A 288,358-nucleotide genomic window follows, 5' to 3' on the forward strand; every position below is an offset into this window, starting at 1 on the left:
TCTTTTGGAAGATAGGCAAATGCTTTCAACCACTGAGCTATCTCTTGGACGCCAAGAAGTGTTTATTTAAGGAATAATTTTATTTTAGATTCAGGACAACTCAAAGCTGAAGAAAACAATATGTGAAATAAAACCTTAGTACTGTTATTTTTACTCATCTGAAAGTATGTTTGTATATTTGTATTTTGGTATTTTAACTTTGTAGGATTTTTAAGTATTATTTACTTTGTGGGGGGTGTAGTGTGTCAAGTCCTGTAGACTGGCCTGCAGTTCATTATGTAGCCAACAATGTCCTTGAATTCCCCAACCTCCTGCAAGTTGGTATTACAAAACTGTGTTTGGGTAACCCTTTTAAATTTCAATATAACTTAACACTTTAGAATATCTAACAGGGCCATTGAGATGACTCTGAAGTTAAGAGTACTTGCTGACTTTAATTGGATCCCTGGGACCCACATGGTAGAAGACTATTACCAAATGTGGACTGGGATGTGTGCACACAATAAATGAATGCAATTAAAAAAAAAAAGAATATCAAGTTGTCTCATACAGTCAATGTAAAACATGTAAGTTAGAGCTAGAGTTGATTTAGATTTGTGGTTTCAGGTTAAGAAGATATGAGTTTTACTGAATCTGTAAACATTTTGTTTTTGTAATGTTCACAAGGGCTTGCATCACATTTTAGAAAATTTAAAAAATTGTTTTATTTTTCTGATTTGTGTGTGTGTATGTGTTGTTGTTGTTGTTGTTTTAAGACATGGTTCTCTGTGTAGCTCTGGCTGTCCTGGAACTCACTCTGTAGACCAGGCTGGCCTTGAAGATCCACTTGCCTCCGCTTTTCCAAAGCTGGGGTTAAAGGTGTGTACCATTACTACTGCAACTTGTGCATTTTTAAAATAGAGATTGGACTCTTAAGTGTACACATGCAGCTTAATACACAAGAATGTAATTTACCAAGTTATAACATGCCTTTAAAAGGGATGAAGTCTTAAACTTTACCTTTTGCTTGTCATTTTGACACAGCATTTCACTATTAGCTTATGCAGACCTGAACTTGTGGCCTTAGCCTCCAGAGTCATTATAGGGGAATGTCACCATGCTAGGCTCTGTAATTGAATTTCAAAGGTTAAAAGAACAGTTTAGGTTTTCAAATGTGTGACTAGTAAGATGACTGTAGTCTGGCATACTCTGTAACCATGACGCCATGTGGTGGCAGGAGAGGATGGCCACTCATGTTGTCCTTCTCATCAGTACATACTCGAATACAATTAAGACCCTAAGCAGAGGATAGCCACCAGACTGATGAGGTTCTATCTGGAGCTCATGCATATTTTCCCCATGCTTGCGTAGGAACTGCGTGATACACATTCCACTGATGTGTTCCTTCCCTTTGAACAGCTCTGTTCTCTTCGCTTTTTCCTCTTGTCAGCAAACTATTAGAATAGAAGAAAAACAAAACTGAGGCCCATATGGGCCTCACAATTTACTTGTAGTCCAGGACAGGCTTGACCATCGGAACCTCCTGCTTCCAGCACCATGTCTTTGGGATTTAATGGTGGAACCTCCGGCTTTGCTTCCTGTATGCCAAGTAGTTGCTCTACCAACGGAGTCAAATCCATAGCTCAAACATCAAAGGTTTTTGTCCCCCCCCCCCACAGGAATCCTTTGCCCTTTCTTGCCTATACCTGCATAATCTCGCTCCACGGAAATGGAGACTGTGCTGCAGAAGCCCTAAGTTCACTTTCTTGGCTTGCCTGCAGCATGACCTGAGATCCACTCTTTGACTCATTATGCTGTGCTTCCAACTGTGGGCCCAGGGCCCAAAAAAAAGACAGAAAGACCTTGTTTCCTTTATCTGCTGTGAGGAAACAGGGAGAGGGGTCACCAGAACCTGACCATGTTGATACCTTGAACTCAAGCCTCCTAGCCTCCAACACTGTGAGGAATGTTTGGCCTTTATGTTATCCTGTCTAGGGAAGACATTGTCTTTTATACAGTGTCATGAAAGGGCTTGCACCATGTGTGACAATGTTACAAGTGAGAGCAACCAACACTGTCCTGGCTTCAGACAGGATCCTCATGTATACAGGGACACTATATACTGACCTGTGATTACATATGTTGAACAGGACACTCATAATTAAAAAAAAAAAAGCTAGGCATGGTGCCATAGTAGACTTTTAAGGCCAGCACAGGTGGGACAGAGACTGTTTTTTTTTTTTTTAATCTCTGTGAGTTCAAGGCTACCTGATCCTGTCTCAAATGAACAAACAAGCAAACAAACAAAAAAAAAAAAAAAAAAAAAAAAAAAAAAAAAAACATTTAAACCAGGCTTGGAGGTGCATCTGCAAAATCTCAGTACTACAGAATTGAGTCAAGAGTTTCCAGAGTTCAAGGTCATCCTCAACTATATAGTGAGTCAGGTCAACCAGGGCTACATGAAAACCTGTCTAAAAACAAAATGAAACAAAACAAAAACAGCAAAAAAGAAAAAAGAACAAAGCACACAGAACACAAGAAACTTGGAGCTGTCAGATAACTCATCACTTTTTGTGACTTTGACTGTTTAGTTATCTATGTCTACACCCATCATTTTATTTAAATTACATTCATCTTGTGTGTGTGTGTGTGTGTGTGTGTGTATGTGTGTGTGTGTATGTGTGTAGATGTGTGTGAACATGTGTGACTATGCCATAGCACTCATGTAGAGGTCAGAGGACAACTTTTGGGAATCTATTATCTGTTCCTGACACTGAATCCAGATTGCCAAACTTCTTAGTGAGTCTTAAAGTCATGTCTCCAGTTCCAGCCACCTTTGAACACTAGCTGTACAAATCTGTCTGCTGGGCCCAGCATTTTCCTAGAGACATCTGATATTCACCAAACTATAAACAACAACAACACCCAACCCTACACACTTGTGTTTTAAAATTGACCACTGATTCCCCACCTCTGTAAATGGCAACTTTATTCTTCTATATTCTTGGTCTAAACCTAGTGATCATCTTTGGATTGCATTTTTTATCTTGTCAGGTACACCAATGAGCCAGATCCAGGGATTTACACCTGTACTGTTAGTACTTGGGGGCTGCACTAAAGGAGGAGCATAAACCTCAAGGCCAGTCTCTAAACACTCTGTTGTGGGTCATTCTGGGTACAAAGTAAGGCGCTGTCTGTATACTATCGAATTTTCCTAACTAGTACCTGTCACCATCTCTGAGATTTCATTCCTGTGAGTCCTCAGCACCCTCTTGCACTTGATCCTCTGTGTAGGAACCAGAGCCCTCTTCTGTAAAGGAAGAGGGCCAAGCAGTGTGTTTGGTCGAGGCTGTCTTGTGGCTTTCCATGTCTGAGAAGTGAAAGGCCCTTTTTCCCTTCTTTGCTTCAGACCAAGCAGTTGTTTGCTCTTGTTTCCAGTATATGGCAGTTGTGCTTTTACTTGTTTCCATGTACTTAATGTCCTCTCAACGCTTTTGGAGAGCTTTTAGGGCTGCTTTGCAAGAGTTTGACATTGGGTCTCAACAAGGAAGTCAGCTCAGGCAGGAATCTGATTTTAGACTAGAGGAAGTAGGTTTCAGGCAAGAACAAGACTTTGGGCTAGGATAGGGAAGTAGGCTCAGATATTTCTGTCCTTCTGATAAGTCCTTATAAACAGAGATCACAGGACTTTATTGCCTTGCTCATTCCTTGACTTTGATATCTAAACCAACATACCATGCTTACACCCTACCTTATTTTGCTTAAGCCTTACTATTATTTCATTCTTCAGTGAAATAATACCTAATTCCTGGCTTGTGCAATGCTAGTGAGAACATCTATCAGAGGCTGGATTTAAATGGAAAAGCCATCGCAGCATGGAGGTGCTGTGCTACAGAGCAGGGCAGTGTTGCTCTTTCGTGTGTATGCATGTTTGCATACTTTGTGAGTGTGCATGGGCTCATGAGTGTATGTATATGTGTGTGATATGTGTGGCGGCACATGTACACATGCATATGGATGTCAGAGGACATCTTCATGTAGCTGATTTTCTCCTTCCTTTCAATGGGTTCTGGGGGTTGAACTCATCAAACCTGAACAGAAAGCACGTTTACTAGGAGTCATCTTTTTGGCCCATGCTCAACATTTGTGTGGGTGGCTAGGGTCAAACTTAGGGCTTCAAGCTTGCAAGGGAAGCACTTATTTATCTCTGTAGATCTCAAGGATTGGTCTTTGACAACTTATGTGTCAGCAGTAAAAGGACAAACCTCCCTAAGCCAGTTTATATTATTTTTGTGACAGAACTTACACCACAGTGCAACTGTGATGATCTGAATATCCTTGACCCATGGAAAGTGGTACTGTTAGGAGGAGTAGCCTTGTTGGAGGTGAGTTTCGAAGCTCTGTCCATTGCCATTCTTTTCCTAGCAGCCTTCAGATGTAGAACTCTCATCTCTTCCTGAACCATCCTTACCTGGATGCTGCCATGTCATCTTGATGATGATGGGCTGATCTTCTGAATTTATGAGCCAGCTCAATTAAATGTTAATTTTTTTCCCCAACAGTCTCACATAGCCCAAGATGTCCACAGATTCTATGTATAGTTAGAATGACCTTGGGCATCTGATATACCTTTATCTACTTTATGTAGGGCTGAGGATCAAACCCTGACTTCATAAAGGACAGGTAAACTTTCTACCGACAAAGCCAACAGAACCTCAATTGTTCAGCTTGGATATATTTTTCATAGTTTCTTTATATTCTTTCCTCCTTCTCCCCCTTAGTACAAGAGTGAAATGTAAACTCCATAAAGCATAGGGGCTGTTTAATTCACTGTAAACAGCTTCCAAATGCCTTCGAACACCAAGCATTTGATAAATGTTTCTTGAATGAACAGCAAAATTGTCAACACAGTATGAGGCTTTTCATACTGCCAGAGTGGTACAAGGCTGTCAATAAAGGTAGGTGGTTGGTAAGACAATTTGCTAAATACTGTTGGCTTTCTGTTCTTGACTGAATCACCAACAGGGTACAACCTGCTATTTCAATATTCTGAGAGATATAAATAGTTTCGTATAAGTGTGATTTTTCTTTCAATATTTTTATTATTTAAGAAATCATACTCATATATGTGTGTGTCTCTATGTGGATATGTCCAATTGCCTATGCAAACCAGGACGGAACCCTGACTCTCCTGGAGCTGAAGTTATAGGTGGTTGTGAGCTGCTTGGCATGGTTCTTAACTGATAAGCCATTTTTTTTAAGCCCCCCCCCTTTTTTTTCTTGGTTTTTCAAGACAGGGTTGTCTATGTTGCTGTCCTGGAACTTGATCTGTATGCACATAAGGCTGGCTTCATCTCAAGAGATTCACCTGCCTCTGCCTTCCGAGTGCTAAATTTAAAGGTGGCCCTTCTTGCTACAGGATCTTGACTAAGTAGATCAGGCTGCCGTGGCACGTCTATCTAACAAGCTCACTTTGAAATTGTGCCAATTCTCTTGCCTTAGTCTCCTTGAGTACCATTAAAAAATCATTTTTAATCTAATTTTATTATTTTTAATGATATGTCTCAATTCCATTGTTCTTATTGAAGGGGACTCAGAGTCAGCACAGAACATACCCACATAATAGATTCTCAGCACAAGGGAGATTTATTTACTGCAGAAAGATAGGTGGATGCCTCTGGTTTGGGCAAAGACAGCTATGGCCAACTGGCACATAGCCATTTTGTGGGCTCTAGCCAGAATAAAAAAGAAAGGGCGATTAGGGAGATTGCTCCTCCCACCCCCCACCAGAGGGTTAGAGTGGCTGTCTCTTATTGGCTAGAAGAAGGGAGATGAGGTAGCAGGGTTTTCCTCATGTAGCCTGGCAGGTTTGAGTGACCACATCAGGAGCAACAGCTATGGAATCTGATCACAGGTCAAGGAGCACTGTAACAAAGTCATGCTGATGAGGAAAGGTCACAAGGGGTACATTCTGCACAGGCACAGAGAGCAGCTCAGGTGCTGAGCTGTAGTCAAGCTGTTCATTAGTTTTGACAGCATAGCCAGCGAGCCCAAGAACCACAGAAGAGCTGCACGAGTCAGAAGGAAACAGAAACCTGTCTGCACCGGAAGGATGCCTACAGATGCTCAGCAAGTATGAGCCACTGAGAGCTCAGGTAAATCAAAACGTGAATTAAAGCACTGGGATAGTATTTCTGGTACCAAGCATTTACATACTATTATTTTGAGTATTTTAATTATATGGACTACATAATAGAAACATTTTAAAGCATCATAGTGGTTAAAATCTTGCTCTATAATGTTCCTTGGGTAAAGAACTATCAAAGTCACAATTTGCTTAGCTAGAGAGACAGTGTGTGTATGAAAAAACTTATTTCTTTCTCTCTGTCTCTCTCTTCATCTCTCTCTGATATAGCCCAGACTGTTTTTTGAATTCCTTACATAGGAGAGGATGATGTGAACTTCTGTTCCTCCTGTTTCTAATTCCTGAGTTCTTGGATTACAAGTGTGCAGTACCAGCCTCACTTAAGCTGTGCTGAGGATGCGTCCTAGGAGCAAGGCGATCATTTTAACAACTGGATTACTAGAGATGTTTCTTAATGTGACCCATTTCCTATAGAACTTTAGTTAATAAACAATCTGTCCTTTTTAGAAACATAACATTTATATTTAAACTATTGAAAATTAGTAAGATTTTTTTCCCCCATTTGTCCAGGTCTAATTATTGCTCGAATTTCAGTGTAGCCTTTGAATGTATATATTGGGAATATTGGAGTGGCTCTTGGTTGAGGTGACAAACATTTCATTCCGCTATTGTGCTACAGCCCATTCATCTGAATCTCTAAGATGCTGATGCTAAAGAAATAGTTCAGGGGTGAAGAGTGCTTGCTGCTCTTGTAGAAAACCCAGGTTTGCTTCCTAGCACTCATGCTGGGTGGCTTACAACTGACTATAACTCTAGCTTCAAGGGACACACACACACACACAGACACACACACACACACACACTTTGTAAGCTCAAGCAGTGAAGTAAACAAAACTATCTTTAAGAACTTCCTAAAACTGATCAGATTCACTGGTAAGTAAAAGCTCAGAGTCCCTTTCCTAGGAAGCGAGGCTGAGTTGCTAAGACTTTGAGCGGAGAAAAGCTGAAGACCAGACTGAGACCAGAGCGGCTGTCTGGAAAATGCCCAGATCAGCTGCCTGGAGGAAGTTTAGACCAACTGAGGTACATAGAAAGGACACTCTCTAACCTGTCGAGCTGCTTGCTCTGGTTCCACTGTTTGTGCTCCAGGTTCCCAGCTTTGTGAGCTCTTACCCATGCTAGGGTGGGCTCTGGTGACACAGCTATCTTTGAGTCATTTCTGTACCTGTAAGGAACCCCAATAAAACTCGTTGGTCACCAATTGGATGTTGGTGGTGTCTATACTTTGGCCTGTTGTGGGTTCCTTGTTGGGGGTTCCCGAGTGGATGAGTGTTTCATCTCCCAAAGAGATCATATCACGCACACACACTCCATATGAAAGATTAGAAAAACAAAACAAAGCAAAACAACAACAACGATAACAACAAATCCTGAAGCCACACTGAGCTTTCAGATGGGTTCTGGAATACAGATACTATAGTAGCCAAGCTCCAGGCTCAGCTAATTCCCTTAGCAGGGAGGCTCAAGCATTTTCCACATCTACGCTTTTTTTGTTTTGTTTTTTTGTGAAGGAGAACATCTAAATGTTAGGTCTCTGTTGATTGTGTGTGTGTGTGTGTGTGTGTTAAGTGTGTGTGCGTGTGAAAGAATATGAGGTCAGACGACAACCTGCAGTATTTGACTCTTACCCTCATTTTTGGAGCAGAGTATGTAGCCTTGGCGGGCCGTGTCTACCTTGCAGACCAGACTGGCCTCAACTCAGACATCTGCCTGCCTCTGCCTCCCACGTGCTGAGATTAAAGCAGTGCCTCTTGGCTTTCTGCCTCCAGTTTTGCTCTAGCACAGGAACCTCTGCTGAGCCACCTCAAAGGCCCAATTACTGTTTAATAAAGGTAAGAGATCCTCCTGGCTGCTGGGAGAAAGAGACAGGAGTTTGTTTGAGGTCAGGTTGAGCTGTGTAGGAAAATCCTCTCAGAAAAGACCAAACAAACAAACAAAAAAAAAACGGAGAAAGCAAAACCTCACGAACTCTAACCAACAAACAAAACATAAGAACAAAAACCAAACAAAACTTGAAGGGCACTCACTTTACTGGAGCAAGTTTAAGGTGCATGCCCCCAACTTTGGTGACTTCTGTCATGACATTCAAATAAAGCAGTTTATGTCCTAAGACAGTTCACCTAACAAATGAACAGATTCTCACCCTCATCATCCGGCGCACACAGACCCAACTGGAGGAAGTAACCTAGCTCGGACTGGAAGGAGGGTGGTCTTTGGAAGAGACGTCTCATGGGAGATTAGGTATCTCCTGCTTGGAGCTGGCTGTAAAGACTGGTGAACATCTTTATCCAATCAAAAGTGTGCTTTGATTTTCTTGTAGCTGCTGTCTAGGTCAAGAGCAGGGAATCTTAGCTTCCCCTACTCATCCCACCACCCTAAAGCTGTGGGCGCTTCCGACAAAGAACCTGCATTGTAGTGTGAGGTATATGTTGAGCAGACAACATAGCAGTGGCCAGTTCTTACACAAACGGGAAGCTACTAAATTCTCTGGACAGCAGAAGGAGTGAGCCAGGCCTTTCAGCTTTGGCTTCCTCTGTGCTGTTTCCCTAACCGTCCAGCAGTGTTTTGGAAACCCAGCGTAATCTACATTCCCATCAGGTGACACTGTTTAATCTAGCATTCCCTCTTTCACATGTGACCATAGTTCCAGGGACACCCAGGCTCAGGCTTTGAACTTTTCTGGTTGAAAGGGCGCTTCCAACTCCGTAAGACTTTCTTTGGTGGCCTTTCCACTCGCTTTCGGGTAGGTCTGTCGTAACAGGCAACTGTGCGCTGTCTCCCGGGAGGGCCCCATCAGGGGAAGAGTCATTGACCTTGGCTGAAAAAATCCTAGTCTAGTCATGGAGTTAGGCAGCATGGTCTATAGCTGTGAAAGTTACTTCAAATGATACTTTGTTTGAAAATTTGTGTTTGAAGCAAAGGAAAGAAAGGAAGACCAGTGCTTGTCAGGGATACACATGTTTCCAAATGTTTTGACAACTTGAAACTAGAAGCTTTCACCAAAACCAAAGAAGGTTGCAAAGTATTTTTAAAGATAGTAACAGAAAAACAGAGTTTCAAGATATATGTTAGAATTAAAAGGAAGGCTGCCTCTTACTCCCCAGGTTTCTGAAAGACTCAAGAAGGTCGCCGCAGTATTTTTAAAACCCTCTGCATTCCCGCAGTCACATTTTGACATTACTGGGCAGCCAAATTGTACTTTAGAAAACCGCCTTCACGTGCCACACGCATGCACAAAGTAGAGGATATAAACTCCCGTGGATACCACAGCGCGGTACACACTCAGTGCACATCCATTCTGTCTATGGCTTTATTTTCGCGCAATGAGAACTCTTCGGTCAAACCTTCCCGATAGAACCAGCCGACTTGGGCGCACCAACTTCAATTACAGCTTTGCGTTTTCATCGAACCCCTCTCGCCGCCTGCGCGGTGCTCCGGGTCCCGTCCTAGAACTTGCTCCCGGCAGACAAAGCACCTTTCCAGGTACGCTTCCGAGCAGGCGTGTTTCGGTGCATCCGAGGGTGCGGCGCCTTGCACGCGGAGTCCATGCCGGAGCCCGCGCCGAGATCCCGCATCTGCCCGCCGCCTCCCGGGATCGAACTGCCGCGGCTCTCAGAATTTGCTCCGGGCGAAGGGACCCGAGCACCACCCAGGCCGCGGGACAGCCCGGGCTGATGGCTCTGGAACCAATGCGCGGCGAGCCCAGCCCCCAGCGCGGCGAGCCCAACCCCCAGCGCCGCGAGCGAGCGAGGGAGGCTGGGTGGAGGGAGAGCCAGCCAGTGAGGAAGCCGAGTGTGGAACAGCCGCCACCCCCACCGCCGCGCTGCCTCCGCCGCGGCCCCGCCTCTCCGGCGTGCCCCTCCCCCACCCCGTGCTCCTCCTCCTCCCTCTCCCCTCCCAGGCCCCCCTCCCTGTCGCGGTTCCCCTCCCCCTCCAAGGCTCCGGCTCCCTTCCCCCCCTCGCCTCTCCGGCTCTGGGCTCCCTTCCCCCTCCACGGTCCCTTCCCCCACTCCTCCTCCAGGCTCCCCTCCCCCGCGCATCGCTCCAGCTCTTCCTGCACCAGGCTCCCATCCCCCTCCCGGGTCCTCCTCACTTCCTCCCCTCCCCCTCCGGGCGCGCCCCTCCCCTTGTGTCTCTCCCCTCCCCCTCCTCGGGTTCTCCTCCCCTCCCCCCTCCTATCCCCTCCCCCTCCTCGCTCCCTCCTCCCTCCCAGCGCGCCGGGCGCAGGCCGCTCGGGTTTGTTTTGCTGCGCGGCCGCCGCCGCCGCGGGCCCGGAGCTCATTTGTGCCTGGCTGGTCCCCGCGCTCCCCGGTGCCGAGCCGGAGCCGTTGGCCGCTCGCGCGCTTGGCTCTCTCCCTTAGTAACAGCTCCCCTCCTGCCTCGGTGCTGCGCCCTGCCCCCGCGCCCCTCCCCCGCCGGACCCGCCGCCCGCCTGTCAGCGCCCGCACCCCAGGGCGCCTCGGGGTGCCGACGGCGGCCAGGAGGGGAGCGCCGCGTGTCCTGGAGGGGACAGAGTCGCCAAGCAGGTGAGCGCGGCCCGGGGCGGCGGGCGCCGCGAACTTGGCCTGGGTGCGGGGGAGGGGCGGCTGCGCTCACGTGCTGCCCCCCGGGTCGGGGTGGCCGGGCTGCGGGAGGCGCTGGGCTGCGGGCGAGCGGGCGTGGGGGCGCCGGATGGGTGCGGGGCCGCAGCCTCCCAATGCTCGCATGGCGGGGGTTGGGGGGGAGCGGGCCGGGCTCGGGATGGGTGCCCGTCCGCGCTCGGGCGCGCGGGCTGCAGTCTCCTGGTCGCGCACCCCTCGGGCCGTGGGGCGCGGAGACCCCGGGCGGCGGAGGGGACCGCGGGCGGCTGTTGGGGCGCGGGTGGGGGAGGGGCGCGGCCCAGCCTCGCTCGCTCGCTCAGGACGCGCGTGTAGGCACCTTGTGCCTGTGGCCTCTCCACAAGGAGGCCCTGGCCACAGCCTCGCTAAAGTTGGGTCAGAAGTGTATACAGTTGGCAAACTTATTGCCAGCTTCCTGGTAAGTTTCGGGGTGGCACACAAGTCACATTATCTTCTGACACTATAGAGGCCACGTTGTGAGTGTTTGCTGGGTGACTTCCTCTTTGCAACCGACGTCTTTTTTTTTTTTTTTTTTTTTGGAACAGGGGCAGACTTTCATTTAAGTGTAATTCCATGTTGAAAGGCAGCTCGAGGAGAATCATGCATGTGTTAAGAGTGTTCGGTAATTTTGGAAGTTCCCAATTTGGATTAAATTTAGGTTGTGAAAATGGTTTGTTCTGTGTAACATTTGGGTTGGGTGGCTTTTAAGAAACGCTCTCTTTGTTAGGTTACCCAACACTGAAAATAATTTGGTGATCACACACAAGTGTTGGAACGTGGCTAAACATTACATTTCTTTTCTGAGTCTGGAGTTTTCTTAAAACCTTGGACTTCACTGGCCCCAGGCCGAAGGGTTTTCCTACTTATGCCATTTACAGTTAATTAGTGAAGTTTACTGTTGGCTTTCTTGTTTTCCCACGAAAGGACCTTATGCCGGTCTAAACATGTTGCTAAAGTACAATGGGTGAAATGCTGGGTTATTTTTAGTTTGAATCTTGAGATTGAAAGCTCCCCCAACAGTGTAAAGTAAGCTCCTTTTTTGGAGTAATACCGCAAGGCCCCATCTTACTGATTTTAACTTGGGTAGAATGCTTTGCAGTATTTCGATGGCCCACTGAAGGTACTGGATGAGTTTTGGGTTTCCCTGTGTGGTTCCCGTTCGGTTTTGTTAAAACAACACCAATGCTCATTGGAACAGTTCAGCCATCCTGACTTCCTGGGACTGTCTGTTCTCACCACTTTAATAAGTTTATAGTCTGGGGAACTAGGGCATCTTTATCTGCACAGAAAGACTGTGTATCAGTTGGATTGAATCGTGGGAGTTAATGGCGAACTTCCCAAATTATCACTGAGAGTTCTAGAAACAGTTGGCATTTGGCTGTGGGGGAGGGGCGGTAGGTCGAAAGCCTGCCTGAAAGGAGTGAGGCAGGTCGTGTGTGCCCTTCCCCGCTAAGTACATCTGCAGTGTGGAATATTTCTCTCCCAGTTTTGCTGTCCTGTGTGGCATGACGTCTGTAATCACCAACATTAAACACTCAAGTGACTTTTCGTCTCTCCTTTCGTTTGAAGAGTCGGATCTCCAGAATTTAGGACAAACGCTAATCCTGTGAGGGAAGAAACAATGTGTAAAAAGCTAAGCAACTTAATTAACTTGTTAATGACTTCAAAATTCTTGCACTTCACCTTCTTGGAAGCACAGTTCTAATCTGTACCTGTTGTTGACTTAGGAGACTCTGGTGGTAAATAGAGTGGGTTTTTTTTTTTGTTTGTTTATTTTGTTTTTTGTTAGTATTGGGAACTGAGCCTGGAGCCTCACTCAAGCTAAGCAAGTGCTCTACCACTAAGCTGCTGCCCGGCCTTGAGATTATATTTTTTTTATTGACTTTCTTTGAAGAATGGTTAAACATTTTAACTTTTTACATAAACCCAAGGACCTCTTTTGATACTTGTATAGTCTCCGGCTAATTAAGGTCTTTGCAAGACCGATTATCATAATACCTGTCTGCCAGGAGACCCAGAAATAACTGCTTCCTGTGAATACTGGTAAGCTTTCCGGCGAGTGAGCAGGCAGGATAGCTACTGCTTTATAAACATGGGGTCTCTGATGAAAAGGGTGTGACACGCGGACCTTTGAAGCTGGAACCTGTTGAGTAAATGTGCTAGTTCACCTACGGGGGCTGAAGTGTAACTGCTGTGTGGTCTCCACCGTTTCTCAGGTCGCTGAGCACCTGTAGATGGGGTTGAAACAATTTGTTACTTACTTAAACACAGAGGGAAATGCTTTGGAACTCAGGGGAGAGAGATGGTAGAAACCTTGGCTCTGGCTACGACTGTTTTTCTTCTAGTACATGTAAATTTGACTCATTTTCAGAAATATTTACAGCGTACATCTCTGAAGTGGGAAGTGGAAAGCAGTGAGCAGGGGACACGTGTATTTTTGTCCTCGGACCTTCTTCTGGGCTTCACTTTGCCTGCTGAACTGCCACCAGTGGAGACTTAGGATGGTCAGGAGGTCTGAGTACTTACTGCCTGTGGCATCTTAGTAAGAGTACAGTTTATTGCCTGTTTACCAGAGAGCCAGAGGACAGGGATTCTGCCTGAGCCAACCCCAGGAAGGTGTGAGGCCCTGCTTGTCATTCAGGCGTTCAGACTGATCCCCTGTGGTCAGTCTGGGGTTGGCTTTCTCTGAGATGGGATGGAAAGGTGCTCCAAGGTGTTTATTATTAGGCTTTGAAGAGGCCTCGATCCAGGTCTTTCTGACCCTTGTACCATGCTCTTTCTGGATGCCTGTCTGTGACACACTTCCCTGTTGCCTTGCCATGCTTGGGTTTCTGACTTCCTGACAGACTTGTTTCTAATTGGGATGGCCTCTGAGGTACCTCTATCAGGACATGGCACTGGTGGGTGAATAGTCTAAAAGTTCTGGCACCATGTTTAAAAGCCTTCTAACTGCGTGTTGCATTGTAGTGTAGTGGCCTGAGCAAGGGTGCTTTTGGTGACTACTCAGTCTCTGTCCCTCACAGGTGATGCCTGAAGTTTTCGCCTTGTATCATTGAGTTGAGACGATGGAGCTGGTGAACTGTAGTTTTCAGAAGTGTCTGACATGCCATGTGTCGCCAGAGTGTCAAACTTCTTTGTGTTACTTTTTACATCTTGTTCCTCCTTTCCACTGGGACATAATGCCATGAAAAGCCCTTGGCAAGTCTGTTTCCTGAGTTCCTGGGCAACATTCTTGAAATGAACAGCATAATTTATTTATTCTCAAAGTTGTGCTTGAGGCTTGCTCATGAAGAATTAGACTGTACTGTCAACAATCCCTGGGCCCATCCATTTTCTTGGTTGGCGTGGTCATATGGGCAGATGGGTAGGTGGTAGGTGGGTGGGGTGGGGTACAGGGGTGGTCCCATGCCTCACTTACTGTCTCTATCTGTGTGTCCCACTGAAAACAATTTTCAAGTTTTTAAAATGAAAAGGAATTCTTGAAGCTGAGTTGAGCAGGACTTGCAGTGGGTGTTGCAGTAGACGGTTCTGTGCCCTCTGGCCCTGATCGGTTGTGAGTCTGCACTCTGTCTAAAGCCGTCTAGACAGCTTTCCTCAGGTCTTAGTGCTCAGCGGCACTAGTGCTGTGTGGTGAGTGTCGGTGTGTCAGAACTGTGCGGGTGCTTTGACAAGTCCTTGTGACAGTATGAGCAGCTGGTACCCTAAATTTAACTAAGGAACAGGCTCAGGTGCTGAGCGGCAGTGGCAGCGGCTCTGAGGCCAGTGTCTTCTGGCATGGAGTCCACAGGAAGTCCACGGATGCGAGAGAGTTTGGGTTTGGTCTTTGTGTTACCGTTTCTGTTTTTCTGGACAGATTTGTTCTCACAGTGTCAACTGTTTAACTGATTGTCATCATAGGTCCCTCCTGGAACACCCAGAATGATTGCCTCTAACCAACTGTCTAAGGTCATGGGCTTCGGCCTGGCTTTTAGGGCTCTTTTCGACCTGTTCCATTTTCCCATGCTCCTCTCTGGCGCCTCTCAGATCCTGTTGCCCTGTCCGTTACCACCTGATTTTGCCCCGCCCTTCCTTTCCCTTGGCTTTTTTGTCTAGTTTTAGCTCCACGCCCTGAGAAGTATGGTTTGCAGTCAAGACATGTTCTCTGACCCCATTGCATTTAATGCGTGTAGCAGCCTTTCTCTCTTGCTTTCTTTGTGGATGTAGGCTGAGTTGTGCCACTGTGTGCTGCTGTGCCTCTTAGGGGAAGACGTGTTGAAGTATTTGATTGGTGTATCATGAACTCAAATAGGGTTTTCATGTAAGATGGGCTGTTTCTCTAAGGCCTGTGTTAGAGTGAGCACTGACATCCCTGCCTGTGCCATTGATGGACTAGAATCCATGGTGTAGGAGTATTGTAGACATGGGCCTGTTCTGTCATCTCAGTTTTTATGCTGCTGGGAGTGGGCAAGGGAGAAAACTTGCTTCATTCTTGTGTTCCGTGCTCCAGACAGTTTCTCTGTGTAGCTCTGACTCTCCTGGAATTTGCTCTGAAGACCAGGCTAGCCTTGAACTCAGAGATCTGGTTGGCAGGACATTCACCTACCACTGCCTCCTAAGTGACAGATCAGAGGTGTGGTAGGTTTGTCCTTTGACCTGGAATAGTAGCTGCAGTGTTAAGGGGACTGTAAGTCCAGTTAGGAATTTTGTCACCTAATCAGCTTCATCCCATTGCGTGTGCTGGCTGCTGCTTATCCGAAGTGCCCAGGACTCAGAAATGTTTTGTACTTTTTATTTTCACTCAGAGTTTTGCATGTGCATCATGGGATCTTGGCCATGGAATCTGAGTGTGAACGTGAAGGTCATCTTTGTCTCCTGTGCACAGCATAAAGTGATATTTTATCCTGTTTTGTCACCCGAGGTCGGGGTACACTGTATTTGGGTCTGGTTGGTAAAAATCTTTTCGGATTTTTGGTTTTTCTAATCAAGGATGTTCAACCTGTGTGTATGCCAGGCATGATACTTCAGAGTCTGGAATGTGTGTGTGTCGAGACAGGATCTCATTCTGTAGCTCCGGTATCCTTTGAAGTGAGCATAGCTGAGGCCAGTCTTAGTTTCTGCTCTTCTGCATTGCTGCTGTTGGAAGTGTGCTACTCTGGTTGTGGCTTCCTTCAAAGATGTACGGGACTTTGCTTTCTAGATGTTCTAGAGTTCTTTGGTGTGCATATGTATACTTTGGAAAGGGTCTCACTGTATCTATCTATCTATCTATCTATCTATCTATCTATCTATCTATCTATCTAATCTCATCTGGTCAGGATCGCTTAGTAGTCCTGCCTTTGCCTCCTGAGTGGCACTACCACACCCTACTAGCACTTAATAGCTTTCTCTTGGCTTTTCTTTTAACACAGTCTTTTCTTAGCCAGGTACCTAAATAAAATTGTGTCTTTAGCTTTCTTTGGTTATAACATTCTAATGAACTCAAAGACTGGAGCTTGATGTGCACCATCACTTTGAACATACTAGCATTTAAGGTCTATTCAGGGCACGTGTGTGTCATCTACCAGAAGGCCCTGTCTTCCCTATCTTCTCTCTGAAGGTTTTTATGGCACAACGGTGCTGTATTCAATTCTAAGGGGTAATTAACTCTAAAGGCAATTGATTTGATGTTATGTCCTCTCGAAATGTCTAATTTAGAGTTTTAAAATGTGTGCTTTCCAGCATAATTTTGAGTGAACAAAGCGAGTTGAGTGCTGCTCAGAAACTAGCTCAGAAGGTGCACACAGCATGCATGGCCTCCAGAGAACCCAGAGGGAGGAAGAAACTGAAGGAATGTGGGGAGGACTGGATGCTGGTTGAGTGGGCACCAGACAGTGGAACTGTGGAGTCTGCCCCTTGTGCGTGGACTCCTCCCTGTGTTTCCTTGAGGAGGTAGAATTTAAAAGCCAGGAGAGAACTTGGTGAAGTCAGAGATGACCATTGTAGCATACTTAACATTTTCTTCCTGAGTTTAGAGACAATGTGTTGCTCTGTAGGCTGTTTGATCTTGAACCCCCCAACCTCAGCCTCCCAACTATGGGATACAGATTTGTCTACCAAACTTTTCCTCCCTCCTACATATCTCATGTAGGCTGACTTTGAACTCTGCTCCTCCTGCCTGTCTCTCTAATGCTGGGATTGTAGGTTGAGATAGCATGACTGGTTCTTTTTTTCCTATATTTTAAGTAAAGATGTAGTTCAAAAAAGCTGGGGTTACAATAGGGTACTGAATGGTCTGTTCGTGCACCACACAGGGTTTTCTCCAGGGCTTCATGCTTAGTAACCTAGCACTTGGGGTCTTTTTTTTTCTTCTCGGAGGTCAAAGGTATTAGTGGTTTCTTCTCTATGCCCTAGAAGTTAGGCAGTATGGAGAGGCAGTCAGTGAGTCTTTAGGTTTACAGATTTGTGGTTCCCTTATTACTGTATGTTTCCTTGACTGTGGCAGCATTTTCCCGTGGATCCAGTGCTAAGCCAAGACTTTCCTGGGTTTTTGGCTTGACTTCTGGACTCAGTTCTTTCTTCCCTCCCTGGGTGCTGGATTCAGGGCTTCAGGCATGGAGGCAGGGCCTGTTTGCCCATGACCTATCTTTCCAGCCCTTTTATTTCTTCTTGCCTGGGGATTGAGCCCAACAGATGATTAACACCCCTGCCCCCAAGACCATGGTTACAGAGGGGAAATCATTTAGCTTCTGTAAATTTATATCGCAGTAATGAACTGAAATACTACCTGAGGTTTTCTCACTCAACTAAGAATTGAGTATGTCACTTCTGTGTTGGGTGTCAAGTCTGTCAATTAAAAACATTAGACGTGTGTGTGTGTGTGTGTGTGTGTGTGTGTGTGTGTGTGTATGTGTGTGTGTGTGTTATACTGTGTATTCAAGTTAGAGGACAAGCTGCGGCATGCACTTTTGTCCTACCATGTCAGTTCTAGGGATCAGTCTCAGCCATTTTGCCAGCTCCAAGTCGGTTATTTATTTCATTATATTTTGTTTCAGAGACAAAGGCTCATGCTAACCCAGCAGGTCTTGTTACATAGCTGGTGCTGGTGTCTTGAGCTGCTGGACGCTTCTGTTTCCCAGATGCTGGGGTTGTAGGTATGCTTTAGCATGCCCAATTCAGCCTTGTAAAATTCTACTTCACCTGCATGTAATATTTATTTTAGATATTGGAAGTTAGAGGACAACCTGGAGGAATCTGTTCTTCCATGTGTGTCCTGGCAATTGAACTCAGATCTTTAGGGTTGGTGGTGTACCCGTTGAGCCATCCATCTTGCCAGCCCTCTGTTAGGCATTTTTAAATGTTCTAGGCTAATTGTAGTTAGTTGCCTCTAATTCCAGGGATGGAGGCAGAGGGAGGTGGATATCTTTAAGTTCAAGGTTAACCTGGTCTACAAAGCCAGTGAGACCTTGCCTCAGATAAAAAGAAGAAAAAGAGACTCTTTTAATTTGGATAATTAGAAGAGCCAGGCACAGTAGCTCAGGCCTATAATTTCCAAATTCAGGAGGTGCAGGCAAGGGGTTGCCTGTTCAAGGCTAATCCTGGGTTGTTCGGCAAACATGCAAACCGTTAAGGACTCAGACCTGTTATTTTTCTCCCACCTTTCCACTCCGTTCAGAAAGAGCCCTGCATTTCTTGTAGCGCTTCATATTTATTCCTCAGATTCTTTCACGGAGTTAGAGTGTCATATGATGAAATGCGTTGGGATATTTCGGTTGTTGGGTTTTGTTTTCAAGACTGCGATCTTACTATATACAAATCTGGTTAACCTGGAATTTGTTGTGTTGACCAGGCTGGCCTTGAATTCACAGAACTCCACTTGTCTCTGCCTCACAGATGCTTAGTAAAGGCCTTTGCCACCACACCACATGTTATTGTAGCTGGGTCTTTTTTAAAGTTGATAAGTAGAAATAAAAAGTTCTAGTTGTCCAGAAAGACTCAGTATTCTTATTTCAGAGGCACTACTTTGTCAGAGGTTTGGTCATCAGGTGAGAATGGATGACTTGTAGGCTGGTAGTTGGTTTTGGCATTATGGTAATTTGGGTTTGGTAGGATTGTTGCCTGGATCTTATATAACATGGGGACTCCATTGACTCCAAGGAAACATCAGATTTCCTTCTCTTTTGCTTTCGGTTGCAGGTGCTGACACTTAGCCGTGTGTCCTGTACCTACCCACTAGGAATTTAGGTTGCTGGTGCAGGAGCTCGATTCCAGCTCATTTTTAGCTTCAGCTGGAGTAACTTGAACGCTCTGTTCTCATGCTAAAGATTGCGGTATTGATGCATGGCAGCCTTCCTAAGGCAGTAACTGAAGGTAGTAACTGGAGGCCAGACAGGGTCTGTTGGAATTAACAGCAAACTTTAATCTAGCATGTTACTGGCTCCAGGAAGTGCTGACTTGATCTTGTCCCTCCTATTTATCTGTAGATGGTTTTGTGAGATCACGTGTGACTATTCCAGTTGGCTTGCACATCTGGAACTGGAAGTAAAGGATAGGTCTTTGTTCATGGATTGGCTGTGAGGACTGAAATGAGGATGCGTGTTAAAGGAATTAGTCAGGGGCTGGCAAGGCAGAGGTCTCAGTTGATTGATGCTGTTGCCTCACACCCTTTAACATTAAAAGAGATGTTTTTAAAATATGTGTCTGCTGAGTGTAGGCTTGGGCGTGTCAGTACAGTGCCCTCTGAGGCTGGGGATGGGTGTCTTACCTGTAGTCACACATGGCCGTGAGCTGCCTGATAAGGGTGCTGAGAGCTGACCTCTGGTCCTCAGCAAACCATGTCTACATGGTCTTTGTATGGGAAGTAGCAGTGTAGCCAAGAAGATTGGGTGGTGTAGAGTTTTGCTGTGTTGTAAATATGTAGAGTTTTCTTTTATGATTGATTTTGTTTTGTTTTTGTTTTGGAGGCAGGTTTTTAGGTAGTCTAGTTTGATTACACAGTAGAGATTAACCTTGGCACTTATAGGGATCTGAAACCATGCTTGTCACAGACATGCTGCTTTATGTTTGTGCTGCTTTTATATTTTGCTAACTGATGCTTCAAGAGGAAAGTTGCTACCTTAGTGGTAAGTTGTACACCTTTCTCCAGACCTGGGTCAGTCATTTCCCATGTGTATGTAAATGTCATGATAAACTATGATGTCATTGGTATTCAGTGAACTCTGGAGGAAACAACATGGTTTGTGTGCCCAGAAGTAACTGAAATAACTAGGCACACAGGAGTTCAGGGCTACAGTCATTTTCTGTACTTCTCCTGATTGTTCCTCTCCCCCAGGTTTGGTTGTACCCCCCATATCTCCACTCTTACCTCAATTCCCACCTTCATGCTTGCCCGCTAGTGCTCTCTCTCTTTAAGTTTACCTTTCTCAAAACCCTAATTAGTCCCAATTTCTGCTCCTCATATACACATTGGTGTGCTGTTGGCAAGTGGAGCATTGCTGACGTACCCTTTTAGAAAACGGATGGTCCCTCTTCCAGAAGCCATCAACTGTCATTAATAACTTTGGGGTGGGGGCTAATGGGCCCTTTCCAGTCTTACTGGAATGTTGGTCTGCCTTGATAATCATGCAGGTCTTACACAGGCAGCCACAGCAGCGGAGACTTTATGAGGGCATCAGTCCTGCCATGTTTAGAGACTGTTTAACATAGTCCTGCTGAGCCTCCGGTTCGTGCAGTCCTTCCCTACCCTGAACTCTGGGAACCCATGTATAGCCGAGTACTCCATGGTATTTCTTTTCTGACCAGTTGTGTGATAACTATCCACTGCGCAAAGAAGCCGTCTCATAAGGCCTGAGTGCCACACTAATATGTGGGTACAGATCTATTCATCCAGAGCTGGTTGGACATGTCCATTTAGCAATGCAGTAGTATTATCACCTCTGGTGTTTAAAACTCTGAAGCCATGGGTTCTTCGCTAACGTTAGAGTGGAACTGGCCCTGGAACCAATTAAAGGAAAAAAAGAGAAAACCAGTGGCTACCCCTGTAACACACTGTGCCACTATTGGACCTATGGGCACATCCTAACTAGGCAGGATATTGTTAAAGCTCATGGAGTTCGCAGTGGGGTGCGGTTGTTAGGAGGTTTCTTCCGCAGCCTAGATAACAACTTGGAGGACTATGAAAGTGAGCAAGCAGGGAGAAAGCTAGTCACCAGCGTCATTTCTCCATGTCCTGTGACCATTTTTTTTAAATGCATAAATAAATTCTAATATTTGATAATATTTTGTTATTAATTCAGTGAACTTGGGAACTGTGGATTTGAGGTAATGTAGAAATTTAATTTTCCATGTTTATGAGTTTAGAATCAGTATTCAGAATAGGATGAAAGTTGACATTCTAAATGGTAGAACTCAGACAAATCAGTTATAGTCATATTTATTGTTCCATACCCTTGACTTTGTAGTCCAGGCTAGTCCTGAGCTGATTTTCTTTCCTTAGCCTCCTGAGGGTTGTCATCATAGGTGAGTCATTGTTCCTGACTTTCTCTAAACGTCTTGTCTTGGGGTCTGTGATCCGTCACTAGTTTCTAGCCCAGATATCTGCAGACTCCTTGCTGTAGTTGTCTATTTGTAACCAGGTAGGGTCTTCCTGAGGACACTTGTGACCAGTGCTCACCTGGAGCTCCTGATGAAGTACAAACTGCAGACTGCTCATACTGCATTGGAGAGGCTTTCCAAATGATGTGAGGGGTTTCTGGCCCCTCCAGAACTTTGAAGGCCATATAAGCCCAGAAAAGAGGTTGGTCTACCAGTACCTTGCTCCTCAGACTATCAGGCTCTGCTTGGGTGTCCTGTTTGCAGGTTGGCCACCTCTAGAATTTTTTTGGGGGGAGTGGGGGAATAGGAACAGCTCATATATGCTGTTAAAACCAGGAATATTCTCAAAACTGAGGTAGAGAAAGAAGACTTGGACCTGAGGTTACTAGTTGTCGCTGATTGAGTCATTGTCTGGTCTTCTGTGTTGGTTCCTGACTCCCTGTTCTTTGCAATCTGGTTCCCTGCTAAAACCATTTCTCTTTAGTTCTGGTCTTTAGATGTAAGCGCTTGGTCCACCTAATGCCTCAGGTGGCCCGCCCTTTCACTGTACATGTAGGGCTTTGAGGCTATACAGTGCACAAGTAATTAATTCTGTCTCCCACTAGTTCTGGAGTAACTTGCTGTGTCATGGAAGGAAGATTACTTTCTTCTCGAGTCTCTGTTGAATATTGGCTCATGGCAGACCTCCTTCACTTCATGATTATGAGTTGCAACAAAACAGATGGAAATGAAAAGAGAGGGTCAGAGTTGGGAGAAATAGAAGTAGCTCCCACAGTTGTGGTCACGTCCTTAGCTACTACTGATACCTACTCCTAGATAATCCAAAGCGTTGGCTACTGGAGATGTGTGGAGTAGAGGGATGTGCGGGGTAAGTTGCTGACTGAGCTGTCAGGATTTGGCGTTTTCAAATAATCTGTCAGAAGGGAACGTCTTGGTTATTTTTTCAGAACAAGATCTGCATGTGAGAAGACAGGGCTTCCAGTTTACAAATGAACTAAAGTGATTACCACAATACTTCTTTGATATTTTTTATGAATTAAAAAATTTACCAGTAAATTGTAAATTAGGAAGGGTATTGCAATGAGAGATCTGTGTGGCACTTTGCCCTGGTGTTGTTCTGTGTGGCAGTCAGGAGGGATTTGTTCCTTTGGGCTCTTCCTTTTGTACTCTCCTGTTCTTTTAGGTGGGTAACGACCCCTTGTAGCTGTACTGTTTTCTTGGGGATGTGTTTTGAGCTTGTTCATTTTCAGTCTCTTGCCTTTTTGGGTCAGCTCTTGTGCAGAGCAGGCTGCCGCACTTCATGACTCCTTTGTCTTTCTTGTGTTTCTTTGTCAGATGACTCCAGTGGACTATTATCTTTAAGCAAACATTTGAGGTCAGCCAGTGAGGTAAGGTTGCTTACTTTCAAGACTCATAGCTTTCATTGAGCCCATAGGACTCACACGTTGGAATGAGAGAAACGACTTCTCGAAGTTGTCCTCTGATCTCCACTGTGCATGGTGGCACTGGGCCCACACGCACATATGACATCACATATATGTGTACGTATATGTGTAACTATGGCTGTGGTTTGAAGCTGCCTGAGGGTCTAGTTGTCAGTGGATAGTAGGACGAAAGGTGCCGAGTTCAGGGACCAAGGCAAGTTTGGAATCATTCACTTATTTCCTTTCCTTACAGAATACTATACATTTCTCATGGCTTTAAGTAGAGTGGAAATTTGAGGACAACCTCAAAAAGAAAGGCTCATGCTGTAGAAAAGAGGGAAGTTCTGTGGCTGTAATGTGACAGTTGATCTGGCTTCTGCACCCTCCCTTCGTGAACCATAGCAACTCAGGACCTATTCCTTTTCAGGGCTGCTCCCTCCTTTTTCCTTTTTGGGAGAGAGCCCCACACTATAGTCTTGCTGGCCTGGAAAATAATTTGTAGACTAGTTTGGCCTCACACAAGCAGTTATGCCCCTGCCCCGGCTCCTGCTTCCCTGGTGCTGGAACTACTCTAAGGGCTCCAAGCTTTGAGTCTTACTATATCAGTACCCCAGGGATTAGATTCTGCTCAAGTCTTGTTCAGCAAACAGTCTGGTTTTTGTTTTTCTACCTGAAATTAAACATTTTTCTCATGAAAAATTAGCCACTAAAATTTTTATTGTTTTAATTTGGATTGTGAATTTTGGTAATGTTTGTTTTAAAGTTGTATAAAGGTCCATGATTCACCAAAGAACGATGCCCTGGACTCAAATGTATGTAAAAGCAGAGTGTTTTATTAGAAACTCAGCACGCTGGCGTCCCCCATCACCGGAATAGAGAGCTTCCAGGCCTGATTGAAAGCACACACTAGGGAACTCTGGGGCAGGTGACCCTTACGTAAATTTGTTGGGTCCTGTCTAAGGACATTCTACTTCTGGGCTGTGGACACTGGAAACTTGCTGGGGGATGTCAGCAAACTGACATTGTTCTTTTCTCAGGCCAGGTGGTGGGGCAGCTTCTGAGGCCTGGACTTGCCTGTAATTGCCCAGTTCTTGGAAACAGACTTAGGCCTACTGTCCTTAATTGTCGATTTGAAGCCTGTCAGAAATCAGCCCAGCCTTCTCAGTTGTATGGGTTTTGAATGCCCCATTTTTCTGTTTTAAGTTCCTGTTATCTACAGCATTTGATTTTTCGTACATTGGAGTTTTCCATCAATCCGAGTTGCATTGAGAATATGTAGCAGAAACACCTTCATGTGCTGACCAAGCCAACTCAGACAGTCAACAGGTTCTCCAGGGCAGGAGCAAGAAGAAAAATTATATTAAAAAGAAAAAGGATAATTAGACAACACTGTAGCAAGACCCCAGCCAGTTCCGAGGCTGAGGCAGGTTTATGTTTTCCAACCTGCTTTTATACCATTTTAATTCCATGCAAGTAATAAAGTGAGTTTAGGTTAAGGGAACGAGCAAGTCAATTGACACAGAGTCCTGGAACAAGCCAGGCTATAAACAAAGCATGGTCACTGTTTCTAAGGGCTTATCAGGATGACCAAGATGGCTGAGCCCACTTCCCTATCCTAACCCAAAGTCAGATTCTTGCCTGAAGCCTACTTCTTTGTTCTAGTCTAAAATCAGATTCCTGCCAGAGCTTACTTCTCTGTCCTGGCCCAGTGTCAAATTCCTGCTTGTAGGAGCCTATTTTGTTCAGGCCCAGTATCAAATTCTTGCCAAAGGCCCCAAAAGCTCCACAATGTGCTGCTGTATGGTACTGTGGAGATGTTTATTGAAATCTGTTGTTTTCCCTTTCTGTTTCTTCAAAACGGGTCAGAATCTGTAATTTCAACAAGGCAGTCGGGAGGAGGATTGCAACCAATAGCTAGCCAGGTCTACATACTGAGTCCTGGATAGCCAGGTCTACATACTGAGTCCTGGATAGCCAGGTCTACATACTGAGTCCTGGATAGCCAGGTCTACATACTGAGTCCTGGATAGCCAGGTCTACATACTGAGTCCTGGATAGCCAGGGCTGCATACTGAGTCCTGGATAGCCAGGGCTGCATGGTGAGATTTGGCCCTAAAAATTCAACCAACAAACACAAAGGCTGAGCATCGTGGTCCAGCGTCCACACCTGTAATGCTAACACTTTTGAGGTGAAAGCAAGAGGGTCAGCAATTAAAGGCTAGCCTTGGCTACAGAGTAAGTTCAAGTCAGCCTGGGCTATGTGATATTGTGGCACACAATACCACCACCACCACCACCATCACCACCACCACCACCATCACCATCATCACCACCACCACCACCACCATCACCATCATCATCACCACCACCACCACCATCATCACCACCACCACCATCATCACCATCACCACCACCACCACCACCACCACCATCACCACCACCACCACCACCACCACCACCACCACCACCACCACCACAACCACCTTAATGAATCAAATGTGATGAATACAACGCAAAGTGGGGACAGTTTATATGTGAGGACTGCCCTTTCCTGACTGCACATCCCTCTGGCCCTAAACAAGCCCTAAGCAAGCTTTCAAAAGGATTGATTCAAGAAGGGGGCCTCTTCAACATAATACAATACTGCTGAATTACTCCCTTAGGGAAGAACAGCTAGGCTGTCTGTACAGCTCTAACCAGACCTGAGTCCCAGGAAGGTCTTGATACAACAGTCTAGCTATTTTCACTCCTTCGTAATAGTCTGGTCCTTTAATGACTTTGAAGCATAAGGCCGTATCTGAATTTAAGGGCTGCTTTACCTGGGAAATCTCTGAAGGGCTCTGAGCAGTGTAGCTTAAGAAGGGATCCCATAGTTGTATTAGAATTTGTTGCTTCCAAGCGCCAGAGGAGTTTGGGGGACTGACTGAGAAAGCCATTTATAGTTGGAAGACAGGGCCTTCAGTCCACTCTGGATGCTAGTTATGATTGCCATTTACCTAGAAGTGCCATTTATCCATCTCTTCAGCTCTGTCACAGCTTTTTCAAATGAACCTGTTTTTAAATGAAGACAGGCTTCTCTTTTGATAACATCTGTAATTTTCTAACGTTTGTGTAGGGAGTAGGGTGCTGATGGAGGCTGTCCTCAGAAGAAGCTCCACGGTAGGGATGGGCTGGCACTTAAGGCACTTGGGGGAGAGCAGCAAGTTCTTCATACAAATATTGAGGACATTGTATTTTTTTCTTTTTTCTTTTTTTTTTTTTAAGATTTATTTATTATAGGTAAGCACACTGTAGCTTTCTTCAGACATGCCAGAAGAAAGCATCAGATCTCATTACAGATGGTTGTGAGCCACCATGTAGTTGCTGGGATTTGAACTCAGGACCTCTGGAAGAACAGTCAGTGCTCTTAACCACAGAGCCATCTCTCCAGCCCGACATTGTAATTTCTGAGGAAGGAAATCTAATTAAGGTTTATTCTAAGACTTTGATCTCAGTAATGGGAGGGAGAGACAGGCAGATCTCTCTGTGAGTTAGAAACTAGCCTGGTCTACAGAGAGAGTTCCAGGATAACCAGGGTTACACAGAGAAGCCCTGTCTGGAAATAAAAAAGATTTATTCTGTTTATTTTATGGTATGTGTCTGCATTTATTTTTACGCGTGCTTTTGTGCATGTGAGTGCAGCTGCTCATGGAGGCCAGAGGCTTCAGAAAGCCTCTTCTGGGTCAGAAGTTATGCTGCCTGTCTTGGGTTTTGGTAACCAGAGTAGGGTTTTCTATATGAATAGTACATGCTCTTGCCCACTGAGCCATCTCCTCAGCCTTACTTACACTATATTTAAATAATCTCAGTGTATAAAAATTTTTTAAGAAAATACTCAGCTCACCAAAGTAAAATGAGTTGCTGTGTAAAGTAAGCCTACTATGACCTAAGACATTTTTTTCTTCTTTTTTTTGGGGGTGGGTTTACTCTATCCCATGGTGGTCTGAACCTGTTTTGTAGCCCAGGCTAACTGCAAGGTTGGGGTGACTTCCTCTTGTTCCCTCCCCTCCTTGTAGGATGTGCACAGCGAGTCGCCACCGCTGGCTGCCTCCTGTGATTGTCATTTGCTTCCTTCTTGCCACCCTGGACTCTGACTTGTCTTTAGCATTTCATGACTCTCAGCTCTTTAATTACATACATGACTTAAACATGCTGGTCGGATTACATGGAAGATGTACAGTACTGATACATTTCTCAGATAGCTCAGTTAAAATTAACCTTGAAGATTCATAGCTAGCTGAAGAGAAAGCTGTGTTTGTTTCCATGAGGAGAACTAGTCACGTGCTCTCACACTACAGAGACTACTAAAAGAAATACCAACTAACCAAACTCAGGACCGAGAAGCATTTTTTTCCTCTAATATATAATTGGCAGGACGGTTCTGAAGATCAAGCTGTGTTTAAGTATTAAAGTTTCACCTTGCTCTGTGTGCATTTTAGAAACATTGTATTAAAATATATTAAATAATGGGAAAATGCTCTTTGCATTTGTAATTTTTAAAGCAAAGTCACTTCATTTGTCCTGTGTAAAACTAAACACTGAGAGCTGCAGGAGACGGCCTCTCTAAACAATGACCCGTCTGCACAAGGTGAAAGGTTTTCTGAGCCAGAATGATTGTGAGTGAAGGGCAGGAAAAGTGGATGTGGCAGAGACTTACCAGCTTGGGCTTTTCTGCCAAGTGGTTTAGGTTATGTCTTAAGGGGATAGGGCAGGAGCAGGAGGGCGGAGGCAGGAGAGCTTCTGCCTTGCCAGAGGGCACTTTACTTTTTATGAGGGGAAACTTCGAGGATTGTTGTAAGCAGAACATCAGGGCTTCAGCTGGGCACCTGGTGTAAGGTGGGAAGGGACACTAATTCTGCAGAGTAAGGACGTTCATTGGTGCAGTGGTAGATGTGCTGCTCTGTGGCTTTTGTTGCAGCTCCAATTTTGGAGAGTAGAGAAAGAAAGACTGTTGTCGCATTGGGTATGGACAGAGCCTCAATCAGGACTTGGAGAGACTGCAGGACAGTGGGGAGTGAGGAGCCCTCATTTGAGGTCTGCCTCCTAGAGCTAGACTGTTAGGAACTGATTCTAGTTGGTGTAATTGTTACTGAGCTTGCTTTAGAAACTTTCTTTTCTTTTTCCTTCCTACCTACCTACCTGTGCTCCTTCTTTTGTTTGTTCATTTGTTCCTTCCTTCCTTTCTTTTCTTTCTTTTTCTTTTTCTTTTTCTTTTTTTTTTTTGAGGTGGAATCTGATGTGCACCTGATTACTGAGCTTCCTGCCTTTACCACGAAAGTGCTAGGATTACAGACTTGCTACCATACCAATAGTTTAAAAGTCTGTTGTTATTGTCTTTTGGAGTCCTGGGTATGAACAGTCCTTGTCCCTGAGGCAGATGCCCTACCTCAGGGCCACAGGTGTAGCCCTTCACTACAATTATTTTAATAAAATTAAAAGTTTTTAATTTTTCCTGAATTATCTATACGTGATTGTAATTACACTTGTGTGTGCTTGCTATTGTGGATTTATTTTATTTTCGGAGGAGTTTTATGTTTATAGGGTGGCTTTCCTTTGTACATTTATTTATTGCCTTCTCCAGTGTTTCCCAGGTCACTCACTGGTTTCTGTCTGATATTCCGGGATCCTGTCCTGTTTTCTGTCTTCTTACACTCCTGATTTCTTAGGATTTCTTTCTTAGTTTTGACTGTCTTGACACTTTTGAAAAGCATTTCTTTGTCTGATTTTCTTTGCACTGAGGCTGTGGGTATTTGGGGATGTCTCAAATGTTCCTATTTCATTTTGTCTCATCTAGGGTTCGTGTTTCCTGTGGGTGTCCTAAGATAATGCTAAAGTTGATCACTTGACTCCCTTCCCATGTCAGGTGTTGTCAGGGGAAGCGATGGTTCTGTGCTCCACTATGGAGGCTCAGCTCATGGGAGATCAGTGTCTCGCTTGTGTAAAGCCTCCAGTCAGTTCCCAGCTCAAACAGAGACTGTGAAGTGAAGAAGGTACAAAAGGCCTTTTCTTTCTGTAGCATTTTGGTACCTGCATCCACAGCAGGTCTTTTCTGGGCAATGGCTGGATTGGTTTGGATTTTTTTTCCTTTATGAGAGTGTTTCTATTTGTTTACCCGCTCTGTCATGCCTCTGTGGTCCTGTGTGGATTTCGTGTGTGTAGTATTACAGTGTGGTACAGTTGCTGAAAGGTGTTCTTCTGTTCCTCAGGTTCCTGTTTTTGTGAGGTAAGTTCTCATGTAGCCCTGTACTACATTAACCAAGTTGGCCTTGCACTCAGATCTTCCTACCTCTCTTCCTGTCTTAGTGAGGGTTTTAGTGCTGTGAAGAGACCCCGTGACCAAGCCAGCTCTTATTAAAGACACCATTCAATTGGGGCTGGCTTACAGGTTCAGAGGTTCAGTCCACTATCGTCAAGACGGGGCTATGGAAGCATCCAGGCAGGCATGGTGCAGGAGGAGCTGAGAGTTCTTACAGCTTTCATTTGAAGGCTGCTAGGAGCAACTGGCTTCAGGCAGCTAGGGCAAGAGTCTTAAAGCCCATACCTACAATGACACACATACTCCAATAAGGCCACACCTACAAATAGTGCCACTCCCTGAGCCAAGCATATTCAAACCACCACATTTCCCAAGTGCTGGGATTAAAGGCACAGGCCACTGGTGTGTCTGTATTTTCAAACCCACATTACCTGTGACTTTTTTCTAGTAGTACGTTCTTTTAGCTCCAGTAGTATCCTGGGCTAATCTTGTATTCCCTATCCCCACTAGTTCAGTTTTTTCTTCAAAAATTCTGGTGTCCCTTCTATTGGAATGATCAGGGCATTTATACTAACCCAGGAAGCAACATTAAATCAGGCTAATATATATTCATTTTAAGCCATTACTGACAGTTTGTGAAACCCATGGCTGTCTTTTTCTTGGCTTGAATTCTTTCTTGTTTAAAAATTTTTTAACTTTTGTGTGCATGTGTGTGTATGTGTGCTGTCTATATGTATATACTTAGATGTCTGCATGTGTGCATGTATGGTGGTTCAAAGTGGATGTTGGGTGTCTTTAGTCATGTCGTTGAAGCAGGAACTCTTACTGATTGAGCCTTTCTAGTTAGCTAGCTGACTCTGTGGATCTCCTCTTACCGCCTCCTGAACTGACTTTTATGTGGGTTCTAGGGATGTGCATTCCTTTCCTCATTTATGTGGTACTTGACTCTGATCCATCTTTCTAGCCTCTAGTTTTACTCCTTAATCTTCTATAACATGAAGTGATTGTTTCTCATTTCTATTCTGAACATAATAAAGTTGTATTTTTTTAAAAAGCACAAGTAATTGTAATTTTTTTTGTGGATACATAGTCATAACTTTTTTCTAAAGGTTACCAAAGAGATAAATTTAGATTTAAAAGTCTTTAAAAAGCTTAGACTTCACAGTCTTCATCTCTGCCGTCAGGAGCATGTGAAGTGGTGGAATCTCTATTTAAGCATTATTAATAAGCAGTTTCACCTAAGAAGCTACCATATGTGTAGTAACCCTAACTACCTGAAATGCAGTTTTCATTTTGATGGGATACATACAGTGTATATACAGATGTGTCAAGAATCCTCAGATAATCCTCAAATGGTAAATCCTTCAGGTTGAAAATGGAATAACGAAGCAGGCTTTAGGCTGGGAAGGTGGCTGCTTGGTGAGGGTGAGCCAGGCCACAGACATTGCTCACCTTTCTTTGCTGGAGATACCAAAGTAGTTAAAGATTACTATTGCATGAATACCTAAAATAGTTGTAAATCAAGTAATATAAGTTTTAGATATGATAGGTAAGTTAGAAGTGGTCAGGTTTTATCTTTTACATTTAGATAATTTAAAAAGTGTTGATACTGTGATAAACATTCTGTAGACTGAATGGTGGATGCCTGTGTGCAGGATACAAGGAGGCAGGGAACTGATCATTCAGGGAGTTGTATTTTGGAATATTTAGAAAATTATTATTTCTTTCATTTTAATTTTTATTTGAAGTATATTTATTTCTTAGAATTTTGTGCAGCCATGTGGGCAGTTAAATATAATTTTATAGAAAAGATTCATGGGCTCTCTTTCTCAATGAAGAAAGAGTGGATCCTATGTTCTTTTCATTTAAGTAAAGTGTAATTACATTATTTCTCTTTCTTCTTCATGCTCCTCCTCCTCCCACCATGTGTGTCCTTTGTGCAGATCCCACGGAGCACAAGCAGTAGTACTGCGTAATGCCCCTGCCAGCTTTGAAACAGATGCCAGAGGGAAGCCAGAGGCTGTGGCCCAGGTTGACAGAACCTGTTAGGAAAGAGAATGGAAAACCCCTGAGCCTGACCTCCTGGCTAGAAAGCATAAGGGAGAGGAGGAAGATGAAGATGAAATAGGCTTCGGTACAGTTTTTTAAAACTATGAAGTATGCAGCACCCCTGTGTACACCCTATGCCTTTAAAAGAGAAAAACATTGAAATGTAGGGTGGTAAATTTGTTTTTAAACCACTGTGGTGGTGGTGGTGGTGGTGGTGGTGGTGGTGGTGGTGGTGGTGGTGGTGGTGGTGGTGGTGGTGGTGGTGGTGTGTGTGTGTGTGTGTGTGTAACACACTATTAAGCTTGTCTTTAGATAACCTTGTCCTGGAGGTATTTACCACAGCTGGTAACCTGGCCTGATATAGAAGTAGGCTGTGATTGTCATGCAGATTAAAGCTATTGTTATTGGTGCATAGAGCTTCCTAATTGTAGGTGGGGTAGGTTTCAGGTCTCTTCTCTCTGATGCACCTGCTGTGGGGGAATTGCTCTATTAACTCAGTACCATTCTGTAACTGCAGACACAACAGACAGTGCAGCTGTTTGCTTGATATTTTGAATGTATCTAATTTAAAACTTTTAAATAAAGCGGGGGAGGGGGGTTCATATGTGGGATGGGGATGGGAGTAATCAGTCAGTTATTGCCCACTGAAAGAGACAAAGACAGACAGACTGACTGTCGGTGGTGACACTTTTCTTTTGCATGATGCAACATATCTGGCTGCTATCAAATTTATATGTTCCTATTTCTTCTTACATTGAAAAGCATTGGAGGTTGTTAATTTCTTTCTTTCTTTCTTCTTTTTTTTAAGAATTGGTTTGCTTAGGTGTGTTAGGTTTGCAGTGAAGTCAGAAGGAAGGGAGCAGTCCCTGTGTGGGCTTTGTTCCCAGTGGCCAGGCAGTATTACCCAGAGTTCCATGTCAAACTGCCGCTCATTGAACATTTTGGCAAATATGTCATGATGTGTGTCTGCCATACAGTGTCATGTGAAGCATCTCCCTACCTTGTCCCCATCTTCTTGACCCTGGCCATCTGGGATCTTTGTTCAGTCTCCATTGTTTGACTTTTCTCAGGCTGTGTATACAAAGCTGGTGACTCAGACAGTGTGTGGCCGTTCAGAATCCCTGCTTTCAAATCTCCTTTCTGTCTGCTCTCACCCATTTATAGCACCTTTTTCTATAGTGTAGAACACAGTGGTGTCTGAATGAACGGGGCTCTATCTGGTGACATACTGATTATCTTGGTTAGCTCTAAGTTTGAGTAGTTATGAATAAAGCTGCTATAAAAACATCTTTGTGTAGGTCTTTGGGTAGACATAAAGATTGTGTGTGTGTGTGTGTGTGTGTGTGTGTGTGTGTGAGAGAGAGAGAGAGAGAGAGAGAGAGAGAGAGAGAGAGAGAGAGAGAGAGAGAGAGTGAGTTAGTTTATGTAGACATCAAGTGGCATAATTGTTGGAATATGTGTTAAGGATGTATTGCTTTATAAGGAACAATGAAAGAGTCTTCCAAAGTGTTTCTGTTGTCTTTCTGTGAAATATCCTGTTTGACAGAATCTTCCCAGTGGTTGGTGGTGTCTTGTGTCTTGATTTGGGCTGTTCTCATAGGTTTGTGGCAGTGTCACATTTTAATTTTTAATTTTGTGGTCAGTATATGATACTGAGTATTTTTAATATGCTTAATTTCCCATGTATGTATCCTTTCCCTTTTACACTTAGTTGTTTTGTGTGTGCACATGTACATGGTTGCTGGTGTAGTGGTCAAAATTCAAATAAGTGCCTTGCTCAAGTTTTGAGGAGGTTGTCTGTCTCTGAACTTGGAGCTCACTGATTAAGGTAGACTGGCTTACCAGCAAGCTCTCAGAGGCACTGGGTGACAAATATGTGTAACCATATCTAGCTTTTACATTGGGTGCTGTGAATCTGAAATTAAGTCTTGTGTGTCACCAGTATCTTAACACTGAGCCATCTTCCCAGCCCCAACTGTGAGTCTAGTAATTCTTACTATGTGCCAGGCCAACAGCTACCGAGAAAATGCTCTTTGTATAGTTGGCTAGAGATCTTTTGTTAGATATATTTTTAAACATTTCTGTGTTTTGTAGCCTCTTTTCATTCTGCAGACATTGTCATTTACAGAGTAGAAAATGTTCATTTAAATGAAGTCCTGATCATCTGTTGTTTCCTTTATAAATTTGTCCTTGGACTCCTGTGATCTGTTGATATCTTAGGTTCCTCCATTGCTGTGATGAATTGGGGTCTGTGTCTGGATTCCAGTATTGTTTATTTATTTTCTCCCCTCCCCTCCCTTTTTCTCCCCAATTTATCAGGATTTTGGCTGGGCTTGAATTAAATCCTTTGTTCAGTTTGGGATGTTGATGGTGTGTTGATAGTATTGATTATTTCTGTTCATAGACATGGGCATCTCATTTACTTGGTTCTGTGACTTACATCTTGTCGTTTGGATTTACATCTAAATATTTCAAATTATCAAATATAAATATTTAAATATTTGTTTTGGGAGCTATCTTAGCCTGTTTTCCATTATAACAAAATATTCAAGACTTGGTAGTTCATTAATATCAACGCTTGTTTGGCTCCTGGCTCTCAGGCCCAAGAGCACTGCACTGCTGTACTGTGCCGTGGTCTAGGTGCTGGTCGCACATATGTGCGGCTTAGAAAATGTTTTAGTTAAAGATAATTTTACTTTAGTAAAATGAACAGATGGTAAGTGTCCAGCCTTGATTGGTTCTGACAGCTCTATCTGGCTAGATGTTATCTGTGACCCACTGTAGCCTGTGTTTCTTTACCCTCGTTCCCTCAGGCCACATGCTATTCAGTTTTTCCTTTCTCCCACATGCCCTTCAGTTTATTTTACATAAATGAGTATGACCAAACTCGGCATAGGGGCTCCTTCCTGAACTCTCAGCCTTCCTAGGAGGTTGAGGCCTCAGAGCGCATGTAGTCCTAGGGTAGCATGTACTACATAGTGAGTGAGTGTGGTCTCAATCAAGCAATGAGTCACATGCACGATTTGTTAAAGTGTGATTTTTCCTGTACTGTGATGACAGGTGACTGCTTTGCCACTCCAGATATGAGATAGTAATTTTTTAAAACCTCATTTGACAAAAAAAAAAAAAAAAAATGACAGCAACTATAACCAAACACGTTGATTACAGTAGGCTTCTGTCTTGCTTTTGAATTGTGTAGCATCCATTAAAACCCCCTAGTTTGAGATGATCATCGTGGTTCTCACGCTTTGTCACAGTTTGGTTATTTTTATGGAGCTTCATAAAGTAAGAAGGAGGCTGCTCCTAGTGCTGGCACTATTTTCAAATCATTAGGGTCTTTATATCCTTACATTTTCTATTTTTTTGGTCTTTTTTTGCTGTTTTATTTTAAGGCCTGGTATCTCCATAGATACATACCAGCCTCAGCTGCCAACTCCTAGGGGTCACAAGTATGGGCCACCGTGCCAGGCTTAGTCCAGCATTTTCTGTTGCATGCTGCTCTTGTACATACATGAGAGAGAAAACATGAGTGAGTGAAATCTCCACTTTGAGCTACTGGTGTGTTTATTCACTCACTGCCTGCAGTAGAGCTAGTGAGGGCTTCTGAAATGAATTGGGAGAGAGGAGTCCCACTGGGGCCAGGCTCTCAAGCTGACTTTGTAGTTGAAGAACTAGCTTGGCTTTTGGGTTTTTTTTTGTTTGTTTTTTGCTGCTCTTGCTGGTTTTTCTCATTCTAGGCTTAGGAATTTTGGCAAATGCTTCTGATTCTGTAATCCCTAAGTCTTTCCCCTAAATCTCTGGGTGTCGGTTACTGTGTAAGGTCCGACAATGGTTGGTTCAGTCTACTGTTTCTTAAACATGTGAACACTGGTCACCCAACAGTAATTATAAGATCAATACCTTCAGGTGGAATTCTACAATCACTGAGTGTGCATGTGTGAGAGTGAGCCACCAAGCAGCATTCCTGGTTTCTGCTTCAGTTCCCGTGCCTGACAGCTCACTGATGTAATGTGACCTACTAATCTCAGCATACCTTCCCTGGCCTAAGCTGCTTTTGGTAAGTGTCATCATTGCAAGAAATTAGGTTTAGGCTGGTTCCTGGCTTTGTATGCTTTCGGGATTACCGATGGCTGTCCAGTGTTCTGTATAATATGGTCCTTCAACAGGGTTCCCTGTAGCTCTGCCTTTTCCTGACACATTATCCTGCAGGCCTGTCATTGGCTTAACTCCTGTTCTTGTGTCTGAACTGCTTCCTACAAGAAGCACTCGCCAAGAAAAAAAATAATAAAAAAAGGTATAGTGCAGATTTAGAATTGAACCATGACTCCTGGGCCTGAGTGGGGCCTTGTTCTCTGTCTACACTGCTATTGTAGTTGCTCTGCATCAGAAGAGCTGCTCTGCCCCGGTTTGTATCATGTACTGTATGTGTGGAAGACACAGTATCAGTCCAGGCTTGTCTTAAGCTTGTTATGTAATTAAGTGACCTTGTTCGGATCCTCCTGCCTCTACCTCTGAGTGCTGAGATTATAGGCGTGTACATGTATATACCACATATGTACCTACATACTCGGGCAGGGGATGGATCCCAGGTCGTCAGGTGTGCCAGGAAGCAGCAGTCTGCTCATTGAGCTGCATCCCCAGTCCTTACACATTAGCTTTGGCTTAATTACTGTGTTGTTCATTCTTACGATTCTCTGAATTACTTTAAGGAGGGTTGATGTAATTCTAGATTAGTGTAATTCTTTGTTGGTGAAGAATTATCATGAACTTGTCATTTACCAAGGGATCGAGCACTGGGCAGTGCACTGATCCCAAGGTTGTAAAAGGTTGTGCTGGTGAATGCCATCATTACTGAACAACCTGCCCGGATATGTAAGCAGACATGAGCCACTTTCCAAAAAGCTGCCTGGAACATAGAAAAAGCAGAGGGGGTATTGGAGGGAGAGGAAGGGGAGAGAGGGGAGAGAGATGAAAATACTCTCTCAATTAGGGCTAGATGAAAGAAGACGCATCACTACTTGGAACTATGAGGTATTTTTAAACACAGATGACTCAGTATAGCTCACCAGCATGAAGGGACCTTGTCCTGTGGCATCAAACAGGCTTACTGTAGGTATTGCTGCACCCAGAGACAGCAGTGTGTTTTCTCAGAACTTTTCAGTGCTCAAGGATAAAAGATTCCCACTGGACTACATTCATTTGGCTTAAAATATGTTACATACTATTAGTTCTAATTCAATCAGATAACAATGAGGGAAATTCAGGAATAAATCTAATATAATTATAGAAAATTCATATTTGTTTGGGCTGGCTGAGTTGAAGTCCTCACACAGCTGATGTTACCCTACTGTCTTGGTCTTCAGGACCTTTTGAGTGCTACCTTCACTCCTGCAGTGTACTCTTGTCTTCTCCATTCCTGCATGATGTGAGCCATCCTGTTCGCCTGCTGTGCTTATAGGCATTTCCCTTGCCCACTGAATTACGTATGTACACATACATACATGTATATACACTTATACACACAGTACACGAAAGCACACATGTACATGCACACATATAAGCACACACACTAACAGACATGTACAAGCACACACATAAGCACATGCACTAATAGGCACATGTACATGTACACACACAGACACATATATGTAAGCTATGTTCTCGGTGGTCCTGAAGGTTGAAGCCAGGACCTCAGTCTATTAGGCAAATACTCTTATGTTACACATACAACCTATTCTTTTCTACGTAACAATAGATTCTATTGGCATCAGCTCTCAAACGTTTTCTACTTGATCCCCCCCCCACTATCTCCCTTTCTGAGACATGTCTAAACATATAGCCTAGTTTAACTTGGAACTTGAATGTCTGCCCTTGTGTCCCTGCGATTTTTAAGCTTGTACAACCCAGCCCAATATTTTCTTGGAGTAATTGACTTTTAGGAGCACATTATTTGGTTTCTGATTATTTTAGTTTCCTGAGATCTTTCCAATGATGATTGCTGATTTTATTTCACTGTTCTCACATCTGTTAGGCCCATTTGTTTCATAATATTAATATCTTTTATTTAGTGTTTTCTGTTTTTCTTTTTTCTTTTACTCCCTCTTTAGTCAGTTACTGAGAATCAGATTTGCTCAGCCATTGGGAACCAAGTACTCTTTCTTTGTGAAACTTTGCTTTTGCTTTATTTATTTTGAAGTATTGTGATGAGGTTTATGAATACTGAGTTTTTCCTTTGCCGTGTATTAACCCTTTATTATTCCATTTTTACCTTGCTCATGTTCTGTGCTCTGACAGTCTGCCTCATCCGATGTTGCTGCTGTCATTGGTTCTTCTCTGTAGTAGAGCCAGCATAGAGCAAGCCTGGTCTGTGCGGCTCCCTCTTGATGTGTTTGAGTCCGATTATGTATGGTGTGTGTGTCTTGCTCGCTTAGCTAGTTTCAATCTCTGCTTTTTATTAGTAGAAACACTTCATTGTACCTGCTTACTGCTTTGGACTGTTAGGTCAAGCTCTATATTGTGGGCCTTTAAACTCACTTACCTACCTTGAAGTGCTGCATAAGGGCTTAACATTCCTACCCCTCTGCCCCGGTGTAGGCAGATGGATCCATCTGGTATCCTGTCTGCTCTGGTAGAACCAGGGCTGCTGGTTATTATTTTACCTTTGTAGATCAGACATAGTCATTGTACCTTCTCTGCTGGCTACTTTTATGTCAACTTGAAACAAACTAGAGTGACCATAGAAGTGGGAACTTCAACTGAGAAAATGTCTCCTTAAGATGGGACTGCGGTGAAGCCTGTTAAGTCATTTTCTTAGTTAGTGATTGATGGGGGAAAGCCCAGCCCATGGTAGAGTGGTGTGGTCCTGGGTTCTAACACATAGCAAGCTGAATGAGTTCAAAGTACCAAGCCAGTAAGCAGCACCCCTTCATGGGCTCTGCCTCAGCTCCTGCCTCCAGGTTCCTGCCCTGTTGGAATTCCTGTCCTGACTTCTTCAATGATGAACCGTGATGGGAAGTGTAAGCCAAATAATCCTTTTTTTCCCAAGTTTTCATTGTATTTAATTACAGCAATGATAACCTAACTATGAAATCTTCATTTTTTTATTAAGTTTAATTTTTTATTACACTTATTTTTAAATTTTTATGTTTTTATGTGTGTGTACATCATGACTCATGTGTAGAGGTCAGGCATCAACTTTATGGAGTTACTTCTCCTTCCTAGCAATTCAGCCATGGTAGCCTTTGCAGAATGCACCTTCTGCCAAGTCACCTTGCTGGCTTATTACTAGGACTTTAAGGTTAGCACACAACGCAGTAAGTAGGTTTCCTATGGCGCTCTCATGCATACTTTGTTCTTATTTGGCCTCTCCTGTTGCTGACTTCTTCGCTTCTTTTCCTGTTGGCACCTTTTTGCTTCTGTGACTTGAATTCATGTACCTTCCTCCTTCTTAAGATCTCTTCTCTTTCATGGACCCCTTTCTAGGACAGCCCCAGCCACAATATACCTGTAAACGGACTAAAATCTAGGATTTGTATAGGGAGAAAATGTGGTAGTTGATTTTCTGAGTCAGAGTTTATCTTAGCACAGTTGTAGAATATATATTTTTCTGTAAATGTTTTGATTTCAGTGTTTTGTAAAGTTAAATAAAATTCCCTTGTGTATATTAACTACATCTTCTTTATATATTTATCAGTTTATGAGGCATCAAGGCAGGTTCTATCTCTTGGGTATTGCAAACAGTGCATCAGTAAACAGCTCTGTGGTATGTAGACTTGTCTGCTATATGCCCAGAGAGGCTGTGTCTAGGTTGGGTGACAGTTCGAGCACAGATTTCCACAGTGGCCACACCAGCTCAGTTTTCCTCTAGCAGTGAGGGCTACTCTTCTCCACTTGTCACCATGTTTTTGTCACTGTTTTCTTGGTGTCAACCATTTTTCCTGCGTGCATTGGTAATCAGCACTACTGTATTATTTCCTACATGAATAAAGTTGTTGAACACTTTCTTCAAATATTTAGAATATATATACTTTTAAAATGTGTATATAATAATAGTAATAATAATAATAATAATGATAATACATTTTTTCATGCAAGTGTTTTACATGCATGTGTATCTACACTTTTGTGCATGACAAGCCCCCAGAGACAGGAGGAGGATGGATCCTACGGGACTGTAGTCACATACAGTTATCACCTACTATGTGGGTACTGGGTACTGAACCCGGGATCTCAGAAAGAACACCCAGGGCTCTTAACTGCTGAGCTTAGGCTCTGTCTTGAGACTGTCTATTCAATCGTGATTGGGAGATCTTGCTTTGTTTATTATATATTCCAGACACTAGCCCATCTAGTGTACTGTTGAAGGTGATTTTCCATGCCTATGCCCGTTCTTCACACTGACTTTTAATACTCACAGTTATTTCCTTTGCTGTTCAGAAGCCTTTTAGTTTCATGTTTTCTCACTTGCCATTTAGGGAGGCTATTTCCTGTGCTATTGGGGTCATTTCAGGAAGTTATTCCCTGTGTTTTCTATTAAGGTCTGTGATCCATTATGAATTGATTTTTGTGCAGATACGTGAGAGATAGGAATCTAATTTTATTCTGCATGTGAATACCTAGTGTCCCTGCACCATTATTTGGAGAGGCTTTTTTCCACATTTGTTTTTATACTTTTGTCATAAATTTGGTAATGGTTGATGGAGGGGTACCTTTTTGTGCTGGTACCATGTTGTCTGTGGCACTATAGAATAATTTGAGGTCAGGTATTAAAGTGTATTTAGCATTGCTTTGGGCCAGTGTTGTTTTCTTCCCTCCCTCCCTCTCTCCCTCCCTCCCTCCCTCCTTATTTATTTATTTTTTTAAGTTTCTTTGTGGGCAGGTGATTTGCAGTTTTTAATCTGTATACTCTGTGTATGCAGTGCCCATAGGGGCCCAAAGAGGGTGTTGGAGTCACTGGAACTGGAATTACATACAGATGGTTGTGAGCTGACATATCAATCATTGCTGGGAAATGAACCTGGGGCCTCTGGAAGAGCATCCAGTGCTCGTAAATGGTGAGTCATCTCTCCAGCTCTTGCCTGGTTCTTTTGACAATAGTGGTCTTTCTTTGAACCAGATTGGTGTAGAGGTTATGTTGAAGCCCAGGCTGCTCAAAGAAATAGTGATGCACCTGCCTCAGCATCTTAAGTGCTGGGATTACAAATGTACCATCATTCCTGGCTTTCCAGTAGCATTCTTTGTGTTTAGGTTGCTTTGGCTCTTTGTAGTATTTTGTGTTTCTGTATGAATCCTAGTTCTGTAAAAAATTAAAACTTGGTGGGCACAGGCATTAGATCTTTTGTAGCACCTTTTGGAACATTATTTTTTTACAATATTAATTCCACCCATCTGTGAGTGTAGAAGGCCTTTCAGGGCTCGAGTCTTCAGTTTCCTTCTTCAGGTCTTAAAGTTTCATGCAAAGACCTTCTTTCCACTTTCTTGCTTAAGTTCATGTGTAGGTGTTTTATTTATCTTTAAACTATCACAGGGTATTTCTCTTGATTTCCTTTTTTACAAAGTCTGCTAATTGACTTTAGCAAAGCAAAGCTACTTGTATATTTTGTATCCTGTAGAATTAGGAGGTTTCTGGTCAAGTCCTTTAGGTCTTTTGCATATATAGGTGTGTTTACAGGAAAATATGGATGATTTTTCTATCTCTTATTTCTCTTACTGCTCTAGGTAGGTCAGTGGCTCTCTGAGTCCTGAGTGGTGGACTGTATTTAGTTTTTACCTTGACAATTTGTTGTATGTTTTTCACCAGCCAAGTAAGAGACAGTATGATCTAATTCAAAGACGTCAGTAGAAGGTGTATGTAGTTACTTCATTCAGAGGTCTGGAAGCTACAGATTTTCAGTAGTAAATTATTACTTAAAATTTACTCTCCAGAGAGCAGCCTCTTCCCACTTATAATCTTGGGGCATACCTGCGGAACTCACATGGGATATGGGTGTGTCTTGTCTTGGGGAACATAACTTTAGCAGCTGTATGAAACTAGAGTTAGTATATATGTCCTGACCCTGGTAAGAGTGGAAGGAGACGAAGTACCTTTCCATCGTGATTTTGTATTTTGTATTTTAAATTGTGAAATTATGTGATCCTGTTTCTTCTGTAGGACATGACCAGGGAGGCACTGTCAGTGCTGGATGGGACATGTGGACACAGAGGCAGCAAGGCTTGCAGAATGCTGGTCCTTGTTGAAATGCTTACACGGGTCTGTGGCCCACTTCCCCTTTCTGGCTAGTTTAATTTTCTGTATTTGTTACTCCTCTGACATGGGTCCCTCATCTTGGAGCCACGTGTCTGTTGTGGTCTTGCTGTCCCCTGATTGGGTTCTTGTCATTTGGTCCTCTGCTCATGTGCCTCCTCCTCTTTCCGGATTACCTGTTATTTATTCCTAGTTCGGTTCTTACTAAGAAACATTACGTTATGTTTTGTTTATTACTTTAAGTTACAATTAGGTCCTTTCAATCTTACTTTGATTTTTGTTGTTGTTTATTAAAGGTTGTAGGCAGGCAGAATGGCTGCTAAAACATGTCACAGCCTAAATGACAGCCCTTCCCCTGGACTGATTTCTGAGAAAAGATGCTGTTTTGTTAGTTGGGTTGAAGTCCTCTGCTCTGGCAGCCTCCCTCTTAGCAGCTACATCCTGTTCCTGTCCCAAACCACTGCTGCTTTCACAGGTACTTTTAGTATCAGCTCACAGTGCAGTCCTATGGGGCCTTTCGTGCCCCGTGCCGAGTGGCTTTGTAACCAAACCCAGTGGCATATAGCTTCCTTACCACACCCCTGCAAACTTGAGTGTGTGTATGTGTGCATGTGTGTGCTTGCATGTGCCTGTGTCTGTGTCTCACCAGAATCTCTCTGCTCATAGGAAACAACTGCTGGCTTACAAATGAGCCAGAGCCGGTTGGCCTTTACTAGGGATCTCCACTGTTTTTGGGTTATCATTGCTATCCTTGTGGAATTACCACTTGGTTTTACATATATGTTGTATAAGTTATTTATTCTTTTACTGTATTGTGCATGGTAATAGACAAGGAATTGTGCCTGTATCGGAAGATGCCAGAAATTACCCGAATATCTTAAAACTTGATAAAAGCTGCTCAGAGCTGAAAGCATCTATATCATTTTGGGGTGGTTTTTATTTGTGGTCCCTCGGTGTCTGGCACTCTGCGGTCAGGTGCAGTAGTCTGGAGGGGTGGGGGTTCTCCCTCCTGTGCCTTTGTGCATAGGCAGATGTAGCTTCACTTATGTGTGTTGCTGGTTATCTTGTAGGAAGAGTTAGAAATGCAAAATATTCTCCAAACTGGCTACCACAAAAAGAATGTGTTTTGTGTCTTGTAATCCCAGTTCTCTGGAGACTGAATTCCTGGTTAAAAACAGCTGAGGCTGCATAATTAGAGTTCACTAATTCCCCATCAAGAAAACAAACAAAATATCACCAAAGAAATTCTGTTTTAGTATTTATTATCAGGTTGGGTGCCAATTAATAAATAGCAGCTACCTTTTTAGTGTTCCTTTCCTACACCAAACATGTGAACTGTTTGTACGCTTGTGTTTGTGTGCCTTCCCACCCCCCACGACACGGGGGGGGGGGGTAGAGAAATACCTGTTTTACATAAATGCGTGGGTGGCTGGAAGTACTGTACACATGAAGTTCTATGGTGAAGACCATGGTTAGTAGTTACTGGCAAAGGCGATTTGGCTCCAGATAGAGGTTATTCATACTGTGCCATGTACGAAGGGAGGATGTCAAGAATCCTACAGTGGTTAGCTACTCTGACCTCTCAACACAGATGGAAATAGTTTTCCTTTACATTTCTAATTCCAGAGCAACAGAACACTGCATGCTCGTTCTCATGCTCTGAGTCTTTTCATCTTTCTATGGGCTGCTCTGATGAAGTATCCCTCAATGACTGAAGTATTCTGAGCATGCTCTCTGAAGCCTTCAGGTGGGCTTTAGTAACCCTTTTGATGAGTTGAAGCACTGAGCATCTCTTTAGGAATCTCTCCTTTTCATTCCTTGTAAGCCTGTAGTATTTAGCTTAGTTGTTTAGAGCATTTGAGTATATTATGGTTTAAATTAAAAGTGTAAAAAGTGTGTGCAGTAAGGGGGGCTTTCTTAAAAATAAAACAAAAACATTATTAGTGAGCTGTTAGGCAGACACTATATCTTGGTGAGCTTCAGTAAAGTTAGAACAACCATTTTGAAACTTGGAACTTCTTATATTTTATCATATAAAATAAAATCTTATTTTAGATTTTCACTGTTAAGAGGTATTTTTAGCCACTTGTCCATCACAGATATTAACAAAGTGTTGTAAGATTAAAGCTACAAAGAAAGTAACTTTAAATCCTCTCTCATAACTTCTGTCCTTAAAGGAAAGAAATACCCTTTATTACATTGTTTTGCTTATCAGCCGTTCACTCAGTCTAGTTTAACAGTATGTTAGGATCTAGCTCATAAGCTCACTGAAAACTACTTTTTGTTTTTATTTTTCCAACTAGATATCATGATATTACCAGCTTCATACTATACAACAGGTTGTTCCATTTCTTTTGATAATGTTGCCACGAATAACATTGGAAACAAGTTATTTTAAAATGTGAACACATTTTTGGAGGATAAAATCTGTGAAATTTTAATCAAAATAAAAATCTATGTGCTTTTAAATTTGACTGTCAGGGGCTTTCTCCCTGGAGGTTTCCTGATTGGCGCTCCACATGCAAGTGGAGTGAGTGTACTTGTGATCCTGATGGTTACCAAACTGGGTTTCACACACTTGAAAGGACCTGTGTGTCAGCAATCTTTTATTGGCCTGATTTAATTGTTGTCTCGTAGGCTTTTGCCTCAGTTGCTTACCTAGTAGTCCTGGAAGCTTCTGGCCGCTGTACGTCTAATCTAAGCCTAGGATGTTTTCAGCCTCTGGGATTTGTTGCTGAATGTGTATGAGCTCACTCACCCTTGTTCCTTCTGATCTCAGGCTGGCTGGTTCATCTCAGCTGTTCTGGCTCACACTCCTGTCCACACTGACTGATTTAATCTGACTTCTTTCAGCTTTTTCTAAATTGCTCTTCGTGACCGCATACTAACTTCTAAAATCTGTTCTAATTGAATGACTTCTTTTCATTCTTTGGCTTGTTCTGTCTTCATCTGTCTCTACCTTGTTTTCTGCAACCTGTCTCTGTACAAGTGCCCCAGTAAAACTGCCTCCTTCTCAGGACTGCTCCCTTAAGCAGCCTCCCTTTCCCCTCTCTCCTGAGAGATGGGCAGATCCTATTCTGTCAGATCTTTCTCTCATTCATCACTTGTCTGACACTCCATTGGACACCGTATGTAAACAGGTGCTCCCTTCTACAAACTAACCTTACCTTTATTATTTGGGATTAATCTCTGTGCTAAGGGCTGGGCCGCAACACAATTAGAAACAGGTATTTTCTAAATAACACAAATCTTAGGGTTCACAGTGTGTGCAGCTGCTTATCCAGTCATGTCCCCCAGACTCTGGCTTACATTTTGGTTTATTGCTTCTTCCAGTGACCCTGGAGCTTGAATGTCTGTGACTCTTGATTTTTCTCAGTTCTACACTGCAGAATCATGTAAATTGCTTCAAAAGTTCTTTGTGAAATTCTTGTTTTTCTTCCCTTTTAAAGATGTTTAAAATTCCTTATTCATCATAGGAAGAGGTTGAATTTTTGGTCCTCCTGCTTCGACATCCTGAGTGTTTGGATTATAAGGCATGACCTGTCCATGAGGTCCTGAGGATGGAACTCAGTGCACCCGGCAACTGTCCCCCCCCCCACCCGAATCCTCCCTGTCTGGAGTGCTGGGATCAGCTGTGTGCACCACCACGCCTGGTTTTCTTTGTACTGCTTGATGTGTAACGTGACGGTTCTTAAGAAGAATTGTAAATAACCTGATTTTTACTGTAGTGTCAACATATTCACATCAGATTGTTTTCTTCCCCAGCTGTTAACTTAGTTAACCCCATACCATTTGGTCATTTCTGGAAAGACATCTCAGTGGGCAAAAGCAGAGGACCAGGTTTAGCTCCCAGTACCTACATACTATATATAGTGGCTCACTACTCTCTGTCACTAATTCCTGGGGATCCAGGGGCCTCTTCTGGCCTTCTTGGCCATTAGATATGTACACAGTATACAAACAGGCATGCATACAAGCTTGTTTGTACAAACATGAATATAATATAAATAAGAAGCCAGGGGTAATGTTTAAAGTAAGATTTGAATTGAACGTAAAAGGAGTGAAACTGGGTGTGGTGCTTGAGACAGTGCTGCTCCAGTGTGAACATAAGTGAGGCAGGGCTCCGGCACGTGGACTTGCTTCTGCTCGTTAGTGTGCGCTCTCTCTCTCTCTCTCTCTCTCTCTCTCTCTCTCTCTCTCTCTCTCTCCATCTCTCTCCATCTCTCTCCATCTCTCTCCATAAACTGTAAATAATAGGCAAACATACCCAATAGTAAAAAATGTAAAAAAAAATTAAAACCTATAAATAACTATGAAGGGCAGACAAATAAGATGTTAAGCAGTCACCCATAGTTGTCACAAAGTGATTGTAACCCATGATACTACACAGCAGAGCCTTTTAAACAGTCAACTTCGGAATCTTTTGTGATTTTTGTGCTGTTGGCTATACCGTGGGAGAGTTCTTGTTCTGAAGGGGATTTGTGGGAACTGAACAAAATCTGAAGCTTGTATAGCACTCAGGCAGCAGCGTGTTGACATAGCCCACAGCAAATGTTTGTGTTTTTAGAGAGGACTGTAACCTGGCTGGCCTAGAAAATCACTAGATTTGTGTGTGCGTGCATATGTGCATATACACAGAGGACAACCTGGGGTGTGAGCACTCAGTGTATGGCTGGCTGTCAGGGAACTCATTGTGTAGTCAGACTGGCCTTACTCCTACAAGGATCTAGCTAGATCCATCTCCTGAGCGGTCAGATTAGTGTTACCAGGTTCCATCCAAAGATATTTAATGCATCACATTTTGTCAATGACAGATTAATCTTGAAAACAAACGGCCTGTTATTTTACACAAATTTATTTTTCAGAAGAACCGTAGTTGTACTTGTTAAAGTGAGATTTGAACTACCCAATCTGGTGTTCTTAGAATTTAGTGTTTCTTAGAATTTAGTGTAAAGTACAGTTAGATGGTTTTATTTAGTTCATTTTTCTGCTAAGGCATGTCAGGATTTTGTTGTTGCTGATGCATTACTGTATCTTTGTATGCATGTGTACTCAGCATGTGTTTCAGTGTTTTGAGGTTGTGCTGGGAGGTAAAAGGCCCTGGGCCACTGTGGGCTTCAGTGGATGAGATGTTAATACCTAAGCAGGTTAAATGGTGCTTAGAAGTGAGGTTCACTGAGGCTTGAAGGAGTCAGTGGTATTTCTTGCTGTGGACGTCATGGAGGAGAGGTTCCAGGCATCTCTTGTGTGTATCAGTAGTAACAAGCCAGGTGAGCTGCTCAGCACCAAGAGAGCCCTGGAGTATCTAAGTTTCTGTTTTGTTTATTTTTTTTTAATTAAATTTCTAAGTGTATCACAAAAGATTGACATCTTTCTTACAAGAGAAGCTTAAAAAAGAAAGGAAGAGCCTCGTAATAACACTGAAATATAGGATAGGCCAGGTTAGCCCTTCCTAGGGTTAGGGACATTGCTGTGAATAAAGCAAGGGTTTCTCATGTTAGTGGGCAGGCCACTGCCATTTTCAGTCCTCAGGTTTCATCTTTTATTTGATTCTTTTTTATATACGGAAGCAGCTACTTTTTTTGATAAATAAAAACCAAACACGTTTGTACTATAGACACATAACTGAATTTTGTTTTCTGTAACCCTTTGGGAGAACTTCACAAGGTCTTCAGTGACTCTTAACGTCCTTGGTTGCCAGCATGGTTGGCGACAAGTCCTTGGCTATATTTTCAGGTTCAGTATTTAGCTGGGGTCTCCTTAAGTTTCACTTAGAGTAACTAACTCAGTGTGGCCTCTTGGTAATGTTGCCTGGAAGAACCCTGGATTGGTACTAGAATATACTCTTTTTGATTAGGTTATACCTCCTACTATACAGGGTCAGGATCTTGCCTTAGTCTGGAGCTTGGATCTTCATACGGAAGGCTTTAGCGCCTGATAACATCTGGCTGCTTAGATATTTACTGCTGTGCAGGGACTGATGAAACTGAAGTCTACCCCAGCCATCAGAAGTCCCTCTGCTTCAGTGATTGCTGCTTTTCTCTCTTTTGGCTGGCTGGGCCTCAGCCAGTACTGGACTTGAGTGAGACCTTTAGTCTCCAGTGGCAGTTTGCTTAAGCCTAGCATCAGAGCAGAATTACCAGCAGTCACTGAAGGGCTTTCCTGTAACTGGCCAGCTGAGCTTTTACTGGGCCTGAAAAATGGCCACGAAAGCAGCCTCCCCTGCTTTGAGTTCTCTCACCACAGCAGCAGTTACTTGTCAGCTTGAGTCGTCATTAGTAGCATCTAATGATGTTTGCACACTTTTGTTTTTCAGGGATGTTTATAAACCACAGATACAGACAGCCAAGCTATTCTTAATTTTGTATTTCAGCCTGTAGCTTTCGGAGATAGGGCCTTAATTATGTAGTCCTGCCTGGTGGTAATCTGTCAGACTAGTTAATTCTCTTTAAATCTAGTCAAACACCACAAATATGCAGCATGTTCAGCTAAGGTGTTGCCACAGTTGTTACTCTCATTGCTGAGAGGGGTTTTCTTGGGAGCCTTCTGAATTTGAACTTGCACTTCTCGCTCACTGCTCCTACCTTGCTTCCTTGCTGCTTAGAGACTGAAAGCCAAGGTTGTCGGCCTCTTTGTGCTGCCCTGCGTAGGTAAAGCTTGCTGTAGTTTTGTCCATCTAGTTTAAACAACAGATTTGAGATGTCTTGCTCCTTGGTGTGGCTGCACCTAGGTGGACGTGTACTCCTGCACGTTCGGCAGTGCCTAGAAGTTCACCTTGAGCTGGTGGATCAGCGAGGTTAGCTGTACCATTTCCAGTGTAACGTGCACAACACCCAAGTGAATAACAATGCCTGCTTCTTGCCCTGAACACATCACACTGTATCTACTTCACTTCTCCCAGTGAGCTCCTGTGTCCAGAATAGCCTGTTCCTAGGCTGATGATTTACCTGTGTTAAGAGCAGTAATCCAACACCATAGGTTCTCATAGGAATGGTAATTTCTTTCAAGATGGACACACAGCTCTGCTATATTAAGCCCGTCCGTGTTTTACCATTGCTTGCATTCTTGTGTGTGCCCAGCGTTCACCAGTGACTCCCACATCCTTGGGTTGGTCAACATCGATCCTTAGAATGGGTAGTTTTTGAGCCATAGGTAGCTTCTTCCTGTCTGACTTCTTCCTGTCTGGGTGCAAAGGGCATCTTGGTTCTGAAGTTGCAGTAGTCCAACTTTGTTTGATTCAGCTCAGCAGACTTTGGGTTGTATAGCTTACACAGCAGTTAGGCTGCTTCTTTGTCTCTTAATTTTATTACTGAACACAAGTGATTGCTGTATCCTTAATATTACGTTTTATTCTCTAAAGGATAATTTGAGATGATCCTGAAGTGTAATAGCATTGAGTGAAGTTCTTGCAGAGTTTAGAGCCTCTGGTAACATGTTGAAAATGCCCTTGGTGGGACCCGGCTGTGCTTTAGCAGGTCATCCTGCCTCTATAAAGGAGGCATTTGCAGCCCCGTTCTTTAGTGTGCTTTCTGTCATGCCAGCCTTATTAGGTCCGTGCAGTTATTAACCACCCCACTTATAAAAGGCGTTCTTCTTAAGCTGATTATGTAAGTGTAAAATCATGTCACCAGGAGAGCAATTTGGATTTAAAAAATTACTAAAAATATAAAACTACATTAGTGTGTGCATATCTTTGTTGTGTGTGTGCGCGCTCTCGATCGCGCTCGTGTGTGTGCGTGGGCACACGAGTGTGTACATCATGATACTGTAAGTCAGAGGTCAACTTGAGAAATTGCTTTTCTCCTACCTTATAGGCTAACTTCAGGGGGTCAAACTCAGGTCATCAGGCTTGATGGTAAGTACCTTTACCTGCAGAGCCTTCTCACCACCCTGGAGGACAATTTTTTTACTTTTTTAGGGACTAGAGAGATGACAGTTAAGAACACTGGCTGCTCTTCTAAAGGACCAGGGTTTGTTTAATTTCCAGAACCCACGTAGTCACTTACCACTGTCTGAAACTCCAGCTCCAGGATTTTTGACACCATTACACAGATGTACATGCAGGCAAAATGCAAGTGCACATAAAATAAAATGAATACTTTTTAAAAGAAGCCTGTTTTAAGTTAGAAAGTCTAAACCATGAATACTTAGGGAGGTGTTTTAATTATGAAGGCAGTGTTGCTAGCACGTTTCCTTCCCGCATTATGCATACTTTTCCTTAACTACCTAGAATTTATTTGTTTATTTTATTTCATTGTATTTATTTTTGAGGTAGTCTTATTATATAGCCCTGGCTTGCCTGGAATTGCCGTGTAGACCCGACTTGCCCGATAGATACACTCTTGCTTCTGCCTCCTGAATGGTGAGTGTAAAGATATGTGTTGTGATGCGTGGAACCACCTAGGATTTAGAATGAGTTATTATAGTAACTTATAATGTGTGTATGCCACCAGCATTAGCCCACCCCACCTCCAGCAGCTGGATCTGCGTTTGTACTGATACGCATTTTGGGTCATTGGGTCTCTTCCTCTCACTGACCCTCTGTGTGATCTCTGGAGTACCTGCTTGCAGCTTACAGCTGCCCCTTTCTGGAGTGATTTGATAGAGTCTTCTCTCTGGGGTGCCTTCTTATGTCCATTGAACTAGAAGGTAAAAAACTTGAGATGCCAGTTGACTTCTCCTTTTGTTAGTGGTAAGTTTAGCTATGTTTTAGAAAACACTGCCTTATTTCTGGCCATAAAGACTTATTCCTCTGATATTTTTTTTCAGGGTGCACTGTTTATACATACAAAGTCAGTTTGTACCACAGCATTTGACTTCCTTTACCACAGGCTCTCATAAATGCTGTCTTTTGCAACCAGATTTTTTTTTTTTTTTTTAAAACCCAGGCTGACCTGAAGTGTGTCTTTCTTACCTCAGACTCTCCAGCATAATATCTGTCTGTATGCCACCATGCTACTCTCCCTGATGACAGTAATGGAGTAAACCTGAACTGATGGCCAGCCCTAATTCAATGCTTTCTTTCCTTTATCAGAGTTGCCATAGTCATGGTGTCTGTTCACAGCAGTAAAACTCAAGCTTAGGCACTTGCTCCAACAGCATTGCTTTTCCTCTCACATCCTAGCAACAGCATCAGCTGTGAAAGTTTGGTTTTCAGTGTGCCAAAGAAAGCCAGATTTAGAGCCAGGGCTACAAGGTGTTACTGGGTTTTTTGGACCATGTACTTAATGTTGGTCACCAGATACAGCAGGCCCTTTCCACCATTAATGAGTGTATCTGGCTAAACCGGTAGTGTTTACAGTGGGGCTAAAACTTGAAGGATGCATGAACTCAGTTGGGCTGATTTGTGGAGGGAGGTGGTAGCAGGGAAGAAAGATTGACTTAGAGCAAATCTTCCTGTCAGTAAACAGTTTCATTGGAAAAGGTTTAGTACACAAGATTTGAAAATGTATATGAGATACACAAATTTTCAGGCTTCTGCTGTTAGCACCAGCAGTTATCAAAGTACATTCACTCCCTTTTCCTCTCCCTCCTTCTCCCCCTTCTCCTGTCTCCCTTCTTGTCCTTGTACCCATTCTTTGTCCCTTTGGCGCTAGGGAACTGAGCACCAGTCTTTGCCTCTAGTGTAGCCAGTAGCTTTCAACAGTTCCTGATTGGTCCCACTTTGGTGGTTGTGAAGACTGTTTCTTGTGGAGACTATTTGATTGACTTTAGAGCTAGAGTTAGTTTCAGCTTAGTGGATTTAATTAATTAACATATAAATGGGATCTTACATCTGAAGATAGAAGTCACAATGCAAAGAATCTGGACCAGACATCTTGAAATCTTGTTCTCAGTAGACAATTTAGTGGTTGTTTAGAACAGGGACTGAGTATCTTTACTCTTGTGGTTTGGTAACTGTTGTGAATAATTGTTTAGATGTAGAACAGATAATGTAAAGTCTTAGAGTATTTGTAAAATATGGCTTGGTTTCTACCTTTTGAGATAACAGTACAAAGTTCTGTGTTATATGATATTAAGTAAATAGAGATTCTAGAATGAGTTGGAAATGGAGAAAATAATGTGAATAGGGAAGCTAGCATGTGGCCTGTGACTTGATGTGTTCATTTTGGATAAACTTGATGTAGAGAGTTAGTATGGGAGATGTATGCTAAGGTGACACATGATTGCACAATGGAAAGGTAGGAAAATGGAAGAAGAACAGAGATTGGGGAGAAAATCAAGATGGAGCCAGGGAAAGCAGACCTGGATCCTGGTGGCTGTAATTGGCAATAGGTAGATAGGAATATTTTAAGGGATTCTATAGGTCTTCTATCGAATATGGAAGGGGAGTTTGTCTGTTGGATGTAATCTTATTGTGTAGAGGGTTTGTAAGTTGAGAATCTATTATATAAACCTGTTTGAATAGTTACTGGGCTTTGAAGTGAAGTTTGTGATGGGCGGTGGAGGAAAGAAGACGCCAGGGTGAGGCAGTATTTTCACCCTGGATGGAGGCAGTAGGGCAGGTGGGATGAACCACCTGGGAAGGGGATCATGTGGAGGGGGCGGCTTTCCAAGTGATGAGGCCATGAACTCGAGTGGCATCCATGGAGTGAGACCGATAAAGAGATAATTATATCTATTTTAATATTTACTGCAATGGGTCAGTTCTTGGTGGGCCGCAGCATTTGTTTAAGGGGAAGAATATTACCAGCAGGACATACATAGCCTGTAGCAATTAGCTGAGTTAGTTGAGTCTTAAAAATGACCTTCAAGATATGCAGGGTCAAATAGTGAAGAGAAAGGGAAATGCCATTAAAGAAGGGTCATTGAAATAAAGAAGGCACTGTTAGAAATAGAAGCCAGGTTAGAGGTGGTAGGAAAGTGGTAACAGCACACAAAATTTTCCTGTCTGTCTGTCTGTCTGTCTGTCTGTCTGTCTGTCTGTCTGTCTGTCTACCTGTCTACCTGTCTTGTCTGTCTGTCTGTCTATTATCTAGCATCTATCTACATGTCTGTCTGTCTATCATCCATCTATCTTATCTATCTATCTATCTATCTATCTATCTATCTATCTATCTATCTATCTATCTATCTGTATCTATCTGTGATTTGCCAGAATCTTATTATTAGGCATGGCACTTAACTTTGGTGAGATAGGAACATGTCTCTCATAGGTATTTCATAAAGGTTGATGGAACGCCTGTTGCTCTGTATTGGGAAATGTCTTGTAGACTGTTGCCTTAGGCAGCCCTAAGGGGCTTTCTTTTCTTTGTGATATTTGATGCAATAAATCTCAAGGCTTGTGGAAGGAAAAGGTAATGATAAAGACAGCTCCAGTAAATGACCTTGAAAACTGACCTTAGACCTAAATATAGATGCAGTCTGGAGGCCAAAGAGTTCTTTGGGTATGTTTTTTGACTTATGGTTGGTTTAGAGTATCCAGAGACTCAACACTCTAATTATGATAATGGTTTTGGAGCAATAGGAAGCAGTCTTGGAGATATTTATTAAAGGACTGCACAGTGGGTGGGTAGCCCTGTTGTTGTCTACCCATATCTAAGCCAGTAGCCCGGCCCAGCCATGCCTGGATGGCAATCTTGCCAGTTAAGAGCAGTTTCAACAATCCTATGGTAATTAAACACAGGCAAGGTACCAGTATCTTCCTGTCCCGGGGCTGATGCCTTCCCTTTTGCTAACTATTTATCCCACTCATCTATCTACAGATGTATTAGTCAAGGTTCTCTAGGGCAATGATTCTCAACCTTCCTGGTAATATGATTCTTTATGTTGTGGTGACCCTCCAACCATAAAATTATTTGGTGTCTACTTCATAACTGTAATTTTGCTGCTGATATGAATTGTAAATATCTGATATGATGGTATGTGATCCTTGTGAAAGCATTGCTAGATCTCCAAGGGATTGAGACTCAAAGCTTGAAAATTGCTACTTTAGAGAAACAGAGCTTATAGAATGGATAGGTATGTATGTATGTATGTATGTATGTGTGTATGTATGTATGTATGTTTGTATGTATGTATGTGTGTATGTATGTATGTGTGTATGTATGTATGAGTCATCTATCTTTGAGACTGTGGTCTAGCTAGTCCAACAATGGCTGTGTACCATTGGAAGGTCCAAGAATCCACAGTCAGGATGTCTCAGCTGGGCTTTCATGTGCCAGAGTCCTAAAGAAGCAGGGTTTAATGCCAGTGAAGGAGTGGACTTGCCAGAGCTAGCAAGCAGGCAGAAGTAAGCTTCCTCTTCTTGCATGTCATTTATAGAGGTTGGCAGCTAAAGGTGTGGTCCAGATCTCAAGATCTAGATTAAAGTTGCATCCTCCCACCTCACACATCAGGATTAGAAGTGAGCCTTCCATTTCAAAAGGTGTGTAATTAAGAAAACTCCCTCACAGGTGTGCCAGCCCTTTGGGTTTTAGTTATTCCAGATGATCAAGAATAGCCATCTCATGTCCCCTTGCTCCGAAAATTTAATTTAAAGTCCTGCCTCTGTCTCCCTGTCTAGCTGTTGGCCCCTGGGCACTTTATTTCACCAATCAAAGTCAGCTGGGGGCAAGGACCCTCAGCAAATTACAGCTGGTTCCTGTGTAATTTTGGGAGAAAGGTCAACACAGATATTATTAGAACCAACCCACAACAGTGGGAAACATGGCTGGAAGTGGCTTTCATGGTGGCAGGAGCAGAAAGCTTGAGTTGTCAGATCTCAGTGTCTTACTGGAACACAGTGAACTGGAAGTGTGTTGAGACATTGAACTCCCAAAGCTGACCCTGCATTACATAGCTTCTTCTAGTAAGGCTCTGCCTCCCAGTAGTTTGTCCAAATGGCACCAACATCTGAGGAGCGGGCGCTGAAATGGTGTTTGAGCTTATAAGGAATATTTTCATTCAAATCACCATGTTTGGATTTGTTGCTGAGTATTGACATGTAAGACAGTTGAATATTCTTTGCCCCCCCCCCCCCATTATCAGCCATGTTCATAACCTGCAGTTCCAGCACTTGATGGCAGAGGCAGGAGTACTGACGTGAGTTCAGGGTTGCACTATGCTACGTAGTGAGTTGAAGTCCAGTATGGTTTACAGAGTTGAAAACTGGGGAAACCAGCTAGCCAACCAGCCAGCCAGCCAACCAGACTCTATTTTGACTTATTCCTGTTTTCTCAAGCTGTGCTGACATTGCACCCAGAGACACTCTGCATGCGTTATGATGTGTAGTCTGTCTTCACTAAAAATGTACCTCTAGTTTTTCTCACTTGTGTTATTGGCAGCCAGAATCTTGCATGACCCTTGTCCTTACTCAGTGTACAGCTCTGGTGAGTGAGCAAGCAAGTGTGGTATTTCACAGCAGTGTGAAAGCCTGATGTGTTGGTTTGTCTACTAGTGGCACTATTAGAAGGTGTGGCCCTATTGGAATAGGTGTGTCACTGTGGGCTTGAGTGTTAAGACCCTTATCCTCAATGCCTGGATGTCAGTATTCTGCTAGCATCCTTCAGATGAAGATGTAGGACCCTCAGTTCTTCTGTACCATGCCTTCCTGGATGCTGCCATGCTCCTGCCCTGACCAAACCTCCGAACCTGTAAGCCAGTCACAATGAAATGTTCCCATTATAAGAATTGCCTTGGTCATGATGTCTGTTCACAGCAGTAAAAACCCTAACTAAGACACCTGACAGCATAAATTACAGACAGATTTATTTTTGAAGCCTGAAAATCTGTCTTTTAACTCTCGCCTTCTTTCTATGGCCCTGATTTTGAACAGTGAAATTATTTTGAATGTTAATTTGTCTAGGAATATAGCTTATCTTTGGATAAAAGTAGAGACCTCATTAGGTGGTTTTGAGCTATTAGATTCTGTACTCAGGGAAAAGCACAGGTGATTTGGAAAGTCAGATTTCAGAACTTAGGACTGTAGAAGTTATGAATTCAAGGACTGAAGCCACGGGAACCTTCATTTTTTTCCCCTTTCTCTTTTCTTTTTTCCTGAGGCAGAGTCTTAATGTGGTCAAGGCTGTTCCAGAATTTTAATCCTCCTGCCTCAGCTTCCTAAATACTGGGATCCTAGGCATGTGCCACTCCCCCAGCACTTCAATAAACTTTTGTTGAATGAGTAAGTGACTGTTGAATGAATGTTCTACAGACTCTGAAAAAAGGATGTAATTTTGAAGATGCAGAAGCTGGGCTTTTATGTATTGGCTCGAATCGCCTACTTTCTTACAGCCTGAGATAAGGCAGACATTACTTTATTATTCTACAAATAAGCCCTGGGTTATGGCTGGTGATGGTATATAAACTAGTAATAGAGAAGGGAAAGCCAGAATTCATATATCTGCGAAATCTCTAGGTGGCCATTGGCCCTAAGATTGGCTTTCAGATTGCTTGTGATCTTGCATAGCAATCAGTGACGTGCAGAAAGTCGATGTGTCAGAGCACGTCTGACAATCTCTGGCTCTGGATTGCCATGCACCTTGGAATTGACCCCATTCTGCTTCTCACTTCGTCTTGTGAAGGGACAGCAGTTTTTCCTTATGCTTCTTACCTAGTGATGTGCAAGAACTTATTAACTCTCTAGGTGGAACTTGTAGATTTTTTTCAAATTTGTGTAGTCACTGTACTGGTGAAGATGCATCATGATAAAATTTAGATGTACATTTAGTTTGCTCAAGTCACCTACATCTAGAAAAGTGAATGTGTACTGTCCATAAAGCACAGCCTTAAATAAAAACGTGAACGTTGGTTCCTGTTTTAATGTTTTAAAATTATTTTTATGTCATATGTAGGTGAAAGAATAGGCAATATTCAGAGAACTCTATCAAGACCAAAATAATTTTTATAATATAAATTTTTGTAAATTATATGCGTGAGTGTTTTGCCTGAATTTATGTACATATACCACATACATACATGGTGCCTCAGAGGCCACAAAAAGGCATTGAATCTTCTAGAACTGGAGTTTTCAATGTTTGTGAACTACTTCGTGGGCGCTGGGAATTAAACCCGGGTCTTCTGCAAGAGCAACAAATGGTCTAAATTACCGAGTCGTGTGTCCGGCCTCTACTACACACACACATAGGCGTTTTATTTGAGTGTTAGTGTTTAGAAGCAAAGAAGTAGGAATACTATTTAATAATGCTAAATTATTAGAGGTTTTCAAAAGATTGGTTAGTTCAGTACTCGTGACCATTTTAAAAATGAATTATTTTTATTTTAAAAAGTCTCAGTGTTACCCTGGTTGACTTTGAACTTCAGGTCAGGTGACCTTTCTTAGTTTGGGGGCAAAGTAATGATCCATTCTGCTTTTTATATTGAGATTTTTAGAATGCTTATATCCAACTGTGTTTAAGAACAAAGTCCCAGTTTTGAGTTTAGTATCCTATATATACATTCACATTAGGTGTGTTGGTTGCTACCTACCACATCACATCAGTGCTTCTAGAAAGGGTGGGCCGATGTTTTTCAGCACACAGAAAAGTAAGATAAAGACATGGCTAGCATGTATTAAGCACACCTGTATTCCTTGATCTTGCTGCACATCTACTCCGACACTTGGTTCTCACTGTCTCTGTAGAACACGGCACTCTCATCTGCAGAGAGCAGGCACGGAGCAGGCAGAGAGCAGGCAGAGAGCAGGCAGGGCGTCCTGTCTTTACCAGTGCCAGAGCTTTCACGGTCCCTCCTCACATGAGAGGAACACAGATTTTTCTGTTGATTTCCTAGTAGTTAGTGGAGAATGACTGAGTCAAGGACCTGAGTTTCATACCAGAGCGCAGGGCAGAGGCAGAACGGACTCCTGGACGTTGGTCTTTTAAACCCCCTCTCCAGCCTGCACACACAGACACGTACGTGTATACACAAAAATGTTGAAACTAAATTTAAAAACCTAGATGAATCTGTAAAAAGGAAAGCACTTAAATGTGTTTTTGAATATAACAGTGTGCACTGATACAGCTTGAAGTCTGTAAGGGAGGCATTATGTTTACACTTGTATTCTGTAAGCCTCACAGGTAAAATAGCCTGGTATTGGCACAAGCATATAAAATGCAGAGATACCGGCAGAAGAAGAGGAACAGGAAGTGTGTGTAGAACAGTAAACCAGCGATGTGTTTATCTTCCTGTGTATTCCTTATGGTGACCAACTTTTCAGTAAGCCCTTGAGCTATATAATGTCAACAAAGAAAGTGTCTTGAGTTTGTCTATGACTCTGGGATGAGAAGTTCACGAAGGAAAAGCCACCTGTCCTCACCTGCCTGATTTCCTGTAGTGGCCTTTCCAGCTGGGTGTCATTTTCTTTAAATATTGGGAACAAGGAAGGCTGGAGAGGTATGGTTCTTAGGTTCAGTTCCTAGCACCCATAATGGACAGCTTACAATGCCTTAGATCAGTTTTGGGGAATTAACACTCTGGCCTACTTGGGCATCCTCATGGAGTGTGGCACATGCACGCAAGCTGTGCCTCTGCCCCCAATAGGCTTTAAAACAAAACAAGACAAAATAAAAGAGCTTCGGTGATTAAAGGCTAGCTCTAAAAATGTTTATAGAGCTGGGAGTGGGATGGGGGTAGGTAGGCTTTGTTCTCACAGTGAGCAAGGCTGTTGCTGTTACTCCACTGAGCTCTCTACTGTCTTGACAGCTGCTCTGTTCTGATCTGAAGAAAGAATCAGGCTGTAGACCTACAAGAGGAAAATATGGGCAATATCTTTGAAGAACAATGGTTATGTGTGTGTATGTAGCGTGTGTATGTGTGTGTATGTGCTTCCAAGATGTAGAAGTTGGTTATAGTAATGTAGGTTCAGGCATACAATATTTCTGAACCGAGGATGATTATTGAATCCTCATAGTTACCATTCCTTACCTTTACAACAGAAATACACGTGTAGCTTTCTGAACTTCAGATATTGTTTGCATTGTTACACTTATCTTAGTCTTCCTGTTTCTCTTGTGAAGGAGTTAAGAAGGATTTTCATAATTGATCTATCCATCCTCCCTCTCACCCACCCACCACGGGAGATGGTACCATTTAGACTACTAGCCCTTCACGAAAGCTACAAGACAGTTCGTTCTCCATAGGTTCTAAAGTAGCATCTCTCAGGTTACCTCTTTTAGTAGAGGAGACAGACATGAAGTAAATGACTAGCTACAGTTGTGGAAAAACTTTGGTAGATATGGATCATCTAACCATTAGGCAGGGCATGTTCAGCTGCAAACATGTGAAGAAACACCTAGAAATTGCAAGGAATTGGGCTTTCTTAGTGGTCGGAGGCAGGGGAAGGAAGAGCTGTATTTACAGACCTGTGCAAGTCTTGGGTGAGAGGTGAATTGAGCTGCTTTGAGAAATGACTAAAAATAGGGGTGGGGATACTCTATTTACTTCAAGTAATGGCACTTTGAAGCCAGTGGGGGCATCAAGGCAGTTTTCAGTTTTGTTTTTTGTTCTTTGCTTGAGAGTGGACTTCTGCTTCGAGGTGCACAGTTTAAAGTACAACAGTGCATAGCTCTGCTGCTGCTTGTATCAAGGAAGAGCAGGGAACTGTGTGCATACTGTGACACTGCTTTGAGCGAAGTTGAGATGACATTGACAGCAGCGCTTGAACTGTTGGAACTAAATGAATGGTTAAGCATTATCATAACCAAGAAACCATCTGTTGACTGTTTGCTTCAAAATTTAAAGAACTTGAAGTTTAGATACCAGTGACTGAATTACACATTTTAGGAGGTATGCCTCTTCAAAAAATAATTTGGCTTTAGACTTTATCAGAGTTGCAGAAGTGAAGCACTCTGAGATGTTTGGAAGGGAATTGAGAAAGCTTGGAGGTGACTGGGCAGGCAGACAGGAAAAGTTGGATGCCTTTCTCACCTTTGGGCTGGGTAACTATAGAAACACAGCTCTCTCTCAAAGGATGTAAGCCATACTTTGTTCTAGAGCCAATTTTGAGTTACCAGGACGCCTGGAACAAAGATTGGAGTTACCCTAAATACCATGTTCCAATGAGGTGATAGTCTTATGAAGTTCTTATAGTAATAGAAGAAAGACAGTTATAAGCAAAACTTTGATATGAAGTCTCTGATTTCTCCGTGTGTGTGTGTGTGTGTGTGTGTGTGTGTGTGTGTTTGTGTGTGTGTGTGTGTGTGTGTGTGTGTGTGTGCCTGTCTTAAATAACTAGACAACAGTATTTCAGAAATGAGTTAGCTGTGTAAAATTGTATCTCAGAAGTACCCAGAAGGTTAGGCAGGGTAAATGGTATAGGCTGCTTTTAGAATCCTAGTCAGTCCCATTTTTGACTTAATCCTAGTTTGGGCAAATAAGAACACAGGCCTTTCGTTAGTAAAGTGATGCTTTAAAATCTTGTGGAACCCTCTCAGAGAACTAAACCTTAGGTTCCCAAGGCTGGTCTTGGGAGGTAGATCAGAACAGAAGATTTGGGTTTTTCTGACCCTCTGCTGCCTGCCAGCGCTCTGGGACTTCTTTGACCCTCACTGAACTTGGTTGTGAGACTGGTGCAAGCTTTACTGTATAGAGTGTGTGTTTATTTTGTCACCCCTAGAACACTCTTCAATCTCTTTACCTTAGTCCTTTACTGCACAAAATAACATATATAAAGCTAAACTGTTTAATTTTCAACTTCTTATTGAAAAAGCTTTTCTATGCTATTTATGAAGTAATTTTAGTTTTAGTTTAGTTTTGTGTGTGTGTGTGTGTGTGTGTGTGTGTGTGTGTGTGTGTGTGTGTGTGTGTATAACTTGTAGGGATCATTTAGCCTTACGGGTCCAGGGATCAAATTGAGGCTGTCAGGCAGCAGGTACCTTCACTAACTAGATGAGTCATTTTCTTCCCCCACCTTAACATTTTCTTGTTAGTTAAAAACATTCTGGGCTATATAGCAGAAGGCAGGAGATGTTTTCTTTTCTTTTGAAGGTGTAGCTTTTGTGGGCCCACGTTTTTATTTTTAGAAGCTTTCAGAAGATCAGTGTGATCAATCAAATCCAGACATGCTTTGTAGGAGATGGGACAGTAGATAGTACCTGGCTGTTTGTCAGAGCCAGCATAGGAGAAGGACCAAGGTGCCTAGTTTCTCCTGTGAGTAGATAGATGCCTTTGTCTTTATATACATTTCAGAACTCTCAAATTAAAGTGTCACTATGGTGCTGCCCACCAATTGGGGGAATAGATGAGGGATGAAATGAAGTCTCATAAGCATTGGTATAGCTGAACCAGTCCCAAGGTCTGAGCTTCTTTGCAGGCTCTGCGTACAGAGGGTTGTAAGCTTGGGTTGTGTGTGGGAGAATATTTCTTAGACAGTTCATGGCTGAGACCCTTTTTTAGGTTTCTCATGTCCAGAATCTTCCCTTGTTTCCCTATTCAGGTTGTCTGTCCTCCTATCTATGTGCTGCCAGGCATCTCCTAGTATGTGGTAGGAGTGACTGAGGTATGGGCTTATTCCAGGGAATTACCAGTCAAAGAAGCCCAGCTAGCCTTCCTGGGATCCTAGGACTGCATATTTTTTGAACAGGTCTCTCTTCTTGCTCTTCACCTTCTAATGCACATTGGGACACAGTTGAAGGGGATCCCACAGAACAAGACCAAGGCTGTGTGTGTGTGTGTGTGTGTGTGTGTGTGTGTGTGTGTGTGTAAAGGGGCCCTTTCTACACTTGAAAGAGCTTTGATTGTCTTGATTTTACCAGTGAAATATTTGTAAAGTGTTGGTGATAGGTATAAATGTTTTCTGGGAATGCTTCGAGCATTTGTCGCTATTTAAAATTGTTTACTGTCTAAGCTGTATTAGGGCTTATTTGACTGCATGTTTATTCTCTTTTAATGACATTTTCCTGTTTCCTAGTATCACATGTCTTGGGAAATTTTTAGAAATCTTTCAAAACTGTTAGAATACTTCTATGGAAATATTTGGAGTCAGATAACATACTCAATAAATAAATGGGATTTCTGACAACCTGAGTTGAGTCATGGGAGCTAGAAAGAACCAACTCCTAAAGATTGTAAATTTTGACCTCTGCATATGCACGGTGGCATGAGTGGGAATGTGCCCTTGCACACATGTATCACATATACTGTAATAATAATAATTCTTCAAATTGAACATATTATGAACAATTAACAGAAACATTTCTGACTTGTGTATCTTTAGCATTTGATACAACACTAGGTAAATCTCTATGTTAGCATGCTCAGTATCACTCTCTGGGGTTGCAGTTTTATTTGTAGGAAATGGAAAATTACAACAGATGTTTCAGAGAAAGAAATTCAAGTGCTTGAAACATAATAACCTGTTTTGTGAAGATGAGCATTCCTGGTATGTTTTCCAGTGGGTAGTTGGAGCTAACACCAGCCCAAGGCCCTTCTCTAGGCCAGACTGCCTGAGAGGAGCAGCTGCCCAGGGCCCTAGTGCTCTTCAGCATCTCAGCGTTGCCGTGCTAAGACATGTTAGGACAGACGCTGTGCTTCGCCCCCATCTTCTGAGTCCTTTTACAAAGTGCATTGGCTTTAACTCTTTCCCAGTACCGTCTCCTGATCTTGTACCTGCACAGGAGGTGGGCAACCTTAAGTGCTTCTCCCAGAGGTACCAAGACAGATGGGGGAGGGCTGTGCTTGCCACTTTATTCACTGTGAAAGAGGGAGAGGAATCTTTCTTTAACTTCTGCTAAAGATTATTTGCTCATTGCAATCTCAGGTTTTCTGTGTTTGTATCTAACTGCAAATTAAAATAAGTTGATGTTACTGTGTCTTTTATGCCTCTTATTAAAGAAATCTCCATGATCTCTTGTTTGTTTTGTACTCTTCTGTGACCTCTTTGTAAGGCCGTTAATGTGCTTTGGTAATTCAGTTTTGGAGAGACTGAGTTTTTTTTCCTCATCGTTAGTCTTGAATTGAGGTGAGTCTAGCTGTCAGTTTACTGGTGTCTCTAGTTCTCAGCTCTGCTCACTATACAGTCTAATAATGAAAGAAGCCATCCCTCTGCTCCTCATCTGACACGATGCTAATTAGAATAACAAGGACACCTCCTGGCTATTTACCCCTCCTCGGAGAGGCTTTGAAGTGCAAGTGATGTTCTGGCCTTAACCCTAGACCAGTGGCCTTCAACCTTCCTAATGCTCTGAATCTTTGAGACAGTTCTTTATGTTGTGGTAACCCCCCAGCCATAAATTATTTTGTTTCTACTTCATATTGTAATTTTGCTACTCTTGGAAATTATAATGTAATATCTGATATGTGACCCAGCATAGTGAGGAGTCAGGTGATGCAGGTTTAAGTGTGTCGAGGTTTTTCATAGTGGGTACCAGTCACACTGTCCTTGGCCTGCTCCTGTATTTTCACCTGTGTTGTGCTGCTTCGGTCTAATTAGCTGTTTACAGTCTTGATTCTAACTCTGTGACTCTTCTGCTGGGCTTGGCAAGTGTTCTAGCAGGGACAGCATTAGCCCCTCTGCTTCCCTAGCCAGTGAGTGAGTCAGTGGGTTTGAGGCAGCAGAGGTATCATTGCCCCTGCCCGCCTTTAGATAGATGTTTGTGCAGCTCCTGTTGCTTCCCCTTTTCTGGCTGTTTCATGCCCCTGAACTACTGTTTTGTTTTGATTTTGAAGGCATAACACATAATATCTTTGTGTCACCAAAAAAAAAAAAAAAAAAAAAAAATTCTTAGGCACTTGCAAGCTGTATCATTAATTTATAATTTAAGAGGAGAGGATCAATTTGTTATACCTGAACAACAGTGATGTACTCACACTTTTAAAAGTAATAGACTTTTTCTTACATGAATCTTAAATTTTTTGTTTTTTAACAGCAGTGGAAGTTTGTTGACATTCTGTTATTTATAGCGAACCGAAGGCTTTTTCTGTTTTTTTATTTTATTGTTTTGAGATGTAGTCTGAGTAGTTCAGTCTGAGTAGTTCAGGGTTGCCAGTGAGTTATGGGTGTGTGCCAGTATTCTTGGCTGAAACCTAAAACTTATACAACCTAAACTTTGACCTTGTTACTTTTGCTTGTTTTGACAGGGTCTCACGTGGTGGGCCCGGCCTTGAACTCCTGTTCCTCCCATTCTACCTCCCAAAGGCTAAGAGAAGTAACTAATAACGAACTTGACTCACAGTAGACCACTCTTTAACTTAGAAATTTTACTGTAGTTGAATTTGAGAAGGTGGATTTTGGCTATGTTTCTACTCAGAGGTTTATTTGTATGTTTAATGGAAGGCACAGCTGCATCAAGCACCATGAGACTAACTCAGCTGTTACTGGTGCTTAGGTATCTATGGACATGTGCTCTTGAAAATTGCCCAGTTTTAGAAAATGGAAGGTTATGATACACAAACAACCCTTTGGCTCCAGTTTTCCCAAGTCACTTGAATAACAATGGGAGTGAAAACAAGGGCAGGTGCTCATAGAGTCTTCTGACTGCAGCTGTTTCTCTGTGATCTTCCGGAAGTGGGACTACCCCCATCTTATGCTATGCTTGATGTCTGGTAAGCAACATGTGTGGGGAAGGGGGTGGGTGCACGCACGATCATGAGTGTGCTCACATATGTGCATGTGTGTGTATGACTGTCAGCCCAGCATGGTGTTTCAAAGGCTCTCTTCTACACTGGAGGGTTGTGAGCCACGTATGAGGAAGGTAATATATATATATTTTTAATCAACAAATAACGAAGGATTAGTTAGAACTGAGGTACATATATAGCTCCCTTAAAAATGACCCCATTTGGAATTGGTCCATTTATTTTCTTTGAAATCGTATACTAGGGGCACTTGGAATTCTGTGACATTTCACCCCAGTAATTGATTTAACAGAATCTTCTTCACCTTTTTATTTGTGGAGCTGGGGTGAACCGCAGTGTGCATGCTACGTCCATCTTAATGAACACAATCAGCTCTGGCAGGATTTTAATTTTTCCTTAGGTCTAAATGTCACTTCCAGCATTTCCACACAGAATGGAAACTTGTTGCTGTCTGGTTTCTTTAAGTACCTGCACAGGCCACTGGACTCTGGCCATGTTGCTCCCTACAGAGCAGATGGCTGTGTTTGTACTTTCCTGGGGCAGGAGTCACATTTTCCAATCAGTGAGCCAAATGAATTTATTGTTAGAAACCAGTCTAAAAATTTTGTTATTTTACAGATTTTTCATAAATAAAAAGCCCAAGTTTTACATTAAAAAACCTGGTTATGTGTTAGTGACATTCCTTGGAAGATGTTTGCTTAGTCCCAATATCTGTGCTAAAGGCATTTTCTAAGATTATTGCGTTATTCACTTCAGGTAAATGTTGATAATAGCTTAAAAAAAACCAATTATTTTGTTTGGAGACTGAATGAAGTTTAACACTCTATAAAGTTAGCCTTCTAATTCAGGAGGTGTGCGTTAGTTTTCTGTTAGTGGAAAGTCAGTCTGTCCCTGCCACCTTCTGGAAGTGGTGTGAAAAGTCCTGAGAATATCAGTCAGCCACTGCCTCCTGAGTCCCTGTGTTTGGTCTGTGCCTAGATCCCACACCTGTACTGTTAGAATAGTGAATCCAAAGAACGGCACAACTTGCAGGTGCTATTCTTAGTTATAGAGGAGTAGCAAGGCGAGGAATGGGCCCTGATGTGTAGAAAAGGCTAGGATACATGCTAGACAGCTTTGGGAAGAGAGGCATGCTGAGGGAGCACTCTTCCTGTGGGTGGGCTAGGGACAGGCAGATGTGGGTTGAACCCCCAAGAAGGAATGGGGCTAGGTTTTAGATGTGCATTTCCAGTACAGAGGAGGCAGTGACAGGAATGAAGACCAGGGTAGAGGGGAAGCTGACAGAGACCCAGTCATATGGGTCATAATGCACAAGTGTCAGAACACTGCACAGTACGAGCTACCTGGGCTGGCAAGCAGATGAAGACTGGGCTCAGAAAACAAATGGAAGTTAAAAGGCAGATGTGCAGGACAGGTTGGCTCTCATTTGTCCAGTGGTTAAAGCACATCTGTAATGTATGTGTTTGTCCTACAAGTTCACTTTTTTCTTTTTCTTTTCCTTCCTTCCTTCCTTCCTTCCTTCCTTCCTTCCTTCCTTCCTTCCTTCCTTCCTTCCTTCCTTCCTTCCTTCTCTCCCTCCCTTCTCTCTCTCTCTCTCTCTCTCTCTCTCTCTCTCTCTCTCTCTCTCTCTCTCTCTCTCTCTCTCTCGATTTGATTTTTAATGTGCTACGTAGCACTTAGATGGCCTCAGGTTCATCTCAGAATTGTGGTATGGGCTTCAGTGTGTTCCTAGGAATCCCTGTCATTTCCGTTGAATTACCTGTACACTGCTGTGTCTATCTGTTGTTTACTGAAGATGAACTTGTCCTTGATGCTGTAGAAACAGTTATTTATTAACCATTTACTTGGTGTTTGCCTTAAGGATCTGTAGTTTAAGGAAAGGTTAAATAAACAAAGTAAGGGGTATTGAAGAGAGGAGAGATAACTAGTAGAACTTTCATTAATACATCTATTGTTGTCGTGAGGAAAGTTGTCACTGACACCAAGGAAGGAAAACAGCCCTGGAAAGAAAGAAACTAAGTGGAATGGGCAGTTTCAGTATCTTACCCAAGTAATGTGTGGCAATTTATGTGTGTGGATAGACAGGTGTGTGTGGATGGACACACAGATGTGTGTAGATGGACAGGTGTGTGTGGATAGACACAGATGTGTGTGGATGGACAGATGTGTGGGGATGGATACAGATGTGTGTGGATAGACAGCTGTGTGTGGATGGACACAGATGTGTGTGGATGGACACAGATGTGTGTGGATAGACACATGTGTGTGGATGGACACAGATATGTATGAATGGACAGGTGTGTGGATGGACAGGTGTGTGTGTGTGAATGGACACAGATGTGTGTGGATAGACACAGGTGTGTGTGGATGGACACAGATGTGTGTGGATAGACACGTGTGTGGATAGACACAGGTGTGTGTGGATGGACAGGTGTGTGTGTGTGGATAGACACAGATGGGTAGAGCTTGCTAGCTTATTGATGTGTACCTTAGGCAACAACATTGTTTTGGATACTTGATAAGAATGCTGCTGGCCCTGATGGAAGAGTCTTTTACTGTGGCGCACAGTGCTTCCTGGACAGGGAGGCAGCACACCATTCTCCCTGTCGTCCCATCTCCCAGTGGAGGTCAGAAGACTGTCCTGTGGACGTTTGGATTTTAGTATCTACTTTTTAACTGAATTTTACAAGAAGATTCATAGGAAGAAGCTGCATATTGAAGTAGACCGGCCAGGGTGGTAGATCTGATTCTTAGAAACTAAAATGAACACCCCCTGCTCAATCTAATCACCATAGGTGTCTGAAATTAAAGATTGTCCAGGAAGGGAGGCACATTCCTTTAGAAACTGACCCCCCCCCCTTTTTTTTGCTGTTCTGGAACTCACTATGTAAAAACCAGTCTGGCCTTTAACACAGAAATCACCCATCCCCCTCCCCTACCACACTCCACGCCACCCCATCTCTGCTTAATTAAAGGTGTGTACTAACACTTCTGGGATAAGATATTTTACTCCCCCTCTCCTCCTCTCTCCCTTCCCCTTCCCTCCCCTTCACTTTCCTATCTGTTTCTTTCCCTCTTTGTTTTTTGAGGCAGGGTTTCTCTCTGTAACCCGACTATGCTAAAACTCCATTTAGACCAGGTTGGCCTAAAATTTTTCTTAATTTACTGCAACAGATGACAAGAACACTATTGATTAAGAAAACACATTAAAAAAAAAAAAAGCCACAAAGTAAAGCAACAGAAAACTTGCATTCAATATATCTTATGTCTTTTTACTTCTTTGTATTTTGAAATACACATAATTTAGCAATGTATGTTAATTGTATATAAACAAAAAACATATATAGCAAAGCAAAACTTTTTTTTTTTTTTTTTTTTTTTTTTTTTTTTTTTTTTTTTTTTGCTAAGAACACTCTACTAATAGATAACTTTAGGTTAGAAGTCATAAAAACTGAGCAAGTGAGGCAGCTCCGCAATCAAGAGCCTTCCACTCTCACCACCCACATTGGTGGCTGTAACTGCAAGCACCTACACATACCTACACATGCATGATGGGTACACATAGAGATTCACACATTCACACAGAAATAAACATTGTAAAAATCCTTTTTAAAAGTTTGTACTTTATAGTAAAATAAGTGATGCTGGTTGTGAGTAGCCCCAAGGTAACCAGAGTCTGGTGGCATCTATGTTTTGCTGGTTATAGAATATTTCACAGGGAGCCCTAGGTATACATACCTAAAACTAATGTTTCCCACAAAACATACGTTAAGGAACTGTAGGTCAGTGGACTGGTGTATGCCTGACCTTCTGGAACTCTAATGCTAAGTTGAGTTCTGAGTCTCCAGTGAGTGTGGCATGGTGCTAAGATACCTGGGTGCTCAGTGATTATAACACCAGAGGGACAGACCCAAAGGGACTTTTGACTTTCATAAGTTATTCAGGATACTGCTTAGTGGTCTTTATTACTGACCTGTGTAAGCTCACCTTTCTAGCCATCACTGTGATTACCTGCCTCTTGGTGCTATGAATCTACTTTGCACTGATGAACAGTGTCCCTTCTGAGTATCACCTCTTAGATACATTCATGTGGCATATGAAACACAGTTTTCTCTTTATTCTTTCATTTATTAAATCCTTACTGCAGGTTTCCCTCCCCTTTCTCCTCTCAGTTCCCACCCCTCCCCCCATTCATTCTGCCTTAATTTCTCTTCAGAAAAGGGCATGCCTCCCATGGACATCAACCAAAGATAATCAAGTTGCAGTGAGAGTTGGTACCTTCCCTCATATTGCAGCTGGACTAGATAATCTGGTAGGAGGAAAAAAGAGCCCTAATAGCAGGCAGGAGAATGAGACAGGTCCTCATCGTGCCTCCTCCTCCCCCACTGTTCAGAGTTTCACAGGAAGGAAGGCGTAGCTACACAACTGTAATATATATGCAGAGGACTGAGGTCAAACCTGTGAAGCTCCTTAGTTCTCAGTTGAGTTTTTGTGCTTCTGTGAGTTCACTAGGTTTTCTTGACTATCCTTGACTTTCTGCCTCCTGCAATGCTTCTCCCTCTTCAGCAGAGTTCCCTAAGCTCTGCTTAATGAGCCACTGGGGTCTCTCTGCAACTGTTTACATTAATTGCTGGATGAAGACAGTTGGACTAGGTACCAATCTATATGTATAGCATAATATAATTAGGAATTATTTTATTGACTTTATTTGGTTCTATAATATGTCTGGGCTACCAGTTTCTGTGTCCTGACCTTCCAGACAGTGTCAGGGGTGGGTTCCCTCTTCTGGCATGGGTCTCAAGCTGGACTAATCATTGCTTGGCTATTCCCACAATCTCTGCACCCCCCCCCCCCCCCCCCCCAAGCAGGACAAATTGTGGGATGAAGGTTTTGTGGCTGGATAATGTCCAAAAGATGGAAAGATCTTTTATGTTCATGGATCAGTGGGATAGTAAAGGTGGCCTTTCATCCTACCAAATGCAATCACAGATTCAATGCAAATTCCTTCACTTTTACAACACAGTTCTTTATAGAACAGTTGAGAGAACAATATTCAATTTTATATGGAAAACCCGAAAACCCAGGATAGCTAAAACCATCTGTACAATAAAAGAACTTCTGGAAATATCATCATTACTGATCTCAAGCTGCACTACAGAGTTATAGTGATAAAACCCACATGCTATTGGCATAAAAATAGACAGTTGATCAGTGTAATCAGATTGAAGACCCAGACACAAATACTATGGATACCTGATTTTTGATAAAAGAGCAAAATTATTCAATAGATAAAAGAAAGCATCTTCAACAAACAGTGCTAATTGGATATCTGCATGTGAGGGAATGCAAGTAGATAGATTTCTTCCACCCTGCAGGGAAGTGATGATGCATGTGGATCAATGACCTCAACATAAAATCAGATACATTGAGCCTGATCGAAGAGAAAGTCAGGAATATCCTTGAACACATTAGCATAAGGGATAACTTCCTGAACAGAACTCCAGTCAGTAACACAGGCTGTAAGATCAACAATTAACAGATGAGACCTCATGGAGCTGACAGGCTCTGTCAGCAGAGCAAACATGACTTTTCTGTTGCAGATGCTCCATGGGTTTAGGGGGCTGAGAGTCACTCATTAGGATAGTAGAAGTAGAGGAAAGCATGGAAGAGGTAAATTCTGAGATGAGCATCTGAATGTGACTGAAACAATCCCCAAACCAGTTAGATGTGTCTCATCAAAATACATAGAATGTAAGTCACATCACTTTCCTGCCTGTGTCAGATGAACTCTGCACTTGTTCTCACAGGGACTGAGCTGAACTGGGGCGCTGAACATGACCTTCCTCAGATGCTGGTGCTAACTGCATTTGTCTCAGGAACATAGGCAGTGTTTGGTGCTGTTCGTGACAGCTTTGCTGGGGAGTCTCACTGGTGGGATACTGAAGACTTGTATGAACTCATGTATTTTGAACATGCACAGCTTGGTATGAGAAATCTTAAATGGAATTTGGGATTTAAACGCTGAAACTATTTTCCTTTTTCTTAGCCTCAGCAACTTGTGATTGGAGGTTGGATATCCAGTCGCACATCCTCATATCAATGCACTGCCAATGGTAAGGAGCCTCTCTCTTTCTCCTGTCCTGTGCTAGTGCTTTATAGCTGTGCTGGTTCTTGTTTGTTTCTTTAGAGATTTTAGAGAATTAAACATTTCTAAATCTCAGAAAACTCAAAAGTTAGAATTTTGAGCAAAAGGAACCCTATTTTAAAGATCCTCTTTTTCCTGTAATTTTATGGTTATTTAGTGTCTTTTTTATTGTTGTGCTGAGTCATCATGACTGAGGCAACTTATAGACAGAAGCATTTAACGGGGGTGTGCGGCTTCACAGGGTCAGAGTTCATGGCCATCAAGGCAGGGAGCATGGCAGCAAGTTGGCACTGAGCTAGAGCAGTTCCTGAGAGCTTGCATGCTCAGACAACCACCATGAGGTAGACAGAGACCTAACTGGGAACTGGTGAGCTCTTGAAGCCTCAGGTCCACCCTCAGTGATATGTCTCTTCCAGCAATTTTTACTAGAAATAATTTATTTTTATTCCTCATTTTAATGAGTTGTAGGACATTGTGCTTATCCTGATGTTACTAGTTAATATGCAGCTAAATGCATACTATTTTACATTTTTATTTCGTTGTTAACTTTAGGGGAAAGGTATCTTTACCTCTTCAGAAAGGTTTAGAGTTTTTTAATTTTGAATTATAAATCTCAGCTGTTATAGAAAAATGACCATACTTCCTGTTTGGTGACTGGTGACTGGTGGTAATTCAATAGCAGAGTTGTATTAAATTCCTAAGATTTATTCCTGCTACAGGTTAAGTGATCTCACAAACTAAAATTCAGAATGATTTTTATCCTACTTTAATACTGTGTGTTTGGGGGTGCCTTTGCCTCGTGTCTTAGAATTTTTTTAATTAAAATTTTTATGACAATTGCTTGTATAGTGAATCTTGACATCTGTTTTGTTTTCTTCTCTCAACTCTCCTCTTACCCCTCTGGAGTATTTCTGCTCTAACACGTGCACATACCACCCATACCCCTTTTTCTTTCTTTGAGACAAGGTTTTAATATTAGCTTAGGTTGATGTGGAATTCAGAAAGATTGGTTTGCCTCTGCCTCCTGAGTGCTGGGACTGAAGGTGTGTGTCACCACTTGATTAACCATGGGATCAATCATGGCTTATTTTGGTGAATAGGTGTAGGGTTATTTGATGGAGCAGGGACAGCTCTCCAGTGGCTACACTTCTGAAGAGCAAGGACATTCCCATCTCCAGCAGCCATTACCACCCCCTAGAGCTTTTAAACCATACTCCTCCTACTTGACTGTGTTGGGGATAAACAGCTAGAGTGGACAGCAGTCTTCATACCCCACAGTTTTACTTGTTGAGATTTTATTACCTTTATTGCATCAACACTGATGTGAAAATATTAGCTGTAAAATTACAGAAATAAAGCATTTACTGAGTTTGAAGCTGTGCACTGCTATGAAGAGTGTGCTAAGCTTGATTGTCCTGTCCTGGACATGAACTTTACTTCTGTCCAGTGATCCAGTTTTCCTGCCCACTTTTCACTTAGCTATCAGGGTACACGTTCTGACAATACTTGTCCCTTTCTGATTATTCTGTTTTTGTTTTCCTATATGGTGTCTGGAAGTTCATCCATATTGTAGCCAATAACGTGATTTCCTCTATCTTCTTTGTCTTTCCTTTTTTGAGACAGGGTCTCATTAACCCAACTGGCTTGGGATTCATCTCATTGCTGGTCAGAGGGGTGTGCACCATCATGCCTGTGCTGTTCTCTGCTTATTTTCAAGGGCTGAAGAATACCATTTAATGCATATTTTTTCTTTGAGTAGTGTTTTACTTCATGGGCATTTGGGTTGCTTCTGTTTTGGTTTATTCATGGTAGAATTAGATATCTAAGTTCTTGATTTCAGGTTCTAAGAAGTTCATTTTGTACTTCCAAGCAGAGTGTTTGGAGCATGCAGATGTTTTAGTTTAATGTTTTTGAGAATTTTCATACTATGTTGGTTATCTCATATGTGTGAGATGTTGACAGTTTTTAATAGCTATATGTTTCTTGAATTTCTTGTGTCTCTATTGAATGGTGACAAGATGCCTAGTTGCTTTGCACAGTTTGTTTAATTATCCCTTTCTGTCTTCTACTCTGTTTTATATATTTATAATTGTATATGTTTAGGAAAGTGCTCATCTTTTCATTGTATTTTTTTCAAATCAACAGCTAGGTCCAAGGGTTTATTCTGATTTTGGTTTCATTCCTTATTACGTGGAAGCCTAGGAAGGCTTTACGAGTACTTTACTAGTACATCCCTGAAGAAGTATCTGATAGTTGAGGATGCTCATTGGTGATCATGGCCTAGATGCCAAATTCTAGTGAATTCCACGAGTGAGCACAAGCAATGTTTCTTACAAAGAAAAGAAAACTTTTTGTGACCTGGCTTATATAGTAGAAGCATGCCCCGATCCCCCTTTCTTTCCTTACTGGTTTTTAACTACCGACTTGTTTCTCAGATTGCTAGAAGGTAGGGTTTATTTAAGTGTTACTGTGTGCTTGTGGACTTGAACATTTGACATATTTGTTGCTTTGTGGTTTTATTATTTCTGATGTCAATCAGATTTTCTTGGACAAAGGAGCCTTTGCAAGCTGACTTTGCCATCTCTGAAATGATGGTAGTAGACGTTGATGATTCCATACGGTGTCATGACACGATAGTCTTAACATCTATCCCTAGTCCTCACGTTGGTCTTGTTTGCTTTCAGAACAAAGCAGGAGTGAGACCTCAGTAGTGGGTTCCCTGTGGGCTGATTCTGGGGAAGCAGTTTATGTGTGTAATATGGTGTATCTGATACAAATTTAGCATTTTATTTTTAAATTACAACTATGTTGCCAGTATTTTCATGAAAAAAAAAAAAAACCCTGTTAATGATGTTTACATAAGCTTGATTATTTTGTATACTTACACAAATAATATACAGGATAAATTAGGAAATATTTAAAAATAAACAAGACTATAAAGGAAAAAATTCTTCAATATGTTAAATATTAGTAATCATATTGATCATAGCTAATATTGACTATAGTAATTGCTATATTGCTTACATATTAATAATGTAATATATAATTATTGTTAACATTTATGCTAATTTTTAACCAGTATTTTAATTATTTAATAGTAAATAATAAAATTGTAAAATGACATGTAATTAAATATATTAAATGTAAATTTGGTTCGCTGAGACAAAGTGTGTTTGTATGTATGTATGTATGTATGTATGTATGTATGTATGTATGTCTGTATGTCTGTCTGTCTGTATGTATGTATGTATGTATGTAGCTTAGGCTGGCCTTCAATTCGGTTTTTCTTTCTCAGCCTTCTAGTGCTAAGGTTACAGTGCCCCATCCGCCCTTCCAGAGCACAGCTCAGCCCCTCTGTGATCTGGAAAGGGGTGAGTGCTGCTTATTTTCTCCTTCAGTGTCCTGCTGGTTTGTTTTGTAGTGTGTGTGTGTGTGTGTGTGTGTGTGTGTGTGTGTGTGTGTGTGTGTGTGTTCATTCTCACTCTGGCTCAGGTTGGCCTTGCTCTCACTGTGCCATTGCTTCCCGGGCTTCTGAGTGCTGGGATGACAGGATTGAGGTCCACCTTTCATTAAAGTATTTAGGCGACCCTGTATATGCACCACACCTTGACTTAGCATTTGGCTGGCTGCATTTGATTTATGTCCAATATTTTATTAAATTTTTTTATTGGATACTATTTCTTGGTGTGGTATAGCCTTGTTTTTTTCTCTGTAAGTTCTTTTAAAAAAAGAAAACAATACAAACTACAGTTTGTCTAGCTTCAAAAATGTAGGTATAGGGGGTAAAGGAGCAGGACTTAAGCAGTTGAGATCTCCTGCTGCCTTTCCAGAAGACTTGGGTTCAATTCCTAGTATCCACATGGTGACTCATGACAGTTTCAGGGGCCTCACGCCCTCTTTTGGCTATCTTCTAGGATACCAGGCGCACACTCAGTGCACAGACTTAGCATGTGGACAGATTTCCGAATGTTAGACAGAAATAAATAAACTTTGTGTGCATGTGTGTTTGTGTGTAAAATGGGCATTTTAGAGGGCACTTTGTAATCAGCTAAGATTGTTTACTGTGGTTCTTCTGATTAACATCTGCCAAAAGGTGTTATGAAGACTATATGCAGGTCCTTTTCTTTCAGTATTGCAAGAGCCATTCTTGCTTCAGGTAAGTTTGTGAACCTGTTCCCTCAGTCTGTTTACCCATTGTTTGTCGTTTTTCTGATTCGACAGTCATTCCACAACATTTAAAGCTAACTTCACTTAACCAAAGTTCTTCTGAGCTGAGAACCATCCCTGTTATTACTTATTGGTTTCTATAGAATTGTAAGCTTTATCATTACTGTTAGTTTTCAAATACACCCAAGTGTTCTGGTAGAGAGGTATACAAAGGAAAGGAAAGGCTGCAAATGTTGGCTACCTGTTCAGTAGTAGTTTGTAGATATGCTGGGGGAGCAAATCAGCCCCATTCTTTGTTGTTGTGTGGACGGGCTGTGAAGAGGGCAGGTCATTTCTGCCCAGCATTTCCTAAATGACCTGTGGCAGAGACAACCCTCCATCCCTGTGCACACACAGAATTGACTAGATGCTCAGCAGAGTTGGATAGTGTGTCCAGGTACTGTACACTAGTAGTTGATCACCCTAAAAGAACAACCTAGGTGAGACTTCCAGTAGTTTATGTTTGTGTGTATCTCTGTTTCTTCCTCCTGCCCTAGTTCTAGGTAAGACTCAGCACCATGGTGAATAAGAATTGAGCAAATAGGGTCCTTTGTCTCAGTTTAAATTTTAGAGGAAACAGGGTTTTTCCCCATTTAGTCTAATGTTGGCCATAGGTGTATTGTGAGGAACCTTTGTTAGGATGAGGTATGCTCCATCTAATTCTTGGATCTTTTTTTTTTTTTTTTTTAAATGAAGGGATTCTGTCCTTAATTCTCTTTATGTGCTAAGCTGAACTTAGAGTTTTGTGTATGTTGAACCAATCTTGTATCTCTAGGAGAAAATCAACTTTGGTGTGTGATCTTAATATATTCTTGAATTTGATTTGTAAGACTCTTATGCCAGTTTTTAGATGTGTTCATTGGAGAAATTATCTGTGGCTCGCTTACTGTGAGTTATCCAGTTTGGGCCTCATGTGTAGTCGAATGAGTTGTAGGAGTTTACATGGTAGGAAGGGAGAACTATGACAGTGTTTGTCCTGAACGACAGAGGGAGCTATGACAACCCCTTCTGTAGAATTTGCCAGTGTATCCATCTGAATGTGAACTTTCCTTTGTTGAGAAGCTTTCATACCACGGCTTCAATGGCACTGATAACAAGTTGCTTTTATCCTTTTAATTCTGATATGTCCTACATGAGTTAGAGAAATACCCATTCTTTGTAGAGTTCTTTAGAGTATAAATGTTTTCAGAATACCTAAATGATTGGCGTATTAAATTGAAAGCTGTACTAACCCCACCCCCATCCCTTTTCCACCAAATATATTTGTTTTCTCTTTTCACTTCTGGCCAGTTTGTTGTTCTTTGTGTTTTTTTTTTCCCCTGTCTTAAAGAATTTGTGCAGTTTGACTGATTGTATGTATGGTTGTTTTTAGCTTCAGTTTAACAAATTTCTGTCTTGGTCTTTTAATACTGGTGGTCTACTATCTGGTGTTTTTTTTTTTTTTTTTTTTAATTTAAATTTTATTACTGTTGTTTTCCAGGACATTGAAGTGCATTGTTAGGTTATTTGTGACCTTTGTGACCCCCCCCCCCCCCCCCAAGCACTCAGCTATAAACTTTCCTCTTAGAACTTTCATATCAATGATCTAGAGGCTCTTTTCCTTGCTGAGGTTCTCTGGTCATCTCAGGGATGTTGTTCTGTCTCCACATATTCCTCTAGTTTCTTTAGTTTTCTAGTAATAGATTTCTGATTTTATTGCATGTTGGTCTGATGGATAAGAGGGGTTATTTTGATTCTTTTGCATTTGGTAATACTTGGTTTGTAGCCTGGAGTGTGGTCTGTTTTCCTTGGCTGTTGAGGAGAACTTACTTGTTTCTGTTGGATTCTCTTTGCTGTAGGTAGTGGATGCTCGAACTCTGCTGTAGTTTACCTCCTGGTTGTCAGTCTGGATTCACCCATCAAAGGTGAATTTGAAAGATTGAAATCTCCCATTCATCTTACTTATATCAGGACCTATCTGACCTTTTCTGTTTTCTGGTGTTTGTATGAGATTTGTATTTACAGTTGTTACATCTTGATGAATTGTTCCCTTATCTCTTATTAGAGTTGTCAGAGTAGCTGTGCCACCTGTTTTCAGTTTTTGTTCCCTTTTCAGTTTTTAATTCTTCGGCTGTCAGTCTGTAAGTGTCTTTAGTCATAAGCTTTTTTTTTTTTTTTTAAAGATTTATTTATTTATTATATATGAATACACTGTAGCTGTCTTCAGACACACCAGAAGATGTGTCTTTTAAGATCTCATTACAGATGGTTGTGAGCCACCATGTGGTTGCTGGAATTGGAACTCAGGACCTCCAGAATAACAGTGAGTGTGTTCTTAACCACTGAGCCATCTCTCCAGCCCTAGTCATAATGTTTGTTCCTTAGAGAAAGGAAGGTTGGTTCTAGTTTAGTCAAATCAGTCTGCCTCATTTTGGGGAAGTTCAAATCTTGCTTTTTGTTTTGTTTTAGGTTTCTAAGAGTTCCTGTTATCCCAGGTAGCCTTGAGGTCACATTTCAGCAGACTGGCCTTGAATTCCTATTAAGCCACCATATTCTGGCATCTAAAAAGAAATATTTGGGTTTTGTTGTTGTTTGTGACAAGTCTTACTGAGTCATCCTAGCCAGCCTAGAATTGTTACGCAGAGCACTCTGAGCTCACACTTACAGCGCTCCTTCTGCCTCTCTTTCCTGAATGCAGGGATTCAAGTCCTGCACCAGCACACCCGGCCTGTACCTGTTAGTGTATCTGTGCTTCAGCCATAAGCCTAAAAGTTGTCAAATATTTGAAAATAGTTACTTCTGGCCACATAATAGGAATGGAAATTGTTTTCAGAAATAGATTTCTCTGTTTCATGTCATGTGACAGTTGACATCAGTGCACACACCAGTGCTACTGCCTCTACCATAGATTCAGGCGTGTTGACATCCTTTCCCTCTGTAGACCTGACTTGTTGTCAGTGGCTCAGCAGCAGTTGCGCAGTTGGTAATGTGTAATCTCTGCACACGATTGAGAGAGAAAATTCACAGTGTTGATGACTTACTTTAGTTTTAATTATTTCTTTTGCTTTTTGAGATTTTAACATTATTTCTTCCCTTTCCTCTCCCAAACCCTACCACATACTTTTTGCTCTTTCAAATAAATGTCCTCTTCTTTTCATTAATTGTTGTTGCTGGTTTGTGTGTGTATGTGTGTATTTTTAAATACATAAAAAGAACCAGCTCAGTCTGTATATGTTACTTGTATGTTTTTAGGACTGACCAGTCTGTCATGGGAAAGAGGATTTCACACAAACATTTTTTAGTTGCCTGTAGTTTTCTGTGTATAAGGGTAGCCTCTTGGGCTTTTCCCTGTCTGCTTTGGCATTTCCATTGCTGTTCTTGTTCAGCTCATGTTTAGGCTGTCATGTTGGTGAGATTTTATGAATGAAGCACAAGGAAAAGGGTCCAAAAAGGGTACAGGCAAAAGAATGAGAGATTACTCACATAAAGAGTCCCACAAGAACATGTAGTTATATAATCAAAATGTATATGCAGAAGACCCAGCTCAAATCCATACAGGGTCCATGAGTGTAGTTTCATTCTCTGTGAGTCCTTATGAGCCCTGCTTAGTTTAGTTGATTTTTTGTTTGCCACATTCTTGTGTCCTTGACCCCTTTGGTTCCTAGAATCCTTCCTCTCTTAACAGTTCCCCTGACACGTTGTCTAGTGTTGGGCTGTGAGTCTCTGCATCTTCTCTGACCAGTGGCTGTGTAACACCTCTCTAATGACAAGTGGCACTGACCTATGAGTATAGCAGAATACCATTAGGAATCATTTCATTGACTTTCCCTTTTCTATTTTTGCTAGTCATGTATTGTTTTAGCCTGGGTCTCTGGTCTGCCCAGCATCTGGTTTCTGGATATCCATAGTGTCAGGTGTAGCCTCCCTCTCCTGGTGTGGGTCTCAAACTGGACCAGTCATTGGTTGGCTGCTCTTGTAAGGGTCCATGATTTACTGAACAATGATACTCGGACTTAGTATGTTTTTGTAAAAATTAAAAAAAAAAGTATGTTTTATTATACAGAGGTCCAGCATGCTGGGGTCTACCATCTACAAAGATGAAGAGTCCCCACCCAAAGTGAGATTGCAGGCCTGGTTTTAAGCACATTGGGGAAATTCTGTGGAGGCGCAGATGACCTCTGATCTTAATCTTGGGTCTGTCACTAGGGACATTCCAGACCATTTCTGGGGACTGGGAGGCTGGCAAAGGTTGCTGAGGAAGTCTGCTGTTGATCCATCGGCTTTGTTTTAGGTCAGGTGGCTGACAGCTTCTGAGGCCTAGACTTGGCTGGGCTTGCCTAATTCTTAGAAACAGAGATTTAGGCCTAGTCTCCTAAACTGTCAACTTGAAGCCTGTCATGGAGTCAGCCTAGCCTTCTCACTCTCACAGGCTCTGTGCCACCATTGCCCCAGTACATCTTACAGGCAGACATATTATATATAGTTAAAGGTTTTGTGGGCTGATGTCCCAGTCTTATTACTGGGAACCTTGTCAGTTCAGGTTCTGTATGCTAGGAGACTTAACCAGGGTCACTCTCAGATTCCAGGGAATTTCCACTATACTGGGTTTCCACAGTAACCCACAAGTGCCCCCAAATTTCAGTCACCTCTCCAAGTACTCCCTCCATCCCTCCACACCCAGTCAGAACATCTCTCTTTCTATCCCTACCTGCCCCCAGTCTATCCACAAAATTTATTCTAGTTCCCTTTCCTAGGGAGATCTGTGTATACTCCCTTGAGCCCTTCTTGTTACTTAACCTCATCAGGTCTGTGGATTGTATTATTGATTGCCTTTTACTTACAAGATCATATCCACTTTTTGTTTTTGAGGGTCTGGGTTACCTCATTAGAATGATTTTTTTTCTACTTGGATTTGATTTGCATTCATTTGAATGCAAATTTCATGATGGTAGTTTCTGAGTAATGCTCTATTGTGTAGCTATACCACATTTCCTATATTTATTCTTTAGTTGAGGGGCATAGGTTATTTCTAGTTTCAGACTATTGTGACTAAAGTATAGTTAAGTAAGTATCCTTATGGTAGGATGGGGTGTCTTTAGGGCATAGGCCCAGGGATTGTATAGGTGGGTCTCGAAGTAGCTTGATTTCTAGAGTGATTGTGGGATTTGCATTCCCACCAGCAGTGGGGTGTTCTCCTTGTGCCTCAACCTTGCCAGTGTGACCTGTCAGTGAATGTTTGATCTTACCCAGTCTGACAAGTTTAAGGTGGACTCTTAGATTAGTTTTGATTTGCATTTCCTTGATGGCTATGAGTGGTGAATATGTCTGTTATTGTTCCTCTGTTGAGGATCCACTGCTTAGAGCTGTATCCCATTTTTAAATTAAATAATTTGGTTTATTGCTATCTAATTTTTTGAGTTCCTGATATAGTTTATGTATTAGTCTTCTGTCAGATGTGGTGTGAGTGAAAGCCTTTTTACATTCTGTGGGCTGCTGTTTTGTCCTAGTGACAGAGTCCTTAGATTTACAGAAGCTTTTCAGTTTATTAGTGTCTATGCTTTCATTGTTCTGTTCAGGAAACTGTCTCCTGGGCTGGTGCCTTAAGGCAATTCCCCACTTTCTCTTTTGTCAGGTTCAGTATGTGTGGTTTTATGTTGAGGTCTTTGATCTACTTGGACTTGAGTTTGGTGCAAAATGATGAACATTGATCTATTTATGTTCTGTGTGCACACATCTAGTGTGACCAGCATCATCTGTTGAAAATGGGTTTCTTGCTCCACCCCCCATTTGGTATTTTTGGCTTCTTTATCAAAATATCAGGTGGCTAGAGGTGTCCGGATTATGCCTGGGTCTTCATTTCAATTTAATTGGTCAACAAGTCAGTTTTTGTGTCACTAGCATGCTGGTTTTATTACTATAGCTTTGTAGTACAACTTGAAATTAGGAGTGGTAAGACCTCCAGTTAGGATGGTGTCAGCTATACTTTTGTTATTGTTGTTGTTTTGTTTTGTCTGTTTTTGTCTGCTTGGTTTGAATCATTTATGGCTATTGTGAAAGGTGCTTTTCCCTGGCTTTGGGTTTGTTTTGGTTTTTGTCCCAGTTCATTTGTTATTTTTGCATAGGCAGGCTACTGGTTTTTTTGAGTTAATCTTGTATCTGGCCAGTTCCCAGAAAGTGTTTATTAGTTGTGAGGGTTCCCTGGTAAATTTTCAGGGTTAACATTATCCTGTCATCTACAGATGGGGATACTTTGACTTCTTCCTTTCCAGGCTGTATCCTCTTGACCTTCTTTATTGTTGCAGCTAGAACTTCAGGTATGCTGTTGAATAGATAGGTAGACGTGGACAGCCTTGCTCCTGTAGTGTAATTGCTTTGAGTTTCCATTTAATTTGTTGTGGGCAATTGGCTTACTGAAATTTTTTTCTCTTATATATTAGGTATGTCCCATTTATCCCGAATCTCTCCCAAATTTTTATCATGAAGGGGTATTAGATTTTGTCAAAGACATTTTGGTTTTAAATAAAATGATCATGTGGTCTTTTTCAGTTTGTTTATATGGTGGATTAGATTGATGGGTTTTCCTATGCTGAATCATTTCTGCATCTCTGGAATGAAGCATACTTGATCATTTTGGATGATTTTTCTGACTTGTTCTTGGATTCAGTGTACTAGTAGTATTTTATTGAGTATTTTAGCATGTGTTCATAAGAAAAATTGGCTTTAATACTCTCAGTGTTGAATTTTTGTATGGTTTGGGTATTAGTGTAACTTTAGACTCATAAAATGAATTTGGCAGTATTCCTTTTGTTTGTATGTTGTGGAATAATTTGAAGGGTATTGGCCTTAGCTCTTCTTTGAAATTCTGGTAGAATTCTGTGTTAAAAGCATCTGACCCTGAGCTTTTTTTGTTAAGACTGCTTCTATATCCTTAAGTGTTATATGTCTATTTAAGCTGTTTATGTGATCTTGATTTAATTTTAATATAGTAGTATCTAATAAGAAAATTATCCATTTCATTTAGATTTTCCAGTTTTGTGGAATACAAAATTTTAAACTATGACCGAGTAATTTTTAGGATTTCCTAGAAGGCTGTTATGTTCCCCCTTTTCTTTTTGAATTTTGTGATTTGGATAGTCTCTCTGTATTTTGTTTTGGTAAGGGCTTGTTTATTTCTCAAAGAAATATTGATTCTTCATATTGTTCTCTTTGTTTCTATTTTTAGCTTTAAGTTTGGTTATTTCTTGACATCTATTCTTGGATTTGTTTGCTGTTTTGTTTCTGATCTAGCTTTTCAGTGTGCTATTGCTAGTATGAGATCTCTCCAATTTCTTTATGCAGGCACATAGTAGTGCTATGAATATTTCTTTTCGAACTGTTTTCATGGTGTCCCTTAAGTTTGGGTATGCTGCACATTCATTTTTCTTGAATTCTAGGAAGTCTTTAGTTTCTTTATTTCTGTCTTGACTCAGTAATCACTCAGTTTCTATGAGTTTGAAGGCTTTCTGCTGTTGAAATCTGGCTTTAATCCATGGTGGTCTGATGGGATGCAGGGGCTTATTTCAATTTTATTTTATCTGTTGAGACTTGCTTTGTGATTGAGCACATGGTACATTTTGGAGAACAATCTGTGTGTGGTGCTAACAAGGTGATTCTTTTGTGATTGGGTAAAACATTTTGCTGCTATTTATCAGGTCCACATATCTTTGTTTAGGCTTTGTCTGAATAACCTGTCCATTGTTGGAAGTAGTGTATTGAAGTCTCCTAGTACCATGTATGAGGATACATGTGTGATTTAAGCTTTAGTAGCATTTCCTTTACAAATTTTGGTGCCCTTGTGTTTGTGGCACAGATGTTGAGAATTGAAAAATCATCTTAGTTGATGTTTCCTTTGAGAATGAAGTGCCCTCAGCCCTCTTTTGATTAACTATGATTTGAAGTCTATTTTTTTTTAGATATTATAATGGCTATACTAGCTTGTTTTTTAGGTCTATTTGTTTAAAACAATCTTCCAACTCTTTACTCTGAGGTAAGGGTCATTCCTGTTTTTTTTTTTTTTTTTTCCCATTGATCTGTTAGTGTGTGTCTTTTTATTGGGGATTAAGACCATTGATGTTGAAAGATACCAGTAACCAGTGAGTGTTAATTTTTGTTATTTTGTTGTTGTGGTGGTGGTTGTTGGTGGTGATGTCCCTGTCCTTGTGTATGTGTGTGTCCATCTGTCGATTCTTTGGAATTTGCTGGTTTGAGATTATTTATTGCCTTTATTTCTGTGGGTATAGTTAATCTCTTTGGGTTGAGATTTTCCTTATAATACCCTCTCTGAACCTGAATTTGTGTATAGATATTATTACTTTATGATGGAAGATTTTGCCCCCCCAAAGTAATTGAAAAATTGTGTTGCTTATAGTAATCTGGGCTGGCATCTTTTGTCTCTGAGAGAGTCTGCAAGACATCTGCTGAGGCTCTTCTGGCTTTTAGAGTGTCAGTTGAGATGTCACGTACAATTTTAATGATTCTGCCTTTATATGTAACTTGGTCTTTTTCCCTTGTAGCTTGTATTATTTTCCTTGTATTGTGTGTTTAGTGCTGTAATTATTAAGTGGCAGGTGACTTCGTTTTATGGCACAATCTATTTGGTGTTCTTTTATAGGTTTTATACCTATAGGCTTTGTACCTTTATAGGCTTGTCCTCCTATAGGTTGTGAAAACTTTCTTACAAGATTTTGTTAGACAGTATTTTCTGGACATTGAGTTGGGATTCTTTCCTTTATTCCTATATTTCCTAGGCTTAGGCTTTTCAGGGTGCCCCCAATTTCCTGGTTTTGTGTCAGGGAACTTTTAACTTTAACTTTTTCTTTGACCAATGTATCTATTTCTTCTATGTGTCTTTAACCCCTGAGATTTTTCTCTTCCATCTCTTACATTGTTTCTTGTAGTTCCTCTTCACTCACCTAGATTTTCCATTTTCAGAATTTCCATAGTTTGTGTTTTCTTGAGTTCTTCCTTTTCCATTTTTAGACCTTGAACAGTTTTATTCATTTCATTCATTTTTTTTTCTTTTTTCTTTAACTCGGGATTAGTTATTTCCTTCACTTAAAAAAGTCTTAATTTCTTTAAGGGATTTATTTATGTCCACTTTAAGGATCCCTAACATTTTTATAAAGTTGGTTTAAAGGTTATTTTCTTGTGCTTCAGCTGTGTTGGGATAGTGAGGGCTTCCTGTAGTAGGATTAGCTCTGGTGATAACATACTGTCCTGGCTGTTGTTGACTGTGCTTTTACTGTAGTGTCTACATACCTGTGTGTGGGGTGATAATAGATCTAGGTGAGTTTGTTGTGGGATAGACATTTTGTTCCTTGGTTTGTTTTCCCTGGTGCTCTGGCTGGAGTAACCTATTGTTGAATAGAAGGTCCCCTCCTCAGTGGGGGGCTGGACTTCTGAAGGCAGGATGGCCTGTGGTCAAACGGGGTTTCTGCCTGAGTTAGGGGGCTAGACTTCTGGCAGCAGGTATGGCCTGGTATAGCCTGAGGTCTTCTCAGGAGTTGAGGGCAGTGATATGGTGATAACGAGGGAAGGGAGGGCTGGGTAGGTACGAGAGATTGGGGGTAGTCTGATGGGCAGTGTATTTTGGGTTTCTGGGTGCCAGTGTGGCCTGGTGAAGCACATGACTTTAGCTGGAGGTGTGGGTCAGGATAGGATAACTAAGAGAAGGGGTGGTGGGGGTGTGTTGGTAGTCCCTGTGCAGGGGGCTCTCCTGAAGATCTGTGTGACTGGGTAGACTGGTAGAGTTCGCTGGAGGTGTGGGCTGGGATATATATAGCCAGTTATTACTCTTATATTTTTCATGTGGCTTCAAGGAAACATCACATCTATATAAATGTGGCATACTGTAGGGGGATATTGCCTGGTGGTGTTCCGTTTCTTGTCAGCCAAAGCTACATGAGCATGATCTAGCACCTTGTTTCCAGCTGGTGAAACTGCAGAGCACAGAGTGTGCTCCGGTGCTATTGATTAAATTGTTCTCAGTTTTCAGTTGTAATTATGTAAATTATGCATATTGGTTTTTAGTGGGCATTTTCATGTATATAATATATTTGATCTCCCCCCACTACCTTCTCTCAAACCCCTCTTATTTCCTTTGATCCTGTATTGGTCAGGGTTCTCCAGAGTCACAGAGCTTATGGGTAGGGTAGTCTCTCCTACCAATGGTTAAAGTGCTTCTACATCTCAGGGAGGGAGGGGCCTAGGAAGTCCTCCCTCCCGGAATAATGTTTGGAAGTGAATCACATAGAGTTTGTACAAGATTCGTGGTGATATTGACTAGGGCTACAGGGTTGGGGGATGGAGTGCTAGGGTGACAGTGTATAGTTGAAGTCTGTCTTACACTTATTGAGAGTTAAAGATTGTTATTTCAGAAAAGGCTTCTTTAAAAACATATTCTTTTTAAATGTAACTTTCTTATTTTTAAATGTTTTTTAAAAATATTTTTTCTTATTGTGTTATAATTTCTGTTACTCTCTGCTCTTTTTCTGCACATTATATTGTCTAAAGATGTTTTTCATTCAGTCTTGAAATTTCCATTTGGCTCTTTGCTTTGAGGCTGATTCCTTTCTGCCTAGGGTCTCTGATAAATTTTCATGACATCTTTTCGGGCTTAGCATTTGTTGCTGTTGTCCCTTGCTCTCTTTGGTTTGTATCTTGAGTACAGTGTTGATTTAAAATTTGGCTTTAATTTCAGAAATTACAGTGGATAATGAAAATGCTTAGGCATGGTATCTGGGTTCAAACTTACCACTGGCAGAGAGTAGTGTCTACCAGTCTTTGGAGCATGCTGGCTCTGCTGGTCCTCTGAGTCACTCCTCAGGATTTCAGAGGCCCAGCCATACATAATTGATGCTTTTGTGTTCACTGGGTGAGTGTGTTTTGGTTTATACAGAGTTACAGGAGCCACACCAGCAACTCTGGGTTGGCTATTTTTCTCTTACTTTCTAGTTTCTACTACTTATATTTCATGATTTAGTTTGGCCTTTTTGTTTTCCCCTCTTGAGTAAGGAGTAGGTTTGAGGCAGGGTCTTGTTTTCTAGCTCAGGTTAGGCTGGGCTCAGATGATAGTGATTCTCCCTTCTCAGCCTCCTAGGTACTGGAATCAGGTACATGTCACCAGCGTTTGTATTTCAGCTTTTACAACTTTTACAATTTAATCAAAATATATTTACGGTTGACGGTATGTCATTTGTGGTATCACTTTATAGATAGTAGGGGTTTTAATTAGGAAAAATGAGTAGTGCCTACTATGCAACAGACCTCCATAAATACTACTGCAGTTTCTGGACACTGCATGAGAAAATGAAACCTGAAAATACCTTTGATTCAAACCCAAACCAGCAGGAGCCAGAGCAAGTGACCACAGCTCAGGAATAGGCACAGAAGTCAGAAGGTGTTGAATTTATACACTGTGTTAGAGTACTGAGGGAGTAGGTCTGGGTAGAACCCACAGTGAGGTAGCTCACTGCTCTGAGCTCTGGTGTTGGGTATTGCTGCCCCCAGCTTATGGTGGTGAAGATAGAGAACACACTACTGTGAGACTGCAATGGAGAGCTGAGCAACAGGACTAGGCTGGTTGTCTGGCAGCTACGGTTCAGCTTAAGGCTCAAATGTGGGCTTCACTTGGTTACTGTTTTGGTATTAAATAGAAGGAAATCCTGAAGCTTCATGAGCATTTTAGCTTTTGTGTATATCTGAAAAATTTCATAAAATGTTATAAAAATTAAAGATTAGTAGGGGGAGGTGTCTAAATGAGGTTCCTTTGTTAGTGGAAGTTTTAGTCAGTTCTCACAACTGGAATAAATTTAGTAATAGCTCAAATGATTCCTTGGTAACAGTCTCCTGTTTTTTGCTCTTAGCTCTGAACTACTGGGGTAGAGAAAAATACAGAACTGTGAATAAAACTGGGAGTGAGAAGACAAAACACCCTTGCCTAAGTAGTTTGCTAAGTGCAAGAATTCAATGAAGCGGGTCAGTTACAGTCTGAGAATGTTAACTAGAGCAGCAGAAGTGAGCACTAAGTTCATTTCTCCATTGTGTGAAATCTTGGGCTTCTTATCTACCAAGGAGTGAAACACCTCTTTCCTTGCATCCAGACTGTATATGTAGACCTCCAGCATACTAAGTATTACACTAGAATGGTGTATTGATATTTTTTAGTCTTTTTTTGGATTTTATTTATAAACTAAAGAGTTGTATAAGAGAGAAACAAAGTATATTTTTACGTGTTAACATCTGCTCTTTCAGGCTGACTAGGGGGCTTGTAGAACCCTTGGCAGATAAGGGATGCTGCTTGCTATGTTTTAGAATGATAAGAATGAAAACCTTGTATGAAACGTATCCTTGGAGTGGATGCTTAGGTTCAGCTGAGACTGGTGGAATGCCCAGTAGTTAGGATTGCAGATGAAGAGGTTTAAAAATGCTGTCATCGGACATGGCTTCACTTTCTGCTTACTGTCTTACTTGACCAAATTATTAGTTAGAGAGTTTAAGACAATTTTTTTCAACAAAGATTTGCTCTATTGAATTTTTATACTGAAATTATCAAAGTTAAGATGACAAGGTTTTACTTTAAAATAGTTTGTATTTTAGGTAGCCAGCAGAGGGTCAGTGGATTAAGTGTTTGCTGTAAAACTATGAGAGTGTGGGTTTGGATCCCAGACGCCACACATAAAGCTGGTCATGAGTATACATTCATAACCTTACTCCTAAGAGACTGCCAGATCCTGGGGTCTCAGTGGCCAGTCATTTTAGTCAAATTGTTGAGCTTTTAGTGAGAGACTATCTCAGCAAACAAGCTGGAGAGAGAGCAGTTGGGGAAAGCTCCCATCATGGACCCCTGGCATACCTACATAATGTACGCACAGTGAATATATATATATATATACACACATATACATACACATATGCATATAGACTTTAGGTGACAGGTTGTTGTTAATAATGTAAATATTATTTATTATATCACAGTTGGGTTTCCATTTGTGTGCTTCCTTTCCAGAGCTGACACTATATATCTCATACTTCCTTCAACAAGGCCACACCTCCTAATAGTGCCACTTCCTATGGGCTAAGCATTTTAATCTACCTTACCAACCGTTCTGTTAAAGTACGAGTCAGGGCAATTGTATGAGTACTCTAGTTCACACATCAACTACTTATTTAAATGCCAAAATCTTACCTGTGTGGTGACGTTCATGTGGGTGTATGTGTGGGGTGACTTTTTCCAGTGTGACCTAAAGGAGCCATTGGTCATCTTAGTTTGTACAGGGGTGCCTTACAGTTTTTAGAGACAGCATTTTTTTTTTATAACATCCAGTCTGTTCATTTTTATTACTAAATGTCTTGGGCTGGGAAGATGACTCCATTGAGAACCTGAATTTGCAACTGAGAACACATACAGCAGTCCCACAGGTCCTATACTGAGGTAGACGAAGAGACAAACAATTCTCTGGAAACTTCTGGACCACACAGTCTGGTATGTGCAGCAGCCAGCAGCAAAGAGCTCTTGTCTCAGAGGGTGCAGGGAGAGGACTGACACCTGTACTCTATGCACACACATGCAAGCACACCAGATACCGTCTTAGTGTGTAAGTGTATGTGGGAAGATAGGTGGGAAAACGGACGAAGGGGCTCCTGATGGACTGGAGCCTTAATAATTGTTCCAAAGATTTCTATCCCAGGGTCATTGTTTCATTTTCACCATGATGGCTTTATTCTACTTCATTCGTTTAAGTGGAAACATTCTACTAGTGATTCTAAATACTACTTTAGATACTATATTTTGCCAGGGTGAAGGATTCTGATGACCAACAAGTAAATTGTGTGTGTGCCAAGTTACTTTAAAATCACTTTAGGTAGTTTGCATTAAAATGTGCTTTTAAATTATTCTTTAACAAATTTGATTAGCATCGATTAATTGTTTAAAGTAACTGGTCTGGTCACATGCTTTTGTTCTCCTCTGAATATCTAGTAGGTATCTCCACTGCCCCCACCACACCGGCTCTTTGTAAGCAGTTCTCTGCTAACAAGTTTTTGGTTTTTGAATGTTTGATCATGTCCACATCTGCCAGAAGATGTCGTGAGTGAACTGTGATATATTCCTGCTATACAGTTAAGCTATATAGCTTTAGAGTTTTGAGTTCATCCGTGTGAACACTAAGAATGGCAGAGAGCTTGTCTTCAGTTTCAACTGTAGTTTAAGTATGTGGAGTCGTAGTCAGGAAACAAGGTGGAAAACCACAGGGCTGGAGGGCCTGCTGGACCTTGCTGGCTTTCTGTTTATAGAGTTGTAAATTCTTTGAATAGAAAACAAACATAAAAGTATGTACACCACTTAAAACAGGAAGAAAGTAATGAAAGGAGAGAGGAAGGTTTCTTAATTTAGCCTTGTCAAAAAGTAAAGCCAGAATCTAGTTTTTTTGAGATTTAGCCAGAAAAATAAAATATTGTGCATAGGAGAACGGTATCATTAACACTGACGTGTCAGAGGCACAGTTAAGTTATCACGTATGAAGTAAGACCAAACAGTTACTAATTTATCATCTTTCTTGTCAGATCTTTTCAATAACTGAGTTGGTGACTATTCTAAGTACTTAGCACTAGCTCGCAGACATGTTTGCTGGCATTGGGTGACCATGTGTGGAATCCTTTCAGGCCATGGTTACGGAGTGTCCATCCTGCATGATGGCAGTGCTGTCTTCGACACTCACTAGTCAGCAGAGTGCCTACTGTCTACAGTTAAGCACGGCCACTAACAGAGTGCCCCCTTTGCTTCTCCTTAGCTAACAAGTCAGAGGGTTCCTGTGGGATGGCAATAGCTTTTCTGGTCCCTTGTCCCAAGACCCCCAAGGGCGCACATTTTCCTGTGTACAAACAGCTAGGATCACGGCCGGCCGTGAGGGAAGGGGAGAGTATCATCCACAGTGGTGAAGCTCACCCTAGTATACTGTAGCTAACTCAGATAGGGAGAAGTGCTATCTTAATTCACTATCCTCATTTTCCTCACAAACTGTGACCTAGGTAGAGACCTCCTGATTCAGTATGGGATTCCATCACACCATACAGCTTGATGTTTGTTAGTTTTTGAGACAGGGTCTCACCATGTAGCTATGGTTTTCCTGAAACTCACTATGTAGATCGTGCAGGGCTTGAACTCACAAAGGAGCCACCTGCCTGTACCTCCCAGTACTTAAGGCATGTGCCACGACTCCAGCTGTAGCCTGATATCTTACTTGATTGGAATAACTAACATCACACACAGACTGAGCTTTCAAACAAATTAAAATAAAAAAAAAAAACCGAGCACACAAAATGTTTTTCTTTGTTCATTAGCTGCCTCTTACCATTCTTGACTCTGTTTTCCAATTTTAATCAACTGCATAGGCAAATTAAGGTCTTTACAAATATTTTGGGCACTCGCTGAGGGTAAGTGTTCAGTAGTACAATACCTTCCTGGGCTAGGTGGGGTTCAGAGCCCCTGCACTGCCACACTTCGCACAAATCCTGGGTGTTGGTTACTTTAAAGGTCTTATTTGGGGTACTACAGCTTCTTAAACTTGATCACTGTTACTTAAGCAAAACTTTGAGTAAGGCCATTGCTTATCTCCAGCTTCTTTGGTCTGACCACGCACCATAGCTATGACAGGAAATATCCATAGGGTCATGAACTTAACTTCATAAATTGAAATAAAAGCAAACACAAGAGTTTGGCCAAGATCTGAGAATCGATAAGAGAGCAGTTTGTGTGAGTGAAATACCAAAAAGCCAAGAATTATCAGCCAAAAATACAGCATGCTTGGCAGCAAAACAGCCTGTGGGCACAGGGAAAAGATTGTATTTACGTCACAAGTTTCTTCTTTTTTTCTTTTTCTTTCTTTCTTTTTTTTTGTTTTTGTTTTTTGTTTTTCTACATTGATGCTCGCTCACGCTCAAGTTGGCTCGTGTGCCTCCTTGGTAGAACCTTACCAGTCTGCGGTAATTTGTCTGCTTTCTGATTTTGCAGATCTACAGCGTCTTGTCGTCTTTGAGGTCCCTGAAGGACTGTTTCTAGTTCTTGAGTGAGCTCACATATGTTTGCCTAGATTTGTACTACATGAAGCAACCCTTTTTGTGAAAGGGGGTGGTTCTGAACTGGCTCATTGGGTTATGGAGGCTGAGAGGTCTGACATGCACCTGCAGGTGGCAGAACAGGAAAGAATATTCCAGAGCCTCAGAATCAGGTGTCTGACATGTGTGCTCGTTTGTGTGTGTGTGTGTGTGTGTGTATGTTGTGTGTGTGTAGGCCTAAGTAAGGTGAGACCCTGGAGAGCTGCACAAGCCTGCAGTTAAGCTGGAGGGCAGGACTGTGTGGGGGCTCCACAGGCCTAACTGGAAGGGGAGGTGTGTGCTGAAGGAGATGCTATCAAGAAGGAGAAAGCCAGCACCTTCCACACTTCTGTGTATTGAGTAGCAGACGAAAGTGAATCATGTGTAGTCTACAGTGCCAAGCTGTTCTTGGTAAATGTGCCTCAATTGATGTTCCCCTGATGGTGGCCTGCTCTGTGAACTGCCATACCTGTATTTCCATCCATGTTTTCTTAAACTTCCTAAGTGTTGCCATCAGAGGAGTGTCTAATTTATGGAATGCCTTGCCTGTGTGAGTTGAGATTTTAACTCTCTATTTAATGATTTTCTCGGGTGCTTGGCCATTAACTCATAATCTTCCTGCCTTGGCCTGGGATTACAGTGCCCAATGTTTGTTTGCTGCTGGTGGTGTTTTAAGGCTTGCAACTCATTCTAAACCCAAGCTCACTGTGTAGTTACTGCTATTGAACTCTACTTCCCAATTAGAGTTGTGCTTGCTTCCTCCCCACTCTGTTTGCTTCAGTGAAATAGCCAACCTTTCATTTTCCTGAATACTAAGGAATTGAAGCTAAACAATGAATACTGTGGTAAGTTTTTGAATGGAGTCTTAAATGGGCCTTAAAGGGCTTTACAATGCATATTTATAAATAGAGTGTTGCCATTCATTGCCTATCTGTATTCCTTTTTAAAACTTAACCTGTCTATATGCAAGTTAACAGTTGAGACTCAGATAAAGTGAGAGAAGCCAGACATGTAGAAATAGATCATGGCAATTTGCCTGGTAAGAGGTCTAAGGAAAGAACAGGTACAGACAGTGCTTTATTTTGATAGAGGCACATTAAATCATGTAAATACTGTTTTGTATTATCTTACTCTAGAGCAATGGTTCTCAACATGTGAGTCTTGACCTTTTTGGCTAACTACTCTCTCCAAAAATATTTACAAGGTATAACCACAGCAGAATCACAGTTATGGAGTAGCAACAAAACAACTTTTTGGTTGGAGTCACCACAATGTAAAGATCTGTATTTAAGGGTTGCAGCATTAGAAAGACTGAGAACTGCTGTGCCACAACACGAGGACTGCCAAAATGGGTGCCTGTGGCATATCGAGCCACTAATGCAGGTAGTTTTAATGAGGGTCAGGTAAGCTAGGTAGCGCCATGTTGAGTAAGCACAGACTGCCTTTTAGAATGCTTGTAATTCAGTCAGTTTGTCTGGACACGAAGCATGAGTGTGTTCCTAAGCACGGCTCCATGTAAGGTATGGAGGCTGCATTCTTACCCACTGGACAAATGAAATGGCACAGTGGGGTTAAGGGGACTGCGCTCAGTGTTAAAGACTCTGAAAAGGAAACATCAGTTTCCTAATGTAGAACTATTTCTTTAAAGAGTGATACAGTAATACTTTTGGGGCGCAGATGAAAGTATCCCGTGTCATTAGTTATGATATTTGAACAAATATCACAGAGAGAATATAACATTTTTTAAATAGTTGTGGTTGGTTTAGGAAGATTTTTGACCAAGTAGATGGCTGTTTTTAACCAGAATTCAAATAAGGGCTACTATTTGATTTTCATGGCTGAGTTTATCAATTTTTACTTTTTACTTTTTGTTAGCCACTGAAGAGTGGCTATCTACGAGGTTGCTAAAACTGTTCAAATTCCTTCCACTTACAGTAAGAATTGAGGCATTGATTCATTTGTACTGTAATATTCCCAGAGCTAATTAACCTTTTCTTGATCTTATATCCAAAAGGCCAGGATGCAGTTGAGTGGCAGTGGCCTGCATGTTGTTTAATATGTTACACTGCTTCTGACATTTCTGAAAAGTAGTGATTTGAGACCTAGTTTTCTTTATTTCATATTCTTTAAACATAGTATACCAACCTTCTGGTGATACTCCTTTCATTGGTACTGATACTACTAGTTATGTGTTACCGTAACCTCTCTGTGGTCTGTGATAAGTATTCTCCACCAATGAAATGAGCCAGTTCAACCCAAATTAAAGTATAAAAGCAGGCTTACTGGGAAGCTGCTTTTAGTTGGGTTCACTGGTCCCAAGGAATGATGCCAGAGAAGTTGCAATGGGAAGGGAGACCGCGGGCACTGAAAAGCCAAAGAGTGTGAGTAGGCAGGGAGAGGGAGAATGCACAGCGAGGGAGAGAGGAAATCAAAAAAATGTCTGGATTGTGTAGGAAAGAGCTTCTTGGGGAGGGGAAGCTAGAAAGTTCAGAGAAGGCGGCCTGGTGTGATAGCCATGCCCTGTGACAGGCAGGGACTGAGGGATGCTGGGAGAACCAGGAGGCCAGGTCTGCTTTGGTATTTAAAATATGCATGTCAGCTGCTTGTACTGGGTGTGAATTCCAGTCTGAATACTGTGTCTCTTCATAATTCATGGTGAAATTTAGTCTCAATGTGTTGTGCTGTGGTGTGAATCCTTAAGTACGTGATGCATGCAGGTTTCTGAATGGTCTTCTCCAATATTAATAATATCCCTTAGTGTTATTCTTCCCTCTATCCCCTTCTGCCCTCTTCTCCATCCCTCTTCCCACTTAAACTCCATCCTTATTGTTATTCTTTCCCCTTTAATATGACTAGTACAGGTAGAACCCAGGACCCTAGAAAGACTGTTGGACGGGAGGGAGATCTGACGGGGAGGCTAGTCGAATCCAGGTAATGTACAGGATAATCTGACAGGCCCTTCCTCCTACAGCTTGTGGTGTCTAGTTTATTACTACTGTACAGTCTGCAGATAGAAGTAGCTTACAGAGTATTATACCATGTGGAGATGGAAAATCTTCAATATTTTTTTATCTTATTGAAAATGTTTCCTTACCACAAATTTAACTTAATTGTTTGTTTGTCTTTAAAAAAAACTTAGATTAGGAGTTAGTCATGAGTTTATGTTGTTGGGTAACAGTGGGATAATTTAGTGACCACTGTGATGAAGGCTCAGTCTGCTCAGATGAGGATCACACTTTCATAACCATGTGTTTGCACTTCCACATGCTGGGCTAGTTCTCTCCAGTTCATATCTGAACTGAACTACATTATACTAAGCTTGTTGATTAGCTGACTAGTATGGAAATTGAAAATTTAAAAGTCTTACTAAAAAGTCCCTTTATTTGCTTCTCCACCCAAGTCTGCCTGTCAGAGTATGGGGGTTGTTGTGGAATGGTATGAAGCCTAGAATTGTCTACAAGACCTATTCTCTTTTAGAGGCTTTGGCTGCTACCACCCCACTTCTCCTCCTCTTAAATGTATGCTCCTCTTTTGATGAATTCTTATTGGCCTTTTTGTTTTGTTTGTTTTGTTTAGTTAGCACATAGAATAGTAGTTCTCAATGACATTGTTTGGTAGAGCTGTGCTATGGTGAGGTGGAAGGGCGGGCCCCTGGGGGCCCATGCTGAGACATCCCTTCACCCTGATGAATAGAATTTATTTCGGGCATGGGGATGGGAGTTGAGGAGAGAGTAGAAATACAGAAAGGGAGGCAAGAGGAAGCTGGTCAGGAACTTGTGGAAAGTGGAGGGGAGGAGACAGGCCAGGAGGAGAAGAGAGAGGGTAAGAGAGTGAGAGGGGGCAAACTGTCCCTTTTGTAGTGAGTATGGCATTCCTGGCTGTTGCCAGGTAACTGTGGTGTAGAGCCTAGAAGGATGCTAACAGACATTTCATGAACATGCCATTGTGATTAGTTCATATTTGCCTCTCTGTTGTTTTCCTTGTTCTTACTTATTTTACAGTTTGTATAAATCAGTCTTTCTGGCCTAATCTAATCTAACTTAATCTGATCTAATCTAATCTAATCTGTCTATGACAAAGTCTCTACACAGCCCTGCCTTTCCTGGAACCTGTGTAGACCAAGTAGGCTTTGAATTCATAGAAATCTGTCTGCTGCTGCCACCTGCTTGCTAGGATTAAGGGCGTGTACTACTACAACTGGCCTCAAGCTTACTTATTTTTATTTTGGAAGTATTAGTGTTTTGTCTGCATGTATGTACGTGCACTGAGTGCATGCTTGGTACATAAGGAGTTCAGAAGAGGGTGCTAGATCTCCTTGGACTGGAGTTGTAAGATGCCATATAGATGCTTGGAACTGAATCCTGGTAAGAGCAAGAAAACTGATGAGCCATCTCCTCGTCACTCTTTATATTTAATGTTAATGAGTTTCTATTGGAGAACAATGACCAGTATACAATGCAGAACTCAGTAAAATCTTTGTGAGATATATGGTGACTTAAGACAGCCATTTCAGTGTACATAGGTGTCTGTGGAGAACTCCATGTACACAGGTGTGGCCTCAGAAAAAAATTAATTTCTCTGATTCAGAGTTACATGCCATGTTTAATAAAAACTTGATTTTTTTTGGTGTACTGCTATTTATGTTTTTTACATTAGTACCTATTTTCTTAAGTAAGTTTTGAGGGGGATACCTAATGCATATTCCCATGTGAGCATAAATGGAAGATATAGGCCAAGTTAAAAATCTGAACAATCATTGTGGCCTCATGAGGCAGCTTCCCTTCTTGTCAGGAAGCTGTGACAGAGAAATGATAACTGCTAAGAAGGAATGCTGTATACCAGCAGCCCTCAGGGGACAGCCTGGGACAGCCTGACTTCATTAGCCAGGAGCTCTTTTTTCTTTTTTAAAATAATGTGTGGTATGTAGATTGGTATTTACTGCATCAAATATTAAAACTGTAAAAATTTATAATTCACATTTTAACATAACTTCATGAATAACATAGTAACACAAATCATATATGAAATAAAAGTGTTTTCCAAGAAAAGTATTTAGATTGCATTGTTTTATGTTTTTTCAAATCTTCTAATCTCTGGTTTGATGCACAGCTGGGAATTCACATCTGCTCTTGAGTCTGAAGATGTGTTGCTGCAGTTGGAACATATGGGGAGTCCTGGCTGTGCAAAGAGAGCTGGAATGTTTCCAAATTAAAACCAGAATTTATTTTTGGGATAAATTTCATAGTCTTCTTTATTACCAGACTAAAATATCAGCAAATGAACAGTTCTTTTAAGGGTTCACTATGATGCTGGAGCAGTGAAAGTTTTGCATATGTTTTACTTTTTTGTTGGTTTTAAGTGTATGTGTGTAGGTATGTATGTGCCTGAAGATGCCAGAGCATGCAGTCATCTCAAGCTCCTCCCCTATTTGGTGCTGGAACACTGCTTTTGACTGCTAAGCTCTCTGCCCCCTTTTGTAATCCTTTCCTGTTAATATACATCTTTTTTTAAAGTCACAGAGATCCACCTGCCTCTGCCTTTCAAGTTCTGTATTAATGATGCCTACCACCATACCTGGCTTTTCTCAAAACTTCTTAATACACCCTCCATTCCTATATAAGTTTCGTGCTGGCCATTTGAGAAAGAGTTTCTCAGTTAAGAAAATCTTTCACAAGCTTGTGATGTAATATTAAGATATCAGAACTATTAATTTTCCCATTAACATTAGGCACTGGGGTATTAGCAGCTTAAAACAGTGTTTCTAAAAATCAAAAGTTTTTTGTTTTTTAATTTAAAAGATTAAATTTAATCTTTGCCAATAAATTTTTAGTATTTTCTTAGAAGTGAAAGTTTTACCTTTGTTTATTTGTAGGAAATATCTATGGAATGCCAACTGAGAAGCCATTTTGTTGTTTGAGGGTAATTTGCTGAGGGTGCAGCACATCAGCTCCAGAAGAAGGCCTCTGTGAGCTTGGTGTTCTGTCACCTGGGTATTAAAGGACATACTGCTGTTAAGACACTGATAAAATCAACTCTTCAGGGAGAGTTTTTCATTTGGTTTTGTAGTTGAACATAGTGATGAGAAATTCTTAACATGGTCTTCCTACCTGTGAGGTGGGAAGGACATCATTGCTAGGTAACATTTGTGCAAACATTAACTAGTTGAGGAAGGAAATACTGTAGTAACTCTGTGTGAAAGAAAGCTTGCTCACCCATAGCACCATCAAATCCCGTAGGCCTCCTCTAGAGACCTGAATACTACACTACGTTTTAAAAGTTGATCACATTTTACCATGTACACAAGTGTATATTATACCCTACTTGAAGTTCTGAGTACCTGGGCCACCTGAACAGTGAAACATGTTTTCCATGAAGTGGAGAGGATGCTTTTTTCCAGGACGTACTTGCTCTTCATTGCAACTAGAGATTGTGTAGCTTTAATAGCAAGATACTACAAAGGACTGAACCCTGTCTGGCCTCAGGTGGTTCCTCTGTGGGTTTTGTTTGCTTGTTTGTTTTGTTCTTGTTTGTCTGCTTGCCTTTTAGAGCAGAAAACCTTGACTTGCTGTCACCGACTTGCTTTTCTCCAGTTTTCAAGGTCACTGGTTCCTGAGCACTGAACACAGCTAACTTTTGCCCTCTACACTTGACCTTAAACAGGCACTCCTTATCTGTTAGGTCAGTGATGATTTTACAGTGTTCTCGTTTCAGTTGATCTCCTGTTAGCTGCAGGACCATATGGTACAGGTTTGGACTCTTGCTCTTCAACAAGATATGTGAACACCTTTCTCAACTTACCAATAGTCTTAGTTTACTTTTACACCTCCTTATTCTGGAAATGTTTTCAGAAGCATCATTATGTCTTTTTCTTACACCTTGGCTCAGCATGATTTTCTCAGCTCCCTGAAGTGCCTGAATTTTGAGCACAGTGTTTACCTGTTCAGGTGGTTGACCAGTTTTTGGAAAGTGTGGTCTGTCTCCGGTCTTGTTTTCTCATTAAGACTGAAGTTGCAGTAATAGATTAGATTGATTTAATCTGAGAAGACTGTGCTAGCTTATCTATGCTAGTGGAAGAGTGTAGTTTCCTGGTTCGATTTCCCATATTGGACTTTGTCCTGTTCTTTCTCAACGAGAAAGGGATTGGTTGCTTTGTATTCTGTAATTTCCACTAGATCATTCAGAAAATGTATCATAACCTGTTCTGTCTACTAGGTTCCATGTCTTACTGTTCAGTGCCCTCTCTACATGTATAATTGATTCCGTTTTCAAAACGCTCAGTGTACTCTCCATTTTCAACGAATCTTAGATACTACTGTAAACAGTCACTCTTGGAATGTTTTATAAGTTGCAGACAACATCTGAACTATGAAGTGGTTCATCACCAGTCTTTTTCACAAAAGTATAGGTAATGTTAATTAATGAAGTTGACTCGTGTAGATTCTGGTTGATGGCTAGACACGTTGCTAAGACCCTTAAAGTGGCTAAATTGTGATTCCAGTCTAGTGTTCTATAGTGTCAAACCATGGTGACTATCTTGTTTGAAAACAACACAAAATTACCCATAAATACAGGAAGAAAATACCCATTTGTATAAAATGAACTTGCTGCCAGGTGTATTTTTTGGAGATTTACCTGAAGATGGTCATATATCGAGAGGATGGTGACTTCCATTCATAACTGTTTGATCTTCTGCTTTGTTCTTCCCTTATTCTCTCTGATCCCTACACTTGTTTCTGTTATATGTGAAGATCTCTTAGGCTGTCTGTCATATGGAGCATTATATTTAAGTAGTGAATGTGTCTTGTAAGAAAATAGGAGATGTAGATTCAGTGATTTTTTTTTTTTTTTATTTTAAGAGGACAATTTTTTTTCCCTTTTAGTGGGAATTTCATAGAATGAGTTTTAGTATTGAAAATTAATGTAAACAGCCTCTATCCTTAGTTTAGGAGTCAGGTTTCTTCTTTTTTAAAAAATCTACCCAGATGGTACATCTGTGTTCATGTGTGAGTTAGGTATGGTTGTAGCACCATGTATGTGTGAAAAATCTGCCTCATTCCCACCGTGTTTGCTGCTGGTTTTTTTCTGCCAGCTCTCAAGATGTTCCCGTCTCTGTTCTCTGTCTCTTGTTAGGATAGCTGGATGGAGAAACTCATGCTGTAATTTCCAGCTTTTACGTGATGCTGGTATCTGGACTCTGCTCCTGCTGCTTTTGTGGCCAGTGCTTTGACCATTGAGCTGTCTTTCCAACCTGGGAGTTCACCAGCAGCCATCCTTAAATCGTATGCACAGAAACCATAGTGTTGACACCTACAAAAGTAGGTGTATTATCAGCTTAAAGAATTTGATTGATTGTGGCCTGCCGAAGCGAGTGGGTGGATCTCTGTGTGTTCAGGGCCAGCCAGAGCTTCATGGAGAGGCTCTGTGTCAGAAAACTAGAATTCAAAAAGCATTGATTTGAATACTGGGGCTTAATATTTTTCACTAGTTATGAAACAACCCGGGACATACACACACACACACACACACACACACACACACACATACATATTTTAAGGGAGTTTCTTTCTGAGATTATTAAATAATCACATTAAAATTTTCATGTTTTCTTTGCTTTACAGTTTACAAATGGGTTCTCATAAGCAGGGTATTATTTATTCTTTCATAAAACTTCTTTGCCTTTTAAGATATGTTTCAGAAGATGTGAAAATGTCTCAAAGCTCTCGTTTCCTTAATGTGCTTTATTTACACAAAAGTGTATTACCTTAAATATTGGTGAGGTTTCAACTATTTTTAATGAGGTGGGAAATTGAAACTGGCAGTTCTCAGTGCTGTTCCGGAGATGGTCGGCAGAAGCTGCAAGGTGTTGCTGTTCATTGGCTGCTCTTCAGTCCTACCTAACGTGGATGTGGGGCTAAAGGTGCTAACAGCAGCCATGATAAGGACGTGTGGGTGCTGGACCTCTGGGTTTCACCCAGCCAGCTCGGCGTACCTCTTAATGTGCTTCTACTGAGCAGACCGCAGATGAATGACAGCTGCTCATTGCCTTGAGAATTCACTCCCATTCAGGCTTGTGCTAGTAGAAGATGCTGTGTATATCTAAGCCATTGCTCAGTAGGGATTACACTGAATGACATATATATGCTGGCTGCCTTTGAAAATGTGATACCATTTAAGATAACATTGTGTGTAAATTATTGTGATCGCCTCCTCTGCTCTTGAAAATTGGTGACTTGAGTCAAGGTTTGGGATTAACGGTGAGACCTACTAGTGTGGAGTTTTCCCTGCTGATGTCATTTATCCACTCTGTCCTGCACTATCAGAGATTAGTATTTGAATATTTATGAGTAGTTGCCCTGGCCAAAGGGATGGCTTTCTCACGTCAATCTCATATTGAAGGGGAGAGGAAATTAATAGTGAAAAAGGACTTTTTTCTTAAGATTTTTCTCATTTTGTTTTTCATTTTTAAAATTGTGATGGGGGCTAATATTTAAAACATAATAATTACCATGGAGTAGTTTTAGTGGAACACAACCATGTTCCTTTGTTTACATTTACTGTTTTATACCACATGGTAATACTGAGTAGTTGTGACAGGCTGTATTGCTGGCAGAGCCTCAAGTATGTACTGGGTCTTAAGAAGAAATTTCTGATCTCTTCTTAAATAATGGAAATAGGTTGATGCTTATATATACTTGTCTTAGTGTGTCTCTTGCCCTACACCATCCTATCCAGTGAGAGAATATGGCAGTATAAGACTGTTTCAACCTCATGGCTTTATGCACATTTAGATCCTGTGTATATACATGACCTGTGTTGTGAGATTCTGAGATGGAGAGAGCTAGTCTACTAAGAGCACTGAGATCATGGAGAGAACTAGTCTACTAGGAGCACTGAGATCACAGAGATAGTCTACTAGGAGCACAGAGATCATCACAGAGAGAGGTAGTAGACTGGACTGAGGCTCTCCCTGTTCAGGGCTTTACGATTGTGCCTTTTCCCAATAACTGTTATGCTGGAATCTTAAATCTTGCCTTTTTTTTTTTTTTTTTTTTTTTAAAGTTGGGTTAAGGAGATTAAAGGGAATTTTACATTACATGCAATGCTAAATAAAGGCCTTTGTGAATCTTTTCCTTTCCGACAGGATGTTACCCTATAGAAAAACAACATTAGCTATGTTTTGATTGTGTACGTCCTCTTACTACCTATGGAAATAACTGTTAATACTGCCAAGCAATAAGAACCTTTGTCTTACATCATTGAATCGAATTAAATGTTTTTTTACAACACTGTTTGCGTTTTGTTTTAGCATATTTGTACTGAGAAAATAATGCACTTTGTTTTATTTTTAGGGTTATGTCCTGTGTTGTGACCTCATGGTTTAAGTGGGAATAAAGATGAGTATAAGCAGTGATGAGGTCAACTTCCTGGTATATAGGTACTTGCAAGAGTCAGGTGAGTACTGCTGCGAGGTCATAAGCCTCAGACGCCTGCACTGCTCTCAAAGCTTTTTGTCTTTTGTTTTTTGTTTTTTTTCTTTTTTGCATTTGGAATTTGTAAGAGTCCAAACTGTTGAGCTTTGTCTGTTTCTTGCTTTCTGGACTGCCACTTTAAAGCTGTGTTTGCTGCATGGTTAACTCTCTGACTCTTTCAAATATGTTGGCATCATCTCAGGCAAATACGTATAATTAGCAGTTTGTCTCTTGATGTTTAGAGGTCATTTTTAATTAGGAAGGTGTTATATAGCTGTGTTGCATATGTTTAGTGAGGACTCAGAAGCATCAGCTTAGTAATGTATATTGAATGTGCACAGTTAATTATTACTCCTACTTATGGTATGAATCCTAAAATCAAGTTAACAATATTTTTTTCAGAATATTTTCATAGGTATTAATCCCAATATATTTATTAAATATATCTTGATCTGAATTCTAGTTGATGTATTCTAGTGGTTATTACTATAAATCATTGAATGCAGATTGCAGTTAACATTGAGATACTGATCGTCTCAACTGTCTAGATGAAGAGTTCTCATCATACAGTAGAAGTAAGAGTACAAATGAAAGTGTTGCTGGACCAGGCAAAGACTATTTGTCTCTGAGTAGCTGAGAAGATAATATGGAATCAGAAAGAGTGGAGAGGAAAAGAGAGCTCAGGGTAACCTTAGGGAGGCCAGGAGAGATCTCCGAGACCAGGGTAACCACCCACCAGAGAATCACCTGCTGGTTAGCCTTTGAGTTTGTTTATAGTATGAGGGGAAAAGCAGATCAAAGTTCCAGAGACTTTTAATACACGATGATTAATAAAGTCACAGCACAGTAGCCATGGTGATTGTCCCAGTGTAGCCTGTGAAAGTGTTTACAAGTTATTATGTAATACTTTGCCCACCATGGGAAGGGTTGGTTGCGTGGACACCATAGCTCAAACCACAGTTTTTAAGCTTTTGGATTAATAGGCATCAAGTAGTCGGAAGGACTGGTGGGTGGGTATTAGGAAGTCTCATTTAGTATATTAGAAAGACCACTTTTTAGATCACCTACTGCACATTGCTGTTTGAGGATACCAGATTGTTCTGAGCACCTTACCCTGAGATTTATCTCGTGCCCAGGTGAGGTACCTTGCAGTGTTAAGGGCTTGCTCATATTCTCCTGTTTCCAAACAGTTCAACAAGCTGCTCTTTATATTCCTACAAGAAAATAACCAGAAAGGGGGGAGGTAGCAAAAAAAAAAAAACCTGTTTAATTTCTGAAAGAATATTCAGTGCTATGATATTAAAAGTTTTATAAAGTTACCTGTATTCTTGGTGAAAAATATGAATTACACACACACACATTTGGATGGTGTAGGTTACAGTGGAGAGGGAGGGAGAGAGCTGGCACTGGTGTGTCAGAGTTCTAGGGTTGAGAGTTAGTGTCATCTCCAGCTACAGATGGTTTAAGGCCAGCATGGGCCACTCCCCACTAAACGCAATCCTAAAGCGAGAATTATATTTTTAAGGACCCTGAATAATCAGCCCAAGTCAGTGGATCATTGCCTTAGCAAATGGGCTTTTTCTTATGTCTTATTATATTTTCATCATACTGCTATTGAAGAATCAGTAAATACCATGTATAGAAGTGCAAATGTTATCTTTATAAACATTGTAACTTATTGACACAGGAGAAAAATCAGTGTACATTTTAAATTAAAATTAAAAATTGATGACATTTTAACTGAGGATATATTTTTTCCTGTTGCACCTTGCCATGAATGTCATCATATCTTCTGTCCCAGAGTTTGTGTCTGGTATTGTTCTTGGCTGCTTGTATTAGAATCACTTGGAGAACAGCAGGCGGTCCAGGTGACTCGGGCCAAACAAAGTTTAAAGCAAACGATTGTGTGTCAGTCATAGAGATGGCTGGCAAGATGGCTCAGTGCATGGAAAGGTGCTTGCCTTGAAACCTGATTACCTGTTTTTGATCCCTGGAACCCATGAAAAGGTGGAAAGAGAACACTCACTCCATCTCCCCCAATAATAATAATAACAGCAATAAATAATAGCAACAACAAATAAAATTTAAAAGTAAAAAAAATTTTTTTTCAAAAAGAAACAGGAAAGGATGTACCCATCAGATATGCAAGCATGGTCATAATAAGTAATGACTTGAGTGGAGAATGAACAGCCTGAATGGTGCACATACTGAGATAGGGACTAAGCTGTGTCTTCCTAGAACCATCATTGATAGTGCTGAGTGCGTAGACAAAGGTCAAACAAGCAATGGGGTGTGCTTTTTTTTTTTTTTTTAAATATAAGATACCACCAGACTTTGCTTTAAGTTTCTTCCAGATGCAGAAGACATTAGATTTGAAGGATGTTATACTTTTGTGAATTCAAGAAATTCTGGAACCTAGTATCCTATCTACAACAGACTCCATTGGCTGTAGATCTGAGCACTTTGTGTTTGGAAAGCTAAGCTTTGGTTCTGACATCTAGTAATACATGATTGTGGTCATCTCTGGAAACATGGGGTTCAGTTATATCAGCACTGTTGGTTTCAGGCGTGGTTATGGCAATCAGTTAAATATTAAGCAATATGATACAAGTTGTTTGAGTCATAACTATTTCTCTTGAAATATCTAACAATATAAAAGGAGCCTTCCTACTCCTTACCACATCCGCTATGAAATAAGGAGCTAGACAGAAAGGAGGCCAAGGCATAGAGTCCACAATAGAAATGTTTTAAAACTCGTCTGGAGTGACTGGACTAGAGTAGTGTCTTATTCTGGCTCTCAGGTGAGGAAAGCCTTAGGAAGCATTCGTTCTGTTTTGATAAATAATTGGTTTAGAAGTAACATTTTTCAGTAAGAATTTGTAATTTCTATTCTCTGAATATTGTATTAATGTTGACTAGATTGTGGTTTCCATATATAGAGAAAATGAAGCTATTTTAGTCTTAAGCCTCCAGATGACTAACTTCAGAGATGGGGTTGTTTGTTGAAAAGATGGCATGTTGATAGTTTTCAGTATTCAGTTGGGGTTGTCTTTCTAATTGGCTGTTCCTCACAGGTCAGGATGAAGAAAAAAGTATTAGGTTGTATGAAAGGATTGTAACTGTGCTCTTCTCTCAGTTAACTTCACAACAAGAAGCCTGCTGAGGCCCCCACCAGTCAGCATTTTTGAGAAGCCAACCCACTGTACCAAATAGCTCTTAGGAAATGATTTTTCCACCCTTTGAGGTATCTTAAAAATTCAAAGTACTTGTTATATATAATTAAGGATAGACTTAAACCAGTGTTCCTCCTGTAGTTGGTGTTTGCCCCAAGGTGTAAGTTTGACTTGCTTGTTCTTACCTGGCAGACATCCTTGTACAGTGGTTACTCACCCATGATGATTCATGTGATTGAACCTGACATAGTGTTCACTAGAGCTTGGATCTTTCCTACCACCCCCTATACACATCCAGTTCTGTTTGTTACGTGGGGGTGTTAAATAATATTTGCTAGTCATTTCTCACTAACTTACTGGTATTATTCTTTTAGCTGCTTTGTTCAAGAAGATAAAATGTTAGCCAAGCACTGGTGATGCATGCCTTTAATTCTAGCACTTGGGAGACAAAGGCAGGTGTGTCTCTGAGGTCAATTCCACCCAGGGCTGAAGAGAAACCTTTTGCTTCCTTTGGTTGGAGACATCTTCACAGGTTTGAGTTATCACTGCACGTGTTCAGTTGCTCAGTAAACATCTCTGTTGACGATGCCATGAAACAGATACATTTTATGATTGACTAAGTAGAACTTGCAAAAATCAAAATGCACTTACAATTACTAAAGCCATTACATTATCAGATTATGGTATTGGAAAATCTTAGGAAGAAAACCCCCATGTTTTTAGAACTGAGGGTCGTGGTGCAGACAGTCCAGGTTAGCACCTCTTCAAAAGGTATGAAGTCTCCTAGATGTATGCCTACCATACTGTAAGTTTTGTGATATGGTGCTTATCCAAATAATGCAGAAAGTGGACACTCCTAATCGAAAAACCTGATATCCAAGCTACTTTAAAATCCAGTATCATTTAATAACTAATTTAATACAAATAGAAAAGTCCTATTCTAATTTCACGTTGACTTGTCTGAGTTAGAATACAGGCACAATACAGTGTTATAAAGAATCCCTCCAAATTTTTATACCAGGTAATATGTACCATAAATGAATCTGTTTTAACATGGGTATCAGTTCCGAGAAAGCAGTCTCATTTTAGATATGCAGATATTCCAGAATTTGAAGTCAGGAGCACATGTAACCATTTCAGACAAGAAATACTTGACCCCCGTTTTAGTTACAAGACCACACATCAAAACTACCTATGTTTCTGCCTTTAACTTAGAACAACTTGAAAATGTTTAACATTAAGCTTCTGTATGGGCCATACTTTCATTCATTCCTCTGCTTTGACCATTTTCAGTTAACCTCAGTAGTGTTAATAAAATGTCAGTAACCAAATGAGAACAGTTTCTGTTGACTCATACAAAGGTAATTACATACGTAATCTTCCTGCCCATACCAGACAGGCTTCACTTCTCACGTTAAAGTGGCAATCAGTAATTCACCTCTAGCCATGAAAAACAGAGCAGAAGGTAGTTCAGATCATCAGTAGCTTCAGTTTATTTGCCTTTTCTGTGTGTGTGTTTTATGGAGAAGATGACTAGTTGCAGAAGTGCAAGTCAGCATCTGTGGTTCTTTATAGTAAAGTATACAATAAAAAGAATTAGGGGTGACCCCAGTAAAGGACTTCTAGACTCTAAAGTCTGTTTTTCTTATTTGTATGATCATTTTGTATAGTATAGGAAGTTGATATTCTCATTTTAAGTGACAGTGTTAAAGACAGTTCAGAGTACTGGCTCAGTGTTTGTCTCACTGCCTTTTTTGTTGCCTTTGTTTTGGGTTGTTATTTTTTGACATGGTATGGCAGAACTACAAAGAAGCATATGTATGTTGCTAGTGGCTTTGTGTAGTTGTGTAGTTTTTGGGAAAAAAAACAGCATGATAGTCAACACACACATATGGAAAATAAACATCTGTACAAAAGTGACCATTGTGAAAGCCCAGTGTTCAGGCTGAGGCACAAGTGACGCCACAGCTCAATGCTAGCATCCTGGTTAAATAGTTCAGAGCGTGTAATCTTCAGATGAACTAGAATTGGCTTCTGCCTGTTTGAGGGCACGGAGAAGGCTAGGGATCAAATAAACCAGGCCCTGTGTGCAGAGGTCTAGCACCAACTTACTCCTCAGTTCTTTGTTTTAAAGCACGATCGAGGGAATAGAAGCATGCATCTAGTGTGCGAGTGCTTTTCCGAAGCTCTGAAATAATGAATTAACATTCTTTGTTAGCACCCCTACCTTTTGTCTTCTCTGAAAGCTGAGTCTAGAAGGCATAGCTATAGGGTGTGGGTAGCATGAACACTGTGCAGGTTCTGAGCATTACTGGGCTAAAGTAAGTCAGCTCCATCTCTCTACTTGGGCACTGTTGTGTTCATTTAAGTTTTGCGTTGGGGGACAGGGAAGAGGTACTTTGTTCAAGTGCCCTATATGATAACTGATATTCAAGAACCATTTCTTTTTTAATTCTTGTCTTTTGTATTTACAAAGTAAATCAGGTTCTTGAGAACCCATTCTCCTTTTAAAGCCAAGCGAGTCCTTGGAAAACACTACTTACTTAACAAAGCAATGTAGAAGATGAGGAACTATGTGATTGTATAACTGAGGCACACATATACATGTACAAACACACATCCTGCCACTGTCCGTCTATTCAGGGGCTCCTCAGCCTCCTGTTCTTAGTTATTCTACATACATTATTGGGGGGAATAATCTATCAGACTCACTTTTACCCATGAAAAGAAGGGAAGCTGGCTTCAATGTGCCAGATTTAATAGTTTGCAGATTTAAGAAATTCCCTTTGCTCTTCTATGAATCTAACAACATTTTCTTCAAATAAGTTGGAACTTAAAGAGGAGCATAAACCTGATTCAAGTTTAGTGGTTTTATTTATTTATTTATTTATTTATTTATTTATTTATTTATTGATTGATTGATTTATTGATTGATTGATTGATTTGTGTTTCTTTGGTTTTTATTGGTGGTGTTGTTTTTAAACAAAGGCTATGGTTTTTCTTGAGTGATTGATTGACTGATCTTTACACATTTCAAAATGTGTTATAATTGAGTAGCATTCTAAACAGATTATTAAACAAGTTACTAAGTGTTTCACAGAGTTAATGTATGTGAACCCTTTCCTTGACTGCCACTTCAAATAGCCGATGTAGATTGCTCGATTTGGTATTCACCAGACATGTAACTGCTAAGATTACAGGAGAACTAGTTACCCTGGGAAAGTGAGATGACACTTAGGCTGGGGGGCATGGACTAGTGGAACATGGTGAAGATGCCAGGTACCATCTGCCATCACTTAGACTTAGTGTGAGCACTGGGAACAGGGCTGCCCTGTGGAGCTGTGGGGAGATGAAACATTAGAGAAAGGTAGAACTAAGCTGCTGTGTCTATGTTATATGTTATAGGGCTTTATTGTGACAGCTGAGGTGATTACCAAGTGGGTTTGTTATGTGATGCTGTCAGCTTTCAGTTATTAGTCAGCTAACTGAAGGGAGGGAGAGAGGGCAGCAGACTTAGCAGGAACCATCCTAACAAAGGGTGAGGAAGATTCAACTTTGTTCTAAATGACAAGGATGGATTCAGGGAGTCATAATGGTTTGGCTGTAAGAGCTCAGCCCGATGGAGGTTGAAGATGAGTGACCCTGTGTCTGTGAGCCTAGCTGGAGAAGTCACTCCAGTTCAGTGGCTGGTCAGATGTGTACACATGCCATTCTTGGAAAAGCAGAATGGAGAGGTCAGCTAGCCAGCAGCTGTTCCCAGTTGTCCCCTTGCTATTTGAGATCACTCAGTACATTTGCAGTGTCTTAAGATGCCCACTATTCTTTCTCTACGACTGGCAAAGCAAACCCTTAAGCATGCTCAGCTTTCCTGCTACTGCAAGCACTTGTGTTCTTGGGCACATTATTAAGTAGACTGGGAGGAAGTTGGATAAAGCCTGGAATCTAATAGTGCTGAGCAGTGCTTATTCAGTTTATAACTATAAATGAGTCCATTCACCTTCCCCATCCTGGTTGTAAGATTACTAATGTGTCCCAGTGTTTCATGTGATGGCCTGTCCGGTGTCTCTGTCCCCGAGTGACAGCTGAACAGAGGTGGACTGCTGCTCTCTGGATGGATGTATAATCTTGCTCCCATATTTTGACATTTTAATACACGCAGGATGAAAAATGGATTTGAATCTTTACGGGGTCCTGTGACTGTTTTCCAGCCTTAGTTAATAATAAAGTGTGATCAAAATCTAATGTACATATGTTGTTTAGCACACTGCTTTCCATAATGGAACCTTCTATTTCAAAGTTTTCATAGGTGGTTCCTCTGCCCCTGGTTTTCGTTTGTTGAAGAGCTTACTGAGGCCCTGTTGTTCCTTACACGGGAGTCTCAACTTCATCTTTGCCCTAATGCTTCCAGGGCTTAGTCTTGCCTCTCTGTGCTGCTGCTCTGTGACCTACCAGACTCAGATCCTTGGAATTTCTGAAGGATGCTGCTTCAGAATGCCACCTCCCTCTCCCAATATCATGCCACATTTGCTCAGTCATCTTTGTGACCTCAAATTAAACACAAAACTCTTTTTTAAGAAATATTTTTTGAACAACTTTATTTTAAAAAACAAAGATAAATGTACAAATTTTAAGCATTTTTGCATAAAAGTATACGAATACATTTTTGTCAGTGCTTGGGTTTTTTTTTAAGGGTTTAATAGTGTGCATTAAGATCTTACTAGTTACAATGAGCATAAAGTACATGTAAAACAGGATAAAACCTGGAATTAGTCAAGGTTTTCTTGGTGTAAACACAAAACTCTTAAATGTCCTTAATCACAAGCTTGTCTGTGGATGAAATTCACAAATGCCATTCTCCCTTCTCCCACTGTGGGCCATTAAGGCAGAAATGGAAGCTTTAAGAAGCCAGCCACTTGTGCATTAGCTACCCCGCCCCGAGCCTTTCCCGGTCAAGTGCTATTTGGAATCACACAGTATTTTAAAACGTGGTAAGCTGTGATGGGATTTCAGGAAAGAGAGTGACCAACATGTCTGTTACTGGAACTTCACTTTCCTTTCTGGACTAGATTTTCATAACAATATGAATGAAGCTTATATAATGAGATTGGCTATGTACCATCATGTTTTTAAGTATATATTTTTTAACTATGAGGTTTTTTTTGTGGTAACCTGTGTGGCATGTTCCTACCTACCCTGGAATATAGTGGGTAGTCTGCTTCTGCCTCTGCCTCCTGAGTGCTGGGGGTAATTTTTAGAGGAGACCTAGAAACTATTTTTATTTTGTAGTTCTTAGGGGCTTGTTTAAAGCCAGGTGGTAGAGGCACACAGACTAAGGAAGTAGAGGCAGGCACAGATCTCTGTGAGTTTGAGGCCAATTGGTTCTGTAGAGCAGAACAGGACAGCCAGGGCTACACAGAGAAACTTTATCTTAGAGAAACAACAATGAAAAGTTAGTTTAGACGAGGTATTACTAAATAGTAAAGTTAGTTTTTTTTTTTTTTTTTTTTTTTTTTTTTGCCAATGAGTATATAAAAATAATGTATGAATTAATTACGATTTGATTTTTATTTCCTTTGGAAACAGTCTCATATAACCCAGGTTGTTCTCTATGTAGGCAAAGATAGCCTTGAAGTCTCATCTTCCCACCTCTGGACTTCTGAGTGCCCGCAGTACTGCTGTGCACCATAGCACACAATGTGGCAGTGTTGCTCCCACAACCTAAGTGCACGGTGGGCAGGGTTGACCCAACCACATCTGCCGCCCAGGCTGCGTCATTTTGTTTCTCTAGTTTTCTAGTTTGCAGTTATTTCCTGAGTCCTTTTGTTTTTAAACATGCTGTAGATGTGACCGGTCTGAAGCGGCTGAGGTGTGTTGTATCTCAGTTTTCAGTGCTTTGCACTCGATGCCTTTTCATGAGGAAAGTTGTATTACTGTTGTACAGTTGTTAAAACTGCAGCCGTGTAACCCATTAGAAGCCACATGCACATTGAACTGTGAGCAAAAGAAAACAAAAGGCTGACATGTTTCTCTTTTCATATTTCTTCTATTTTAAATCATACTTTAGCTGTCCATTGACAATGTCAAGTGATGGAATGTAATTATAAAAGATAAAGGTTTTTGTTTGTTTGTAATGCAATGTTACTACAATATATGTTCTCACATGCTTTCTTTTACTTTTAGGATTCTCTCATTCTGCATTTACCTTTGGTATAGAGAGCCATATAAGTCAGTCCAACATAAATGGTGCTCTCGTCCCCCCCGCTGCACTCATCTCTATCATCCAGAAAGGCCTGCAGTATGTAGAGGCAGAAGTTAGCATAAATGAGGTAAGGCAGATGTGTTTCATTTCAAACACTGATGCTGATTCTTAAATGTGTTTTTTTTTTAATTGAGTATCTGACCTTGATTTCATAATAAACGTACCACTCTTCACACCAGCAGACAGTTTCTGTGGATTATTCCTCTGTGTGTCTGTGCACTCAAAGGAAATCATGTTTAACACCTAAGTAATTTTGCTGGACAGTAGATGGTAGGGACTTAGAAAACCATTGTTAGTTTTATGTACGCTGATTTTGGAAGCCAGTTTATGCCAACTTTGATGCTCAGAGCTGCACGTCCAAGGTTCATGTGTAAGTAGTGTGTTTGTTTCAGGTTTTGGCATACTACTGGTGCCTGAAGTAATCTTATCTGCTCCCTGATTCTATAGATCATCTTTGTAGCACAGCCAAACTCGTTTACTTCTGACTGTCACTTGGTAGCTACTGGGAACATGAGGCACTGTAACAAGGATTTTAGCCTTCAAATCATTAATAAGTACACACTGCATGTTCTTTCTGAGCAGAACTTTATTGTAGCTACAATGTTTACTATATGGCCAGAACTCAGAATATGTAGAGGCGCACCCCAGCCCTCACTTTTTAATAAAAGTAAGTAAAAAGGTTTTAGCTGTTTAAAGTAGCCCAGTCCCCTGTTGGTATCCTCAGAATGGGCCCTACATCACTACAGTTAGCAGTATCTGCGGTTGTTCCTCAGTTAGACCTAATATCATGTTTGTAAATCATACATATCTTGATCACTTACGTGATATGATCATCCTGTACCGTTTAGAGAAAGCCAATAAGAGAAAGATCTGCTCCAGGTCAGTATAGGTGCATCGTTTTATTCCAAGACCTGGATGCATTATGCAGTTGGAGGTACTATCTTGTTGTTATATGACTTATTCATATTGGTCAGTGATTTATTAACAGCTTTCCTTACCTGAATCCTGTATGTTTGCATTTTAATATCTTTAAGCTTTTGTGAATGACCTCTTGTATTGGTTTGTCTTTGTGCAGAGTTGAGCAGGACCTTAGTGACAGTTGGTGGCTCTCTCACATCTGCTCTTACAGTGCCATTCTTGCTCCCTTCTTCTCGTTCATGTTCAGTTTCCTCAAAATGAACTTCTTCATTTTGTTAGTGGAATGTATGCCAACCTCATGCCTACATCTCATTTTTCTTTCCCTGTCTTCTAACCCCAGGATGGCACCTTATTTGATGGCCGACCCATAGAGTCTCTGTCCCTGATAGATGCTGTTATGCCAGATGTAGTCCAGACAAGACAACAAGCCTACAGAGACAAGCTTGCACAGCAACATGCCGCCGCCGCCGCAGCTGCTGCTGCGGCCACTAACCAAGGAGCAGCGAAAAATGGAGAGAACACAGCAAACGGGGAGGAGAATGGAGCACACACCATCGCAAGTGAGCAGAGAATGCTTAAGAGATGCTCAGCACACACTGCTTTACTGCAGTGCCCCATCCTTAGTGCTACACTGATACTCAGTGTTTGCCTCTACCCCCAACTGGCATCACACAGTTCAAATTTTATACCTAAGGTTCCAAACAGCTAAATGCACTCTATGTTTGTTCCTTTTTAAATGTTTCTGAAACCTTTCTCTACTCTTAAGAGGATTTTGCATCTGCATTTGACTTCTAAGTAAAATTTATACTAGTCTCTGTTACAAACATCCAGCAAGGCTCTAACATTGAGGAATAAAGATGACTCATGTTATATGAATGATATCAGCAACCCCTACTGGCAGAACTCAGAATAGTGTTGTTGTGTTACAGACTTTAATTCAGCTATGCTTACCACTTCCACGTACACATCCTGTGAACATAAATACTCACACTTTTAAACTGAGCAGTTTTAATACTTGCTAGAAATGTGCTCACCTTCTGATAGAGCTGGTACTTGTCTTGATGCAGATAACCACACTGACATGATGGAGGTAGATGGAGATGTGGAAATCCCTTCCAATAAAGCGGTTGTGCTTCGGGGCCATGAATCTGAAGTTTTCATCTGTGCCTGGAACCCTGTTAGTGATCTCCTGGCATCAGGGTAGGTTTTTCAAAGAGCTTTCTAGCTATTGAGTTTTTTGTTTGGTTTTAGACAGGATTTGCTGTTTAACCTTGACGTGTTGATCCACCTGTGTCCTGGGATTGTAGGCCTGCTCTTCCGTGCCCAGCACTACTGTGCCATTTAAGATTATTTTGCCAAATGAACTGCTACATGTTTATTTATATATTTCACTTCCCAGTTCCTTCTGTTGGTTGCTTATGATCATCTTGCCTTAGTAGTTTAGATTTCTAGTAACTTTAGAAGTACTTGGTAGGAGCTCTGAAAGGTAGAATATGAAAAATATTAGAAATGTTTATGTCTGGTAGTCTACTTCTTATTCATGCTAAATGTGTGGCTTGGATTCTGGAATGCTTGCTCATTATGAGGACTTGGGCTGATATTTTGACTCTGAAGGTCTGGAGACTCCACGGCAAGAATATGGAACCTCAGTGAGAACAGCACAAGTGGCCCCACACAGCTGGTGCTTAGACACTGCATACGGGAAGGAGGACAGGACGTTCCCAGCAACAAGGATGTCACCTCTCTAGATTGGAATGTGAGTGCTCTTTTCTGTCATAAGTGGTCTGTGAAAGATGAGATTTTGAGGACTTGACATTATATAATCTAGAAATTAGATCCCAATTTTAGCTTCAACCTGGCTCCATATTCCTAAAATCAGAATCAGAATTTAAAAATAAATTGAAGGCTTTACTTTTTACCTCTTATAAAACGCATTCTCATGGTATCATTTTATGTTGTCCTTCCTGGTCTATACCTGCCCCATCCTCACACGTGGTCATCTGTGAAAAGGTTCGGCAGAGGCTCTGCAGTCCTGCCCCACAGCACTTCCTGCCCACCGTATGGGTGGGCGTGTCCGAGAACACTGGCTTCAGCAGGCATAGGGGTTTTGCCAGCCTTGGTTGGCACTCACACATACGTGAGGTTTTTTTGTGCCTGGGACATAAACAGGCAACATGTGTGTGGTAATTAAATGGCCTTTTGGGTTGTGTAATGAACAAATGTCTTTCTCTGCCAGAGTGAAGGTACACTTCTAGCCACTGGGTCATATGATGGATTTGCCAGGATATGGACTAAAGATGGTATGAATTTTTTTTTAACTTTATTGATGTTCTAAGTTATAAAGTTTGAAGTAATTTTAAGGTGTTTTTGGTTTTGTTTTTAATTTAGGTAATCTTGCTAGCACCTTGGGGCAGCATAAAGGTCCTATATTTGCATTAAAATGGAATAAGAAAGGAAATTTCATCCTAAGTGCTGGCGTAGATAAGGTAAGTGAATGTTCAGCCAACCATGATCAAGAATATATTTGAAAGTAATTTTTCCCTGCTAATCACTTAAGCAGACTTCAGTTCATTCAAGCAAGAATTTGTTCCAGTAATAGAAATTTTTTATATTGTCTGCTTGTTTTCCCAAGTCTACTGATCATATCTTTTGCTGATATGACCACTCTTCATTTCTGCTGGGATTTGAACCTCGTGAAGCATCAGAATAAAGCACGTTGCATTCCCCAGTTTATTTCATTGGCGACAGGCTATTCATCAGTTGCTAGTGCTGGGGGTGGGGACATAAACAGGCTCAGACTCATTTTCAGTGAGCAGTTTTAGAAGAGCCATGAAGGGATCTGGAAAAGCGAGGGAGAGGGGGAGCCAGCTCTCACTTTCACAGCCTACTTTAAGTGGTATCATAACGTAAACGGCCCTCTGAGGGGCGGTGTCATTGTGAGGGTCAAGAAAAAAATCCTTTTAGTGGTGGTTTTAGTATAACAAGAACTTACCGTGGGAAGAACAACAATATCAACCAACCCAACACTCCAAAACTCCCATGGACTAAAACACCAACCTCTGAGCACACATTGAGAGACCTATTGATCCAGTTGTTATGTAGCTGAAGATAGCAGTGTCTGGCATCAATGTGAGAAGAGGCCTTTGGTTCAGGGAGGGCATGTTTTTCCCAATGTAGGGGAATGCCAAGGCAATGGGGTGAGGAGAGTGATTAGGAGGGAGTGCACCTTCGTGAAGGCAAATGGAGGGGGAGGGGAGTGGGAGTGGGGCAGGGGAAAGGGACAACATCTCAAATGTAAATACACAGTATCTAATTAAAAGAAAAAATAAAGAACTTACTTTCTTGTAACTCCAGAGCTGGAAAACCTCATTAAATGCACCATTGCAGTGATGTGCATTAAACAGTCTTAATACAATGTAGACACCTTGTTGACAAACTATAATTGTTATTGGCAGTAAATTGGCGAGAAATCTTTACAAATGAGTTATGCATCATATGATCCTTTCCCCCGAGCTGAGTGTAGGTGGCCCTGTGCTGTGAGGACTACAGTGTCCTTCTGCCTTAAGACAGTCAGGCTCCATTCTGACACACACACACACACACACTTTAATTTTTCTTCTCCTTTTAATCTCAGACCACCATCATTTGGGATGCGCATACTGGTGAAGCCAAGCAGCAGTTTCCTTTCCATTCAGGTAATCTTGACGACACACCTGACAGCTGATGTGTTCTTCAGGGCCTCCAGTGTCAGTCTTGGTGCCAGCTCTCTCGGGAGGCATTCCATAACTTTCCAATTGTTTCTTCTCAGAGGAGCAGCAGGATTTTTTGTGGAATGTGCCACAAAGAAAGTACCTAGGTTATGTACTTAGAGTGCTGATGTAGAGTTAGTTGGAAGGTGTAGTCAGGGTGGCACTGTAGGGTTGGAAGGTCTGGCTGTAAATGTACTTTCTCTACATGATAAGCTCTCAGGTCACTTAACCTTTATAGCTTCATTTTCACTATATGGAAATGAGGGCTCTTGATAGCTATTTATCGCAAGGACAAGAATAATGCCTTGGAATAAATTAAACTGCTTATAGGCTCATATAGCGCCATCTTGTGTGTTTCAGATTGATTTGTCTAGGTCAGCCCTCTTTTTGTCTGTGAAGGAAAAGGTAGGTATTCTCAGTGTCTTGTGGGTTTCTTCCTGTGTGACGTACAGCAGTCCTCTGGGCATGTAGCTCAGTGCCCTCATTTCCTTCAGCCTGGAACCACTATGTCTGAGAAGGCAAGGAAGAACAACATCTTGCGATGTGTACCAGGCTGATTTCAGACTCAGATCGCTCCTCCTTCCTCTTTGTCAACCTCCACAGTATGGGGAGTGTGGGTGTGCACCATTGCGTCTGGCTTCTCGGTGAATTTCTCGGTGGCAGTAAAGACTGCAGGGTCGTAGTTTTAGCACTGCCTGGTAACAATTGTGCTCTGAAAAGTTATACTGCAGCTGATCAGGAGGCTGTGGTTATCATCCTCATGTTTTTAGGAATGAACAGAGGCCGAAGTGAAACCAAGCAAAGCGGCCAAGAGTAGGACCTGAGTGGAGTGGTTGGCAGACATTGTGTTAAGCCCTAAACTTTTAACTCTATCAGGGTTGCCACACTGAAGCAGTCCCTGTTTACCTGCTCAGCTTCTGTTTCAGCCTGGCTCTAGTCCTTCCCCAGCTAGAGTTTTCCTTGGTCTCTGGCTAGTCCTGCATGTTTCCTCATACTTTTGGGGGAGGTGGCATGAATGCTTAGCCACAGCCATTAAAGTGTTTCTCATTGTGCTCTCTCAGATTTCGAGAGCTTGCTGAGGGATAGACTAAGCCTCTGTTTGTTCGCTTAACCCTGCCAGATGTATGCATGTATGTTAGGGATACTGGGCTAAGGGATATGACACTCTTTCAGATGGGAACCAAAAGATGAGGGACAAGACCCTGAGAGAAAGGAGTTAGTTAGGGGAGGAAGAGGGAGAAAGGGAGGGAACTGAAATGTTTTTAAATAAGATGGTGTACTTTAATAAAGTTCTGCTGAGGAGTAGTTGATATATGGACTGAATGCATTTATCGTGAACTGATTCCACATGTATACACCATTGAAAGCATCACACCGAGGATCCAGATGTACCGCTCACCATTGGGCTTCTTTCCCGATTCTCCAGACATCCATGGTAGTCACCAAAGATTAGTTTATGATGTGCATACACAACCACAAGTATATTTCATCTGGAAGACTGTAGCCTTTCTTTCTTTCTTTCTTTCTGCATAATCATTCTTCTGTGTTGTAACAGACACTTATTCAGTACTTTCTTTTGCTGGCAAGGTGTCTTTGGGTGGCCCATATAGTGTGTTTGCCCACTGTTGAAGTAAATTAGCGTTTTCTGTCTGGTCTTATTATAGATAAAAACAACTATAAACATTTACAAGTCTTTAAATGAGCATTTTTTTTTATTTTTTAGAATAAGGAATAGTAAAATAACTGCATTGCTCAGAAACTGAAATTGTTTTCTGAAGCAGTTTCATCTCACCAGCCATAGACCATCCGGTCTCTCTGTATTCTTTCCCGACTTTAGTGTATATCACCCTATTTTTAATTGTAGCCAATTTGATTATTTTGTGATGGTATCTTACTGAAGTTCTAATTTGACTATTTTCCTGAGGAACTAGAATGTGTAGGGAGAGGGGTGCAGTTGTATATGGGGTGTTTCCCTGGACTGCCAGGAACATGGCAGGCACTTTTATTACAACACTCCGGTTAGCATTCCTAACTGAAGTTCTTAGTTACACCATTTTTTAAAATTATTTTTTAGTATTTCACAGTCCATTTTTTCATCAGGCAAGTTTACCTAGAAAATTGAAAAGTTCACAGAAATCTTAAGTTTACATTTAGAATGTTCTCTCTCATGTACAATCTTTAATACCAACAGTGTACGTTAATTGGTCTCCATCTTGTGTTGGTTTGTATATGCTTGACCCAAAGAGTAGCATTAGAAAGTGTGACCCTGTTGAAATAGGCACTGTTGTTAGCTTTAAGATCCTTATCCTAGCTGCCTGAAAGTCAGTATTCTGCTAGCAGCCTTCAGATGAAGATGTAGGACCCTCAGTTCCTCTCTACTGTGCCTGCCTGGATGCTGCCATGCTCCTGCCCTGACCAAACCTCCGAACCTGTAAGCCAGCCCCAATTAAATGCTGTCCTTATAAGAGTTGCCTTGGTCATAGTCTATTCACAGCAGTAAAATCCTAAATAAGACACATGTCATGCAAAAGTCCTTCCCCCATGTCCTACTTATTTTGTTATTATTTTTTCCCATTTATTTATTCACTTTTCATCCCAGTCACTGCCCCCAACCCCTCACATTACTCCTCTCCCATGTCTTTTCCTTCTCTGAGAAGGGTTTCTCTCTCCACCCCCCTGTACCAGCCTACCCAGACATATCAAGTCACTGTAAGAGTAGATACATCCTTTCCCCCTAAGGCCAGACAAGGCAGCCCAGTTATGGGAACAGGATCCACAGGCAGGCAGCAGAGTCAGAGGCAGCACCTGCTCCAGTTGTTGGGGAACCACATGAAGACCAAGCTGCACATCTCCAACATGAGGGGTGGGAGTCTAGGTATAACCCATGTATGTTTTTTATTTGCTGGTTCAGACTAAGAGCCCCTAAGGGTCCACGTTACTTGACTCTTGGTTTTCTTATGGTGTCTTTATCCCTGCCAGGTACCTAAATGCTTTGCAGATCTCTTCACAAGAGCTCCACCTAATGTTTGGCTGTGACTTTCTGTATTTGTTTCAGTTAGCTGCTAGGTAGAGCCTCTCAGATATCCTAACCCCTGTCTGCAAGCATACAGAGTATTAGTGTCAGGGATTGGTTCTTGCCCGTGAGATGGGTCTCAGTTTGGGTCAGTCATTGATTAGCCATTTCCTCCATCTCTGCTCCATCTTTATCCCTGTACTTCTTATAGGCAGGATAGATTCTGTGTCAGATATTATGAGTAGGGAATCCGTCCTGAGTACAGGATATAGTTTCCTTTCCCCCCTGAACCCAAGGTATGTCTGTCACAATGTGGCTTGTGATTTGTCAGCCTCCGATCAAGTTTGCAGGCCAGTCAGGCTCTTAGATGTCATGTCCGACATTTGACCTTCTTCATATATTTTTTTTTTGTATAATTGTCTGTTTTCTCAAAAATTTAAAAATTCCAGCCTCCTCTTTCTCTTCCTTATTTTCTACTTATTAATATTAGAATTATATTTTATTAAAAACTTAATATTTTAAAGAATGATATTTTATGTTAATTTTGCAATGTTTACTGAATCAGGATTTTGACAGGAAGACAGTCAATTCTTGGGGATCCAAGAAAGGGACTAAAGCAGAAGGTAATCATTGTAGCAGTATTGTGAAAGGGGAACACTGGAGACTGAGGTCATCCAGAGAAGAACAGCTGAAAGAAAGCCCAGAGAAATGGGAAATGCTGCTAGCCCAGTGGGAACCTGAACCACTGGTAAGAAATTGCCTAGTAACACCAGGGGCAGGAAGAGTGTGTACCCTCTCACTTGCCTCGGGCTTCTCTTCCCCTTTCTGTGAAGCAAGCTCAGAACTAGGAAGCCCAAAAGTCTAGAAAGTGGAGGTTTTAAGAGGTATCTTCATGGTCCGGACGATCCTGTGGGCAGACTGAAGTGAACAGGACAGCAGGCTTCACAATGGATCCTCCTGGAAGTTATACGTAGCCCATTGTGAGTGAAGTGATAGGTTATGAAATATCCCAGAAAAGCAACTGAGGAAAGCATTCTTCACTTTTCTGTTTCTCCTTGTCTCTAAGTGGGGTTGACAGTCTTAACAAGGTTCAGAAAGTAGGTTTTTCTAGTGTTGTAGACCATTCAAATGTGTTGTGCTGAGGATGAGTCTAAATGTCCTATTCCCTGTGAAAGTACCCTCACCACAGCTGACTGGAGTGTAAAGACTGTCCTTTGTGTCTTCACACATGCTACCCTTGCCTTGCTCTGTGGGACTAATGTCACAGAACCATTGCTGCTTGTTGTAGGGGAAAAATATGTGATTCTTTTTGAGCTAATATCAGGTTGCAGACTAAGTCTTAGCCAACTTTGGACATTTCAGATTTTAAACTTTTTAAAGAGTTACTTGGTTTTTCTTACAGAGGAAGTTACAAGAATTTCTTTAAAAAAAAACATTTGTTAATAACATTCACCGTTGTTTACAATGGTGATGGCTCTGATTCATTTATATGACTTGTTTGTTGTTTGTGGCATTTTTTTTGACATGCAGCTTCTTGCTTAGTCTTGGCAGCATCCCCAAGTACTAAGAGAAGTTTAGAGGTGGGGTGTTAACCCCAGCCTCTAAATGAAGGATCACCGTGCTAGTACGTTCAGTAACTTGCTTGGCTTAAATCAATAGCAGTGGTAGAACCAGAGTTTTGTATTCATGAGATATGCACAGGCAACTAAAACAGAAATAAAGAGTTAATCACCAGGGATCCAGTTCAGAGCAAGAGTTACTGCACAGTGATCACACGGCATTGTTGTGACCCCCCTCCCCCAAGTTAAAGTAAGAGCTAGAGAAGATGGCTCAATGGATAAGAGCACCACCAGCTCTTGTTCCAGAGGATCCAGGTTTAATTTCTAGCACCCGTGTGGCAGTTTACAATTTCTCAGTAACTCCAGTTCCAGGGGATATGACACACATGCAGGCAAAACTCCAGCACACATATGATTAAGTGAATGTATAGTAAAATTCTAGAGCACTGCATAGGACATGCTTCACAGATAAAGCTCCATGTGACACACATGCTCAGTACAAACCCCGCCTGTGTTCCTCCCTAGCCCCAGCACTGGATGTCGACTGGCAGAGCAACAACACCTTTGCATCTTGTAGTACAGATATGTGCATTCACGTCTGCAAATTAGGACAAGACAGACCTATCAAAACATTCCAGGGACACACGGTAAGAAAGAAGACTTCTCTTCTATAAATGGGTATTTTGAGCAAATAATATCAAGTGATATTTCAGAATAATTTTCAAGTATGCATATTAAATATCAAGCAGTCCGTTGTATAAAAAAGAAAATATTATATTTACTGTTGTTTTTAGAATGAAGTAAACGCTATCAAATGGGACCCAACTGGCAATCTCCTAGCCTCCTGTTCAGATGACATGACATTGAAGGTAATTCAGATAGGGGGTGGGCATTTTAAGGCTATCTATCTATCTATCTATCTATCTATCTATCTATCTATCTATCTATCCATCCATCCTTTTCTTTGAGGGGTGGGGCAGGGATGTTCTCTACCTCTGGCTGTCTTGGAACTCAACCAACGTTGTAGATCAGGCTGGCCTTGAGCTCCAGAGATTCACTATTCCCTGCCTCTTGAATGCTGGATAATGGCTTGTACTACCATACCAGGCTTAAAGCTATTTCCAATGTCCTCTTGTTAAGTAAACCTAAATGGGGACTTTTCTAGCTTTTTAATGGTTAATCTTGTTCTTTGAAATGCTGATTTATTGAATATAGGATCTTCTGTTAAGAGAATGGCTGTTCAGTTGAATTGAGCTGCTGGATCTATCACAGTTCTTATTAGCGATGAGGCATTCAGATTATTCTGTAAGAGAGTTGTGCAAAACCATATACCATCACGGAGGTTGCAAATTCTCTGTTGTCTTCAAACAGAAAACATAGTTAGTGTGTTACTTTTCCTTTTTCTTTTTTTTCCCTAAGATACTATGATGAAGGCAACGTATAGAAGAGTTTCTTGGGCTTAGCAGTTTCAAACAGTGAGTCCATAGCCATTATGGCAAGGACATGGCAAGAGGCAGATAGGCAGGGCACTGTCTTAAATCAACAGTCACGAGGCAGAGAGGGGATGAAATGGGAACTGTATCAGTTTTTGAAGTAAAAGAGCCCATCCCCAGTGATACACATTGTCCAACAAGGCCATACCTCCTAATCATTCCACAGTTGTTCCACCAACTGGGGACTCTGCATTGAAATATATAAACCTATGGGGGCCATTCTCATTAAAACCCGCTAGGCAGCCATGTGGTTCCAAACTTGAAACACAAGTAGTTCTGGGGCCATTACGTATGGCCCACCCTGAAGGCAGAAAGTCTGTATTTCAGCTCAGTATTGAAGCTAGAGAGGACAGTGGTTGTTACCTACATGAATGCTGTCTATCAGAATGCAGTGTTTCTGCTTTGTTCTTTCTGAGAAATATGGGGAAATAATGCTTAACCAATATCTGAGTCTCAAGGTGATATAGGGAATTAAGCATCCATAAACACCGTGTGATGTGACTTCATCCCACCGGTAGTGAAAATATCTTGTTGAGGTAAAGACTAGCCTAGTGCTAGTCTATGCAGTCCCTGAGCCTTTACACTTCCTCATGCCACACATGCTCTACTGAAAACATTTATCCTCAGCCTCAGTACCAGTGACTGTAGTGACAACTCTTAGAAATAGGGTAATTCTGCAGGAAAGTAACTTGTTTGTTTTATAGAAAGGCTAAGTGTTCCTTCCCCTCCCTTAACCTCCAGGATCAAATGGAGGACTTGGGTGTGCTAAGGAGGCATGACAATGCTGAGCTGCATCTTTAGCCTTGGTTTTGTGCGTGTGCGTGTTTGTGTGTGTGTGTGTGTGTGTGTGTGTGTGTGTGTGTGTGTGTGTGTGTGTGTATGTGTGTGCACGCGCACACACATGCATGCCATAATTTCAATATATAGACCAGGCTGGCTTTGAATTTGAGATTCTGCACATCCCCCAAGCACTGGGTATAGGATGATACCACCTTACCTGCTTCCTTGTCTTTGTGTTTCCTTCTCATGCACATGCATTAAAGCTTACATTATGAAGTAAGGTCAATAGTCAGAACCTTGTTTTATAGATTGAGCTGCAAGCTGAAGAGCTTGGAACTAGACACCTTGGGGTCTAGATTACAGCTTTTGTTCACCCAACAAAGGATTTTGTGCCACAGCAGATTTCAAAGCAGAAATGAGATGGGCTATGAACCAGCAGGCTATAGGATGATAAACCTCTAGAAACAGAGATTCTGAGATGAAGATTACCAAAGTGGACAGAGGAATGTAACAGGGCTTGCAGGTAGACATGTTAAGCTTGAAAACAAAAAGAAAGTTAGAAATGTGTGTTCAGCTTCATTTCCCAAGACTGGGTTGCAACCACTGTGGAGTTCTCTTAGCTGCTGAAGAGTGGAATTCCAGTGTGTGCTGGGAACTGCTCGAGGCCCCTCACACAATGCCAGACCAACACACATGTTCCCTTCGACTGAGTTGAGATGAGTCAGTCCATACAGCTTTCAAGTTTTGCAATCAATAATGTTTATGAAGAATTAATACGTCTTAATGGATAAAAGTTAAATACTTCCAACTACTTTTATGTTTCTTTTTTTCCCCTTAAAGATTGTGCTTTTAAAAGTATCTGTTTTACAGAAATTACCACTTTTTTTCTTTCTTTCTTTTTTTTTTTTTTTAGATCTGGAGTATGAAGCAAGATAACTGTGTCCATGATTTGCAAGCACATAATAAAGAAATTTATACTATTAAATGGAGTCCAACAGGACCAGGGACAAATAATCCAAATGCCAACCTTATGCTAGCAAGGTGATGTGTCTGTTGAGTCTCTCATGCATAAAACTTTTGGGAAGAATATGGCAGAAAACTGAGTATATCCTGAGGGGAATGTATTTCAGTGGGAACCTTTAAACATGGGTTTTTAAAATTAGAATTTTAGGGCTTAATACTTTTTTATGTCTATTGTTCTAAAACCCAGTATGAATAAAATCCAGTAGTTAGGATTTGCTTATTGGCACATGTTTATAATCCAGCTCTTAGGCCACTGTGGCTAGCATAGTAAGCCTGAAATCAACCTGGGCTCTATATAGTGAGACCCTATTTTAATAAGCAATAGATCATTAGGGCATAGGATAATAAAAATCATCAGCATCTGAAAAAAGAGATAAATTCCCAAATATAATCAGTTTGGTGTTCAAAACAATGGACGAATAACTAGGATTGTTGGGAGTAAAATGACTGGGCAGGGACCAGGAACTTCAGTCTTTTTCATGTTTCCTTTCCAGTTCCCATAATTCTTGGATTTTAGCAGTGTGATCTGCTAGCCTGTTAGACTGGGCCGAATGTGGGAGGCTGAGGGCAAGGCCAAGTGAATATTTGATTACTTATAAGATTATTTTCCCTTTCCATTTTTAGTGCATCCTTTGATTCTACAGTTAGATTATGGGATGTAGACCGAGGGATTTGCATCCATACTTTGACGAAACATCAGGAGCCCGTGTACAGCGTGGCTTTTAGTCCTGATGGCAGGTATCTGGCAAGTGGGTCTTTTGACAAGTGTGTGCACATCTGGAACACACAGGTATGTCCCATTAATTTAAACTTCACTTACTAAGTTAGAAGCATTTACCTATTTACTTACATTTTTGTTTTTCTTTCTGTGACATCAATTTAATACTTAGTTTTAAGAATCTAAGAGTACTTTGGGGCACTTATTGCTGAATCGGCACTGATTAAACGTTGCATTTTTATGTTCGAACGAAGTCAATTTAGAAGCAGATCTCTTGTTTTACTATTTATTCTTGAACAGCATAGTAGATATGAAATGAAGAAGCTTATGGTGAACTTGATATTTGTTGAAGTTAAAGGACAAGATCTCCTGAGTGACTTAACACTTTGCTGCCTTTTCAGGGATGGTAAAGAGCTGACCCCAAATAGACAGTATGTTGTTTTTGCTTTTACTTTTACAGTTTTTATTTTATACCCTTCGAACCACCCCAGGTCTTTGTTGGGGTAGGAAATACTAATACATAGTAGGCAGCTATTCCCTGTTCTGTAATAGATTGCCACCATAGTTTATTTGTTGAGTTACTTGCAATAAAACCATTACATTTGAGTATTTTTTATTAAGTTGCATATTCGATGCTCAAGAAGGTCTGTGCTGAAGAGCTTTGTGTGTGTGTGCCACCCATCAGTGACTTTTCTTCCTACCTTTTCTTTCATCCTTACTGAGTTGCTTACTGCACAAAACTACTCAGCAGGGGTCCAGTTTCTAGGTGGAAGATGATATTTCAGTGAGGATCCAAGCTTTTATTATTATAGGAAATGAAGCTGGGTATCCTTATGTATTTCAGTATGTAGGCTGACTCCTGCAGTTTTGAAAATTCATTTGAATTTTACTCAAAAAACTAACATTTAAACTTAAGAACGTCATTATGGCACTTTGCATGTACTTTGTTTTTAATTAGCCTGTTTCCTGCTCCTCTCTCTGACCCTCTGCCTGCCCCTGCCCTCGCCCCCCCCAGCCGCCATTTCATCCTCATATTGTCCTCTCCCCCCATTAAGTCTGCTCTGATGATTCTCATAACCCATCTCTACTTTCATGGTGTGCACTCATGAGAGGAAACATGTATTTGTGTTTGCTGAGTCTGGCGTATTTTGCTTAGCAATACTGTCCAGTTTCACTGATTTTCCTGTAAAATGTCATGGTTAATTTTTCTTCAAGACTACATAAAATTGTATATCCCATTGTGATATATTTTTTTTCTGTTGGCAAAATGCATGTCCCTTAGTGACAAGTATGCTTCATATTCTGTGGTCATTGTTCATAGTAGGTATTGTTTCAAGGAACCTAAACATCCTAGTGGGAATGGTCACCAACACTAGGAAAACAGTTTGTGCTGAAACCGTCCTTTGATGGTTTGACAACATCTGTGAAAGGGTTACCATAGGATTATTATTTCTAGAACTTGCTTATATTGTTATTTGAAACCAAGTCCCACCTCTGATTGCTAGAAAATTAATGCATCATCATATATGTTTGACTCATTCTCAGACTCAATCTATTTATAATTTTTTTGTCTTTGATAAGTTTATTTTGAGCCCATATATTGCCTTTTAAGTTAATTATTTATATGGATTACTGTGATTCTATAGTAGCCTCATAATTAGTTTCTTTCCACATTTCCCCTTTTCCTCTTTTCCTTGTCTTTTCCAATTAAAAATTACTATATATCACCTACAAATAATAACAGGATTCATCCTGATACGCTTATAAATGATACAGTGCATTTTGATCAGCCCTCCCCCACTGTTCTCTTGTTATATTACCACTGATTCCCTCCACCTACTTAGTTCTCTTCATCTAATGTCATCTGGGGGATTGAAGTGGATTTACGTATGGGCGCACAAGCAACTTATCAGTGGGTACACCACTGAAGAGAATGTCCCCTCCTCTCCCGTTAACCATTAACTACTTCAAGGTCTTCAAGAAGGGGTAAAGAAAGGGTTTCATGAGTCCCATTTCTGCATTACAGATTTTGATAATGATACTTAGGGTTGTTTTTCATACTTTTAGACAGGTGCTCTAGTTCACAGTTACAGGGGAACAGGTGGAATTTTTGAAGTTTGCTGGAATGCAGCAGGAGACAAAGTTGGAGCCAGTGCTTCGGATGGTTCAGTGAGTATGCACATGAATTTTTAAAGAGAAGGGGGCATGTTCGGTACACAGTCATGTTCTTTACAAAATTAAAAAAAAAAATGGTTAAGTTATCAACACCACTCCCAATACCCCTCTCTGGTCTGTGTGCTAAGTATATTCATTACATTTGAGTAATATAAATAAAACTTAGGGGTTATAAACAAGTAACGAGCAGTTTCAATGTAAATTTTCCATTTGTGGAATTAAATGTAATGAAGTATTTCCTGCTAAATGGTATTTTTAAAGCTCCTTCCCCAACTTTTCTCTCTGTAGAGGAGTGTTGGAGGTTGAGGAATGGAGGCTGACTTCTGCAGGGAGATATTTGATAATGGGACCTCCAGGATGTTAGTAGGCTGGGGGGAGGCAGGCATTGTGGCCTCTAGCATTCTAAATCAGGGCAAGCTGGGGAGAGGAAAGTTGAGCTGTTTGTGAGACGGTGTCTTCTGTTCAGATCCAAGAGTTAAAAACATGCTCTGCATGTTTATCATCCCCTTTCTGCTGACTATAGGGACTAAATGCTAAAACTCACAGCAGCATCCCTCAGGCACCGGTGCTCTGGGGCTCTCATCATAGCACAGTGACCTGCTGTCCTTCAGTTAAGAGTTTATTTCCATGATTTGTTACTTTGATTTTGTGAATTCGCATCTTAGAAACAGATGTAAATTACACTGTACACTTTATAGAAGTTAAGTTGCAATGTACGGTAGATTTCTGGATGCTCACTGACTGTTGTCATCTCTTACAGGTTTGTGTCTTAGACCTTCGGAAATAGCGTTACTAGTTGGAAGCCATGGACCGACTATGAATGTGTACATAGCCACAAGACTATCCCTGACCCACATACTGCTATAGTCCCACTTGAACCATGGCCAGTCCACTACAGCCAAATCTAAGAGAAATATATACATGCAGTGTATATGAACACAACTGTACCCTGAAGATGACAGTCTCATCCCAGCCTGTGAATTCTGCTCACCAAGTGCTGGGATCTAACCTGCTGTGTCCCTAAGTAGCATTTAGAAGTTTGGATATGGAAACCAGAAGAGAAGGAATATGCATTATAAGAGCAAACCATACATGTCCCAGTTTTGAATATTAACGACAGCCTTGTTTCCCCCCTTTGAGTCAGCATACACATGGATTATATTCTTTTTCCCCTTCAGTAGTGCGCAGTCTGTATGTACAGAGAACATGGACTTCACAAAAGCTTGCGGCAGTAGTTGGTTCTTGCTTCCAAGTTTGTTTCGGTTTAGATTACGGATGCATGAAGTAAGGGAGTGAATCATTTTCTTGCTTTTCTTTTTTTTTTCCTCACCTTTTAAACAACAACAACAAAATCTTAAAAATATTTTACTGCATTCTTTGTAAGAAGTAGATGTTTGGTACATTTGATGGGTCCCAGAGCATATACTCAATAGGTGCATATTGTGGAAGGAATCGGAGTAATAGGAACATGCCTGACTTTTGTCATGTCATTCTCTGATACTCATCAGCAAAGGGTGTTATGTCATCTTTGCTTTGGGTTTTCTGTTTTAGTTTTGTTTGTTTGTGTGTGTGTGTGTGTGTGTGTGTGTGTGTGTGTGTGTGTGTGTGTGTGTGTGAGAGAGAGAGAGAGAGAGAGAGAGAGAGAGAGAGAGAGAGAGAGTGAGAGGGGGAGGGGGGAGAGAGGGAGGGACGGGGGGCTTAAAATAGTTTCTTTTGGGGGTCGTATTTCTGCCAATTAAAGACTAGAAGGGCACAACCTTTTTTTAATATCACAAAGGAGATTTTTTTAATCTTCTGATGTTTTGTAGTCATAACTAAATTATGGTTAAAATGTACGCTATTGTGAGAAGGAACAACGGAGTTTGGGGGTTTTGGTTTTTTTCTTTTTTTTTTTTTTTCTTTTTAGTTTACCATTTGTCTGTTTTACTTTGTTTCTTAAGAGATTAAAATATTTCTGGATAAGGATTAGCTTCTCAAAGTGTCCATCATTCTGTATAGAAGCTCAAATATGTAATGTAACCAGATTCCAGTATTAAAAGTCTCTCATGTTAGTTTTCTTTTTACAAAGCAAGAAGATTACAGCATATAACACTGCCATTACATGGCTAAATGTTTGCTGCCTTAGTTTTAAAAACAGTTTTTAAAGGCTTGCTTTGAGGTGTTTTTGGATAGCAGTGATGGAGATTTAGGAGAAGTGTGGCTGAGGCTAGCCCTCTGCCTGCGTCTGTGGCGCCAAAGCTGCACTTTGCCAAGCAACGTAGATCTAAGCTGCTGTTTTTTTCCAGTAATCACTACTATATCATGTCTTTTACTCTTGTTTATATCAAATATTTTTCTTGAAGATACAGGTATCCAATCAGATTTCTTCTTATGTTCAGCTAAAAGTCAAATATACCTACAAATGTTCACCAGAGGTTGTGTTTGTGAAGGTGGTTAACAGGACAGTCGATATTAACAGAAGAACCCAGGAGCGTTGGTTCTGGAGAGAAAGAACAGTTGTCAAATTTATATCTTTAAATTTTAATTAAGAAATTGCTTAGCAACTTTATAACACTATTTGTGTCAGTAGTTGTTTTGAGGCCTTTGACTCCTAAATCCCACCCTGTGTTCTACGAAGCGGCTCTAACCCAGCCACGCAGCTTTGATGCTCTGTACTTGCTGCCTTGCTCTTACAAAACAGCCTTGATTGACACAGGTCTTGGCTTCACTAAGGTAGGGTGGCATTTGCTTTTGGAAAGAGGATGAATCCACTTAAATTTTACCATACGTCATTCTCTCTCCCCCATTCTTGTTAGTGGGGACTAATACTGTAATAATAAGAGTTGCATCCAGAGAGGCAGTCACCTATGGTTTGTGCCAGGTGTTCTTAGGGGTTAGATCACACTGAGATTTAGAGCCCATTGCTCTGTGGCTCTGTAGGAATTCTAAAATGCTGAGTGTCTGGCACTTATGATTTTGCTTCTACTGCAAGAGGGTCACATCTTGGCCTCTGTTGTTGTTTAAAAAAATAATAATAAAAATAAAAAAAAACTGTGCAATAATTTTTAAACGTGCTCCCAGGAATAGACACAAACGTTTTGAGTATGCCTAAGCTGCATTTCCTTCAGCGATGCATTTGTCAATTGCACTGAATCTGAACCTGAAAGTCAGAGGTGATTGTTGATAGTGCTTTTGTATTTTGATATGGACATTTTATTCATTTGCATACAGTCATTGACGTTCTTCCCAGCTGATTCAAAGACAGTCACAAATTCCTGAAATACAGCTGCCAACGTGACAGCTGAATTGTTTAATAATGTCTTGCTTTCTGTTGGGTGTGTGTTTATTGGTTTGTTTTATTTTTTATTTTTTTCCTATTTCTTTTGCTATTTGACTTGAGCACACTAGCTGTGATAGATTGTCTGATAAGAAGATAAGCGCAGAGCTTTGCTGTCCCAGAGCCTCGGGTCTTTCCCTCGCAGATGTGGCTGAAGACGTCCACCTTTAGGCTGGTTCTCCGTGAGTGTAGGACTGTGTGCTTTGCTGCTGCTCTCACTGACACTGTAGCCTGCTGACGTGCCACAATGCTGCTCCACAGACACCACACCACGTCTCCACCTGAGCAGTCAGACGGTCACCAGAGACCACACTTGAGTGTATCAAGTGCTGTCATGGGGTTCTCACTTTCCTTCTTGTCTTTTTCTGAAGAGTCACAGAGTCCAGTAGTCTTTCTGTGGTATTCATTTAGATCATTATTTTATATGCTACTGTAAAGAAGAGAATGAGAAGATTTAACTGAATATCGTTTAAAGTAGCTGGAGGGTGCAGCTGCCACCCTTGAAAGGCACGAAGGAACTTGTGTACTCCGTGTGGGAGACCCTTGGGGACTTAGGTTTTACCCCACTCCTGTTTTGCATGATCAGGTAATATCATTGACTTTCAAATGATTTAGGAGTGGTAATTGGAATAGGTATTAGAGTGTAGCAAATTCTGTTTTCATGAGTTATCCTCTAGGTGAGTACGTTTTAAGATTAAACACCTTTTACAGATACTGAAAGTGCCTCCTTTTATGGTATTTAAAAAAAACAAATTATGGTGCAAAAAGTAATCAATAGATTGAATCACATGAAGGGTTTTTTTGCTTTTTGACATAAAAAAATGTCAAGAGACAGGCCAAAGATTTGTACTTTTTACTTACAAAGCACTCCTTTTTTTCCTTAAGATTCTTTCTGTCGATCAGATTTAATGAAAGAGTACTATTTTTAAGGAGCTATCTGCTTATGTAGAATGATTTTGTTCAAAGAGTAATGTAAACTATGAATGAGGAGCAGAGGCCCGCAGAGGACTGGGCCTTTTGCTGTTTAAAGGAATCACGGATGACCAGGCTTCTGCAAGCACACACGACAACTTTTACTAAATGCATAGGAAAACCATCTCATACAGTGCTGTCTTGCTCTTTTAAAGACCATTTACGTTTTTGTAAGCGCATTGCACATTTCCACAGAAGCTGGATTCTCAGGAGCTCAGCAGTACTTGCACAGTTGCCACAGAGATCCTGCCTCCGTGGACCAACATCGTGGCACAGCAGCAAAAGCCAGCATAGAGGGGCTAGGAGCCAGCCTACAGAGACCCAGGGGTGGTTTTCTGTTCGTTTTTCATTCTCTCCTTTTGTCTGAAATCATCAGGGAGGGATCAGTAATTGCTCTGATGTGTCACATTTGATATCGGTCTTTTAATACACAATCCTAGTCAAATGCAGGAGAGAAAAGGGGAATGCTCACATTCTTTAATCCACTCATTTAGAATCCAGTGTCTTTATATAGCAGTTCTGAGGTGCCCACGGCAGTCTTTATCTCTGTCCTTCTGTGACAGTGTTGAAGCAGGCTTTTTTTTTTTTTTTTTTTTTTTTTTTTTAAATCTAGCAAGGTGTGTCATTTTTTCTTTGGAATTTCTGGACAAGTTTGAGGAAACATTCTGCATGTTCTATCTGGTGTGCTTTTTTTCATCTCATTACAAACAGGCAGACTGTTGTGTATCTCTGCCATCCATAAATACAGAAGTGATTTTCTTTCCTGACTTTGACATTATTGCTATATATAATATTTTCATTTGAGTTTTGCAAATCCTTTGGGTCTAATTCTGTGAGCCTACCTTAGTACTGGGTGATAACGTCTGCAGCCTTTCTTTAGTTCCACGGTTAACTTTAAAGCTGTTGTAGAAGTGTAAACCAGCCCATACAGTTTTTGTACACGCTTAAGAACTTTATCGTTCAATTTTCACGATGATTGTGTAAGGAAGACTGATACAGATGTCTCTCTCTCCTGGACCATGTTGATGACACTTACGATGTATTTTTGTTCCACATCACAGTGATTTGTCCCCAATGACCTTTGACCCTTTCCAGGCACATTTTGTGTGTGTGTGTTGTTGTTGTTGCAGTTTTCCCTTTGCATTGTATTGCTTTGACAACTGTAATTTGAATCAGATCTGAAAGAGGTCCAGAATAAAATATATTTTGATATTATGTTGGCTGTGTACATATATAAAACCTTTGATATCTATGTGGTTTGTATAGACTGTCTAGTCAAGTAAGGAGAGGGATGGTGTTTGTTTACAACTTCCTGTTTACATTTCAATTACTTTTCTCCCCCACTATTCAGTGTAGAATAAATGATTTTGCTTCAAGAGTCTTCCCTACTACAACCTACCTGTCTGAACTCTTACTCTCCAGTGAATATAACTGCCATGGGAATCACTGTTTGCAGAAACATTGTTTCCAAGATGTATACTTTAAAGAAGCCCATAGATGAATTTAAAGTTTTTGCTATTTTATTACTTCTTGCAGGGGATAAGATTTTTTAAAATGAAGGGATTATTTTCTATATTTGTTAAATAATAGCATGTAATCAGCTAAGGCTAATGATGACTCCTGAGTGATTTTGAAATACTGATAGTTTATTTAGAGGATTTCACACATAAACTAGGACTTCAGATTCACTGTTAGCTTAGCATCCAGTAGCACAAGGCACACCAAGAATGTGGCTGAGGGCTTTCTGCACAGGAGCTCTTCCCTTCCTGCTGCTCTCCCATCCTTGCCAGCCAAACATACTGCAGTGGTTTTCACCTGTAGCTGATTGCTGACCTTACTACAAACCTAGTGACAGATGAGGAACGTCCCAAGGCACCATCCAGCCTCAGTTGCTCCCAACTCCTGTAGTTGGTTTCCTTGGTCAAGTTGCCTTCTCCATGGCCTCTGCCTTTCTTCTGTTTCCTTGGTAGATACAGGCAGCTGTAGCCCCATGTTCTCCCTACGGCTGCTAAAGCTAACAACCTTTAGTTTTCAAGGGGTTCATTTCTATTGCATGGCATAGGTTGTTAATGACATTCTGTTTTTACACTTTTCCAGAAAGCATTGGGCTGCCAAGGATTAGAGTCCATATGAGCCTGAAGTTAAGCAGAAGTTCATTGAGCCACCATTGCAGGGAGGTTACTTTTGATTTCATAGTTCTCATACTTTATCATGAATTATACTTCTTGCCTACTATAATATGTAGCTGATTAAAGTTTATTGGGTTTTTTTCCCTATATATTCATCTGAAAACTACAGTAGAGGAAAAGCCATTATGGACACTTGATTTTTGTGGTGCTTTTCTCTGCTGTACCGAGGCTCTGTCAACAGTGAAAATGTTAACCCTATGCTACCGTTCCCTGCATGCTTCTTTAAATGTCATCTACCAATGCTTAATTGTCCTAACTTGTAATATTTTTGTATTAAATTTTTTAGGAGTTCCTTGTAATTTCTTTATAATTTAAAATATATTAAACACAAAGTGTTTAGTAAAGTACAGATGACAATTACTAATGTTTCTTGGTTGTTGGGTTTGTATGATCAGGTGGGAAGGAAAATTCTCATTTAAAAACTGAGACCAGTGGGCTTGATTCACCACTGGAAATAAATCACAACTATCTTAGTTTAAAATAATGAACTGGTACACTGTCAGAATAGGCAGTCTACAATGAACCAACCTGCTGGCCAGGAAAATCACGAGCTGAGTGGCACTACTGTGGGAACCAGGCTCCTGCAAACCTGAGAGCCAGACAGAGCACCTCCAGTCACCCATAATTCAAGAAAGCAAAGCACCGGTGCACTGCCAGAAGCTTGCCTTTGCATCACCTGGGTCGCAGATCCCTTTGTCATCTTGGGGGACTCAGTAGGAGAGGAGGGCCAAACAAGCTCCTAAATATTTGATGGGGATGATATAAGAGACTGCAGAGTTACCGGAAGAGACCTCGCTTGTGTGAGCATGCCTGTGAGCAAAGTGGCTGGACACCTGCCATCCTAGCACTTGGGAATTAGAGTCAGGAGCCTCAGGAGTTCAAGTCCAGTCGGAGGCCAGCCTAGGCTACATGAGAGCCTGTTCCTTCCCACTTCCCCCAGTAAGGAAAATGAACCTGTTATTTAGTATTAGTCTTAATAGTTCGAGCTAGGTTGGCTGATATATTTTAATGGGCAGTAATAAGCATAGACACTGAACATGTACTGAAGTCACATGATTCAGATATGAGCATTAACCGAGGTAAGTTAATCTTAAAGAATAAAGTGTGCCTGAAATTTGCATTAGATTTTTTTTAAACACAAAATGGTTGACACAAGGAGTATGCTTTCCTTCCTGAGCTTGTTGAGGGCTAACTGGAATGAGGCTATCTTTGACATTGAGTTGAGTACAGACCATGCAAACAAAGAAATTGAGGTGTAAGACATAATAGCAGAGCTGATTCTAATCCTTAAGCAGTTCCTCATATGTTCAAAACAGTTTCGAAACTGGCCTTTATGTGAGATCTCTGTGGACTTTGGTATCCTTTCTCCAGACGTAGCAGATTCTGCCTGTCTGCTCAGCTCCACCTTCATGACTGGCATGCTTTCTCATCTATAAAATAGTCCTAGAAGAAGGTGCTTCATAGATTAGCCATGAAGAGTAACATAATCCTTCTGAAACCTTTAGAGAACAGTACTTGGTCATGTCAACCACACTGTGCTGTTATTTTTAAGTCATTTTATTTTGTATTCAAGTAGACGTGCTACTGCATGTGTACAGAGGTAAAATGACAACTGTTGGGAGTCTGCTTTCCTTCACCTTGGTTTGTTCTGTTTTTGAGATTGTGTATTGGCGTTCTGTAGGGTATCTCCCTCTTCCCTCCATCTACAGACAGGCATGCACATGCACAGAATTTTTTTTAGAATGACTTATGTGCTACAATCCGACGAATCCAACAATGGCATCTGAATGGAAAAGTTCGAGATCTAGTAGTTGCTCAGTCCCACAGTACTGGGTGGCTCAGCTGGTCTTAGTGTATGCTGGAATCCTGAGGAAGTAGGGTCTAATGCGAGGGCAAGCAGGTAAAGAGCGGGCCTCCTTCCATTGCCCTTATATAGGCCCCAGCAGAAGTGTGGCCCAGATTAAAGATGATTCTTTCTGCCTTGAGATCCAGATCACAAGTGTATCCTTCATTGCTGGCTTATAGTTCATTCCACACAACATCGGGTTTACAACCCACAATACCCATCCCAAGTGTAGTCTCAATTGTCAGCGCTTGCATAATACTTCATGCTTAGCTGGGCCTTGAGCTACCAGCCAGTTCTCTTGTCTGCATTCAGTCTCCTAGGAGGGCCGGGAATATAGTTGGAGCCACTGGATCCAGATTCTGATGTGGTAGTAGCATGTGCAGCAGATGCTTTCACATGCTGAGCCATCTCCATATCCTCCAACGTAAACTTGCTCTAGCCACATTGTGTTTTGCATCAACGTCCAGCTGCCCCATGGGATACTTTATTCACGTATTACAGATGGACACACAGAACACACGGGTAGAACAGATTCATCAGCCTCTGATGTACATACAGCCTGGCTTCGAGTCAGGTCAAAGTCCAAGAAGATGAGTTGTTGAACTTCCATTTCAGCATTTAGGACTTTGTAGAAGGAGAAGATTCTGTGTTCATTCACTCTATGCAAGAGGCCAAAATGATGGTCCAAAGACTCAGCTTTTTATTAGAAAGGCATATAATCATTGAACACTAAGAAAACAACCAAGATTTTATTAAGCATGAAGGTTTTTGTTGTGTGCATGCTTTGTGCATGTGTGTAAAAGTGTCACGGAATTTTCTTTTTTGAAATGAAATCTTACTACATTGTCCAAGTTTGGCTCAAATATTGGAATCCTTCCATATCCCGAATTACTGGCCTAGGGCACCACTCTGAACACCTTTGTCAAATATTTTGGATGAGAGGCTCCTGGTCCATGGACTGTCTTTGCAGACATTTGGAGTTGTTTATTGTGAATCTTTATGACAGTTGAAATATGCTTGGCCGGGTGTGTGGCACTATTTGGAGGTGTGGCCTTGTTAGAGGAAGTGTGTCACTGTAAGACCCATGTCCTAACCATGTGGGAGCAAGTATTACTAACTTTCAGTTGAACATGTAGAACTCCCAGCTCCTCTCTCACCACTCCTGCCTACTGTGTTTCTACCTTGATAGTGGACTGAAGCTCTGAAGCTCTAAGCCAGCCCCAGTTAATTGTTGGCCTTAACAACACTTGCCTTGGTCATGGTGTCTGTTCACAGCACTAAAACCATAATTAAGACAACCATTTAAAATTATTTTTTACCATATTTCTTCCTCCCCAGTTCGTGGTCTTTCTTCTTTCATTGGGTATTTGTTGAACAATGTTTTTCTCCTAACACTGGAAATGCAATGAAGAGCTAGTCAAACCCAGATTTATTGTGAAGTGTGATATCAAGGAAAGATAGCTTACATTAATTAGAACTATCTTAAATTCCTGCTAATTCAAACTGAGCCAACTGGTGTTTTATTCAGATAATGAATGTATGCTGGTCTGAGATGCTGTGTATAGGGAAATAACCCCTGTGAAGTTGAGGGTTTGAGTCTGGGTTGTAGAGTGGCTCGTGTGTGTCCTAGTACACCTGTCTTGCTTACTTTTTTATTGGTGTAAAGAGACACTGTGATGAAGAAATTTATTTTAACAAAAGCTTGTGATTTAGAATGTGAATCTATGATCATAGTTGGGAGCCTGGTGGCAGGTATAGCACTAGAAGAAAAGCCAAGAGCTTATGTTACATATACAAGCACAGGACAGAGAGAAAGCCAGCTGCAATTGTGCACACTTTTGCAACCTCAAAGCCACACCTCCTTCAATGAGGCCAAACCTCCTAATTCTTCCCAAATAGTTGCACCAACTGGTCTCTAAGACACTGAATGTTCTCTGGCTCACAGTACGTTTGTACTTTGGAGGTTCTCTATTAAACATGAGTACACTTTAGCTGTCTTCAGACACAAAGAGTGCATCTGATCCCATTGTAGATGGTTGTGAGGCACCATGTTCTGCTGGGTCTGACATGGCTTTGTAAGGGGAGGTGTGATGCAGTTTCTGGCCCTGAAGCATAGCCTTGTGTGTTGATGATGGCTGTAGGCCTGAAGCTGATCTGCTGTCTCTCTTTCTGGGAAATATTCATCCCTCACTACTCAGAGCTAATTGCTCCTTGATAAATGAGACAGATGCAGTTCTCAAAAATGGTCGAGAAGATGTGGAGGACGAGGAATGGGAAAGGATCTAGACAATATAACCACAAGGGCCATAAAAGCCTACATCATCCTTTATAAAATTGTAAATTGCCACACTTGGCCTTGAATTTAGAAGGGAGGAGGGAGAAAGTAAAAAGAGTGAGGAGAAGGAAGGAAGACAAGGATGATGGGAATCCTCGGAAACAAAGAATACCTAAACTGCTTGCATCCACTCCCGCAATTCCCAATCCTGCTGTACTTGAGGTCCAACCTCACGCCCGTGACTGGACTTTGACCACGTTGCTGGGAATTGAAATGTCCTCTGGAAAAGCAGTAAGTGCTCTAAACCACTGAACCATCTTTCTAGCCCCTCTCCCTGCTGCCTTAACTATAAAAGGCCAGAGGAATTCAGTGTTGATCTTAGTTCTCACTAGAAAGGTGAGCCCAATTCCTGAGAATAAGAACTTGGAGGTTTTGGAATCCTGTGGCTGTCAATATGTTCTTCAAACTACAAGGTTTCAAACACACACACACACACACACACACATACACCAAAAAGACCCCAAGAACTATGCTACAGAGCGTTTTGGTTGTCTTATACTCAGTTCTGCTCTCATGAGACTATGAAACTTAACTATGCTATACTAATACCTGACAACCAGGATCATAATGAATGCACAGTGTTGACACATTTCTCAAACTACACCTAGGAAGATTTCTAAAACCACAAATCCATATAAAAAAATAAAGATGTCCATATCTATACTAAAGAGTTTTGACAAATCATGAGACCACTATGACATGGTGGCTGATATGGGTACCAGGAAGAAGGGAAAGGTTCCCTCAAAGGAAACTTGTCACAGCCTACTGATGAGAACATTCAGTAGATAAGCATTAGCTAAAGTGTTTTAAGGGTTGTCATAGAATGTAGAGCCTGAGTGCAGGAGACTTCCAAAGGCCACCCTCATAGAGACATTCTTCTTCGAAGGCCATACTTTCTACCAGTACCACTCCTTATGAACTAAGCATATTCAAACCACCACGAGGTGCCTCCTTTTTCTTGCCTCAGCTATTTGTAGAACAGACATACTTGAGACCAAGTCACTAAAATACAAAGACTATTGTACTTCTCTTTCGATCTCTGGAGCTTAGTTCTGGACCTGGAAAATAGGCAATTGGCTGATTGGTGAGAGAGAGTGGGGGCTTTCCAATTTGTTCTTAAACTCAGTTTTCAAAAGGAATCTATGACTCACCAGCCATACTGCATTAGTTGATACTTCAGTTCATCCACAACTTGGCTATCTATCCATGTATCTGCTATTGGACATTTGCCTTTTCTGTGTATTAAGAATTATTTAATAAGCTGGGTAACAGCATTCATGCATAGGTTTTTGTAATTGTTTTTTTCAAAAATTTAAAAGTTGCTGCTCCATTCACAAGATAGGGAGTGGTATAAAAAAGGTGGCTTTTTAAGATACAGAAAATTTTGACTGGCAAGGAATCTACCACTTAATTCCTATGAAAATTAAAGGAGAACAGATATATCACTGCGCATCTTCATGAGCATTTATAAGTTCTAAAAGCTTTTCCTTAAATAGAAGCTATTGCTCTTAGGTGAATGGTGCTATCTCAGAGTGGTTTGATTTACCTTTCCATACCCTGATGATAGAGTACCTGTGTATGCTGGCTTTGTATCTTACATGGCAGAGGGTCTATAGTCAGACATAGATTACACTCACACACACATTTTTTTACTGTTCTAACTTGAGATTTCCAATATAGTATGGAATGGGAGTTGTCTGAGCTGATCTGTTTTACCTTACTAAAGAGGGATCAAAATTATTCCTTTTCCAAAAAAATTGATGTCCATAACATTTTTTCAGGAGCCTTTTATGTAGTTGAAAATCACTGTTCTCTTTCTAGTTGGTTGAAATTTTCATTGTGAATAAATACAGAATTACATACAAATGCTTTTCTCTGTTCACATACATACTGTATTTGCTATCTTCAGTCTCAATGTCTTCAACTATGTAGATTGGGTTTTAAAAGTTGAACCAACCTTACATTCCTAGAATAGTTTTTGGGTTACCTTACTTTTTGTTCCATGCTTATGAGGTCCGTTCTCTAATTTTTAAAAAGAAACTGGGTGTCCGTTTCATAAGTCTGTGCTCCATCTTTATAAAAACTAAAGTGTCATCACATGCTGGTGAAGAAGTAGAGCATAGGGAACGTGTCTATTGCTTGTGAGAGTGCAAACATTTGGCTGTTTCTCAGAAAATTGGGAATAGCTGTACCTCAAGACCCAGCTATACATTCCTGGCCATACACCCAAAAGATGCCTCAACATACCACAAGGACTCTCACTCAATTATGCTCATAGCAGCTTTATTTGTGATAACTGAAAGCTGGGCAACTTAGTTGTTGCCCAGGTGAAGAAAGGATGAAGAAAATGTACATTTACACAATGGAATACTACTCTGCTAATAAAAACAAAGACATGAGTTTTTCAGGCAATCTCATCCTGAATGCGGTAACCCAGATCCCAAAAGACACACTTGGTATTTACTTATAAGTAGACAGTATCCATAAAGTACAGGATATCCGCGCTTCAATCCATAGACCCAAAGAAGTTAAGTAGCAAGGAGGGACCCACACAGAGGGTAAATAAAATAGGCTTCAGAAGTGAATGGAGGGAGGGAACTGTGTGGGAAAGCTGAGGAGGAGCGGATGGGGATGAGGTTTGGGGAGAGGCCTAGGAGAGGGAAGTGAAATCTTTGGGGAGAGGTGTACAACTCTGAGGACTCCCCAGAGACCTGGGCTGGGAAGGGTGACCCTACTCAGACTTCCTAGCAGCTGTTGATATGGAGACTGAAGTGGCCGTCTCCTGTGGGGAGACAGGACGAACTAACCCACAAAACCTGCCTAAAAACCTGTTCTGCTTCCAACATTTTTTAATTGTATTATTATTTTTCTGTTTTCCTGAAAGGATAAAACAAACAGCAATTGATACTAATGTGCATTTGAAAGTAGATTTGATTTATTTTTAAAATACACATTTTGTTGTTTTTAATTAGCAAAATCAAGATTGCCGCCTCTCTCTCCCCTTCCTCCTATCTCTGTCTCTCTGTCTCTCTCTCATGTACTTCATCTATCCACTGGTGCAGTTTTGCTCTGGCAGAGGCAGAGCCAGAGGCAGAGAGAGGCAGCATTTCTAGGGAGGCTTTTGGATGGTGTTTATGTATGTATCAATGAAACACTACAACTTTCCTATCTTTACTCTGCTGCTATCACTACTGATTATGGACCTGGGTAATTGCTGCAGTGAAGCCCATATTTAGTGGAAACAAAGTATCCTGATGACAAACATGTTTCTTAACAAACGCAGGGAGGATGGATCTGAACTCGGATTGGGAGAAGCAAGGATGTGAACGTAGAACATGAACAGGCTGCAGGTTTACAGCTGGCCCAGAAAAAAGCCGAGAGGGCCGCTGAGGGAAGACGCACTAGGATGCAGGGATGCAAAAGCATCGTGAAGAGCAGACAACCTCCTGCAGAGGTGCACAGGAAACAACCCCAGCCCCAGGTCAGGCAGGACAAAGTGCCAAGTCAATGTGGGGGAGAAGCTGACGGGCTGGAGTGGCCAGGGCCAAGGTCATCCACTCTCAGCCTGCTGGGTCCTGGACCTGCCTGAGCAGAGAAATAAGGCACAGATTTGAGGCCCAGGTTCTCTTTGCATCTAAGTAGCCACTTAATTAAAAGTGAAGGTTTTCACTGGTAGTGGTGGTGCACACCTTTAATCCCAGCACTCTGGAAGACCAGAGAGGCAGATCCCTGAGTTTGAGGCCAGCCTGTTCTGCAGAGAGAGTTTCAGGATAGCCAGGGCTACAGAGGAAAACCCTGTCATGAGCCGCCCCCTCCCCCACTGGAAAAAAAATAAATCTCATCCCACATAGTGTATTGAACTGGAACCACCATACCAGAATTCATGTTTTCTGTCACCAAAGGCACCAGTGAGCTACGACAAAAATGGAATTTTTCTATAGGATGCGATGTGTTGAGGGGCTGGATTGGCACAGCATGCCAAGCACGGGTCAGAGGACAACTTGTGGGAATCGATTCTCTCTGCTATGGATCCAGGGCTGGATCACTGACCTCAGTTAAGCAAGAATAGCTTATTGAATGCACACCCTAATACCGGTCAGACCAGGGACATAGCTCAGAATTATCTGAACTATGATAATGGGTTTCTTCTTCTTATGAAGGAAACACACACACCACAATGAGCTCATATGCAAGTATGGGAAGTATTGCCCAGTGGTCAGCTCTTATTCAAGATATCTTACACATGATGATAGTTCATACTGATATAAAGCTTTGTGGAATTTCTTAAGATTAGCAAACCTCAAACAGAACAAAACAGACTATGTGAGTGATCAGCGTGTCTTTGGTCTGAGCCAAGCCTGTGTCAATCACTGGCAGGCAAGTTACAATGATATGAAACAGCTGGCAGACATGGAACAAAATGGCGACAGCTGTTGGGGGTGGGGGCATGTTCATAACAGGCAGCACATACCTGTACCCACCTCTCCAGGAATGAGTCTTTAAGTTAGGCTTCCATCGTACTTCAGACAATCTGAGGAGACAGTGGGTGTGCAGTATTGCATCAGATGACACGGAGGATGAGGGCGAAGACAGAGATCAGGGCAGAGTTGAATTGTAACCCTCACTGTGCAGGTCACCCTTGGCTCTGAGATCTCAGGTGTTGGTGACCTTTTTAACTTCTCTACACGTTTCTCTCATCATTAGCTTTTTCTGCACTGTGGTTTGCATCCTTTTCAGTCTCATAAGCTTTTCATTTCTCCCTCAGACACTTGGACTTAGAGGCTGATACAGAAACAACCACCCATCAGTGATGTTTCCCTTTTGAGCTGTTTACAGCCTGTATGTGTAGATTTTCCCCCTAATGTAAAGTACAAATGTGCTCTCTTAAAAACATTTATTTTTTTTAGTGTGTGTGTCTGTGTGTGTGTGTGTGTATTCGAGAGCAGGTGTTAGAAGAGGGTGCCAGATCCCCTAAATTACAGGTTGTGTTTTTCTGACAAAGGTGCTAGGAATTGAACTCGGATCTTCTGCAAGAATAGCATGTGCTATTTAGCAGCCTGTGAATTCCACAAATGTGTGTGTCTTAGTCTCTGTTCTATTGCTTTGAAGAGACACCTTGACCGCGTTAACTAACTCATATAAGGAAACATTTATTTGGGGCTTGCTTACAGTTTCAGGGGTTTAGTCTATTGTCACCATTATTAGGGCATGGTGACATGCATGGTGCTAAAGATTTAGTGGAGATCACATGGTGATCTCTTGGGGATAGAGGAGGGAGAGGGAAAGGAGAGACAGAGGGAATGAGTGAGAACTAGTGACTGGGTCTGACCTGGGCTTTTGAAACCTCAAAATCCACTTCCCAGGGACATACTTCCTCCAAGGCCACACCTCCTAATTCTTTTAATCCTTTCAAATAGTACCTCGCCCTGGTAACTAAGCATTCAAATATGTGAGCCTATGGGGGCATTTTTATTCAAATTACCATAGTGTCCTTATAATAGAGGATATTTAAGTCCCCTATTCACTGTCCAGCCTATATTTATGCTAGGAATGGGGCTAAACCTTGTGTGTATGACAGACAAGCACTCTACATGGACCGGCATCGTGGCCCCTGCTATGTGTATCTTTACCATAGTTTTCAACTTAAAGACAAGGATTTGGGGGCTGAGGATGACTCCATCAATACAGTGATGGCCCTATCACTCAGGATCAGAGTTCCAGCTTTTGAACATGTGTTTAAATACTTGGCATGGCGGCATGCACTAAGTCTGTGGAAGCAAAGAAAAGAAGATCCCAGGGGATTGCTGGCTAGCTAGTCTAAGCTAGGAGGTGAGCTCAAGATCTGTCTCAGGAGACAGATGGTGTTTCTCAGGAACACACACACACACACACACACACACACACACACACACACACACAAGAACATGAAGTAAACAAAACAAAAAGCTGACAAGCATCTTTCACTTTGAAGGTAGAAGTTACAAGTACATTTACTACACGCTATGGATCCAGTACCACAGCCTGGCTCATTCTGTTGTTAGCATGCTCAGAGCACTCTGGTTACTCCAAATTGAACATTACACGATAGTACCACACTAGCCTGAGAAGAGCTCAAAATTCAAACATCGAGTATGTTTTCTACTGAATGTTTTTGAGCTTTTCAACACTGAAAAGTTGAAAAATTTAAGAAGCATCAGAAAGTAAAGACCATCTCTATTGGCTGCTTATATTTATACTCATCAGACATATATAAACAATTCTGAATTATTTGTGGATCACTTTAAAGAGCTAGGTTCTTCATTACTGAGACACAGGCAGTTTCTCACTGTTTACCTTAAGTGGCCATTATTACCTGACCTGTAGAGAAAGCCAGGGATATCCTAGGATAGGGCTGTGAGGCTCATCTTGGAAAGTATGTATTTACCTTTTATATCATCTTGGTAAAATACCTGATAAAAGCAAGGTAATATGAGCTCATGGTCTAGGAGAGAACGGCAGCAGTCCATTATGGTGGGAAGCCCTGGTGAGTAGGCAGATCTGTCCATATTCGTGGGAACATGATGTGGTTCTTCATGTCTTAATAGTCCAGGAAACAGAGAGTTTGGGTGGGAACCAGATCCCCTTCTGGCAGCAAGGCCTAAGGTTCTACAACCTTCCAAGACAGTGCCACCTGCTGGGGACTAAACATTCAACGACATCTGTCTATTAGGGGCAGTTAGATATAGTTAGTGATAGAGTGTTGGTGAAGTGCTGCCTCTGTTCCTATACCCCGATGAGCATGAATTTTCATAGTCACAGTTCTTTCTTAAAAAATTTATTTATTTATTAATTATATATAAGCACACTGTAGATGTCTTCAGACACACCAGAAGAGGGCACCAGATTCCATCACAGATGGTTGTGAGCCACCATGTGGTTGCTGGGATTTGAACTCAGGACCTCTGGAAGAACAGTCAGTGCTCTTGACCACTGAGCCATCTCTCCAGCCCTGAGCTTGAATTTTCATTTTCAGGAGATTGAAACTCTCCTAACGATTCCTCTGGCACAGGAGGAATTCCAAAACACAAGGCTAAGTAAGTATCATTGTGAGCGTCCCTGCGTGCCCCAGCCCCACCAGCTCATGCAAAAATTACTAAGAAGGCATCACTTAAAATCCCGTCTACGCCCTCTGTCTGTTTGGAATCCTCTTGTAAATGCCTTCTACCGCAAACTAAAATGTACAATGTGGTGACATCCATAAGCTTAAGCACTCCTGGAAAAATCAAGAGTTATAGCTGACAAGTTATTCTTATTGAAAATTACACACACGACTGTCACTGCTGGCTATGAGATTTCCTACTAACTAACACTGTAGACAAGTAAGCAGAATTTACCCAAACACGTCTCCGTTTTTCTGTCTCTTTGCTTCTGAATGCCTCTAGCACCAGTTTCTCCCTTTAATCCTAAGAGTGAGCTGGGATTATCCCCTACTCTGTTTACCAAGTTCGGCTTGATAGTGAGTAGCGAGGAATTATAGACCTCAAACCACACAGATCATAAAAGGAAACCAGAATTTTCTATGTCACTACTTTTCTTTTTGTTGTGTCACTGACAGAAATGCCTTAAGACAGGGAGGGTTTATCTTGGCTCGGTGGCAGCCGGAGCGGGAGGCAGCTGCTCTTTGCACTGCAGTCAGGAGGCTGGCGCTCCTTTTTAATGGGGAGCGAACAGGGGGAAGACCCACGTTTAGGGTGTGTCTGCCCTTGTCAGTTAAACCTTTCCACAAACACCCTCACATTATGTTCAGAGATTTGACTCTGAGGGAACTCTGGCTCCTGTAAGGTTGACAGTATTAATATCACCACGTTTGTGTTGGCAGTTCTGATCATATAGGATGTAGATTGTCCTGAAGCTGTTTGTATTTTAATGTTAATTCCACTTTCCCAAGAAGGGCTGGTTAGTCAATGACTCCAACTGAACCTTCCCATTTTAATTAGTAAAATAAAGGAAATCCAGTGACTAGGCAGGGCGAGGGAAGTAGAGAGGGCAGAGAGGTCAGCAGAGAAGACTGAGGTTAGAGGTCGGGGCAACTTGGAGCTTCCCAAGGACCAGCTGGACCCAGGTGGGATTTATTGGCGTTAAAAAGCTATATAGAAGGGCAGTTTGTATCTTTGTCTATTTGATGCAATCTTGTTGTTTAGAGGATTTGTGGATAGAGAGTTGAACATATAAACCTGTATGAAAAGCTACTGGACTGTAGAGTTGTGTTTGTGTGGGATTTTGGGGTACAGAAATACGCCGGGACAGAGGCAGAGAACAGGTGGTAGAAAACTGCCCAGGGAAGGGAGTTTCAAAGACGAGTTAGGCCGAGTTCACGGCTCGGACCAGGCGCCAGAAGTATGTGGGGCTCTGAACTAAAAACCGGGCCTGAGGAGTGAGACCTCAGGGCTGGTAAAGAGATAAACCGTTTTTTTATTTTTTAATATTTACTGCAACAGAAGGAGACTCCAAGGAGCAAGTTTTCAAAGAGTGACCATGACTCTGAAGAATTCCCGTTAACTTGAATTTTCCTTAGATTTTAGGATGGGCTATTTTTGAATGTTACTAGGCTCCCTGGGCTCCCTCTACCTGTGTTTGATTTCCCACTTTAACAATGTGCTCCTGACTTGACTCCTTGTCTACATCTGCTTCTGTTTTCATTAATCATTTGGTAACAAGCATTTGAAGAGGTTTAGCTTCTTATGTATTTAAAGAACACCCCTCCCCCTTCTGTTTTTCTTTCTGTATGTTTCTTGGATTACGTTAAATCTCTTTGAATGACATAATTTTTATGCTCACGTGCAAATATGAATTATCCAATAATAAGAGTGGTGAGTGTCCTTGAAGCAAAAGCTCTGATAATTGCATGATCTTTAAATTAATTAATGAGCCAAAGGCTGCTAAATGCTAGCGTTTGGAAAGATCTGTGCAGCTCTTGCCTCTAATGAGTTCATTGCAATTCATCACGACCCGCCTTGGAAAACAGAGGCTGCATTTAATCATATTCAGTCAGATCTAACACTGAAATTACGAACACAAGGCACTGCTGAGTGTGAAATTGCCGTGGCACGTTAATTGTTAGACAGATTTCTGTAGCTGCATCTAGTTGAATGGTAATTAGGTGTGGAAGTAAGTAGTTTGTGTACAGTTGGCTGTTTGTTCAATATTAAGAAGTTCTATGGTGTCCTGACTCTAACCACTCATATATGAATTGATAATTGTCTCAACCATTTCAGAGAATCAACTACCTGCAGGAAGAAAACTTCTGACTTCTCCTACCTTTGAGTCTATATGAGTTTTTGCTTTCTTAAAATGACTTAGAAACATATCTGAAGATTGTTTGGAAACATGTTATTTTGACATTGATTTAAAGCATAAAACCTTTATTTTTGAGATAAGACATTACTGTGTGGCCCAGGCTGGCCCTGAACTTGTGGTAATCTGTCTGCTTCAGCCTCTCTCCAAAAAGTTTTAATGAAAAAAAAAAGTGATAATCTAGAAGACCTTTCACCCAGTTTCTCTTTGTTTTGCTGGCCAGCCACACTCTGAAGGTAACCACCATCCTTCCTTTCATAATACTGTGTCTTACTTGTTTCTTGCTTTAGGGGGGTCATTTAAAATAAGACATCTATTTTGTTGTCTAGTATTTTTTTTCTCTTGACATTATGTTTGTAAGGTTTATTTGGATTATTGTATATCATAGACCATTTGTTTCTTATTATTGTGTAATCCTCCTAAACACTGCTCTCCCTCCTCAGCTCTCCCTCACAGAAGCCCCCTCCCCATGACCCTTCCCCTCTGATAGGGTGGGGACCTCCCTGGTGTCACCTTACCCTGACATTTCACATGTCTTCCAGATTAGCTATATCCTCTCCCACTGAGTCCAGACAAGGCAGCCATGGAGACTGAACTACATGTCTGCTACATATGTTGCAGGGATCTTATTCCAGCCTGTGTTTGTGCCTTGGTTGGTGGCTCAGTCTTTGAGAGCTCCCAGGGGTCCAGGTTAGTCCACTCTGTTGGTCTTCTGGAGTCCCTTCCCCTTCAGGGCCTTCAATCCTTCCACCAACTCTTCGTTAAGTGTCCTTGACTTCCATCAAATGCTTGGCTGTGGGTATCTGCATCTGTTTCAATCTGGTGCTGGGTTAAGCCACTCAGCAGACAATTATGCTAGTCTGCAAGCATAATAGAGTATCATTAATAATGTCAGGGATTTGTGCTTGTCCATGGGATGGGTTTCAGATTGGGCTGGTTATTGGTTGGCCTTTCCATCAGTCTCTGCTCAGTCTCTGCATTTGTTTTAGACAGGACAAAATTTGGGTCGAAAGTTTTGTAGGCACATTGGTGTCCTTATCCCTCCACTGGGGATCCTGCTTGGCTGCAGGAGGTGGCCTCTTCAGGTTCCTGGTCCCCACTGTTAGGCATCTTGTCTAAGGTCATCTGCCTTCACTTCTGGGAGCTTCCCCTATCCCAGGTCTCTGGGACTTCCAAGAGATTCTCTTCTCTCCCCTTTCCCTTGGCAGCTGCTTATTTCCACTTATTCTCTTGGCCCTCTGGATCTCTTACCTGTCTCTCCCCACACTGGATCCTGCTTCTCCATTCACCTCTCTCTCTCTTCTCCCACCCAGTGACCTCCCTCCTTCTGCTTCCTGTGACTATCTTGTTTCCCCTTCTAAGTGTGATTTGAACAACTTTACTTAGGCCTTTCTTCTTGTTTACCTTCTTTAGGTCTGTGGGGGTGAGTATATATCATGAATATTCTATACTTTATGACTAATATCCATTTATCAGTGAGTACATATCATGCCTGTCCTTTGGGGTCTGGCTACCTTACTCAGGATGATATTTTCTAGTTCTATCCATTTGCCTACAAAACTAATGATGTTCTTATTTTTAAAATTTAGTTTAAATTATCAAAATTTATTTACTTTACATCCTGTTCACTATGCCTTCCCAGTCACCCCTTCCACAATTCGTTCCCCATACCCCTCACCTTTTCTTCTCAGTAGGTGGAGGACCCTGGGTATCCTCCAACCCATCAGGTCTCTGCAGGGTTAGGCACATCCTCTCCAACTGAGGTCAGATCAGGCAGCCCAGATAGAACATATCACACAGACAGGCAACAGCTTTTTGAATAGCTTGCACTCCAGTTGTTTGGGACCTACTACATGAAGACCAAGCTGCACATCTGCTACATGTGTGTAGGAAGACCTAGATTTAGTTCGTGTATGTCCTTTGATTGGTGGTTCTGTTTCTGAAAGCCCCAAGCATCCAGATTAATTGACTATTGGTCTTCTTGTGAAATTCCTATCCCTTTCAAGACCACAATCCTCCCCTCAACTTTTGTATGAAATTCTCCAATCTTTTGCATCTGCCTGAGTCATCTGCTGGTGGAGAGCTCTCAGAGGACAGCCATGCCAGATCCCTGTCAGACTCTAAGATCAACAGTTGACAAATGGGACCTAATGAAACAAAAAAGCTTCTGTAAGGCGAAGGGATAGAGTGGAGCCCACATATTGGGAAAGTATCTTGTTCACCAACACTACATTTGACAGAGGGCTAATATCCAAAATTTATAAAGAACTCAGGAAGTTAGGCAGCAATAACTGCCCCACCCCAAATGGGGTATAAAGCTAAGCAGAGAATTCTCAACAGAAGAATCTCAAATGGCTGAGGGGCACTTAATAACTGTTCAATGTCCTTAGTCATCAAGGAATTGAAAATCAAAACAACGCTGAGGTACCATCTTACACCCATCAGAATGGGTAAGATTAAATGCTTAGTTTCTGTTTCCCTGACCTGTCCATTGGTGAGAGTGGAGAGCTGAAGTCTCCACTATTATTGTGTGGGGTTCAATGTGTGATTTGACCTTTAATACAGTTTCTTTTATGAATGTCAGTGCCTTTGCATTTGGGGTATATATGTTCAGAATTGAAAAGTCATATTGGTAGATTTTTCTTTTGATGAGTATGAGGTGTCCTTTACCACCTCTTTTGATGACTTTTGGTTGAAAAATCTATTTTATTAGATGCTATTCCAGCTTGTTTCTTGGTTCCATTTGCTTGGAAAATCTTTTTCCAGTTCTTTACTCTGAGGCACTGTCCATTTTTTGTTGCTTATGTATGTTTCTTCTATGTAGTAGTATGATGAATCCTGTTTACTTACCCAATCTTTTGGCCTGTGTCTTTTTATTTTTGAATTTAGTCCATTGATGTTGAGAGATATTAATGAACACTAATTGTTAGTTTCTGTTATTTTGATGTTGGAGGTGTTGTTGTGGGTGTTTAATTCTCTTCTTTTGGTTCTGCTGTGAGATGATTCATTTCTTGTGTTTTCTTGGGTGTAGTTACCCTCCTTGTGTTAGAGTTTTCTTTATAGTATTCTCTGCAAGGCTGCATTAGTAGAAAGATAGTATTTAAATTTGTTTTTGTTTTTTTTTAAAAAATATTTTGGTTTCTTCATCTATGGTGATTGAGAGTTTTACTGGATATAGTAATCTGGGCTGGCATCTGTGGTCTCTTAGGGTCTGCAAGACATCTGTCCAAGACTTGCTGGCTTTTAGAGTCTCTGTTGAGAAATCAGGTATAATTCTGATATATCTGTGTCTTAGTCCAGGTTCTCAAGAATCACAGAACTTCTGGTAGTCTCTATATAGTAAGGGAATTTGTTGATGACTTATAGTCTGTAGTCCAACTCCTCAGCAGTGGTCAGCATCAGCTGTGAATGGAAGTCCAAGGATCTAGCAGTTGCTCAGTTCCACAATGCAAACAGGTGAAGAAGACAGAGAATCTTCCTTCTTCCAATGTCCTTAAGTAGGTCTCCAGCAGAAGGCATGGCCCAGATTAAAGATGTTTGCTTTGTCCCAGATGAGTTTGAACTCAGAGATCGCTTTGTCTTAGTGTCCTAAGGAGCGGAAGTAGAGGCAGAAGGAGAGAGGGGGAGAAATCTAGATGGAACTCGAGAAGGTATGATCTGGATCCAGGTGGTCCTAATTGGTGTTAAGTAGATATAAATATTTTAAAAGATTCTTTAGGTCTTTTATCTCATATAGAAGTGCAGTTTGTATTTTTGTCTGTTGGATATAACTTATTGTGTAGAGGGTTTTTGGATTGAGAATTTAATATATAAACCTACATGAAACGCTATCAGGGTTTGGAGTCATATTTGTTCTGGGCAGTGGAGAAAAGTAAACTCCAGGGAGGTCATATCCACCTGGGACAGAGCAACAGGAGTGGTGGAATAAACCACGGCTGAGTTCTTAGAGGTGGCCTGGAGTGCCAAATGGTGTGGGGACTGAATGTGAGACCTCAGGGCCCATTAAAAGGTTAAGCCATTCATTTCAGGATCAGGATCATAGGTGAGCCTTCCAATTCTGAATTGTAGTTCATTCCAGATACAGTCAAGTTGTCAACCAGGAATAGCCACTACAGTCTGCCTATGTAGTTAGTTGGACTTTTTTCATTGCAGCTTTTATCTTTTTTTGTTCTGTCCATTTAGTGTTTTGATTATTATGTAGTTTGAGGACTTTATTTTCCAGTCCAGTATATTTAGTGTTCTGTCAGCCTCTTTATAGCCATCTCTTTCTTTAGGTTAAAGAAGTTTTCTTTATGATTTTGTAGAAGATGTTTTCCAGCCTCTTCAACTGGGAATCTTAACCTTCTTCTGTTCCTATTATTCTTAGGTTTTGTCTTTTTATTGTGTCCCAAATTTCCTGCATGTTTGGTAGATTTGTGATAAGTAACTGACATTTAATGTATAAAAGTCTTGATCTGAACAAACAACTTGAATTTTTTTTTGTTCCTGTTTTAAAAAGAAGGTGTCATATAGCCCAGTGTTCATAGAAGTCACCCCATGGCAAGAAAAAGATGCCCCTGAATTTCTGATCATCATACTTTCGTCTCTCCAGTGCTGGGATTACAGACACAGCTTTGGCTGTCTGAATCGTTTGGAAAAGCTTCAGGAGGATAGAGGGTATCTTTGGGTTTTACTGCTGTGGTCAGACACCCATGACCAAGGCAACTCTTTTTTTTTTTAATTGAACAACTTTATTTTAAAAAACAAAGATAAATGTACAAATTTGAAGCATTTTTGCATAAAAGTATACGAATACATTTTTGTCAGTGCTTGTTTTTTTTTAAAGTTTGATAGATAGTGTGCATTAAGATCTTACTAGTTACAATGAGCATAAAGTACATGTAAAACAGGATATAACCTGGAATTAGTCAAAGTTTTCTTGGTGTGTAAGGATTAAGCATAATGGTTTTTTCTTTTCTTTTTTCTTCTTTTCTTGAACTTCATAAGGTCTGTGAGTTGTTTCTGGGGTGTTCAGAACTTTCTGGGGCTAGTATCCAATTATCAGAGACTGCATATTATGTCTGTTCTTTTGTGACTGGGTTATCTCACTCAGGATGATATTCTCTAGAGGCATCCATTTTCTTAAAAATTTCATAAAATCATTGTTTCTGATAGCTGAGTAGTACTCCATTGTGTAAATGTACCACATTTTTGTATCTATTCATTTACTGAAGGACATCTGGGTTCTTTCCAGCTTTGGGATATTATAAATAGAGCTTCTATGAACATTGTGGCACATGTGTCTTTGTTGTATGTTGGAGCTTCTCTGGGGTATATGCCCAGAAGTGGAATAACTGGGTCTTCAGGTAGTACTATGTCCAATTTTCTGAGGAATTGCCAGAGTGATTTCCAGAGTGGTTGTACCAGTTTACAACCCCACCAACGGTGGAGAAGTGTTCCTCTTTCTCGGGAACCTCACCAGCATCTGCTGTCATCTGAATTTTTGATCTTGGCCAATCTGACTGTTGTGAGGTGGAATCTCAGGGTTGTTTTGATTTGCATTTCCCTGATGACTAATGATGCCGAGCACTTCCTTAAATGCTTCTCAGCCATTCGATATTCCTCAACTGAGAACTTTTTGTTTAGCTCTGTACCCCATTTTTTAATAGGGTTGTTTGATTCTCTGGTGTCTAACTTTTTGAGTTCTTTGTATACCTTAGATATTAGGCCTCTATCTGATGTGGGGTTGGTAAAGATCTTTTCCCATTCTGTTGGCTGACATTTTGTTTTCTTGACAGTGTCCTTAGCCTTACAGAAAATTTGCAATCTCTTTAAGTCCCATTTGTCAATATTTGGCCTTAGAGCATGAGCCATTGGTGTTCTGTTAAGGAAATTTTCTCCTGTGCCTATGTGTTCTAAGGTTTTCCCTACTTTCTCACCTAATAGTTTCAGTGTACCTGGTTTAATGTGGAGATCTTTGATCCACTTGCACTTGAGTTTTGTACAAGGAGATAAGAAAGGGTCTATTTTCATTCTTCTGCATGCTGAGTGCCAGTTGGACCAACACCATTTGTTGAATAGGCTGTCCTTTTTCCATTGAATGTTTATAGCTCCTTTGTCAAAAATCAGGTGACCATATATGTGAGGGCTCATATCTGTATCTTCTATTCTATTCCATTGATCCACATGCCTATCTCTGTACCAGTACCATGCAATTTTTAAGACAACTCTTAAATGGACAACATTTAATTGTGGCTGGCTTACAGTTTCATGTGTTCAGTTCATTATCACCAAAGCTAGAACATGGCAGCAACCAGGTCAGTATGATACAGGAGGAACTGAGAGTTCTACATCTTTATCTGAAGGCCGCTAGCAGAATACTGACTTCCAGGCACACTTTCTTCAACAGGGACATACCTTCCAATAGAGCCATTCCCTGGGCTGAGCATATGCAAACCATCACAGAAGGCCAAGCATTAGTTATCTGTTCTCTAATAACAATGGTTCGGGTTTGTAAACTGAAAGGGAATGTGCTGCAAGAGTCAGAGATCTCTACCCAGGGTTCATGTGTGTATACATGCATGCAAGAGAGAGAGAATGAGTGAGCGAGTGAGCAAGTGAGTGGATGAGTGAGACAGAGACACAGAGAGACAGAGAGATAGACAGAAGGGAGTTTGCCCTCTGCTCTTTGTCCTGTAACACAGTGACCTGTATATGCTGCCTGTTGGAGTAGTTTGCTCTTATCTTCTTCCTAAAGTAAGTCTGTGTGTCTTGCTTATGTTATGAGGCTGTTTAGTGTAGGATAAGCTTTGAGGCTAAAAAGACAAAGAGAGATGTGGGCTGGCACACATCACTTAGCTGCATGTGTAGGTGGTGATGTTGGGCAAGGAAAGAATAGAGACCTCTGAAAATAGCTAATGGCTGTGCATATGGAATCCTGCTTCACATTGTGTACCATTTAATCCTCGTGGCAAGGGATACACTGAGGTCCAGTGTTAGCATGCACACACTCAGCTGCGATGTCAGGAAGCCAGAGTATGAGATAGTTCTATTTGACCACTCACCAGGTCAAGTGGCCCTCATCCTCTTGAGGTAATGAAGCCTGGATTGTTCTGTGCGGTGGCTTTGCCCTTAATTAAATCAACGGTACCTTTCAGATTCAGTAATGGAGATTCACTGCCATTACTATCCATCATGATGACCTCGTCTGACAGTCGTGAGAGCTAGCTGTGTAATAAACCACAAGCTAGAAAGCAATGGTAGTTTTCTGGAGTTTTGATGTCAAAATATTCTTTTAATCTCTAAGTGATTTCTACATGTATATAATGTATACATACATGTTTAGTATGTAAGAAGGGAACATACTGTTCAATTAAAATGCTAATTGACAATTCAAAATTTATGGGCCAAGTTTTCTTGTCACCCTGAGTTTGCAGTTTCTAGAAATTGCAGCTTATTTTCTAGGCTTTTCCCATCAACCTTTCTATAAAACCTTCTATTGGGTACTGGTTATCTTGCAAATGGTGGTTATTTTGCAGCTGTATCATGAGCTGTTTAGTTTTGCTATGTGTGGTGGGGATGCAGGGTGACTGGGCTTCATAACTCATTATAAGTATAAAGTTGTTACAATGAACATCAATAAAAAGAGAAACATATTCCAGGGGACCATGCACTTTGTAAGAAGGTGACTTTTGTTTGTATACTGCACGTCAACTTGCCTCAGAATAATAATTTACTTACCAGTGAGAGAGGCAAATTACTTCTTCAGCTAAAAAGAGCTTGGAGTGTGACCTAGTCAGGAGAAACTGTGGGAATCTTACAGCGCGTCATATTAAGAATTTCTGCTTCTTTAGGTCTAATTCTGCACCACAAAATACTAGCCTCACCAAATATTTGTACCAATTTAAGGGTCTTTGCACTCTACAGTTTTTTTTCTTTTTCTCATCTGTCATCTCAGCCCCAAGTAGTCTATTTGGTTAAGTCCACATTTCAATGAGTTCTACTTACTTTTCTAAGGGATCAGAGTAAGTGAATTTTAAAACTAAATTAACCCCTTGAATCTCTCTCTCTCTCTCTCTTTCTCTCTCTCTCTCTCTCTCTCTCTCTCTCTCTCTCTCTCTCTCTCTCTCTCTCTCTCTCTCTCACACACACACACACACACACGCTCAAGAAATGTAATAGAGCATTGTTTTCTTCTTCCGTATGTGCCATAATTCAGGGACTGAACTAGGTCTTTAACATCAGGGCTACTGCAATGTGCCCAGTGCAGCGACTACATTGCAGCTAATCCAGCCCCACAGTGGTCCTCCCTTGTTTTGAATGTCTACATGTAGTTAGACATGAACATACCTAGCAATTCAGAAAGAACCCCGTAGGATAGAAGGTTTTTCTAGAAAGCCCTAGCCAGGTTATGCCGCGCAGCATTCTACCCACACTGCATCTGTGGAAATGCGTTCTCTTGCTGGGTAGCTACACATCTGTATTACATACAAACAGGCCTGGAAATTAGTAGACAGTGATCTCTATCACACCACATGTATTTCCAAGTTCAGATATAGACTGGCGGAAAGACTTTGGAAACATATGCAAGTTCTGCCTCTGACCAATCCAAAAGGTTGAGGTTAAGCAACACCTGCACACACAGGTTTCTACTCAGACCCCCACACATAGAAACATACATATACACCCTACCATATACATGACCCTATTCAAATTCACACAAAGAGAAGAAAATCTTGTGTTTTGTGTTGTTTTTTTTCTTTCTTGTCTTCTTTCTTTCTTTCCTTTTGTTGTTTCTGTTTTTTACTTAAGGTCTTACTATACAACCCAAGCTTGCCTTGATCTCTCTATCTAGTACTATCTGTTTTACAACTTGCAATGATCTTCCTGCCTCTGCCTCCTGAGAGCTGAAATGACAGGTATACCTTATCATTTCTGGCCAAGAAAACATTTTAATTTTTGCTTTTCTTTAAAGTTATTAATTATATTTATTTGATTCCGCGCGCGCGCGCGCGCGTGTGTGTGTGTGTGTGTGTGTGTGTGTGTGTGTAGGAGAATATGGGAGCATGTTTGCTAGAGCACATACACAGAGGTCAGAGGGTATAGTAGTAATAAGTTAATTCACTCTAAACCTCTTGGCAGGAGAGAGAGAGAGAGAGAGAGAGAGAGAGAGGAAGAGAAAAGAGGCTTATTTTTAATTTGGTTTAAGCAGCTCAGTGGTTGGGTCACTCCTTAACTCCTTGTGGCTAACACATACTCCCCTCTGATATTCCTGAGTTAATACTAAATCTATATTTCATCTATGCTGCCCTGAGCCCTGCTGGGCAGCCCTCCTGGGGTCACTTTTCCTTCTGCACCTCTCCAGTCTGGTCCATCTTCTACACCTTTATTATGGCAGAATTCCCTCTTCCTCCTTCCCCCGCTCCTTTCCTGGGAATCCTAAAAGTCCCACCCCTGTCTCCTGTCCAGCAGTTGGCCACCGGTAACTTTATTGACCAGTCAAAAACTAACTGGGGACAGTCTTCCTTTAGACCTAGGTGTGGAATACTGCAAACAGGTTTTTGGTAACATGAGAATACAAGACACTACAAGAGGGCAACGTGTGTGAGTCCAGTCTCTCCATCAATCCTGTGAATGCCAGGAATCAGAATCAAGTCACCAGGCTTGATGCAAGTGTCTTTACTTGCTGAGCCATTTCTCTGACTCTTAATAGTTTTCTCCAAACTTAGATTTGAATGAACTTTAATACAATATCCAGATAATTTGCCTTTCACAAATTAGGAAATGAAGGAGACAGCCTGCATTTTTGCTTGATTAGCTAGACATGCAGAGGATGCTAACAGTACAGAAAAACATGGTTCATATAGATAAAATGTTATCTCAGAAGGTCATATGTAGAATCCGTTAGGAATCAGTTACAATGTGTGTTGTATTTCCCCAATGCAGGGTTGGGGAAATGTGTCCATATAGACAGACTTGGTCCTTACTCGTGATTGGCCTATTGCAATCCCAGCCTTTAGGAAGCTGAAGCAGGGGGATTATGACCCTATCTCAAAATGAGCAAACCAGAAAAGCAACAACAAGAAAAATCAAACAAGCAGAGGCACTTGGCTTATGAGCATCTTTGAGGGGCAGAGATGGAGTGAGGGGGTGAGCATCATTCCAGGTAGTCCTCGATGACCTGGAACCCGCTTTACAGACCAGGCTAGGTTGGCCTCAGACTTGCCCCAAACCCCTGCATATGCCTCCCAATGCTGGAGCAATGGGTGTGAGCCTGGGTTGAGGGCTTCTCATATGCTCTCCAGTTTATGAAGAGTGAACCAGCCTAACCACACTGGTAGCATATGTGCTATCTCAGTCTTGGCATCTTCATGGCCATTACAATATGGCTCCTGACATTAGCATCTTCCTCCCTTGTTTAGCGAATATGGTCTCATCTTTGTAATGAAATGAAAACAGAAAAATGAGTGAATTCACATGGGGAAGAAGGAGGATATTATTTGCTCAAACAGCCTATTGTCCCATACAAGTTACCAGATTTAAAATTAATTTACATGTGTGACTTCTGGTTGGCTAGGACACCTAAAGATGACCAGCCAGATGGCATAGGTTATTTATGCATCGGTTCTAGAAGGTACAGGTTTCCTCATTAAAAATACATTATGCTGAACTACACAGTAGTGAATTATCTCCTGCCCTGTAGCTTGGGTGGTTCCATGGGCTATTATAATTTCTTGTAGGAAAGGAATAGATACTGAGAGGAAACCTTTTTTGTCTTTACCTTCTTCCTCCTTCCCCACTACATTTTCTTCTGCCTTCCCACTGTCATTTGTAGCACAAGTCGATAGGATTCAGTGTGCTGCCTTTACCAAAATGTTAGGACTTCGATGCTTAGTCTTTGTCGTAAATGGTTCCCACCTGCAGACCTGGCTTGGCTGAGGTGAGGAATAGTGAGAGGAACTGAGAGACCTCATTTACCAGCATATACTGTAAGGTGGCACACCACCAAAATGCTGATATGTGATGTTACCGTGGATACAGAGTGCTTCCCAGTGCTGAAGTCTGGGTGAAAATCACTTGAGTTTGAAGATGCCTGTAAGGCTGCAGAGCACAGACTGCTCTTCCAGAGGTCCTGAGTTCGTATCCCAGCAACCACAAGGTGGCTCACAACCATCTGTAATGGATCTAATGCCCTCTTCTGGTGTGTCTGAAGACAGCTACAGTGTACTCATATACACAGAATAAATAAATAAGTAAATAAATAAATACATCCATACATAAATCTTTTTAAAAAAGATGAAAACAATTTAAACAGTAAAGTAATGTATTTATTGTGCTCGATTCGGCAGCACATATACTAAAATTGGAATGACACAGAGAAGATTAGCATGGCCCTGTCCAAGGATGACATGCAAATTTGTGAAGCATCCTTTTCTTTCTTTTCTTTTCTTTCTTTTTTTTTTTTTTTAAAGAAGATGCCTATAAGACTATGGAAGAGAAAAGAAGATGTTCTAGAAAGTACAGATGGCTCAGAAGAAAGGGTCTGTGCTTACAAAGAGGAACTACAGTGCAGAGTAGTCAGTTCTCCAGGGGGAATCTTTATTGAGAGCCCATCATTTGCCAGGTGCAGTTCAAAAATCTAATTACAGAGTCATGAACGGAATGAAGTCCTGTTCACATGGTGGGCTGGCCAACCAGCTTGAACCTGTCTTTACATAATATTATGTTGTTGAGATAGAGAAACCACTCAACCTTCCCAAGCATCAGCTCTCCATGTATATGGCTGATTTACATGATTTTTCTTCATTCCATTAGGAATAGACCCGGCTAAAGAGGGTGGAGGAATCATGTATTAAGCCATAGAATTGTTGCTTTTTTAACATGTTGTAACTGTCAAGAGATTGGCTGTGTTTCTTATGGGTGGGACAGGGTTCTGGTAGAAGAAAAATTATCACTTGCCTGGTAGAATCCAGTAAGTTGCAGGTGTGTATTGGGTTAGAGGAGAACTATGTTTAGGGATGTCGTACTGAATTTGGGAAGGAGTAAAGGAGAGTAGGGGCCAAGGAAGGAGATAACCAACACCAGCTCAGGTTCTTCATTCAGCCTAACTCATGAGCTAGTCCAAAGCAGTGGGACATGTGACAAGTTCATGTAGATATTTTATATGATGGACATACTGAAGTGTCCCAGATAGAGAACTGAAAGGATTGAGTGCATTTTGTGCTAAAAGTAGAAGGACAAAAGGCAGTGTGTGGCAGGCTAGAGAGATAGCTCAGTGGTAAGAGCATGTACCAGAGTAAGAGTAGAGTACCTCTCTAAGAGCTCTTCTGGAAGACCTGAGTATGATTCTGAACAGCTAGGCCAGTCAGCTCATAAATAGCTGGAATCCAGCTTCAGAGGTCCAGCACGCTCTTCTGACTTCTGTGGAAATTCACACGTACATACCCCTCCCTACAAGATATAAAATCTGAAAGATAACCGTAGCTCTTTATGGAAGCTTACCACTGGTTGATATAGGGAAGTGCCAGTTGGGAAATCATCATTTAAGTTACAGTTTAAAGAGTGTGTGCTGTGAAGTCACCAGTGATATTAGGACAACATACTTTACTGCCTATCTCATCTGTCTGTCTGTCTGTCTGTCTGTCCATCCATCTGCCTGCCCGCCTACATCCATCCACCCACTCACCCACCCTCCCACGCACCAATGGCTGAGCTATCTCTCTGGTTTTATCTATATTTGAAAGAATCTCATGTAGTCCACGTTGTTCCCCAGTAGCTGAGGAAGACCTTGATCTTTGCTGCTTCATCCTCCACCTCCCATGAGCCAGGTAAGAGGTGTGTACCACCACACCCAATAATGATGTACTTAAAATTTACTTAAAGAAAATTGCTAGTCAATGGAGCCATGTTTCTTGAAGACAGTGTTAAGGATCATCTACAAATGCCACATTTCTTCCTAAGAACTTAGACTGGAAGGTTATGGATTTTTTTTGTCCATTTTGTCTTTAAAAGTTTTTGTTTGGCTTATTGGTCATACTGCCCTAATACCCTCATCAAGCTGCAATTAAATCCTTTGGGATGGAGCCCTGTGTTTCTGTGAGTGGTAATTATAAAAGTAGGATTAGTTTACCATTGAATTATTTATGCAAGCATAAATCCCACAGAAGCAATTAAACCTCAGGGATTTTTAAAGGTGCAGATAAATCAATTTACTTGTGTACCTCCAGTTCATTTCAGAGGATGTGTGGCAGAAAGTAAAAATCTCAAGCAAAAGGTAAAATTACACTAAAAAACCCGTCTCTCCATTAATGTTCATTGCTCTCCAAACATCCTGTAAAGCAATTTCATGTGTTATTGTAATTCTTTCTAACTGCCAGAGATAATAAGTCAAAAGACACTGAGAGTTTTCGCTTGTCAATACAAAGAAGTCACTCCACTGTCTATTTCAGGGTAATTTAGCTCAGTAAGAATCAACTGATTTCACAGATAGTAACTCTATTGAATATACAAACAGAAGAATTATAGGGAGAATAGTTTCTCCTCCAACGGTAGCGATAACATAGCAATCAGAAAATGCAATCTCCTTTTTGGTGTCCAAATTTATTCAATGACTGGAGCTTGCCTAGAATGCCTCCATTCTCCTCCCCAAAGCAGTGATTTGTGCAAATGAAACCCTTGGGATGCACATTATGCTGATGCTCCGGGGGAAGTGACTCAAGGTATCTGCAAACATCAAAAGGAAGGTTCTTACCTTTGTGGAGAGAGAATGCAAGGAAACCCTGTTGGAGAGGTTTTATGCATGAAACCACCATGGAGTGGTTTCTGAAGAGGTGTCTGTGTGACATTACAGTATCCAAACTCTAGCTGACTGTTCACCGTTCCTCATCCTAAGGCAAGTGTGTCAGTCTTTCACCTTTATCCCAGTTCTAGCACCAGACCTTCAACTCGTGTTTTTCAAACTTCCATTAGAAACATTTTCACGGACAAAAATCTTGTAAATTTAAACACAGCTTTCGCTTTATTATCACTGTGTAGTTATATGTGTGCAGATTACACGTGTGTGCGGGAATGCATGTGGAAGTCAGGAGGAAACTTTGGGGAGTAAGCTCTCTTCTTCTGCCTGCCTTTGAGTTCTGGGGTAGAATTTAGGTGGCCAGGCCCTTACTGGCACAACTCACTGGCGCAACATTTAGATTTCTAATGCAGGACAGGATGCTGGGAAAGCTGTGTGAATTTGTGGCATAGCATGGTTAACTCAAGATAATTATCATTTGCTTTACTTTTTGTGGGTCCTGTGTATGTATGTGTTATGTTTTGTAAGAAAACTAAAAGTTTACTCTTCATGGTTTCTCAGTATCAATGTGCTGCTATTAACTAGAGCCACCATATTGAATGGTGGCACTTTGAGCTTATCCCGCTCATTTGAACTGAACTGTTATATACTTGAACAACCTCTTTCTGATTCCCACAATTTCCCCCGGTCCTTGGTAATTTGAGTTCTGTCACTGATTTTACATGTTTTAAACTCTACTTGTAAGTGAGGCCGTGTGGTATTCATATTTCTCTACTTTTAAAGAAAGATTTTGTTTTTATTTATGTGTATGTATTTCCTTTTGTATGCATACACTCAGGTGGTACCCATACAGGTAAGAAGGTGTATCTGATCTGCTGGAGCTGGAGTTAAAGACAGTTGTGCTGAGTGCTGAGACCTGAACTCAGGTCCTCTGCAAGAGCAGCAAGTGCTTTCCGTTACGTGTGAGCCATCTTTTATACACATGTGTATGCCAGGACATGGACGTGGGTATGTGAGAACAATGCCATCAGCACTCATAAAAAGGCATTAGATCCCTTGTGTAGGAATTATAGCTGCCTGAGGTGAATTATAGGAACCCAACTCTGGTCCACTGAAAGAGCAGTATGTCCTCTTAAGTACCGAGCCATCCTTCTATCCCCTAGAATTTAGTTTTCTATGCTGCTTTGCTGGGCCACACAGGTGAACATCATGTGAAAGGATGAATAATGTTTAGAAGGAATATCAACACAACCCAACAGACACTGGATAATGTGAGATGGTTTTGGCATGCCTTTCCATTCTTTATTGGTCATCTTTTGTCATGACTCCATAGAGAAAAACTCACACACAAAACTTTTGGTAGTTCCCTCGGATGTGGGCTGATTGGCAGAGTCTAGTGGAAGTTTCTGGATATGTCAGATGATGCCAACTCACGTGGAGTTTTGCTGAGGCAAGACCTGTGAGAGGAAAGAGCCGTGGGAGGACACATGGTGTTTGGAGGAAGGATAAATAGGACTCAATGGACAGTGATGGCGGGCTTGCACAGCATCTTCACAGCAGAAAGCACCTAGGATTCTGGCAAAGGCTTGCCTGTTTCAGGTAGGCCATGCCACTGCTGGGGATTCACGTTTGCTATCCTCACACTACTGAACTGGACTGCTGGTATCCTGATAATCGGAGACTGAAATCGCCCCAAGGAACTACTTCTAATTAGCATATAATAGAAACTTGCATCTTCTTCAGAATTGATGCTGCTGCTGATTCATGTGAATTGAATTGCCGATATCATGACAATGTAGATTGGATTTGTTCCAAAGGACTACTCGGTTTTTAAAATTTTATATAAGTACACTGTAGCTGTCTTCCGACACGCCAGAAGAGGGCATAGGATCTCATCACAGATGGTTGTGAGCCACCATGTAGTTGCTGGGATTTGAACTCAGGACCCCTGAAAGAGCAGTCAGTGATCTTAACCACTGAGCCATCTGTCCAGCCTACCAAAGAACTGCTCTTAAACAGGTCCATTTCTGCTATGTCCTAATAACATTTCTTTTCCACTACCTCTGGTGGGCAGTGGGATAGAAGGGAGGTTAAAGCATTTAAAAAGGCTTATTAAAAGTAAGTTTTGAAAAAAAAACTAAGCTTACACACTTACAATATTGTCTCCCAGGTCCACATTATCTCCGGTGATGAAGGTTGAGTACTGCTATTCCACTGGGAATACACACCCTGCTTACCTACTAGATGACAGACGTCTTAGATTGATTCCTAAGTTCCTGCACATAGTATTTCTAGTATACAAGACAACCAAAGTCAACTAGTTTTCTTCACCCAATCACCCAACTTAACTTTGAGCTAGTTAAGAGCAGCTGACCTCTTAACAAATCCAATTAAGTTCTACAATTTTATATGATGGGTATAATAAACTGTTAAAGATAAATAGAATAATTAAAAGTTCTAAATCAAAGGCTTAGTAGTTAAGAACACTGTCTGTTCTTCCAGAGGAGCCAGGTAATTAGAGTTCCAGGGGATTCAATTATCTCCCATGTGGTACAGAGATATACATGCAGGCAAAACACCCATACAAATGTAATAAAAATTCATTAAAAAATTTTAAAGATTAAAATTAACCACATTTATATACTAAAACATATCAAATGGAAGCTATAGTAAAGTCTACTGCCAATTCAAGAGGAAACACAATTTAAAAATTCAAATGAACATACAGTTTGAAAATTAAAGTTAGTGTTCTGTTGATAGTAACGAGCAAAAAAATGGTCATGAGGGAATTAAAGATGTGTCATTCTGCATGGTGGCTATTTTTAATAAAAAAGTATTCTTTTTCTTAAAAGTAAAATATTTCTGTATGAAAGATTTCTCCCTATATAGTAGCATTTGTGTCATCAAAGATGGAAAGCTGAGGCCAAAGGAGATGTATACAATGCATACATTGTAGTGCATATCTTCCCTGCTATTTCTCAGTTAAGCACCCTTGCCTAAGCCCTGCTCAGTTTCATAGTTGACTGCTTGGTCATGTGACTCTTTTTATGTGGCTTTTCATTTTAGTGTCAGAACTCCCTTACTGCATACATTTTCATTATATAATATTGTATGTTTCCCTCTTGCTCTTCTATCAGTTTAGTTCGGAGACCTGTCTGGAGGAAGCCAGAGGTGGAGGTTCCCCATACGGAATGATAAATGCTGACGTATGGGCTGCACAATACCTGCAGTTCATGAACTGTAGAATGTGTTAAAAACAAGCTCAAAGCATTTAACATCCCGATGGCACCCTGGGGAGGCAGCACAAGACCTGTTCCATCCTCTATGGTAAGGAAGAAGCTTTGTGGCAATGTAGGTCTCATTAAATTCTCTCAGATGAAAGCACATCTTTATAGTCAATATCCTACCACAGAGACACTTGCACGTTCATGTTCAATTGCAGCTATTCACAAGAGCTAAGAATTATAACCAGCTTAAAAGCCCATCAACGTGAATGAATAACTAAAATGGGCTTTGTTTGAAAAATGTCATAATCGGTATTCAAATACTTAATGTGCTAACAAAATGAAGATTACATTAAAATAAATAATGATATTGGTAATACATTAAACAAACAAACAAACAAAAACAGACCACAACAGCACCCCATTTCTTTAACCTCCCACTGTTCTTGGCATATAATATATGACCCAAATCTTCAAGTGGAGCAGCAGAGCTCTTCAATGCCCTCCATCCCCACCTCCCTCATCCCTCTAGGTTCCTCTGGTGATGCAGCACCAGCCAAACTCTCTTGAGAGTTCTGCAGAGCATTGCTTGTGTGGTTGTGAGCTTGCCTTTCCCACACACTCCCATTTCGGCACCGCCTTTATCTCCATGCTTTGTGGATTTCTCACATGGAACATTCCTCATTGGTCTGAGCTTCCCTAGCACAGTAGCAGGCAACATTTCTCCGGTCATCTGGAGACTTACCTGGCTGGAGGCACGTGGAACTTCAGAGTCCTCTTCTCCACTGCCTGGGGACATTCCTGCATATTGTATAGAAATCATGATTCTTTTTATGGAGACTTGGTCATGTTGATTTCTTTTCCTCAGAGGGGCAGATGTGCCTCCTAAGTTTCTTGAAATTCAGGATCTCCCTGTGCATCTTACTGCTTTAGCAGGTAGCTTCTGTTTGTGAAGTGACAGGGTCCAGCCTCCACACAGGATCGAGTTCTCAACTGGAAGCAGGGATATCTGGAAGGCGCATACTAAATGAACACAGACTACTTCTTAGGTACAAGCTGACAGGCAATTTTCAAGGCTTAAAGTTATTCTGTCTCTGTCTCTCTGTTCTCTTTCTCTCTTGCTCACTTGCCTGCACACACTCTGTATTCTCTTGCACACTCTGCTTTTCTCAAACTCCCACACTCATACACATCTCTATTTGTTCCTCTTTCACTCTCACACACACTCTTCATACACACCTCACACATAACTCACACACACCACATGCACTCTCCTTTTACTCACACACACACTCTCCAAACACACCTCATGTACGCTCTTCACTCACTCTTTGCATGCTCTTCTCAGCCCCCACCACACTCACACGCTCACACACTCACACCTTCGCTTGCTCTTTGACTCGCCCACTCGTTCACCCACCAGCTCGCCTTTCTCTTGCCCCAGTCTTTGACCGATGCTCCAAAAGCAGGCAGAAAGAAAAAGGACACCGCATGATCATTGCCAAATCAAATCCAAAAGAATTAAAAATTACAATTGTTCCCCAAAGTTTCAAGCTTCCCCTATTCCCAGGCCGATGGCCAAAATAATAATAATCGCAAACTTATCACTACTTAAACTTTAACTTTTAACTTATTATACTTCAGAGCTCAGAGCTCTGAGGTCAGCTACTTGCATTTTCCTGTGAAGCTCTAATGATAAATAACATGGGCAAAGCTGCCAGGCGGTGGCCAGAGAGAATCAAGTTAACCCTTAACTCAGTAGTTCCTCCAGCTTTCTGTTCCTGCATATTGCACACAATGACTCTCCTAAGAATCTCAGTAGTTTGACTTAGTTTTACTAGCATACAATTTCATGTATTCTATACTTTCTTATCCAGGAACCACTCTCAAATGTTGTGCAAAACTTATTTTATAACTTCAATAACTTTTTTCTTTTTTGGGGTCCTAATGTTGGCTCTAATTCATTTTCTAATATTTCTTTTTCAAACTTTCTTTGCAAGTTGAGCATTAATCTGGAACTACCATTGTGCAATTATCACATTGTTTCCAAGATGAGAGCACACAGCACCTGGGCCATTAGAACTGTGCTGTGCCGTGCCCTGTGCCTCAACTTCCAATTGTTTAAGAATCATTACATCCAGGAACATCTAGTTTCACAGAATCCACCAGAGCAGAAGGAGAAAGAAATACCTAAGTCAGATATAGTAGAATAATTATGCACACCAAGGCCAACTGAAAAGTAGTCACACACAAATGAAATCAATACAGCCATTGTCCAGGGCCAAGGATAGGAGAAATGAGAACAACTATTTTTTACAAATTGCTGCCACGGGCTGCTGAGATGTCTCCATCCCGGCCACTGCTGGCAGTCCCTGTCATGGTATGCTGTGTCTAGCAGTGAATGCTGATAGGAGATTAATGCTTACCTCATGCTGTAGGAACTTTCTGTTTCATGCTTTTTCTCTGTTGTAGTTTCTGCTCCTAAAACAGGGCCCAATATTCAGTAGAAACTGTGTTTCTTGAATGTAGAGTTTTTTTTTTTTTTCTAAACTAATTTATTCTAAAATAGAGAATGAGGACTTAGTAGAGAAGGAAATGTTACATTTCATTTTATTTTTGAAACAAAATCTTGACTTATAGTCTTGGATGTCCTTAATCTAATGGTGGTGGTTCTACTTCCTCCTCCCCTGTGCTAGGTTTATGGGTACATATTAATACACCCAGCTAAGGAGACATTTAGAATGAATCATGAAGGTGATTTAAAATGGACTATTGGAGACTAAGAGCAGGCATATTTGGCTATAGGGACACACATCCCTTCCCACAGCCTGAGTACTGTAGCAGTAGTGTACATCTAGAGGTACCATTAATCTCCTCAAGTATGGGGTTTTCTTTGGTAAATGTGGAACATGATCAGGTATTGGGGGAGAACAGGAGAGAAGCCCTGAGGACCAGAACAATGAATGGAAATATGCAACCTTGGGGTGGGGGGTGGGGGGACTCTCTAGAATGTATCAGAGACATGGGTGGTGAGAGACTCTCAGGACTCAAAGGGAGAGACCTTAGATGAAATGCCCAACAATGGGGAGAAGGAACTTGTAGAGTCCACCTCCAGTAGAAAGACAGGGCATCAAGTGGAGGGATGGGGTTTCCATCCCACAGTCAAAAACTCTGACCCAGAATTGTTCCTGTCTAAAAGAACTACAGGGACACAAGTGAGGAAGAGATGGATGGAAAGGAGGTCAAGTGACAGTCCAACTTGGGATCCATCTTAAGGGGAGGCTCCAAGGTCTGACTGATGCTATAGTGTGCTAACAGACAGGAGCCCTAGCATGGCTGTCCTCTGAGAAGCCCAACAAGCAGCTGACTGAGACAGACACAGATACTTACACCCAACCAATGGAATGAAGTTGGAGACCCCTGTGGTTGAACTGGGGAAAGACTGGAAGAAGCTAAGGAGAAGAGTGACCGCAGAGGAAGACCAGCAGTCTCAACTAACCTGGACCCCTGAGGTCTCTCAGACACTGAGCCACTAACCAGGCAAATACACCAGCTGATATGAATTTACTGACACATAAACAGCAGAGGACTTCCTGGTCTGGCCTCAGAGAGAGGAAAGACACACCTATAACCCTTGAGAGACTTGAGACCTGGTGGGGTGTGGGGGGTAGGTATCCTCTTGGGGACATGAGGAATGGGGTGTGGAACTGTGGGAGGATGGACTGGGAGGGGAATAATGACTGGACTGATATGCAAACCATATCCTTTTAAATCTTCTGGGGTCTTTATTTTTTTAACTCTACTGGTTACTTATAACAGCTAAGGGGTTTGGCTATACATAGTGCTGTTTTCCTTTTCATGAAATGGCCTCTGAAGGCTGAGTTTCAAGTATGTTCTAATCATTTTTACCATCTCTCTATGTCATGAGCTGCACATGGTCATAACTCTAACAGCACCTTCTCCTTTTCTGGTCTATTGCTTTTGTTTGAAGGAGACTAAAGGGCAAACAACTGGGTTAAAGTTGAGCAGTAAATGTAGATCAGCTATGAGTCCACCTCAGGGCTTCTTTTAAAAAACATTTATTTATTTAGCTACTTTTACTTACACACACACACACACACACACACACACACACACACACACACGGTGTATGTACATGTATCATGTACCATCCCCACCTCCCCCACTTGCCTTTCCAGGATCACAAATCTCCTTTATGCTGAGAACTTGTAATGCTTTAGAAGAATGACCATTAGTTCCATGGCAGGGCAAGAGACTGATGAACACGAATAAGTAATCTTTAGATTAAATGTATAGAGGGTCCTTCAGTGCTCAGGAAGTTGATAAGGACTCCTCAGATTCCTCAACTCTGTATAAATACACACAACATCTAATTCAGAGTGAACACTTTACCCCAACATGTAAGAGAGGAAGAAGAGTTGTAAATAAAAACTTTACTCACCAAGTTATTTCTCTTCCTGAAGGATTAGGTGGAAGGGAAGCCGATGGAACCAGCTGAGAGCCAATGATAATATCCAATAGTGCAGTCCTGCCAACAGTCCTCAAACTCAGTGTGACAGGATACTGATCAGCCTAAGAAGATGTCCGTGTTTATCTCTCATCTATCAGTTATGCCTTCTGTATTCCACTTACATGCTAGGAACTCATTTCAATCCTCAGGCTCTGCACTGTGCTTGCATGTGCATAGGGGAATTTGAACCTTCAATGGCTAACAGCCAACACCATGAAGACAGTTATATTGTTGCTTTTAGGTGACCTGGAAACAGAAGGGAAGAAAATGAAATAAACAAAGCAAAGAGGTAAGCATTTCCTTCACAGTCTGCTTTTGGGCTTATAAACATCCATCTTCTTATCTCTTTCCCTCATCCTCATTCTCCCCATCCCCTTCTTTCTCTTGCTCCTTCCTCTCCCCTCTCACACCTCTTGTCCCTACCAATCTCTTTATTGATGTTGACTGCCTTAACTTTTAATGTGAGCTAGTGGAGATGAACTGTTACAGAACTGAGAATATCACTGCACTTTATGTGCATCATGCAGATTTCTTTAGTTAGTTAATGACGATAAGGAAGATGATGATGAGATTCAACATTTGAATTCTTGCTATTTGATTTCCCAGCATACTCCAGTGCTTGTGATTTTAACAATATGTGCTATTATTGAAACTTACTTATCTATATGTATGTATTTATGTGAGTTCATGGGCATGTCTGTGGGTAAAGGCATTTATGGATGCACAAGGAGTCCAGGAGAATGTACCAAGTGTCTCCCTTGTCACTATTCCTTTGAGACAGAACTCCTTCATGAACCCGAAGCTCAGGTTTTCTCTGATGAGCTAACACCAGCTAGCTGCAGTGACTTTTTGATCTTTGCTTCCCTCACAGATGGGGTGAGAAACATTTGAAAGATAACTGGTGCCCATACCCCACTGGGGGAGAGCTGGTCTCACAGGAGTGCTGACACATTTGAAAACACATGGGAGACCACCACCTTTGCTCAAATGTCTAGCCCAAGAGAAACCATCCTGAATACTCAGGACACAGGAAACAAGGAGCAGTCTGAAACAGGATCCTTCTGGTTTCTGTCTGTGACCCATGCTGACCCTGTGCCACAGCTATCTCTACCTAGACCATGGTTGGAGAGAACGGGTTTCTCAGTAGTGCTGACACACAGGTTTAAAGGAGGGTCAAGCCGCTGTCAGAATCAGCAAGACCAGCTAACACCAGCGATAACCAGATGGTGAGAGGCAAGTCGAAGAACCTAAGAAATAGAAACCAAGGCCATGTGACATCATCAGAACCCAGTTCCCCACCACAGCAAGTCCTGGATACCCCAGCACACCAGAAAAGCAAGATTCTGATTTAAAAATTTTAACTGATGATGGCTTTAGAGGACTTTAAGAAGGTCATAAATAACTCCCTTAAAGAATACAGGACAATACAGGTAAACAGGTGGAAGTTCTTTAGAGAATTTCATGAAAACACGAGCAAACAGGCGAAGGAATTGAACAAAACCACCCAAGATCTAAAAATGAAAATAGAAACAATAAAGAAATCACAAAGTGAGACAATCCTCGAGATAGAAAACCTAGAAAAGAGATCAGGAGTCATAGATGCAAGCATCACCAACAGAATACAAGAGCTGGAAGAGAGAATCTTAGGGGCAGAATATAGAAAACATTGACAAAACAGACAAAGAAAATGCAAAATGTAAAATGCAAAAGGCTCCCAATCCCCCAAATTTAGGAAATTTAGGACACAACGAGAAGATCAAACCTGAGGACAATAGGTATAGAAGACAGGGAAGATTCCCAACTTAAAGAGCCAGTAAATATCTTCAACAAAATTATAGAGGAAAACTTTTCTAACCTAATGAAAGATATGCCCATAAACATACAAGAAGGCTACAGAACTTTGAACAGATTCAACCAGAAAAGAAATTCCTCCTGTCACATAATGGTCAAAACATCAAATGCACAAAGAAAGAAAGAATATTAAGAGCAGTAAGGGCAAAAGGTCAAGTAACATACAAAAGCAGACCTATCAGAATCATACCAGACTTCTCAACAGAGACTATGAAATTTTGAAGATCCTGGGCACATGTCATATAGATCCTAAGAGAACACAAATGCCAGCTCAGGCCAATATATCCAGCAAAACTCTCAATTAACATATATGGAGAAACCAAGATATTCCATGACCAAACCAAATTTACACAATATATTTCCACAAATCTAGCCCTAAAAAATAATAGATGGAAAACTTTAATACAAGGAGAAAATCTACATCCTAGAAAAAGAAAGTAATATTTTTTTCAACTAACCAAAAAGAAGACAGATACACAAACATAATTTCAACTCAAACAACAAAAATAACAGGAAACAACAATCATTGGTTTCTAATATCTATCAACATCAAACACTCAATTCTTTAATAAAAAGAGAGACTAACAGACTGGATATGTAAGGGGAACCCAACATTTTGGTGCATACAAGAAACACACCTCAACGACAAAGACAGCATTCCTCAGAGTAAAAGGCTGGAAAATAATTGTCCAGGCAAATGGTCCCAAGAAACAAGCTGTAGTAGCCATTCTAATATTAAATAAAATCAACTTTCAACCAAAAGTCATTGAAAAAGATAAGGACACTTCATACTTGAGAAAGGAAAAATCCACCAAGATGAAATCTCAATTCTGAATATCTATGCTCCAAATGCAAGGGTACCAACATTCATCAAACAAACTTTACTAAAGCTCAAAGCACACATTGCACCTCACACAATAAGGACCTAAGCGTGGACAGGGAAAAATCACCACACGGTTTTTGAAATAGGTTCATTTCAGGCAGAATTTCTAGTAGCCCAGGTTACCTTAAACTTCCTATGTAGTCAACAAAGACTTGAGCTTCTGTCTCCCTCTTTCATATATTGAGATTATAGCTATGTGCTAACAGAGATTTTCTTAAATTATTAAATATATGAAACTGCAGGTTGATGTGAAGGCGATACATGATTGAACAGTAGAGAGTGGGGTGGGAACAGTTTTTGTAAGATGGGAGAGAGAAGAAAGGAGTCAGAATCAACATAGAGCGGATTTAGATCCAGGTGATCTTAATTGGTGATAGGTAGAAATGGATATTTTCTATAGGTCAATTTGTCTTATCTAGGTGGGCGGTTTGTGGTTGTTAAGTTTATTGTGTGCTATGAATTAAACATATAAATCTGGTTGATAAATTACAAGTTTCTAGAGCTTTGATTTTACGGAGCTACAGGGGATATGGGTAGAGTTCCCGGCGGGCAGAGATATAGCCTCAAGAGGGGAGGGTGGCTTGTGGGCCACATGGCAGAGAAGAAGCCGGGGTGCACAGATCTGGCTCTGTGGCCTGTGGACCTCATGAGAGAGAAGTGCAACACAAAATAATACATGAAAAATATTTACTAAAGGGCCTGAGCAATGACCCAGGAGTTAAGACCATTTACTGAGCGGGGTAAGGTGGTGTGTGACTGTATCTTAGCATTCAGGAGGTAGAGGCAGGAGTATCTCTGTGAGTTTGAAGCCATCCTGGTTCACATATAGAGTTTCAGTCCAGTGATGATTGAATTGTGACACTCTGTTTAAAAAAATAATAAAATAAGATACAATTTTAAGAGAAGTTGCTGTGCAAGCACACAGACCAAGGTTTGGATCTCTGTACCCAGCTGACACATGAAGTGTCCCCAGATGCCTGTTACCTTTGCTTCAGGGGGAGAAAGACAAGAATATCTCTGGTGTTTGTTAGCTTTCAGTATAGCTAAGAAAACAGAGTTCTTGGTGCAGGAAGAGATGTTGTTTCAAAGGAATAGGCAGAGATATTAAAGAAGCTTACAAACACCTACTTTTAATCTCTATGAGTGTTTACATAGGCACACACACCACTCACACAGTCATATACATCCATAAATACATATTCACATATACTCACACAGGCACATATATCCATCCATCCATACATACATATGCACACACTCACACAAGCACATGGATCCATATATACACATGCACATACACTCAGACGGGAACACACATTCACATATACATATGCACACATGCTCGCACATAGACACATACATTCACGTACATATGCACACACTCACATAGGCATATATATATACATTCACATATACACATGTACATATAGTCATACAGATGTTACACAAGTAAACAAACCTTAAACAACAAATTAATGTCATAGCAGAGTGCTGAGCTCAGCAAATATGAGGAACAAGCTGATGTCATGTTGCTGTGGTGGTCACTAGTGGGTGCACAAAAGAACAATAAGCAGTGCAGGTTCTCAGGCAGCTGTGCTAGTCCCAGCCAGGCTACACTTGCTTGACTGTGCAGATGGGTAAGAACCCTCTTCACAGACTCACTAGTATTTGCTGATGACCTTGGCTTCCTTAGAGTTCCTTCTGTCCTGATATCACCAGGTTCTCTGAAATCATGATTAGCTATACTGAAACCACAAAGTAAGAACTTTAGATTTGCTTGAAATGCTAGCTTAAGAGGTGCTTTTGTGTCAAGGAAAGTCTAGCATAGTGACAGGGTAGAAGAACAGAAATGAGTTTGGGGAAGTGATTCTAGTTAATAACAAGTCACGACGGTGTTTGTAGACACATATATCTTGGGAACCTGAGGTGGCTTTAAACAACAGAGTAAGATTCATGAAGTGTATAAGTGCCATTTTTTAAAATCACAACATATTTTGTTATCTTGGAGGAATGAGTATAGACAGCCTAAGTGTTCACACAGCACATTGCAAAGTAGGCCAACCTGTACCTTCATGGCTGGGAGTCACCTCATTTGTAAGTCAACACTGGTGTGTGACATTAAGAAGCCCACAGCTGAGGGTCCCATCCTAAGAAAATGACACCTTTGGCACCTAGATCAAGATTTTTTTCCACTTTTGATGATTGGTCTTATGATTTTGATAGAATCTAAAACCACCAAGGAGATGATGGGTCTCTGGACAGGCCTGCAGTGGATTTGGGGCTTCTGGGCTGTCTGTGAGATATTTTCTTGATTATCGTCATTGGAAAGACCCATCTTAATTGTGGGTAGAGCCAATCCTTGAGCAGGAATTGAGTGCTACCAAGCAAGCATTCATTGCTGTTTCCCGACTGCCGATAAGACCAGCTGTTTCATGCTTCTGCTGCCTTAACCTCCTCTCTCCCTCACCAGGATGGACTGCACCTTCAACTGTGAGCCACAGTAAACTCTTCCTTAAATTGCTTTTGCCTGGGTATTTCGCCACAGTAGCAAGAAGAGAAACTAAGATACCACTTGACAATTGTCTATTCTTTTCTTAAGTAATGTAACAGTGTTGCCAAGTTCTGCCCGGGAATCAAAGCTTTCCTTTGTATGTGTTATGAATAAAAAGCAGGGGGGGGGGAGCACCATTCGTGCCCTGAGGTTTGTCTAATGTGACTCCTTACCCATCCTTCACATTGTCCTTTTAGGGGTAGTTATTAATTATACACATTATGGATTATACAATCAATATGCCTGAGTTCCTCTAAATTATCCCTTAATTTGATCACAGAGCAACCCAGTTAACAAGGCAGAAATAACTTTTAAATGATGTCTAATTACCACCCTAGCCACCAGATGTCAGTTTTTAAATGCAGGTCACGGATCAAAAGGCATTTATTTTTTATTTTTTTATTTTTTTTTAATTTTTACAATTGTAGGGGAGGACATGGTGGCTGGTTAAGAAGTTCATCAGTCCTGGTCTATGGCTTCCTGAGAAGTGTTCAGCAATTAGTGATGAGAGACAGCAATTCTGTTGCTGAGGGAGCCTTGGTGCATTTGTGTCTGTGTGATTCATGTTTCTGTCACACTAAGGAGTGCATGCCTGAAACCAGAAACTATTGAAGAGCTCCAGATAGATGTGGATTCGAGCAGCTATTAGGAAATGCTGGCTTGTAGGAAGGTGATGGTGGTTCATATGTCTATCAGGGTAGGGTAGGAGGTTAGCCAAGCGTTTTTATCTTCTAAGTGCTCTGGTGGTCTGCCTTTGTCCTGTCAGTCAATGTTCTCCCTCTCTCTCCCTTCCTTCTTCCCAGCCCTCCATCCCTTTCTCTCTCTGTTCTTCAGTGAAATCAAGATCAGAATTACCAGCAAAGAAGGGCTGGGATGATATCACTTTCCAACAGAGCCCTTCAGTCTAACTCAAGACAGAAGGTGAAGAGCCGCCTCTGCATTCTTTCTCTAATATGTCACCTTTCAACCCCAGTGGCTGACAAGAGACATCAATGTTTTCCTGTGATGATTTTAATTCAATCAGTAGAGAGTCTAAGTTGTAGAGCCACACATCATTCCTTGACCAAGGAAGGCCTGCCTGATGGAAGCAGAAAGCTCTTTCCATTTGTATTGAAGATGTGGGTTTGTTGTAAACATGTAAACAATGTTATTCTTTGAGACTGGTTGTTGGGGATGAGTAGGGCCTCATGTCCACATATGTGGAAGAATGTCTTGACTAAGAAGCAGAGTGCTCACAAAGGAGTGGTGATCTCTGAAGCCGCAGGGGTAGACTAATCAAAGTGATCATTACCTTTCATGTAGGGCAAAGGAAGCTGAGGGTGACACGTGGCCTACTTCAGATGGCACCTCTTTCTAGCATTATTATGAAGATGACATGTAACATTGTAGGCACAGTGCTGGTGCTGAATGGAACACAGGAACTTACAGCCATCACACCATCAAACTTGGTTTTTGTGGTTGGAGAGATGGACCAGACCGTTCAATGCTTGCCCCACAAATGTAAAGACCAGATTAGTGGCACAACTTTGTAATCCCAGCATTAGGGCCAGCAAGAGAGACACGCAGATCCGTGGCACTCACTGCTACCCAGGCTAGCTTACTTAGTTACAGGTATTTGAGAGACTCTGAGTATTTGCAGCTCAGAAGGGAAAAGCTTCTCTTACAGTTCTGCTCCGGTTGCTGCAGGGGTAAGTTTCCCCAGTGCAGGTTTACTAGTTCTGCAGCAGGAGCTAGTTTCCTCAGTGAAAATGTTCCAGCTCTGCTCTAAGAGACATACTGGCAACCGGAAGCCAAGCAGTACCACAAAGCACAAAGCACAACAAACCTCACATAAGAGGGGAAAACCCAGGAAAGTGACTGTGTCTGCTCGGGTGAGGAACAGCCGAGAACTGAGCAGAAAGAAGGGTGTATATAGGGTATCTTGGGGTGGGAGGGAATCTTTCTCAGGGTGAGAATTGGTGACATTTCAATCCTGAGCTTGGGTGAGCTCAGGGATTGGCGAGTTTTCTGGTTCAGGATTGGTGGGAATGTATGGCAAACTCAAGGATTGGTGAGTTCTGTTTCTTGGCCCTGGTCTTGGTCTTGGAGTGGGGTCAAGTTAGTATGAGGGTGTTTTTCCTCTTTTTTTTTTTTTTAAATCCTACACTCTGTTTAAAAAAAAAAAAAACAAAACCAAAACAAAACAACAAGACAATGGCTGAAAAATAACAGCATTGCTTGCCCTCTGGCTTCTGTGCCTACACACATGTGCATATGTGATGGTTCCTCTCACAAATTCTCATACAGAAAAATATTATTCTAAATGTCCACCGAACAACATTCTTTTTATCTGTTTAGTTTTATAAACATATTAAATCAAGTCCTAAGCCACAATACTTAACTAATACCACCTTTCTCATTTTGACATATCTTTTAAACCACACCTGTTCTTCTACACATAGCTTGAAACTGACCTTGCCCCTTACCAACCAACTCCCACTGCCCAGATGCCTCCTTCTTTATTCCATTCCATGGTTGCTTAGCAACCATGTGCTGCCCTATTTTCTTACATTTTCTTCTCTGTCTTGTCTCCCCAGTGCAAGCTCTGGAAGTCAGGAAGCTGCCTCACCTCAGTGTTTTGTCAGTTGTTAGAGAAGTTCAGAACAGAGGGGGCCAGCACTATCATGAATGACTGTCTCAGTTAGCTTCCTATTGCTGTGATAAACACTGTGGCTAAAATCAACTCAGGGAGAAAGGGTTTATTTGACTTATTATTCCATATTATAGTCAATCCTGAGGGGGAGTCTGGGCAGGCACTCAGGATAGGACATTAAGGTGGGAACTGAAGCAGAGGCCATGGATGAACATAGATCACTCACTGGCTTGCTTTTCAGGGCTTTCTCAGCCTGCTTTCCTATGTGACCCAGGACCAGCTGCCTCTAGTCCCCCCACATCAATCATTAATCAAAAAAAAAAAAAAAGCCTTGAAGACTTGCCTACACGGCAACCTAATACAGGCACTTTCTCAATTTGGCTTCCTTTTATGTAGACGACTCCAGCTTATATTACATAGACAAAAAACAAAAACAAAAACAAAACAAAAAAAAAACCCTACAACTATTGCAATAACGTAGAAGGCTATGGATTCACAGACTAGAATGTGAACCCGATAAAAGGACATGAGCCTTTCTGAGTTGTCTTATAGATCACAATTGGGAAAGGAAACTGAGACTCAGACGCAGCAGACACAGTTTCAGAGTTCTGACGTGTGTATGATCTCTGCTTTAGATCTGTATCGTGTTTATCGAAGGCTCACAGATGTTGCATTAATACAGATCGACACATGATGTTTTGATTAAGACATATTGACTATTCATATGCAGGGTGTCAGAAGTGTTCTCTTGAGAATGTGTTTCAGAGCTTAGGGATGTGGGTCAGCCAGTAAACTGCTGCGGAACCACAAGGACCCAAGTAAAATGCCAGGCGTGGTTCATATGCTTGTACTGGGGAGGCAGGGACAGGGATTCCCGAGGCTCCATGGCCATCCTAGTTGACTTGTTGAGCTCCAGGCACAGGAAGAGACACTTGTATCAAAAACCAAGGTAGATGGCTCCTGAGGGAAAATATCTAAGGTTGACCTCTGGCCTCCACATGCACATACAAATACCGCACACACCCACACCTTCACCCCCACATCCCCCTACATCACACACATACCTCTCTCACACAAATACCACAGATACACACCATACCCACTCACACATCCCACATCACACACCACACACATACACACATCAACACTCCCCCACATACACACCCACATTCACCCTTTCTCACACTTATACCCACACCACATACATACTACACACATCACATATTATATACACACCAAAGACATACACACATCAACACCCCCCACATACACACCCACACTCACCCCTCCTCACACTTACACCCACATCGAATACAAACTACACACATCACATATTATATACACCACACAATAGACACATTGACACCCCCACATACACACCCACACTCACCCCTCCCCACACTTACACTCACAGCACATACACACCACACACAATACACACACATACACACACACACACACACACACACACACACGCATTTTACGGTGTTTATTTTCTTCACAAAGTGGCTTTCCATGTTGTCACAGTGATTTCAACCTCCCCAGATCCTTGCAAGTTGGCATGTACCTCTATTCCTGGCTTTCCAGAATGAAAAAAAAAATAGTTATTAAGAACATTGCAAACACTTCAATATATGACATTGTTTTTCCAAAACTGCAGGTAAAGTGTGTGTGCTGGGTTTGGAGACTTTTAGCTGCTTTCATGGCTTCCGGTCTCTTGTCCTTTTAAGCGAGCCCGATTGTGTTCCTTTCTTAGCTTTCTATCACTAGGGGCTTACAACACAAGTTACTCTAAACTCAGGTTGACTTTGGCTTTTAAGATTATGAAGGTTCAGTTCCAAGATGACTTGGCCCCAGGCTTTAGCCTTTTGGTGATGGAAATACTTCCTGGTGGAGATGGAAATACTTCCTGGTTGGAGATGGTATCAAGGCGAGCAGTCACATCTTGAGCTAGAAACTGAAGACAAAATTCTCAATTCTTTTGGTGGGGCTGTGCCTAGTGACCCAAAGACTTCCTACCAGACTCCTCTAGAGCAAAGCTCCGCAGCACCTCCTGTTTTCACCAACTATGAAGCCTTTCCCATGTGCATTTCTGGGCGGGCGACAGTGTTCGTGTTCAAAGCAGAAGCGGCCCCTTCCCCTCCATGCGATCCCATCTGTCTCTAGGGATGGTTCCGGATTGATTCTAGGCTCTAAGGTAAGAGATTCATCTTAGGAGCCTGCCAGATGATTGACAATGCATGTTTTAGCATTTAAATCAAAGAGTCAAGAGAAATTGCTTGTTAGAGCTTTATGGGAAGGCGCCCCCCCCCACCCCCCGGAAGGCTCCTTCTCCCTTTTCCGAAGTCCCGGAAGGGGCCGAGGGTGGCTTTAATCAAGTCATTACCATGTACGCAGGAAGACCCTGTGTTTGATCTCAGAACCCACATACAAAGTGATGTGTGGTGGCAGGCTTGTGATTTCAGTGCTGGGGCACCAAAGACAGCAGGATTGCTGGCAACTCATGCCCAGCCAAGCTAACCTGCTTGGCAAGTTCTAGGGAAGTGAGAAGCCCAATCTCTAAACACAGGCTCCTCGGCAGGTTCTCCTCCGGTCTTCACAAGCGCACACTTGCGCATGCTCCTTCCATAGTATCCTTCCACAGGCCTTGGGAACTATTCTCCCTCTCCAATCAATGTAATGAGAACACCTTGGGGACCCAATTATGTTAGAAATTAAGACCAGAGGCGGCGGCCTCACTATAAAAGATGGTCGCAGATGAGCGCGTGGGAGAGGGAACGTGGGCTCTGCACCATGTCACTACATTGTCGGGTCAACCAGCAGGCAGAGCTCATGCTGACTGGAGGCTGTCTGACTGACATCCTAGCAGAAGTCCATGGGCAGACAGTTCCCTGAGCGTACGAGATGGGTTCTTTGGCAGGCAACAAAATGTAATATCTTCTGCAATATAAATTAATACTTCCGCAGGCCCCTCCAGAGGGAGCTTGGAACCAGTCAGGCAATTCCGAGTAATGTTAGAGATTTTTAAAACAGTGATTTGAATATTACAACCTAGCTCCTAACAACCCCAAGGAACCGTGCGAACACCCCCACTCCGGGCATACCTGTGCCGAGCCCGCACTCAGCGGGGTTGTAGGATTTTGTAGTAAGATGTAGATTGGGAATTGAGACCATGGAAAATAGAGAACGGAGAGAGAATACTTGGCACGCACATTTAACACTCCTGGTGTCTTTATTAAGTTCCCAATAGCTTCTTCGGTGGCATAAAGACCGTGGCATTGTCGTCTCACTTGTAGTCTGTGCCAAGTGCCTTATACACATTTTTCCATTTAATTGTTCTAATCACAGTGGGACTCCCCCGGTTTGCACACAAACAAGGCGAGGCTAAAGAACTTAATTAAACAAAGCCAGGCGTGGCAATCCCGGCCCTCAGTACATGGAAAGAGGAAGATCAAGTGTTCAAAGTCATCCTTGCCTACACAGTGAATTTAAGGCTAGCCTGGGTTATACAAGATCCTGTCTTAAAAAGAAGCAAAAAAAAAAAAAAAAAAAAAAAAAAAAAAAAAAGAGAGAGAAACATGTGAAAAGCCCACCAGAGTATAAAATAAAGGAATCGTTTTTAGCTCATCTCTCTTCATACTTAAAACGTAGGTCACCAGTCAACACAGTAATTGTCTTAAAACTTTGCTATCATTTTGTGAATTTATTTAACAATTAGGTTTTGTTCAAGGACAGTACAAAGAATACATTAGAGACTAATAGGAAGTTGCTACCCCACAAAATTACAAAATACCCCCAGAATTAAATGCATATACAAGGTCAAACATCATGACTATGTAAAGATGTAGTAAGATTTTGTAGTAAGGTATAGATTGGGAATTGAGAATACGGAAAACAAAAACCAAAGGACACTTAGGAGGCACACTTAGCACTCTTAATGTCTTTATTAATATTCCTAGGTGGCATAAAATCTATGGCCTTATCTACAGAATTTTTGTGTGGTTCTCTTACAAAATAGTCGCAAATTTCCCACCTGACATTAGATGGTGTACAGGCTGTAGGGGAAAAGCCTGGCGCAAGAATGAAGTTGGCAAGACATTGCAATTTTAGATCTTGCCAGTAGGTGGCAGGCGTGCACCACAGTTTCCCGAACCTGATAGGCACTTACAACTCACAATGCGACCTAAATTCTTTGATTTTATAATGCTAGCGTTTCCTGCGCTATCTAATTATCTCTGTCGAATGGGTTGAGTACATGAAAGACTTTGTACAATCCGAAATACAGGTAATGTGGTAGTGTAATTTTCAGTGACAATTTATATACTTTATTTTAAGATGGTCCCCAAAGTGTACCAAATCTTGTTGAAGCCTATGGATTATATTTATATTCACGATGAACAATCTACTCTGTGATGAAAATAGTCTTATGGAAGTACTGCATTATGTTAAATTATATGGTCAGACACAGAATTGAGATTCTAATAAAGGTTTTCACAGAGGAAAATGAGATTGAAAAATAAACCCCATTCCTGGAAACCGATATGACTTTTAATCAGGCTTGAGAGTTATTTTGATGATCTGCAGGGAGTCTTTGCTGTTTTAGAGGGATGAGAATGTGGTTCTGGGCTTAGAAAAAGGGTTGTGTGTCTGAGTTCTGATTAGAGACTTTTGTAACACTCCTAGCACGGTACTTCTCACTGGTTTCCCCAGTCCAGATGGAGAGGGCTTATAGCATGCATTCTCAGGCCGTTCAAGCATTTTGATGATTTTTGGCAGGGCCTCACTATGTAGCATAGGCTAGCCTACTGAAGCTCAGGCTAGTCTTCAAGTTATGATCTTTTTTCCTTCAACCTCATACATGCCAATGAGGGTGGCATCATGTCCAATTTCATACTACTATTTTTAACATATCTAACTGTGTTTCTGTGTGCAGATGTACACATGTGAAAACCAGAAGACACCTCAGGGGTCTTTGCTAAGGAGCAACCCACCTTTTTCGGTGTCTCTTACTGGCCTTATACTTGCCAAATAGACTAGGTGGATGGCTCATGTGCACCAGGGATCTTCCTGTCTTGGACTCCCCAGCACAACATCTTCGCCTCACTGTTTTGCTTTTGTTTGTTTTTCTAACCTACTGTGTTGATCACTCTTGGCTGTCAACTTGACCACATCTAAAATCCAGGCAGCTAGGTATGGCCATGAGGAATCTTTTGGTTAAGTCATTTGAGGCGGGAGGACTGACCCTGAATCAGGGACACCTTGGTGGTAGCCTCTATGAAAAGACATGGAAGAAGGAAGGTTTTATTTTTTGGTTGGTTTTTTTTTTTTTTTTTTTTTTTTTGATGTTGTTTTTTTTTTTTTGTTTGTTTTTGCCTGCTTGCCTTCACTTTTTTTTTTTTTTTTTTTTTGGCAAGCTCATCTATCCTGCTGATGAGGTATCCCTTCTCTAGAACTAGAACGTACTTCTTCAGAACTCCAGTGTAGCCTGAAAACCAGCTAAGATGTCCATCCCTGGGGACTGAACAACTAGTGGGTTCTTGGCCTTTCTGCTATTGCTGGACTGCAGCCTACAGCCAATAAGCTACAACAATTAATCTCCTTTTAGTAAACCCTTCCTCCCCAGGTTCAGTTCTGTTCTGCTAGATAATCCTGTCTAACCCACCTGGGTTCTAGAGATTGAATTCAGGTCTTTGTAACTTCAGGCAAATACTTGACTAATGATCTATATCCTTAAACGTCTGAAGGTTGTTGTCTTTATGCAGGTTAAGGCAGGCACAAGATAAAATGAGGCTTGCCATTGGATGAGAAAAAGGGGTAGGTCAGAACAAAGTTTTAGAAAGGGGGGGAGAGCAAGAGAGCAAGGAGGCAAGATGGAGGACAAAGATGAAGCATCTCCACACGGTTCGGCATAGCTACAGGTTGTTACAAATACTTTATAAGGAATGGATTTGTATAGGATGATTTGCATTGCCTAGATGGGCATGTTATATCATATCATTTGACTCTGAGTTTATGGTGTGGACATTTTGTGGATTGTAAAATTTACTGAGGAAAATCTGAGATAAAACCATTGCTAAATTACAAGTTTCTGGAGTTTTGAATTTGTTGGGCTGGTTGTAGTATGGGCAGAGTTTGCAGCTGGCCCTCTGTTGGGAGAGGTGGCAATGGTTTATGGCTTGCAAAAGGGTGTGGTTGCTGGGACCAGAGTGTCAGGAGGGCTGCTGTTGAGATGAATATAGCATGTTAGTTCTATATGGCCCTCCAGTGCCAGAGTTAAGATGGGAGAGACCACTGGGGTCAGAGAGTGCCTGGGGGCAACGTGGAGTGGTGCATGGAAAAGAACCCCTTTTTAAAACCAAATTTTTACCAATTTTTTAATCAAATATTTACCAAAACAGACCCCCACATTGGTTTGTAAAGCAACTATGGTTTACATGAGGTCATAGTTAAATGGAACCTAGTTGTGAACAGAAAGTGGAGGTTTTTTATTTTCTGCTGGTTTGACTGAGTTGTTGGTTACAACTGGGCTTCCAACACTGCTGGCCTGCTAATTCTCTACCTTGCTCTGCTGGCCGAGTCTGTTACTTGCTTTCTTCCTTGGCTATCTCCTAACTTCCACAGTAACAATGATCTTATTTTAAGAACCTTGAGCCATTTTGATTGCATTGGTGATATCAAGTAGTAATCAAAAGATATCCTGCTGGCATTTATAAGAACCACTAAAGGTTTGACTTGGTGGCTCGTAAGTCACAGTCTTGAGCATTTTGTGCTTTTCTTTTTCCATGTCAAATTTGGAAGTTCTTACCTCAAGAAGTTGCAGGAAAGAAGTTGTATTATTTTTAGTTTTTGTTGCTATAATTGAACACTGACTAAAGCAACTTAGGGAAGAAAGGTTTATTTTTGCTCACAGGTCCAAAGAAGATAGAATTCCATCATGGCCACCATGGCGAGCAAAGTGGGGCAGGAGAACTGTGAAGCTACATTTTACCGGCAGCCAGGAACCAGAGAATAGAAAGGGAGGTCATCTTGAAGCCCCCAATATCCTCCCTCCAACTAGGCACCACTTCCCAAAGGATGCACAACCTTCCAAACACTGTGACCAGCTGGGGTCCAACTGTTCAAACACATGAACCTCTGGGGGTCATTTCTTATTTCAACCACAGCAGAACAGAAGGAAGAGACAAGTCTCCTGGCTTTTTTTTTATGCCAGCCCAGCATTGTTCTATTACACTTCTGCAGTATTTGCAGGATACATTTCTTGGTCACTTTGTTTCTCTTTGTCCCCATGTGCCTGGTATTTTAGCCTAGGGATAAAATAAAAAATGGCCATTGTATTCAGTGCAATTTCTTTCATGAAATTGACACCTTTTGCCATTTTCTTGCATGGTGAACGGAGAGTATTAGGAAAATCTCAATCTCCAATAGTGTTTGGATTCTCTCAGATCCTAACTAGAATGTCTGCAGCTCCTCTTTCTGTCTTCAGTTGGATCTAACCCAATCGCTTGTTACACAGAATTACATCTAATAGCCTTTACATCAAATGTAACCATGCTTCAAGTTCACAAAGGATACCAACAATCCTACCTGCTAATCCTTTTATAGTCCAGAGCTTATTTTTCTTTTTCTGTGAAGAGGAAGGAGAAAATTAAAAAATCAAAACAAAACTAAAAACAGCAACAAAAATAAAAAACCAAATACCCTCCCAGTGAGTTAGCAACAGCAACTCTCTCTATCTGACATGAGACAGGCACCAAATAGGTAAAATTTTATGAGAAAAATGAAAATTTAATCTTCGGTTTTGTTATAATGGTGGTCCTGAGGATTTTAGGGTAAGGATTGTGGGGTAAGACATCTTTCAGATCATGAAGACTGTCAACTTAGGTTTTCTTTTGTTTTGTTTTGTTTTTTTTTTTTTTTTTTTGTTTAAGTCAATTCAACACAGCACATGACACTTGTTTGCGAAGGGTCAGGGACAGAGATATCCTTCCAACGTTGAGACAAAAAGCCAGTGAGCAGACAAGGATTTTTGCTAGAGTACAATTGCAGAGATTAAAGCTAAGCCACTCTGCACTGTGGCACTTGAACAGTGTGACAGCCAAAGAGGAGAGTTCATATTGCCTGCCTTTGCTAAGTGAGTCTTTCTTGCAATGGTAAAGCGGAAGAACAAAGCAAAACAAAACAGAAACACAACCCTCCCCCCCCCCCCCCCGTTCAGAGGTGGGAAGGAGTCATAGAAGACCGAAGGACCTTAGTAGAGTTTCTGAGAAAAGGCAGCATGGCCCACTACTTCTAAATTAGATCACAGATTTTCTAGCTGATGGCAGCGTCTTGGGCCTCATTCCGAAGGCAAAGATCTGAGCAAATTACATCTTAATATCTTAGGTTCATTGGTTCCTGATGAGATCACACAGAGGCAAAAACATGCACATACATGGAAATGCATGGGGCCCAGGGGAGCTTGCAGCAGTACAGCACCTGTGGAGAGGGCACTGGTGTGAGGCTCAGACTTTGTGCCTCTGCCTCAGATGATGGATGCCACCTAGTACCTGCCAGCTCTGGGAGGCAGGATCTCCTTCCGGAGAGACGAGCCAGAGCAGATTTCAGAAACAAATTTTACGTATTGAGGGTTCATGTTAATGGCCTGGATCTTCACTTCCTCCCTTATACATAGGAAAGTTTTAACGTTGACACAAGACTTCAGTGAGAATTTTTTGTTTTGTGAGCATCTAAAGAACTTTGTAGGTTAGAGTCAGAGAACAGTATGGTTATGTTTGCAAGGCTGAAGATCGTAACAGATGTTGGAAGCCAGAGGAAACTTATGAAGTGAAAAAGGTGACAAGTTATATATACTAATTGTGTATGTGAAAGGGTGGGATATATGTGACTGTAAATCTGGCTGTATTTGATATTAACTAGGGGACACACATCTATGTGTGCCCGCAGGATGTTCCTGAGGTTTTCCAGGGCATCCTGATCATGGGCTGAAGTCCGAGACTGAATTAAGAAGGCAGAAAGGAGGAAACTTTGCCCCCTGGAACTATCACTGTGCTGGTTAGCTTTTGCCCATTCAGTACAAGCTCAGGTCATCTAGAAAGAGGAACCTTCAACTGGGAAAATGCCTCCATCAGACTGGCTTGTAGACACGTCTACGGGACATTTTATGGGTGACTGGTGTAGGAGTGCTCAGTCCAATGTAGATGGTACCATCACTGAACTGGGGGTTCTGGGTTATATAAGAAAGCAAGCCTGTAGGGAAACATTCATCTATGGCATCTGCTCCTGTTCCTGCCTTTGCTTCACTCAGTGCGGGACTGTGTTTGAAACGTGTGAGCCAATTGAACCCCTTCTTCCCAAAGATGCTTTTGGTTATAGCAATCGATCCAAACTAGAACGGGTGCTGGTCTTTCTCTGCCTTCTGACTGCAGACACAATGTGACCAGCTTTCCCACACTCCTGGAGGGGAAGCTGGCAGGGACTTTTCCACACGATGGTGGCAATATGCTCAGACTCTGAACCCAACGCACCTTTCCTTCTTTGCCTTACCTCCGTCAGGTCTTTTGTCACCAAAAGAAGAAAAGGAACCAGTAGGATTGTCTGAGTTAATCTTTTGTTGCTGTGAACAGATGCATGACAGAACCCACTTAAATGGGAATTAGTTCTTTTGGCTCATGGTTACTGAGGGTTCAGTCCTTGGCCACTTGGCTCGTTGCTTCTGGGTCTGTGGTAAGAAAGAATCTCATGGTGGATCATGGGAGCAGAGAAAAGGCTAATAGACCAAGGCAAGACAGAACAAGAAGGAGATGCCCTCAGTGACCCACTTCCTCTAATCACTTTTTACCATTTCTTGATCATCATACATGTAGTCATACATGGGTTGATTATACCCAAACCCTCAGATAATCATGTCAGGAGAGGTCTCCATCTTCCATCTTTCAGGTGTTTCACTAAGCTCTTGGTGATTCTGGATTCAGTCAAGTTGACAAGAGTCCCCTTTTTAGATACAATTAGAATACAGTAAGTAGCATCTTGTGCCTGGAAGATGTCTTGAGGAGCAAAGGCACTTGCTGCAAAGCTTTCAGACCTGATTCAGCACCCAGGATCCGCAGGGTAGAATGAAGAGCTACTTTTTTTTTTTTTTTTTTTAGGCTGATATGAACTGAAAAGGAAATATGGAAAAATCCAAGCCTAAGAGGGAAACTCCATCTGGAGATATTTGGTGCCAATTATAACACCAGCTCCTGTTTCCTTCTTTATTTCTAGGAGAAGAAAGACAACTTCAGTGATTACAAACCAAACGGGCTGGGTGGGGATGGCTCAGTGTATAAAGGAGCTTGTGGTGAAAGCCTAAGAACCAGAGTTTGATTGCCCAGTTCCCACATGAATGCTGGGCTGGGCTGGTGGCCTGCCTGTAATCTCAGCACAGAGGAGGTAAAGGCAGGGAACATGGATGTCTCTGCTTGGCTGATCTGGTGAGGTTTGAGCTCAAATGAGAGGCCCTGAATAAAATAAAAGATACAAAGCTATTAAGAAGGACATGATGTCAACCTCTGGCTTCCATATGCATGATTTATGCAGGGATTTTAGAATCTGTGCATGCCTGTGTGCCCACACCCAGGAAATACCCACAACGAGCACCACATACACATGCAAAAAACCAACCAACCAACCAACCAACCAACCAACCAACCAGCCAACCCAACAAACAAAAACCCAAACCACACAAACTAATGACACAAAAAAATCCCAATACCCTCTGTTTTTTAAAATAACAAATCCGAGGGAAGTTAAAGATAGTAATTCTTCTTGGTGGAAAATGAGTAATGGGAAGCCCAGGCTGCTTCAGTGCTGATGATATATGCCTGTGAGCAGCAAATTGTTCCAGAAGCTTCTTCCTTGTTAGTCTGGGTGATGTCTGGCATGACCCAATGACTAGCTCAGCCCCTCTTCTATCATCTGGTGGATTGTATTAAGCTACGTAAGCACAGTAATTTAATTATTGCTGCCCTGGATGAGCGATGTTCTCTAATCTTCTTGGACCAAAGAGGCCAAATGAGAAGCACAGGTTAGGTTGGCATTTGACTTTGCTGAAGTGCCAGGATTCTAGAATTCAGATCATATTCCTGGAGAAAGCTAAAGTCTGGCTGCCAAGATTGCTAAATATGCACAAAACAGTCCCATGCCCATGAGTGGCTGGGCATAGATTTCTTCTGCCAACTTGGCCAAAGCAAACACACACTCTCTTTTTCCAACTTGATGCTAAAGAGCAGTCTCAGCCAGATCCCTGGAGGGCCAGTTCAGCGTGCCGACCAGCTTCCCTTGTGTGAGCCTCTCATCCAACATCAGCGTTAATTATGACTGATTAGATGAGTTGCATTTGTTGACAGAATAGCTAATGGAACTAATCAACTCCAATTTTTTTCAAGTTAATTTTGTAAATGTATTCCAACTGAAGCACCATGGGGTAGGGACTTTTCTTGTTGAAGCTCTTTATTAATAAGAAGAAAAAAGTATGGGATACATAATTGTAGTCTTCTTAAATTACTTAGGCTTGTGCTTGATCATTTTTTCCCCCTGGAAGCTCTGGAATAGTCTGTAGAAGCTGACAGGGAGTTTATGGCACCATGAACCGTAGGCTCAGCTGTTCTCTGTTACTGTTTGCTTTAGAAATGGTTGCTTAGGAATTCCTCATTTGGGACAGTGGTTCTCACCAAAGAGCATGTTCCAGAAAGATCATGTGTAAAACGTAAACTGGAAATTTGTATTTCTTGGTCAATTAGCTGACATCAAATCCATGGTCTTCTGTTCAAAAGTGGACATCTGTTGCTTGAGTTGAAACCCTGTCGTACTGTTGTCCAATCCTTGTAAGTGAGCAGAGACACTTTCGCATGTACACAATAGAATTGTTTTCAGAACTCAACACCTTCCCTCAACAATTGTAAATATTCTAATTTAACTGAAGAAAACAAAAGAAACTAGCCATTTTAGTTCTTAAATTCAACCCAAAAGCCATTTTGAAGTTTACTCAAAGATATGCTTTTATATCTGGGCAATTGGTGTTAGTCTATGTCTTTAATACCAGCACTCAGGAGGCAGAGAGGCAGAGGCAGAAAGGCAGAGAGAGGCAGAGACCTATGAGTTTCGAGGTCAGCCTGTTTACAGAGTGAGTTCTAGAGCAGCCAGGGCTACACAAAGAGAAACCCTGTCTGTCATCTTGTTTTACATGTACTTTATGCTCATTGTAACTAGTAAGATTTTAATCCACACTATCAAACCTTTAAAAAAATCAAGTACTGACAAAAATGTATTCATATACTCTTATGCAAAAATGCTTAAAATCTGTAATTTATCTTTGTTCTTTTAAAATAAAGTTGTTCAATTTAATAAAAAAAAATAAAATCAAACAAAACAAAAGTATGCACTCATTTTCATGACTCTGTCATCACACCCCAGCATGCTGTTTGATTTAGCTCTTCTTGACCTTCTAGGGCTTAAATAAGAAGTTGGGCATTTTTCCTCCCTCTGTATATTTTACCTGCTCCTTCTTTTTCTTTCTCTCCCCTCCCACCCCCATCAATTGAAATGGCATATTCTAACTTTCAAAGGCAGAGCATTTTATTGACAGTGAAAATACCTCTGCTTCATCTGGCATTTATTAACTGTGTTGAGGAATATGCAAGTCATTACTTGTGTCTTGAATCACAGTAAAATTTACAGAATCGTTTTACAAATTTACACAGCTAAAAAGCCCTTATGGTATGTTTAATTGTATATATATATATATACAATTACTTCATATATATAGTTTTATCTCATATATATAGTATTTGAGGTCATTGCCTTATACACAGAAACCCAGCCTTATTATCTCAAAAGTTATTTTGGAAACACTACTTTTTGTGTGCTCACACGGGATACGGGAAGACCTAGGATTTCTGTAGTTCAATTCCAGAAGTTATTGTGGGGTTGGAGAAAAGGGCATGAAGCACGTGCCTGTCACCTTTGCTGAAATATTGGAAATCATATAGCTGTTCAATGTTTGCCCTGGAATGAGTGGAGGTTTTATTTTATTCTTGTCAAAACACGTGTGAGCTGGCACCGAAACAGTGATGTTTGAAATGTCACTTTTGATGCCTGTCTGGTCCCAGGCAGGTGCTGTTATAAAGCTCCGGCTTCTGAGACTTCCGGAGGGAGCAACAATGCGTGGTCTAGAGAGGTGGCAAATGCATCTGTGCACATTGGATGACAAAGCATAGAGACCAGAGACTGTGAGACATGGACACCACTGTTCCTCCAGTTTCCTGACAGTAGAAAGCATATCAAACAAGGAAAGCCAACTGTCCAATCCCCATGACACCGTTTCAAAACAAACATTTCAAAAGATCTTTCTTCCTGCCCCATCTTGCCTTCCCCTCCCCCTCACTTACACCTGACTCACCTGTAATACAGTAGATGGAATTATGCTGGGTGGTATGGGAATTCTCATTCAAACAGACTCTACTCAAGAATCACATCTATGTCAAGTAGTAAACATAAGGAAAGTTGTCAGAACGTCAAGTTCATGAGAAAGAGTTAAAATTCCAAACAGCAAAGGAGATGGCAGGACAGTGGGTGAAGCGCTTGCCTGTAAGTTTGGGGACCCGAGTTCGGATGCTCAGCACACAGATAAAAAACAGAGTGTGGTGGTGTGTACCCATGATCTCAGCTTGGGATCATAGGATCCCAGGGCCAGACAGTGTAGACAACTAATGAGCTCCAGGTTCTTTAGAGAGCATGTCTGAAAAAGCAAAAACCAAACCAAGCCAAACCACAGTACAACAAAACAACGCCCCTCAGAAAAACAAAACAAAACAAAAAATAAAAAACACAGAAAAACAAAAACTAAAAACCAAAAACCAGGAAAACAAAAAAACCCCCCAAAAACCTCAGTAACACAAAAACAAACAACAACAACAACAAAACCAAAACCAAAATGAAAACCAAAAAAAAAAAAAAAAAAACTCAAATCAATGAAAGAAGACACCTAATATTGACTTTTAACCTGCACAGTTGCACAAATAGATAAGTTTATTTACTCCCTATACATGTACATTACATACCTACATACACTCAAAAATTTAAAAGCAGGGTCTTTATAAGAACATTTTCTACTCCGTTAAAAAAAAAGGACTTGGGAGAGTTGATTAGTTTAAAATTTTAACATCATAGAAAGAAGATATATATATATATATATATATATACATATATATATATATATATATATATATATTGGTGAGAATGTGGTTTACTTGCTGGGTATGTGTGTATTATCCAACCATCAGAAGGCTCAGCATGTTTTCTGTGCCTCTTGTACAGCTAAGTTGACGTCCTGTGCATTAATTCTTTTTCTGTGATAAAATACCATAACTAACAGCAACTCAAGGAAGAAATATTATATAACAGTTCCACAGGCATAGACGGCACCATGGTGGGAAAGATATGACACGGTGTGAGGAACAGGAGAGGGTTGATCACCCTGTGACCTGCACACAGCAAGCAGAGAGAAAACAGGGAATGGGCAAGGTTCAAACTCCCATAGACTTTCTCTAGCAAGGATAAACCTCCCTAAGTGGGACCATCAATTGGGGACCAAATAGTCAGTTACATTAAAGTATGGGGGACCGTTTTCATTCAAACCTGTTTCTGAAGCTTTGAGACGTCAAAGAATGGGTACTACGGTATTGAAAGCCATCTATCAGCTTTCTGTAAAAGGCCGGATAGTTTAATGTTAACTTGATAGAAACTAAACTCATCTGAGGAGCGAGAACCTCTAAATGCCTCCACAAAATTGGGCTGTAGTGCAGCCTGTAAGGCATTTTTAAAATTAGTGATTGATGGAGAAGGGTCCACTAACCCATTCAAAATGCCTCTGAATTCATACTCAAAAAGCCAGTATGCATCGTTCCTTCTTGGCTTCTGCATCAGCTCCTGTCTTCAGGCCCCTGACCTACTTGAGTTCTTATTCTGACTTCCTTCAGTAATGAATAAGGACGTAGAATTATAGGCCAAATATACCCTTTCCTCCCCAAGTTGTTTTGATCTTTTTTTTTTTTTCTTTAATTCACAGCAATAGTAACCCAACTATGATACATGCTTTGGGTATCTTTAATTGTAAATCCTTTTCTTAGTGATCTACCATTTTTCTTTTTTAGATGTAGAGGCCCCTGTCTCTTTTAGTAGATTCTTCCTTCTAGCGTTCTTTCTGCTAATGTACCTCTTACCAGAGCTCCAGCCTCTTCCTAGAGATAACACCACAGGGGAATGGGAGCATACAGACAGTAGGTGCGGTGATTTCAGCCGTGGAACAGGTTGGGGTGGCTTGGGCCGTGCTCATCAGAGAGTCTGGCAGGGAAGCTTTGGGGTTTTGGAGTGGTCCTGTGTTGCAGAGTTTGTCTTCGCATGGCTGTGCTACTGGCAGGTGGTGGAGCCTTTATGAGGCAGGAAAAAAATAGGGTGGAAAAAATTAGGTCATCAAAACTGTGCCCTCCATGGAGGTCAGGTCTCCAACTCTTCCTTTCCAGATGCCCTGAGGTGAGCCGTCTTCCTCTGACACATGTACCTGTCCCATTCATTACTGGCCTCAAGCAACCAAGCCAAACAATCTAGCACAAAAACATTTGAAACCATGAACCAAAACAAGACTCTTTTCTCTTAAAGATTTATTAAATTTTATGTGTGTGTGTGTGTGTGTGTGTGTGTGTGTGTGTGTGTGTGTGTGTGTGCGCGCGTGTATCTGTATGGGAGTTAAGTGTAAGTATTTGAGTGGGGCAGAAGAGGGAATCTACATCCTGTGGGGCTAAAGGTAGTTTTTTTTTTTTTTAAAAAAATTGGGTATTTTACATATTTGCATTTCAAATGTTATCTCCCTTACCTTCTCTCCCATCTCCTCCCTCTGCTTCTATGAAGATGCTTTCCCTCCCACCCACCCACTACTACTTCATTGCCCTGGCATTCTCCTACACTGGGGAAATGAGGCTTCACAAGACCAAGGGTCTCTCCTCCTACTGATACCAGATAATGCCATCCTCTGCTAAATATGCAGCTAAAGCTATGGGTCCCTCCATGTATACTCTTTGGTTGGTGGTTTAGTGTCTGGTAGCTCTGGGGGGTCTGGTTGATTGATATTGTTCTTCTACCTATAGGGGTTACAAACCCCTTTAGCTCTTTCAGTCCATTCTCTAACTCCTCCACTGGGGTCCCATGCTCAGTCCGGTGATTACCTGCAAGCATCCTCATCTGTATCAGTAAGGCTCTCGAATAGCCTCTTAGGAGACATCTATATCAGGCTCCCGTCAGCAAGCGCTTCTTGGCATTGGGTTTGGTGGCTGCAGATGGGAAGTATCCCCACACGGGGCAGTCTCTGGATAGCCTTTTCTTTAGTCTCTTCTCCACTCTTTGTTCCTGTATTTCTTTCTGTGAATATTTTGTCTTTCCTAGTGTTAAGCTGCCTGGTCTAGGTGCTTGGCCTGAAACGCCAGTCTTCTGAAAGAAGTAATTGCTGAGCCATCTCTCTAGTCACCTTTCATTTGGGTTATTTCAAGTGTGCGATCCTAGCAGGGGCTGCTGTACATGATATGCATCAGCTCCCCACTCTTTGGCATGTGATATTTGCTGCAATTAGTTTCAGGTTTTAATTTTAAGCAAATGCCAAATTGTACTTCTCATCTGAAAAAACATCTGACGTCTTTGCCGTTAGGGCTTTTGGGTAGGGTAGACTGTAAGGGGAAGTTCAGCTGAGCCAGGAAAGACACACGAGTTTGCCTGGATGGATGTGAAGCCCCACACTCCGTAGCATGGCTGAGCAGAAGCAGCAATCCAGCTACTACCCAGATCACAGATGGCACCAAGCAGTGCACAGGGTCCCGAGGACAACGCAGAAGTAGAAGAGCGGGAGAAGATTAAGCCCAGTTAGGTAACACGTCTGAAAAGAATCCCCCAAACATTCAGTGATACACGAGAAAGCAACAATACTGAACAGACATATCAGCCTAGAGATTTTTAGAAACCTTTCTTTTGTTTGTTTGCTTGTTGGAGAAAGTGGTCAAAACTGAAACCACAGATGAACAAAAACATAACTGAAGTATTCTGTTTACTAGAAAAATGAATTCCAGGTTGGGGAGAGAGTTCAGTTGGTAAGAGCTCTTGCTGGAAGCAAGAGGACATGAGTTTTGAAACACCACCACCCACACAGGGCTGTGTGTCTGTAACACCAGCATTATGAGTGGAGACAGGAGAATCTTGAGAGCTAAGTGGCAGCCTAGTTGTGCTGACTTGGCAAGCTTTTAGATCAGCTAGAGATCCTGTTGGGAGACAGTAATGTTAAGAGAAACCAGATGCCCACCCATGTGAATGTACACACACACACACACACACACACACACACACACACACACACACACACACACACAGAGAGAGAGAGAGAGAGAGAGAGAGAGAGAGAGAGAGTCACAGACACACATACACAGAAATATACGCATCCCACCCAAACCCTACCTCCAAAGACCTTTCTCCCCATATACACATGCAAACAAATGAAACACCAGAAGCAACTCTGGGAAGGAAAGGTTTACTTTGGCTTACAGTTGGAAGATACAGTTCAGCTCAGTGAGGAGATGTGGCAGAAGCCTGAAGTAGACGGTCACATTGCACATATGGTCTGGAAGCAGAGAATGGCTCGTGCAGGGGCTCCGCCCACTTTCTCTTTTGTGTTGAATCCAAGACCAGAGAATGTGACAACTACATCCAAGGTCAGTCTTCTCTCCCCAGTCTCCATGGACACCCCCAGACATGTGTTTTCTACATCTTTCCGAATACAGTCAAGTTGACAATGATGATTAACCATCACATACATTCAATATATTTTCTTACAGAATTCTTCTCGGCCCTAAGTTTGTAAAACTCATAGCTGTTATTTATCGTGCCAGCGTCCCTGTACCTGACTACCCCATTTTGGTTAGTGAGCCAGTACTGTCTTACAGGACAGCCTGAAGTTACTGTAAGGACAAGATAAATTCATTTGCATAAGGAGGGGTAGAGAGATTTGCTAGAAGTGCCCTTGGAATTTGTGGCTTATGATAGTTAATTTCATAGCTTTTCACATTGTCTCATGGGACTGTGGTATTCCCAGTAATTTTCGAGAATGCATGACCCTGAAGATCTTGTATCCATGATAAAATGTAGTGCATTACATCAGAATGTCCCACACAAAGCCCTTCACCATCAGAACCAGACTTGTAACTAGCCTGCTTAAGTATGCTTTGTTATCTATCAATTTATTTTAAAACTTTGGGTGAAGGTATTTGCCTGAAAAGTATATATTTATTATTTAAAGACAAGATGCTAAAGAATTAAGTATTGAAAAAGCACAATTGCAAACTCTCAGACTTCCATTTACAGATGAACTTGGCAGAAATATTTGTTTGCCTCCTCCTATTTACAATCCATACTCAAGTTAATGACTCAAAATATCCCTAAGTTTAGAACAGTGTGTACCTGTTATGCAATTTCTTGTCAGGCACATTTATTATGCAAATTGTTACAGCGGGCCATTCTTCATCTGCTAGTTATGTTTGATATAAAAAGGAAAAAGCACCTTATCTCTCATTCTCTATAAATCCATCTTTGCAATCTATCTGATACACAAAGATGTTTGAGATTGAATAAATGTGTTATTAACAGTAGGGGATATCTTCTGCTTAAAATATTTAGGATTTTGTTTTTGACATTTGTAATTGCATTACCCAGTTGCTCAGGAAATGGGCAAGGAAGCTGAGTGACAGGTGATGCTCTCAGTACTCATCTCCCTGGAGATGACTTGTTTCCAAGGAGTCAGGTCAGTAACCACAGAAGACAACAGAAAAGAACTTGAGTGAGATCCAAGAAAGCCAGAGTTGGTTTCTTCACCCATTTTATGTACGTTAGAAATCATCTACTTTGCTGGGGTCATAACAATATAGTTCCTGTCTCCTGGATGCTTAGTATGGTGAGGGACAAGGCGTAGAATAGTAAAATTTTTGTTTTCCCAGATATGCACAATTTTAATATCAATTAATATTCAGTGTGGACACTCTGGTCTTTATTATGGTTTTCTTGAGACATGATTTCATGTAGCTCAGACTGACCCCAACCGTAACACATTAATAAGGATGACCTTGACCTCCTGATTTTCTTGATTCTATCATCTAAGTGCTGGGATTATAGACATGGGCTCTGCTTATGACTCCTTGGGGACTGAATTCAGGGCATTGTGTATGCTAGGTAGAAACTGTACCAACTGAACAATATCCCCAGATACATCCTTCTATTTTTTGGGGAAAGTATTTCATTATTACTCAAGGGGACCTTGAAATTACTATGTAACTGAGATTGGCCCTGAACTCCTGATCCTTCTGTCTCCATCTTCTAAGTGTAGGGATAACAGGCATGTGCCATGATACCTAGCTCCTTTAAAAAAAAAAAAGAGTTGGTAGACTGCTTACCTAGGATGAATTAAAACCTTGGGCTTGATTCTCAACATCACATAGACCAGGCCTAGGATGTGTGCATATCATATCATTTCAGCATTGAAGAGGTGGAAACAAACATCTTTATCATCAGCAAGTTTGAGGCCAGCCTGGACTATGTGATACTTTGTCTCAACAGTTCTTGTTGACCTAGAGCTCCTCTTTCAGTGGTTAAGAGCAGGTACTGAGTCCAATTCTTAGCAACCATATGGTGACTTACGACCATTGGTAATGGTATTTGATGCCTTCTTCTAATACACAAATGTACCTGCAGGTAGAGCATTCATACTTTAAATAATAAATACAATTAGAAAAAGAGTTCTTGTCAATCCCTATCCCTTCCCTTTTGGCTCAATATTTTCAACACTCTTGGATTTCCAGTGCTAGTCATTATTCCAAGTGTCATGACCCTGAGCTCTGAAATCTAGAAAGTGTCAACTTCCTGTAATTAAAAACCTGAAAGATTACAATCATGAGAGCTGAAACCACTCCAAACTATAATCCTTGACTCCTGGTCCTTGCTGTTTCCTTCAAACATACTCTCTTTCAATATCCCTTGGCAATTATATTTTCTTGGGGAAACCTCCTTGCATCCTGAATAAAACGGTTTCTAGTCTAACAGAATTTTAGTCATTCCTTGTACCCTGAGTGGGTAGAGCTTCAGGCTACAGAGGACATAGATGTACAGAGAACTCCTTTAAAACATTTTTTTAAAGGAATTGTGCTACACAAGAAAATAGGATGCTGTGCATAATAAATTGGGTATTTAGAATTGTCTTGGAAATATATTTATAATTGAAACATATGTAAGCTGTGTAGTTTTATTTTTAATTATCTATTTTTAAGTAAATATTTCACTAGCATTTCAAAAAATAAAATCTCACAGCCCCTTAAAGAAATAAATAAAAATATGGTAAAATCAGATGATATAATTTACATAAAAAGTAGGGTGAGAGGAACTTAAATAGAAAATATATGTAATATTGTGAAGCAAAGATTGTCTTCTATATGACACAAACATCTTTAGGGTGTTATAAGCAACTAGTTTAAAAATTTTAAAATGTGCTCTATTATATTGTTTTAGCTTTATGCCCAAACAATGTACTTATATTCCTTTTTCTTTTTACTAATTCACTGAAACATCTTTCTGCTAATTTCCACAACCCAAATGGCCGACTAATGTTGCCTTCTCATAGACAAAAGAATACGTTTATATTTTGTGATGTGGCTTTAGTATCTCCAATAAAGGCAGTTTCATTGCATTAAAAAAATCCACACTTTTATGTAACAAAACAACCTCAAAACTGGTAAAAGAGATACACAAATAATAAGTAACATATAGAAAACTAGGTCATTTGGCATTAATTCATAAAGAAAATAGGTCTGCTCCAGCATAGGTCTGAGAGGTGCAATTACTGCTTGTCATTTCTCTCCTGCTGGAAGGAGTGGGGACTGATGGCTGTCCATGTCTTCCCTGGCTGCCTGCACCCTCTGTCAGGGAACATAAGAAAAGCAAATGAAAGAGGTACTTGAGGAGTTCTGAGAGATGCAGTTGGGTGAAGGTCTGGGGTTAATGGTAGCTAAGAGTCTACATCCCCTCACAGTGACAGACCAGTGAAAGTGTGGCATGTACCCTAGTTCCCCACACATAGCAGGAGACTTGCAGCGTCCCCTCTTCCCTGAGGGAAATGTCTTAAAATATAAAATCAGAAGGTGCAGCTTGATTCTGATACTCCCTGCTATATGGCTGCCATTTGTATGTCTCAGAACAACTGGTACTGTGAGTTTCATTAGGACCCTTCTCCTGGAAGCTGCCTGTGGCCTTGAATACACGCTTCCGGGGATTCATGATAGAAATGGGAAAGTATTTTTTTTCTATCCAGAGAAAATTCTGCTGAGTGAGTCAGTATATATAGGACAGAGGTTAAAAAATTTACAGTTTCATGACATTTTTTTTCTTAGGTTAGAAGTTTTGCATGTTATTATTGAATGTTTTGAGTTATTCTTCAACACTTAAAAATCAGAAAAATCTCACGTTGAGATTGTTCCAGTTTCCTGGGTTTTCCTAACAATCAGCGAATCTATCAGTGGGCTCGATATCCTTTTACAACTGGCTAGAACTGAGCAGCCACAGTTATTGAGAATGCCACCTGAAGCTACTCAGTTCTCCCAACATCCTACAGCAAGGCTCCTCCCCAAAGCCATCTCAGAAATCCTCAGAGCACCTGGTGCTGAAATCCTCCTGTTGCCTTTAGTTCTGTCATGCATCTTCATTCTTTTGGATCCATGGGCTGCAATGCTGGAATGCATTAGAATACTGCAGGGTTTGTACATCTCAGATGTAACCAATTGCATTCATTTGTCTAGAGTGGAGGAACGTGTGTGTGTGTGTGTGTGTGTGTGTGTGTGTGTGTGTGTGTGTGTGTGTGTGTTGTATAGGCCAGAAGACAACCTCAGGTGCCATCTATTTTCTTGTTTTTGGAAGAGGCTATCTCACTGGAAGTGACTAAGTTAGCTAGTCAGCCCCAGAAATCTACCTGTTTCCACTTACCCAGTGATAGGCTTAAAGAGTTCACCAATGTGTCTAGCTTTTGAAGCTGAGTAGTGTTAGATAAAGTATTTCTTTCTTTCTTTCTTTCTTTCTTTCTTTCTTTCTTTCTTTCTTTCTGTCTGTCTGTCTGTCTGTCTGTCTGTCTGTCTTCCTTCCTTCCTTCCTTCCTTCCTTTCTTTCTTTCTTTCTTTCTTTCTTTCTTTCTTTCTTTCTTTCTTTCTTTCTTTCTTCCTTTCTTTTTACATGGGACCAGACTGAGCAATTCTTGTTCAGGGTGACTAGATGGCAGCATTGATTACTTTCTTTCTAATAATTATTTTTTTGAGATTATAATATGATTACATCATTTTCTCCTTTTCTTTCCTCCCTCCAAGCCCTCCCATTTGACCATTCTCTTCCTCTTTCAAATTTTCCTTTGAAAATACCCTTTTCACGTTAATTGTCATTACACACATACATGTATGTGTACAATATATAAACATACATTTGCGTGTATATTAGGGATACTCTCATACTCATATTCCTAAAAGCATAAGTATAAACAGCTTAGTCTGTATAATATTATTGTCTGTGTGTTTTCAGGGCTGACTATTTTGTATTGGATAACCAATACCAAACACGTAGTGTGCTCTTTCTTGGGGAAGACCATTTCTCCCACTCTCAGCACTCCTTAGTTGCCTGTATTCTTTATACAGGGGTGAAATCTCCTGAGCTTCCCCTTCACTTAGTGTGTCTACTGTTATTATCCTTCTTCAGGTCATGTTTAGGCAGCCATTTAGGTAAGACTTTGTTGGTCCAGCCTCTGACATTTCTAAGAGACACAATTTCATAGTAAAGTCCCTATCTTCTGGCTCCTACATGCTTTCTGCCCCATTTCTGCAGTGAATCGCTAAGCTCATCGTAGATATAGGAGCTGGGACTGGTTTCTACAACTCTGCATTTTTATTGGTGATGGTTTTCTGTAATGGTCTCCATCTGTGGCAAAGAGGGGTTTCCATGATAGGGGTGAAGACTACACTTACCTGTGAGTATAAGGACATAGGCAAGGATTTTGCTGGGTTTATAAAATGATGGTTGTAGATCCATAACCTCACTAGCTCTAGGTAGTTGTTCATGTTTCCAATATGAGACATGGTTGCCCTCTTGTTGAGTTGGTCTTAAGTTCAGTTAGAGAGCTATTAGTTACGGCCACAGTATTGGTGCCACTACTGAAACCTCAAGGTTTTTGTAGATTCTGGTCCCCCCCGCCTTTTTTTTTGGTTCAGCGGTGACTGATCACTTTCTTACATCATTTATACATGAGTAATTGTTCTTCTCCTTATGATCTCTGCCAAGGGAATTGTAGATTCCTAACCTTTTCTCAGCCTGGTCTACATAGTGAGTTTCAAGCCAACTAAAGCTCCACAGTGAAATCCTGGGTCAAAAACCAAACCAAACCAAACCAAACCAAACCAAACCAAACCAAACCAAACCAAACCCAACCCAACCAAACCAAACCAAACCAAACCAAACCAAACCAAACCAAACCAAACCAAACCAAACCAAACCCAACCCAACCCAACCCAACCCAACCAAACCAAACCAAACCAAACCCAACCAAACCAAACCAAACCAAACCAAACCAAACCAAACCAAACCCAAAACAACAAACAGGTTAGCTTTATTTTTTTTTTATCTTTTAAACCCCTGCAGTTTGGGGCTTAGAAGGTGCACAGGCTATGCTGTCAACCAGTGATGGGTAGTCTCCAGTCTTTAAATCACTGATAGATTCCAAGGACTACATTATTGCTGTTTGAGTTTTTCTGTCTCACAAAGCAGAGGAGAGTTATTGCTGATATTCACAATCTCCCTCTGTCTCTGTCTCTCTCCTGTATTGTGCAAAGTGTGAACCTGTTGACTGGCAAAAGAAGATGCACCTGTAGTGTATGCGTGCCATGGGATCACTCTTTGTAAGGCCCATAAACAGACAAGATGTCAACTTAGAACCTCATCTGTTACCAGCAGTTTTAATCTTGTCATGATTTATTGTAAACTGCAATCACTCTGGACCATAATATCCTGGCAGCTACTTCAATAGCCAAGCTTTCATCTAAAAATGTGATCTATAGGCAGAATAAAACGTTCAGAGAGGGAGTGTCATTTAATAGGCATGGCCATTATCTGGTGATCATAAAGGAAAGTTTTCTCAAGGGTAGGTTTCATCACTATCCATAGACCCTGCTGTTTGAACAGACCTGCTGAGGGGTATTAGGATGAAGTGGCCAAAGGGTGCCCTGGTAGACAGGGAACAAGGTGTGTCACTAAAAGATCACACCATTCATGTGGTTCACTGGGGGTGAGGGAAGAGTGAAAGGCCTTCTGGGAATGGGGAAGAGAGGGGGGAAGGGAAGAAGGCATAAAGAGATAGAGATATTTGGGGTGGCCAGGATCTTTTAAAAGGATAAGTGTGTCACATCATGGAAATATGTAAACTGGTAGTGACAGTGGAAATGTACCACACCTGGCTGATATTGGTGAAGAAGTAAGATGCTGCTGCTGCTGTGTTGCTGAAAGCAAGGTTGGCAGAGCTCCTAATATACAAAAAGGGGGAAAATGCTGGCTTGCAGGTTACTGGGAATCTTAGGAGTGAGTTCAAGGACGATGTGTTAAAATGTACAAGTGGGAGAATAGAAGGTTTCTTTTGCAAACAACTATCAAAGCTTCTCCTCATTGATTATGTTTTCTCCTGCAGGAAGATATCTACAGTTTTATGGGAAAAGACAACTCTTCCCATCAGTCAGGAGAGCTAGTCTGATAAGCAGTGGGCTGGCAGATTTAGCATGCTGGAAAAGTAGAACAGAAGAGAAAGAAAGGAGAAAGAAAGGAGATGTGTGAGGACTATTAGTTGAGGCTGAGTCCAACTGGTTTTTTTTTTTTTTATTTTTTAAACGACTTTATTTTGCAAAACAAAGATAAATGTACAGATTTTAAACATTTTTTGCTTAAAATTATACATTTTTGTCAGTACTGTTTTTTCAGACATTAAAATAAATTTTACATAAAACCATGTGAATATGTTTTTTAGTCAGTACTTGATTTTTTTCAAGGGCTTGACAGTATGCATTGAAAACCTACTAGTTGCAATAAGCGGAAAGTACATGCAAAACAAAACGCAACATGGAAATAGTCAAAGTCTTCTTGTTTTGTGAATATATGTTTATTTTTTGTTTTCTTTATTTCTTGGACTTCATACAGTCTGTGAGTTGTTTCTGGTTTTTTTTTTTTTTAATACAGCCACATGTAGGGATTTTTTCCCCCACATCATGTTGCCAGTGGTGCTAGATGCTCATTTTTATTTCTTCTTTCTTTCCTTTCTTTCTTTTGAGACAGAGTTTCACTATATAGCTCTGGCTGTCATGAGGCTCATTAGGTAGATCAGGCTGACTTTGAGCTCACAGAGATCATTGTGCCTTTGCCTCCTAAATGCTGGCATTAAAGGCATGTGACTCCTTGCCTGGCTTTTTTTTTCTTTTTTGAGTCGGGGTATTATCAGCCTTCAACTCAATATATAGGGAAGTCTCTTTGAACTCCTAATTCTCCAGCTTGATTGCTGGGACTACATCTATGTGTGAGCCTCCACATCCAGTATCTGTAGTAATAGAATTAAAACCATAGCTTCATGAGTGCTGGGCTATCACTCTCCTAATGAGCTCCTGACATGGTGGATTCTCTGAACAAATGTAACATATATGATTCTTTAGCTGTTCTTTTAGCAGAGACTTACAGTCACTTTTAACTCTCATGTTACCTGATTTTAGAAAATTCACCTGAGTAATATTTTCAATGCAGCACTAGTTGAGTGAAGAGCTGGCAATAAAGCCCTAAGATTTGGAATTTTATTTTATTATACTTTTCTAAAATTTTAAGATTTTTAAATTTAAAATTTAATTACATAATTGTACTCGTTCTTTTTCCTCCCTCTGGCCCCTGCCATAAATTCTTATCTTTGCTCTCTTAAAAATTCATGACCTCTGACCTCTGGCTTACTTTTGTTTAATTGTTGACACACACACACACACACACACACACACACACACACACACACACACATTATAAGATAAATAAGTGGATATCTTTTGCCCAGGGTAGATTATTTTGTGCCCTCAGCATTCCTTAGTTGCCTGTTTTTCTTTGTCTTAGCTTGGGACCCTGTTAGAGTAACCCTCTGTGTGCTTATTGAGGTCATTCCTTAAGTCTTCTTAGGTAGCCTTGTTGTTTAGTCTTTATGGGTGTAACTTTTCTGTCACTTTTACAAAATGCAATCTTTCAGCAAACTTCCTGTCACTCTGCAGGCTTTTCATCCCCTATTTTATGATGTCCCCTGAGCCTTAGGTACAGGAGTTGTGCAATAGATGAATCAATTGCTAATGGGCATTGCACAATCATTTATTCTTTATGTTTTGATTGGTTGTACCTTCTGTTATTGTATTGTTTGTTGTTAAGAGATGTTTCTTTGTTGAGGAAGGAGAGCTCCACAGAAACATCACAGAAAGGAAGGTATTGCTCCTGCCAGAGGTTGAGAATTGCCTCACCCCAGGCTTTCTCTTAGACCCAGCCTTTTGAGCTTTCCCTGTAGTCAGATGGGGTTAAGGGACCTCTCCACATTCAGGTAAGGGAAAGAGAACATGGGACATCTAGTGTGGAAGGGAAGATGAATTTATGATGAGTTGACAGCTTTGGAATACAACTGTCTGAAAGTGGTATACCTTTAAAACGGGAAAGGATAATGTACATTTCAAAGGATATGAAATATATATTTGAAAACAAATAAACAAAAAAGAATGGAGGGAATTATGCTATTTAATTTCTACGAAGAGTCATGATTGTCCAAGACCGTAAAATTTAAAGATAGTTTTCATTAGTTGATTCTTTTCTGATAAGGGAAGTCCCTCCGGCTGAGTGGGATACACTTTCTCTTGCCCTATCTTCATCAGCCTGGTGTTCCCTACATGCAGTATTATGTAGTCTCTCTTGCCCTATGTTAATGGACTGAATTTCCTTCCATGAAGTTTCAATCAGAGTAGCTACTTGTAGAACACATCGAGTAACAGTTTGCTTTCTGGAAGAAAGAAATTTGATTTAAAGGCAGTAAATTACTTGATGCAGCACACTGTGGGAAGCCATTTTTTTGTTGTGTGCTCTGACAGTCTTGAACTTTACTGAGACTTTGTTTATAGAAACCACTGACAGTTGAATAATCCTGTCCCATATTGATGTCCCAGAAATGGCTAACCAGTGATAAAGAAAAACTGTGTCAGACAGAATTAAACAGGCAAGGAAGACTTTACTCACACAACAGGAGTCAAGACTGTTTGCAATAGGGGAGACAGAATGAAGTCAACCCTGAATATAAGAGGAACATCTGGGGACACACAGCTCACAGGCAGGGAGAGAATGTCCTTGAGGGAGTTAAAAACAGTGGCATTGAAAAAGGTACCTCACTCTTAACCCTTTCAGTGGGGTGGGTGACTTAGATAGCCGATGTGACAAGGAACATGGAGGAGTAAGGTATTGAGCAAGACTATAAAGCAGGATGCATGAAGCCACTGCACAAAAAGGTTGGCAAATCTCTGTCCTACTGTCTGAGGACACACACACACACACACACACACACACACACACACACACTCACACACACACAGAGAGAGAGAGAGAGAGAGAGAGACAGACAGACAGACAGACAGACAGAGACAGAGAGACAGAGAGACAGAGAGAGACAGGGAGAGACAGAGGGAGAGGAAGAGAGAGACAGAGGGAGAGGAAGAGAGAGACAGAGACAGAGAGAGGACAGCTAACCGCAGGTCCTACAATGGGGACTGCCTGATCTTCTAGGCTGCACTATCTGGCTGATTAGAAAAATGAGCATCTTAAAGGAGGGAACCATGATGTGAACAGATAAGGCAGGGGAGTGGATGGAGCGTGATGCTCACAATGTCTTATACACAATGCGTGTAAGAATAGCATAGGAACAAACTTGTTGCTAAAGAGAAGACCATTCCCCATCCCCCAGGCCTATGAGAACTCACTTGGACTCACCAGCAGAGGTGGTTCCAAATGCCCCGTGGCTCATTGCAGTTACAAAATGCACACCCCTGGGCGGAGATTTAAGATGCTAATGTGATGCATACAGTTGTATTAAATAAATGTAACAGAGAGAATGAAGCAAGCTTCACTATGGAATTGACTCAAGTCCTACAGTACCTACATATATACTCCATCCTTTACAGTGTGGACATTGAGTTTCTTATTTCTCCCTTTACTTTTTTGCTTCTGTTCCTGTCCACATGTCTCCGACAAATTCCTTGTTCTGGAGGTACTCATCAAAAACTGGTATCCATTGATATATATCAAGGGTGGTGGAATTCTTGCTGAACTGAGCAAGGTCAGGTAATCAGAAATCCTAGTCAATAAAGGAGTCCAGAGAAACATGATTGGTTAGGGAGGGTATCTCTGGTTATGAGAAGAAACCAATGCCACCCATTCTGCTGCCTTCCATAAGGAGACGATGTTCTTGTTTGTGGGGCTCCAATATCCTGCTAGTACCTTTCCATTATCTCTGAGACATTCCTGGTTAATGGATGCTCTCCTGTTGCAAGAGCCTGAATAAAAGCCATCTTCTCAGTTGCTTAGTGCAATCTATCTTTTACGGTACTGGATCTGTGCTTGAACCGCAGTAAAATACATATCTTTAGAACCAATGTTTGTTTCAACTGTAAGATTAATTAGTTATCTTATTTTTTTTTGCCTGTGGGCATGCATTTGTGAACACCTGTGTGTGCATGAATGCATGTTCCTGTGCATAAACATGCAGAAGCCAGAGGAGAATGCTGAGTATTATTTATTATCTGCCTTATTATGTCTAAGCAAGCTCTCTTAGTGAACAGAAAACTTGTCATTTTTGGTTAGGTTGGTTGGCCAGTAGCAAAAGGAGTCATCCTGTTTCTGGCCTCTTGAGGGTGGAGCTTATAGGATGTATGGCTGTGTCTGGTAATCTGGATTTAGGTCTGCATGCTTATATACTATATTCCTAAACTTACTATGATATTTCCCCAAGTTTATGAAACTGCTCTGCTCCATCCAGGCAATGGGATCTCCAGGGTCTCATGTGCTCATTCCTGGCTGACAATTAAAAGGATGGTTAGATCCCATCCTTCCCACACCGAGTTCTAAATATTTATTGCATACAGAATTGTCTCTAAGATCTATAGGTCTTCTTGAAAAATCACAAAGAACCTGTTTTCTTTGTCTTGTAATATGAAAGGTACTGGAAATGACTAGTCTTATTAGACACATTATTATCAACGAGTTTCCTAGGAAAGGATCTCAATTCAGGTTAAGTTTGCTATTAACGTGAGACTGTTAAAGATTATTTACTGCTAAGGTGGGAGGGTTAACTACTAAGGTTCAGCAACTAAGAGTGTGTACTTGTCTTCCAGAGGATCTAAGTTCAGTTCCCATCACATAGATTAGGTGATATTCTCCTCCTTTCCCCTGCCCTCCCTTCCCCTCCACCTTCCCTTCCCCTCCCCCGCTTTTCACATACATACACAGAGACATTAGAAAGAACGTAAATCTTTTACAAAGGTGCAGCTTTGCTAAAGTATTTTGAATGAAAAAAAAAAAAAAAAAAAAAAAAACAGAGAGGAACTGGGGAGACATTTTTACTGCACCTTCCACTGTTTCCTCTGAAAAGAGGTAAAGAGGTCCTCTGTATTCTGCAGTTCAGTGGCTGTGTGTTGGGAAGTGGGCATCAGTCTGGTGGGAGCTAGTGATCCCCAAGAATAGCACGCTCTACTCTCTCTTTGAAGATGCCCGCATAAACTTTGCTATTTTTGTTTCCTTTGATCTACTCTCTCTCTCTCTCTCTGGTAAGTTTAAATGCTATTCTTTGAAATGCCTCCTAGAGAAAAATAATTATGCTAGTTGAAAACACTGAGACACAGCAAGCCCTAAAAAAATCCACTGGTCAGATTTCACACTTTACCCTCACTTGGCTGTCCCTGAATGTCTTCTGAGCTGATAATTAGGTTTCCAGGGTTTGCTTTCTCATTAATGGCCCCTGTACTGTCAAAACCCCCATTGAGAGTGAGATTTATTTAAGAGAGAATTAAAATCCAATATAGAGAGAAGGGCCACATTATCAAGCGATAACAGTATTTTGGCAATCCAGTGCCTGGAAGGAATTCAAGACATTTTTTGCTGTTCAGACTCAGCTTAGAACTTCCAGATGTCTGTGTTGGTTATAACTACTTTATTCTTATTTCTGTCTTTGGATTTGAGTGCGGTGCTGTCTTCTGATCATAATCTCTTGGGTATCATGATGGAAAATGGAGGTTTTCTGCTGAGGCAAGGAAGCTTTCTGCTTTTGTATTTTGGCAGACTTGGATAGGGAACTTGGGCCAATATAGGATGCAGGTGAGAAGAGCTGAGAACATGGAATAGAGGACATAGAGACTCCAGAAGATGTGGTCCAATTTCCCTTCCGGGAATCATTGCAAGGTTTCTAGCAAAGATGGTTCTGCCTCTCACCACAAGTGTGAGTGAGATTTAGCTAGGCAGGGACAGCTAGACAGTGGCTGTCTCAGAAGTCACAGTAGGAGCTGTCCATGAGAGGCTCAGAATGAATGCTTGGTACCGAGCTTTTGTCCCCTTTCAGTCTGTAATTACCTTCACAAATATCAATTTGTAAAAAAAATATGTTTCTGGGGGCATCATTTACTTTTATATTGTTGTTCTAAACTACCCTGATGGAAAGAAAGGACTCATATTTCCTGAGGGTGTATAATTCATCATGGTCAGGAAGGAATGACATTCATTCCGGAAATACAGGATGGAGGGAGGGAGAGAGCGAGGCAGAGAAAGAGAGACACAGAGAGAAACAGAGAGAGAGATAGATACAGAGAGGAGACAGAGATATAGGAACATAGAGAGAGACAGAGAGACACACACAGAGAGACAGATAGGGGTAGAAACAGAAAGTGGGTCAAGGCCTCAAATCCTGCTAGAGAAATGTCCTTCCTGCAGGAAAACCTCTTCTCCCAATGGTTCTATAACCTTCCTAAAAGGCACCACCAACTGGGGACTAAATGTTAAAGAGCATGAGCCTGTGGAAGGCATTTCTCCATAAGACTATCACACTGGGGCTGTAGAATTCTTGTTTAAAAGAATATACTGAGAAGAATGAAGGAGAATAACTAAGCTTCTCTGGGCACCCAAGTTCCTACACTTACACTGTCCTACTCAATCCTGGGGACAATGTAGACCTTGAATACTGCTGCTTATTTGCCTCTGTGTCTCTGTTTTTCTCTTACCAAGAAACTGAAGCTTGTTTACTGAGCAATTTCCAGGCCATAAAACTGGCTCTCTGTTTAAAGATCTCCTCTACAAGTTTCATCAAGGGTGTCAGTGTGGTGAGAGAGTGCTTCCTTTCACAGAACCTAGAGGGAAACTGTCAGCTATGGCAGTGCAGTTTGTAGAATAGTTATCTGGAAACAGAGAGCAGAGGCAGGGGAAATGCAAACATTCATGTCACATCTCAAAGGGCATTTAATGCAGCTTAGGAAGTGATCCTGGCCATCTCATACATAGCAGGTGATGTGCTGGGGGTTGGGAAGACAAGTACAAGATGAGGTTGCCTGTCTATGAACTTCACCCTTGATCTTTCCTGATGGTCCAGGTAGAGCCTAGTCTTCCAGGGTGTTCCTTGATTTTTCCTGATGGTCCAGGTAGAGCCTAGTCTTCCAGGGTGTTCCTTGATTTTTCCTGATGGTCCAGGTAGAGCCTAGTCTTCCAGGGTGTTCCTTGATCTTTCCTGATGGTCCAGGTAGAGCCTAGTCTTCCAGGGTGTTCCTTGATTTTTCCTGATGGTCCAGGTAGAGCATAGTCTTCCAGGGTGTTCCTTGATCTTTCCTGATGGTCCAGGTAGAACCTAGTCTTCCAGGGTGTTATGGCACCTCACACTTATCCAGTCATCTTGGATCCAGCCTGACTCTAATATCCAGGCTGCTCTTGGGCCTGCTCTAACATACCCTGAGCTCTCACTACACATGCAATTGTTTGCTAGGGACATGCCTCCTTCATTATCTGCCTTGCAAACTCTTTTCTCTTTGCAAAGCCCAAAAAACTCCTCTGAAAAAACTATCTCTCACTTGCATACATGTCTGTTCCCTTCACTTTGAAGACTTTTTTTCTATTTCAAATAGCATTATGGCTTCTTATGTTTCTGTTATCTTTTAAAACTTGGTAAATTTCATTCCCAGGTGAGGTGCTGCAAGCTTGTAATCACAGCTCTTTGGTGGCAGAGGCAGAGGCAGAGGCAGAGGCAGAGGCAGAGGCAGAGGCAGAGGCAGAGGCAGAGGCAGAGGCAGAGGCAGAGGCGAGGCAGAGGCAGGGGCAGGGGCAGGGGCAGGGGCAGGGGCAGGGGCAGAGGCAGAGGCAGAGGCAGAGGCAGAGGCAGAGGCGGAGGCAAAGGAGGAATGGATTACTTTGAGACTACCCTTGTCTTTTTCTTGTTATCCAAGTTGACATATCAAAACTATGTCTCAAAACCAACCAGCTAGCCAACTAACAAAGAAACCAACCAAACAACCAATCAACCAAGAAACCAACCTTCAAAAAACCTTGGGATATGCTCTTTCGCTTTCCTCTTGCCATCTTGTTGTCAGTGATATGTTCTTGCCTTTCCCTTGTACCTTGTCTGTGTCCCTGAATCTCTGCTGGTCCAGGTGTCGAATGGTCTGAGCCCTGTTCTGTGCCCTAAAGCTACCGGGTGGGAACAGAGGTTCCAATGCTGGGTTCCTGGACCCTGGATCAGGCAGGGCAGGGGCGCGCTTTCCGTGCGTACTCGGCAGAGATCTCTCTGCCCCCTGGCTACTCAGATCTCTTTCTCACCAGGCCTTTATTTTTGGGAACTGCTGTTCCAAGTGGAAGATGGGCCGAGTCTGTTCTATGCCCCCCAGTCTATGTTTTCTATGTTGTCTTCAGTCCCTGAGATCCTTTCTTCCATCTCTTGTAGTCTGTTGGTCATACTTGTATCTACTCCTGATTTCTTTCTTAGGCTTTCTATTTCCAGGGTTGTATTTTTTCTTGTTTTCTTTATTGTTTTTATTTCCATTTTCAATTCTTTCATCTCTTTGTGTTTTTCCATAGTTCTTTGAGTGATTTCTACTATTTTACCTGTGATTGTTTAAAGGAGTTCTTCATGTGCTTCTCAAAGATCTTCATCATCACAATGAAGCATGATCTTAAGTCTAAATCTTATTTGTCTGGAGTGTTGGGAAATCCACTACTTGCTTTGGTGGGAGAACTGGGTTCTGGTGTTGCCAGGTTGTCTTGGTTTCTATTGCTTGGGTTCTTGTGCTTTCCTCTTGTCATCTTGTTGTCAGTGGTTGTTGGTAACCTTTTCGTTTCTGACTGGTGCTTGTCTCTCCTGTAGGTCTGAAGGCCTGTGGGCTCAGGAGGGTGGTTGCTCCTGGGTGTTCGGTTCTTTGTGGGCAAGCAATGAGTTCTGGTGGCAGTGACTCAGTTCTGTCTTTGTGGGCTCTGGTATGAGAGCCCTTGGGAGACTGTTCTGGGAGCTCTGCTCTCTGTCCACAGGTTCTGAGTCCTAATAGCAGAGACCCTGCTCATTCTCTAGGCCAAAAGGGACCCTTTTGCATAAGCACCATGCTCCCTGTGCCCTGAGAACTCCCTGCATTCCCTTGTTGGACACTTGGTGGGCCCATGTGTCAATGTCACCTTGGTCCACGTGAAAATGTGCATTTGCAGCCGATCTCGGTGCTCAACCTTCCCCGGGCAGATCCAGAGTCCTGATGATAGAGACCTGCCCCTCATTGTGCTAGGGAAAGGGCCCTTTTTCCAGAGAGCGCTGTCCTCCCTGTTCTCTGAGAACTCCAGGTACGACCTCCCTGGGCATGGACTCCAGGATTAGTGGTGCTTCAGGTGGAAAAGTGCCTTTGAAGCTGATCTGTGATCTCAGTCTTCCCAGGGCAGATCCCCAGTCCTGATGCCAAAACTATTTTCTTGTTTCTTAAGCAGCTCCTCTTTTCATTTATTTGACATACAGTTGACTGTGTCCTAACAGAGACGTCTGTGTTTCTATTTCTTGTTCTCTTAAACAAGTCCAACCAATGTCCTCTGCTCTTATTTCATTTGTGTTAGCTATCTAACATAGATCCTTCTCTACACATTTATATTTCACTAAACTCTGACAGAGTATCAGTCACTTATTGTGGAAAACTTAATGTTCTATCAAAGCATTAGTGAGCAAGTTATTACAGGAGACCTGATCCCCAAGGCTGGGGGACAGAAATTCCTCTTATGATGAAATGGACTGCTTTTCGTGGAGGTGCTCTCTTATTTGAAGGGAGTTTTGTGAGCCAGAGGAACTTCTACACATTCAACGTGAGCAGGGATAATCCACCAGACACTTTTTCTTCCATGCTAAGAAGAGAAGGAAGAAAGAAACTCTAGACCTCAATGACAAAAGAAGACTGATCTTGGGATAAAAGGGGACCTTCCAGGGACCACTGAGATAGCAAGCTCCTGTTTGTTCCCTGGAGCTCTTGTAGATGGAAACATACAACTCCACTTTAAAAGGTTATCCTCTGACATCTACATGTGTGCTGAGGCATGCATGCTTAAATTTCTCTCTCTCTTTTACACACATGCACACACACACACACACACACACACACACACACAGAGAGAGAGAGAGAGAGAGAGAGAGAGAGAGAGAGAGAGAGAGAGAGAGAGAAGAGAGAGACCCTGATAATAAATAAAATTTAAAAAGAACTGCCTCAGGACACAGGTCCTTTGTCAACCTGGGTATAAGTTATTTCCACTGAACTGGCTGAGGGGTATATGTTCTTTTTGAGACTTGCATGAAAAGTATTGTTTGCTGCCTTACCTAGCCACTCTGGGCTGCCATCTCCTGGGCTGTCTTCTGAGACCCAGCCTTCACCCTCCTCTCAGACTTGCTCTTTCAGGGCAATGGCTGTGGTTTATCATATAAAACATGATCTTGATCAAGTGCTGGTAGGTCGCTGCATTCTTTGTGGAAAGGGGAAAGTAGTTGAACTATGATAAAGACTAATTAGTCTACACAAATGTTTGAGCCATTTTTTCATAGGTGTTTCTAGAAATAAGCCCATTAAATCAAAGAGCAAGGCAGGATATTTTGATAATTGCTTTGTAAATATTGTAAAACTACAGGCTTAAGATTCAGTGACACATGCTCCTACCATGTTCCACTAGTTAATTCTTCCACCCTGAGATCTGTGCCCTGATGATTGTATAATATGCTCTTTTTCCTTCAAAACAGGCTGAGGTGTATTCTTCACAATACCATCAGAGTCCAGATGCTTTTCTAATTCCTCCCATTTTTATACCAGTAGTTTTTAGGAATAAGAAGGTGAGCATATTAAAAAAGTGTTGTGGCTTATAGTAAACAGCTTGGGGTTTTTTCAAAGACTTGGTGATTGTTTCCTGATTGTCAGTATTTTAAAAAACAGTTTACTGAAGGCACAAAGATTTCTGAACATATTAGGATTGAGATCTGTCTGTCTATCATCTATCTATCCATCTATTTGTCTCTATTTCACTTAGTTTACCTTAAGTTTTATAAGGGCCTGTTTCAAAATCCTGCTTTCTAAAGTTTTCATTATTTTCCAATTGAGAATATTTTCTATGCCATTAAAAATTTTAAATATTGGATTTGCCTCGTTTTTATAACATTTTCTACCCTAGAGGATGAAGATATTTAACTTTCCTTCTCTTGATTTTATTTAAACTCCCTTTCATTTCTTTCCCTCAGCTCATATAACAGTAACAGGAGAAGAGAACACAGAATATTGGTCTATTGATTTTGACACTTTAGTGAAAACCACGTGTGGCTGTGGAGAATCCCAAAGACAAGAGGGCTGCTTCTCTCCCAGTCAGGTCCTTCATACAGCAAACACTTGGTATCTATACATTTATTACATTAGTTTGAAAGCAAGAGAGTCAAGTAACAGCTTCCTGACTAGTGTCTACTAAGACCTGTAGGGTTAGCAGGGTCCTGTGTCCGCTCCACCACAGGCAGATGTCTGTAGGGAAGCCCCATGACACTGCTCCCGGGGTGAGGAAGCACAGGATGAGTTCCCAGATACAGCTGAAACTTGTTTGGAGGTCCCTGTGCTTGCAAGGAGACCGGGGTTGTCTGGTTCTTAGGCTTTCAAACACCCCAGTGCCGCTGAATGCCTCCAAAGAGCTGAGAGTCAGGGACCCACAGGCTGGATCTAGTCTATGGCCGATGGGAAAAAGAGGGAGCTCCTGCTGGTCCCATGGGGATATACCTCTGTTAAATTTTCTGATCTGTTTATCATCCCGGTCTCCATTTCCTCCCATACTTGATCCTGCCCTTTCCCCTTTCCCCCTCTTCCTCTCTTCCTCCCAAGTCCCTCCCATCCTCTACCTCCTATGAGTATTTTATTTCCCCTTCTAAGAAGGACTGAAGCACCTACACTTTGGTTTTTCTTCTTCTTGACCTTCATATGGGCTGGGAGTTGTATTGTGGGTATTCTAAGCTTTTTGCCTAATATCAATTTATCAATGATTACATGTCATGTGTGTTCTTTTGTGACTGGGTTACCTCACTCAGGATGATATTTTCTAGTTCCACCCATTTGCTTGTGAATTTCATGAAATTATTGTTTTTAATAGCTGAGTAGTACTTCACTGTGTAAATGTACCACATTTTCTGTATCCATCCCTCTGTTAAGGGACATCTGGGTTGTTTCCAGCTTCTGGCTATTATAAATAAGGCCGCTATGAACATAGTAGAACATGTGTCCTCATTAAATGTTGGAGTATCTTTTGGGTATATGCCTAGGAGTGGTATAGCTGGGTTCTCAGGTAGTACTATGTCCAATTTTCTGAGGAACTGCCATACTGATTTCCAGAGTGGTTATGCCAACTTGCAATCCCACCAGCAATGGAGAAGTGTTTCTCTCTCTCCACATCCTTGCCAGCATCTGCTGTCACCTGAGTTTTTGATCTTGGCAATTCTAGTGTGAGGTGGAATCTCAGGATTGTTTTGGTTTGTATTTCCCTGATGACTAAAGATGTTGAACGTTTATTTAGGTGCTTCTCAAACATACAGTATTCCTCAGTTGAGAATTCCTTGTTTAGCTCTGTATTCCAGTTTTTAATGGGGTTATTTCATTCTCTGAAGTCTATCTTCTTGAATTCATTGTATATACTGGATATTATCTCTCATTGGATGTAGAATCGTTAAAGACTGTGTTGAATCTGTAGATTGCTCTTGGTAATATGAAGAATTTTTACTATAGTAATTTTACTAATCTATGAGCATGGGCTATCTTTGCATTTTCTGAGGACTTCTTTGATTTTTTTGAGAGACTTTAAGTTTTTTTTCATAAAAAACTTTCACTTGTTTAGTTAGAGTTACCCCAAGGTATTTTATAATTTTGTGACTATTGTAAAGGGTATTGTTCCCCTAATTTCTTTTTCAGTCTGTTTATCATTTGTATAAAGAACAGCTCCTAATTTATTTAAATTAGTTTTATAACAAGCCACTTTGCTGAAGTTGTTTATCATTTATGGAAGTTCCCTGGTATAATTTTTTTCTGGTTGCTAATGTATATTATCATTTGCAAATAGTGATACCTTGATTTTTTCTTAGATAAGATTTGACAACTCTTACCCCCTTTATGTTCTTTTGTTGTCTTATTGCTCTAGGTAGAACTTTGAGGACTACATTGAATAGATATGGGGAGAGTGGGAAACATTGTCCTGTTTCTGATTTTAGTATGATTGTTTCAAGTATCTCTTCATTTAATTTGATATTGGCTGTTGGCTTGGTGTGTATTGGTTTTATTATGTTTATTTATTTGTTTTAAATTCCTGATCTCTCTAATACTTTTAGCATTTTTTTCAAATGATTTTTAAGCATCTAATGAGATAATCATTTGTTTATGCAGTGGATTACAATAATGAATTTTTGTATACTGAACCAAACTTGCATGCTGGGATGTAGCCTACTTGTTCATGGTAAATGATGATTTTGATGTGTTCTTGGATTTGGGTTGTGTGAATTTTATTGAGTATTTTTGAATTGACATTCATAAGTGAAACTGGTCTGAATCCTTTTTTTTATTGTTGGGTCCTAGTGTAGTTTAGGTATTAGAGTAATTGTGGCTTCTTAGAATGAATTAGGTAACATTTCTTTTGTTTCTATTTTATGGAATAGTTTGAGAAATATTAGTGTTAGCTTTTCTTTAAAGGTCTCTTAGAATTCTGTAATAAAATCTACCTGGCCAAAGGCTTTTTTTTTAGTTGGGAGGTTTTTAATGACATCTATTTTCTTAGGGGTTATGGAACTGTTTAGACAGTTAACTTGCTCTTGATTTAACTTTGGTACCTGCTATCTCTCTAGAAAAATCATCAGTTTAATCTAGATTTTCCAGCTTTGTTAAATATAGCCTATTATAGTAGGATCTCATGATTTTTTGGTATTTCCTCAATTTCGGTTATGTCTCAGTTTTGATTTCTGATTTTGTTGATTTGGATACTATCTATGGTCTTTTGATTTAGTTTGGCTAGGGGTTTATCCATCTTGTTGATTTTCTAAAAAAACAAAACAAAACAAAAAACAAAAACAAAAACTAAAACAGACAAACAAAACAAAACATAGAAACCCAACCCAACCAACCCAACCCAACCCAACCCAACCCAACCCAACCCAACCCAAACCAACCCAACCCAACCCAAACCAAACCAAACCAAACCAAACCAAACCAAACCAAACCAAACCAAACCAAACCAAACCAAACCAAACCAAACCAAACCAAAGCAAAAACCAACTTAAAACAAACAGCTTTTGGTTTTGTTGATTCTTTGTATCATTTTCTTTGTACCCATTTGGTTGATTTGGGCCCCAAGTTTAACTGTTTCCTGCCATCTACTCCTTTTGGGTACATTTGATTTTTTTTTTGTTCTAGATCTCTTAGGTATGCTGTTAAGATGCTAGCGTAGGACCTCTCCAATTTCTTTACCAGGGCACATTTTCCTTTTAGTACTGCTTTCTTTGTGTCCCATAAGTTTGGGTATGCCATGGCATGATTTTTGTTGAATTCCAGAAAGTCTTTAATTTTTTAATTTGTTCCCTGACTGAGTTAGTATTGAGTAGAGAGTTTTTCAGTTTCCACAGGAATGTGTGTTTTCTGTTGTTTTTGAAGACCAGCCTTAGTCCTTGGTAATCCGATAGGATGCATAGAATTATTTCAATCTTCTTGTATCAGTTGAGGCTTATTTTGTGACCAATTATATTGTCAATTTTAAAGAAGGTACCATAAGATACTGGAAAGAAGAGAAAAAAACTTTTTTTAGGGTGAAATTTTTTATAGATGCCTGTTAAATCTATTTCCCAACCTCTCTTAGTTTCACAGTGTCTCTGTTTAGTTTCTGTTTCAATGACCTGTCTATTAGTAAGAGTGGGGTGTTGAAGTCTCTCCTATTATTGTGTAGGGTTCAGTGTGTGTTTTAAGCTTTAGCAAAGTTTCTTTTATGAATGTGGGTGTCCTTTCATTTGGAGCATAGATGTTAAGAATTGAGACTTTCTTTTGATTGATGTTTTCTTTGATGAATATGAAGTATCCTTCCTCATCTTGCTTGAAAACTTTTTATTGAAAGTTGACTTTATTTGATATTAGGATGGTAACTTCAACCATTTTCTTGGAGGACTTTTTTCCAGATCTTTACTCTGAGGTAGTAGATTTCTTTGTTATTGAGGTGTGTTTCTTGCATGCAGCAAAATGCTGGATCCTTTTTGTGTATCCAGTCTCTTAGCTTATGTCTTTTTATAGAGGAATTGAGACAGGCACCAGTCAATGACAACAAGATCACCTATAATCACAGATAACAAGATCTTCAGGATTGAGAGTTCATCCTGATAGATTTTACCTTTGATGAGTGAAAAGCATCTTTTCTTATATTTTTCGATGACTTTTGATTGAAAATCTATTGTATTCGATAGTAGGATGGCTACTCCAGCTTGTTTCTTTGGACCATTTTCTTGGAAGATATTTTCCTAGCCTTTTACTCTGAGGTAGTGCCTCTCTTTGTTGCCGAGATGAGTTTCCTGTATGCAGCAAAACACTGGGTCCTGATTACATATCCAGTCTGATAGTCTATGTCTTTTTATTGGAGAGTTTATGGATGCTTAGAGATATTAAGGAATAATGATTGTTGCTTCTTGTTATTTTTGTTGTTAGAAGTAGAATTTTGATTGTGTGCCTTTCTTCTTTTGGTTTTGTTTCCAGAGGATTATTTTCTTGTTTTTTCTATGGTGTGGTTTCCCTCCATGTGTTGGAGTTTTCCATTATCATTTGTATGGCTGGAATTGTGGACAGATGTTGTGTAAATTTCATCTTGTCCTGGGATATCTTGTCTTCTCCATATATAGTAACTGAGAGTTTTTCTGGATATAGTAACCTGGGCTGCCATTTGTGTTCTCTTAGAGTCTATATGACATCTGTCCAGGATCTTCTAGCTTTCATAGTCTCTGTTGAGAAATCTGCTGTAAATCTGATCAGACTGCCTTTATACGTTACTTTTTCTTTTTCCCTTACTGCTTTTAGTATACTTTCTTTGTTTTGAACATTTGGTGTTTTGAATATTATGTGTAGGAAAAATTTTTCTGGTTCAATATATTTGGCATTGTCTAGACTTTTTGTATGTTCATGGTTATCTCTTTCATAAGGGAAGGGAAATTTTCTTCTATAATTTTGTAGAAGATATTTAGTGGGCCTTTTAGTTGGGAGTATTCGCTTTCTTCTATACCTATTAACCTTAGGTTTGGTCTTCTCATTGTGTCCTGAATATCCTGGATGATTTGCTTAGGAGCTTTTTGATTTTTGCATTTTCTCTTACTGATGTGACAGTGTTTTCTATTTTGTCTTCTGCCCCTGATATTCTCTCTTCCATCTCTTGTAGTCTGTTGGTAGTGCTTGCATCTATGACTCTGATCTCTTTTCTAGATTTTATCTCCAGGGTTGTCTCCTTTTGTGATTTCTTTATTTTTTTTATTTCCATATTCAATTCCTTCATCTGTTTGATTGTGTTTTCCTGTAGCTCTTTAAGTGATTTTTATATTTTCTCTTTAAGTACTTCTACTTGTTTATGTGTGTTCTCCTGTAATTCTTTAAGGGTGTTATTCATGTGCTTCTTGAGGACTTCCATCATCACCATAAAGTATAATTTTAAGTCCATATTTTGTTTATCTGGTGTTTTGGGATATACACTACTTGCTGTGGTGGGAGAACTGGGTTCTGATGTTGCCAGGTTTTCTTGGTTTCCATTGCTTAAGTTCATGCTGAACTCTAGTGGTCCCATATTTTCTTGGCTCTTGTTGAGTGTGTTCTTCCACTGATCTAAGAAGGACTGAGGCTTCTACATTTTGGCCTTTCTTTTTTTTTTTTTTTTTTTTTTGAGCTTGATATGGTCTGTGAGTTGTTTCTGGGGTATTCAGAGCTTTCTGGGGATAGTATCCATAATCCATGACTGCATATTATGTTTGTTCTTTTGTGACTGGGTTATCTCACTCAGGATGATATTCTCCAGATACATCTATTTTCCTAAGAATTTCATAAAGTCATTTTTCTAATAGCTGAGTAGTTCTTTATTGTGTAAATATGCCACAATTTCTGTATTCATTCATCTACTGAAGAGCATCTGCGTTCTTTCTAGCTTCTGGTTATTATAAATAAGGCTGCTATGAACATGGTGGAGCATGTGTCCTTATTGTATGTTGGAGCATCTTTGGGGTATATGCCTAGAAGTGAAATAACTGGTTCTTTAGGTAGTACTATGTCCAATTTTCTGAGGAACCGCTAGACAGATTTCCAGAGTGGTTGTTCCAGCTTACAACCCCACCAATAGTAGAGGAGTGTTCAAAAAAGGAACGTTTTATTCCCTACTCACATAATAGGACAGTGGCCCTGGGAACTAGCTTCTGCACATCTTTGTGAAAATGCCAATTTACTTTAGAGCATAAACTGAAAATGCACCTGAACGAGTTCTCTGTTCAAAACTAAATGCCTAGAAAAGTATTTTTTCAGGCTCAGCCCACAAAGGGGAATGCTGCTGTGGTTTAGCCAAGCTGAACTGGCAGTGGACATAATAATAGTTCTGTAGGCATGTAAGATACTATGGTTCTAGAGCAACGCTATGGCCTGTCAATGAGAGGCCTACATGAAGCACTGAAGGCTGAAACCTTAGCTACAGTGGTGGCTTGAAGGTGTTGGAACTTCCCATCAGCAGATCTGCAGAGAAAAGCTGTAGCTATAGAGTGAAGGGAGCCCGTTCTCTTTACTCACTGAGCCACCTCTCCAAACCCTCATGGCATTCCATCTTAAAGTAACATGCCAACAAAGCTTGAGACATTCTAACACGTGTCTTACAGATTCTTTGAATTAACAACCACCCATTGCATACAAATTATGGATATGAAAAAACGAAGACTGCATCATAGAGGAATCATGGGAGAATGCATGTCTTGAGGGATTTACCATGTGTAACAGAGGAAGTACAGATTAACAGAGAAGGAACCTGTGATGGCGCAATCATGCACACGGTGAGGGTACCACTGACAATATCAGAGTCTCTTCATTATATCAGAGCAGGAGAGGAGGCAGAATGGCATCCCCTGAGAAGTTCTAGGACTGTAAATTACCTACTGCAGATATACCTGAGTCATTTCCTTAAATTATACTTGGACTTGGCTCTAAAAGAGTGAGGGATGTTAGAAACTAGATGCCAACACAGTTCAGTTAAAGATGTGAGAACATCATCAGTTCAGAGTCCAAACTCTATGAAGAATTTTACATTACTCAGAAATTTCAAACAAATGAATTAAATTGCTGTTTGTTATAGCAGAGACTCTAGAGACTGAGCAAGCAGGCATGACATAAAACTTATACAATTATCTTAAAACTTCATAGAGAAAAATAAAAGGTTTCTTTAAATGTAATATTCATTTCTTTTGATACTTAACCATACTTAATTCAGCAAAAGCAACTTTCCCAAACTTTTTTGTTGGTAATCTTAATATATGATACAATACATAATTTCAACTATGTTTCAGTATTCATTAAAAATGAAAAGAACACTGTTATGCATGACCACAGTGCTAGAATAATTGGCTTATTAAACAAAGTTTCATGTTTTATTCAAAGTGGAAGTGATAATGGGTCATAGCAATATCCACACTGACTTACACTAAGACCTGAACCCTTTCTTAGAGGAAATTTTCTTACTTATCAAAGAGACAGCAAAGATGATACTATTTGCCTAAGCTGATTCAAGGGGTTTGACAAGCTCTCCTAATTTGTGGACAGGCTGTGGGGACACAGGTTGTATTTGGAAACTTTATTGAGACAATTGTAGAATTGTAGAATTATAGAATTGGAAAGACAGACATGTGAATGTATGCACACACATGTTCATGCTGTCTAGTCATGTGTGCTATGTTGGCCAGAGGACAACCTTGAGAGACATTTCTTGACTGTTTTCTACATTAGTTTTGTTAAGAAAACCTCCTGTTGAAATGCAGTTTGCAATAGGCTTGGCTAGGCTATTGTAAACTTCAGGGAACTATGTGTCTCTAAAATTTCAGCACTAGGATTACAAGTGTTCATACTTTCAAGCAAGCATTTAATTGACTGAGCCATTTTTTTCCAGCCCCAATTTCTACATTTGATCATTGTATATTTTGGGAATTAAACTTGGGCTACTAGGTCTGTATGGCTGGTGCCTTTATCCTCTAAGTCCTTTCCATGGCTCCAATCCTTTATATTTTTTATTCAAAAGCTCTCCTCTAAGATAAAAGATACCATACTTAGGTAGGTTCACAACTGACCAAAAGTATTGTGAGAGATTCAAAGCAAAGGGGCTGCAACTTGAATGTTATATGAAAATATATGAGTGCTCAGAAAGGCAATGCTCAGGGACCTTTCTCTTCATCAGTGGACCACTTTAAAGGGCCTAGGTGCAGCCAAATGTCAAGGAATGAGAAAGGGAGAAACTATATGTAAAGAATATGTGTGAGAATTGGAGAGAGTCTTTACTAGTTACTTTATAGTTGCTTCAAGAAAACAGTGACAAAATCAGCTTGATCCAAGAAGAAAGGGTTTGTTTTGATATATTTCGAGGAGTTTGGAGTCAAGGCATGGGTGGAGGGTGTCAGGAGCTGGTCACACTGCATCTGCAGTCAGAAAGTGGAGAGAAGTGGATGCTGGTGTTTATCTCATTTTCTACTTCATTCATTTTAGACGTGAGTCCCCAGGATGGTACTGTCCACATTTAGGGTGGGCCATCCCTTATCAATGAAACCTCTCTAGAAATGTTCTCATCCTGAGGTGTTTCTTCTGGATGCTTCTTGTCAAGTTGATAATGAAGATTAACTATCATACTCTCAAAATGAGAAAGCTGAAGCACTGCTGGTAATTTTATTCTGAAAAATTTTCATGGAAATATATAATTAGACTATCTGTTAAGCCTTGAGAAATAGCATTTCAACCAGGATTAGTGCTTTCAGCAATAAAACTTTGGCTGAAGATACAGATGAATTTAATATTTTTCTTGTATTTAGAGCATACTTTTATTGTGCTTATAAATTACCTATAAATGGGCTGATGATAGGGCTCAGTGGAAAAGGTGCTTGCAGGTAAGCATGATGATCTGAGTTCAGTCCATGGTATCCACATAGTAGAAGGAGAAAATAGACTTCTGTAAGATTTCTTCAAACCCCCATTCATGCATCATGGCATCTATGCTGCTCACTAAGAAAAAAGTAAAATATCTAAAAGTCTTTAAAGATTTCATATAAATACTTACTATACATTCTCACCTCTTCTCTTGCCCTCTCCTTCTGTTAACCTCATTTATTCTTCTAGACAGGCCCACCCACACTTTTAAGTTGTCTGAAATTCATGATTTTATCTATTTACATAAAATCTAGGAAACACAACTGGGAGGATACACCTGACATTTATATATTAATAGCTGCCTTAATTATCATGTATGACTATTACCTCTAGTTACATATGCTAGAATTTTCTGATTTCCAGAGGCATCTGAATGGGAATCCATATAATTTAATTTTTAGGTAATCACATGTATTTCTGATCTGAGGTATCATTTTTTTGAGAAGTGAGTGCAGACACTTAAGTTTGGATGAGTAGGTAACATTTAAACTTTTGTTTCAGTGTCTACGTTTTTTTTTTTTTTTTTTTTTTTTTTTTTTTTTTTTTTTAGCATTCTGCAAAATTGTTTTAGCTTCCTTGACTTCAAAGAGACCGATTTTTCAGTAATCCAATCCGAAGATAATTATGCTTTAGCCCCAAAGTACTGCTACAACTTAATGGGAAGTTTAATGAGCATCTTTCGTCCCTGGATTTTTTTTTTTTCTTTTTTGATTCACATCCAGGTGTCTTCTGATTTCCTTTGAGTCTTTCTGAAATTATCCTTTCTCTTTCATACTCAAGAACTTCTTATTGACTATATTTTCAGATTGTCCACAGCTTTTAAGGTTTGTGCTCTGTCATAATATTTGACCATGTACTTGGCAGAAATTTGGTTCTCAGGTTAACCCACTTTCTGGGAATAATGGTGAACATTCCAACTCTTTGTAATTTGAACACTTAGTAATCAACTGAACTTTCCATAAATGTGTACAACTTTTACAAATGACAATTTTATTGTATAGTTATAATTTAACTCAGGATATTATAACATCTAACAAATATGTTAAAACCATTCTTTCATAAATGAATCAATTTTGAATCTCCCTTGGCCTGAGGGCAGGATAAAACCAGCAGGAGCAGACATAAGCAGAGAAATACAGGATAAGAAGACAAGGATTTGGGGAAGTGTTTGTAATTAGTGGGCAGTTTAAAAATACATTGAGGTGAGGTGATAGAATTTCCACTCTGAGAAAGGCATGATTTTCTGATGTCACTATAAAACCATTAAGAGATAATTGTTCCACATGTGGACCTCACATTCCTGAGAAGAAGCATACAGGAGGGACTGAAGATGGCTCAGTGGTTAAAGTGTTTACCCTGTCAGCATGAGGACCAGAGTTTGGATTTTCAGCACCCATGTAAATGCCTGTCTACATGTAGTTTTAGCCTGTAAAGTAAGAGACAATGGATCCTAGAGCAAGCTGACTAGCAAAGCTAGCCACGTAGGTGAGCTCTGCATTTGATACAGAGTTCCTGCTAAATAAGGTAAAAGTGATGGAGGGCGATTTTCAACACCAATCTTTTACTTTCACATGCACTTAAACATATGTGCCCAAACACATATAAATCATGTGCACATCAATTTTAAATGCATATATACATATACATAAGAAAATTGAAAAAAAAGCATAAAGGAATGCAGGAGATCGTGTTTATATTTTGTGTGGTATGGGGTGTTCTTTTTATATTGTCCCAATCAATCTCGGTAGCAACCTTTAGGGAGAGTAAATGTAAGATGCAGGTAAGGAAACTTTGGCTAAGGAGGTTGAATATCTGTCATGGCTACATTGCTGCTGCTGTTATGTACAGCAGTAATTCACACTGACAGATATGTGTCTTTTCTACTGCATCCCAGTACACACCGTGGAGTGGGTGGTGACGGCAGTTTCAAGACAGAGCAGGCAGCGGCATGACAAGGAAGCTATAACTGATATTTGCATGAGTTTTGCAACAAATGGTTATTTGCTTTTAATGGAAATTTCTTAAGATTAAAATATTGGATTTCTGGAACCCTTGTGAGTTCAAAGCAGACACTTCATTTTAAGAAGTCATGGGCATGTACAATCTTGTCAGCTATCAAGTAAAATGGAACAGGTTGCTCAAAGCATTTTCTTAACACCTGAAAAAGCAAAGATTGTTTTCTGTGGCTGCCCCTGAGCACAGTGTGCTAAGTTTTCATGATCTTAGGAGTTTCAAGTGACAATATTTCATCACTATGAGAGAGGTTTCTTAACCAGTAAGAATTTTGGGTTCAGTGGGATATTTGGGGGATGCTTACAGCTGCAGGCTCAGGCCATGGGAAGTTAGTGGCTAGCTGGAGGAGGGCTGTGACAGCTTTCTACATCCGTTCCCTTATCTCCTGATTGCACTGCTTTTTAGAAGCTGTCTCTAGGGTAAATCTCTTCAATTGATTTTGCTGTCAGGAGTCAGTTCAAGTTCACATGTGAAGAGAGATTTGTACCTCACCGGCTAAGTGCTTTAGCGATTTGCCCTATGTGGTAAATTATGGGCTTTATCAGCTTGGAGCTGGTTAATTTCCTGAACATGGTGAAAATTATATCATTTGTGCCAAGCGTTGATCTTCACATTTCAGTTGCCAAGGGGTGAGTTTAGGAAGTGGAGTAAAAATGTCCAAGTCCCAGGTCTAAATTTCTAATGTTACTGGTGAGTTCTACATACTTCAATTTGTGACTGTGAATTCCTCTACAGCCTGACTCCAGTATTGCCTCCAATTTCTTTAAGGAAGTATAAGGATTTGATTGACATAGTTTCACTTTTATTAGTGTTAGTCTTGGTCCTTAACGTGTGTGATTATGTTATACGTCTTGAAAATAAAACAGTGTGGTGACAAGTGACAGAAAAAGGCTGCATCCTCATCCAAAGCTAGGAAAAATCACTATTTCCAAGATTCTAGTGTGACTACTAGCGAGAGGCAGTTGTTCCACACATCAGTCTTTGTTGACCTCAGACAAGCTTCACTGAACTTCCAAAAGCAATAAGTATAGCTTAAAATTATTTCATTCTACCAGGAATCTCCAGTGTCAGTCATATGACTAATTGTTTTTATATTTTCTAAATCAACGATTTTAGAAGAAGTGGAAAGTGTTTTACCAGTTTTTCTTGTTGAGCATAGAAAAGGCCTGCTGGCAGCCCCCCATGGCTCCATTCTTGCCTATGGATACTCTTCAAAAGCCAAAGGATTATGTTCTCACAGTGGTCCTTAGCGTTTCTCTGAATGATAGAGAAGCAGATTACTCCCAGACTTATTCCAAACTGCCTTGGCTTCTGGCCATTTACCCTTCTTCTTTTTTACTTTCTCCATCTGGCCCACAGCTTTTGAACCGATGACATTTGGAAGGTAGATAAGGCATGGTCACAGTTTGGAAACAACTGATTCACCTTAGACATCCATACATTTTGGGGATAGACTTAACTCAGTGGCGAAGATTCAGAAATGTTTCCTGAAAGAACTGTTTTGATTTGAAGAATGTGTTCATCAGCACTACCCAGGCAGTGACCTAGGGTAGGAACGAACACCTGGCAGACCTAGAGTTACCATGCGATCTGATGTCAGGACCGTAGAGAAAGCAGCCCAGCTCTGGCCACAGTAGAGGAGAAGGGGAAAGAGGAAGGCTGGTGGAGGTGGTCCACAGGATGTGGGGTTCTTTCAATTTTAGCTTATGTTGCCAAAGAGTTATCAATTAATTAATTAGTTAATTAATTAATTAACATTTCTAAAGAAGCTAGGCTGCCATTTAGTAGTCTTCCGTAAAACTGTAGTTCCATATCATTCATTTTCATTTCCATGACAAAGTGCATTGCTCCTTGCTAAGCAAGTAGCCTTTTCTGGGGAAGAGTTGTGAGGCTAAGGCTCATCCTTGACACTGCCTCTCATGGGGTGAGGCTGAAGTCCATTTAGCTTTAGACCTTTCCCAGTGATCAAGTCACCTTTGAAAGTGCTCCTTATATTCGAAGACTCTCCTTCCTTTGCCCATAAATCAGTTGAATGAATCATTGCAAAAATCTGACCACTGGTACTACCTTACATAAAAGCTCTTAATTTTTCTTTACTGAGATCTCTGAGCTCCCAGTCCCTCTCTCACTTGCTTCCCTCAGGGTCAATGTCAGGTCTTATTGACCTGATTCTTGAGCTTCCTTACCCAGAAATGGCTGTTTTCCTAGGTTGTTTCTTCCACCCAGTTGACTTTATCCCCACCAGATCAGAGCCTCCTCAGCCAATCCTCAGGAATTAGTTTCCAGTTTCCCACTCAAGATCTGTGTGTCTCAGCTTCTCTCCATTGTTTGATGATATCCTTATATTCTATAAGTCATATTCTACAAACCTAGTAACATAGAGAGGATGTGTTTTTCTGTAGAGGACTCACGTGTGACTAGGACTCTATTGCTTCCTTTGATGCACATTTCTGGGATTTGTCTGATGCAACAGAACAGTTAGCAATGACTCTGTTGACATCTTTATTGTTGGTTCACTTTCTTCTCAAATTCTCCTCTTCAGTCTTAAGAGCTCAGGCTCCTCCAGGTTCTTCTTGGCTAGATGCTTTGCAGGATCTCATCAAATTTTATCAATCTTTTATTTCCTTTAAATGTTTTCTAATTATTTATTTATTTACTCATACACTTTAAATTTACTTTACATCCTGGTTGCAGCCTCATCTCATCCCAATCTTCGCTCCCATACATAGCCTCTGCCCTCACCCATCTCCTTCTCCTCTCATAAGGACCCCTGGGTAGCAACCTACCTTGACACATCAAGTCACTGCAGGCCTAGGTGCTTCCTTTCACATTGAGGCCAGACAAGGAGGTTCACTTAGGGGAACAGAAGAGCCTCATCTTTTTTTCCCTTACAACTTTATTTTAAAAAGAGAGAGGTACATGTACAAATTTTTAAAAGCATTTTGGCATAAAACTATATGAAAGTATTTTTGTCAGTAGTTGATTTTTGTTAAAGGCTTGATAGTATGCATTGAAATCTTACGAGTTATCATAAGCATAAAGTACATGTAAAACAAAACGTAACATGGAAATAGTCAAAGTTTTCTTGGTGTGTATAGATTAGACATAATGATTTTTAAATACCAAAAGTTGCCACAAGGCTCTTGAGTTATTAATGATTTAAGGTCTAGGTTTACCTCACTCTGAGTGGGTGCTATACACTTGTTGTTTTTCCCCTACAGACTGATGCTTCCACTTTTTGGCCTTTCTTTCTTTTTTCTTTTTCTTTTTTTTTTGAGCTTTATATGATCTGTGACTTGTTTCTTAAAGATATTCCAACATACAATAAGGACATATGCTCCACCATGTTCATAGCAGTCTTATTTGTAATAGTCAGAAGCTGGAAAGAACACAGACCTTATCCTTTTAAGATTAATACCCATGGAATATCAAACCAGTCAAAATCTCATTAAGGAGGTAGAGGATCCCATCTTTATTTCCTTCCTTCATCTCTTAAACTTCCCTTATTCTAGCACCTGTTCCCTTTTTATCTTTCTACTTTTCTTTCTCTGGGAACTGCCATATGTTAGATCTATGCCTATTTTTCTAATGTTCACCTCTCCCTTGGAAGTCAAATGCATTTTTCTAAGAAATGAATAGATTTACAGCATTTAAAGCCCTTTTTGCAAAAGCATGTGGTCCTAGTTCAGAACTATTGAATACATGTTAATTCCCAGTAGTAGGGAGGTTGCCTGTAATTCCTGGCTTGGAAAGTGGAGACTAGAGCCTCAGAGCAAACTACCTAGTAAGGCTTGTTATACTAGGAAGCTCTGGGTTAATTGGGAGACGCTGTGCCAGTGACCAAGATGCAAGAGTGATATTTTCTTGATATCAACTTTGGTCCTACTAATGTCTGTTCAAAGACATGCATGTAAACTCTGAACATGTATGTTCACATACATGCAAAATATATATACTAAATATACACATACATACATGCATGTCTCACAAATACGGAAAGTGTAAAAAGCAAATAAAAGAAAAATATTGAGTTCTACACTTGTTATCTCAAGAATGTTGACCCATCACTGTCCTCAAGATATCCAGTAGAAAAATCATACTATTTCCTTATTTTCCTTTTTAATTTCTCCATTTTCTCTTTTACATTCCTCTAAAACTGTGCTGTGGGAAAACTCTCCTTAGATACATCTAGAATCTTTCTTGCTTACCTCTGTTTCCAGTAACAAGATATCTTTCTTGTCTACATGGTTAAAACTTTATCTTCAATTTAGTTATCCATAGAACATTAACAATAGTATTCAGAATTAGCCTTGCAGAAAACATAGAAATCTGTTTAAGTGACATTCATAGGTTGAACTTTGTGTATTTTGTGTAGATTGTCATTCAGTAGCCCTGGCCTTGAAATTCAACATGTTTATTGACTTCTTTCATCTCCCCATTCTTCCACTTGTTTATGCTGGACATGTTTCCTTGCTTCAGTTGATGGCCCCTGTAATTTGCTTGTAAAGAGTCTGCTCCTCTCAGTTCTGCTTTCTTCCTTCTTTGCTTGGGTATTTTTTTCAGACTTTAAGTACTGCCTTTCTTGTGAGACTTTCCTGCAATGCCACTCAAAAAAAAGTGTCTGCCCTCCTTGGTGCTGCCTTTGTAGAATTTATGAAAACTAAAATTTACCAAAAAATAAATCAATATATATTATGTTTTAAATAAACTATTTATTATTTAAGTTTATTAATAGAAATAAATTTTAGGTAGAAATATGTTAATAATAAAAGCTGTGTCTTAAAATTGTTTTTTTTTTACATTACTTTTTTTGTGTGTGCACACACATGTGTGTGTGTGCATGTGTGTGTGTGTGTGTGTGTACATGCCACAACATGTGTTTAGAGAGCAGAGGTCAACCTACAAGAGTCTGTTATCTCTTTATATAATGTGTGTCCTGAGGATTAAACCCAAGCATTAAGGCCTGGTAACAAGTTCCTTTACTTACCCATCACACAGCTCCAAGCTCTGTCATTTATCTTAGTCATTGTTGTTGAAACCTAAATGACATGGTAGAAGATTTGACTTTCTTTATTTTAATGTTGACAACTTTAAAATTTTCATCTTTAACCTTTCATTGGTTCTTGTGAATTTCACATCATGGAACTCAATCCCATTCATCTCCCTCACCCTTGAAACATTCCACCAATATAGAAAAATGTCACATAGTGGAAGGTATAGTGTTTCCCTGTGTGTCCCCCAGCATACCCTTTGTCCACCCTTCTTTGCTTTTAAATGTTCATTACAATGACTCATTGATCTGGTATAAGGTTTCTGGCTTCTGTTACTCTACCAATACTGAAGCCTCACTGGGAGTCCTCGCAGATAGCCTGTTTTGTCCTGTATCATGGAGATCTATAGCTCTAGATCTGTAGAACTGGCCCATTCATGCACTATAGCAGTTCATAGATAGGACTGGATATTGGGGTGGGCTAATTCAAAGCCCTGGATCTGTGCCTGAGTGGTACCTGAGCTGGCCAGTCTACTGACTTTTCCATTCTCACTCCCTTAGGCCACATCACTCACAACCCCTAAATCAGGGCCACCTCTATTCTCCTGACCAGGCAGGGTGTAGGGCCAGATCCCTGAAGTTCGCAGCAGCTAAGGAGCAGGGTTAGCTCTCCTATTTTCATGACCCCAGGGCCAATACACTCTTTTGTCATAGGTGACCAGAAGTCAGGCATAGGGATGGAATCTTTCCTTTGCCCACAATGTCACCCTGCAGACAAATCACAAGGGAAGCTCTACCATGTTCCCATGCTCATTGTATGGTCTGTTGCATCCCTATCAACAGAGTGAGCTGTACTGTGATCACAAGGTAAGGTGCTGGGCCTGGTTTCTGAGTGCTGCAGGAGGTGAAGGGCAGGGAAAACTCTCCTGCTGGAAACAGGCAGAGCCAGTTCTTCCACACTTACACCTTTGGGGCTAGCTCATGGGCAACCTCCACACCCAGGGCAAGCTCTTCTCCTCTGATGACTTTGAAGCCAGATATCCCACCTGCCACGGGTGGTGATGGGAGGGTAGGTATCTTTCACTTGTCTACTCTACCACATGGGAGTGGAGTGGTAAGACCAGGTCTCCCATGGTGCTATTCTTGGGGCCAGCTCATGCACAACTCATACAATGTGCATGTCTGCTCCTCTGGGCAGCTGTCTAGGGGTGGTGTCAGTTCTCTTGCTGTCATGTCTCCAGTAGCAGCTCACCCACAATATCGAGGTAAGGGATGGGGCTGATCCGGTACAGTCCTCAGTCACTGACATGAGCCCAAACCATAGATATCTGCCTGGCTTTTGCGGGTAACAGACCTCTGCTGCTGCAGTGCCAGATGTGGCCCCCAGTGGCAGCATCAGCTAGGACACCAGCATGATCCCTGATGGGATCACTGGGACACCAGTGAGGTTCTTTTAATCTCTGGATTGTTCTCCATCCTGGGAGCTCATCTGGACCTGCAAGATTCTGGGCTGGTTGTCATCTCAGGTTACCTCTCTGTCCAGGACCTCTGGAACCAGACTGGCGGTTGTCTAAGGCTTGTATTTTTCAGGAACTATTAGGCTAATAATCATTCAGATGTTCTCCTCTGTTCCACCTACTGACACACATGTAACACAGCAGCCACATCTGCTACACCCGTAGAGGCAGGAATGATTTGATATTCTTTTGGTAAAATTAAACCTAATCAATAGCCCTGTCAATTGAATGACTATTCTGCTGTTAGACTATGAACAGACATTGCTAGAAAAAGTAAATATAAATAATTGTCAATGCATATAGTTTTTAGATATCAAAGTTGACTGAACAGCTTGCTAGGATATTTAAAGTTTAAAATGTGGTTGACATGTATTTAGCAGAATGCAAACAACAGATATTAACAATCCTTAAAAAAAAAAAACAATTCTTTCAATAGAAAGAAATAGATCTTAAGAGAGAAATCAAGCTTTCTGTTTTGATTTCCTGTCAGGTTTTCTCCAGGTAGGAGAAAAGGGACAGAAGAGATGAATGTGGTACCTCTTGGTTGAAGCAGGGAAAGGTATTGTTGTGATTAAAACGAATTTCATAGAAAAATGTACTGGTTGTAGATGGGATAAATTGATTCATAATAATACAGTGATGTCATAACCTGGAAACCAGGCAGGATTCTCTGCAAAGGTTGCCCTGCAGCTGGAACAGAATGCATTTCCTTACTGTTCAGTTCACGGCATTTTCAATTGAATGATCAAATTAGTATTCAGTGATAAATATGTCTTCAGGTGTGTGCTCAGTCACTGGTAGTCTGATGGGAAATTTTACTGCACTCCATGTCAGGGGTTAGGCAATAAAAGCATTTCATTTTGAGGTTAAAATCCATTTTAGTCAAGTGGATTGCAAATAATAACATCATAGGACCAACTCATAATTTTCTAGTTTTAGAGAAGGCAGAATTGTAAATCAGATTAAGGTTATAATAGCAATTTAAAATAATGATCGGCATGAAATGTTACAATTGAAAAAGAGTTTACATACATCTAATTAACTCAGAGAGCTGGCTTTGTACAGTCAGGTGACTTGTCGTAAGTCAAGTGAGTAAGTGACTAACCTTCAGCAAGACCTGAGGATTGACAGCCGCTTCACTGCTCTTCCTGTTAAGACTGTTCTCCATCCCACCTCAGAAGGAAAGACAACCTTTACATTTTTTTATTTCAGGCTAGTGACTTTGATATTTTCAACTGTCTTGAAAGTTTTTTTTCTTTGTTTTTGTAGCTATGATGCATTTCTCTTTCTCAGACTTAGAAGGATTTCTTTAAATAGTGATACTTCTTGTTAGTATTTCATGCCCTCCTCCAAAATCATAAGTCAACTTGGAATAGTGTATTTTTTCCAAAAAATTATGACAACACTCTTCATTAGTTTAAGAGCCATTTTGTGACAATTAACTTTGTGACTTTTAGGAAAGTAACTAACAAAAGATGATTCTTATGATCTGCAAACAAAGTGAAGTAATTTAATTTTCCATATGCATTTTCTTTGCTCTTAACACATTCCATCTTCTAGAATCTACTTCAGTAACGTGTTCCACTGGATGCTACCATGTGTTATGCCTTGAGAGAAAGGAAGTAGAAAAGAGAAAAAGGGAAAAGATAAATATAGGAGATGTGCATGCTTGGTTACTGATTATCAAAAAAAAATCTTAATTTTTAAATTAATATGTTATGCTGAATTAATTAGAAATGATTCACATAGTTAAGTCATTTTTTATTGGATATTCTCTCTATTAACTTTTCAAACATTATTCCCTTTCGCCCGACTCCCATACCCCCTCCTCCACTTGCTTCCATGAAGGTGCTCCCTCTTCCAACAACCCTTTCCACCTCAGTTCCTTGTTGTTTCCCTACATTGAGAAAACACACATTCACTGGACCAAAAGTCCTCTTCTTCTATTGATGCCAAACAATGCTATCCTCTGCTACATAGTAACTTGAGCCATGGGTCTCTTCATGCAAATTCATTGGTTGGCATTTTAGTCCCTGGGAGTTCTGGAGTGTTTGGTTGGTTGATAATGTTGTTTTTCCTAAGGGGTTGCAAACCCTTTCAGATCCTTCAGTCCTTTTTTTAGCTCATTCATTGGTGTTCCCATGTTCAGTCTGATGGCTAGTTGCAAGCATCCTCCTCTGTATTAGTATGACTTTGGTAGAGCCTCTGAAGAGGCATCCATATCAAGGTCCTGCCAGAAAGCACTTCTTGGCATCTGCAATAGTGATTGGGATTGTTGGCTGCATATGGGATGGATCCCTAGGTGAGGCAGTCTCTGGATGATCTTTTTCTTCAATACCTGCTCCTCTATTTGTCCCTGTATTTGCTCCCATGAGTGTTTTGTTTTACCTTCTAAGAAGGACTGAGGCATCCACCTTCTGGCCTTCCCTTTTTCTTTTAAGCTTCATAAGGTCTGTGAATTGTTTCTGGGGTATTCAGAGCTTTCTGGGGCTAGTGTTCTTTTATCATTGAGTGCATGCCATGTATGTTCTTTTGTGACTGGGTTACCTCACTCAGGATGATAGCTTCTAGTTCCATACATTTGCCTAGGAGTTTCATAAAGTCATTGTTTCTAATAGTATTCCATTTCTAATAGTATAGTAGTATTCCATTGTGTAAATGTACCACATTTTCTGTAAAATGGAACTGTGCTACAATTTCTAATATTATGATGAGAAGCTCAAGAAGGATTCTTGTTTTATCTAATTAAATTCTTTTTTTTCTCTTCAAAACCCAACATTCACAGCAAATTAAATTTTTTTATTTGATTTTTTATGCCTTGTATAATATAAATTTCTTATCAGATAAATTTATTCATCTATCATTCATTTCATTGTGTGGTAGTTTTTTTCAGGTTAATTCTATGATATTTATGCTGCAGTGAAGCTCATGTTTGAGGTGACTTAAAAATGTAGCTATCACTTAGAATGCCTATGTCCTCCAAAATTGCAGTCAAGGTCAATAATACTAGACTGCTAATTAGCTGTAGAAATGGAATTTGTTTTAAGTTTAAGAAATCTTGTACTTTCTTGTTGTCTCAAATGAAGTCCTCTTCAATCTTTGCACAGAAAATGCCTCATCAATTGAGCCCACTCTCTAGTCTTCAATCAAAATTCTAAGAAAACCAGGAACTCCTGAACAATACACTTCCAAAAGTGTGCAAATGCCAGAAATAACTTTCTTCTGTTTCAGGTGTGATAGAAGCTTAATCCATTTTGAAAAGACCTTCATGTGCCTTAGTTGTTGTCTTTAATATTGAAGAGTGTCAGCAGTTTATTCTGGTTCCCTAGTTTCCCATTTCCACTGTTTAGCAGCCAAAATACTGTGCAACTAAGCTGGTCACTGGGAGATTATTCAGAGAAAAGAGTGTATTTGGGCAATGCCAAGAAACCATTAGTAAATAAACTATCAAGAATTATAATGTATTCAGTAAAATGTTCAAGAAATTGGAGGTCTAAAGTAACATGCTTTCTTTGTACTCCAGTTCTGGATCTGAAAATGTTATGTAACTAATATATATATATATATATATATATATATATATATATATGTGTGTGTGTGTGTGTGTGTACATATATATATATATATATATAAATATATATATATATATATATATATATATAAATATATATATATATATGTGTGTGTGTGTGTGTGTGTGTGTGTGTGTGTGTGTTGATTCTGGCAGAATAATCCCTAGCCATTGTCTATATAAGAAACATGACTCCAACTGTTTGAATTTCATGAATAGAGTTGAAATAATTCTGTTTAGAGCAAGACATTCCATTTATTGGAGAGCTCAGCCATGAGAGGAAGATGCTGTCTCTTCTTAGGGTTCTACTGATGACATTTATGTACTTGGAGCTTTTAGTCCAGAAATGCTTTTGCAGCCCAGTTGCAGACATTAAACTTGACTTTCCAAATGAGCTTGATTATTCTAAGAAACATATTGCTTCATCTATCATTTATTTCATTATGTGATCTTTAGAAGAGATGTATCACATGAATGAAAGAAACACACATTAATGCACTTGCTTGTCATGGAAACACTTACATATAATCCCAGAACCAAGGAGGCAGAGACAAGAGGATTCAAAGTTAGAGGGTAACCTGAGCTACACTGTGAAACCGAATTCCCAAATGATATTTCTATCAAAGGCTCACAATTTTTCAGCATGGCTATTAGGATGAAGCAAAGCTTTATTTGATGTTTCCTTTCCAATAAAACATCTATTTTCATGTAATTGAAATGACTGCCTTTAATCTCAGAGACAAAGACCGACATTATCTCAGAGTAAAAGGTTGGGAAAAAAACTTCCACTCAAACGGCCCTAAGAAGCAAGCTGGAGTGGCTATTCTAATATTGAATAAAGTATATTTCCAACCAAAAGTTATCAAATAAGATAAGGAAGGACACTTTTTCGTCATTACAGGAGAAATCTGTCAGGAGAAACTCCTGATGTACTTTTGTATTTGGAGCATATAGTCTTTAACATATATGCTCCAAATACAAAAGACCCCATATTCATAAAGGAAACCCTACTAAAGCTCAAAAAATACATTTCACCCCACAAAATAATAGTGGGAGACTTAAATACCCCACTCTCACCAATGGACAGACCATGGAAACAGAAACTGAACAAAGACACTTTAAAACTAGTACAGACTATGAACCAACTGGAATTAATAGATATCTATAAAACCTATCACCCTAAAACAAAGAATACACCTTCTTCTCAGCATGTCACGGCACATTCTCAAAAATTGACCACATAATTGGACACAGAATGAGCCTCAATTCATATAAGAAGATTGAAATACTCCCATGCATCCTTTCAGATCACCACGGTCTAAGACTGGTCTTTAATAACAACAAAGACAACAAAAATCCCATATACACATGGAAACTAAACAATGCTCCATTAAATGAAAGCAGAGTCAAAGAAGAAATAAAGAAAGAAATTAAGGATTTTCTAGAATTTAGTGAAAATGAAAACACAATATACCCAAACCTATCGAATGCAATGAAAGCAGTACTGACAGGAAAATTTATAGCTCTGAGTGCTTCCAAAAAGAAACTGGAGAGAGCATACACTAGCAACCTGACAGCACAATTGAAAGTTCTAGAACAAAAGGAAGCAGATACACCCAAGAGGAGTAGACAGCAAGAAATAATCAAACATAGGGCAGAAATAGACCAAATAGAAACAAAAAGAACCATTGAAAGAATCAACAAAACCAAGAGCTGGTTCTTTGAGAAAATCAACAAGATTGATAAACCCTTAGCCAGAATAACTAGAGATGCAAAGAAAGAGTATCCAAATTAACAAAATCAGAAAGGAAAGTAAAGAAATTACAACTGAAAATGAGGAAATTCAAGAAATCATCAGATTATAGTACAAAAGCCTATACTCAACAAAGCTGGAAAATCTGGAGGAAATGGATGAATTCCTAGACAGATACAAGATACTAAAGTTAAACCAGCACCAGGTAAACAATCTAAATAATCCCATAACACCTAAAGTAATAGAAGCAGTCATCAAAAGCCTCCAAAGAAAAAAGTGGAGGTCAAGATAGGTTCAGTGCAGAGTTTTATCAGATATTTATTGATGACACAATACCAATATTCTCCAAACTATACCACAAAATAGAGTCAGATGGAACACTACCTAACTCATTTTTTGGGGCCATGATAACCCTCATTCCTAAACCCCACAAAGACCCTACAAGGAAAGAGAACTTCAGACCAATCTCACTTATGAACATTGATGCAAAAATACTCAACAAAATCCTTGCAAACCAAATCCAAGAACACATCAAAATTATCATTCACCATGATCAAGTAGGCTTCATCCCTGGGATGCAGGGATGGTTTAATATAAGGAAATCCATCAATGTAATCCACCATATAAACAAACTCAATGAAAAAAACCACATGGTCATCTCACTAGATGCTGAGAAAGCATTTGACAAAATTCAACACCCCTTCATGTTAAAAGTCTTGGAAAGATCAGGAATCCAAGGCCCATACCTAAACATAATAAAAGCAATATACATCAAATCAATAGCCAACATCAAACTTAATGGTGGGAATCTTGATGCAATGCCACGAAAATCAGGGACTCGAAAAGGCTGCCCACTCTCCCCCTACCTATTCAACGTAGTATTGGAATTCCTGGCCAGAGCAATTAGACAGCAAAAGGAAATCAAAGGGATACAAATTGGAAAGAAAGAAATAAAAACATCACAATTTGCAGATGACATGATAGTGTACTTAAGTGACCCCACAAATTCCACCAGAGAACTCCTACAGCTGATAAAGAAGTTTAGCAAAGTGGCAGGATATAAAATTAACTCAAACAAATCAGTAGTCTTCCTATATTCAAAGGACAAACATGTGGAGACAGAAATTAGGGAAAAGAAAGTGTTCACAATAGTCACAAACAATATGAAATGCCTAGGTGTGACTCTAACTAAGCAAGTGAACGACCTGTATGACAAGAACTTCAAAACTCTAAAGTAGAAAATTGAGGAAAAGCTCAGAAAATGGAAAGATCTCCCATGCTCATGGATTGGAAGGACCAACATTGTAAAAATGGCCATCTTACCAACAGCAATCTACAGATTCAATGCAATCCCCATCAAAATTTCAACCCAATTCTTCACTGAGTTGGAAAGAGCAATGTGCAATTTCATTTGGAATAACAAAAGACCTAGAATAGCGAAATCCATCCTCAACATCAAGAAAACATCTGCGGGAATCACTGTCCCTGACCTCAAGCTATATTATAAGGTAATTGTGCTAAAAACTGCATGGTACTGGTACAGAGATAGGCATGTGGATCAATGGAATAGAATAGAAGATCTAGAAATGAGCCCTCATGTATATGGTCACCTGATTTTTGACAAAGGAGCAGTAAACATTCAATGGAAAAGGACAGCCTATTCAAAAAATGGTGTTGGTCCAACTGGCACTCAGCATGCAAAAGAATGGAAATAGACCCTTTCTTATCTCCTTGTACAAAGCTCAAGTGTAAGTGGATCAAAGATCTCCACATTAAACCAGGTACACTGAAACTTTTAGATGAGAAATTAGGGAAAACTTTAGAACTCAAAAGCACAGGAGAAAATTTCCTAAACAGAACACCAGTAGCTCAAGCTCTAAGGTCAAGATTGACAAATAGGACTTAATGAGATTGCAAAGTTTTTGTAAGGCTATAGACACTATCATGAAAACAAAATGGCAGCCAAAAGTGTGAGAAAAGATATTTACCAACCTCACATCAGATAGAGGTCTAATATCCAAGGTATACAAAGAACTCAAAAAACTAGATACCAGAGAATCAAACAACTCTATTAAAAAATGGGGTACAGACTTAAACAAAAAGTTCTCAATCGAGGAATATCGAATGGCTGAGAAACATCTAAGGAAGTGCTCAACATCCTTAGCCATCATGGAAATTCATATCAAAACAACCCTGAGATTCCACCTCCCACCAGTTAGATTGGCCAAGATCTAATACTCAGATGACAATAGATGCTAGCGAGGATGTGGAGAAAGTGGAACACTTCTCCACTGCTGGTGGGGTTGTAAACTGATACAGCCACTCTGGAAATCAATCTGGTGATTCCTCTGAAAAATGGACATAGTACTACTTAAAGACATAGTTATTCTACTTCTTGGCATTTAACCTAGAGAGACTTCAACATACAAGAAAGATACATGCACTACAATGTTCATTGCAGATCTATTTATAATAGCCAGAAGCTGGTAAGAACCCAGATGTCTTTCAGTACATAAATGGATACAAAAATTTTGGTACATTTATACAATGGAGTACTACTCAGCTATCAGAAACAATGGCTTAACGACATTCTCAAGAAAGTGGATGCATCTAGAGAATATCATCCTAAGTTAGATAACCCAGTCACAAACGAACACATATAATATGCAGTCCCTGATAATGGGATACTAACCCCAGAAAGCGCTGAACACCCCAGAAACTACTCACAGACTTTGTGCAGTTCAAGAAAAAAAATATTTTAATTTAAATAGAAATGTTTCACATCCCCTTTTGCTCCCTACAGCCCCTCCCAGTTTCTCTTTTATGTCCTCAAATTAATAACCTCTTTTCCTATATTATTGTTACAAGAATACATATATGTATGTATATGTACCCACAAATACTTAATTACAACCTTATAAAAATGTATTTGTATACTTTTATGCAAAAATGCTTAAAATCTGTACATTTATCTTTGTTTTTTAAAATAAAGTTAAAAAAAAGAAATATGAAACATATAGCTTAAATGAGCTTATTTGGCTCTTAAACTTTCTGCTTCTGAAGGAAAAAGGAAATAAAAAAGAAACAAAGTAACATCAAAAGCAATAAAATAAGGTGCATATCAGTAGAGGAGTACTACTGTAAGGGTGACAAGATACAAATGATGTACCTAGTCTGGTGCCTGGTTATAGCAGCAACCTTCTCCAAGGTCAGTGTAGAAGAATTGGGCAGCAGAAGTGCTTGGCACCTTCTGGTCTTACTGAAGGTATTTTCTTTTTGATCCAGAACTGAATTCACTTCTGAACTGAGGATGCTTTATTTATTATGTTTTTTTAATCTGAAGGTTCCCATTTGCCATTTCTTTTTTTCTTGAATATTTTATTTATTTACATTTTAAATGTTATCCTCTTTACCAGTGTCTTCTCCATAAACCACCTATCCTATTCCCCTCCACCTTCTTTTCTGAGGTGGTGCTCCTTCACCCACCAACCAACTCCTAACTCACCTCCTTGGCATTCCCCTACATTGGGGCATTGAGCCTTCACAGGACCAAGAACTTCTCCTTCATTCATGCCAGGTAAGGTGATTCTCCATGAGTTTCTCCATATGTACTCTGTGATTGGTGGTTTATTTTCTGGGAGCTCAGAGCAGTCTGGTTGATTGATGTTGTTCTTTCTATGAGGTTGGAAATTCTTCAACTCCTTCAGTCCTTTTCTTAACTTCTCCACTGGGGTCTCTGTGACCTGTCCAATAGTTGGCTGCAAGCATCCTCCTCTGTATTTGTCAGACTCTGACAGAGCCTCTCAGCAGACAACTATATCAGGTTTCTGTCAACAAGTACTTCTTGGCATCCACAATAGTGTCCAGGTTTGGTGTATATATATATGGGATGGGTCCGTAGGTGGGGCAGTTTCTAAATGGCTTTTCTTCCAGTCTCTGCTTCACAGGTGTGTGGATTCATTTCTGGATCTTCAATTCTATTCTAGCAATCTACTTTCCTTTTTCTGTACCAACAGCATACAGTTTTTATGACTATTGATAGGTCAAGGATGGTGATTTCCCCAGCATTTCTTTTAGTACTGAAACTAGTTTTCACTATTCTGTTTTTTTTTTTTTTTTTTTTGGTTATTTCAAATGAATTTGAAAATTGCTCTTTCTAACTCTATGAAGAATTGAGTTAGAATTATGATGCAGATTGCATTGAATCTGTAAACTGCTTTTGGCAAGATGGCCATTTTTATTGTATTAATGCTGCCAATCTATGAGCATGGGAGATTTATCCATCTTCTGAGATCTTCTATTTCTTTTCTTTCAGAGACTTTAAGTTCTTGTCATACACATTTCTTTTACTTGCTTGGTTAGAGCTTATGCTGCAGCTAGACTTGGTAATATATAAGAGTCACCTAGGTGGTACTGGTTTTGAAGGCATAAAGGGTCATAAGAACAGTGGAAGCTTGTTACTGTGAGAGGCTATGGAAAGCCATTTGCAAAGGTGCAGCCTCAGTTGCAATTGGTGGCTCAGGACTAAAGGGGTCATGCAAAGAACTTGAGACTTGGCAGTATGATGAAAGCCTATGGGAGGCTACTGGTAAAGCCTTGTTGCAGCATTAGACAGCATTGATTTGGAGATGCCAGTACCATGAGATGACCATCAAAAACAGCAGCAGCAGTGGAGAACAGGCAGCTGGAGCCTAGAAGACAAGGTGTGTGGTACAAAGAGCAGAGGTGAAGAAGTGACCCAATCACTTGGAGGAGCCCATAAGTTCATGACTGGATCCAAAACATTGAATGGTTAGAGTTTGATTTTGCTTTTGATTGTGACAGTGCCCTGATATTTTTCCCTCTTGAAGGAAGAAGTGGAACCCACAGTTAAGAGACTTTGAATTGTAAAAAGGCTCTTAGACAAAAAGGACAGAAATTGTGTGGGGGAAGGCAGGAGGCACAAAAAAAAAAAAAAAAAAAAATAGGAAACTACCAATGTGAAAATCAAAAACCTTGAAAATGTCTAAAGGAAAACATGAGGGAAAACATTATGACTTTGGTGCAAGTTATTTCATAAACGGAATGTGTATTGCAGAAATAATATTGTCAATTTGAAATTCATCAAGATGGAACATTTCTATAAATTGTGGATAGTCAACTTGTTTTTGTCTTGAGGGCTTTCCAGTCTTTTTTTCTAATTATTCATCCTCATCACTATAGCTGTAATAGAAGTCATGGAAAACTATGTGATGAATGGATATGGCTGTGTTTCAATACATATTTAGTTTTTGTTGTTGATTTTTACATCTTTCCCTCATCATTTATAAATTCTTCTCACATATACTTCACATATACTTCATTTCATCCTCAGTTCTCAACCCCCAATCTCTCCCTTCTACCTCCTCTCTCTCACAGATCCATCCCTCCTATTCTTTCAGAAAAAGCAGGCATTCCAGAAACATCAAACATCCCCCCTACTCATTCATAAAAAACAGGCCTACCAGAAACACCAAACAAACACTACATAACAAGTTACAATAATACCAGGCACATAGGTTCACATCAAGTCTGGATAAGCCAACCCTTCAGGAGGAAAAAGGTTCCTACAAGTAGGCAAACAAGTTAGGGACAACTTATTTTCACTGTTAGGATTCACACAAGAATATAAAGCTACTCAGTTATAACATACAAACAGAAGACCCAGGTCAGACTCAAACCCCCTACAGGCTCCCTGAGCTCTACAATGCCTCATGAGCCCCAGTGAGTTGATTCTATTGCTCACGTTCTTGTGTTCTCAAGATGTTCCTGATGCCTCTAGTTATTCCAAATTTTCTTTCCTATCTTCTACAGGACTCTTGAAGTACCACTTAATGTTTGGCTGTGAGACTTTTCTTCTGCTCCAACCAGTAGCTCAATGAATTCTCTTTGCTCTCTTTCATGACAATTCTGTTAGGCTCTGGTCATCAAACACTTTACAGGCAGAACAAATGGTAGTTGGAAGGTTTTTGGGCTGGGTTGATATCCCACTTGAGGACCTTGTTTGGTTACAAACAATCGTTCATTCAAGCTTTCTGTTCCCCAATTCTAAAAGTCTTTGTTAGACTTACTCGCATAGACCTCATGGAGTGTCCATTGCACAAGATTTTCTTCTTGCCTCTGAAATGCCCCTTTCCAGTAATGTGCAAGTATTTTTTTCTCTCTCAATAATTAAAAAAAAAAACAAGTAGGATATAAAATTTGGTCCATAGGCATTGTGAACTAGCTGGGCAGAACTTATAGCATGGGATTTATGAGAAGTAACGATTTTCCCAAAATTGTAATATCATTTCACTGCAGAAGCAGGACCAAGTCACAGGAAGAAACCCATTTGTTTTTCCTATTTATAATGCCATTACTTCCATTATTAAAACTGAAGTCAAGATTATCTTCTGAACCTATTTCTTTAATTTTTTTTTGTTTAATGTAATGGATGTTTGGCTTGCACATATGTCTGTGCATCTCATGAATCCCGGGATTACAGAGGAAATGAGAAGCAAGTGTTAATCCCTGGGACTGAAGGTAAATTTGCTTGTGAGCCACCATATAGGAGCTGAGAATTAAACATAGGTCCTTTGTAAGAGCTACACGAGCTACTGAGCCATCTCTCAAGCCCTGTAGGTTTGAACATAATCATATAGGTTTGTAACTATCTTGCAAAAATTGGACCCTATGTTTTAAAAAAGTACTTTGCTTAGTGTTTTCCTTTCTTTGCTGGAAGGAAGGAATTAAAATGAGTGACACTGCATTCATTTTGCACACAAGTTATTTGAAACCTCATTCTCTGTGGTGTATCATTCATAAGGGGATATGAAAAGCGACTGTGATCATGTGACATTTTATTTAACTCTCTCAACAAATAGAACCATGGCAGCTATTCATTTATATTTTGACATGATTATTGAGAGAATCACCAATTTAAGTTATTACACAAAATGGTGCATGACAGGTATGTGACTGAGGAGCTTCCCTAAGAGGTGAAGATTGGAAAGAGAAAAACAGGAAAAGAAAAGTAACTAGTCTTCACTTGATGGTGCCTTTTAAATTTAATTTTTGACAATGGAAATTTAACCCAGTGCCTTCTGTATGCTAAGCACATTCTATATACTGAGCTACAACTCTCTCTCCCCCCCCTCTTGATTTTGAGGGTTTGAAGAAAGACTACAGCTTTATGTAGCATACAGAGAAAAGCTTAATTCCTGAGAGTAGACTACCATATGCATTGTGAAGTTTTCTTATATTATCTCATTTTGTCTTCATAGTATCAACCAAAGATATATCTAATAATGAAGCTGAGGTTCCAGAGGGTTAGCAACTTTTCTAAGTTGGTTGTGTAAATTTTACTAAGGAGAAGTGAGTAAAGTGGACTCACCCTAGTTAAGAAACAAATCATAGAAACAAGTGACACTTTCTACCTGCAGCTGGTAGAGCCAATGAGTGTTTCTGGATGTCACTTACAGAAAGGGGAGTGAGAAGTCACTTATGGCATCAAAGGCATATTTTAAAATTCTACCCACCAAATGAAAGGATTATTATCTCCTAGTAAGTTGTAATTGTCCTATATTGTTGGGGAGGCAGGACCTAGTGGGTTCATCTCCATTAGTAGCCATTGTATCTTTCTTTCTAAAGGTGTGTGTTGTCCCTGAGTTCCTCTCCACTTTGTTTTTTTTTTAAAACAAAGATAAAAGAAAAAAATTTAAACATTTTTGCATAAATGTATACAAATACATTTTTGTCAGTGCTTGGCTTTTTTTTTTTTTCTTTTTTTTTTTAAGGTTTGATACTCTGCATTAAGGTCTTACTAGTTACAGTGAGCAAAAAGTACATGTAAAACAGGATGTAACCCAGAATTAGTCAACATTTTCTTTGTGTGTAAGGATTGAGCATAATTTTTTTTTTTGTTTTCTTTTTTTCTTGAACTTCACACAGTCTGTGAGTTGTTTCTGGGGCAGTCCGAGCCTCTGGGGTTAGCATCCCACTATCAGTGACTACATATTATGTCTGTTCTTTTGTGACTGGGTTATCTCACTCAGGATGATATTCTCTAGATGCAACCATTTTCTTAAGAATTTGGTTAAGTCATTGTTTCTGATGACTGAGTAGTACTCCATTGTGTAAATGTACCACAATTTTGTATCCATTCATCTACTGAAGGACATCTGGGTTCTTTCCAGCTTCTGGCTATTATAAATAGAGCTGCAATGAACATTGTGGTGCTTGTATCTTTGTTGTATATTGGGGTGTCTCTCAGGTATATGCCCAGAAGTGGAATAGCTGGATCTTCAGGTAGTACTATGTCCAATTTTTTGAGGAATCGCTAGTCTTCTCCACTTTCAAAGATAGAAAATAGGTGGAACTATTCTTTTGAAAATCTTCTGGGGGTACACACAGCATCTGACAGCTCAAGAGGACAATGGAAACTCTGTGATTGGAGGTGACCTGATGCTAGAGCACTCTGTACCCAAAGCCTGCTGGGAGAGAGCTGGTCATACACAGGTACTTACACATCTGAGAGTACAGGTGAGACTACCACCCCTGCTCAAATTCCTGACCCAAGAGGAACCTGCTCTGACATAGGAGCCAAGGACCAGTCTGAGACAGGATCCTTCAAGTTTCTGCCTGCTCCTCAAGCTGGCCCAGTGCCAGATCACTCTATAACCAGACCCTGCTGGAGACAGCTGGTCCTCAGAAGTGCTGACACACCTGAGAACACAGGTAAGACCATTACTGTGGCTATGAGGTACCTTCCCAGAGCATTTAGGACACAGAAATTGAGAAGCAGTTTGGGATAGGATCTTCCAGTTTCTGTCTGTGCCCTGTGATAGCCCTGTGCCACAGCTATCTGTACCCAGACCCAGCTGGGAGAGAGCTGGTCTCCCAGTAGTGCTGACACACAGGCTTACCAGAGGGTCAAGTCAAGCCACTGGTCAGAATCATCAATACCATCTAATACCAGAGATAATCAGATGGTGAGAGGTAAGTCCAAGAACTTAAGCAACAGAAACCAAGGCTACGTGGCATCAACAGAACCCAGTTCCCCCACCACAACAAGTCCTATATACCCCAATACACCAGAAAAGCAAAATTTTGATTTAAATTACAACTCATGATGATGTTAGAGGACGTTAAGAAGGTCATAAATAACTCCCGTAAAGTAATACAGGACAACACAGATAAACATGTACAAGACTTTAAAGAGGAAACACAAAAATCAAATAAACAGGCGAAGAAATTGAAAAAAACAACACAAGATCTAAAAATGGAAATGGAAACAATAAAGAAATCACAAAGGGAGACAACCCTGAAGAAAGAAAACATAGCAAAGAGATCAGGAGTCATAAATGAAAGTATCACCAACAGAATACAGAGTTAGAAGAGAGAATTTCAGGGGCAGAAGATATCATAGAAAACATTGTCACAATGGTCAGTGCTACCTGAGGACCCAGCTATACTACTCCTGGGCATATACCCAAAAGATGCTCCAACATAAAACAAGCACATATGCTACACTATGTTCACAGAAGCCTTATTTATAATAGCCAGAAGCTGGAAAGAACCCCGATATTCTTAAACAAAGGAATGGATACAGAAAATGTGGGCAGAACAGGGCTTGGTCCATCTGCCACCCAGACCAGCAGTTCCTAAAGTTTTAAAGACTGGTGAGTAGGAGATCTGGGCAGCCAGGGAGCAGAGAGAGCTCTGCGGAGTGCGTACAGAAAGTGTGCCCCTGCCCTGTCTGAGCCAGGGACCAGAGACACAGAATTGAAACCTCTGTTTCCACCCAGCGACTTTGGGGCGCAGAACAGCGCTCGGCCCATCTGCCACCCGGACCAGCAGTTCCTAAAGTTTTAAAGACTGATGAGTAGGAGATCTGGGCAGCAAGGGAGCAGAGAGATCTCTGTGGAATGCGCACAGAAAGTGCACCCCTCCACCTGATTCAGGGACCAGGAACTCAACATTGGAACCTCTGTTTCCACCCGGAGACTTTGGGGCGCAGAACAGGGCTTGGTCCATCTGCCACCCGGACCAGCAGTTCCTAAAGTTATAAAGACTAGTGAGTAGGAGATCTGGGTAGCCAGGGAACAGAGAGATCTCTGCGGAGTGCGAACGGAAAGCATGCCCCCGCCCTGTCTGAGCCAGGGATCAGGGACACAGCATTGAAACCTCTGTTTCCACCCGAGGACTTTGGGGCACAGAACAAGGCTAGGCCAATCTGCCACCAGACCAGCAGTTCCTAAAGTTTTAAAGACTGGTGAGTAGGAGATCTGGGCAGCAATGGAGCAGAGAGATCTCTGCGGAGTGCGCACAGAAAGTGAACCCCCTCCACCTGATTCAGGGACCAGGAACTCAACATTGGAACCTCTGTTTCCACCCAGAGACTTTGGGGCGCAGAACAGGGCTTGGTCCATCTGCCACCCGGACCAGCAGTTCCTAAAGTTATAAAGACTAGTGAGTAGGAGATCTGGGCAGCCAGGGAGCAGAGAGAGCACTGCGGAGCACACAAAAAGCGTGACCCCACCCTGTCTGAGCCAGGGACCAGGGACACAGCATTGAAACCCCTGTTTCCACCTGCAGACTTTGGGGCACAGAACAGGGCTCGGCCCATCTGCCACCCGGACCAGCAGTTCCTAAAGTTTTAAAGACTGGTGAGTAGGAAATCTGGGCAGCCAGGGAGCAGAGAGATCTCTGCGGATTGCACAAGGAAAGCACACCCCCGCCGTGCTTCCACCTGGCGGCTTTGGGGTGCAGAACAGGGCTCGGACCATCCACCACGTGGACCAGTAGAGATCCAGGGTCATAGACCAGATACAAGGGAAAGTAAAAACATATCACTGACAACAAGATGGCAAGAGGAAAGCGAAAGAGTATATCCCAAGGAAACCAAGACAACCTGGCAATACCAGTACCCAGCTCTCCCATAATAGCAAACATAGGAATTCCAATCACTCCAGAGAAAGAAGACACAGACCTGAAATCACACCTCAAGATGCTGATAGAGATACTTAAGCAAGAACGAGAGGAAAAGCAAAAAGAATCAGAAGCTTTTAAAGAGGAAACAAGAAAAACCCTCAAAGAACTCAAAGAACTAGAGGAAAACAGAACCAAAAAGATGAAGGAATGGAAGAGGGAATTTAAAACAGAAATTGACACAATAAAGAAAACACTAAAAGACATAACCCTAGAGGTAGAACACCTAAAAAAGTAATCAGGAGTCACAGAAGCAAGCATTTACAATAGGCTACAAGAGATGGAAGATAGAATCTTGGGGGCAGAAGACAACATTGTAAACATAGAAAAACAGCAAGAGAAGATGCAAAAAAACAAAAAGCTCCTAACCCAAAATGTCCAGGAACTCCAGGACACAATGAGAAGACCGAACTAAGGGTAATAGAAATAGAAGAGGGAGAAGAGTATCAACTATAAGGCACAGTAAATATCTTCAACAAAATCGTAGAAGAAAAATTCCCTACCTTCAAGAATAAGATAATCATGAGCATAAAAGAAGCAATCAGAACTCCAGATAGGTTGGACCAGAAAAGAAATACCTCCCAACACATAATAGTCAAAACACCAAGTGCCCAAAGCAAAGAAAGAATACTAAAAGCAGTAAGGGAAAAAGGTCAGGTAACATATAAAGGCAGACCAATCAGAATCACACCCGAATTCTCAACAGAGACTATGAAAGCTAGAAGAGCCTGGACAGACATCATGCACTCATTAAGAGAGCACAAGTGCCAGCCCAAGCTGCTATACCCAGCAAAACTATTAATCACCATAGATGGAGAGATGAAGATATTTCAAGACAAATCTAAATTTACACAATACCTGACCACAAACCCAGCACTACAACAAATTATAGGTGGAAAACCCAATACAATGAGGGAATATACAGCCTAGTAAAAACAAGAAAACTCCTAAACAAGAAAACTAAAAGAGGAAAAAGACACAGACATAACTCAACCCACAAAAGCAATAATGGCAGGAAACAGAAACAACTATTCCTTGATATCTATTAACATAAATGGACTCAACTCCCCAATAAAGAGACATAGGCTATCAGACTGGATACATCAACAAAATCCAGCCTTTTGCTGCATACAGGAAACTCATCTCAGAGACAAAGACAGGCACTATCTCAGAATAAAGGGGTGGGAAAAAAACTTCCAAGCAAACAGCCCCAAGAAGCAAGCTGGAGTGGCTATTCTAATATCAAATAAAGTAAATTTCCAACCAAAAGTTATCAAAAAAGGTAAGGAAGGACACTTTTTACTCATTACAGGGGAAATATGTCAGGAGGAACTCTCAATTCTTAATATATATGCTCCAAATAAAAAAGCACCCACATTCATAAAAGAAACCTTACTAAAGCTCAAAAAATACATTTCACCCCACACAATAATAGTGGGAGACTTTAATACCCCACTCTCTCCAATGGACAAACCATGGAAACAGAAACTGAACAAGGACACTGTTAAACTAGCAGAGACTTGAACCATCTGGAATTAATAGATATCTACAGAACGTATTATCCTAAAGTAAAAGAATACACCTTCTTCTCAGCACCCCATAGCAACTTCTCGAAAATTGACCACATAATTGGACACAGAAAGAGCCTCAATCGATATAAGAAGATTGAAATACTCCCATGCATCCTCTCAGATCACCATCGTCTACGGCTGGTCTTTAATAACAACAAAGACAACAAAAAGCCCACATACACATGGAAACTAAACAACAGTCTGTTAAACAATAGCAGGGTCAGAGAAGAACTTAAGAAAGAAATTAAGGATTTTCTAGAATTCAACAAAAACAAAAACACAACATACCCAAACCTATGGGATGCAATGATAGCAATACTGAGAGGAAAACTCATAGCCCTAAGTGCTTCCAAAAAGAAACTGGAGAGAGCTCACATCAGCAACTTGAGAGCACAGCTAAAAGCCCTAGAAGAAAAGGAAGCAGATACACCCAAGAAGAGTAGACAGCAAGAAATAATCAAAATTAGGGCAGAAATAGACCGAATGGAAACAAAAAGAACCATTGAAAAAATGAACAAAACTAAGAGATGGTTCTTTGAAAAAATCAACAAGATTGATAAACCCCTAGCCATACTAACTATAGGGTAAAGAGAGAGTATCCAAATTAACAAAATCAGAAAGGAAAGTGGAGACATAACAACTGAAACAAAGGAAAGTCAAGAAATCATCAGATCCTACTACAAAAACCTATACTCCACAAAGTTGAAAAATCTGGAGGATATGGATGAATTCCTAGACAGATACAAGATCCTAATGTTAAACCAGGATCAAGTAAACCATCTAAATAATCCCATAACACCTAAAGAACTGGAAGAAGTCATCAAAAGCCTCCCAACTAAAAAAAGCCCAGGTCCAGATGAGTTCATTGCAGAATTTCACCCGACATTTATTGGGGACATACAACAATACTCTCCAAACTATTCCACAAGATAGAATCAGATGGAATACTACCTAACTAATTTTTTGAAGATACAATAACCCTTTTTCCTAAACAACACAAAGACCCTACAAGGAAAGAGAACTTCAGATCAATCACATTTATGAACATTGATGGAAAAATACTCAACAAAATGCTTGCAAACCAAATACAAGAACACATCAAAACAATCATTCACCATTACCAAGTAGGCTTCATCCTGGGGATGCAGGGATGGTTTAATATAAGGAAATCCATCAATGTAATCCACCATATAAACAAACTCAAAGAACAAAGTCACATGGTCATCTCACTAGATGCTGAGAAAGCATTTGACAAAATTCAACACCCCTTCATGTTAAAAGTCCTGGAAAGAACAGGAATCCAAGGTCCATACCTAAACATAATAAAAGCAATATACAGCAAAACAACAGCCAACATCAAACTTAACGGTGGGAAACTTGAAGCAATCCCACTAAAATCAGGGACTCGACAAGGATGCCCACTCTCCGTCTACCTATTTAACATAGTACTGGAAGTCTTGGCTGGAGCAATTAGACACCAAAAGGTTATCAAGGGGATAAAAATTGGAAAGGAAGAGATAAAAACATCACTCTTTGCAGATGACATGATAGTGTACTTGAGTGACCCCAAAAATTCCACCAGAGAACTCCTACAGCTGATAAACAAGTTCAGCAAAGTGGCTGGATACAAAATTAACTCAAACAAATCAGTAACCTTCCTATATTTTAAGGACAAACATGTGGAGAAAGAAATTAGGGAAAAGGTACCCTTCACAGTTGTCACAAACAACATGAAATACCTTGGTGTGACTCTAACTAAGCAAGTGAAGTACCTGTATCACAAGAAATTCAAACATCTAAGAAGGAAATCGAAGAAGATCTCAGAAAATGGAAAGACCTCCCATGCTCATGGATTGGAAGGATCAACATTTTAAAAACGGCCATCCTACCAAAAGCAATCTACAGATTCAATGCAATCCCTATCAAAATTTCCACCCAGTTCTTCATTGAGTTGGAAAGATCAATGTGGAATTTCATATGGAACAAGAAAAGACCTAGAATAGCGAAATCCATCCTCAAAAACAAGAAAACATCTGCGGGAATCACTATCCCTGACCTCAGGCTATATTACAAGGCAGTTGTGCTAAAAACTGCATGGTACTTGTACAGAAATAGGCACGTGGATCAATGGAATAAAATAGAAGATCCAGAAATGAGCTCTCATGTACATGGTCACCTGATTTTTGACAAAGGAGCTGTAAACATTCAATCGAAAAAGGACAGTTTATTCAAAAAATGGTGCTGGTCCAACCAGCACTCAGCATGCAGAAGAATGAAAACAGAACCTTTCTTATCTCCTTGTACAAAACTCAAGTGTAAGTGGATCAAAGATCTCCACAATCAACCAGATACACTGAAACTATTAGAGGAGAATGTAGGGAAAACCTTAGAACACATAAGCACAGGAGAAAATTTCCTGAACAAAACACCAATGGCTCAATCTCTAAGGTCAAAAATTAACAAATGGGACTTAATGAGATTGTAAAGTTTCTGTAAGGTGAAGGACACTGTCAAGAAAACAAAACGGCAGCCAACAGAATGGGAAAAGATCTTTACCAACTCCACATCAGATAGAGGCCTAATATTCAAGTTATACAAACACTCAAAGAGCTAGACACCAGAAAATTAAACAAGCCTATCAAAAATTGAGTACAGAGCTAAACAAAACGTTCTCAATTGAGGAATATCGAATGGCTGAGAAACATCTCAGGAAGTACTCGACATTCTTATCCATCAGGGAAATGCAAATCAAAACAACCCTGAGATTACCCCTCACACCAGTCAGATTAGCCAAAATCCAAAACACAGATCACAACAGATGCTGGCAAGGTTCTGGAGAAAGAGGAACACTTCTCCACTGTTGGTGGGGTTGTAAACTAATACAACCACTCTGGAAATCAGTCTGGCAATACCTCAGAAAATTGGACATAGTACTACTTGAGGACCCTTCTATTCCACTTCTGGCCATATACTCCAGAGATACTTTAATGCACCTTATTTGGATAAGGTAGGTAAGGACCACGAGTAGGAAAATAACTTGAAATAACTTCTTTTACATTTGTTGTGTGTTTGAACATATTCTTGGTGTCCTTGAAGCCTTGGTAATAATGATGTTGTTCTTATGTGGTCCTGTGGATTTCTGGAAGAGCTCAGAGGTCTTTACTATTAAGTAGAAAAATTTATGAGATTTCTGCTGGACATTGGGAGCATGGAAATTTTTATTTTTAGTAGTAAGTTGAGCCTGACTTACAGTTCTCATGTATATTTATGTAAAAATTGTGAATAAGTGATTTTCTTCTTTATACTTCAACATTTTTCTGAGAATGGTATAAATCAGTAAACTTAAATAAAAAGAGGGCAAAGAGGGTCCAGGAATGACATTTCAATTTTGTTTTTATAGGACACTTGATGGTTGGCCTGTGAGCTTGGGAGTTTCAGACATGGAGACAATGACATTGATAATGTGTTGCACTGGGCAGTGAGTGTCACCTGACATGATAATGATTAGCCATGAAATGACTTCCAGTCTCCAAAGTCTGCAGAACAACTCTTATTGATGCTTGTCAGATAGAGAAATACAGAGAACATGTGGTCTGGGAATTCCCACATCTCTATTCTCATTTCATTTCTTTTCAAAACACATTGGCAGCTGAAGGTGAAAAGGCTGAACTATGATGCTGCTTTGGAACTTCACAGGTGCTGTGTGCAGCAGGGTTTCTAGCAAGCTCTTTGTGATCAGCACTTCAAGGTGGACTCTTTTGGGCATGTGGAGACACATCTCATCTATCACTATAGAGGGGTCAATGCTTTTGTTGTCCATCTGAAGGGAGGCAGCTTGTATAAAGATTGTCTGATGCCTGTATTCTAGCCTTTTCTTACTTCATGCTTCTCTGATTTTCATTCTACTTCTTCTTTTTCCTCCCCATTGACTCCTTTCTCTCTCTCTCTCTCTTACTTTTTTTTTCCTGATAGTATCTCTAGCCAGGGCTGTTCTTCAACTTTGTATGGGGCCAGGCATGGCCTTCAACTTCCAATCCTTTTACTTCCAATGAGGGTTGCAATTATAGGTCTATGCCACCATGCCATTTTTTAAAAATTGAAAAAAGATTCTATACTCATACAATATTTGTTATGAATTCTCATTTCACTATTCCTCCTAGTTCTTTCACTCCAGATCCACTCTTACCTCTGGATCAACTCACTTTCTGTTTCTCATTAGAAAAGAATAGGCTTCTAAGAGATGACAACCAAACATGAAGAAGTAAAATATAAGAAAACAAAGCAAAAACCAATACACTGAATGAAGACAAGGCAACCCAACAGAAGAAAAAGACCACCAAGAGCAGGTCTAAGAATCAGAGACCAATTCACTTAGATGTCCCACTAAAACATTAAACTGGACGTCAATATATACACAGAGGACATGATTCAGATGTGTGTGGACCCTGTTTTTGCTTCTTCACTATCTGTCAGTCCCCATTAAGCTTGCTTAGTTAATTCAGAGGGCCTTGTTCTCTTGGTGTTTTTATCATCTCTGCCTCTTATATTCTTTCTGTGTCCTCTTCTGCAAGTTTCCTTGAGCTCTAAGGGAAAGGAATTGATGGAGATGTTCCATATCATTTAGAACTGTGTGTTCCAAGGACACTTTCTCTGCAACAGGTCTAGCTGTGGTTCTTTGCAATTTTCCTGATCTGTTGCAGGAGGAAGCTTCTATGATAATGGGTGAATAAACACTGATCTATGACTGTAGCAGTGTGTCATTAGTAGTCATTTTATTGTAACATATTTTTAGGAATCTTAGGTTCCTGGGCTATATAGACTCTGGTTCTTGGTCATTCAGTCTGTGTTGGGCATTGGTTTCATCTCAAGGCCTGGACCTTACATCAAACCAGACACTGGTTTGTTACTCACACAAGCTTTGTGCCAGCATTTCCCTGACATATTTAGTAGGAAGGACAGATTATAGAGCAAAAGGTTTTAGGGCTGAGTTGATGTTTGTGTCTCTTGTTCAGAAGACTGCAGAGTAAATTTTTGTACCAACAACAATAGAATGTAGAGTGAAATGCTCCATATAGGCACCAGTGTGACTTCTCCATGTTTACTGAGTTATGTGTGTGTTGTATTGGTAATTCAGTCCTGCTGTCAGTTTGAGGAGAGAAGCCCTTTGTTTTAGCAATAGCCTAGGTTATTTAAGGATTTCCACTGGACCTGTTGGCCAAGAACCTAAATGAGTATAACTCAGTCCCATTATGGAAGCTCTGTTTGGTAACAAAAAATGGCCAGTTGCAACACTGTCTTATCTATTATTTCAAAACCTCATTAGTATGTCTTTGTATATTTTATATATTCATAAATTTTAAGAAGTTTCCACTGCACTAAACTTAAATATCCTTCAAATGTCCCTCAATTTTAGCTGTCTACATTCCTTCCCTCAATACTTGTTCCCCTCAGCACCCCCCAACCTGAACCATCTATTCCCATGCCTATTACTCACATTCCACATGTAAAATCTATTCTCCCTTTCAGAGGATCCATGTGTTTACTCTAGTTCCTTCCATACCTGTCATCACTGGGACTAAAAATCATTTGATATAGTTATTTAATGGCTAATATCTACGTATAAGTGAACACACACTGTATTTATCTTTCTGGGTATGTATTACCTCACCTAGAATCATCTTTTCTACTTTCATGAATGGTTCATAGATGTGAAGATTCATGTCTATTTTTCTTTTTCTTTTTTAAATTGAGCAACTTTATTTTAAAAAACAAAGATAAATGTACAGATTTTAAAAACATTTCTGCATAAAAGTATATGAATACATTTTTGTCAGTACTTGATTTTTTTAAAGGTTTGATAGTATGCCTTAAAATCTTACTAGTTATGAACAGCTGAGATTCAGGGACAAAGGCCTGGTGAAAAGGTGCTCTGAGTAGCCAGGGAACAGAGTGGTCTGTGCCTAGCCTGCTGAAAGTATGTCACCTACAATCACTGCCCCCACCTGCTTGGTTCAGAGAAGGAGAAATCCTCCTTAGGGCTGTCTGTTATCAGCCAGCAGCCTATGCATACAGAATAGATGCTCAGGCCATCTACCACCAGGAACACACAGAGATCCAGGAATAAAGGCCAAATACAAGGGAGAGGAAAGAACCAATCATTGACACAAGACCACGTATAGACACAGACAACAAGATGGCAAGAGGAAAGCAAAAGAACATACTTCAGGGAAACCAGGACAACCCCGCAACACCAGGACCCAGCTCTCACATCACAGCAAACAGCGGAATGCAGAGCTTTCTGGGGTTAGTATCTAACTATCAGTGACTGCATATTATGTCTGTTTTTTTTTTTTTTTTTTTTTTTGTGACTGGGTTACACCACTCAGGATGATATTCTCTAGATGCATCCATTTTCTTAAGAATTACATAAAGTCATTGTTTCTGATAGCTGAGTAGTACTCCATTGTGTAAATATACAACAATTTTTGTATCCATTCATCTATTGAAGGACATCTGGGTTCTTTCCAGCTTCTGGCTATTATAAATAGAGCTGCAATGAACATTGTGGTGCATGTGTCTTTGTTGTATGTTGTGTTGGAGTATCTCTGGGGAATATTCCCAGAAGTGGAATAACTGGGTCTTCAGGTAGTACTATGTTCAATTTTCTGAGGAACACCCAGATTTATTTCTAGAGTGGTTGTACCAGTTTAGAACCTCACCAACATTGGAGAAGTGTTCCTCTTTCTTCACATGTTCTCCAGCATCTGCTGTTATCTGAGTTTTTAATCTTAGCCATTCTGACTGGTGTGAGGTTGAATCTCAGGGTTGCTTTGATTTGCATTTCGCTGATGGCTAAGAATGTTGAACACTTCCTTAGATGCTTCTCAGCCATTCGATATTCCTAAATGGGGAACTTTCTGCTTAGCTCTGTACCTCATTTTTAAATAGGGTAGTTTGATTCTCTGGTGTCTAAATTCTTGAATTTTTTTGTATACCTTGGATATTAGGCCTCTATCTGATGTGGGGTTGGTCAAGATCTTTTCCCAATCCGTTGACTGCCATTTTGTTTTCTTGACAGTGTCCTTCACCTTACAGAAACGTTGCAATCTCATTAAGTCCCATTTGTCAATCTTTGACATTAGAGCATGAGCCATTGGTGTTCTGTTCAGGAAATTTTCTCCTGTTCCTATGTGTTCTAAGGTTTTCTCTACTTTCTCTGCCAATAATTTCAGTGTACCTGGTTTAATGTAGAGATCTTTGATCCACTTGCACTTGAACTTTGTACAAAGAGATATGAAAGGGTCTATTTTCATTCTTCTGCATGCTCAGTGCCAGTTGGACCAACATCATTTGTTGATGGGGCTGTCCTTTCTCCATTGAATGTTTACAGCTCCTTTGTCAAAAATCAAGTGACCATGTATTTTAGGGCTCATTTCTGGATCTTCTACTATATTCCATTGATCCATGTGCCTATCTCTGTACCAGTTCCATGCAGTATTTAACACAATTTCGTTGTAATATAGCATGAGTCCAGGAATGGTGATTCCCTAAAATATTTTCTTGTTGTTGTGGATGTATTTTGCTATTTTAGATTTTTTTGTTATTCCAGATGAAATTGCACATTGCTCTTTCCAACACTATGAAGAATTGGGTTGGAATTTGATGGGGATTTCATTGAATCTGTAGATTGCTGTTGGTAAGATGGCCATTTTTACAATGTTGATCCTTCCAATCCATGGGCATGGGAGATCTTTCCATTTTCTGAGATCTTCCTGGATTTCCTTCTTTAGAGGTTTGAAGTTCTTGTCATACAGGTCCTTCACTTGCTTAGTTAGAGTCACACTAAGGTATTTCATATAGTTTGTGACAACTGTGAAGGGTATCTTTTCCCTAATTTCTTTCTCCACATGTTTGTCCTGTGAGTAGAGGAAGGGTCCTGATTTGTTTGAGTCAATTTTGTATCCAGCCACTTTGTTGAACTTGTTTATCAGCTGTAGGAGTTCTCTGGTGGAATTTTTGGTGTCACTTATGTACACTATCATGTCATCTGCAAATAGTGATGTTTTTACTTCTTCCTTGCCAATTTGTATCCCTTTGATTTCCTTTTGTTGTCTAATTGATTCATCAAGGACTTTCAGTACTATGTTGAATAGGTAGTGGGAGAGTGGGTAACCTTGTCTAGTCCCTGATTTTAGTGGGATTGCTTCAAGTTTCCCACCGTTAAGTTTGATGTTGGTTATTGGTTTGCTGTATATTGTTTTTATTATGTTTAGCTATGGGCCTTGGATTCATTTTCTTTTCAAGTCTTTTAACATGAAGGGGTGTTGAGTTTTGTCAAATACTTTCTCAGAATCGAGTGAGATGACCATGTAGTTTTTTTCTTTGAGTTTGTTTATATGGTGGATTACTTTGATAAATTTCCTTATATTAAACCATCTCTGCATGCCAGGGATGATGCCTACTTGGTCATGGTGAATGATCATTTTGATTTGTTCTTGGATTTGGTTTGCAAGGATTTTGTTGAGTATTTTTGCATCAATGTTCATAAGTGTGATTGGTCTGAAGTTTTCTTTCCTTGTAGGGTCTTGTGTGGTTTAGGAATGAGTGTTATTGTGGCCTCAAAAATGAGTTAGGTAGTGTTTCATCAGATTCTATTTTGTGGAATAGTTTGGAGAATATTGGTATTAGGTCGTCAATAAATGTTTGAGAGCATTCTGCACTGAACTCATCTGGACCTGGGCTTTTTTGGTTGGGAGGCTTTTGATGACTGCTTCTATTCCTTGAGGTGTTATGGGATTATTTAGATGGTTTACTGGTCCTGGTTTAACTTTATTATCTGGCATCTGTTTAGGAATTCATCCATTTCCTCCAGATTTTCCAGCTTTGTGGAGTATAGGCTTTTGTTGTATGATCTGATGATTTCTTGAATTTCCTCAGTTTCAGTCATTATTTCTCCACTTTCATTTCTGATTTTGATAATTTGGATACTTTCTTTTTTCCCTCTAGTTATTCTGGCTAAGGGTTTATTAATCTTGTTACTTTTCTCAAGGAACCAGCTCTTGGTTTTATTGATTCTTTGAATGGTTCCTTTTGTTTCTATTTAGTCAATTTCTGCTCTGACTTTGATTATTTCTTGTCCTCTACTTCTCTTGGGTTTATCTACTTCCTTTTGTTCTAGAGCTTTTAACTGTTCTGTCAAGTTGCAAGTGCATGGTCCCTCCAGTTTCTTTTTGGAAGCACTCAGAGCTATGAGTTTTCCTCTCAGTACTGCTTTCATTGCGTCCCATAGTTTTGGGTATGTTGTGTTTTCATTTTCACTAAATTCTAAAAAATCCTTAATTTCTTTATTTTTTCCTTGACCCTGCTATCATTTTATACAGCATTGTTTAGTATCCATGTGTATATGGGCGTTTTGTTGTCTTTGTTGTTATTAAAAACCAGCCTTAGATCATGGTGATCTGGCAGGACCAGCCTAGTGAAATTTTTTGTTGGCCTAATTGTAGTGGCTACTTAATATTACCAGATAAAATGTGTTTCATGTTTTTGGGTGCTTCTTCTTAGATATGTCTATGAATTAAACATCTGTGTGTGTGTTTATGGATGGGTAGAGTAGGGTTCCATCAATATTTGCTTATTTAGTTTCTTTGGAATAGGGGAGACAATGCAAAGAGGTCATATACAAGTCATCCTATATAGCTGGGGTTGAGACAGGGAAGTGGCATGAGAGGGGGATGATCTACAGTTAGTCTATTTGCTTTCCTGAGAAGAGAGACTTGTGGGTTAACAGGAGGTGCCTGCTGTAGTCTGTGCTTTATATAAAGAATGAATAGAGAGAAGGATGGAGGAGAGTAAGGTTTGAGTGACCCACATGAGAAGTGGGCAGCAGGGAAACAGGTTTCAGCAGACATTCTGTTACATAGACATGAGACTGGAGGTTGGCCTTGGAGGAAAGATGGAAATGATGGCATCTGCCAATTAGGTTACCTATCCTCTGATCTGCTCAGCTCTAATGATCACAGGGATTCCTATTATTTTGTTGTTGTTTGTGTGTGTCTTTGTGTGTGTGTGTGTGTGTGTGTGTGTGTGTGTGTGAAGGTGTGACAGCAGAGCCAGAAGAGGGAATTATTGAGTCCCTTGGAAGTGAAGATACAGGTAGCTGTAAGCTGCCTGACATGGGTGCTAGGAAATAAACTCAGTCCTCTGTAAAAGTAGCCAGGGTTCTTCACTAAGCCATCATTCAGCATTAAGTATTATTACCCTTAACAACGATTTTCGTTTGTGAGGATGAAAGCCAAACTCCAAATAGCTCGAAGTGTTCCTGACTTTATACATGCTAAGGTAAAACCCAGGCTTTGCCAAAAGTCCTGTTGAGTTGTGGAAAAAATGAGCCATGTCACTCTGATTTACCTTTTGATAGTGAAATTTCACATTACTTTTTCTTTACTTTATATTTGTGTATATGATGTGTTCAGAGTCTTAGTGCCACAGCCTCCCTGTAGACGTAGAAGACAGCTTTATCTATAGAGACTTCTTGCTTCCCACCTTGAGATTGTGACTCCCGTGTTTTGTGGTAACACCAGGCTTTCTCACTTGAAAACTTCTAGGGAATTCTCTGTGGCTCCTCCCAGATTGCCACTGGACTATTGAAATCTAATATGTACACTACTGTGCCAGGTTATTTTATGTGTTCTGGGGATTTGAACTTATGTCCTTCCAGTTACAGAGCAAGTTCTTTAATGAGTGAATTATCTCACCAGGCTGAGATTACTTCTAAATTCAAATTAATGCAGATGCTGTTAAGATTTCTACATTTAAACGTGAATATTCATCATCCACTGCCAGTGAAAAACACATTTTACTAATATTGACAATCTGCAGTTTGTGTGTCAAGTGTGAATTCAATCTTGATGTTTATTTTAGAAATAGACAACTACAGTGAGTGCATGAATACACCCATGAGTGTGATGGAAGAGAGTTGGTCTGGAATCTGATTTTCTGACAGGGCATTTTTGTTCAGAAGATGCTGAGGGGCTTGTGCTGAAGGGCAGCTGTAGCTGAGTCACTGTAAAGCTGCATTTGCACAGCCAGATCAGTGGTCTGATCTGTGGTGTAGTGAATGTAGGGAGAGTGTTGGTGAGGCAATGTGACTGAGTTCCTCATGACACCAGACTGTCACTGCCACTGCTTATTTTGCTTATTATTTCAAGGTATCAGTCCAATATGATGTACAGGGTATGAAGAAGAACTAGAAAGCAGTGGATGAAGATAGAATATGGGTTGTGGAATGATACCATCCCAGGACATGAATCCAGAAATTATTTTCTCCAAGAAGTCACTACCAACTACTTCTGAGCATCTTTAAGTAATATTATCATATTATGAACCAGTCACAGGATTGAGCCAGGTCTACTTTCATGCAAGTAAGCACAATACATAGCCTGTGAGAGACATTTAGTATTTTAACCATAACCCTGAGGCTGGAGAAATGCTTAAGGGGCTAAGAGTGTTTGCTTCGAGGAACAGAGTTCAGATTCAAGCATTCAGATAAAAAAGGTGAGTATCCCACAAATGGCTGTAACTTTAGCTACAAAGGATATAATACCATCTTTGGACCCAGGTGAGCATAGAGACATGCATCTCTGTACAAGCTTGTGCATGCACACATACATAAATAAAATATAAAAATAATGCTGAGGTGGCAACTTATTAGCTAGCATTTAGGGAAACTTGCCCACATATTGTATTGCTCTCTCCCTGGATCTGAATGTGCATATGAAGCATACATTTGGAGAAAGGTCCAAGAATGGCCATACATCAGCTCTTTATCCAAGAACTGTGTGGAAGTTTAAGACATATGTTTATATATGAGCCACCAACATATATATATGTTTCTATATATGAGTATAGAGAAAATGGCACATGAGGATTTGACAGAGGGGCTAAATTATGTTAACATTTCATTTCCTTTATTGATAATCAATATAATCACAGCTGTTATACTTCTGAGAAGGAAATAAAAGGGTATCCAAGAATAAGCCAAGCAAACTTCTGTCAATAGTGGACTTTGTGTGAGTTACCTTTAGACCTAGACATATCCAGATAATTCACACAAAAAGTGATGCTTGTGTAGACTAGAATGGTCAAGGAAGATTTTTCTGATGCATGTTCTTCATGTGTGCACAGCTGCACATGCATGTGCCACTGTTGCTAACATGTGTGCACATGCATGTGGAAACTAGAGATCAATGAAACTCTACCCACTTTCATTCCTTTCTTTTATTTTTCCTTTTTGAATAATTTCATTTTAGTTTTCACAGGTTTTCTACACCCATTTGAATGGGGCTAACTCACTACATGAGTTTAGTAGATGTCTCAAGCAATTGTAAATCATAGTGAAAGTCTTCAGTCTTCTCAGGTGCACTATATTTATTGATAATTCCTGACTATCTTGCTTTAGACAGCACAGTTTATCCAGCTTTACCTAGTGTTTGGGTAGCACATAAGCACCAAAGACATTTCTTTTTAAAATGTTCTTGACAGGAGTGGCCTCCACAATGCTTAAAATGACAACCTTCATGGTCTAGTCCTTTGGAATATGGCCTATATAGTTCATGCAAAGATTTTGCTGCACATGGCCATGGCCCTTTCTGGAGTGATCATTGTTTCATCTGATGGGTTATCTTGAAGCCAAGAAAAACAACAAACAATCAGACAGACAGACAAACAAACAAACAAACAACAACAACCCCCCACCCACTTTTCCCCACAGAGTCTCTCAAGTGGTCCAAGCCCATCAATTTGACGTGACCATCTGGTCATCAAGTTTCATGGTTTCACTTGTTTGCACTTCCCCAGTGCTGCAATTTCCAGTGTGCACTATTGTTCCTGGCTTTTTAATAGAATGTGAGTTCTAGGGTACTGAACTCAGGTCCTTACAATGTTATGGCAAACATTTTGCTGACTGAGCCATCTGCCCAGACTTCAGGCTTTCTAATGAGGCCCATTCTTCAGAGATATTCTTAATACCATTGATACAGGAGAACAGAATGGGGAGAGCTGAGATGGTGGAATCAGGAGACAGCTGTAGGACAGGGAAGCACCACTGATTTGGAGAAGAGGCTCAGAGAGGAGTCAGTTCGGATGTGGCCTACGTCAAATGAGCACAGAGTTTGGAACTTCCTGGGAGCTGGATAGAGAAGAGTGATTATAATTCTCTGAAACAGTCGCATAATGCGTGTCTTTAAATGTATTGGCTAAGTAGCAATGGGCACATCTGATCAATTCAAGAGTCCCCGAAGCCAAGGACTCTGGATCAGACACCGAAGCACATTACTGTGGATCTGGAATTTAAAGAGCTATTTAGAACATCAACTCTGATATTTTCTTTTTAATTTCACCTTCATTTTGAGCCATAAATCCAGCACTAATAAAGAGAATTGAATACCTTTGCTCTCTCAGGACGTCCTATAGAATTGCAGCAAATGGAATTTAATTTCTGCCTAAGTTGCCATCTAATGTCTTTTGAGACTCCCAAGTCATATTTCCGCTCCTCTGCACTTGATCTGACACAGTGACAACAGTATTTTCGAAAGCTGCTTTAGCTGCTCAGGGAAGAGCGTAATTGACCTGGCACTTCAGTGTTTTTTGAGTTTGAAGGATCAAAGAAGACAGATCACCAGACTGTCTATCTAGTAATCATGAAAGCAATGGCCAGGCCATTTAAATGTTCTTTCCTCTGTCAAGTTAGAGAGCACCATTGATTATCAAAGCTGACTTGGATCATATATTCATAGTCTTTCTTTGAACTTTCCAGACCCACAGGCTATGTCAGCTCTTAACTGTGACTGTTTTTCTTGTTAAAAGTGATGTGGTCCCTGTCCATGTAAGCACACGAGTGAGCCAGTGAGGAACTGTGTGACCCCCCTCAGCCCTTAATGTTAGAGAACTGAGTCCACTTATCAATGTTCATTATGCTTGGCCAGTGAGTGGCCCTCTGTTTATATTGTGGATTTGAATCCTGGTTCTTTTTATCTATTTTTACAAGGGGCTGATTGGACAGAACTGGGATGTAATGAGTCCTGCCCCAAAGAGAAGCAACTGGAGTTCCAAAACATTCTTTGTTTTCTATTTCAAATGAGAAATAGTGATCACAGAGAGCACATATTGGATTGGCCTACAAGAGAGTATTAGACATGTAGTCTATGTGGTAAGTCATGCTTACAGTGCATAAATAGGGAGAAAAATCTTAGTGTAGGATTCGGGATGGGTGGTGAGGTCAAGACCTATCTTTTTTCATCTACTCTTCCTCCCTCCCTCCCTCCCTCCATCCCTCCTTCCTTACTCCCCCCTCTTTCTTTCATTTTTGCATATGTGTGGATGTTTTTGTATATGAAAATGCATCTATGTGTGTATGTGTGTGCGCAGGCGTGAGTGTGTGTGTGTGTGTGTGTGTGTGTGTGTGTGTGTATTGTATGCAGAGGCCAGAAGACAATCTTGGGGATCATTTCTTAGGTGCTGTCCACATTTGGGGGGCCAACAGGTCTGAAGGTCATCAAGAAGGCTAGGTTGGCTGGTTAGTGAACTCCAAGATTTGACCTACCTCTGTCTATCCAGTGCCAAGATATTAACCACTATATGTAGCAGTTTTAAAATTAATGTAGATTCTGTGGATTGAAGTCAGGTGTTCTTGTGAGGCAAGTACTGTATTAATCAAACCATCTCCTTAGCCATTCCTTCATGTTATATTTGTTTACTTCCAGTGATGTAGTAGTAGTAGTAATAGTTGTTGTTGTTTGCATTTTTAAACCATATCTTCAGAGTCAGCCCTAGATCAATCATTACAGATGGCAACCAGGGAAACGAAGAACACAAGAGTCCTGAACTATGCTTAGCTCCATATCATCTCAATGCACCTTTTTACCTTTATTAGGCCATTCGACTCTTTATTTTCACAATTATAGTATAATGTGGGTTTTCTTCAGTAAGGAGAGAGTAATACAATCTAGAAAAGAATAAAGAATAACTAATCCATCATAATCCTGGTGGCCAGACATAGCTGCTGCACATCACCAAGTGCTCCAAGTGCTCTATGCAGCTCTTCTGATGGTGTTTCATCTGCTGTTCTCAAAGCACAGTTTTAATGGCTAGAAAGTATTTTGCTGAATCGTTGTGGAGTTATATAAATATGGCTAGCACTGAATAAAATAGATCTTTAAATTCTACATATAAAATTGTTGTGAAGCTTCAAGTGGTTACTGTGTAAACTGTAAGCAAATTTAAGTATGACAGGAATGTAAAACAGAAATGTGCTTAGAGTGGCCATATTCTTCTGTTAAGGATGTATGTATAGACTGGATGTACTGTTTATGCTCTCTGGAGACACAAATTACTTTATATTTGTTTCTTTTTTCCCCTTACAGTTATCCTTAACACCATTTTTATGGAAGAGAAAATTGATGTCCATGCAAATTTAGAACTGGATAATAGTAGTGGTCACAGGTTAGATTTTGAACTCAGCTCTAGGCATCTTCAGAGTTTATGTTCATATCATAAGCTTTCACTATCTCATGTAAGTCTATGTGCCATTAGGATAAGAAATGTGCTGGGGAGATGGCTCCATGGTAAAGTGCTTGTTGTATAAGGAAGAAGACCTGAGTTAGGCCTCTTAAGTCTGCATAAAAGGAAGACATGTACGGTAGACTGCTAACAACCACAGCCTGAGGAGCAGAGATGGGCAGATGGGTGGCCTGGCCTACTTATCCAGTTCCAGGTCAGTGAGAGATTCTAATTACAGAAAAAGTGCTGGACAGGCACTATGTTTATCTTTGGCCTCTGCATGAATGTGCACACAAGTACACATGTTCTCATAAACACGAAGACTAGCATGCACATATACATACCACACAAAACCGTCATGTATACATTAAAATATAGCCAACACAAGAAGACATGTTCAGGGTTGAGGTAGGAGATGAGGAAAACATACATTCTAAAGACATGGAGGCTAGCAGACTCAACTTCTGCATGCACAGGCACTTTTGAATACATGGTGGGTCTTATATTATCCTTTAGGGCAAGGAGCTTTAGACACGAGAGAAAAGGCTGAGAGTATCCTAAAGGAATGAAGCTTATTGGAGATGGGAGGAAAGAATGACTCCTAGGATTTCTGTCAGTTTTATTCTTGATTATTTATTGGTTTAGCTGGGTAGAGCCCCTGGCAACTTCTTCAGATTTTCCAAGCTAACTACTGAGTAATTTATCTTATGATCGGCCCATGCATCTAGGGAGATGAAGGCAGGCTGATGAAACCCACACAGACCTGTGGTTCTTATCTGAAACACTAATTTGGCTCTTTACAATGAGTCAGTTTCCATTTCACTTTTATAGTATTCAAATTGAAAAGATAGGACTATTTAGTTCTTGCAGTAACTTTGGAGGGATGTCAGGGCAAACATTGCCTGTTTTCATTCAATGCTTTTTTCCCAGACAGCACTTGGTTAAGGCCACAGTCAGGCCAAATACAGTTCCAGAAAACAGTAGAAGAAAATACAAGAATGAGGACTTATTGTGGATCTTAAGTGGTGTTTGTGGCAGAGTCCTCGCTGCTGTTTGTGGGGTTACCGTTACATAGAGAATGCAAGGTGAAGTTTAGCAGAGGTTACACTTTGAACATATTCTTTCCTCCCTTGGGATCCAGAAGGCTTTCACAGACTATTTTTTATAAAATCTCCAATGTGTTAATGAGGATGACCCAAATTTTAGGTCCCTGGTAATTGGCACATGTGGGATTCATTTTGTGAAGCAAGCCATTGAAGCTCTGCATAAAGTAGTGGAAATCAAACATTAAACTGTTGGTGTCAAACACATAGCACAAGGAATATTCAGAATTAGGGTTCTGTAGTGCATACAACCTGCCCTGTAGAAAGGGTTCACAGATGCTGGAGTCTCTTAAAGATGGAGCTAAAGAAAATGATTGCTTGTGCCACTCATTTTCCAAATGCTGCTCTAATTCTAACTCCTGTGATTTTATGATTTACCTAACTTCTCTGTACCTCCTTTTCCATATTTATAAATAGATTTATTCATAATACTGTCACTGTAGGTTTCTTTTGTCAATTGGCTATCTCAATACAAATACATTTTATACAATAATGGCTGATACCAAATGGCTTTTACATATTTAGTATTATTATTTGCATTAATACTTTATATAGAAAAGTTTTTATTGTCTCATATCTTTAAAATGTGAGCTTCTGGAACAAAGAAAGGGCATCTCAATTTTCTTAGTAATCTTTGTAGTTTCTAGCATAATAATTACAAATATATTTGTATAATGTGCTTTGTATATGTAAAATTATGGATAGCACATATGTATATCTATAGATATCATATGAACTCATATAACATGATTTAAAATTTTTCTTGGTAAATTAAATATACCTATGTAAACTTTATACATGGAAGGAAATTTATCATTGAATATGAGGTCCTGTTTGAAGAGAATATGCTCAATTTACTTCAGACTGATCTGGTGGGACTTTGTGGTATTTGTGCCCAAGCCTGAGGGAAAATGAGTTTTTAATGCTTGCTCATTTGGAGAAAAGAATGCTCTTGTAGTTGGTAAATGGCCCAATAACACTGGGACACACAGGAGTCGTAAACATTCAAGAGTTTAAATAAAGACAACTTGCTGTCTTTTCTGAGCTATTGGGGCTTTTCTTATAGAGAAGACACATACATGACGGGGAAACCTATAAGTAACAAAAGGAAACATTTATGTTCTTAGAAACAGACATAACAAGATGGAGGGCTCAGATGAAGCAACAGGAAGAATTAATGCAGGTTAGATAACAAACAAACGTTACTACACACATGCTGCAGCAATAAGATGTAACATGATGCTTATTGCTATGTTATTATGTGTTAATTTCAGTCTAACATTTGGGTGTACCTCAACTGTTTTAGTGACACTTTTACAGTATGAACAGGTTGCAGAATCCCTCTTTAGGTCTTAGATAGTAGGATAAAGAACTCAGCTATTAAAAACAATGACTTTATAAAAATCTTACGCAAATGGATGAAACTAGAAAATATCCTGAGTGAGGTAACCCAGTCACAAAAGAACACACATGGTATGCACTCACTGAAAAGTGGATACTAACCCCAAATCTCAGAATACCCAAAATATAACTCACAGACCATATGAAGCTCAAGAAAAAAAAGTTCAAAATGTGGATGTTTCATTCCTTCTTAAAAGGAGGAACAAAATACTCATGGAATGTAGAGTGTGGGAGGGACTTTGGAGGAAGAAGGGGGAAAAGGGAGCAGCTATGGGAGGAGATGGATGGTATACAGATGATCAGGAATTTGACCAGAGTTGTGCAGCAATGGGGAATGGGGAACTAGGGTTAGCCGTGAGCAAGTCCCAGATGCCAGGAAAGCAAGAGAATCCCAGGACCCCAAAATGATGATATTAACTGAAATGCCCAACAAAGGGAAGGGAGAACCTGTAGAGACCATATCCAGAGGTTAGGCAAGGCCCCTGATTTGGGGATGGGGCCATCATCTCTAAATTTGTAACTCAGAATGGCTCCTGTCTAAAGGAAATATGGGGACAAAGTGTGAAACAGAGACTGAAGGAAAGGCCATCCAGAAAGTGCCCCACCTGGGGATCTATTTCATATACAGACACCAAACCCAGACACTATTGCAGATGCCAAGAAGTGCTTGCTGACTGGAGTCTAATATAGCTGTCTGCAGAGAGGCTCTGCCAGAGCCTGACACATACAGAGGCAGGTGTTCACACCCAACCATTGCACTGAGCACAGGGAACTCAGTGGAGAATTTAGAAAAAGAACTGAAAAAGCCGAAGGGGTTTGCAACCACATAGGAATAACAATATCAGGGACTAAACCACCAACCAAACAGTACACATGGAAATACCCATGGCTCCAGCTGCATATGTAGCAGAGGATGGCATTGTCTGGCATCAATAGGAGGAGAGGCCCTTGGTCCTATGAAGGATCAATTCTCCAGTGGAGGGGAGAGCCAGGGCTGTGAGGAGGGAGCAGGTGGAATGGAGGGAAGCACTCTCAGAGAAGCAGGGGTTGGGGATGATGAGATGGGGGTTCCAGAGAGGAAACTGGGAAAGGGGATAACATTGGAAGTATAAATACACAAATTATCCAATAAAATAAGAACTCAGCATTGTGTTAAGTAAAGATAGCACTCTATCAAGTATCATTGACTTTTTCTCCTCTTCTCTTCATTTGATTATTAAAACTGTTCCCATCCTTTTTCTTCCCAGTCCATTCTCAACTGCTTTCATTCATACTAAAATTTTATTGAATTTCTGTAGTACAGGCCTAAGGTACATCCAATTAATTTTTCTTTAATCAACAACAACAAAAACAAAACCAAAGACTCAGAAAGGCAGTCACTTGTTCACAATCCTGCTTTGAGTTGTTCAGGATAATATTGAAAAACGGATCTACGTTGTCCCCACTTTTGTATTTATAGTGGTGGCTAAGAAGTTTAGAGCATTAATTATTGTGAATGTCCCAGGATCCAGTGATTCTCATGGCCCTTTCAGATGATCTCAATGGCCTTTGCATACTAATCCTGCCTCCTCGTTGTACATGTCTATGTGCTGAATAATGCCCTGAATTCATGGATAGTGATTAACTGTACCATTAAGAGGGTGCAACAAATGAAAGCTGACATGCAAATACTAAGGATTCTGCACGTGTACATTCTTGTGCTTCTGGGTACTGCTATGGCGGGTGTGAATCCTTTGCCCTGCTCTGGCTTCTAATGTTTGTGCTTCCTCAGCCAGTAGATGACAAAACCAGTGTTTTTCACAGAACACTAAGGCCACCAATGAAAGAAAGCCTAGTTAGCACATCATCTCTCTCAAGTTTGTAAACCTGACTTTTGTGTATTTAAACTCATTATTATATTCTCACAGCGACACCTATAACGTATGAGTTTTGTCTCTGGAAATTCAAACTTTCATGAAGATTTCCTGAATGGGTCAACTGGATATCCTTGCTTCTTTATTCACCATAGGGCACTTGGCCACTATTCATAAATATCTGGTGTTGACAGAATTATGTTAGGCTGACTTTTCTTTGTTGAGTAGTGTGTAATAATAATTGTGGAGTATAGCCTGATACTGGTACATATGTTTCTGAACAGTGACTGGATTGGGAGATTTCCATTCTTTGGAAGCAGTTCATGATTTTTTGTATTTGAAAGCTTGGGGTTCCATTGTTCTACTCAAATAAGCAAGAGGCCACTGTAAATTGTGGTGACCTTTTGTATGGATGAACACTGGAATTCATTCCTTTTCTTACCTCTGTTTAGTACCAATAATCCAATCTCTTTGTATCCCTATATCCATCATCTTTCCTCTGGATTCAGATACACATCATTCACTTCCATATACAAGAAGCAACATGTGGTATTTGTCTGTGTTGGATTCTTTCACTTAACACTATTTTCCAGTTCTAAATACTTAGCTGCAAATAACAGGATTTTATATAACAGTGATACCATGTATATACATATATATGTATAATTGCATATTATTAAACATATTAAAATATACACATATAAGTACATATTATATACATGATTACACACATGTATATTAAATTATAATATAACTATAATATAAAAATGTATAGTAAATTTTCAGTATTAACTCTTTATTGGTGACATAATTATTTCCTGACTTTTGAGGCTAACACTGCAATAAATATGGGATTATAGGTATCTTTGAAAATTTTTTGACCTCATAGAGAAATTTACAGTCTCAAGAAAAAATTGTCCACATGACTAACATGTTACATGTCCACAATTCTGAATATACATTCACACTAATAGGCCATATGTTGTGATATTTCAGATAAAACATTTAAAATTTCATATAAAATTTCCATTAGATTGATTGAGGGGCCCTAAATGTTTGCTTGTAAAATACAGAAATTGCATGATTTATGATCAAGCCTTCAAGTCAAGCTAACTAATAACATCTAGACTTATACAAATGTGACTGTATGACACTTAGTACCAATAGACTACCTCCTATCTAAGCCCTTACTTAAGCTAATTACACCCATAGCCATCATAGCCATCCCGAGATCCAATCTATTGTAAATCCCCCCCCTCTCACCCCTCTTTTAATTGAACAACTTCATTTTTAAAAACAGAGATAAATGTACAGATTTTAAAAGCATTTTTGCATAAAAGTAAATAAATGCATTTTTGTCAGTACTTGATTTTTTAAAGGTTTGATAGTATGCATTAAAATTTTACTAGTTACAATGAGCATAAAGTACATGTAAAATAGGATGTAACCTGGAAAAAGTCAAAGTTTTCTTGGTGTTTAAAGATTAAGCATACTGATTTTCCATTTTTTTTTGGACTTTGTTTTTTTTTTTTTTTTGAACTTCATATAGTCTGTGAGTTGTTTCTGGGGTGAGCTTTCTGGGGTTAGTATCCAATTATCAGTGACTGCATATTATGTTTGTTCTTTTGTGACTGGGTTACCTCACTCAGGATGATATTCTCTAGATGCATCCATTTTCTTAAGAATTTGTTTAAGTCATTGTTTCTGGTGGCAGAGTAGTATTCCATTGTGTAAATGTACCACAATTTTTGTATCCATTCATCTACTGAAGGACATCTGGGTTCTTTCCAGTTTCTGGCCATTATAAATAGGGATTCTATGAACATGGTGGTACATGTGTCTTTATTGTATGTTGGAGCATCTGTGGGGTATATGCCCAGAAGTGGAAGAATTGGGTCTTCAGGTAGAATTATGTCCAATTTTCTGAGGAATTGCCAGACTAATTTTCAGAGTGGTTGTACCAGTTTACAACCCCACCAACAGTGGAGAAGTGTTCCTCTTTCTCTGCATCCTTGCCAGCATCTGCTGTCATCTGAATATTTGATCTTAGCCATTCTGACTGGTGTGAGGTGGAATCTCAGGGTTGTTTTGATTTGCATTTCCCTGATGGCTAATGATGTTGAGCACTTCCTTAGATGCTTTTCAGCCATGCGATATTCTTCAATTGAGAAATTTTTGTTTAGCTCTGTACCCCATTTTTAATAGGGTTGTTTGATTCTCTGGTGTCTAACTTCTTGAGCTCTTTGTATACCTTGGCTATAAGGGCTCTATCAGATGTGGTGTAGGTAAAGATCTTTTCCCATTCTGTTGGCTGCCATTTTGTTTTCTTGACAGTGTCCTTAGCCTTATAGAAACTTTGCAATCTCACTGGGTCCCATTTGTAGATATTTGACCTTAGAGCACTAGCCATTGGCATTCTGTTCAGGAAATTTTATCCTGTGCCTATGTGTTCTAAGGTTTTCCCTACTTTCTTTTCTAATAGTTTCAGTGTACCTGGTTTAATGTGGGGATCTTTGATCCACTTGCAATTGATCTTTGTACAAAAAGATAAGAAAGGGTCTATTTTCATTCTTCTGCATGCTGAGTGCCAGTTGGACCAACATCATTTGTTGAAGAGACTGTCCTTTTTCCATTGAATTTTACAGCTCCTTTGTCAAAAATCAGGTGACCATATATGTGAGGGCTCATTTCTGGATCTTCTATTCTATTCCATTGATCCACGTTCCATCTGTACCAGTACCATGCAGTTTTTAACACAATTGCCTTATAATACAGGTTGAGATCAGGAATGGTGATTCCTGCAGAAGTTTTCTTGTTGTTGAAGGTAGATTTCACTATTCTACGTCTTTTGTTATTCCAGATGAAATTGCACATTGCTCTTTCCAACTCTATAAATAATTGGGTTGGAATTTTGATGGGGATTGCATTGAATGTGTAGATTGCTTTTGGTAAGATGGCCATTTTTACAATGTCGGTCCTCCCAATCCATGAGCATGGGAGATATTTGAATTTTCTGAGATCTTCCTCGTTTACTTTCTTCAGAAATTTGAAGTTCTTATCATATAGTTCCTTCACTTGCTTAGTTAGAGGCACACCAAAGTATTTCATATTGTTTGTGACTATTGTGAAGGGTATCTTTTCCATAATTTCTTTCTCTGTATGTTTGTCCTTTGAATAGAGGAAGGCTACTGATTTGTTTGAGTTAATTTTATATCCAGCCATTTTGCTGAACTTGTTTATCAGCTATAGAACTTCTGTGGTGGAAATTTTTGGGTCACTTATGTACACTATCATGTCATCTGTAAACTGTGATATTTTTACTTCTTCCTTTCCATTTTGTATCCCTTTATTATTTATTCTTTATTGGGGATATAATAATTTCCTGACTTTTGAGGCTAACACTGCAATAAATATAGGATTATAGGCATCTTTTAAATTTAAATTTTATTTATTTTAGCTATATGGTAGAATAACACTGTAGTTCTGTTTTTAGTTAGCTTCTTTTTATTCTTCATACTGTTTTTCTATATGATTTTACCAAGTACCATCCTCTCCAATAGTATGTGAGAACCTTCATTTCTCTGTATCCTCACCAGACATATTCTCAACACTGATTTAAATGAATTGTTTCTTACTGTTGTTTTGTTTTGCATTTGCTAACAGCAAGGCAAGCATTTTTCATATATTAATCACTAATTTTTATTTTTTTCTTTTAGAAGGAATCTCTTCAAATCATTTGCTCATTTAGTAGTTAAATTATTGGTGGGTAAATGAGTAAAAGTGTAATTGGTAGTAAAATTATTAAGACCCTAAAAGTTTTAACAATGGAATACTCCTCAGCCACCAGAAACAATGACTTAACCAAATTCTTAAGAAAATGGCTGCATCTAGAGAATATCATCCTGAGTGAGATAACCCAGTCACAAAAGAACAGACATAATATGCAGTCACTGATAGTGGGATGCTAACCCCAGAGGCTTGCACTGCCCCAAAAACAACTCACAGACAGTGTGAAGTTCAAGAAAACAAAACAAAACAAAACAAAACAAAATGTCATGCTCAATCCTTACACACCAAGAACACATTGACAAATTCTGGGTTACACCCTGTATTACATATACTTTTTGCTCACTGTAAAAAAAATTGTATTGATTGATATTTTCTACAACATTCTTTTCTTTCTGTTAAACTCTTTAAAATGTTTTTCTAAAGTCTTGGACAACCAGGGGACTATTGCCTGCAAATTTTTCACTGCCTTATTTACCATGTGGAAAGAGTTTGTTTAAATTCTGTGTACTAGAAACACCGTGCTTCTCCTTTAGATGTTTTGTGTACTATTGTTCTTTCTAGGAAACCCCATTGTGGTTTTTATTGTTTCTATGTGCCCTTTTACCAATAAAAGACAGTCTATGAAAGAAAAAAAAAGAAAGTCACTGAGACAAACAGGGTCTGAAAATGGGAAATTATTTATTTTAATGACTTTATGAAATTAACTGGTTCATATTTTATTTGCAAGTTTATTTTAATAAAGTAACTTTATTTAATAAATAAAAACTGGCTCCCTGCTGTTAAGTTCAGAGTCTGTTTTATATTTCAGGTGAGAATCCCCTTCTGATGAATAGTTTGCAGATACTTCAGTCTTTAGCTCTCTCCTAACTCTACTGATTTAGCTGTGCAATACCATTTGTCAACTTTATCTTTGTTGTCTGTGCTTTTGTGGCTTTATGAAAAAAATTATTGCTTATCCTGGCATCTTCAAGCATGTCCCTCATATTTTCTTCTGGAGTTTAACAGTTTCAATCTTAAATGCTGGTGCTTGATCCATGCCTGTGTTAGATGAGAAACAGGGCAAAGGTCACTCTTCCATATCTGATATTCTGCCTTCCCGATACAATATTAAAGAGACAGGGCTTTTGTGCTTCCAATATGAGACTTAGGGTGCCTTGTTCTAGTCACAGGTACTATGCCATTTATGTTTTTATTGACATTGTACTGAAACAGCAATAAATGTGGTCTTTCAACCAATACACATTTGTCCACTTATTACCATAAAAGTTGTTTTCAATCAGTGTCTTGCAATTTTAAATCGTTGGTTAAATTTGTTCCTAAGTAATTTATATTTTAGTAGGTATTAGAAACAGAATTAGTCGTTCTGGTTCAGAGAGAAAGCCTGGTCACAGCCATCAGGACTTAGGGCCTGCCAGAGGAATGCTAAGTACCCAGAAGAGCCCCAGAAGCACTTTCCCATCTCAGCCCACGGGTGAGCAACAACTCTTACTCCCCCTGCCCCCCCACTGATGATCCAGGGAGAGAGCACCAAGAACACTCAGGGTGCAGGTAGCCAGGTGCTCTCTGGGAATGGTCTGTTCCGGTCCAGAGAGAGAGGCAGGTCACTGTCTCAAGACTCAGGACCTGTCCGCAGACTGCTGAGTACACAGAATCGCCTCAGAAGTGCTCTCCCACCTGAGCCCACAAAGACAGAGCTGGGTGAAGACTGTCCCTGTCTGACCCAGAGCTGAACTACTGGGAGGAGTAGTCTCCCTCCTGACTGGGAGAAGTAGTCTCCCTCCTGAGCCCTTTTTTCAGACCCACAGAAGAGACAAGCTCCAGTCAGAGACAACAAAATCATCTAACATTACAGATAACAAGATGGCAAGAGGCAAGAACCTAAACAATAGAAACCAAGACACTCCAGCAAAATCAGAACCAAGTTCTCCCACTACAGCAAGTAGTGGATGTCCCAACACTCCAGAAAAAGAAGATATGGACTTAAAATCAAACTTCATGATTATGATGGAGGTACCTGAGGTACCTTAAAAAATTCCAGGAGAACCAGGAGAACACACATAAAGAAGTAGAAGCTCTTAAAGAAAAATAGAAAAGCCATGCAAAGAACTACAGGAAAACACAAGCAAACTGGGGAAGTAATTGAAAATTGAAATAGAAACAATAAAGAAATCACAAAATGAGACAATTCTGGAGTTAGAAAAACCTAAAAAAGAAACCAGGAGTCATACATGCAAGCATCACCAGCAGAGAGAGGATTTCAGGGGCAGAAGACAACATAGAAAACATTGAAACAACAGTTAGAGAAAATGCAAAAATCAAAAAGCTCCTAACCCCAAAATCAAGATTATCCAGAACACAATGAAAAGCAAAACCTAATGATAAGAGGGGTAGAAGAGAGCAAAGATTCCCAACTAAAAGGCAGAGTAAATTTCTTCAACAAAACCATAGAAGAAAACTTCCCTAATGTTAAGAATGATAAGACCATGAACACCATGAACATACAAAAAGCCCACAGAACTCCAAATATATTGGACCAGAAAAGAAACTCTTCCTGACACGTAATAGTCAAAACACTGAATGTTCAAAACAAATAAAGATTACTAAAAGCAGTAAGGGAAAAAGGACAAATAACATATAAAGGCAGACCAATCAGAATTATACCAGACTTCTCAACAGAGACTATGAATGCTAGAAGATCCTGGAGAGACATCATACAGACCCTAAAAGAATACAAATGTCAGCCCTGGTTACTATATCCAGAAAACTCTCAATTACCATATGGGGAGACCAAGATATTTCAGGACAAAGCCAAATTTACATATATATGTCCACAAACCCAGGAGTATGAAGAATAATAGATGGAAAAAAAAAACCCAACACAAGGAGAAAAACTACATATTAGAAAAAAAATCTTCCTGCAACCAAACCAAAAATAAGAAAAGCACACAAACATAAGTCTACCTCTAAAAACAAAAATAACAGGAAACAACAATCACTATTTCTTAATATCTGTTAATATAAATGGACTCAATTCCCTAATAAAGAGACATAGGCTATCAGACTGGGGACATAAACAGAATCCAGCATTTTGTTGCATACAGGAAACTCAGCTCAGAGACAAAGACAGACACTATCTCAGAATAAAAGGCTGGCAAAAAACTTTCCCAGAAAACAGCCCCAAGAAAAAAGCTGTAGTAGCCATTCTAATATTGAATAAAGTAGATTTTTAACCAAAAGTTGTCAAAAAAGAAAAGATACTATTTATTCAACACAGGAAAAATCTATCAAGAGGACCTCTCTACCCAAAACATCTGTGCTCAAAATACAAGAGCACACACATTCAAAATAGAAATGCTACTGAAGCTCAAAACATATCTTGCACCATACACAATGATAATGGGTGACTTCACCACTCCACTCTCATCAATGGACAGATCTTGGAAGCAGAAACTGAATAGAGGCACAGTGAAACTAGCAGAGGTTATGAACCAATTGGATTTAACAGTCATCTATAGAATACTTCATAATAAAACAAAAGAATATACCTTCTTCTCAGTACCTCATGGTACCTTCTTTAATATTCACCATATATTCTGTCACAAAAGAGTCTTCAGCAGATAGAAAGAGATCAAAATACTCACAAACATCCTCCCAGGTCACCATGGACTAAGGCTGGTCTTTAATAACAACAAATAAAAAACCCACATACACATGAAAGCTGAACAATGACTCAATGATAACATGGTCAAGGAAGACATAAAGAAAGATATCAAGTAGTTTTTAGAATTTGATGAAAATGAAGGCTCAAGATACCCAAACTTATGTGATGCAATGAAAGCAGTGCTAAGAGGAAAACTTATAAATCTGAGCACCTCCAAAAAGAAACTGGAGAGAACATACACTAACAACTTGACAGCACAACTGAATGGTATAGAACAAAAAGATGCAGACACACTCAAGAGAATCACACCAAGATGACAGGAAATAACCAAACTCAGAGCTGAAATCAACCAAGTAGAAACAAAAAGATTTCTACAAAGAATCAACAAAACCAGGACTTAGATCTTTCAGAAAATCATCAAGATCAATAAACTCTTAGCCAGCCTAACCAGAGGACGCAGAGAGAGTATCCAAATTAAAAAAAATCTGAAATGAAAGAGGAGACATAAAAATAAAAACTGAGGAAATTCAAGAAATCATAAGATCCTACTACAAAAGCCTATACTAAACAAAGCTAGAAAATATAGAGGAAATTGACAATTTTCTAGACAGATACCAGGTACCAAAGTTAAATCAGTTTCAGATAAACTATCTAAACAGCCCTCTAACCTCTAAAGAAATAGAAGCAGTCATCAACAGCCTCACAAAAAAAAAAAAAAAAAAAAAAAAAAAAAAAAAAAAAAAAAAAAAAAACGAGGACCAGGTGGGTTCAGTGCAGAATTCTATCAGACTTTCATAGAAGACTAATACCAATACTTTCTAAACTATAACACAAAATAAAAACAGAAGAATCACTACCAAAATCATTCTTTAAAGCCACAATTTTGCTCATACGTAAGTCACACAAAGACCCTACAATGAGAAAGAGATCTTCAGACCAATGTTTTTCATGAATATCAATGCAAATACTCAATAAATTTCTGGCAAACTGTATCCAAACTGAATCCATTAAGATGATCATTCACCATGATCAGGTAGGCGTCATCCCTGGGATTCAGGGATAATTCAATATATGGAAATCCATATGTAAACATAATCTACTATGTAAACAAACTCAAAGATAAAAACCACAAGATCATATCACCAGATGCTGAGAAAGCATTTGACAAAATTCAATACCTCTTTATGTTAAAAGTCTTGGAAAGAGCAAGAATTTAAGGCCCATACCTAAACATAGTAAAAGCAATATACAGCAAACCAATAGCCAATATCAAAATAAACAGTGAGAAACATAAAACAATCCCACTAAAATCAGGGACTAGATAAGGCTGTTCACTCTCCCCCTACCTATTCAATATAGTACTGCAAGTCCTTGCCAGAGCAATTAGACAACAAAAAGAAGTCAAAGGGATAGAGATCGAAAGGGAAGAATTCAAAATGTCACTATTTGCAGATGACATGATAATATAGTTAAGTAACCCCAAAAATTCCACCAGAGAACTTTTACAGCTGATAAACAACTTCAGTAAAGTGGCTGGATATAAAATAAACCAAAACAAATTAGTAGTCTTCCTCTACTCAATGGATAAACATGCTGAGAAAGAAATTAGGAAAAGACAACCTTCACAATAGTCACAAACAATATGAAATAATTTAGTGTTATCCTAACAAAGCAATTGAAAGATTGTATGAGAAGAACTTCAAATCTCTGAAGAAGGAAATTGAAGAAGATCTCAGGAGATGGAAAGTTCTCCCATGCTTATGAATTGTAAAGGTCAATATTGTAAAAATAGCCATCTTGCTGAATGCAATCTATGAATTTAATGCCATCTGCATCCAATTCCAATTCCATTCTTCATAAAGTTGGAAAGAGCAATTTGCAAATTTATTTGGAATAAGAATTAACCTAGGATAGCAAAAACTATTCTCAACAATAAAAAAACTTCTGGGTTATTCATCATCTTCCACCTCATGCTATATTACAGATCAATCATGATAAAAACTGCATGGTATTGTTACAGAGATAGGCAGGTAGATCAATGGAACAGAATAGAAGACCCAGAAATGAGCCCACACACTTATGGTCACTTGATCTTTGACAAAGATGCTAAAAACATTCAATGGAAAAATGACAGCCTCTTCAACAAATGATGTTGGTTCAACTGGCAGTCAGCATGCAGAAGAGTGAAAATTGATCCATTCTTATCTACTTGTACAAAGGTCAAGTCCAGTGGATCAAAGAACCTCCACATAAAACAAGGTATATTTAATCAATTAGAAAAGAAATTGTGAAGAGCTTAAAACACATAGGTACAGGGAAATTTTCCTGAACAGAACACCAATGGCTTATGCTCTAAGATCAAAAATTGACAATGGGGCCAAATGAAATTGCAAAGTTTCTGTAAGGCTAAGGACACTCTTACGAAGACACAATGGCAACCAACAGAATGAGAAAGGATCTTCACCAATCCTTCATCTGATAGAGTGCCAATATCCAATATATACAACTACTCAAGAAGTTAGACTCCAGAGAATCAAATAATCCTATTAAGAATGGGGTACAGAGCTAAACAAATAATTCTCAACCAAGGAATATCGAATGACTGAGAAGTACCTTAAGAAACACTCAACATCACTACTCATTAAGGAAATGTAGATCAAAACAACCCTGAGATTCCACCTCACACCAATCAGAATGGCTAAGATAAAAAAAAAAAAACTCAGGCAACAACAGATGCTGGTGAAGATGTGGAGAAAGAGGAACACTCCTCCATTGTGGGTGGGATTGTAAGCTGGTACAACCACTCTAGATATCATTCTGGTGGTTCATCCAAAAATTGGACATAGAAGTACATGAAGATACAGCTATTTCACTCATGGACATATACCCAAAATTTGCTCCAACATATAACAAGGCCACATACTCCACCATGTTCATAGCAGCCTTATCTATAATCACCAGAAGCTAGAATGAACATATATGTCATTCAATAGAGGAACGGATTCAGAAATTGTGGTACATTTACACAATGGAGTACTATTCAGCTATTAAAAAGAATGACTTTATGAAATTCCTAGGCAAATGCATGGATCTAGAAACTATTATCCTGAGTGAGGTAACTCAGTCACTAAAGAATGCACATGATACAGACTCACCGATAAGTAGATACTAGCCCCCCAAATCTCTCAATACTCAAGAAACAATTCACAGACCTTATGAAGCCCAAAGAGAATGAAGGCCAAAATGGAGATTCCTCAGTCCTTCTTAGAAGGGAGAATGAAACACTCACAGGAGAAAATAGAAAGTCAAATTGAGGAGCATGGATTGTAGAAAAGATCAGAGACTGCCTCACCTAGGGATCCACTCCATATGCAGTCACCAAACCCAAGCACTATTGCTGATGCCAAGAAGTACTTACTGGCATTCCCTTATACTGGGAAAAAGCGTCTTCACTGAACCACTGATTGGTGTTTTAGTACCTGGGAGCTCTGGAGGTTTTTTTTTTTTTTTTTTTTTTTTTTTTAATATTGTTCTTAAAGCCATAAGAGGTCATCAGACCCACAGGAGATATAATTGTGAGCTGCAGGATATAAAGGAGGAAGTCAAATACAGTCACTATACTACAGCCATATGTTCTTTGAAACAGCTGAGCCATCTCTCTAGTCCCTTTGTTATTATATCATTACACTATATTATGTTATTCTATCCTTCACGGTTTTAGTATCAGGGTAATGATAACCCCAGAATGAGTTTGAGTGTCTCCATGTTTTTATTCAATCATTTTTTTTTCTGTTTTAAAGTTTTTTGTTTTATTATATATAAACATGTGTTTGATCCTGGGTTTCAGCACCACTTGTTGCGCGCCCCACTTCCCGCCGGCAGGAAAAAGCGTGCAATAGGATTCTTCTGCGAACAACCTTTATTGTATGTTGAAGAGGAAGACACCGGGCAGGAAAAGACACCCTAATTTATACCCCCCAAGGGTGGTGTGTCGCTGTGTGATTGGCTGCCCGCCAGTGGTCTGATCATGACGCCCCGGGATGGGCGGTGACTTGGCTTTCACCACTCTTTGCACATGTGCCCAGTGGTTATTTACCACACTTTAGCTGATTCATGGTACCTGAAACCAGCACCATCTTGTAAGGCGCAGCCTTCGGCCCTCAACATTTCCCCTTTTTGTTTTACTAGAACAAGGCTGGTCTAGGCCTCTGTAGTTATGTCTATCTGCTGTGGCTCCTGTCTTAGGTCATTCCTTCAATGTCACAGCCTTATCCGTCATAGGGTGACCCTATCGCCACTGGGCCCTGTGTCTTAGATTGGTCTGCGCATGAGGAAAGTTGCCCGTCTCTGGATACCACAGTGCTGTGCGACAACAACTGCTAAATGGCCTAGGGCGAACTCTACAAAAGAGGCCAGCCAAAAAATGAATTAGTGGGGAAGTCATGATCACCCTATCACGTGCAATGAGGAAACCTCAGCGATGTGCAAGGGCTGATCAATGACTGCTGAGTCTCTTTCGTCCCAGTGCAATGGATCTATAAATCCATTGGGGTGCAAGAGCAGAGAACTCAGAAGCTGACTAATTCTTGAGCATAGATAACCAAATTTTAGGGGAGGCCCCTTGTTCAATGGCCACAAGTGCTTGAGTGATAACTACCTTGTCACGTTTCTGTTGAGACCAGAGTCTGCAAACCAACCACAGCAAGAACACCAACCCACAGCAAAATATTGCACAAAAAAACCCACCCCCACCCATTCCTTAAAATAGGAGAAAATCGAAGAGATCCAGGTGGAGAGGCCTTCTGTCAAAGACAGGTCCACTCGTGTTGAGTTGATAGCCAACACTGCTGCCCTCAAAGCCTCGAGAGTCTCGTCAAATCCTGCTGACCAATTTTCTGCAAGGTACAATCTAGACAGATTAGCTGATTGGGTAAAATTTTCATATTTTACGCTGGTAATGCCAAGTGCCCCCAATTTTCTCTCACATCCCAATTGGCCCAATTGAAAGAGAAAATCTAATCTTTCCTCTACCAGGTCGAGGCGTTAGTTAACAATCATTAATCCGCCCTTTAACTGGGCACTAGCAGAGGTATGAAAATCAACAGCATCTGCCACTGCGGCTGACAATTGATTTAAGGCTGTGCCTGTTAAAGCTCATTGATAGTTTGCACCGTTCGTACTGATGTTGAGAGTGCAAGAGCCGAGGCTGTAACCAAGACAGCCACCGCAGCTGTGACAATCAAGCCGACAATGACGGCAGAAATCCTGAAATTTCTCCTTTTTCTAAACAAACTTAAGCTACTGGGGGCATCCACCAGAACAGAAATAAACAGTTTTTATATTTGAAGAAAAATTAAAGAGGCCATTAACTGCCCAACGTACTCCCCGAGATTGACAGCCAGTCTAAGGATGCAGGGCTGAATCTCTTTTTCTTATACAAAAATGTGACCACTTAGGTTGGGCTGGAATAAACAAATTACCCTTTGGCTGGGAAATAGGCCAGCGACCAGCAATCCAGGTGGCATTAGCCTATCCAGGATTTTTGTATAATTAGCAGTGACTCTATAAGTTTGGACTGACTCTGCCAACTCTTTAACTTGCTTGTGTTCGGGGTGATAACTGCTGATGTTGTTATTCTCCTCAAACACCGGAAACATTTGCCTGATGGTATGGCATGTCTCCGGAGTACAAAAGAACTCGTACTTCCTCTCTGGGTAAAGCGGAAGAGCAGAGGCGGCAGCTGCTTTAAGAGCTTCCGGTTGTACTACAGGAGTCCATCGTCCGGGCTGAAACCGCTCCACCTCACATTCTGCTGCCTCCTCCTCTAAATCTTTCTCCCCAAATTCAATTAATTCATCCACTAACTCTTCTTCTGCCAACTCTAAAGCTTTTTGCTCTTTTAGCGGATACAAAGTATCCTCTCCGGGAAACTTGCACTCTGTTTCCCGGGACGAGATCCTTTCTTCTCTCAGCGGTTTTTCGGCCATATCTCTGTTTCTGACTTGTTTTGAACGTGTCTCTCGGAGACTACCTCTTTTAATTTTTTATGCCATCTCTCCGTTTCTGACTTGTTTTGAACATGTCTCTCGGAGACTACCTCTTTTAATTTTTTCTTTCACGCTCCCTATTTCATTCCACTCCGTTCCTGACCCACCCTCTTGGTGCTGTGTGATAACTTTCTGTCTAGCTAACTTCCAAAACAGTAACGTTACAACAGTTACTACAAATGCAAGCATTAACCCTTCTACTTCCAGAGAAAATCCAAGAAGAGACATGCCTAAGTTTTTGGCACGCTCTTTTGGCACCCCGTAAATTCCAAAGAGAGACATGTCTCTCGGAGCTTACCATTGACCTTTTCGCAGTTCTGAATCCACTTCAGCGAACTGAAGGGTTCCCTTGGCGCTCCCGGGTTCTTCACCAGTTGTTTGATCCCGGGTTTCAGCACCACTTGCTGCACGCCCCACTTCCCGCCGGCAGGAAAAAGCGTGCAACAACAGGATTCTTCTGCGAACAACCTTTATTGTATGTTGAAGAGGAAGACACCGGGCAGGAAAAGGCACCCTAATTTATACCCCCCAGGGTGGTGTGTCGCTGTGTGATTGGCTGCCTGCCAGTGGTCTGATCGTGACGCCCCAGGATGGGCGGTGACTTGGCTTACACCACTCTTTGCACATGTGCCCAGTGGTTATTTACCACACTTTAGCTGATTCATGGCACCTGAAACCAGCACCATCTTGTAAGGCGCAGCCTGCGGCCCTCAACAAACATGATTGTGTGTATGTGTGCCATGGTGCATTCATGTCAGTGGACATTTTGGTTTGTTCGTTTTACCATGCATTTCTCAGTGATTGAACTCAGATCCTAAGCTTTAGCCATTAGGCTATGTTGCTGGTCCATCATTTTTTTTAAAGTAGATAATTACATTATTCCTACTTTAGAAATCTGATAAAATTCAATAACAATGCTGGTTCTGGTCTTTTTGTTCCATTGGAAGTCTTATTACTAATTTATTTTAATGATTTCATGGTTATTCAGGAATTATGTATCTTTATAACTCAATTTTGGTAGGTTACATGCTCAGAAGCCCATCACTTTCAAGTTTCCAATCAGTTTCAGAGTTACAACAGTTTCTATGGTATTAGATGGAATGTCTCCCCTTTTATTTATGATTTTACTTGTATATTTTGCCTTTTGTTATTTTAGCTTAATTAATATTGATTTTTATCTTAAAAAACATACACAGCTCTTTGTAAATGATATTTTGTATGTCAAAAAACTCTCTATTCACTCTTTTGTGCTCTAAACTTTATTATTGCTTTCCACCTGGCAATATTGGGCTTGCTTTTTTTTTTCCTTTTGTAGTTCTTTGAGTTACATTGTGGGGTTGTTTATTATTATTATTATTATTATTATTATTATTATTATTATTATTACTTTTTTGGTAGTAGATATCTGTTTCTGTGAACAGTTCTCTTACTGTGCTCTTGGTGTATACCTCAAAGTACTATATCTTTTTGCTTTTTATTTCCTCTTCTTCAAATAAAGTTCTCAAAACTTTCCTTTCATTTAAAAATCAATTAAAATTTGAACTGATAAATCGAAATCATAATTCTTTGTGATACTATGGGATGCTTTATCACAAATAGAGAGTGAGCAACTAGACTAAGATATATTCCAGAGTACTTGCAGTTTCTTTATAGCCAAAGGATTAACAATCCTAATTATTTCTAAACCAAAGAATGTGTCACTAAATCATCTGTTTGTACAGTTTCCATGGGTCCTCTTTCTAATTTCTGTTCTTATTAAACTGATCCAACAAGATATATGATATGATTTGTTGAAACATATTTTGTGACCTAACATGGTCAATCCTTGGCAGTGTCTGAAAACCATTTGTAAAATGGTTATGTTATAAAAGATCTGCCTCAATAAATAGCAATCACTTGATGGGTTCATTATATAATGTAAGTTTTATAGATGGTGATTAGTGGGAGATGAGACTGGGCTGGAAGGAAGAAGACCTTGCAGGTGGGTTTTGAAGTATATATCTTGCCTGTTATGCTATGTTTTCTGGCCATCATGAGGTGTAGCAGCTTCCACCACAATGTCTGCTATTGTGATGCTGTTTTTACCTCAGGCCCACAGTAATGAAGCTAGCCCATTGTGAACATCTATGAAATACTGAGGCAAAAAACAAATCTTTCCTCCCTTTGAATTGCTTGTCTTATCTCTGGAGAGATGTCTCTATAGTTAATAGTGCATACTAGTCTTATGGAGGGCTCTTGTACAGTTCCGAGCATCCACATTGGGTGGTTTGCCATCACCAGAAACTTTACCTCAGGAGATCTACCAGCACATACACTCACATGTACTATCCCACACATAGACACATACATGTAATTCAAAATAACATAACAAATTGCTTCTTTCAGATCGTATATCATAACTAAAATATATGGATTAACAAATGTACTAGTAGAAGGAATATTTATTCTGTCATAGTTGAAAGAAGTGCTCTGCAATTATCCATTAGGATTCATTGGTTCATGATAGTTTCTCTAGATAATATTTCCAATGATGTAAAGCATGGTGTTGGAGTCTTCAACCACCACTGTAATGAGGTTCATCTTTCTAGTTTAGTATAGCAGTGCTTGCCTTATAAAGCTGGGGCTTGAACTCTAGGCTGCAGACCCCTTCATAGCTAATACCCCTCCTACATTCATGTTTCTGTGCAAGTGTTAAATTTGTACAGTTGGCCATGGGTGTTATATGATTGTAGTCACCATGTTATATGTTCATGACTGAAGTTCTGCAAAGTTCTTAGCCTTAGAATATATGTCATATGTCCAATTTAGGGGTTTTTGTTTGTTTGTTTATTTTCTTCTTTTTTCAAACTCATGACAGTAGCTTAACTTTTAAAATATTTTGTTTTAATTAGGTGTGTCTCTGTGTCTCTGGGTGGGTGTATACATGTGAATGCAGGGCCTGTGATAAGTAGAAAAGGATATCAGATTCTTTAGAACTAGGAGGGTTACAGGTGGTTGTGAGTATACTATGTGGTTCTGGGAACTGAATTCTGGTCTTCTGCAATAGCAGGATATGTTCCATTGTCTATACTTCCTAGCAGTTCATCCTTCTAGACCCCAAACCCAAGAAGAGTGCAAATTCCTAATGAAAAACACTTTAGAAGTAAATAGTGTTGATAGGCAGTACTTAGAATATTTCACACACTATTTTCTTTATCATGTATTTAAATTGGTCTAGAGCAGTGCAATGGAATATCCAATTGAAGGGACCTATCTCCATCATTACCAAGGCACCCAAAGAATTTGTTGCAATTTCTCTGTTTTATTTGCACTGAACTCCAATGTTCTCCCAGAATATTCTAGATAGATAGTAGTTGCATATTCTTGGTATTTTCTTTTGAATTTGATCTTTATGAAAGGGGTAAGTATATCCCATACCTCTAAGCATCAGCTTTACTGTAATGCTGATAAATTGTTTAACTTTTGAGTCTATTCATGTGCACTTGGGAGTGGTAGGAATAGAAGCATTGAAGGAAGTGATAAATGAGGTACATCTGGAAAGACAATTAGAATGCATACACACATACATAAACACAGGGAGGGAGGGAGACAAGGAGGGAGAGAGGGAGCAAGAGAGAGAGAGAAAGAGAGAGAGAGAAAGAGAGAGAGAGAGAGAGAGAGAGAGAGAGAGAGAAAGATATGTCAGATAGACAGTATAGTATGTCCTGACTGAACCAGGTTATGTGATTACCTCTCTGTCCAAACTATCTTCATTTAAGAATGTATTTGAGTGAGTATTATATCCCATAGGCCCCTAGCATTGTGCTTTGTAGCTAGGAGGTACTGATATACAATTAAAAGTTAAGAATTTTATATGATACTTAAGCATTTTAGAATGCTGTTTTAAAAAATATTTCTATTACTGAAGTTAATTTTTGTGTTGAGGATCATTTGACTTTATGGTAAGAATTTAATTGTATTCAATTCAGGCTAATCTCAGTCTCTTATGGATCTCTCAGTCAACTCGGTTTCTTCTATTCATTTTCCTCTAAGAGAATAGTGTTGTTAAGGGAGTTTATGCAGGGCTTGGTCCATCTACCACCTGGACCAGCAGTTCCTAAAGATTTAAAGACTGGTGAGTAGGAGATCTGGGGAGCCAGGGAGCAGAGAGAGCTCTGCGGAGTGCGCATGGAAAGCGCAACCCCCTGCCTGTTCCAGGGACCAGGAACTCAACATTGGAACCTCTGTTTCCACCGGGCGACTTTGGGGCACAGAACAGGGCTTGGCCCATCTGCCACCTGGACCAGCATTTCCTAAAGTTTTAAAACTTGTGAGTAGGAGATCTGGAGAGCCAGGGAGCAGAGAGAGCTCTGCAGAGTTTGAACGGAAAGCATGCCCCCACCCTGTCTGAGCCAGAACCAGGGACACAGCATTGGAGCCTCTGTTTCCACCCAGCGACTTTGGGGCGTAGAACAGGGCTCGGCCCATCTGCCACCTGGACCAAAAGTTCCTAAAGTTTTAAAGACTGGTGAATAGAGGATCTGGAAGGCCAGGGAGCAGAGAGAGCTCTGCGGAGTGCGCACTGAAAGCATGCCCCTGCCCTGTCTGAGCCAGGGACCAGGAACACAACATTGGAACCTCTGCTTCAACCCAGTGACTTTGGGGTGAAGAACGGGGATCGGACCTTCTGCTACCCAGACCAGCAGTTCCCAAAGTTTTAAAGACTGGTGAGTAGGAGATCTGGGCATCCAGGGGGCAGAGAGATGTAAGCAGAGTGCGCACAGAAAGCACACCCCGCTGCCTGATCCAGGGACCAGGAACTCAACATTGGAACCTCTGTTTCCACCCAGAGACTTTTGGGCACAGAACAGGGCTTGGTCCATCTGCCACCCGGACCAGCAGTCCCTAAAGTTTTAAGACTGGTGAGTAGGAGATCTGGGCAGCAAGGGAGCAGAGAGATCTCTGCGGAGTGCACACAGAAAACAAGATGGCAAGAGGAAAGCGAAAGAGTATATCCCAAGGAAACCAAGACAACCTGGCAACACCAGAACCCAGCTCTCCCAAAACAGCAAACATTGGAATGCCAAAGACTCCAGAAAAAGAAGATGCAGACCTGAAATCATACCTCAAGACACTGATAGAGATACTTAAACAAGAACGGGAGGAAAAGCAAAAAGAATAAGAAGCTTTTAAAGAGGAAACAAGAAAAAAACTCAAAGAACTCAAAGAACTAGAGGAAAACAGAACCAAAGAGATGAAGGAATGGAAGAGGGATTTTAAAACGGAAATTGACACAATAAAGAAAACACTAAAAGAGATAACCCTAGAGGTAGAACACCTAAAAAAGAAATCAGGATTCACAGAAGCAAGCATTTCCAATAGACTTCCAAGAGATAAAAGAGATAATCTCGGGGGTAGAAGACAACATTGTAAACATAGACAAAACAGCCAGAGAAGATGCAAAAAACAAAAAGCTCCTAATCCAAAATGTCCAGGAGATCCACAACACAATGAGAAGACTGAATCTAAGGATAATAGGAATAGAAGAGGGAGAAGAGTATCAACTAAGAGGCACAGTAAATATCTTCAACAAAATTGTAGAAGAAAACTTCCCTACCCTTAAGAATGAGATGACCACAAGCATAAAAGAAGCCTTCATAACTACAAATAGGTTGGACCAGAAAAGAAATACCTCCCGACACATAATAGTCAAAACACCAAGTGCCCAAAGTAAAGAAAGAATACTAAAAGCAGTAAGGGAAAAAGGTCAGGTAACATATAAAGGCAGAGCAATCAGAATCACACCGGATCTCTCAACAGAGACTATAAAAACTAGAAGAGCCTGGACAGACATCATGCACACCCTAAGAGAGCATAAGTGCCAGTCCAAGCTGCTATACCCAGCAAAACTATCAATCACCATCGATGGAGAGATGAAAATATTTCAAGACAAATCAAAATTTACACAATATATGACCAGAAACCCTGCACTACAATATATTATAGGTGGAAAACCCAATACAATGCGGGGAAATACATCCTAGTAGAAACAAGAATACTCCTAAGCATGAAAACCAAAGAAGAAAAATTCACAGACACAACTCAACCCACTAAAGCAATAATAGCAGGAACGAGAAACAACTATTCCTTGATATCTATTAACATAAAATGACTCAATTACCCAATAAGGAGACATAGGCTCTCAGACTGGATACATAAGCAAATGCAGCATTTTGCTGCATAAAGGAAACTCATCTCAGAGACAATGACAGACACTATCTCAGAGTAAAAGGGTGGGGAAAAAACTTCCAAGCAAACATCCCCAAGAAGCAAGCTGGAGTGGCTTTTCTAATATCGAATAAAGTAAATTTCCAATGAAAAGCTATCAAAAAAGATAAGGAACGACACTTTTTACTCATTACCGGAGAAATCTGTCAAGAGGAACTCTCAATTCTTAACATATATGCTCCAAATAAAAAAGCACCCACATACACAAAAGAAACCCTACAAAAGCTCAAAAAATACATTTCACCCCACGCAATAATAGTGGGAAACTTTAATACCCCACTCTCTCCAATGGACAGATCATGGGAACAGAAACTGAACAAGGACACTGTAAAACTAGCAGAGACTATGAAACAACTGGAATTAATAGATATCTACAGAACATATCATCATAAAGTAAAAGAACACAACTTCTTCTCATCACCCCATTGCACCTTCTTGAAAATTGACCACATAATTGGACACAGAACGAGCCTCAATCGATATAAGAAGATAGAAATTCTCTCATGCATCCTCTCAGATCACCATGGTCTACAGCTGGTCTTTAACAACAACAAAGACAACAAAAAGCCCACTTACACATGGAAACTAGACAAAGCTCTGTTAAACAATAGCAGGATCAAAGAAGAAATAAAGAAAAAAATTGAGGGTTTTCTAGAATTCAATGAAAACAAAAACATTACAAACCCAAACCTATGGGATGGAATGAAAACCGTACTGAGAGGAAAACTCATAGACCTAAGTGCTCCCAAAAAGATACTGGAGAGAGCATACATCAGCAACTTGACAGCACAGATAAAATCCCTAGAACAAAAGGAAGCAGATAGACCCAAGAGGAGTAGAGGGCAAGAAATAATCAAAATTAGGGCAGAAATAGACCAAATAGAAACAAAAAATTATTTAAAAAATCAACAAAACCAAGAGCTGCTTCTTTGAGACAATCAATGAGATGATAAACCCCTAGCCAGACTAACTAGAGGGCAAAGAGAGAGTACACAAATTAACAAAATCAGAAAGGAAAGTGGAGACATAACAACAGAAAATGAGGAAATCAAGAAATCATCAGATCCCACTACAAAATCCTATACTCCACAAAAATGGAAAATCTGGAGGAAATGGATGAATTCCTAGACAGATATAAGATCCTAAAGTTAAACCAGAACCAAGTAAACCATCGAAATAATCCCATAACACCTAAAGAAATAGAAGAAGTCATCAAAAGCCTCCCAACCAAAAAAAGCCCAGGTCCAGACGGGTTCAGTGCAGAATTTTATCAGACATTTATTGGGGACATAACACCAATACTCTCCAAACTATTCCACAAGATAGAATCAGATGGAATACTACCTAACTCATTTTTTGAGGCTACAATAACCCTCGTACCTAAACAACACAAGACGCTACAAGGAAAGAGAACTTCAGACCAATCTCACTTATTAACATTGATGCAAATATACTCAACAAAATCCTTGCAAACTGAATCCAAGAACACATAAAAACGATCATTCACCATGACCAAGTAGCCTTCATCCCAGGGATGTAGGGATGGTTTAATATAAGGAAATTCATCAATGTAATCTACCATATAAACAAACTCAAAGAACAAAATCACATGGTCATCTCACTAGATGCTTAGAAAGAATTTGACAAAATTAAACACCCCTTCATGTTAAAAGTCCTGGAAAAAACAGGAATCCAATGTCCATACCTAAAGATAACAAAAGCAATATACATCAAACCAACAGCCAACATCAAACTTAAAGGTGGGAAACTTGAAGCAATCCCAGTAAAATCAGGGACTTGACATGGCTGCCCCCTCTCTCCCTACCTATTCAGCATAGTACTGGAAGTCCTGGCTGGAGCAATTAGACAGCAAAAGGAGATCAAGGGGATACAAATCAGAAAGGAAGAGATAAAAACATCACTCTTTTCCGATGACATAATAGTGTACTTAAGTGACCCCAAAAATTCCACCAGAGAACTCCTACAGCTGATAAACAAGTTCAGCAAAGTGGCCGGATACAAAATTAACTCAAACAAATCAGTAGCCTTCCTATACTCAAAGGACAAACATGTGGAGAAAGAAATTAGGGAAAAGGTACCCTTCACAATAGTCACAAAAACTATGAAATAACTTGGTGTGACTCTAACTAAGCAAGTGAAGGACCTGTATGACAAGAACTTCAAACCTCTAAAGAAGGAAATCGAGGAAGATCTCTTGAAATGGAACGATCTCCCATGCTCATGGATTGGAAGGATCAACATTTTAAAAATGGCCATCCTACCAAAAGCAATCAACAGATTCAATGCAATCCCCATCAAAATTCCACCCCA

General features: G+C 40.6%; 1 protein-coding gene across 3 annotated transcripts; it reads left to right on the top strand.

The window, feature by feature from the left end:
* The first annotated feature begins 10,585 nt into the window (after positions 1–10,585).
* TBL1XR1 (TBL1X/Y related 1) lies at positions 10,586–127,262 on the top strand. Of its 3 annotated transcripts, none has more exons than XM_080929160.1 (16): positions 10,586–10,710; positions 69,882–69,948; positions 100,646–100,748; positions 110,119–110,264; positions 111,456–111,675; positions 112,183–112,315; positions 112,730–112,871; positions 113,352–113,415; positions 113,504–113,601; positions 114,750–114,810; positions 119,962–120,083; positions 120,231–120,305; positions 122,623–122,750; positions 123,357–123,522; positions 125,518–125,619; positions 126,386–127,262. In XM_080929160.1, the coding sequence occupies exons 3-16, from the start codon at positions 100,691–100,693 to the stop codon at positions 126,410–126,412; spliced, it is 1,542 nt and encodes a 513-aa protein (XP_080785286.1). In that variant the 5' UTR covers positions 10,586–10,710; positions 69,882–69,948; positions 100,646–100,690; the 3' UTR covers positions 126,413–127,262. The 3 variants fall into 3 exon arrangements, with proteins under 3 accessions (XP_080785286.1, XP_080785288.1, XP_080785287.1); XM_080929161.1 differs by lacking the exon at positions 10,586–10,710 and adding an exon at positions 11,063–11,200; XM_080929162.1 differs by lacking the exon at positions 69,882–69,948 and having other exon boundaries at positions 10,592–10,710.
* Positions 127,263–288,358: the final 161,096 nt, after the last annotated feature.

This window comes from Micromys minutus, assembly GCF_963924665.1.
Source record: "Micromys minutus genome assembly, chromosome: 15".
In the NCBI taxonomy this organism is placed as follows: Eukaryota; Metazoa; Chordata; class Mammalia; order Rodentia; family Muridae; genus Micromys; species Micromys minutus.

What these genes read in the sequence shown, in the direction of transcription:
- TBL1XR1 (XM_080929160.1), top strand. Translation starts at nt 100,691, where the DNA reads ATGAGTATAAGCAGTGATGAGGTCAACTTCCTGGTATATAGGTACTTG. An exon ending in TAGGTACTTGCAAGAGTCAG is followed by an intron (nt 100,749 to 110,118) that starts GTGAGTACTGCT and finishes TTTTACTTTTAG; the next exon opens with GATTCTCTCATTCTGCATTT. An exon ending in CAGGATATGGACTAAAGATG is followed by an intron (nt 113,416 to 113,503) that starts GTATGAATTTTT and finishes TTTTTAATTTAG; the next exon opens with GTAATCTTGCTAGCACCTTG.